Source organism: Anabas testudineus, chromosome 24 (genome assembly GCF_900324465.2).
Source record: "Anabas testudineus chromosome 24, fAnaTes1.2, whole genome shotgun sequence".
NCBI classification, from domain to species: domain Eukaryota; kingdom Metazoa; phylum Chordata; class Actinopteri; order Anabantiformes; family Anabantidae; genus Anabas; species Anabas testudineus.
The window spans coordinates 9,207,623-9,468,316 of NC_046632.1; the positions used below are offsets into that span (position 1 = coordinate 9,207,623).

General features: G+C 39.6%; 14 protein-coding genes across 27 annotated transcripts; 8 read left to right on the forward strand and 6 right to left on the reverse strand.

Annotated features, from left to right (window-relative positions):
• Window positions 1–5,822: 5,822 nt before the first annotated feature.
• On the forward strand, window positions 5,823–13,173 carry LOC113149617 (titin). Its single transcript, XM_026341827.1, has 3 exons — window positions 5,823–8,942; window positions 9,009–12,194; window positions 12,229–13,173. Exons 1-3 carry the CDS (start codon window positions 5,823–5,825, stop codon window positions 13,171–13,173), a joined length of 7,251 nt encoding a protein of 2,416 aa, XP_026197612.1.
• Window positions 13,174–18,619: 5,446 nt separating this feature from the next.
• blk (BLK proto-oncogene, Src family tyrosine kinase) lies at window positions 18,620–26,231 on the forward strand. Of its 2 annotated transcripts, none has more exons than XM_026341876.1 (14): window positions 18,620–18,699; window positions 20,125–20,197; window positions 20,356–20,452; window positions 20,559–20,589; window positions 20,967–21,060; window positions 21,177–21,275; window positions 21,361–21,464; window positions 21,594–21,740; window positions 22,209–22,361; window positions 22,454–22,633; window positions 23,815–23,891; window positions 24,692–24,842; window positions 25,158–25,289; window positions 25,459–26,231. In XM_026341876.1, exons 3-14 carry the CDS (start codon window positions 20,357–20,359, stop codon window positions 25,659–25,661), a joined length of 1,467 nt encoding a protein of 488 aa, XP_026197661.1. In that variant the 5' UTR covers window positions 18,620–18,699; window positions 20,125–20,197; window position 20,356; the 3' UTR covers window positions 25,662–26,231. The 2 variants fall into 2 exon arrangements, with proteins under 2 accessions (XP_026197661.1, XP_026197660.1); XM_026341875.1 differs by having other exon boundaries at window positions 18,635–18,699; window positions 20,122–20,197.
• Window positions 26,232–33,854: 7,623 nt separating this feature from the next.
• Window positions 33,855–53,671, forward strand: fndc4a (fibronectin type III domain containing 4a). Its single transcript, XM_026340851.1, has 6 exons — window positions 33,855–34,461; window positions 42,272–42,387; window positions 44,276–44,480; window positions 49,636–49,725; window positions 51,108–51,241; window positions 52,184–53,671. Exons 1-6 carry the CDS (start codon window positions 34,386–34,388, stop codon window positions 52,223–52,225), a joined length of 663 nt encoding a protein of 220 aa, XP_026196636.1. The 5' UTR covers window positions 33,855–34,385; the 3' UTR covers window positions 52,226–53,671.
• A 2,525-nt stretch (window positions 53,672–56,196) lies between these two features.
• On the reverse strand, window positions 56,197–87,139 carry si:dkey-71h2.2 (low density lipoprotein receptor adapter protein 1). 5 transcript variants are annotated; one of them, XR_003297570.1, is made up of 10 exons: window positions 86,340–87,139; window positions 72,701–72,843; window positions 70,483–70,595; window positions 65,707–65,821; window positions 65,039–65,111; window positions 64,728–64,814; window positions 63,347–63,474; window positions 62,588–62,622; window positions 59,897–59,979; window positions 56,197–59,374 (listed from the first exon to the last, which is right to left on the reverse strand). XR_003297570.1 is itself a non-coding variant. In XM_026341327.1 (10 exons), exons 1-10 carry the CDS (start codon window positions 86,422–86,424, stop codon window positions 59,328–59,330), a joined length of 855 nt encoding a protein of 284 aa, XP_026197112.1. In that variant the 5' UTR covers window positions 86,425–87,139; the 3' UTR covers window positions 56,197–59,327. The 5 variants fall into 5 exon arrangements, 4 of the variants coding, with proteins under 4 accessions (XP_026197112.1, XP_026197111.1, XP_026197114.1 ...); XM_026341327.1 differs by having other exon boundaries at window positions 59,897–59,925; XM_026341326.1 differs by lacking the exon at window positions 59,897–59,979.
• An 851-nt stretch (window positions 87,140–87,990) lies between these two features.
• si:ch211-278j3.3 (E3 ubiquitin-protein ligase RNF19B) lies at window positions 87,991–104,146 on the reverse strand. Of its 4 annotated transcripts, XM_026342003.1 has the most exons (12): window positions 103,917–104,146; window positions 99,488–99,592; window positions 98,387–98,732; window positions 97,682–98,234; window positions 96,497–96,987; window positions 94,115–94,320; window positions 93,852–93,999; window positions 91,513–91,675; window positions 91,174–91,288; window positions 89,621–89,752; window positions 89,240–89,510; window positions 87,991–89,094 (listed from the first exon to the last, which is right to left on the reverse strand). In XM_026342003.1, the coding sequence occupies exons 4-12, from the start codon at window positions 97,832–97,834 to the stop codon at window positions 88,812–88,814; spliced, it is 1,962 nt and encodes a 653-aa protein (XP_026197788.1). In that variant the 5' UTR covers window positions 97,835–98,234; window positions 98,387–98,732; window positions 99,488–99,592; window positions 103,917–104,146; the 3' UTR covers window positions 87,991–88,811. The 4 variants fall into 4 exon arrangements, with proteins under 4 accessions (XP_026197788.1, XP_026197789.1, XP_026197786.1 ...); XM_026342004.1 differs by lacking the exon at window positions 98,387–98,732 and having other exon boundaries at window positions 89,240–89,489; XM_026342001.1 differs by lacking the exon at window positions 98,387–98,732.
• A 1,867-nt stretch (window positions 104,147–106,013) lies between these two features.
• On the forward strand, window positions 106,014–114,419 carry znf513a (zinc finger protein 513a). The gene is made up of 5 exons (XM_026342027.1): window positions 106,014–106,223; window positions 106,938–107,074; window positions 108,365–108,496; window positions 110,937–111,707; window positions 111,815–114,419. The coding sequence occupies exons 2-5, from the start codon at window positions 107,035–107,037 to the stop codon at window positions 112,765–112,767; spliced, it is 1,896 nt and encodes a 631-aa protein (XP_026197812.1). The 5' UTR covers window positions 106,014–106,223; window positions 106,938–107,034; the 3' UTR covers window positions 112,768–114,419.
• Window positions 114,420–115,091: 672 nt separating this feature from the next.
• Window positions 115,092–139,916, reverse strand: snx17 (sorting nexin 17). Its single transcript, XM_026341080.1, has 15 exons — window positions 139,060–139,916; window positions 133,804–133,878; window positions 132,140–132,257; window positions 130,686–130,750; window positions 128,934–129,044; window positions 126,929–127,019; window positions 124,454–124,541; window positions 121,366–121,435; window positions 120,623–120,715; window positions 120,137–120,340; window positions 118,063–118,191; window positions 117,792–117,869; window positions 117,556–117,630; window positions 117,428–117,469; window positions 115,092–117,258 (listed from the first exon to the last, which is right to left on the reverse strand). The coding sequence occupies exons 1-15, from the start codon at window positions 139,117–139,119 to the stop codon at window positions 117,139–117,141; spliced, it is 1,419 nt and encodes a 472-aa protein (XP_026196865.1). The 5' UTR covers window positions 139,120–139,916; the 3' UTR covers window positions 115,092–117,138.
• A 634-nt stretch (window positions 139,917–140,550) lies between these two features.
• Window positions 140,551–143,854, forward strand: atraid (all-trans retinoic acid-induced differentiation factor). Its single transcript, XM_026341498.1, has 7 exons — window positions 140,551–140,696; window positions 140,867–141,003; window positions 141,466–141,534; window positions 142,070–142,141; window positions 142,230–142,351; window positions 142,462–142,562; window positions 142,685–143,854. Exons 1-7 carry the CDS (start codon window positions 140,598–140,600, stop codon window positions 142,787–142,789), a joined length of 705 nt encoding a protein of 234 aa, XP_026197283.1. The 5' UTR covers window positions 140,551–140,597; the 3' UTR covers window positions 142,790–143,854.
• A 101-nt stretch (window positions 143,855–143,955) lies between these two features.
• Window positions 143,956–150,411, reverse strand: eif2b4 (eukaryotic translation initiation factor 2B, subunit 4 delta). Of its 3 annotated transcripts, none has more exons than XM_026341496.1 (14): window positions 150,292–150,411; window positions 149,755–149,792; window positions 149,469–149,646; window positions 149,038–149,253; window positions 148,862–148,944; window positions 148,171–148,197; window positions 147,571–147,662; window positions 146,195–146,309; window positions 145,828–145,904; window positions 145,569–145,671; window positions 145,276–145,403; window positions 144,804–144,981; window positions 144,509–144,689; window positions 143,956–144,312 (listed from the first exon to the last, which is right to left on the reverse strand). In XM_026341496.1, the coding sequence occupies exons 1-14, from the start codon at window positions 150,311–150,313 to the stop codon at window positions 144,113–144,115; spliced, it is 1,638 nt and encodes a 545-aa protein (XP_026197281.1). In that variant the 5' UTR covers window positions 150,314–150,411; the 3' UTR covers window positions 143,956–144,112. The 3 variants fall into 3 exon arrangements, with proteins under 3 accessions (XP_026197281.1, XP_026197280.1, XP_026197282.1); XM_026341495.1 differs by having other exon boundaries at window positions 148,165–148,197; XM_026341497.1 differs by lacking the exon at window positions 148,171–148,197 and having other exon boundaries at window positions 150,292–150,410.
• Window positions 150,412–159,932: 9,521 nt separating this feature from the next.
• Window positions 159,933–163,367, forward strand: nme6 (NME/NM23 nucleoside diphosphate kinase 6). The gene is made up of 6 exons (XM_026340666.1): window positions 159,933–160,168; window positions 160,340–160,435; window positions 161,171–161,273; window positions 161,523–161,562; window positions 161,988–162,148; window positions 162,334–163,367. Exons 2-6 carry the CDS (start codon window positions 160,343–160,345, stop codon window positions 162,483–162,485), a joined length of 549 nt encoding a protein of 182 aa, XP_026196451.1. The 5' UTR covers window positions 159,933–160,168; window positions 160,340–160,342; the 3' UTR covers window positions 162,486–163,367.
• Window positions 163,368–163,374: 7 nt separating this feature from the next.
• baalcb (BAALC binder of MAP3K1 and KLF4 b) lies at window positions 163,375–166,470 on the reverse strand. The gene is made up of 5 exons (XM_026340665.1): window positions 166,373–166,470; window positions 165,571–165,685; window positions 165,170–165,396; window positions 163,790–163,989; window positions 163,375–163,573 (listed from the first exon to the last, which is right to left on the reverse strand). Exons 3-5 carry the CDS (start codon window positions 165,348–165,350, stop codon window positions 163,397–163,399), a joined length of 558 nt encoding a protein of 185 aa, XP_026196450.1. The 5' UTR covers window positions 165,351–165,396; window positions 165,571–165,685; window positions 166,373–166,470; the 3' UTR covers window positions 163,375–163,396.
• Window positions 166,471–212,658: 46,188 nt separating this feature from the next.
• Window positions 212,659–218,125, forward strand: si:ch211-142k18.1. Its single transcript, XM_026341771.1, has 3 exons — window positions 212,659–212,744; window positions 216,220–216,770; window positions 217,356–218,125. Exons 2-3 carry the CDS (start codon window positions 216,226–216,228, stop codon window positions 217,492–217,494), a joined length of 684 nt encoding a protein of 227 aa, XP_026197556.1. The 5' UTR covers window positions 212,659–212,744; window positions 216,220–216,225; the 3' UTR covers window positions 217,495–218,125.
• Window positions 218,126–218,789: 664 nt separating this feature from the next.
• On the forward strand, window positions 218,790–226,167 carry chrna2b (cholinergic receptor, nicotinic, alpha 2b (neuronal)). The gene is made up of 6 exons (XM_026341222.1): window positions 218,790–218,981; window positions 221,778–221,929; window positions 222,359–222,403; window positions 222,544–222,653; window positions 223,882–225,031; window positions 225,366–226,167. The coding sequence occupies exons 1-6, from the start codon at window positions 218,915–218,917 to the stop codon at window positions 225,489–225,491; spliced, it is 1,650 nt and encodes a 549-aa protein (XP_026197007.1). The 5' UTR covers window positions 218,790–218,914; the 3' UTR covers window positions 225,492–226,167.
• A 327-nt stretch (window positions 226,168–226,494) lies between these two features.
• On the reverse strand, window positions 226,495–239,753 carry ptk2bb (protein tyrosine kinase 2 beta, b). 4 transcript variants are annotated; one of them, XM_026341221.1, is made up of 31 exons: window positions 239,629–239,750; window positions 235,544–235,782; window positions 235,225–235,403; window positions 235,040–235,127; window positions 234,841–234,920; window positions 234,612–234,674; window positions 234,449–234,503; window positions 234,220–234,360; window positions 234,033–234,107; window positions 233,498–233,599; window positions 233,272–233,389; window positions 233,079–233,118; window positions 232,812–232,843; window positions 232,653–232,697; window positions 232,464–232,561; window positions 232,269–232,350; window positions 231,893–231,993; window positions 231,635–231,750; window positions 230,824–230,924; window positions 230,391–230,480; window positions 229,588–229,792; window positions 229,395–229,503; window positions 229,257–229,319; window positions 229,037–229,159; window positions 228,801–228,953; window positions 228,528–228,563; window positions 228,100–228,124; window positions 227,959–227,993; window positions 227,576–227,710; window positions 227,392–227,472; window positions 226,495–227,244 (listed from the first exon to the last, which is right to left on the reverse strand). In XM_026341221.1, the coding sequence occupies exons 2-31, from the start codon at window positions 235,742–235,744 to the stop codon at window positions 227,029–227,031; spliced, it is 2,988 nt and encodes a 995-aa protein (XP_026197006.1). In that variant the 5' UTR covers window positions 235,745–235,782; window positions 239,629–239,750; the 3' UTR covers window positions 226,495–227,028. The 4 variants fall into 4 exon arrangements, with proteins under 4 accessions (XP_026197006.1, XP_026197002.1, XP_026197005.1 ...); XM_026341217.1 differs by having other exon boundaries at window positions 228,528–228,953; window positions 239,629–239,753; XM_026341220.1 differs by having other exon boundaries at window positions 228,528–228,953; window positions 239,640–239,751.
• Between the last annotated feature and the right edge of the window lie 20,941 nt (window positions 239,754–260,694).

The following is a 260,694-nucleotide window of genomic DNA, read 5'->3' on the forward strand; positions in this document are numbered from 1 at the left end:
CCTTCTTCTGCAGAGCACTGGAACACTCAGTTGCACAAAAGGCAGGGCATTACCTTGACGCAACCAAAACACTTGTTTCTTAGGTGTGTTCCTGTTATTAAAATAATTTGAAACACGTTAAAGGTTTTGAAATTGAACAATTTTCCCTTTAAACCATAAGAACCCGTGGTGACATAAGTGTCACCAACACCCGATTCTACTTCCTAATGTGATGTGCATTCAGTTCACTCATACCTGCACTGTACAGACTGTTGCGTCTGTAATAAAGAAAATGTGTTTCATGCATGAGATTCTCCATCTACTTCAAATTGTAGCACTTCCCCAACTTTCAAACCAAATGGTTTTATATAGAACACGCCTGTAATCCCTCACCTTTTAGTGTAATTGTGTTCACTTAACCAACTTGCTGTTAACTGATTTCTGATCTTTCCTTTCAGATTGACAGTGTTCAAAGTCTTATGCAGTGTCCCCGTGTCATTGTCTGTGTGGGACGTGAGCCTTCTCACCCGTCCATTGTAGAGAACTTTCGAAAAACATCTGATGACAAACTTCCAAAAATAAATTTAAGGTCACGCTCCAGTGGTTGCACTGAAGGACATGATGGTAAGAAGCTTGTACTAATCTAGTCTTGTTTCATACCCCAGTAATGATCTTTTTGTATTAATCAAATTCTGAGATAAGAACACCAAGTAATTATATTAGTGTGCTATATTATATAAGAAGCACTTATATATATTATATAACTGCTATTTTTACATAATCTCTAAGCTTTTTGTTTCATAACTTATTTCTGTCTTTTGTCTTTTTACTCCTGTTTCTTTCCAGTCTCAACAGTAAACCAAGAACTTCCAACTAGCAAAACTGTCACTAATCCAAAACTGGAATCTGACAGATCAAACCGTCAGTCTGTGTCATCTGATAAGTTATTACAAGACAGAACTGACTCTTTGGATAATGCGAGTACCTGTCCAACCTCTGGTGATGTAATCAGAGATGATGACATAGAGAAGCGGGTGCGTGTTAATAAAGATGGGAGCTTGTCTATGGAAATGAAAGTGAGATTCCGGTTGCAAAATGACGAAACAATACACTGGTCAACAGAAGTAAAAAAGATGACAAGCAAGACCTCGGAGTACCTGCAAGGACAGAAAAACCCATGTCTTGCACATGTTAGTTATTCAGAATCTGAAAATGTCTCGCCCAGTGAACAAGACGGGGCTTACATGACAAGCCACTATAGAGGACATACAGAGGAGCCTCACTGTCCTCACTGCTGTAGTCATTGCCAGGAATATGACATCTGGAAAAACATCCCAGGGATACACGGAGCAAGGAGCTGCATTCAAACCTCCAGCTCAAGCACATCCTCACATACAAAGGTCTCTAGAAAGACTGTGGTTAAAAGGAAAACTGTGTCTAGGTCAAGCGAAGAGCATACAGAACAAGGGGTGGAAGCAGAAACTCATGTGAGCCAGGCTGTTGAGGCAGCTGAGACTGTAGAGTACTGCACCATCAGGAGTGTGACTTGTTCACCAAAGTGCAACACACAGTCTACTCCACAGGACAGCTGTGAGGCTGTTGATAATTTCCCAACTGATCAACTGGTCAACATCAAAACTGCTCAAACAGACCAAGAAGAGCAAGCAGGGTCTGTTTTCAGTGCTTCCTCTCAAATAGTAACAGACCATGAGGAGGATAAAAATGATGAGGATGATGATTTGCCACCAAGTGTATCAAGAGCATCTTCTCAGAAATCTGAAAGGGATGAGACCAGTACAAATCCAGTGATGGATGAAGGATCACATATCCATTTATCCTCAGGCCACTCAGCTAGAGCATCTAATGCTTCAGCGCAGTCTAGCAAGTCAAGGAAAACTAAAACCGCACACGCCTGTCATTGCAGAGTATCTGAGGATGATCCAAAAAGACAAATAAAGGGCCAAGCTGAAGGAGAAGGAGAAGGAGAAGGAGAGATGCAAAGAGATCAATCAAGTGCCATGTCTGTCAAATCAAATGCCTCTGGAGGAGCTGATGAAATACAGAATACACAGTGTGAAGATGTGGAGGGGGACCGATCGAAAAGTGCCATGTCAGTTCATTCAAATGCCTCAACACAATCCAAATGCTGCACTTCAGATGTTATGGCTGAAGAAATAACACTGGATGTCAAGGAAACACAAGAAAGACCGTTAAGTAGCTCGTCTGTCAAATCCTGTAAATCTGGAAAATCAGTGAAGTCAGAATTAACACGAGAACAATGTAAACCAGGGGAAGATGAAGAAAGAGCTTTAAGTTCAATGTCATCAAAATCTAAAGCTTCTGTTAAATCAAAAGGATCAAGAGTGTCGTTTCTCCCAGATGAAGAACAAGATGAGAAAGAAACTGAACAAAGGACATCCAGTGTCATGTCAGGTAGTTCAAACAGGTCTGCACAATTAAATTTAGGAGCATCTGAAGCATCTGCAGAGGAAGGCAATGTAGCTGAGGAAAATGAGAATGAAACTCCACAGAGAGCAGAAAGTGCGATTTCAGAGAAGTCAAATGTTTCAACAAAACCTAAAACCTCTGAAGCTGCATGTGAAGACAGTTCAGAGGGTAAATCTGAACAGAGTGTGCATTCGCCTGTGTCAATAAAGTCAAAAGATGCAGATGAAAATTCTGAGGAAGGAGAGGAAACTGAAGAGGCTCAAGGAGATCAAGACAGAGTGCCAAGTGTCATGTCATCCAAATCAGCTACCTCTGCAAGATCAACACATTCAAAAACATCAAGATTTCAGAATAAAGAAAGTTCTGAGGAAGATACTACAGAGAGAGTGACTAGTGCCCTGTCAGCAAAATCTGCAAAGTCTAAAATCTCTGAAATTGATGTTCAACAAAGTGCTGAGGAAATACAAGACCCAGCTACGAGATCACCTAGTGCTTTGTCTGGAGTGTCATCAAACAAAACTGAGAGTGAGGCAGAGATTGTGGAAACTTTGGCGCGAGCCCAAAGTACCATGTCAATTAAATCTGTACAATCAAACACATCTACAAGGTCCAGAAAATCTAAAACCTCCAATAAAGTGGAACATAAAGAAATAAATGCAGAGGAAAATCAACATAGAGCAGATAGCACCATGTCAGAAAAGTCAAATGCATGTGAACAATCAATAGTTTCTGATCTTTCAGCTGAGGAGAAACAGGCTGAAAGTAAAGACCGTGAAAGAGCATCGAGTGCAACGTCAGCTCGGTCTGTCAAGTCAAATGTATCTGCAGCATCTAGAAAGTCAAAGAAGTGTGACAGCGAAATATCAGTGAAATCAGCAAAGTCGATGACGTCAGATATTTCTGCTAAATCTCCTATATCTAAAGAAAGTGATAATCATGAAGATGGAAATGCTATTCAACAAAGTGAAGAACGTGCAGCAAGTTGTAATGATGAAGAAACACCAAGCTCCAACAAATATGATGATCCTGAAGCAAGAGCATCTAGTGCCATGTCGGAAATATCAGTCACTTCAAAATCATCTGAAATATCAAAAGTCCCTGAAAATGGGTCTGAGGGAAAAAATGATGAGGAAATAGCAGAAAGAGCACAGAGTGCAATGTCAGCAAAATCTGTCAGATCAAATGTTTCTGGAATATCTACAAAATCAAAGGCTTCTCAAGTTCTTCCTAAAAGTACTGATGTTTGTGAAGAAGGAGACACTGAGCAGGAAACCAGCGAGAGATCACAAAGCTGCACGTCACAAAAATCAGCCAAATCAAATATATCAGCAGGATCAGATAAATCAAAACGCTGTGAAGGTTCAGAAAGAGAAAATATTACTGAATATGAGGAAGAGAGGGGCTGTAGTGCACTGTCAGTGAAATCAGCACGTTCAAATATATCAGCCAAATCTGCCAAATCGACACGGTCAAATATTTCTGCCAAATCTAATAAGACAAAGCCCAGTGATGCTGAAGAACATGCTGGAGAGAACGAGAAGAGAGCAGCCAGCAGCATGTCAGCCAAATCACATGTTTCTGAAATATCTATTAAGTCTGCAGAGAGAGCACTCAGTGCTTTGTCAGGTAAATCAGCAAAGTCACGTGCTTCTTCAAAATCGCAAATCAAAACAACATCTGATGTTCATTCTGCCAACTCTGCTGGTGTTCCTGATGAAGGTCATGAAGGCGGAGAGGAATCTCAAGAGAGGGCACAGAGTGTAATGTCAGCAAAAACTGCCAAGTCAAATATTTCTGCCAGATCTGAAAAGTCACAATGCTCTGCTGATGTGCCAGCTAAAGAGAGCTCTGAGACCTCTGATGAAGAAAATGACGAAAAGCAAGCTGAAGAAAGAGCCGCAAGCAGCATGTCCACCAAATCGGTCGAGTCGTGTTTCTCAGAAATGTCTATTAAGTTCGCAGAGAGAGCACCCAGTGCTATCTCAACTAAATCGGCAAAGTCGCATACTTCCACAAAGTCGATCAGATCAGTTGCTTCTGATGTCTGTTCCGGCAAAACTGGATTGAACGATGAAGGAAATGGTGGGGAGGACACTCAAGACAGAGCGCAAAGTGCAAAGTCTGTGATTTCTGTGACATCTACTAAGTCAAAAGGACTGGCTGGTCCAGCCGGAGAAAACACATCTGATCAGGAGCAGAATGAAAATAGAGCTTCAAGCAATGTGTCTGTCAGATCTGTGAAATCAGTAAAGTCATATGCATCAGTAGTGTCTAAGAAATCAAAAGCGTCAGACATTCCTTCTGAGCACGTTACTCATGCTGATACTTCTGAAAAGGAAGAGGAACACAATGAAAGCAGATCAGCAAGTTCAATGTCAGTTCATTCCCTGAAGTCAAATGTTTCCGCAAACTCAAAAAGGTCAAAATGTTCAGCACATATTCCAGCTAAAGGAAATATTGTCAGGCCTAAATCACATGCTTCTGGACAATCTATGAAATCAAATACATCTAATGTTCCTCCTGAAACTAATACTGCTGGAGGGAGTGATGATGAAGAAACACAAGACAGAGCAGAGAGTGCAATGTCTGCAAAGTCAAATGAGTCAAAAGTCTTGGGTACCCCAGCAGAAGAAAATGAGGAAAGAGCTTCAAGCCACACGTCATTAAAATCAACAAAATCAGTCAGGTCACACGTTTCAGATGTATCACAGAAATCAAAAGCTTCTGGTTTCCCTTCTGAACACAGCACTGAAATTGCTGATGCAGAGAACAAAGGGAGACTGAGCTCAATGTCAGCTCAGTCTGCTCAATCAAACATCTCTGCCAGGTCAAAAAAGTCCAAATGTTGTGATGATGTTCCACCTGAACAACAAGAACAAAATGAAGAGAGAGTCCAAAGTAGTATGTCAGCCAAATCAGTCCAGTCACACGTTTCTGAAAGATCTACAAAGTCTCAAGCCTCTGGCGCCTTGTCAGCTAAATCGGCAAAGTCACATGCTTCTGCAAAATCTACTAAATCAGATGATTGTGAAATTTGTTCTGGACTGGACAAAACTAGTGGCATTTCTGACGAAGGGAATGGTGAAGAGGAAATTCAAGAGAGATCGCAGAGTGCATTGTCAGCCATGTCTGTGAAATCAAGTAAGTCAAACATCTCAGAGGTTCCAGCTGAAGAATGTGTCACAGAACAGGACAAGAGAGCAGAAAGTGCTATGTCAACACTATCTCAGAGGTCAGTGGGTGCGTTTCCAGGTGAAGGAAGTGCTGAAGAAGAAAAAGTAGAGAAAGCACCAAGCTGCGTTTCAATTAAATCAGTCAAATCAAATGTCACTGAAAAATCTGTGACTTTCAAAGATAATAGTCCAAATGAAGAAGAAACTGTGGAGCGATGTGCGATGTCAGCAAAGTCATGTGCTTCGGGCACATCTGAAAAAGGTTGTCTGGAAGAAGAAAGTGAAGAGAGGTCTTCAAGCATTAGCAATATTTCTGTATCATCAAGGAGTACAACAGCATGTGAAGTTCCTTCAGAGGAGCATGCGGCAATTGAGGAAAGTGCCAAAAGACCATCAAGCACGTCATCTGCTAAATCAGTCAGATCTGCCAAGAGTAGTAAGTCAAAAGCCTCTAACGCGCCAGGTAAAGAAAGTCATCAGGAGAATGTGGAACGAGCACCAAGCGGTATGTCCATCAAGTCGACAAAATCTGGACAGTCAAATGCTACAGGGGTGTCAAAGAAATCCAACGTGTGTGAGGTTCCCGCTGAAGATGGTGCTGATGTTACTAACACTGAAGAAGACACCGAAAAAGCTTCTCACTCATTTCAACATGAATGCAATGAAGATGATGCTGGAAGTGAAGACAGAGACACTGAAGATAGGACACAAAGTGCTCAGTCATTTAAATCAACAAAGTCAGAGCTATCAATGAGGTCAGGGAAATCAAAGGTTTCTGAACAGACAGATGAAACACATACCGAGGAGACAGAACACGCAGATGGGTCAACCAGTGTATTGTCAGTGAAGTCAAACACTTCTGCAAGGACCATGAAGTCCGGTGTTTCTGCGCTCACCCCCGGTGAAAGGACTAAAAACAAAAATTTTAAAAATGGTGCCATGTCAACCAAATCAGAAAACTCTAACAGGTCAACAAAATCACACAAATTAACAACTCCAGAAATCCCTGTTATTGAATGTTTGGATTCTCCCAATGATGCAAATGATGAAAGAATATCAAGTGTCATGTCAGAAATATCAAATATATCAGAAAAATCGAAAGTCTCTGAGGTCGTGGCCGATGAAAATACTAGTGAGTGTGAGGAGAGAACAATTAGCCCTGTGTCTGCAGCAACTGAATCAGAAATGTCAATCAGGTCTGACGTTCCTTCTGTGACAGTTGAAAAAACTGAAGAGCGGACACCTACAGTCGTTTCATTAAAGTCTAAGGTTTCAGCACATTCAAAGAAAAGTGAAGGGCGGACCCGGAGTGCTTTATCTGTCAAGTCAGATCGCTCCACGAAATCTCGAAAATCCAAAGCAACGGATATTTCCACTGTTGGAGCCGTGGAAAATAAAGAGCAGTGTGAAATGTTGATGGCTGTTGATGTTCCTGCTGAGCCACAGTGTAGTGTTTCTAAAGAAAATGTAGAGGAAGCTGTGAATACTGAGTGTACAACTACAAGTAATTTACACGAGGAAGCAAAACAACAAGATCGGGTTGATAAGAGGAGCTGTCACTCTAGGAGAAGCAGGAAAGACACCGCAAATGCTGCAGAGCAGCAGAGTGCTGAACCTAAATTAGAAACATGTCAGGGTGAAACACCACCAAGAGGAAATAAATGTCATCTGATTGGTCCTGCAAAGTCAAATGAAAGTGATTTGTCACAGACTCTGTCCAGTTCAGATGTTCTCAAAGAGATGTGTGAGGTTCCAGCAGATGGAGGAAAAGGGACAGTAAATGATCCATTGGAAGCTACAGACCTTGGTAAAAGTGTCCCTGATAACACAAGCAGCGCATGCAGACACAGCACCACAGATGACTTTGAGCTGGTCCCTTCTAGTCTACCAAATGCATCTCCCACCGAGGTCGTAAATGAATGGCTCAAAACAATACCAGCAGATGGTGATTTATATGACATGGAGGAATTTAATGAAAATAGTGAGGCAGAAAAAACTAGTCCCTCAACAGAGGAAATGGAAAATAGCAACGATTCTGCAGCTGAGAATCCAAAAGACACAAATGAAGGAGTTTCGATGAACAGTGGCCCCAATAATGACTGTCACACAAATCCAGAGGCACCAAATGAAGATAATGATGCTGATGCTGCAAAAATATTCCACTCTTCTGTACAGGTGATGAAAGTACTTCTAAATCCAAAGCTTGACAGGTGTAACAGTTTACCAGAAGTATCTCCAGTGTATGGACGCAAACTGAGCACTTCAGCTAGAGGTCTTTTAGATTGTCTCGTGAAGCTGCAGTTAATAGACCATGATCCTAAAAATGCAAACGAGAGGGGTGAACGATACCAAGAACTAATGAACATTCTTCAGTCTCTTTGGCTTTGTGACCCTCCAGAGGAAGAGCAGGTCTCGAAGAAAAATCATCACCATTCTGTGGACGACGAATTCAATCATACATCATCCTCTGGTGTGGATGTCAACAGTGGCTCCACGGGCTCTGGGAAAAGTAGTGACGGAGTGAAAAGCAGTGACGGTGTGAATTGTGATGTGACTCAACCACATACCAGCGCAACGATTTTAAGGGAAATACAAGAAGTTTGCGAGGAAGAAGAAGGAGACCACTGGACACATGAGAGACAAGAAGAAGAAAAACAAAAGGAAGATGATCCAGCAACAGATGAAACAATCAGAAGCAGTGACAGTCCAAGAGAACTACTTGAAACACCACCCACGTCAAACAAGAGCTCTGAAAATGACGGCAATGCCAAAAAATGCCCAAGAGGAGTTGAAAGTGAATGTCAAGACGACAACAGATCTGAGAGTCCTCCCCTTGTTCAAAGAGCCCAGCTAGCCAAAAGGATTTCTCAAGATCCTGATCCTGTTTGGGTTTTAACCTTATTAACTAAAATAGAAAAGCAGTTTATGACACATTATATCAACGCAATGAGAGAGTTCAAAGTCCGGTGGAACTTGGATGATAACGAGCAGCTTGACGTGATGATAAGCGAACTTGAAACTGAAGTCCACAAAAGAATCCAAAAGAGTATAGACCGAGAGCTGGGGAAAATCCAAGGTCTGGCAGGCCTACCGAGACCCCCTAAAGAAACACTGTCCCGAGCTTCGACGACACAAACAGAGGAGAGAAGACAGAGGTTAAAGATTAAGCTCAAACAATCGGTTGATCCACAGGCAGAGAAAAGTGATGATTCAGCAACAGGTACATCTTACAGTGACCCGCGCAGTGAGAATGATGCTGAATACTGTCCATGTGATTCCTGCATTAAGAAAAAAATGACAGCTAGGCCGCCGCTTCATGCAGAAGTTACGAACATCGCACCTGTTGTAATGGAGTTTGATCTAAAGAGGATTCTGGTGATGAAGAACAGTGATCCTCACATTACACAGGAAGCCACCTGTGCATCTCATTCGGAAAACGATACTGAAACAACAGAAGCTGCAACGCTTGTAGAAACAGCTATTGCCAAAGCTGTGAGAGAGGTGGAAGAGGATGAAATATACCACGGCAGTGAAGGTGACGAAGGTGATGAAAAGGAAGCAGAAGATGTGTGTCAACATGCAGGTCAAGGAGGTGGTTCAGAAAATAAAGAAGAAGAAGAGGAAGTGGATAATAATGAAGAGATAAGTAAAGCAGATGACGACAGAGAAGTAGTCAATGATGAAAATGAACCGATAGTAGAAAATGTGGACATAGCAGAAGGTATTTCTGAAAAAGAACCATCAGAAGAAGACTCTAAGGATGCATCTGCAGACACAGTTGACGACATATTAGAGGAAGAGGCTGCTGAGTCCACCACAGGTGAAGATGAACATGCAGCAGAAGAGACTGCAGAGACTGCTGTAGTCACAGCAGCTGAACTCCAATCTGACAAAGACGAGGTTGTGGAAATCGCCGACATGAGTACAGATGATCCTGCAGAGAGCTTGGAAGTCGTACCAAATGAAGATGAAAACAAAACTACAGAGAACAGTGCCAGTGCCACAGAAGATGTACTGCCAAAGGAGCTGGATGAAGCAGATGAAGGTGAATCTACGGAAGGTGCAGACGAAATATTAGCAGACGAGTCTACTGAGGCAGCCATAACGAAACAGAAACCTAATAAGCAAGAAGCAAATCAGGGATTGTTGACAATAAAGAAAATAGAAGAGATTTCTGCAGCAGCTACAACTGTAGATGAATCTGACAAAGAGGTGGCCATGAAAGCCGAGATAAATGACAATGAAGAAGAGATTCCTGATATTGAAGCAGATGAGAACAATGACAAAGATGACGAAGAAACATCTGACAATGAGATTGCTGTAGACAAAGAGACTGACATCACAGGTGAACATGAAAGAAAGAGTGAGACTGCTGAAGGTGAAGAGGAGACTGTGGCAGATGATGACGAGGAAGAGATCGCTGTCAGCAGTGACGATGAAGTGAAGCAAGGGGCGGCTGAGGCCACCACATCAGAGGGTGAAGATGCAGCACACCCAAGCGAACATGAATCTGATAAAGAGGAGGCTGAGAAAGAAGGAACGACGAATGGCGACGTTGAGCTTTCTTCCATGTGTTCAGATGATTCTGCAAAAGAGAATGATGACGCAACCACAGCTAACGACTTATCAAGGGAAGCAGCTGAAGAAACCACAACAGACGATGAGATTGTAGCAGAACAAGAGATTGCTATCACAAATAAAGATGAATCGAAGGAAGACGCTGCTGAAGATGAATTCGCAGAAGAAAAGACAGTAGCCATGACTGAAAATGAGTCTGACAATGAGGAAGCTGTAGAGAGTGGTGCTGGCATTGAAAATGATTCTGCAAGAGATGTTACTGGAGATGAAGACGGAACTACAGAGGAGAAATATTCTGCAACGGATGATTTGTTAGAGGAATCAGCTGAAAAAGCAATATCTGAAGATGAGCATGAGTCAGAAAAGGAGACTGATTTCACAAGTGAGGAAGTTAAAGAAGAGGACGATGAAGACACCACAGCTGAAAATGAAAATGCTGAAAAGAGCCATATGGTTGCCACAAGTCAAGATGAAGCCAACAAAGAAGAGGCTGCAGAAGAAGAGACAGACTCTGATGAAGAAGAAGTTGCTTCCACTAGTGCAGAGGAGTCTGCCCATGACAACAGTGACACAGCAGCAAAACAACCGGCTGAAGAAGCAGAAACTGAAGATGAGATGACTGTAGCAAAAGGAAAGGAAACGACTGCTGAAGATGAACTTGCAGCAGAGGAGAACTCTGTGGCAGCTACAACGGAAAATGAATCCGACAAAGAAGAGGCTGCTGTCACTAGTGCTAATGATTTTGAGGAAGATGCCAAAACAAATCAAGATAAATCTGCAGAGAAAAATGATGCCACAGATGATGAACTGTCAAAGGAAGCGGACGCAGTAGCAACAAGGGAAGATGACACGGCTGCAGAAAAAGACATGGATGTCACAAGTGAAGATGAAGAAGAAACCAAAGCTGACGATGAAAATGCTGCTGCAGAGTCTGATGCAGCTGCGACTGAGGATGAATCTGACAAGGATGAGGGTGCGGGAGCACGGATAGATGAAGATGGAGAAGAAACTGCTGCCACAAACGATGAAGATGAAACTGCAGCAACAGCTGAGAGTGAAAGTGCTGCGAACGAAGAAAGTGCTCTCACAAGTAGAGATGAAGCTGATGGTAACAGTGGAGCAGAAGAGGATAAGGACGACGTTGCAACAACTGAACACAAATCCGATGCAGCTGTGGAAGAAGAGATTCAAGCCACCAGTGCCAATGAATCAGATGAGCAAGAAATAACTGAAGATGAGACTGCCGAAGAAAAGGAGATTGCTGTCACAAGTGAGGATGAAATAAAGGAAGAAGCTGACGAAACCACCACGGCTGATGAGGAAAATGCAGCAGAAGACGTGGCAGACACAACTGAACATGATTCTGATGAAGAGGCTGTGGATGTAGGCGAAAGTGCGGAAGAAACTGCTGCTGGTAGTGAAGACGATTGCGCAGAAGGCTCGGACGTCACCACAAATGATAAAGAAAGTGCAGAGGAGAATAATAACGCAGACGAGGTTGCCATTGAAGAAGAAGTTGTTACCACAGATGAGGATGATACCAAGACCGACACAGCCGTAGAGAAAGAAAGTTCGTGTGAGGAGGAAATCAGCAGAGGCGATGAATCAAATGAAGAGAAAATGGAGGAAACCACAGCTGGCGAAGAAGTCATGAACGAGTGCAACGAAACAGAGGCTGGTCCTGAGTCTGCAAGAGACGAAAGCTCCGAAGCTGGGACTGAGAATGAATCAGAGGAGGACAGTTATGTATCAGGCACAGATGAAAATAAATCAGTAAGCAACGCAACAACAGATGTAAATGAGACGGTAGGAGAAGAGGACACATCAAAAGTTACAAATGAAAATGAGTCTGGTGAAGAATATTCCAATGTCAAGTCTGAAAGTGAGAGTGTAGATGAAACAGCAGAAGAGGATGAAGTGGCTACAGATGAAAATGAGACATTAAGCGAGGAGGACCATGGGGAAATGGCACCAGATGAAAAGCTTCAAGAGACCGAAGCCTTTGAAGAAAGTGCAGTAAGCAGTGTCACTGAAGATGTTCAAGAGGAAGGTAAGGATGAGGAAGAGGATGCTGTATCTCACAATGAGGGGACCAGAAGAGGGTGAAACAACTGATAACGAATCTGAAGAGGCTGAAAACGAAGGGGAGGAACCTGCTGAAAGAGACTGCACAGAGGCTGCGACAACAGGAGATGAGACTGAAGAACCTGAAACAGCAGCAGAGGAGTCAGGGGAAGCTGAAAAACTAGAGAATGAGATTACTGAAAGTGATGGTGAACAGGAATCTGGAGGAGAAGGTGAATCCGCAGAAGAAGAGGTTGGACAGGCTCAGGGAGAAGTGGATGCAACCACAGAGGATGAATCTGCACAAGATGAGATACAACAGTTTTCAGGAGGAGAAGATGAAGAGGTTTTGGAGAAGACTGCCAGAGAAGCTGCGACTAGTCAAATGCGTGAGGAAACTGAAATAACTGAGAAGCATCAAGAAGAGACTAATGCTGAAACGGAAGGCCCTGATGATGTGATGGAGCTGAAGCCAGATGAGGATGAGGAGGATATATCAGAAAACGAAGAAGAAGGAGATGTAGATGAAGATGCTGATGGACAGACGGAGACAACACAATGTGAGTGCATTGACATCCGAAATGAAAGTCATGGTAACGCTAAAGACAACGTTGAAACCTCTGAAAAGGAGGAAGAGGACACTGAGGCACTAAATGGAGACTGGAATAGAATCCAGGAGTATTCAGCTGATGGAGAAGACGAGGCCGAGGAAGATTCAGACGGAGCGGAGGGAGAAACTGACGATGGAGAGCAAGATATTGGTCCAAGCGAGAGAGACAAACTAGCGGCAGCTAACAGAGCGGCTGAGGAAGCGACGTTAATCCCACTCGATACTCTGATCAATGCAGAATCTGAGGATGGTGCTTATGCTGATGTTGAAGATTCTGAGACTGAAATCAACAGTCAAGAAGAAGGTACAAGCCTGGAGTGAAAACAATTTAATCATAACTTGACTGTGGCTGCAAAGCTGCAGGAGAACTGATAGAGAGACATGGACGTAAGAATGCAAAAGGATTTCTCAAGATTCATTTCAATCTGAAGGTTCAATCAAGCACTAAAGAAACACAAGCACTTTATTCTAGCATTTCAAAGGCTATGCACAACTGTTGTATGAAAAACTTGAATGTCTATACTGCACATGTGGAAGGTTTGTATAGCTTATATGCAAAATTAAATGTGGCATTACCTACTGCCTCAGAGCCTCAGACAGAACCAGGCACTAATGAAAGCCTGTAAACGTAGGACCTGATAGAATCTGTCACTGCTCCAGTGATGACTTCAAACCGTCATATATGCACCTGTACTGTTGATTTCTGTGTGTTCTGGTCGAACCTGTCAGCAGATTGACACACCCTGTATGGAGGATGCAAGATTGTGCCGCGTCTTCTTCCACAGTCCAAAGACTGGTCCATAAGTTATATATCTTTCTAGTTAGTGTTGTACTTTTATGAAGCGCTAGGAAGTACTGATGCATTTTCTCATGTTCATTTTGAATGTTTAACTTGCAATAACCAATGTACTGTTACCTGCATGGTAGTATTTTAGTGCTGGATGTAAGGAGCAAAACTGGATGATGACTAACCACATACTGTAGACATCTTCATGATTCATCCATCAGGAAACATTCATGCATTATATAAATAAAAGATTTCTATAGCAAATGGAACGAATCTTCGTGGGATGTAGCACAAATTTTATGTATTAGGACAGACTCTACTACCATTCAACAATGTTTATCAGTACGAAAATACATAATTCTCTGTGGCACAGAGGTTATTAACTTCACTGAATGTACCATACAATTAAAATAAATTGCATTTGAAAAGTCATTTTTGTTGTTATTTTGTAAAACGTGATTCAAAACAGCAAACTAACAAGCCTGATGTTTTATCAATAATTTTTTTATCAATTATTTATCATTTTCATCAAAATTATCATTCGTAATCAGTGAGAAGAAGAAATGAATATAAAGCTTGCAAGATTTGAAAAAAAATAACTGAAGTGCCCTGGACAACCATTATCATAATTGATATTTCGCCCATTTGTGTAAAAGGTCCTGGTGAAAGGGTGAGTGCTTCTTTCTGCGAAGACTTTGTTCAGTGTCTTTCTACAGTCAGCCCCTGTAGACAGAGCTGATGGATGGGCTCCTCTCAGAGTGTCCATTTGCGGTCTCTTGTGGTCATGTGACATATATAATTGGTGTCATTCTGATTGACTGCATAACAGCACAGTGAGAGGCAGGCTAAGCTAATCCAACTTCAATATTGAGACAAGAGCATGGCGTGTTGCCTCCGATTGCTTTTACTGCATGTACACCGTGCATGCAACTCCACACAGGAAGTTAAAAAGCATCACATACAGTAGAATTAAGAATACTGGTGTGCTATTTAAGTGCAATTAAGGGTTAGCTTCATTGCTTTATGTATGTCATTTATCCAAGAAAGCAAGGTAACCAATAGTCTACAATATAAAACTTGCCAGCATGGGACTTGGGATCCACTCAGCTTTCTCAAGCACTCCCTCACCCTGCTTTCACTGGAGGCTTATATATAGATATAATATTAGTTAATAAAATATTACCTTTAAAATATTACCACCTATAGTGGTTTGAGCTGTTAAGGCCTCCAGATTTACACTTTTTATTTAAATTACTCTGTCTAATTAGCCCTTTGATCATGTTAAGGGAGGGGTTCAGCCATGTTGGGAGTCCTGAAAAGTGACTTCTAGTCACTTGGCATTAGACATGGACTTGTTCTATAGGCTTGTTTAAATTAACCTTCAAAATTATTATTTGAATTACTCTAAAAAACTGCTTATGTAACAGTTTGATGTCAGCAGGTTCAAGATGTTGGCTGACAACATTCATGTGTAAGTAGGTCTGCTATGTGCATAACGTAACATTGTTCCTAAGAGAGGAAATGTGATAAACAAGACTTAAGATCATTTCTTGGCTGAAAACCTGGTTTAAAAATATAGACTGAAAAAACACCTGAAGTACAATTAGTAAAGTAGAAAGCAAATTTTCTAATCAATACATGTAACTGTTTGTCATGGTAATGCTGCAGTAATGCTTGATTTGGTAAGATAAATCTAATCCTCAAATCTTCTAAAAGAGTTTATGAGGAAGCACCTGCTTGCTGGCACGGAGCTGTTTCCACGGTAAACACTGGAAGAGTGAGGAACGTCATCCGGAGCACAATAATAAGGGGTTTTCCCGCAGCCATGTTTACCTCACAGAAACCTGCCGCTGGAACAGCTGCATAGGTTAGCTCCCAACTACATTACTGCAGATCACTGCAGATGTGCCTTTTAAAAAAGTGTGACAGTCTTTGCCTGTGCATGAAGCGTTTTTTCTTCTTGTGTTGTATTAATGTATAATTTTATGACACAGATATGGTAGTTAAAACATAAATGAGAAAAACAAAACAAAGTATTCTGCATATCACAAATTAACTGATGCATTTAAAAATAACGTGTGCACAATGCACACCACAAATCAAAGTGTGTGTGTGTGTGTGTCTGGTGTGCTGAAAGTCTAACGAAGGAAACTTGACCTAGTAAAAGTGGAGCTCTACTGAAACTCGTCATGAACCCGCACGAACAGCAGAAGTGCCTGTTGAATGCATCCTGGGGAGTTCAATTGTTCCCCCGTTTATTGAAAATCACTTTGTCTTTTTAAGGCAAATGCAGTAGTGAGACCGTCTCTCACTCGATGTGTGACAGAGGATAGAAATGGTTCCCACACAGGCAGGAAGTCAAAGACGGGCCTCCTGTGATGTAGATGGGGAGCAAAATTTAGGAAAGTGTTTTCTTGTGTGCATTTGTGTGAGTCAATCAAAGCTTTAATAAACAATAAATTAAAAAAGGAAAAAAGAAAAACAACACTGCCTGTACAGCCTGGAGCCACGATTCATTCATTCATTCTAATCCTCATGTTTAATATATTTCATATATCTTTATTATATTAAACAATACACCTCCACACACCCACATGCAAACTGTAAAAACACACATAAGCACATGTGCGGACATTTTCGGTCACACGCAGTACACACTCACATTTACAGTGGAAGTTGAAATGGCAGCATGTATGCTTTTGGCACAGAGGTGGCCAGAACTGCGATAGCGAAAGAGACCCACGCTCCCTTTCTTTCCCACCGTTGTTCAGGTTATCCTGTGGGGCCACTTATGACCCTTCTGCAGGCAGGATGCAATGTCTGGGGACCCCAACAGAGCCGTACACAAGCATCCGCCAAGCCCTGGGAAGAAAACAAGGGCTGATGGAAAACTAGAAGAAAGGAGTATAAAGAGAAACAGCAGTTAGTAGCCAGGACACACTCAATAACACTCACAATGCACCTGCAGCCCGTGTGTGCATGTGTGTGTGTGTGTGTGTGTGGGCACATGCGTGTGTGTGTGTGTGTACAGTGAAGTGAGGTTGTTCCTTCAGAGAACTACAGCACAGCACAGTCCCCACACACAGCACAGGTGGTCCAAACAAAAACCTGTGAAGTGTTGCCCAGAGAGTAATATCCCCACATTGCGTGTTGTATAAAGCCCCCCACAGGAAACAAACACTTCCGGTGCTGCAAGATTTATTGTTCCCTGCACTTATAGATATACACCATACCCTGAATGATATTGTCCTTATAAAGGTTTTTAATTCCTTTTTAATAACATTTAATAGCAATTTAGCATGCAAGCCAGAAAAAAAACAGGGTCATAATTACTGCCACATAACTCAAGGACATATTGTTTTGTGTTTATTGTCTCCATCGCTGAAGACAGGGGGTGAATTCCCTCTTCTGTGCATTGTGTGGTGAGAATAGGAAAGACCTGATTAAATGCACTGTATGGTGTGAAAAACCAAAGCATTGTTACACTTTGATAGATTGATCGCACATCAACCTGCAGTTTTCTCCCCCCCGATGTGACAGCCTTTGCATCTGTACTCACATCCGCACACTGCCTGCTGCACCAGCTACATATGCACAAGCATTACACAATAAAAATCCCCAGAGTGCAGACACTGTATTCAGGAGGTCAATCTAACAGTTTTCTATTATTAGAAATGGCATGAATTTAGGGAAAAGCTGGCAAATTACCTTGAACTGGACCTACTTTGGGAGAATCAGGATTTAAAATGTGACTCCATGTGCCCCCTAGTGTCGACACAGGGGAACATCAGCTATGACCTCTGCTTTGGACTTCACAAACCTCATAGAGGATATTAGTATACAAACTTTCATTGAAAATAGATATTAATATTAAAATACAAATTTAAAAATGTCTCAAAGAGCACAAAAGAATCCCAAAATACACTAAATATTCATAGCATTACTCTTAAACTACTATTCTACAGTTTGACCTGAATGAACTTTAAATACATTTAAGTAATAGAGAAAAGTGAAGAAAGTAATGATAACCATAAAAATAATTAGCACTAAAATAATTAGACTTGTTGTGACTACTGAACGTGCACAGAAGCTTTTTTTTTTTTTTTTTCTCACAAGTCACATATTTCAGTCCTGTTTCAGTTTTCAGGATTTTATGACCAGTTCACTAGTCCATCTTGTGGTGACAATGTGTACTGCTTTAATGTATTACTGTACTACAACAAAGCGCCATGGTTTGCTAAGTTGCAAAGATGAAAACAATACAGTGGCTTAAACCACCAGAGGAACTGAGAAATATGTCACAGAAACCAAGATCTCCTTTTCACAGCACTCAATCACACCCAGTACTCATACCGACATACAGTACTGTGCAGTAGAAAACATTTTCCACTGCACTCTGACCAATTATAATGTATAATATAATGTGTTGCGGTGAAATGAGATCAGCATGGAAAAATTCTAATGCTGGCCGTGATCGACAGGTGTCAGAACACGCAGTGCACAGCAGCTTGTTCTGTGCAGGGCACTGTATGGTGTGAAAGCCAAAAGCAACTGGCACTGCAGATGGCGCAATGCTAACCCTTGACCACTGTGACATTAAAACCACTAGGTGATGTTAATGTTGTGGCTGATTAGTGTAGATCTCCCTTGATATGCTGGGTCATTTGCAACTGAAAACAAAGTTCACAACAGCCTGTTCACTGTCAGTAATAACTTAAATTAATTCATGAAATTTAATTTGATAAAACTGACTGTGTTTGGGACACTTACAGAAATAGCAGGTGGTCTTCATGGACCACATGCAAAAGAAGCAAAAGTGGGGTTACCAGAAAAAATAGATAACTGTCTATTTACAGTAAATCTACTGCGGTCCTGCGGGGGAGGGCCTGGTCTTCACTGTGTGTGTGTACATGAGCAAGAGAGAGAGATAGAGAGAGAGAGAGAGAGAGAGAACAAGTGAGAGTGACACACTGACAAGCGCTTGCTTTGCAATAAGGAAACTGAAGACATTTTGCATTTGGAGTACTGTTGAAGAAACAAGCCTGGAGGAAGAGCTCAAGGTATGTACTGTATATATTTACTGTATGATTGTGTCACACTGCAGTACAGTACTGTAACAGAAATAATAATAATAATAACCTTAAAACTGTTAACGTTCACATTTGAAAACAATTAAAGTGTCTATAAAGTCAGATCATGAAAACACACACGGCAATCATATTTCGGGTACTTTAAGGTAACTAGGTTACCTTAACTAACTAAATTCCATAGTTTTTCTGTAAATATACATGTTTTTCAGGTGTGCTAACATAACATTTGCCAACACAACGTGCTGACTGCTTACAGTATTTAAATATTTTATTAAAAAAACTGTAGTTTCCAGTTACAATAGTCATTGACAATACTGACAACATGTCTACACCATGTTTTACACCTGTCTGAAGGTATAAAATCTGCTTTTCTTTCCTAAACGAACATATTGCTAAGTGACCCAAAACTTTTGAATGGTAGTGTATATTAAAGTAAGAGTGAACAGTTACAAAGGTCAGTAAATACAAAGCATATTTTCATTTATATCATCAACTTTCCACATGAAAGCAGTTACAGTATTGGATGCGTACTTCAGCTAGTAACTCTTAATTATAAATTGATTCTGGAGCTAATTTAATTTACTTTGCTGCTCTGTAGTAATGTGATTTCCAATTATAATATGCCAAATATTTTGTTTTTAATAATTTTAATAAGTTGTTTTTTCATCACGTTTGATTTTAAAGATAATCTTGACATGTGATTTTATAGCGTAATTGATCATTTTCCATTATTCATATTACAATGCTGACACATGCTAACATCAGAAGTAATTTATTTAGCACTGAGACAATTAATGTGGGAGTAGATTGTAAAGTCCAACCTTCCTGTACAGCTTTTGGTCTTTTGGACTTGGGCCACGCCATTTACATTCACCAATTTGCATGTACAACCATAAATTGAACCTCTGTAAAAAACATTGAAGCTCTTTTACAGTTGCCCAACATTCAAATACTGGCAACATCGAAATGTGTCGAAAAACAATTTATTCGTCATGGTGTTCATATATATTTATATCCTCTCTTAAAGGTTCTGACACAAACATGGTATCGTAGTCTCTTCAAACAGATTCAGAAAGCGCCATGATAAAGTGAGCCATAAACAAAAAACAGTATGCTTTTACATAGCCACACATGGCAATATACAAACAACTTGTTGTATATTTCTGCATCTGCTTCTTGTCAGTTATTTTTAGGACTTAATTTCCCCCCTATTTTTAACGCTGACATGACAATTAGAGTGTATCATGCAAATAATACTATAGTCGCAAACATGTTTTCCACTTCCTCTTAAGCAGTGTGTCATAAGTGCACTTGTAATGACAAGACAAAACAAAAAGACTGTTTGCATTGTTAATTTAGCAATTTTGAGCAAGTTTAATTCCATTTTTTTAGCAGCTGGCATGAACTCACAGACCAGGCCTTGCAGGAGGAGTGGAGACTGAATACAGCTTCAGCAAAGTTTTATCAGGTGAGAGCATCGAAACGAACATCTTTGCGTTCACATTTGACACTGTAAAATAAACTGCATGACACTACAAAGCATGTTCTTTGCTGCTATTCTGTGTAAACCGTGCTAATGTGATGTAGTAAAACTAAAGAAGGGACTCCTGTCTATCGTTTATGCAGGATGGGCTGCACTTGCAGTGGTCAGAAACAAGAAAAAGAGGGGAATTTCTACATAGCAAAACACAACTCTCCAACCCCCAACTCGTCAAATCACATAGTAAGTAAACTACTCATAGGAACAAGCTTTATTTACTTTAACATAGCAGAAATGAAAGTTATCTTCTGTGAATGTTAAAATCTGCACTTTGATTTCTGTTCTTTAGGCACAAAGTGGAAACAGCCATTCAAATAATGGTAATTACTAATTCCCACATACACGACAACCTTTGTATGGAAAAGCAACAGGCCTGCTTCATGTATGCAACTGTTGCTGTGATAAGCGGCATCAGTAGCAGTAAGAGGAGGCTACTTTTAGTGATTAAAATCTCTGCTGGATTTCCTCTGTTCTCTTCAGGGGAAAAGATGCGATTATTCACGAAGACAAGAAAGTCGTTTTTTTTTAAATGTCAGAGACACAAGTATTAAAAACGGCTGTCAGAAGCTCAGAGAAGAAAAATAAAGCAGTACTTTAGATGCAGTTATAGTAAGACTACAGTACTGTGTTCAGAACTTGAAACGTGAAATTACTTCTCACTTCTTTTGAAATAACTCTTTGCTCTCCTTGACTTCAGATGATATCGTGTTTGTGGCACAACATGATTTCAAAGCAACCAATGACAGCGATCTACCTTTCAAAAAGGGCGACAGACTTAAGGTTTTGCAAGAGTAAGTCTCATCCTGGTCCCATTTTACAATTTGTTTCACGAAAAGAATTAAACTAATGACTTAGTACTTCTAATCTGAATGAATAAAGATTATCTTTGTGTTGTTTGTGTTTGTAGGAATGGAGAATGGTGGCTGGCTAAGTCACTGTTGACTGGACAGGAAGGCTTCATACCTTGTAATTATGTAGCCAGAGCAGAGACGCTGGAGGTGGAAAAGTAAGCAACCGTTTCACATAAAACACAAATCATTATAAAACCTGATGGAAGATAAGACTTGTGGTTTTTCTGTGGTCTTCTGCAGATGGTTCTTCAAGGATGTGAGTAGGAGAGAGACTGAACGACTGCTATTAGCTCCTGGAAATAAACCGGGTTCCTTTCTAGTTCGAGAGAGTGAGACTAGTAAAGGTGACTAAATCCTCAGTGTCTTTTTTGTAATTGTGCCACAAAGGAAGGCATATTCAGAAATATGTGAATACAGTATGTCTAATAAACGTACCCTACGTGTAACAGTAAAATGTATTTGTTTCCTTGCAGGGTCCTTTTCATTGTCAGTCAGAGATCACGCAGCTGAAGGAGATGTGGTAAAACACTACAAGATCCGGTGTCTGGACAAAGGTGGCTACTACATCTCTCCTTCCAACACATTCCCATCTCTGCAGGAACTGGTCAAATACTACAGCCGTAAGTAATTATCAAAATACTTTGACCTAAAATGTTTAAAATCGTTTAAAAAGACACAGGGCTGTGACAGGTTTCAAAATGATACCTCATTTCAACTTAAAACTGAAGCTTAATGTGTCGATTTTGATCCTGATCCAGTTAACTGTTGTGAATTTGAATATGTCTACACTGAATTAAAGGGGGAAGTTAGACCCTTGTGATACACAGTGCATTTCCTGTGAGAGGAGTGATAGTCTTTCCACTCCTGTGACTAAACCACAAGATAACAAGGTCGAATCTTTAGAATAGCTGCCAATGCACAGCAATGTATTGGAAACACATACACAGAGGCACAGACGAAATCGCTTTCAAATTATTTTAGGAAACTGGAGCTCAAACCTTTAATGTTTCAGTATCTAAATTTAGCTCAGCAATATGGAAAGGGGAAATGACAGCCCTTATATTTGCATGTATTATATTTGCGTGCAGGTACAGCAGACGGTCTGTGTCAGCGGCTGTATGCCCCTTGTAAGGCGCGAGCACCACAGCAGCCATGGGCACAGGATGAGTGGGAGATTCCCAGAGACACACTGAAAATGGTGAAGAAACTAGGAGCTGGACAGTTTGGAGAAGTGTGGATGGGTGAGAGAAAAAGAAAAGATACCAACTGTTTCTGAGAGTGGAGAAATGATGTAAACCAAGACAGTTAAACAACCCATTTCAATATAATGCAGGTTACTACAAGAACACCCAGAAAGTGGCTATTAAGACCTTAAAGGAGGGAACGATGGAGCCCGAGGCCTTCCTCCAGGAAGCCAACTTGATGAAGCAGCTGCAGCATGAACGACTGGTGCGCCTCCATGCTGTGGTCACCAAGGAGCCCATTCTCATTGTTACTGAATTCATGATCAATGGTAAGCATCATAGAGAAGATAGAGCTAGAGGGAGACTGGCTATTACAAATTAATATTTTTATTATTTTCCTAATTCATCGGTAAGAAAATAAAATGTCAGAGCATAGCACATCAGATGTTTCTCAAGGTGTCATCTTATGAACAAAACACACATGGAGTGCCAATAACAAAAAAGACAATATAAAAAATAAAAAATAAAATTAATACAAATTGTGCAAATCTGAATAATTGTATGAAACCTGTAAACATGTTCAAGAGGGAACTGCTTTAATGTTCTTATTTCTAAGAAAAACATTAATTTAATTAATTCAATCAATTGTGAAACATAACAAGGACCAATGATCGCGGTTAGCTTGGGAACAATACGGCGGAACAAAAAACAGCAGCTGTCAAGTGACATCAAGGAAAACATTTAATTTGTCATCTCTGCATTGCTGACGTCACTGAACAGTTATGGCAGATAAACTCAGATCTTCACCCCAGAGCGTCACTGCTGCAGTATATAAATGTGCTATTACAAGTTCAATTATCGCATTGGAAAGTTTACTTAAGTACAAGTAGAAAACTATAGGCATCATACTAAAGTACCAATAGTAAATATAGTCGTTATACAAAAAGGTACATATTATATTATTGGGTTATAATTATGGATATAACATCACACAGGATGTCAATACTTTATGTACTTCCAGGTGGCTTAATCCATTTACTGGTAGAGGAACAAAAACTATAAGTAGCATAAACTGTTCAAGTGGGAAAGATTACAATAAACCGTACCCTCAAACATTAATACACAAGTCGACCCACTATGACACATATGCATTTATTGTGAGGCCAAATTCAATGGAACTGCGTTTTGTGTGGTTGCTCAAACCTAAAAAACAACGACTGCAGATTTGTGTGTGTGTGTGTGTGTGTGTGTGTGTGCGCGTGTGTGTGTGTGTGTGTGTGCGCGCGTGTGCGTGTGTGTGTGTGTGTAATGCCAAGCAGCACTAAACTTAGCCCAGCACTCTATGGTATGATTCTGGTTCCTTTCAGTATGAGACGCTGTACCGCGAAACGTCTTTCTATGTAACTGGAAGCAGAAGTTACTTATTCTACGTAGAAGTACAATATTTTCCAGGACAGAAAGCTATCTTTCATTTCTTGTTCTGTGATGCTTCTCCTTTTCTCATTCGCAGGCTGTCTCCTGGACTTTCTAAAAACAGACGAGGGAAAGAAGCTGAAGATAAATAAGCTGATAGATATGTCAGCACAGGTGGGAAACCTTTCATTGTAACTGTAGTTAAGTTTAAAAAACATTGTGACATTTTAATCACATTGCTAATCCACACTTTCTGTCATCATGAAAGCATTTTTTCACACACAATTAGGCTGAGATACTTTTTTCCATTTTGCGTGTGCTTCTGTCGCTTTTACATAACTGTTTTGCTTCTCTTCTTGCTTGCATTAGTATTTACTTCACTGATTTTGTATCCTGTCAAAAACAAATACACTAGCCTTACTGCTGACCTCAAAGTCTATTTATACACGCCTGCTGTTCTACAGTAACTCTTTGAATGTGTTGTAGTTTGCGCTTTGACATCAGTCATGATGTGAACACACGTGGAAACTGCCAGCAGTAGCTGTGTGGTTTCTGTGGTGGGGCTTTTGCTCGTCTGGCTTAAAAGCCTCGCCCTACGTCAATTATTAACATCCGGACAGGAAATCATGCTATTTTTCCATCCTCACTGAGCTCCCCTAGATCTCTTGCTCCTCCAAAAAAAGCATTTTGACTTCCTGATAGTTGGCACATCCTGTTAAACTGACTTGGCTGCCATTACTATACACATAAACATTGTGTTCACATACAGTAAATGTATAGGCTGCACGCATAATGTATTTGCACTAATGCATGGGCTCATCTATGACTTCTGCACACACTGACCAAGGGGGACAGGGTGTGTACAAAATAACTATACCTTTAAAGATTATTAATTATTATTATTATTATTATTTTTTTATCTTTTAAGCATTTGATCTTATGATTGAAAGTTGTTTGTTCTTTCTTCATGGCAGATAGCTGAAGGCATGGCGTACATCGAGAGGAAGAACTACATCCACAGAGATCTGCGTGCTGCCAACATACTGGTCAATGATACCCTGCACTGCAAGATAGCAGACTTTGGCCTCGCCAGGATCATTGAGACGGAGTACACAGCTCATGAAGGTGCAGTACGATTTATGCAGTGTGTTAACATACGAGAAAACAAAAGCACCCAAAATAACAGTAATACATAATACAGTGAATCAACTGTTTCAACAAAAACTGGACATTGTCACCATGACAAAGGACATTTGATTGTAGAACTCTACTAGACTTTAGTAGTAAAATCTCTACCAATAGTCAGATCTCTTTAATCTATATTTTGTAATTTCACACTGTGTCAACACTCACAAAGCCGCCTACGTATTCTCCACAGTCACTAGCCAGTAAGACAATTCCATCCCCCCCCTTTGTTTACTTTGTTTTTCTGATAACTAGGTGCTAAGTTTCCAATCAAATGGACCTCTCCAGAGGCCATCAACTATGGCACATTCAGCATCAAGTCAGATGTCTGGTCCTTTGGGATCCTCCTAACAGAAGTGGTCACCTATGGAAGAATACCATACCCAGGTACGGCACATGACAAATAGGTGAAAGGACAAAAAACAAATGCACCTTTATGCAAATTACTTTAATTACTTTACAGTAATATATATTTTATATAAACCAATGTTACATTGGTATCATTACTAAAAATCTATTAAAATCCCACACTGGCTGCTTCTTTTCTCGTCATCAGGGATGACCAATCCGGAGGTGATCAGGTGCCTGGACAGGTCGTACAGGATGCCATGTCCAGAAGGCTGCCCACAGGAACTCTATGACATAATGAAGTCATGCTGGAGGCAGAAACCTGAGGACCGGCCAACTTTTGAATACCTGCAGAACACTCTCAATGACTTTTTTATTGCCACCGAGGGACAATATGAGATGCAACCATGATTAGAGAAAAAGAAAATAACTCAAATTCAACAACAATAAATGTCCTAATGAAAGAACGGAGACTTGAATGGATTGAGGCCCAACTAAACATCTTCCCTGTGACTGATACAATTTACTTTGGACATATTTTTTTACTCCTACTTTCTGAGTGAATGTAAAAGCTATTTATGGCTTCTTCTGTCTCTAGCAGCTAAGAACATCTGAAAATATACCAAATTCAGGGATGAAATGGAAAGGAGCTTCAAATCTTTTTTATTGTAACGAGTGTTGCTCCCATTTTTGACAACAGCCACGGAGGAGACATAATTAAGACTATTATACAATGGATAAATACGTGGAAATACAAATACTGCAGAAGCATGATGTAAAAAGGCCTTTGGACCCAGGGGGAGTCAACACAGGTAAAGTTACAGTTTAAGCAATTGCATGGTACAAAAATGATTCGCCTGAGATTACATGCACAGTATTTTGCACTTTTTTTATTCCTTAAATCATTCAGCAGCTTTCTCAAAAAAGGTTTTATATTTGCATAAATGTTTTCGTAAATAAAGATATTATTAGTATTTAGAACATCTGTTTGCTGTTGTATTTTATTCCAGTTATTTTAATTACAGTGCCATAAAACCTTTAAAATTTGAAGATAGCGTTTGCAGTACCGTATTTTCATCAACTGAAAAACACGAAAGTCACTGAACTTTAAATAAAATTAAAGCTAAAGAGAACAACACACTTCTAAGAAGCTTTTTAGCACGACAGCATGTATTTTTTTTTTTCAGATTTTCAGATCAACAGATGTCTGTTCAACAAAAATATCAACAGTGTGACATTTTAAAAAGCACGACACGCCGAATGAAGCAAGAATAAAAAGGTTTGCACACACAGGATGTGCCGCATAAAACACTAATCACACGTAATTACTTTTGCAGCACGTAAACTGGTCAAAAGACCTAATTTCTGATTTACGTTTCTCCCAAACAAATGCAACAATGTGATGCTTAATAACAACAGCAATATAATATAATAATGACACAACATAGAAGTTTAACCTATCAAATGTGCGCCTCACACATTTGATGGGGTAAAGTATACAGGAAGCCTTTACAAGTAACTGATGTTTATAAATTACAGCAGTTTTGATCCTCTAACTAAATCCCTCCCTGGGGGGCCCAGACAGTATCTTGAAGATAAGAGAGTGTAGTGTCCGTGGCAGCCAGAGGTTAAACCCTTCCATTTCCTGAATGGACAGGAAACAGGAAGTGTGAGTCAGCATTCCTCAAAATAATACACAAGTAGAAGTAGGTTTACATATTTGTTCATAGACATTCGTTTTCTTTTTATGTAACACAATATCCCAAGATCATTTCAAACAAACACCGTCTGTCATTAACTTAACCGTACACAAAAATACTCACAAGACACTTCAGCATATTCAGTTTAATTCGTGCAATATTGTCAAGACTAAGTTTCACCTGTGACATTATTTTAGTTAAATTTCATGAATCCGTTTTACAGTTCGTCACAAAAACAGAGCATAATCACTTTGACGTATGTATTAAAATGAGCATTCTCAGGCGTCTCTACAAATCTGACAATAACAGCATGCATTAGTTCTGTTACATACATCCCAACATCAGACAGCTGCCACATCTACAACCTCTCTCTAGGTTTTTTTTAAGGATGCCAACATTGAAAAATTTTTAACAGCTGTTTAAATGTGCTTGGTGTCTCAACCATGTACTGTTTATCTCCATAAATTATGGAAATTGCTTATTCTTCCTAGTCATTTGGTCTATCTTTCTTGATTATACATATAAAAACAATATAACTGCATGCATATTAGTGATGAAAGCTGAAATGAAAAATTTTAAACGTGCAGTCACAATCACTATTCCAATCTTGTCATCCAGCAGAGGTCAGTATTGCATGCTTCACATGAAGTACCATTGTAAACTGCAATGAAACCACTGAACTCCTGATGCTGCCTGAGAACTGTAGAACACCAGACCTTATTAATACAAATAACAGATTAGAAAATGTTTTCTGCTCACTCGGAACCAATCTATGAATCATCAATCTATTTTGGTTACAAACATGGTCACAAATTAGTCATGAAATCATAATTCAGCCCACCATCCAATCTTCTGTTACTATATTTGCTAAAGCAGTTTGGCTAAAGTCTTCCTCTGTGTGCAAACTCATATTTCCAACCGTACACTGACATCTGAGTCATTACAGCTATGTTTTCGAAATACTAAACCACACTGTCATGCACTGATCTTATCCCCTTTTTTCTGGTTTTATTTAGTGTTTATCTAATTGTCTGGTTTTTCTGTCTTTGCATTAAAAAAGAAGACGTGCAAAGGGAAGATTTGGACGCAGAGCAGCCGACTTTGAATTAAAAAAATTAAATTAACCTCTGGTTGGTCAAACAAGGTTATTATATAAAAATATATTTAATTCATAGCGTAGAACTATTGCACTATGCCACTTTAAGGTTTGCTTATAACACCTTTGTTGAAGTATGTCCTTTTTTTAGGATAATCACAATGTTAACCCTGGAAGCATGTTCACATTTAACAGAATCAGTAATGCATTATCTAATGAATATACCAATAATTCATCTGTCTTGCTCAAAGCTTAAATGTTTACTTTTTTTTTTTTTTTGTATTGTATTGTATGTATTTTGAAATGGAGAATATACATGACTCAGCTATTTGTTCATTGTTTAATAAAGGTCATAATGAGAGGGTCAGCTGGCGAGCTGTAGGAACTACCACTGATGGGTCTAACGTTTCACTCTGATTGATAAGCGAGTCACCTTGAAATGAGCCTTGGTGTTAACAAAAGCCAAAAAGAAATGTGGGCAAAGGGTTAAGAGGCCTAGTCACCCTCTCCCCTCTTTCTGTTCATCATTGTTGCCTTGAAGGAATAATGACAGGAAGCGGTGGCTTGTACACAGATCGATGACTGATCCCTGCAGAAGGCAACACATCATTAGCATCTTGTGAGGATAACGCAGCGCTATCCTCTGAGATAAAAACGAGCACATCGCCACAAGAGATGAAAAGAGATGTGCTTTCATATTTCAATAATGTTTTCAATAGCGCTCGGTTTGGCAGCATTCTCCTCATAAGCATGTTGTCTCTCCTGGGCTTTGATGTCATTAAATTAATGGAGTCCATCAATCAAGAGTGTTTGGTCTAATAGATGTGAGGGCTCTTGACACGATGACGAAAGATGTCTACGTAACATTTTGCTTGATATGCACTAAAGTATAGGAAGGATACAGTGTTTTAAGGGAAACTCTTGTAGGTTATGCATTCATGTAGGTAACACATGACTCACGGACTTGGTTGATTAATTTCTTCTCTAACGCAGGCAATGAGATATGGAACATATGATATATATGTATGTAGCCAAACAAATCACTCTTATCTCTCACTTGGGAGAAAATAAGTCATTTAACAGAGACTTTATCCGCTAACATGAAGCTTTTTTTTCATTTGTTTTAAAATATAAAGACATTAGTCTGGGCCCCCTTTTCTGTCAGTGAATACAAAGGTTTCAGCAAAGTTAAAGTCAAGGTGTTTGATAAATGATCATAATTGCTAAATTGACAATATGCTTTCATCCAAAGCCTTTCTTTACTAGCAAATTCAATTTTTTTAATAACAATGCACCAAATGGCTTCAAATTTGAAGAAGATTTTTGATAATTTCGCAGTTCCCCCCAGCTCTGTGGCATGCTTTAGCATCTTTCAGCTAAATGTGTTTAGCGTACCGGCACCTTCACTGCTGTGGTTCATGCTTGTTGCTGTGATGGACAGTTTCCACTTACAGTAAAGAGCTGTTTCATTTGAAGGTGCTCTAAACTCACTGATCACTACCAACCCAGCACCAAACAGCAACCAGACAATGTAAGTTACTATCACAGCAGAGCATGGAGCTTCTCCAGAACACATATTTTTCCCTCTCAAGTTGGTGGAAACCAAAAGTTGAGTAAGCATTGAACTTTTATTAAGTTATTATATTATTTAAAAAAGGACTGACATTTTTCCTTGATGAACGTGTCTCTTCATTTACTTCAGGAAGCTTTAAAGCCATGAGGTCACCAAGAACCCCACTTCCCCTTCCAGACGTACAGGTTCCAGTAAATGATCATCGTGGTTGTGCTTATTGATGACTTAAGGGCACCGGTGACTATGAGAAAATGTAATTACATGTGCGCTGTTGCAGTAAAAACTACTGAAGACTACTGCTTGCCCACGCAAGTTGTGCTTGATAGTGACGATTCAGTGTTGTCATAGATTTTCTGTCTCCACTGTTAAAGGCCAAATTGATCTGATTAGTTTTAGCAGAATTGTCACTAATGAAGTATCAGACTAATCTATAAATTCTCTGTTTGAAGCCCATATCATCACGTAAACCTTTCTGTGGACAGTAAAACACCCATTACAGCCACACTTCACACAGCAACAGACTTACATAGCACCTGATACCTTGTGACACGGCCGTACTGCGTAAGTCTTTCCTTAACTCACTAACAAGACGGCTCATCATCTCTGATCAGTATGCAGTTCGGTGCTTCGGCCCATTTTAGGATCCCTGCTGTCACCATCTCCCTTCTCCTAGTGGTGTGTGCAACAAATGTCAGTGTAAATATTCATATATGTGACTTTGACCTTGGATCGCTGTCACTTTCATTTCGCTTCCTCGCTCTCTATGGCTTCTTGTATGAAATGTCAAACGAGATAAATCAATCTAGTTGTACAATGGAGGTGAGCTGTTCTGTCAGCCTGTGATCTAAAGACATTCAACAATATCTATACATATCTTTATTTACATGATGTAAGTACATAATGCTTTCAGGAAACCATTTTAGTAAATGGTGACTAATGCTTTACATAACTGCTTTATACTCAAGTCAGGAAACGTTTTGGACTTTGGAAGATGACATCAAATATAATGTTTCCAGTCTTACACAGTCAGTAGTTGAGAGCCAACAGGAGGCTGGACAGAGTGAACTATAAACTGTCTCATTAAATGCCACCTCCCCATCACTTATAAGGTTCTTTTACTGGGCACTGAACACCAAGCAATTAACATTTGAGTCTTTTATTTTGCCAGGTGAAGCTATTTTGGGAATTTTTCAACCCTGTCCTCTAGTTTTAAAAATGATTTAACTAATTGATGACTGTGAAGAAAAATGCAAAGTGAAGAGCAGGAAACAGCGCGATTTTTTAACCCATAATTATTAAACGCACGACCCAAAGGAGCTTTGTCACCTCCTGCTTTTTAAAAGGTCCTCTGCACTTACACCTAATAATTTATTCATTTATTTCTTAACGTATTCATTAAAAAAGGTTCTTAAGGACACCACCTGCATACAATAATGCACATGTTGTCGTGGTTTTGATTCATCCAGGTGCAGTTAGTCGAGCCTTTCTACTACATTTGCTCTTTGTCAGGCTGTCTAACACGTGTACAGTGAAAACAATATGATTTGTATAAATGTGCACTAACAAGAGACGTGTGTCTGTGTGTGTTTTATGATTTTATTGTGACTCCACAGATTGCGAGTGCACCTCTGTCTCAATCTCCCCCTCTTACCTTGACACGGTGTGATTGAGAGTTTGTGGAAGTTAGTTAGACAGAGTAAAGTACCTCTCATATACCTGTATACATACAGGTATAGCAAATGTCACTTAATGCAATCCCTATATATATATATGTATATATATATATATATGTATGTGTATGTGTATATATACATATATATGTATGTATGTATGCATATATATTTTGTATATGGTTAAAAATACTTTAAGATACAGGACAGTATAAGTTGAAAGTACATTAACTATTGGTATCTGGTACAACACAGGAAATCAACATGACTGTGAATGGAAACTGTTTAAACATAACCTTTGGTGTAACCTTTGAGACAATGGATCAGATCTGCGGTCATCCCAGCTCCTTTGTCTGTGGACACACTGTCTTTAATTTCAAATTTTCTTTTTATTTATATGTTTCTTGTAAAACAGACCCTCACTATATCACTGACAGTGTGCTGCCGGGGCACGTGTACCATCAGTCACATATGACGCTCTCGCACTGATGGTGAAAATCTATCCATTATGATGATCTTTGGCTTGTATTTGAAGTACACGGCTTGAATTCATGTGGTAGGACTGTGTGTTTGAAGAAAGATATAAAGGAATAACTATCCCTCTTGGAATAAACAGCAAGGCTAGGGGAGACTGGTCCAGCTAAGAAACTGTGTTGAAAAATGTAAAATTAAAATAATTGTTGATTTATAATAAGCACATTTTCTTCTGTGATATAGGGTTTGTTACCTTTCCAGGATTCACTCTTTCTCCTTTAATGCTGCTATAAAGTATTTTTGATCATCCTACCACTTTGATCAATTATAAAATATTTTCTTTTACTCCTTATATGAATGACTTAGAGTTAAACCACCATACGATTTAATTCCACAGACCACAGCTGCCTTCACAGACCTCATGATATCTTTTTATTTTACATGGGCCCTGATGTAACTGCAGGGAAAGATATCCATCTAAATCTAAAAAATAACGAAGCCCCCTCCATTTTTATCTTTCTCCTGATCATCTTTAAGATGATGATGTACGATGTTTGAGCTTGTTACCATGTTCACAGCGCTAAAGTGGATGATCACAGTGTTACATTGGATTTTGGTGGATCTTTTGATAGTTATACAGCACTGGTTAATGTCTCTCTTATTGCTAGACATGCATCTGAACCAATGATTTAAAGTAATTTATGAAAACAGTGAGGTAGGTTTTGCAGCCAAGACTTTTTTTAGGGGCACAGAATACAATTCTTCAGCATTCATAGGCACAGCGGTGTGTGCGCTGACAACTCTTGCATCACTGGGAATCATCACAATTTACTTTATATTAATATAAAAATTAATAAATATAAACGTTTAAGCACCCTGGTGATCATATTACAAATCAATGAAAGTGTAAATATAGAATTAGTTAAATAAAAAAAAAATGTGTAACTTACTGCAACTGACATTTGATTTAGATGAAGTCCGTGAAGAGCTGGAAGGAAGCTAAGTGTGGTGCATAAGAAAAAAAAAAACAGAACTGTCCGGTCTGTTTATAGGAGCTTCATGTTCACAGTTCACCATCTATGTTTACACTGACTTTACACCTTTTTTCTCCTGAATAGCTGACATTTCTATGTCCAATATCACAGAAATGCCAGCTACAAATAGACAGCTGTCATGGAAACACTAATATCTAATATATGCCCTAATATCTGGCTAAAACTGTGTTTGCTCCAGCTCACAGAGGACTGGTGAGCACCTAGAAACCATGGCAACACCCTCCGTGAGGTACAAATCGATGTGTTCTTGTCCACTAAAAGGTCCCCAGCGCTTAGTGCAGCTGACAGAACTATGAAAACAAAGTTTCCATAACTTTGATTGGAGTTATAAAACCCTCTTGGTAAGATCTCATCCGCCAACCCCCTCTCCCCGTCATCTCCTGCAACCACACACACATACGCACACACGTTGGAGGACTTCTTTGTGTGACAGCAGGGAGACTGCAGTGGGCTGCTTGTGTGTGCAGATTCCCTACAGACAAGCAATCTGACGCTTATTTCCCATGAGGCAATGCACTCTGCTTATCAACAGTATACATCTCCCTGATAACACGTTGTATCTTAGGGCGCCGCATAGTGCATGACGGGTGAGATGCACGTCGACATGCTGCTGGGTTTGTGCACAGCGTGGCACAATGCAACACTCTATTCTTACTGTGACTGTAATTATAATCACCAGGTCAGTAAATAAAAACATTAACTTGTCTTTGCATATTTAATGGTCATTTTTAGCCCATTCAGCCCTACATGAACGTACTCCCTGTTGCTTCCCGCATATCCAACCATCCCCGCACAAACAGCACTCCTCAGCCTACTGCGGTAAATGTCAGCTCCAGGCTCCAAAAAAAAAAAAAAAAAAAAAAAAAAGCCCATTAGAAGAAGTGGGGAGGCTGAAGCCCAGGTAGGCGCACGGCCGCTGCCCTCCTCTCATGGCACGTGGATGATTAATCATGGTGTTGCGCGCACACGCTGATGCGCGCTAGAAACCCGAGGGTCCTGCAGGCTGGTTAGGAGGCTACCGGACCCGGAGAGGACCCGCAGGAAGACCAAACCCCCCCGCGAGCAGCGAATAAATACACGTTCATTTGAGGCGTGTGAGAAAGTTGAGGCGCTGTCCATGGTGGTCACTCGCCCCGCTGCGTCCCCTCAGTCTGCGAGGGGACAGACGAGCCTGTGAGCGTCATCGCTCCTGCGTCCTGTTCATACCTGAGCTCACCGATGATCCATGATAACGGGGAGGATAAAAGTCGGCACAGATTGAGTCGGAGGTCTCTCAGGCTGCAAGAGAACATGGATCAGGGACTTGTGGATTTAAGCATTAAATGAAGACTCGATCTCGGCTCGACAAAATGTTTCTGGAGACATCATTTGTTACGTACTTCCACCGGGTATCTATTTACTGACTGACCAGCTTGAGCCCGAACCAGCCAGGAAGCGTCTCCATCACAGGACCTGGGACATGCTATAAAAATGAGCCACACTCGTTTATTTGCCCTTGAAATTTAGGAGATCTGCGTTTTTTTTTTTGTTTTCACCCCGAGAGGAGACACGATATCCACCGAGAGACATGGCTCGTCTGCTTGTTTTGGTCAACTCCGCGGTCCTGTTGCTTTTTGGCAGCGACATGTTCTTGGTGGGAGCAAGTAAGTAGAAGTCAGAGAAGCTATTGTGCACTTTACAGCCTTGGAAAATGTGCCATAATCACAGTTTAGTCAGAGTTTAACGAGGCTTATGGTGCGTTTTAATGTGCACCTGATGATGCACTTAAGTCCACTCTGTAATCCCTTACTGTGGTCTGATCCTAATATCCAGCTCAACCAGTAACACCAGCATCCCCAGAGTAATATCATCATTTCATATACACTTTTTTACTTTCTGTAAATTATTTTTAAACATGAGGTCTATCATTTATTTTTTATAGTTGGACTTATAACTCTATAATGACCTTAAGAATAACCTTTTCTCGTTGCATCTGCAGATCTGGACGGTACTTTGTTTCATCAGTTTTAACTAAAACATTCAAGTTAACGTTTGCATTTTTAAGTTTTTGCCTAGTGTGCCTTTAAAAAGTGCTGCATGGGGACCAACACACACAGGTTTATCCACCTCTCTTAATGGATGCGACATAGAAACACCAGCAGCTCCTCACCTTCAGTGAGCTCACCTGTGGTTACACTATATTTACAGCCACTCAGTATAATTATTCTTGAATGCTTGAAGGCTTCAGGATCACTGTTCATGAATCTTTCCATTCTATATTAACAAGTCCCACATTCGATAGCGCCTTGAGAGAATCAGATTGGCAGTTCTCTGTTTCTGTGGGTGTGTGCAGCGTCTGCCTGAGACACATATTCAGAGCTTTTGTGATGTTCTTCACTGACATGTGAGACACCAGAAGCCTCTCTGTTCTCAGTGGAGTTCTGCATGGTGTTGCAAGTACGACTGAAAAGAAATAAAGATTTTGGCTCATAAATATAAACAGAAATCAGGCTGGTGCAACACTTTGCTGCCAGCTGCACAGAGACTTTGAGATCCACAGTGACAGTGGAGGTCTTAATTAATTGTAAGTCTTTTCGATTCATACACGGTTGTATAGTCAACCATGCAGCGAAGCAGGAAACAAAAGCATCTCAGTCTCTCTTAGTGGAATTTCATTAAATAATTTAAAAATGGTCTAAAATTATGTAATAATCCTTCCCTTACTTCATCCTACAAAGAATCCCATTTTAATTTCACTGACTCACTCGCTCACTAAAATTTGTTTTCACACATCCATTATTATGCTTTTGTGAATACACACCAATCTGCGAGGCACAGGTTTTACCCAAAGCTGCAGAAATGACATTTGAACCAGATGATTTTGCTAAAATGATTTAATTAAACACGTGCTTCCAACACCTGAATGTCGAGTAGGTTCCAGAATTTACCACACTAAATCAAAACCAGTGTAAACCCACGCAAAGCGCTTGGTTTTTGTCATTTTCTAGCTTGAGCATGACTAACCATTCTTACATCGACACAGATTGAAAACAAACATGCTTGTAAATGAATTCCACATGAGCCTTGAGCAGAGCTTGAGGCGTTGAGCCCATGTGCATCAGAATTTATTGGATTTATTCGGATAGTCAAGCTCATATCATTCTTCAAATTGGCAATCTGCTGCTGATAAACCTGCTGACACATTCTTGACAAATAGATATTCTGTATTAGAGCTGAATCCGTCAGAGTGGGGGGATTCACTGAAGTTGTCATAATTTTGTTTGGTGTCACATAGCAGACACTCTGCAAATGCAACAGACTACAGTGTGTGAGGAGAAACAGGGTTTTATTCTGTACTTGTTTTGTATCAGTCTTTTTAGCATCCCCACTGCCCCCCAAGCTTTTTTGACTGCTTTGTAGCTCCCAAGTAAGTCGCTGTAGATAAAAGCATCTGGCAAATAACTGTAAAAGTATCAAACATCAGTAAGATCAGCAAATTCACTGTTCATAAAATCAATGCTGCAAACCCCTAATTGTAAACTACGTGTTTCGTAAATCCCACCAGTCTTCACGCTTTGCGATGATGAAGCAATGTTAGTTTGCAGCTGAAGAGCCTCAAGGTCTGGCCAGTGATTACATTAACCTTAGACTGGCACCTGGTCCCATCTGGTGACGCTGCTGTTTCACAGCCTCTGGGTGTGTGAGAAAGAATACAGAGTGTACCTAAAGGATAGGAAAGTAAGTGCGAGAGCGATATTGAGGAGACCAAAAGATTTGGTCCTCACTGGACAAGTCTTTTCATCCTTTATTCTGCATAGGAACTCATGCTGTGGCTCAGAAAAACAAACAAAACAGCACAATATTAATATTATTATTATTTCATGAGGGACTGAGGCAGTCGTAGAAAAGGATTACTTAATGAGAAACCTCTCAAACTGTCACTAACATAGTGATAACTGAAACGGAAATATGATAATAATACAGAGATACACAGTTCACAACCTTTTAAATGTGTTTGAAGCTATATGAATGATGCACCTTTGCACGATTTATTATATCATTTGAAGTGATTATGTCCACAGAAGCAGCAGCAGTATCTGTCTTTATTTAGAACATTTACAGGAGAGAAACTGTAAATGAGCATCTCAGGCTTCAGAATATTTATATTATACTCTAATTATGGCAAAAGGCAAAGATTTCCACTTTATGGGTATTCTTTAAGCCACATCAGTGCTAGAAACTTAAGTTGAACTTCTGGTAAATCCAACAGGTGACAGAAAATCTACGTTCTTTTTACTAACTTTATCTAATTTCTAGTTTCTCTTTAATTGTGTTATTGTGTTGTGGTTCTCTAAGACGGTCTGTGCAGGTTGTCTCATTATGATAAATTACTCATTTTATTGTTGTCTGTGAAAAAACCCATCTTCAATCAATCTCCTATTTTGTGCTGTGAATGTACTACACAGTAAAAGCAACCGTGCGTAAATTAGGATACAGAATTTTGATTGTGCTATGTAAGCAAATACAAATCTAAATCTAAATAAAATATACATGACTGTATCTCACTCTAACAAATTCAAAGTAGGCTCTTTTCCTAGTGACTTGTCGGCCATTCAGATCCATGTGTCCATGGTTAGATCCGGAGTAGCTAATGTGCTGGGCTTTGGTTATACACCATGATTCATCGATGCACTCACATGCCAAGAGGGTCTCATCATTTGTTTGCAAACACACACCTCGGCCTGTTGCCGTTTGATGTCAGATTTTACATAAAGCGTTTTGTGGAATGGGGCTCATTCAGTGTGACTGATAACAAACGTAGATATGTCCAGACTGACACTTAATCCTGCAGAAGAGAATATTAGTCAAGCTAGAAGTGACTACTAGGAAGACGATTGGACTGTTGGAGTCAATATCAATTAAATATTTGCATTAGAAACTCATTGAACTACAGTTGTCAATTTAGACACTATCAGTGAATCACTTTAAAGGAAAAAATCAACTTTTTTTTTCTATCTTAAGCGTTTGAAATAGTTAATAAATTAACACAACAATATCAGTTTTACTTATCTCATCATATCTAAAGTGACCTTGCTCATGGTAAAAATCTACTTGCCCTGCTGTAAGACCTGATGTAGGACTTCTATGTTACAGTAGTGATGACTCATGGCCTGCTTCAACTGAACCGTCATTTGCTCAGTCACCAGTTAATGACCCACAGACAATGCATCACGATTACTGGCTGCTTTTTTTTTTTTCTTTTAATGCATGGATGTCTATAACCCCCATTACCTAAAGGACAACAAGCATAGAGAGAAATGAGTGTGTCATGTCAAAGATAAATGTTGCACCTCATTATGAAGAGTGTGCACCTTGGGACACGTGCCGACGGCAGTCAAGAAATGCAAGTGGACATTTAAGTATGATGAAACATAATTTAGAAAACGTTAAAACCAACTTCTCAATAGGCATTAGAGCCGGTTAGTACCCCTGCATGTTGTGATACAACCTCACAGATAAATACATTTCATTCTAGCACTATTACAGAACCACAATCATTAAATGTTCATGACATAAAATTAGCAGTCGTTTGGACACTGCCAAGTCACAAGGACACAGGAACCATTACTAGAAATATATGTTTGGCTCATTCCCTATATCTCTCCAAAGATCAAGGACAATTTTTACTATGTGACTTTCACTCCCTCTTAACCTAGTGCGTGTCTATCTTAACACATTACAGCATCGGCTTCTGCAAAGGAGTTTCTCATTAAGATGAAGAAATGAGACAGACGTTACCTCTTAACCTCTTGATGCCATCGTTACCACTGGCCAAGGCCACTTTTCTCCCCGCTTGCATTACATTAATTTCCTCTCACGCACTCCATCACATGCTAAGCATCAGTGTGGCCTGTTGTTCAGCTCATTCTCTCCCCTCCACAAACCAATCTCAGAGCATTTTACGAGCCCAAGGAACTGAGCGTCATGCTGCGCCTGTTTAACCTTGACCTCCTGTTCGGTTCGCAATGCCACATGGGCTGAGAACAGGGTGACTGATAACCTCGACCTCTCAGGTCTGGAGAGCTGTTTCAATGTCACCTTTTGCACCAAACACAGAAATCTCCATTGATTGTCTCTGAGATAAAACAGACAGAAGAGCAAGCAAAAGAGAGAGTGAGCGCGATGGAGACAGATAAAACGGTTGACATATGGAGATAAGAGCAAAGGGATGTGAGGGGCACTGAGCTAGGACAGTGTAAATCATTTGAAATGGCTCCCAGTTTCATCATTTTGGCTTTGATCTTTCTCTCTCAAGTCCATTTGTGGATGAAATATTGTGCTCATACAGCACATGCCTTTAGCTGTCATCTCATGACAACTGTGTTAAGGGTTATTTGTCTATGCCCCATAAATGAACTCACCAGGTAAAGCATATGTGCAAATGCTCTCTACTCTTTTAGGCTGAGTATTGTGTTCTCTGCTGCCTTCCCCATAGGAAACAATTCTTTTTCGTCATTAGTTTTCAAAAGATTCCACTCCTCTGACTCTTGACCACATTACATCAATTACTTTCTGTGAAAGCAAATAGTCTCACGTTAATGACAAATGTCCTGCAGATAGTCTCCATCAGCCCAGTCAATCCAATCTTACCTGTCCATCTGACCCGTGCAATTGCTTGTCACTGTAAATCCATACAGGCTCCTCTAGATCTGTCACCCTCTGTTTCTCCTGCCTTCTGCTTCCCAGCCTTTTGTCCCCACTTCACAATCAGCATTGTCCACTAGAGAGAGTGACGCCATATCTACACAGAGGATATGTATGTCCCACCTTTAATAGACTCACATCGAACATATTATAACACCTAAATAAAAATAAATAATAATAAATAAAAAAAAGAAATATTCAAGATGAGAAATGTGTGGAGGGGAGTAAGAATTAGTCAAGCTCCTACCTCCTGATGCTGGCCTGCAGGCCTTCATATGCACCAACACCAAATACACAAATTAAGCAGGTGTACAATCGCTTGCACCATTAGCGAACCACAAAAGCTATAAATGATTGACTGACTGACTCATATGTGCTTCTGTAATAATGTGTTTATTTTATTAGAGTGCTAAATGGGTGCTTTCTCCTTTGAATTCTAAGCTTGCATATTGAGCATGTTTTATTTGTCAGTTCAAGTCAATTCTATGATGTCTCTGAGGTGCAAACACAACATTGCACTGAAAGGTGCACTGATGTTTCAGAGCACACAACAAAGCAGAACTTCAGAAAATAAATAAGTAAACCCAAAATTTAGTCTGTTAGGAACATTTGTCAAATTTCAGATTCGCTGTTACTGTCCACACATGGTGATCATGTCATTTCATCAGGCTGATGAAGGTAAATCGTATTGTTTTAAAATTCTTGCGGTGCTATGCTGTATAACATTATACTCTGTTAGGAAACTGCAAGTAAAGCTTAAATAGAGTTGAAGTAGTGAGGCCATCCAAAACTCTGCTTTATGGCAACGTCACTATGCAACCTGGTAGACTGGAACATGGGAACACGGTCAAGATAGCCAGGACAATGGAAGTGCTTCCTTCCAAAGCTGGTTGATCAGCATTGCATTGTTTTGAATGATGGTCCTGGGGGAAGCGAGTTGTTACAGAATCCTTCATAGGTGGTACGGCTTCTTTGTTTCCTCACAACAAGGCTGCTATTTTGAGGAAGTTGGCTGCTGGGCTGAAACTCGCCTTATATATAATATGGCCCGCTGAGTCAAGAGAGGGGTCAAGCAACTGGGTGGCAGTCATTAAATGTTAAGTTTGGTGACTCCCTTAAATATCAACTCCATAAATTCCTTGTGGAGTTCCATGCAGCAGGCTGACCCCAGGCTATCCATCTGTCTTTGCATTCGTGAGTGCACATGTTATCACCTTGCCTGTAATGGCAACTGGCATCAGTTGTCCTGGGGGAACAATTCCAGACTTTGTCAGGGGCCTTCCCCTGTTATGGCCCTGATCACTTGGTTCCACTGTCTCTCATTATTACCCTGCTCAGTTATCTCCCAGTCATGGTCTGCCAGCCTGCTTGTCTTTTTTTTTTTTCTGTGTTGACACTGCCCACCATCTAGAAAATCTGAGGAGCAGTAAGAAGTCCTCCCTAAGGCCACTGATGCCAATGGAGGCAGAGCTTCCCACATTCAGTGATGGGATTGAGGGAGGGACGATAAGATGTGCACTCATAATAGCTAAGAAGAGATAAACAGATGGCTAAAATGTAGTGGGAAACGCTGCAGAGGACCTATTCCATAACAAATGTATAGAGTTGATATGCAGGGCAGTAACCAGAATTAACATTTCATTGCTTTTCACAAGCTGGTTGACCCCAGGTACAAGTATCAGTGGGGAATGACTGAACAGGGAAGGATTTCGGACACAACCACCGCAGTTGGCCAAGGGGGAGGGACTTCACGTAGAAAAATTACATTAATTGATGTATGAATGATGATGAATTGTGTTTGACGAGCTGTATGTCCTACTACCCTCTACTACCAGAAACCAAAATGCCAGCTGCAAAGTGACAGCATGAAGAAACATTTTAAAAAGACCACTCTAGAGCAAATATGCTAATACCTCATTCATATCAGTGATTTTTAGCCAGTTTGGAGGTTTTTCAGTGAATATGCTGTTATCTGTGCTGTGCGTTCGGAACAGAGTGATAATAATTACCTTTGTTCTGAGACTGCCTTTGAAATCGATTGTCTTGTAGCCCTATGGAGTTGGTGTGGTACGCCTGCAACTAGGCCACAGTATGTTCCCTATTTAGGCCAGGATAGGTTTTTAAATGCAACCAGCAATGAGTAATCCAATTGCAATGGCAATAAAGAGTTATTATAGTAGCTATTAATGTAAAGACAAACTTCACTACAAAAAAGCTGGTGTGAAATGATTAAAAGAATAACTAGGTAATGTCAGTAATTCTTCAATTGCAATTACAACATAAACTAATTGCATGTAGCTATAGTAGTTGTGAAAGTAACTGACAGATTGATCATTACATGATTTAACATTAAACAACATGATCATTACATGATTTAACAACATTAAGCCCTTCTCCAAGACTGTGTTCTAATGCTTCCAAACTACAGATGGATGAATTAGCCTTTAAAAATTACTCTTCAGCTTGGTTATAGGTGATACTGAAGGCTACAATCAGACATAGAAACAGAAATAGGGCATGAGGCGTGTGCTGTGATAGGATCAGGTTCATCTGTAGCTGCCTGAATTCAATTCAAACCTCACAACTGTATACTGATAGTAAAAATAGAGACTTAGCTGTTCTGTCATAATTTAAACCTGTGGTGAGTTAGTAAAACATAAACAAATTCATACTTGAGATCGTTCCAGCTGCAATGTCGGCACAGATGGCGAGGATAATATCCAGTGGGTGGATTAACAGATCAGTGTGTTTCTGTTTTCTTTCCTGCAGACCGGCCACCAGCTCCCGTCAATGTCTCTGTCATGCACCTGCGTGCCGACTCGGCAACTGTATCCTGGGAAGTTCCAGAGGGAGACATAATAATTGGCTTCTCTATCTCACAACAGGTAACTCCTAAGCCTTTGATGTAAATCAGGGAGACTATGGAAAGGTCAGTAGAAACAAGACCAAAAAGAAAATGACACCAGCTATTTTTGGGGTGTAGCAATTTGTGGTTTGGCATCAATCCCTCATCATGCCCTGTTGACGTTCTGTTGGCGTGCCAGCCAAATGAAGAAGTGCACCTGGAATCTATTTTCTACCAAATTACATTTTTAATAGTCTGTGTGCAGCACAATGAGAACAAATGGGTATGGGCATCCCAAACTTTATTCTTAGGAATGAAGTGATTACTCAGTGTGTGATGACTCCTTGGAATTTGTGTGCTCAGCAAATCCTTCTAAGTTTCAACCGTAAATTTGTCCAGCGTACTGATTGTGTAATAGCAAAAAATCCTGGGTGAATAAAGATGTGTTTTCATCTGGATGCAGATTCTTAGGAATGCCTCAAAGATTTGCTCAGCATGGAGAAAGGCTGACTTAATCTTGCCTTTATGCCTGGAGTCAGAGCAAAACTCGGCATGGTCGATTTGTCAGGAGAAAACAAGGGTGCAGCATGAATGCTCATAAGGAAAAGGCTTTTTTTTTTAGGATTGATAGAAAAAACAATGAATCACATTAATGCTTTACGCAACTAAAAATATACAGCGCAGTAACATGGGCTGATAGAGCTGCAAAATGCAAAACTACCTGTTTCTACTTAACGTCTGACTTGAACTTGGGCAGAATAAAACTAGAGGTTAGGCTCCAGGCTGGACCAGTGATCATCAAACCCACAACAAGATATTTAGACAGCACCTGTGGGCCTGCACTGTTAAAAACAGTTTAAAAGATAGATGGCTTATTGGGCTGTGCCCATGTTACCCAAACATCTCATCGTGTTATGCAGTTGGATGTGGTACTATAAAACACATTTTATCCTTAACTTCTTCATTGTTGATGGAGAGTAACAAGCTTTTTTTTTTTTTTTTTTTTATAAGATCCATCAGTCAAGCAGGGCCATAAAAAACACATAAGAAAATGTCTGGCCCAAAGCCACTTCAAGTACAACTGAGAGCACACCGAGAGCTCTGCATGCTAGTGGGAGGAATGAGTTTCACAGCATTGGGTTTTGATTGTTCCCTTCTGAAAGGTCAAAGACAAACTTTGTGTCAAAGTACTTTCAGTCTAAATTAATCCGAATATTGACTCCTGACTCCATATGGTACGGATAAAGTGCCAACTGTTAATAATAAAGTGCTCAGCGTGTTGTTCTCCCGCACCCTGGATATTTTCTGGGTGGTCACCTCTATCTCCGATTTTTTCTTATGATGTTCAAGTGAAGCTTTACATAAAATTTTTAATTTGTGCTGATCTTCATCCAAAAAAGAAATGATGAGAGAAAAGTCTGTTTGTCTTTGTCGTTTCTTTGTTCGTCACCCGGGGAGAGCTGTACACATAACATGTGGTACATGACAACTCTGAATCTCTACATCCATACACTTCTTCTTCTATGTTCTAAAAGGCGTAAACAGACTTTCTACCAATCAAATTTACTCATTTTACGCTTACTCATACATCGTGACAGGAAAAGGGAAGTTACTTGTATCATCTCAACATGACAATGAGGTATTGTTCTTAAGTATTGCTGACAAACCACCAACACATCTGGGTTCACAGAGCTTCCTGAGCTTTCTGCGCACTCAGTTTCATAGATAAGACAAACATATGTCAACTATACGGTTCAGCTGAGTCATCACAAAACATTAAAAGGTCACAATATTAAATTTCTTCTACACCTGACAACAGCTTAGGCTGTGTGGTGACCTTGTTCACCTCATTCCTCACAGTAAGACTGATTATTGTATCTGCTGTCTAATAGATCAGTGTTGTTCCATATCTCTCTTGCAATCCCCAGAGGCAGGATGGACACATGCAGCGATTCATTAGGGAAGTCAATACCACCAGTCGCTCTTGTGTTCTTTGGGACCTTGCGGAGGACACTGATTACATCATCCAGGTCCAGTCAATTGGTCTCTATGGGGAAAGTCAAGCCAGCAAGAAGGTCCATTTTCGCACCCTTAAGAAGACAGACCGCTTCGCCTCCAACAGCTCCAACCAAGGTAAGTTACTCTGAGCCTAAAGTCACTAATATTAACAAACACAATATTTCTAAGCTGTGAAAACACTGAACCCACAGAACTGCTTCAGTTCAGCCATATTCTTATAAGACGTCTGGTGTGATCTCTGGAGGTAATTTCACAGCATCTCTAAAGGGCAGACGTCTGGGCTCTTACTGGGAAGTACTTAACAAGATGCTTGGTCGGTGTAATAATGGGATTTGTTATTAACAGTAAGAAATATAATTTAACTGTCAGGTATTGTATTAATTAAGAATATCTCTTCAAGTACACAAGCCACTATAACGTCTGTCACAATGCAGGTTTAAATAATAGAGTCACAACAGTGACAGAGTGTTTTATCTCACTGTTACATAACATAATGCTTGGCTTTTAATTCTTCGTGCTCTGCCACAAGCCTTTTTCCCGAGGCGACGACGGCAGCAACCCATTAAAAAATGCTTTTCCACAACTCTGGCTCTTAAATGCGTTTAAGCACCCTGACATTGAAAGTGAGGTACAGTAAAGAGTAGTGCTGACATGAGTGCAAGTAAACTGAAGCCACCTATCACAGCATCTCTCTGGGGTTGCTATGTACTTCTATGTTGGCTTATTTTCTCCAGGAAACTAATTTATTATTGGCAGACTCTTCGAGCATGGCTGTAGCCAAGCTCCTCTGAATTTATGCAACTCCATATCACTCCGGGTGCCTAATCAGGATTCTGACACACACTCTAAAACACTTCACTTTCAGTGTCTGGGCTCAGCTCGTGGCCTGAAGGAAATATGAAGACCGTGACCAATAGAGAATAGGTTGAGTAGCTCTAAATTTCTTACAGCAGATGGGGAAATAGTGAGTAGAAAGCTATTTACTTCCTATTATAAGCAGTTGGGAAGTCCACACTTCAGAAGAAGCTCCCCAGCTAATCTGCTCTGCATTACTTCAGACATAATTATGGGAATAGGACAAGGGGGTTGACATTTTTCCACTGTTATTTTATGGTCTGGTCAGGGTTGTGAATTTACTGTAGGAAGTGCTGACACAAGTTAATCATAAATGTTTTTCTAGAGCTGACTCAGGGTTGGTATCATTAATTAAGCTGGCAAGATGAGCCAAAGTGAAAGAGGAAAAAAAAAACAACTTCAAGCTCACTTGTAGCACAAGAGTTTGTGCACAGGGCATGAAACTAATCGGACACTGCGCTTCTTTCCCCAGGAAAGGATTGCAGGAAGCTAGATAACCATCAATATTTGAACAAAGTGCTGAGCTTGAAAAGGCGTGTGGCCAGTGTCATCCTACTTTTTCAAAGCTCTTGGAAAAGATTCAATATTCTCACTTTAATCAGCATTTGTAGACGTCCAAGTGGGTCAGAAAAAAAAAAGCACCATCCAAGAGATGAAGGTTCATTTGTGGGAAGTTTGTTTGTCACTGTCACCTTTCCATAAATCTAATCTCAGCACTGCCGACTCCTAGTGGCCCAGTTTCAGTCAGTTAAGTCCAATCACATCAACATTTTTTATGTATCTTTTGTCAGATTTATTTCTCTGCTTCGCTTTTCATTTTTGGCTCGTGGTCCCTGTATATTTTGAGTCAGATATTGGTGGCAAGTTTACTGTTGAATGTATCACTTGGAATAACAAATACATAACAGCTGTGTCTAATAGTTCTTTAATGAATAGAATTGAAAATAAACAATGCATGATACCTAATGCTACTGAGAAATAAAAAAAACAGTTCTCTCTATGTTTACTGTTCAAGTTAGGAAAGTTGAAAGCCGTCCCCTGGTTACTTCAATGGCAGCTGCCATCCAGTTAATATATATCAGGACATTTTCAACAAGCATTCACCCTCAAGAACAGAATTAGGTTATCTGGTTGTGATGGCACAGTAATGGTGGCTTATAATTAGGTTATTATACAGTTTTTTGTTTCAGGCTTTAATTTTCTCAATAGAAAAATATAAATGAGCCCAATTAAAGACCTGCAGGGACATCTGACTACCACGAGGGAGGAAGTCAAGTTGAAAACCTAGCAGACATCATGATCCTTCAGTGGGCCCCAAGGTCATCAACACAAGAGACTATGTATTTTTTCTCCATCCTCACTTGAGACACCTCTTTTAGCCAAACTGTCAAGTCACATAAAGCTTATAGATAAATTATCTTTTGTCTCTCTTGGTAAATCCTGTCTCTTACTAAGATTTTATCTACTACGAGAGGATATTCACAATGTTTTCTCCTATTAGTCTCCTCTCCCAATAACTTAATGCACTTTAATTCCTCTGGTTCTTGCTGCTATTATTACTTAAAAACCCTTTTTTTTTTTTAATTTAGCTGCCTCTGGGAACACTGAGCCATTTCTTTGTCAAAGCAAGGAGCCTGCTATTGAAGCAAAATTGATTTGCAATATACATCAGTCATTCCTAGGAACTACACAAATGATACCCTTGAATCAATATTCTCCCTCAACGCAATTCTCTGAATGTATACCTGACCAGATTCAGAAGCCTTTTATATTTCATATAAAACATTTCCTGGCAAGCATGTGCCATGAGAGAATCTGAATTTAAATTGACTTTTTTTCTCCCCTTAGGATCAATATACCTCTCCAAAGTATATTTAATTTCCATTAGTTTAGTGGAAAGCATTTAATCAGAGTATGTTCTATTTATGTGCCATGTTGTACTGTGGCTCTGGCTTTACAGAAAACCTGCACCAGAAAAAAACTACATAGAAACAGATTGGCTGTTTTTTCCCACAGTTTATTTGTGTTCAAGTGATGTTTTGCCTAAGATAAAGATGATTAAATTAGCATATTAAGTTATGCAAATGACAAGTCACTGAGTTGTCAAACTGGTTCACATATGAGAGACTGCTGCTGAGCAGTGAAACGTGGTGGTCCCCTTAGACACAATTACTGTGTGAGGCTTCAAAGTGAAGCCAGACTGTCTTTGCTGAGTCAGAAACAACACCTTTAAAACCACTAAAATAAAGATCGGCTACAATGTGCTAGCACCTTGCTAAATGTTACATTACACAAAAATACACTGTTATATTTCCATATTCAATTAATGGGTTAAATACAAATTCTGTAATTTAATACCATCCAGTACATAAAGTGTTTATTATTGTAAAGTTTTTGTCTTTTTCTATAAATTATTTGATCTGTTAATCATTTTTCAGGAGAAACTGACAGTTACATCTTTAAAAAAAAAAAAAAACATAATAGAAAGGGAAATATGACTGTTACTCAACACAAGTTTCAGCAAGGTTTCAATTTGCAGAGTTTCAAGTTGCAGTTGTTTTGCTTTGTAATGGAAACTAAAAACAATTTCTCAGTCTCATGAAGACATAAACCAAGACTAATGATGCATTTGACACCAGTACAGTTCCTGTTTTGTTAACACGGTTTCACGACACAGTTCACAGCCACAAACGACATCATGGGATTTGGGGTGAGCAGAAGAAAGGTCAGCTAATTATCTCAACACAAAATCTTTGGCGTACCACAGTCTACTTGCTCTACTCTTGCACTAAATCATATAGCGTATGTAACTGTGGTGCAAATATGAAATATGTATGAAACAGCAGCAGGGTATGTTAGTCAAGTCCACTGGAAATTCAGTTTACTCACTCTGTCGTATAAAAGCTGCTGCATCAAATATTTACATATAGCCTACATACTGTATATTGTACATACTGTGTGTACAACACAATCTGCATTTACTGAGGCACTTTTTCCAGTTACAGTAAATAAGAATAGATACAATCAACTAGAAAACTGTAAACTATGCAAAAGTTCAGTTGCCAAGTCAAGAATACACAAGTCCTAAAAACTACATTCATTACTAAAGCAGCCCATGATGTGCTGTCATTACCCCTACACTAGTAGTTTGTCAATATTAACCAACTCTGTTTTAAATAAATCTGTCATTTTATTCTTTGAGAGGGAGCTTCATGACTTGGAAAGACAAAAATGAATTTAAACTTTTTTTTTTGCTGAACTAGTCAGTGAATAGTTCATTATTGAGTGGGTTCAGGTCAGACAGATAGAGCAGGCTGATGTGGGAGTAATAAACTGGGAGACAACACGTAGAAGCACCAGTCATACTTAGCACTGACCTGAGTCCTGACCTGACATTTAAGTGTAATGTTCGGTTTGGTGTCGACTCTGTGGAGCAGCCTGTGCATAGGGAAGATACAGGAGATGATGTAGGTGAATCTTAGTTTTGGTTTTTAAAGAAGATTTGTCTCGACAAAACTTGCAGAACAGGCCACTTAATACGAACATATACAGGTAGTTTTGAAGAATTGTTGACGACTGTAATTTTTGTATTAGCTATTGGGCTGATTTGCAGCACTTGACAGGACAATTTAAGTGTATTTGGAAAGCTGTAAGAGGCTTACACTACTTGCCCTACATACTTGGAGTTTGCATTTACCACATCTCAACATAAGTGACAAGTGCAAAGTTTACAAGACCCTAAAATCACATTTATGAAATTAAGAAAAATACCAGATTCTTCCTGATGTAAACATTTTTCTTTAGTTAACTTCCTGGAGTTTATGTGTAGTAGTAATACAGTGGTAATTAGTATCTTCTCTGTGATTCCACCTCACCACTCATATGACTTATTCGCTACTAGCAATACTAAAAAAAGAGGCAGTACAGTACTGAACCGGCTCCATAATTGCTATCATGTGAAGAGAGCTGACAGTCGGGTTTTTAGGGCCAGTTTCTTGACAACTTGATTCACTAAATGAGGCAATTGGGAAGAGTGGTGTTCTGGAAGAGTTCCATTCATATGGGAAAAGAGAGTTTGGGGAGTGGAAATAGGCCCGTAGTCAATCCACTTAAAGGAGGATTAATGCTACTAGAGTGAAATGTGATAATGTCGACCACTGAGCTTTTCAGTTTTTGTTAAATGGCAAAAGTCATGAGACATAAACGGAGTGACCACATTTTGGCCAGTTTTTACTGACAGGCTGTGAGTTTACATTTTCACAAAATCAATAACGCAGCTCTGAAACCAACAATACCTTTGTGAAGGTTAAAGTGCCCTGCTTCCATAGAACTAGACAAATTGTGCAATACTTTGTGGCCGGTATTCCTGATTTAGTGTTCAGGAATTTCAATGTCTGTCTTTTCCCTTCCTTAGATGACCCCACTGTGCAGGGCCTGGACAAGTCCCGGCATCTACAAACAGGAGAAATGATCATAATTGTGGTGGTCTTGGTCATGTGGGCAGGTAGGTTTGTCCTATGTGTGGTTAATATCTTTTTGCTAAATGCAGAAAATGGTCAAAGAGCCCTTGGAAACTTATATTCTCAGTCAGCTTGTTCTATTATACCTGAACAAAGTATTTTCTGGTAAAGAAACACTGATTTCTGAATGTTGCAAACTAAAGGTGGACACCTGATGGATGTTTGTCACTGTACTTATAATGTCTTAGTTACATCAATACATCGACACACTAATCAGTAAGCCGCTAATCAACAGACAAGATCAATGAGGTAAATAGGAAGTTAAGTCAGAAACCGCGAGCGACATGAAAACATTAAATAAATCAGACAAATCTGAGCATCTTGTCCCTTTAGGGCTTTTTCACAACAGTGCTGTCAAACGATCATCACGCTTTTCTGAGCATTTTCTGCATCTAAGCGCTCCATCCAAGTATGAGTTTCTAGTCCTTGGAGGAAGTGTGCTGATTAATAAAGTGTTGAGGCACAATGAGAAGTGACATCTCTGACAGGCTGCCACGAGCGGGGCTTCCTACCCCTGAGCACCCGAGTGAGATGTTAAATAATACTAATGAGAGAAACCGAAGTAACACGGAGGCTGTGACGAGTGGGAGTGGAAAAATCAAAACACCGCATGTGGTGTATTCATGACGGACTGCTCATTTGCAGTCAGTCCAGTCTAAAGTCAGATTTAGCTTATCCTCTCATTTTGTGGGGCATCTAGCTTCTTCCAAAGTTCATTATCTGCATATCATAGTTTGTTTATTTCTGTTTTGATCTGTTTTCTCTGCTCTTATTTCTTCTTTCCTGCTTCAATTTTTTGTTCTCTGACTTTCATTTTTATCTTTATCTTCAAACTGCTTAAACTATTTTATCTAGGTCCCCAAAAAACGTACACAATGACATGTAGCTGCAATATTAGGGCTCTCACATGATGCGTGAGGAATAATTTGTTGTTGGTAAATTAATTATGGTATGCTTCTAAGCATTTCTCGCCGCTCTCTAGTTCTCGTTAGCAGAACTGTATATCCGTTTGTGAATATTTAATGATAGTGTCCTCATAGAAATTCATACCCTCAGTGAAGCAAGAAAGTTAATTGAGAGCATACAGCACTTAACCATTCTGGAGGCGAAACTGGATCGAGCAGACTGCAAAATGCAACAAAGCAAACTGCATCGAGAATTACCCTCTTCCAAGCATTCAGATAAAGGCTCTGCCATCACACTCCTGTGGGAGCAGATTTCCATTATCCACATGGCCTTTCAATGTGCTCAGCTGGAGGAAGTGGTGACATGTCTGTGAGTGACAGCTGCCGCCTCATGACTGAACTCCTATCATGATTTGTGTGTGTGTGTGTGTGTGTGTGTGCTCTCTCTCACATCCTTGCAGCCGTTATTGCCCTGTTCTGCCGGCAGTATGACATCATCAAGGACAACGACTCCAGCAACAATAAGGAGAAGGCCAAGCCATCGTCGGAGAGGAGCACACCGGAGCACCACAGTGGAGGACTGCTGAGGAGCAAGGTGAGTGTGAGACGTCTGAATGCAGACTCAAGTCACATCAGTTCATGTGTGCTTGTCTGAATTAGTTTCCTGTTAGGTACAAAAAAAAAAAAAAAAAACACACACACACACACACATACACACACACATACACTTGTCAGTTGAGAAAAAGCACAGATGTTACTAAACCACTAACAATACCTCAGTCTACTCAGGTGACAGTACAACATGACTGTGTGACAGTTGCAGGGGTTGTTGCTACTTTCTCACACATAACTACTACAGGAAACTCTTGTGCTGCACAATGCATGGGTATTAATTCTGTCCTTCTCACAGAATAACTTTTGTGTATGGGTGCACAACCAATATCTTAAATGCAGCCGTCTCCATTAAATTACATTACGGAGGAAAAAAGGTACCTTTAATAAAGCATCTAATGGAAAGATATCTTTTCTACAGATGTAATCACAGGAGTCTCCAAGGATCCATTCCCCGCCCACAGTCGCCAACAGTGCAAAGCACTTCAAAAGAACATGCAGTTTGTTATAGACAATATAGAGGCTGGCTGCTGTATGCTACATAAGAAGCCTGATTTTTGGTTGAAGTAACCAGTAAAAGTAACAGACACATGCAGTCACAATTTCATAATGAGGCCACGACCAGTCAATAATCAAGGTCATTTGCATTGTGAGTGTTGAACTTAACATAGTTAAGCTGTTCTCTTGTTCAAATTAGCTGAGGGCTAATCTTAATAGGATTTCTTATTGTCTTTGGCTTGTATCTATTTCCAGTCCTCATTAAGTTGTCAGATGTTGAGGGTTTGTGTCAGAAACGTTGTAATGAGGAGTTCAGAAACTCCTCTGAAAGTGTTTGTTGGTGCTCACATCGTTCTCCAGATGTATTGTTCAAGATCGTTAACAGATTTTACATTCAGATTGATTCTTTTCTTTCTGTTTTTTGCAGTTTCATCCTTCTGTGCCATCTATCAACATCATTGACGTTTGAGGGAAAAAAAGGAAGCCGGAGCTAAATCTCACTCTCTTCTACCATTAATGCATTTATGACCTTTCTCACTGATGAAGACATTCGCTCGGAAAATATAAAGCTATATAATATAGTATGAGGTTTTCTGTGAGTCATCATCAGTGAAGAAGGCTGGCCAAGGCTGTCTTACAAAACACACAATGCATGCACACAGTAGCTGTAGGAATACACAAAACTACAGATATACACGACAAAACCCACACAGCGACACTATACACCTTTACACATCACTACACGGACACACACAAACACCATACATTCACTAGAAATAACTCACTCCTGCAGGTTGATAGTAAATAAATTGATGTTAACCCATGGTACAGTTAACATTGATGTCTTTGCCAGGTGCTTGGTAAGTTATCGCAATACAGAACACTCAATACAACCTATCATCTCTGGGAGGTCTGTCTTCATGACTTTAAATACACAGTATGTATTTTTGATATTGGCTTGTGCAGTTAGATACCACTTCCCTGGTTACAGACAGCAGCATAAGAAGCAAATCAACATTTTTCCATTGCGAGTTGTGCCAGCATACTGCCTGATCACATGTGTAGAATATTGTCTGACTGCTGTGGGCAGCTTCTTAATATAGAGAGAAAGCAAATACATGCATCAGAATGATTCAAATTAAAATAGCATTTTAAGGATACTTTTTCTTTTTTTCATATTTCATACATGACTGACGTGTCTGTAAATACATTCAGTTATTAAGTGGAGTTGCATGCAGGTCATTTGCGTGTAGAATAGCATTTGCTTTGCATCCAAAGTTAGATGCCCAAAATGGAGAAACAAACATGATTGCAGTACTGTGAAGCAGTTAGAGTTTTCATCTATTTATCTATACTTTTAGAACAGGACATTATCTTTTTATCATCCAAGTGTTTCATTTTAGATCTTGTACATTTTCTGACAATTGTATTACTTGAAGTGTAAAATAAAGCTTCTTTTGAATGTCCCATTACTAAGTTGCAGCTAATGTAATTAGGTTTCTCCCACTGAAATGCATAAATCACCCCCACTGTGCACAAAATGCAGTTTCACTCACAAAATGCTCCTCATGTGTCACAATGGTGCATTACTGTAAATGCTTCCCAAGACTTACAAAAGAAAACTGCACTTTGTGCACTAAATGTTTGCCAAGTTGCATTACAAATTCATTTGGAAATGATAGGTAATTAAAGTAAAACTTACTTCCGTATGACGTACAAAATGCATACAGTGGCACGTTAAATCATGAGTTGTATTTTGTGACACCTGGTGCTCCAACAGCCTGTTTAAAATGTAGATGTTTTATATGGATTCATCTACCTGGTAAAGCTCCACAAAATGGAAATCCTTATAGGAAATACTTCATCTTTATCTATATTCAACCTTGTAGTAGGAAGTAGGAATATATATTGCCAATTAAAGCAACATACATTTTTACTAAACTTCTCCTTCTGCTCTTTCTAGTGCATGTGTGCAGCTCCTTCTGAACGTCACAGCAATCACACAGTTCACAATTTTTAGTAATATAATATTATAATAATATTATCAGCTTATACTTCTTATACTTCTTCTGCACATCTCTTTAAAAGCAAAAAAAGTTATTGCATCAAAAAACTGGTACATTCATCCATGATATGCCAGACGTTACATCCATCTGCTGCCGTACTTTGCAGAATAAATCCAATAAGCAATTTAACCTGGCCTTTAAACTAGACTGTTCCTAATGAAATTTTTAATTACTAGCTAATATAAGAATACAGCTCATCTTAAAATAGAAAGCGATTACAGTGTCCAGGGGATTAATAGGTAATATAGTACCTGCTCCTAACCCAATGCAGTGCTACAGAGACTACTTTTCATTACTTGTTAAGGTGATTTATGGGCTGTTGTTATGGACAAGATAAGCTCTGGTTAGATTTTAGATGTGCTTCTTTGCAGTAAATAAATGACATGTAGACACAGAACCTATGAGTCTGTCATTACAGTTGCACTGGCACAAGTAATATTAGCAGTCACCCCAGAATTTCAGAAGGAAAAGCTTTGCTGATGTTGAAAACTGTTGCTAATAGCTACTAAAATGCATTTAAAATTATTTAATCACATATGCATAGCGAAAAACGAGAAACCTGGTGCTACTCTTGGTTACCACTAAGTAACCTGCTCGTTCAAGCCTGCAACTAACAATTGGAGAATAGTAAGTACATATTTTTTTTAAGCCATTCTGTCTGTTAGCAGTAGATAGAACGTATGCATTAGGAAGCAATTACATACCTATTAATACGAAAAAAGCTGTTTAATGACTGGATATGATGGAGAAATTTGACAGTGGTGATGAAAAATTGCTTATGTAGTCAAACGCTTGTGCTCCTTTTACCTGCACGGTGTTAACCGGTGTCAGAACAGAAAAATGAGAAGCCACTTTTTTTTTTTTTTCATTCTTACATTTGCAGTATTAAGCTGGCTGGCTGGTGCAGACTATTCCAACACAGCATGCAGGTAGTCTGTTTGCAGCTGAGCAAAGAGAGCGGGAAGTAGTTGAATGTGAGAGGAGCAGACACACTCTTGTCATTGACTCAGCATCTTCAGTCAATCTTGTGAACCAGATTGGCTGAGGCAACAGCACCAGCATTACTAATGGCAAACGTGCTCAAAGGCAGAGCTAGAGAGCAAAGAAGCACCAACAATACCATAGCTGTCCAAACCAGCATGATGTTTAATCTTCTATGTGACCTTTGTTGATTGTATCTGAACCCAGAGAGTGACCTTCTCAGCTACTTTTCAAAACTACAACCTTTGAAACACATTTTGTTTCCTCCGCACCTCCCTGATAACAAGACTGGATGCACCCTACTAATGATGCAGCCTCATCACGTCTCATATTTGCTTACTGTTCCTCTACAAACAGTCATCAGACTAAACAAACACTGCAGATCGTACTATTTCACAAAACACTCACAAACAAAATTAGATTTGATGGGAGCGTAAATGTAAAATATCAGAGGAAGGGTCATGTGAATCTTTACAACTTTTAGTGTTCATGGTGTTAGATTTAGTGATTTAATTAATAAGAAGGTAAATATTCATGGTTTAAAATACGTCTTGTTTTCATCTCAATGCAATTTCTCTTTATATCGAAAGAAAATAAAATAAAATTTTAATTTAAAAATAGCTATGCACTTGCATGAGACACATTTTTTACTTTCTGACCTAGGAAAATCACAAAGTTACATATTGTATATCTGGAATGCATTATTGAAGTTTTCAATCAGCTCTGAGCAGCGAGCTGAATAGACATATTGATGCAGCTGTGTCAGTCAAACAGCCAAACAACAGAGTGCCCTTGCTTTTGATCGACCGCGGTGAGCTGAAAAATGTTGGGCATGGATTTGATTTCAACTTTGAACTGAAAGCTTCTGCACATATCAGCAGAAAGAGAATGAGTACTGTACAAAAAAACAACACAAAAATATATTCTTCATTTTGATTTTGGACTTGGCTGTGGTTGTTTGTACTGTTAACATTGTATGTTCGTAATTAAACTGTGCATAAAAGGAGCAGCAGCTTTGATTTAAACGTGCAGGCGTCTGCTAGACAGCTTAAAAAAAACTGTTCAGTACAATGAAATATGTGTAGAAAGTTTTTTTTTTTTATTAAGCATAAACATGTAACAAACCATAACAGTTTTCAAATTCTGTACAAATCTTTACACAGTTTAAGAGAACTGCTAGTGGTTCATTCACAAATTGCTTTTAATCATAATATCACGACACAGTTGAAAACCCACTAATTGCATAGATTGAAAATAAGCACCTTCTGTAAAAAGTAAACCGATACTGTAAACATTAGCAGTTAATTTGGGCAACAGTAGCTTATCTGATAAATCTCTGCTTTTCCCGTTTGTCATTGTTAGAAGACCTCTTTTCTCTTTTTTTGGCCTCAAACCTTCACCAGCTGATTTGTATTCAGTGCACTCTGGACTCAAATTGGCATGTTATACCTCCAAGTGCAGGTCTGTGCCTGTTCCCTCCTGCGTGGAAAATTCTCAGCTGCACAAAAGAGCCACATCCATTCAGTGTGATGTGTAGACAGTATACTGGTTACATGTAACCAAACTCCTGCAGGATCGGTCTGTGGTATGACATAATTTATACAAGGCATTTGTTCACCTCTCAATAACAATCCACAGGGGTTTGACTACAGAATCAAATTATAGTACACTGCAGGAAAAAGCAAACACTGGTTAACAGCTATATCTACTGTATATTCTGTACTATTGTCCAATTCCTTTTCACATGCCTTCAGCAATAATGAAACAAAGCAAGTGTTTATTTGAGTAAAGTGGCTTCAAACCTGTATTGTTTGTTGGTTGTCATTATTGAAAACCAATTCTGAGTGTGAGAGCTTCTGGATAACAGCCCATCTCCAAATATCACTCAATAGCGCTGTATCCGTGTACACTGAAGCATCCACACACGAATCAACTGGACACTCGATGACGGAGCTGAAAAGGTGAGAAAGTATTTCATAACCGAATGATGTTTGAGAGAACGGTAAACCTGCTGCGTACCCTGCTGACCTTGAGCTTCTCATTCAATACTGAAATGCAAACATGGCTCAATAGGTAATCCACAGACATACGGGTAGCTATTTATGATATCCAAATAATGTAGAGCGTTAATGCACGCATGCAACGGAGTTTGTCTTTCAGCCAGTGAGGAACAAAACATTGCAATTAAGCTTCATGGCATAACCTGATAAGCCATCCAATTATTCTGCAGCGGGTGTCATGACAACAACAGAGAGCCCCCGCTCCCTCCCACCTCCTGCCATCACAATTATTCTCAGTCATGATGCCACGAATACAGACAGAAGGACCACTTCAGCCAGACTCGGGCACAATATAACATCCTCTCGATTGTGAATGTCATCTGAGTGGTGGGTAAAAATAATTTAAGTGTAAGCAGAGCAACAATTTGACTATAATGAGTTTTGGGTTAAAGTGTTTTGCAGCAGAGACAGAACAATATGAACTGCATCGTTCAATGTAACAGGTGATCACTCACTTGAAACTGGATTTTTCTGTGATATGATAGTCCTATACGGTACGTAGGTAATTAGTGGCTGCAAAAATAAAGTGGGTCCTGCAGTAATCAAAACCACACACAATTATATTTATACAAACTGTCTAACCTAATGTGAAACATACAAGCATGTACACATTCACATCTCAAGAGTGATAATTATTTATAAAAAAACACACACACACACAACCTGTGTGAAGCCCTGATTCTACTCATCCTACTTCAGTAATAATGATACAGTATGCATACATAAATTACACGGCTTTGATATTGAAAAAATACAGTGTATGGAAATAAGTTTCTTTACTCTAATAGTTGCCTTCCTTGCCGTACATCATTGCTCTTCTTCAACAGTATCATCATCTTTATCTACAGTGGCAGCTCACTCAATGAAGAGATGACAGAATGGAAAACAGCCATTACATTTGGTTACATAAGCCATATTCAAATGAGACAGCATTAAAGTGGATTGTTCATGAAGTGCCAGCCTGTTCCCCGTCCTGTTGATGTGTAGTAATGAAGACTGTGTTTTTAACTTTACAATGAAAAACATCTTTAAAAGCATAAAGAGAGCAAGCCAAAAGCTTAAATGCAGATTACTCACTGTGATTACTGATTTATCCACCAGAGTACGGTTCTTATTTACTTCATTCACAATAATTAACATTATTACTGTGAAAAAAAAATAATAACCCTGATTATGTCATGATGATGTCATCAGGTTTATCCCAATGTGGAAGCTCCACATTTCTAACACAAAGCCTGTGTTGCAAACTGGAAGCGTGAAGTTTGAAATATGTGGGCGTTAACAAGGCAAGTAGAAGGTGATTTCCCATTTTTTGCATTATGGGAAATGTAGGATTCAGGATTTTTGCAGCTTTAGCTGTAACAGCGACTAAAAACCAGGATATCTCAGCTTCTGTTGCTTCAATTTAGCTCACTCAGAATCAGACTGACGTATTAACACTTTCCAAAGCTTTCATTCACACCTCATGGCCTTTCTTTGTAGATAAAGTTATTCACTTGTCCTGGAAATGGTTTAGCTTATTATTGCACAGCCTGACTATCGAATTCTGGTCTCTATTATTGTTATTTTTAATATTAAGGAGGTAAATATCACCTTTCTACCTGCTCCAAATGACCTAGACATACCTAAACTAAATTATTTAATTGATGGTTCTGATGAAAGCTGATAAATACAGTAAAGCCATGTTTCCTTCTTTCCAAACAATTGGATTATTCAGCATAACAAACTGAAAGCATGTACAATTCATTCAGTACCATCACAGAACAATCATAACACTGTATGATGATGACTTCCAACACTGGACTTCCACTGACTGCGGAGACTGCAGCTGTTCGTCCATCAAGCAAACAAGATTAGAGAGCTTTCACAGAAGGGAGAAGGCTTTCAGAAGGAGACAACAGCCGTTTAGGTCCGCACATATCCGTGCAGTTTGTGATGCTGAGTGAGTCATTGTGCAATTTACCAGTTAAATCCATGTGTGAAAGCGTTTTTACAAATCTAGATTAAAAGACAGAAACACACTCACTGCGAATTTGTTATTCATCCTATGATCTTCAGTGAAAGCTCCCATGGTTTTTTTTTTTTGCAGTGTTGCATTGCACACAGAGTGAACAGTTTTTCTTCTGTGAACATTTGAATATGGCAGGAGTGGCTGTTTACACTAAGTGGAATGTGTGTTGATGGGTCGGCATTCACAGAAATAGCATTTTTTGTAATATCAGCGTATTCATTCTAGCTTCTCTCAATATGAAACGTAGCCTCTCAAAGTCAGGTTGTGCACCAGGTATTGTGATATGTTTTTCTGTCTGTTTGGCTGATGTTCAGTGTTTTGTGTTGGGGGACTATGAATGATTTCTCTGTCATTTTTGTGTTGCTGTAAGTCGGGCATTCATTGCCAGTGTGTGTTATTCAAACTCATTGTTGGAGACAGACAACAGACTGCCGTTGGAGACCTCCTGGTGACTCAGAGCTGCATCGTCAAAGATGAGTTCGGAGCGGGACTCGGCCAGTCTGAAAAACACAGACGGGGAAAAGAGAGAAGACAGAAAAGTGATATTGCTGGAGGGGTCCTCGACATTAAATATTTATTCATCCATTCATTCACAGGAAAGGTTAGACAACTGAGAGAAGGAGAAAGGATCAAATGTAGCAATAGCATGCAGAAGATGATGATTTTGAAGAGGTGGGAGGTCAAATATCCCGAACCATCAGTAGCAGACAGATAGAATTTAATATATATAAGTTTGCTAACATAAGCCGACAGCTGCCACCAGAATTCAATGATAATGTGTCTTTTTACATGTACATGCAGCTCTGGCTGCAAAGGTGCACTCAGAACTGGACAAATGCCAGTAGTTTTCCTGAGGGAGGTAGCTCATCACAAAGGGTTCAGTACAGTCGAAAAAGAATGAGAACTAATGATTCTGACCAGGTGGATGATACAAAAAATTAGATGGTACTGTCCAGGAATTCGAAACATAAGGTTTCATGCAACATGCATTAACCCTACAAAGTAACACATTTATTACTCACCAGTGTCCATCTCCTCTACTTCCATGTTGCTGCGTGTCAGGTAGAGGACAGAAGAAATCGTGACTCAATGGTCAAGATCAGAACTAGTGAAAACACAGAGAACATCTTCCAAGACTTTCAAAAACTGTTTACGGAAAGGGCACCATGATGTGCACGGTCATGTGTACTCTCACTGCTCCGCTGTGCCCAAAGTAAAGAAATACTCAAGAAGATTAAATAAGAAAAAAAAACAAACAAAAAAAAAAGATCGGGCCACGTTTAGATGAGGTTAAATTATTTATATACCTCAGTGTGCTATAGTCTGTAGCTATGTAATAATCTTTTTAACTCCAAGGTCACTAATAATTTCAAAAATCTTAAATACAAATCAAAACATTTAATTAAAGCCGTCTGAATTGAAGTTGATGTCAGGAGTGGCAAGCACCAGTGGCCCTGGCTGCAAGCAGTGAGCCTCCACTTGAATAAATTGTCCTCCTGTTCTAGAAATTAGATTTAGAGGACTAAACCCTGACCCATGCTGATGCAGTTAATTAAAAGTGATTCAGTTGAAGTTGGTTTGGTTGCATCAGTATGTTGTAGAAGACCATACTGCGCTGCCAGAGGCCTCTAAAGGCTACGCTGCTACTTACACACAAGAGCAGAAGGAAGTGTTCATGTTTCAATTCAAGATTCAAATACCAGGAAACGTGTTTTGTGTGTTACTGGCAATCCTGAGTTGTCATATCATCCGTCACAAGCTACTTGTGAGTCTGATGTAGCCCTCCGCTGCTGATCCAAAGGCACAGCACATGTAACACTTAACAGTAGTGACAGTCACGACAACTCAAAGTGATCCAGAGTCTTCAGGAGTTTCAGGACAAATCTCATCCACCTCTGTGGTGTTGCCACTGCGCGGCTTGACATCCTTGCTGACCTCTGCTCTAACACTTCAGGATGTCATATTTAAGTGTTCCACCTTCCTCCATTTGACAGCCATTCATGCTCGAGGCCAGTATTTCCTTTCCTGTCCCTGCTGAGCACAGCCTCAGTAATGACCAGCCTTCCGTCTCTGATCTTCCACACCCAGCCGGCTTCCACACAGCTGACCACTTCTGTGTATAATCTCTGCCTCTCATTTACCCATTTGGTTTAACCAAAGCGTTTCATGCTCCAATGCAACAAACAGACCTATTAGCTGCAGGCAGCACAGCTTAATGAGTTGCAATCTCTTTAATGTGGAGGCACCATCGCTCAGCTGCCCTTCTCTCTTTCTAGAGGGCTAGTACAGCGCTGCAGGACACACATACTCGCTGGTTATGAGAGGAAATAAAGAGCCAGGCTGTGTGCTGAGACCTTTTCCAGGTTTTTAGGCCTACATTCTCAGTTCTTTGTTGTGCATAAACAATAAGTATGAATGAGTTACTGTATATGATATTATACAGAAAAATATATTGCACCTGTGTGTATTCTCATATCTACTGTACTGTATAAGCAAATATCTACAGTAACATTACTGTCACACCTCCAAAGTAAATTCAAAGTGTTGCACTGTAATCCTAGCTTAGTGATAAAGTGCTGATGAACATTGGAGAGCCCTCCCTGCCTTCAGCGGCTGTGTTCCTGTCAGCAGAGGTGGTAATCATGTCAGCAATCAAAGGAACCACAGTCACTTCTATTGTTTGTTGTGGTTCAGTTGTGGCACAGTGACCTGACTAAGAGTTCAGGCTACTCATTAGGTACACATGGTTTTTGTTGTGAGTTTAGTTTGTAGTTTAATTACAATTACAATGGTTTATTAATATTAGTTTTATAACATAAAGAAACACTCTCTCTCAACCACTTTCTTGGGTTGCATGTTAATTAAAATACCCGTCAATAGCATTGTTTTATTATAACACAATACATTTTGTGGATCAAAAATTGATTATATCACAGGTTATATCTCATCATCTCATTGAAGTAGGGATTTAATCCTAACACCAATTCACAAGTATTTAGACTTTAACACTGGTTTTGTCCGAGGTATTTGATCAACACACCAGCGAATTAGATAAAGCAGTTTCTTAAAGTACCTCTCCAACTGTCTGATATTACTTTCTCATAAGACACCAAGCCTACAGAGATTCAACACCCCTCCAGTAATTACAGTTATTTTCTATGTTAACCTAGAAGGAAGCTGAGGAGGCTGAGGAAAGTGAAAACTCTCACGATCGTTGAGAATTGGGATTTTTTACTTTGTCTTTCCACTGCAAACAGCACAGTATGTAATGTTGCACACAACATTGTTCTTTTAATGTAATGCGTTTTTTAAAACCTCTAAAAGCTGTATCCATTTTTAACATTTTCATGTTATAGAACAAGTATTGTCCACTAATCTCTATCAGCTCACTGATAGAAGCTTTTTGGATAGAGTTAACTTGAGAAAAACTCTACCACATGTCCCTTATTTGTGTCACTCAATGTGTCAAATGTGTGAAAGATTCTGAAAGGTTACTGACAGCGGACTTCAGCGCAACTACTATCTTGGAAAATCACTTGACAGTATTCAAATGATCTATTTTTAGTGCTGGAATTTATTTTTGAAATTATTTAGTAGAATTAGTTTTCTCCGTGAAGCGTTGAAGTTTATTCGAAAGAAAAAGCCCGACTCTCTTTATACATTTGCTAATACAGTATATTGTCAGTAATAAGCACAGTCACATGCAAATGTACCTTGTAAAGGCATCATCGAGTCCATCCTCCACATCCTGTTGAGACATAAACAATATCAATAAATACACAAATAAATTACAGATGTGCAGCCGCTGCACTTTCATGGCCTTGTGCATCTTCACTGACACAGCTGTTTATCATAACTTGCTCCATTCAAATAATTTCATTTGTAAACTGCTACCATAAGCCAGTCAAATAGATCTCTAATCTGCACTATACAAATAGGGAATAACATCTTTGAATTACTTCTTATGCTCTAGTTTTTGGGATAATGACCTTTTTAAATTGCAATCGTCTCTGTTATTAGGTGATTTTACACACATTACACAAGATGTAAAGAATTACAAGATTATAGACTATGGGTCTGTTCAAAAGATATTGTAATGAAAATGGTGTCATCTAGTGTTGAACATGTGCAAGTGAACAGAATGGGGCCTCTGCAGCATCACCATTGCAATTCATTTACCTCAGAATGTAACTGCTTCATTATACATATATAATTGTTGATGGAATTGAAAAGTTGAGTATCTGTCATGTACATGGACTATCTTATAGTACATGTTTGCATGCAACGCAGTGCACCAAGCTCTGTATTTGTTCAAAGGTTTTGACATCTATAGATACATTAGTCACTTGGCACATCGATCAATGATGCACTGATAAGAGTCCACCACAGTCCACATAAACAAAAAGACTGATTATAACCCCCATTTTTTACCCATTCCAACCAATCAGCTGACTGGAGAGGGTGTGACCTACCCAAGAGTCATGTTTGATTGGTCGCCTTCGAGTAGGGTTGCTGCGAGGTGAGGGTGAGCTGAGCGAGGCAGAGAAGATAGGCCTGCGGAGCTTTTCCTCCACCTCAACAGGCTTGTGCGCCTCCGGACCTGAGGAGTATGGCACGGTGTGGACAGGACGGCGAAAGGAGAACATCCAGACACCGAACACAGGAGAGAGAGAGAGAGAGAAGGAGACTTTTCAGTTTTTCCATCTCTTTAACGTCCGAGCACAGAAGTGTAAAATCAAATGCAGCCTGTGGCTCTCACAGCTCTCTCTGCAGTGGGCAGAATTTAAATCATCTCTTAAAGCTTTCACGTCTGTCTGTGCCAAGCTACTCCAGAGGTCCATGAGGCTTTCATATTCTCTCTGCCCTCAGGCCACTACCACTGGGAGTGAAGCAAATTTTAATTGAAAAAAACTGGAAAAGCCAACAAACTGAATGGATGATTAAGTCTCATTTTGTGGACCCTTTGACCCCCCGAGAACTGGAAAACATTTTGACCTATAAATGTCACAGCTATTGGAGTCGCATGTGCTTCTGTGATTTGTCCTTTGTGTGGAGGAAATAATTGACATTGCTTAAATTTGTGTGTAAGTGTTAAACTACAGAATCACAAGTCTCATTGTCATGAGCACACTATATCCAAAAGGTCATTTTGTCATTATGCAACTAATTATAGGAGAATTTACTAAACCATGTTTACTGGAAACTGTTTGTGAAGACTATGAAGAGGCCTTAAAAACGTGGTGTCCATTATAAAGGCTTTCCCAGTAGCATCCAAAAATTACTACTATAAGTTCATTTAAAATACAAATCTTGAGTTATTTAGTATTTAGTTTGACATTTTGATAAATGCTAAATTGCTGATAATCAGCTTAGGTGAGAACAAGATCAATACCATTCACTCTGTAAATATGAAGCTACAGTCGAAGGCCTATTACATCAGCACCAACACACTGTGGTTTTACAGATGGTTGTGCACTAGATCAATTCTTGGCCCGGCCCAGGAACTTCCTGTCACATAACCACCTGAGAAACCCCGAAGAGCAGTTTTAGAGAGCTTGTTAGACACTCTGGTTTGCTTGGTTTTCAGTGCGTACGTTATTAAACAAACAAACACGAATTATGATTTTCATGTGTCAGAGCCAAAGATGCTGCACGTTTGCAGGTAATGAACTACATTTTATTATTAATATATATATTATATTATTTTATTGTGCACTGCTATCCCTACAGTTAAAAACCATGCTAACAAATCTCTAGGAAAAGAGATCACAAGCTCAAGAAAAGTTCCTAATTTAATAAATCTTAACTTGATTAATGCACAGATTCACCCAGGACAAAATGAAAAGAACTTACCTGCTGGAACAAACTGCGTGTCTGTTGTCGCTGTCTGTCCGTTGCTTGCTGTGCAGGAGCAGCAGGTCCTGGCCTTCTTACTTTTGCCTGCACAAAGAATATATACATATTTTTGAAGTGTGTGCATGATAACAAATAGCTCTACTATACTCCTTTTAATTTCTGTTTGTTTCTAGTTTTACATAGCACAGCTACACCTGCTAGATTAAAGCCTTTCCTTATGTATTTTGTCTGAAGAGCGAACAGTGAAAGAGCCTTTCACCATTATGTGTTGGACCCAGCGTCGTCTCCTCTTTGTTTAGTGAACTCACCTTCCTGAGCAATCTCCCAGAGATCTAGAGCTATTTTAAAGGCCTGGGCTACTGTTAATGTCACGGCCTGAGCCTGGAGAGGAAACAAAAAGGCAAAAAGAGAATAATAATGAAACAGACCTATTAAAAAATAGAACATGATGAATCATTTACAGGTTAATAGGATGTTTTTTGGAACTTGTTTTTACATTTCATCCTCATCATTCAATTTATTTACTTGTCAAGTTTATATATTTCCAGTGGGTAATGTCCTTCAAGATTTCACAGAACAAATAGATTTACAAAACTTTTATATAGATTTATAGATTTGCTACAGTGTTTGTAATAGCCAGCTGCCAAGTGGCCTCAACGGAGCTGCCACAAGATGGAGCCGCACACCACCTACAGCAGATTCATGTCACTTGCAGTTCAAATTATGTACTCAGGCAAATTGACCTTGTGACCTGCTAAAGTCTAAGAACATGCATTCAACATGTCAACTTAAATAAAGATATTTAAAGTGGCAAGAAAAAGTATGTAAACCTTTTGGAATTTCATGGTTTTCTACATTAATTTGTCATAAAATGTGATCTGATCTTCGTCTAAGTCAAGGATTTACAAATATAATGACTCAAAAAAAATTGCACATGAAATTACAATACATTCAAATCAAAGTGTTGGACACTTACAATCTTCTTCTTTTGACAGAGAAATGCATGGCACTCCAGGGTCTCATTGAACTGACTCTGAGAGACATATGCAAAGACCTTGTCCTGAGTTTTATCTGCTGTGCAATAGGAGATTCTGGAAGAGAAAAAAAGCAGAAGAAAAAAGAACATCATCAGGATAAACCTACACTATTAATCCACCTGACACTAGTGGATTTATAATGATGAAAGAGCAATTACGGCAGACGGGAACCAATCTGTTACATGAATCTCTTAAGACAAACATCATTTTTAATTACAGAACACACATGTAGAACAAAGAGCAGCATGTGTGTATGTTAGCTGGCTACATTAGCTTGCAATCTTATCAAAAACTCGTGCTTCTAGGTGCAGTAAGCCACACAGGATTGATGTCAGTTTAGGTCGTCCCTCTGTCTTTGTGCACAGCCTTTTACATATGGATAAGCAAGACAATCATAGCAGGATGAGAGGGGCGGTTATGAATATTATGCTGACTGAAGTCCCACAGCTGGAAACCATTCACGAAAAATGCTCAAATCGGTGACAAGGCTCTTCAGTGCTTCCTACTTTTAGATGAAGCATGTGTTTTATTTAAAATTCAGCTTGAATATCACTTTGTGGATTTGAGGTTTTGTTGTCATAATTGAGGTGCACAGCACATAAAGGCTTAAGGTTTTGCACTGCTTTTGTACCGTCTCTGAGGACATCAACTACTAGAGAAAGGCATGTGAAAGTGCAGATGTTGAAACTTCATTTATGAAATAACCCCCCTCGCGGTTACACAATATTTCGCCATTTCTTTTCAACCGCAGAAAAGTTCCCCTGTGGCGAAGGTACACTCTGTTGACATATCTGAATTTCTGCCGTTGGAGGACAGTAGAAAGTCTTGGATAATGAATCAATCATCCCTGTGGGCGACTGTATTGCAGTGTGACCGCTGGGAATGAGGTCACACTGCAATACAGTCTCTCCAGGATCTAGTATCTGGTTTTACAGAAATCCAACTTCATGGAGTACTGATCTTGAGGCACCCTGTACGTCTAGCTCAGATTGCTACCTGTTCCACTAGTGTGTGTGCATGTTAGATGCTTTAAATAGATGCACAAATGAGCCACAGTGAGTGATGAACTTTATCTTTGCGACTATAATTAAACACACCGCCTTTATTGTAAGCAGAAATCACAGCTTGCTCATTATTAGTGGAAAAAAAAGACTGCTGAACAGACTGAATCGTTTTTTTCTCTGAATAGAAACAGATATTCATTCTATCTCAGTTGGATTTAGATACTCAGAGTTTCTCAGTGCATGTCGTCATCATCATTAAAGGAGAACACAGTGGGAGTGCAGTCAGTAGTGAGCAGATTTCTGTAAAATATGTCATCATAATGCAACAAATAAACTGCACACCAAGGGGATTTGTAGATGGAAGCTGCTCATTTGCTGGCGCACTTCAAAAGAAGCGCTAAAAATAAAGTTATTTATTCAATCGAAGAACAAGCAGGAAATCAACAGGCCTGATATATCTTCCCGTCAGATTGTTTGCTGGCTTGCACCACAGACGCACGACCCACATATCAATGCCCCCGACACCCCATCTTCCCTACACTCTAACTTATATTTGGGCCTTAATTGCAGAAAAATAAGCAAAGACCAAGATGAAAGGGTTGACCTATTTGAAATTGGAAAACAAGTGTGATATAATCAAACTACAGTTTGAAATAAACTTAAATATGGTTTTATTGAGATATTAGCTACTTTCTACTGACTTCCAATACTGTCTGTGGAAATCAGAAATAATATCATTAACTAGTCGTGGGAAAGAAAACATAGATACAGTAAAAAAAAAGATGTATTTAAAAGCCACTTATTAAACTTAGGATTTCATAATTTACTTGAACATCCCACACTTTGAGCATGTTCAGCATGGGAATGGATTCACAAAGGTTTTAAACGTGAACTGCTCATTAATGGTGGAAAAAGTCAAATTTGCATATACATCCCATTTTCTTCTATTATCAAGAGCAACGATGCCATAAGAATATAATGGAGAATAATATGGATATGTATGTACTATATACTGTATAGCTAACCCACAAACTAGGCCATTATAATATGGCATCCATGTGAGAATAATGGACATTTGCAAAAAACAAAAGGGAAAATGCAGCATTGGAGTGAACGCATATTTAGGATTTCATCATTTTCACATCTTCTCCCATTAACAATGGTCTCTTTAAAAAATCTTGAGTACTGTATGCAGATTTCAGTTATTGTTATCAAAATAACTGGTACAAGAAATGTTTTAATTACTGGCAACAATGTGACAATGGATCCTATTCACAATACAAGCCTTCAGCCTGAAACAACAAACAACAACAAAAAATAAATAAATAAAAAATTGACAGCATCACAGAGCCTCCACTAAGCTTGAACAACAGAAGCAGAGCTGTCAGTCTGCATCATATCTCCAAAGGGGCTGTGTGGACGGCAAGCCTTTGATCTGCTCACTGTGTAGAGCACCGGTGCTTGTGAGGAGGAGGGGGAATATCAATGGAAATATTTAAATATTTACAGTACAAAGACTGAATAGAACTTCATACATCAAAGCGTCAAATTCTCTATATACACCGAATAAAGCAGGCGTGCTGTTCGGTAGCCAACAACAATGAACTACTTTTGTTCAACTTTCAACCTGACGTAAGTGTAATAATGAAAAGCAGCACTTTATTTTTGCTGCAGGGAAGCAGTCATCCAACAAAGCCGTTTCTAAATTAAACAGAAAACTGTTTTAATATTTGCACAAATGCTCCTGAGCAGCACAGTCGCATCCTGTATATTCTGTTTAGAGATCCTACACAGACACTTGTCACAAATCTGATGGCGTATCAGAACAACATGCATCATTACCAGGTGGAGTCAGTGCTTCAGCTCTGACCTGTGCATTTCACTGATTGATATGCTGCTCGCTCACTGAGAGCTCTTGTCAGAATATGAATCAGTAACACTAGTCCAGATGGAAGCTGAACACCCTCACAATGTTCTGCTCAGTGGGAGACGTTAATTTAGAGGAGAAATAAGACAGCTTGATTTTATTAGTAGTGAATACCTGGATTAAGATCAGGTTTCTACATTTCTGCACATGAAACCTTTTAGTGCCAATACTGGGAATCAAACCAGCCACTAGTCTACTTTTTTAGTGAAATGAGCCGCACAAACCTGTTGTTAATTTTTTTGAGCGCCACAGTGGGCATTGTTTGGATTTGGATTTATGTGTGTGGGTCCATGGGGTGGAAGAGTCACGACTTAGGGCACATACATAAATCTTCCACAATGTCTTCCTGCTTGTTTTCTAACCCTCACTAAGTTTGCCCTCGGGAAAACAGCCAGTAGATATGGATACACAATTAACTTTACACTCCCTGTGTGAGGTGCACACATGAACAGTAAACACAGATTTGATGCCTTGTCTTCTATCATACCTATACTCCACGTTTATCCACCCCTCACAATCTGTCTTGGCCAATAAATGGATTATGTGCAGCAAAAAATAAGACACAAGAAAGGAGAGGCAGGAGTGGAAATGGGCTATAAGGAGACAGGGAGGGGGGGTTGCATCTTATAATGACTTTAAAATCAATCCACAGTCAATCCAAGCTCTGTATGTGGCCTAATCTCTCCTGTTTCATTACTCGAGGCTATTGGCAAAGACTGGCATCCTGAGTTTCAAAGTGGGCAATTAGTTGAGGCTTCAAAAGCACTGTTTATGTTAATATGACCAGAACAGAGAGACTTCTTTCGGCACACTAGGGGAGGACAGGGGGAAGGAACGAAGGGGAAGATAAGGAGGAAAGAGAAGGAGATCAAAGACGAGGTTGATTCCCCTGCCCTGTGGTCTGTTACTGCTGATAAGGTGGATCAGAAGAGGATGCAGACCTGTGTGCACGTGTGCGCGCACACACACACACAGACACACACACACATGGTCTGTCTTCATCGCAGCCTGTTCTGTAATCACAGTCCAGCAATATGATACTTAGACTGTAATCCTCAGTGACTTGGGGTTCAGTCTATGTTATAGGATACTATCCAAAAGGGAGAGCAGCCAAACATATCAGAATCTCTCTCTCAAAATCGCTTGTCATTGATTAGGTTCAATGAAACCTTGGAATAATGCTTCAAAGGGCTGGCTATCATTGATACAGAGAGACAGTAACAGTCACCCTCAGCAGCTACCTCCTGCCCTACCATTATTGCTTTCTCAGTGAATTGATTAAACATGAGACTCGCAACAGCTCTCTGCAGAAAACGGCTCGGTTAAATCCTGCAAAAGAAGCCCGAGCACTGGGCAGAGAGGCAAGTGACCTAGACAGATGCTAATTATTTCATTAATGTATCATATGAAGCCAACTTTGTTTTTACTTAACAGGCTCAGCATGAAATAATAATAAGAAAAATAAATAGATCAGAAATTATTTAGCTTATGAGCCAATCAGTTAATAAACTCAAGGTAATCTTTGCAAGGAACAAAGGCAATGTTTTATATTTTTAATATTAATACACATAATATAATATATAATACATATTTTCATTATGAAAACAAATCAGAGAATCACCATTGTAATTATGACTTATCCTTAAATCACTATGAATGTCTGCACAAAAACTAACAGAAAACAAGTTAGTTGTTGTTGAGATATTTAGTTGATGTTGAGATATTTTAGCATGGATGTACACATGAACATTACCATCCCACAAGTGAGGCAGAAATTCAAGTACCTGTATATGGAGACATTTTCTATGAGGTCTGTAGTCTCTGTGTCTGTGATGATGATGCCTTTCGGGGAGACTGTCAGCGTTACTTTCCGAAACTTCTTCGCACTGGCTCTGGCCTGTGAATATGGAAATGTCAAAAACACACACACACACGAAAATAAGACAGAGAATATCTCGCCTCAGGTATAAACACAGTTAGTCTGTCACTCTGACATTAATACAAAATGACTTTCATTCCCTGATTAAACACCAAAAAATCCTAAACGTGACAATGGCTGCCGAGCAAAAAAATACGCAGCCTGCACGAGTTGCTGGAGAAACGTGGAGAATTTATAAAATGTGACAGAAAGAGGGAGAGAAACGGCAATGTGCAGCCCAGAATGAGTACTCGAGGTTGGGCTGGCAGCCACCGACTCCCCCTGCCATTCTGTTCCATCTGGAGCTTCAGGAAACACGGCCATAGTGCTGAGCTCGCTGTCTGTGATAGTGCCTGTTGACAATGGCAATGACCTCTTTACCATGTTACTAACTAGCTAATGAGGGCAGTTTATTTTCACACAAATGATATCAGGTCAGGAATCAGCAGAGCAACTGTGAAGGTCTAAAAGTGGGGAAAGAAAAAAAGAAGGGGAAATTAAAGGGAGTGATTTCAGCATTTGCCACTCCAGTTATACCTGTACTTTTGCAGCAGGTGAAGTAAAGGCCAACAGTGAAGAGAAGTGATTAAGAAAAGGGGCTGGAGCTTTGCTTGAACAAAAACAAGGACTTCTCAAGGACAACAGGAATCGTGCCATGGCTTTCTGTAGGAGCCAAAATACCCTGGAGATAGCAGCAACAAACTGCGCTTAAACTTACAGCACTTCAATTATGGGATGTTACTGACGTTAGAATGAAAAAAGAAAGAGTGCAGTGCCAGACTGTAGCAGCTTATTCATCTAAGACGGACTAACAACCAGATTTTCCGCCGTCATGTTAATTGTTGTGCCACAAGGCAAAAACCTGTCAGCTTGAGATACACCAAGTTAAGCCTTTCACTATACGTTTGGGCCCTTGGTCTTGTCTTATCAAGCCTGACTGAAGCATGTAGTGAATGAAAAAGTCACAAATGTATTCAGTAATCTCATTCAGGTCGAATGGTTTCCAAGGGAACAGACAGAGGCAACAGAATTTCTTTTTCTGTCCTAGTGTAAATCAATTGAATCTTAATCTCGCCATTAGATTCGCTTGAGTCTCTAATTGAGAAGTGGGGGGTTTCTGGGTAGAGCGCCTGTGCCAGACTCTTCTTTCTGCACAGAAAGCCTTCCAACTGATTAAACATTCACATTGTCTGTCAGCGTTAAGTGAATAGGTGTGCATATGTGTGTGAGCATGAAAGGAAGTGAGCGGAAGAACCACGAATATAATGCGCGCTTTAAATAACTGGAGGGTCTGTGTGTTTACATTCACACTGATTTAAAGTAAAAAGGATATTTTTAGTTGTTAAAACTGTTAATTGACAGGATTCTAAATTGATGTAGAAAACCATGAAGTGAATTGGCCCAGTGCAGCTCAGTGTTGTTAAGTAAACACCACTCATTTGACTGCTGTGCAAATGAGTGATAACCCTGGATAAGCAACGCTTCCATGCTGACCTTGATATAAACCTGACCTAAATCTAAATACGTGCAGAGAGATCACAGACGCTAAATGAGAATACCGCTAAACATATAGTTTTAAAGAAGTTCTGGTGGTACTTTAGTAGTTATATATAAATTACTTAATATTTGAATATTGTGACAATATCTACAAAAATTTAAACAGTGGGAATAAATTTGATCAGTTACAGTATCTTATTTTCAAATTCAGCCTTGCCTCCGTTGTCAAGCTGTATATACTTAAAATAAAATGATAACTTAGCGAGTCTTCTCCTTTTTCAATTTGTGGGAATTACAGGTTGTAATATCACAAATCCACAGGAGGATTGCTATAAAAAGCTTCAGTGTAAGTGAAACCTTCACAATGTCACTTGCACAGTTTCACATTGCTAATGAGGGTGATTGCCTACAGAATATTAGGAGGTGTTTTAGCAAAGCAGCATCAGTACAATAACAGTGTGTGGCGTAATGTAATGCAATCTAATGTAATTCCCGTATAAACAACACACCACAATCCACAGGTAGAACACATTTGTAAAGCAGTGATTATACGGTTTCTTTGAATTCAGAAAGAAGCAAAGACTCACTGTGGTGACAATTCTGCGAATAGCAGCTGAAGCCATGTCCTCTCCTTTAGGCTGGCCCACCAGAGTCATGCCCAGGTACTTCACATTAAACACCATCCCCTCCAGTAGGGTCTCCTTGGTGTCTGTCCAGTTTTCTGGCAGCTCTGGAGGGACCAAAAGAAAGGAAATGCAGAAAATATGCAAAACCAATAGCATCTGCTCAAATATCTGTGTTTGAATAATTGGACAATAAAAGACAGATGTAAGTTTTGTAGTTATGTTGCCAAGACATGTAACCGACCTTAAAATGTGTCAAAAATCGTGTTTCATCTTTTAGAAAACATGTCCGTGTCTTCATTGCATAGTTTGTTGAGCAGACTGTTTACAATAGTCAGCACAGACTGCTTGTGAGTTGGCAGAGCGATATCACAGCTGACCAGACAGTGGTGTGGCTGTACAGACTGAGATTTTGCACAAATTGGGCGACATAATGATCTTGATAAGAAATGATTTTTTTCATGGAGCTTAAAATGTCTCTTCCTGTCTTTTATCAGACAAAGCACATGATCGTTTTGTTTTGTCTTGCAAACATGAACACCTGAGCTGCAATGCCATCCAAAAAGGGATTTGCAGTACATCTTTTGAATTTGCATGCATTCTGCACCCTTAACTCCACAGAGCTGTATGAACAGAACACAATAATGGATCTGAGAAATAATACTGGTTGCACAGGCTCAAACCTAGTATGAGCTGGATTCTGAGAGACTGTGCAGAATAGCTGCAGTGCCCTGCTGTAGCTGTGATTTCCAACAGGTAGCACCAAAGCTTTCCTCTAGCTGACTACTGCAGGCAGGGGGGGAGAAGCTGCACCCATGCAGAGAGCTTAAAATATCTCCCAGCAGTACCTGCACAGTGGACCCCCAGCAAAGGGGCATCAGGCGAGGAATAACTTAAACTATGCAACAGACCACAATCTGTAATAAACTACATGTGGTGTTAATGCTGCTCCTGAGGCATTTCTTCCCACAGCACTAAATAAAAAAAAAAGAGAACGACATCGATAATAATAATAAGAGCGGAGGAAAGAGAAAGACACACACACACACACACACAGTCATTGTCACACGACACTCTGCTGGGCTATACTGGCACCAAATCGTCCACAAGGGCTGAGCCATCTGTCACTGGCAGGCCCCATGCAGCTGTGAAGAAGAACAGCAGAAAACACCGTTCCCGTTGCACCGCTTCCAACAACCCTGAATTATTAACTCATCTTCAATCACACTACGGGGGCTGCTTCAAAACCACAGAGCCCATTTGATGTTATTAAACGTGATTGCTTAGGTCTATGGTGGATAGCACGGGTTGTTGCTTTTGACTGTTGTCGGTGAGGGGTGCATATCAAAAACACGAGCCTCATGCTGTATTTTGTTTATAATAATACAGTGTGTTAATTGTTCTGAGTCAGCACATTCAGCACCAGTTAGGGGAGAAAGTCATTTGTCTTCTCCACAGGTCAGAGGTCAGGTTCACCTACAAAGCAAGACAAAGAGTTCCAGTCTTTGTGGAGCAGTTTCTCTGCTTCCGTTGGCTAATAAAATCTGGTAGCGACAGTTACCAGGTCTCAAAATGCCACAAACTGCAAAGTATTATTACGCTAGAATGTAAAGCTTGACAGCAGGCATAGCAACATCGACTGAGGGTGCTGGGGATTAGCAAAGACTACGTTTTAACAAACCAAAACATACTTAAGCTTGATCTTCTTTAATATTGGGCGCTTGGTCATCCCAAGCTGCAGCACAGCATCTCCTCAGAAGATTTATTGCATGGTTGCGTTTCTTTAAAATGTCACAGCACTACAAAGCCGAAGCGCTACAGTCCGTGTTGTATCTTCACCAGGCTACACACATGAATTATTAAAGAGTTTCATGTTGATGCTGCAGGGTTTCTAATATTTTAGCCCCCTAAAAGAGGATTGCTTAAATTTTTAATAAATCCTACGGAGAGACTGGGACTGATAAGAGTGACGGGAACGAACTGAAGGAGGTTAATTGAATTTTAACATGTTAAAGAAAATACTGAAGAGCACGAAGGAGTGTTTACAATTTGGATTTTTCTTTTTTTTTTTTAAGGTGTACAGTGTACATGTCAGTATAAACCATTTATGCATCCTGTGTGTGCGTTAGTCTAATTGTGTTTGTGTGAGAGTGTGTCAAGGTTACCCAATCTATAAAAAGCACAAAACAAGTTTGGGGAGGGTGAGGCCACGGGGGCACTTCTGAAGAATCTTTATTAAACTAATGCTCGGCAATACTCTCACAGCCAGGCTGTTGTGCAAGTGCACTGATTGCATTACCTTCGCACAAAAGCTTCCCAGTTGGACACAAACCACACAAAAGTGCATTAAAGTGAAACCAAGCTGGGATTTGATTAAATTTCTGCTGCACTGGGCCTCAAGTGTGTTCACATAAAAGTTACAGTATAATACCACTGGCCCGGAGATGTTGAGTGCTGTAAAAATTTTGACACCATGTTGAATAAGCAGCTGACAATGGGAGCGTTTCACAGCAGTTAATCTGACTCGAGGAACTTCTGCTGTAGTATAAAAAGGTACCATGTGTGCCTTCAGCTAGATGCAGCGATCACCAGCTGTCTTTTTGAGCTCCCACCCAGTAATTAAATTTGCACTGAGGAGTCAAAATCATAATTCGGCTTTAACTGAACACCTACACCGAGGGTTAATTAATAAGACAAACAGGAGCGCACAGATACGCACAGAGGCAAACAGTAACACAGCAACAGAGGGCATTTGCACAGGCATGTAATTGTTCTGTAATTGTTCTTTCTGCTACCATCTTGGTTTTAATCCTGTGGAACCAGCACTGCATCCATAAAGGAGTAAGGCGATATATACTCCTGATTCGATATACACCGCCATCCTCCACATCTCCCTTGATCTAATCTCTTTGCCTTACTGTTTTACTCACCCCATGGAACTTTGTATCTGGGACACCACCTTGACAGGAAAAATAGGCCGAACATTCAGGGAAGATGTGGGCTCGGATGGTGTATGTGTGGGAGGAGGTGGGGGTGTAACTGGTTTCATATGATTCTGCCTTCAGGGGGAAGCAAGTAGAGCTAAGTCCTTCCTTTCAAGCTCTTAGTCTTTTTCTGATTTCTTAATGCCAAACCTTCCATTCACCACCGCACATGTTCACTTCCCCTGGCTTCTACTGCCACTACACAGTGAATAACATGCTAGTTTTTTTTTGGAAACATTAGGTCCACCTCTGTCCAATCTACAGTACAAGCTGCACATCATGGATTAACAGGAACAAAGAGGTTTTGTATCTCATAAAACTTCATTAACACTTTATTTGAATTGACATTCTTGACAGAAAGGCCATTTTTAAATCGAGATACTGTATTTGACTACACATCACTGTGATGCTTTTCATTTTCTGTTCTCATGAACTGTCAGGATAAGTTCCACTACAGGAGGAACACAAAGGTACTTAAGTGCATTTGTGTATACTGTATTTGGTCATACAGCTCCATAGTTAGAAATCTATTTCCTTTAAGTTTTTATTTAATTTACACTAGAAAATGTCTATGGAATAAAACGATTCAAGTTCAATGAATCAACTATTTGCCTTGGAGGTCCTTGAATGGATCTGCGCTGGTGTGGATCTTTCAACATAATCCCCTTACACCAAAACCCCTCTTTAATTGCTTTAACATCAAACGCCATATCTGCTGTTAATCATAATAATGATGTGGATTCTCCAGAGCAAATAGAGCTACAGCAAATTGGAAGTTCTTTAGGGCAGACTGGGAATAAGGAGGGATGTTATAATGTCAGTTTGAATAACACAGCACAAAGTATAGAAATAAGAAGACTTTTCTCAGGCATTAAAAAAATGAACTAATATAGACTATTACAACATTATTCAATAAGGTGTTGGTATAATAAGGTGTTGATAACACTCAATTTGTGTGGGGGACATGTAGTAGCTGTCTCAGTTTAGTCTAAAGACTAAAAATGCACAGAAACTAGCTCATTTTTGACATAACTTAACATAAAGCATACAGTATTTCTTAACGTACCAAGTGATTCTTTTAACTACAACAAAAACTGGATGATTGTATTGAATTGAAACGCCAGCCTTGAAGCACTAAAACATAAAGTCTGTGCCATCATTGAGGTGCTATTAAAAACGATAACAACAAAACACAATCACAGCTTGATAAAAGACTTTGCTATGGTGACCTGCTAACTGTCTGTGACTTCAGGCTCCACAAATTAATAATTAGACCGGATCAAACTGATGTTCTCACATGCTGTACAGCGACACACTTATCTTTTCTACTCTAACAAGCATGTTTTGTTCTCAGACGTGTCCAGACAGTGTAATGGGATTAGCAAATGGGTTATTTTTCGGGCAGGCATTATTACATGCTTCAAATTAAAAGTCAACACAGATGGGTTTTATTCCAGAATGACGCCCTGTACTCTTTTAATGACAAGCATCCCACACAAAAAAAAAAAACTGTGCAAATATTTGTTCTGCATCCTGTGGCCGTTGGGGCAGGTGGCATGATATTGTGTAGGAGAACTGAGCCTCATAAACAGTCAATGAAAATAGTTTTTCAAACAAGCCACATGACGTGATTCCAGGATGAGGAACTCTGTATGGTGCCACATTAATATCTGATAGTAGTATTTACTCTAAACCAATGGGTTTTCACATTATCAGTATTTCTCAGTCAACATTAGTTTCTCTACCCATGGCCTTGATCACTTCATAACCTTCTCCAAATAGTTTTAGCTGCGTAACTTTAACTAGACTCCAACCTAGAGTTGCAGAAAACGCATGTAGTCATTTTGGCCTAGTGGCTCAATAGTTAGAGCATTTGGCTTGAGCAAGACACTCCACGCTGCCCACTGCTTCCCCCAGGGCGATAGGTTAAATGCACAGGACACATTTCATTGTAACATCTACATGTGAAATATGACAAATAAAGGAGCAGTCATACGGGCCATGTAGAAAGGCACTGACAAACAACGTATCTTGCAGTCAAAGCATGATAACTAATTGCTATTCTCCGTTTAATAAGGGCTTTTAAGACACACTTATCTGCTTCACTGCAGTGTGTGCTAATTAATCAAACATGATGAGAGACTGTTTGTTTTACGATCTGCCGGCAGTTAAAATTTATCATTGACAAAAGGTCATTAAATATGGAGACGACTTTGCTTTTGTCTGTGCAGTCTGCTGCTGCTCTAAACTGTTGAAGAGTAAGAGGAAAACAAGGAGGTCTATAAATACCTATAATATGAGGTACAGTAAAGTTCACTAGAGAAAGAGTAAAAAAAAATCCAGAATCATGGTAAGATAACAGAACTACATTAACGATGCACACTCTTCCATACTGTAGGAAATCTTTCCTCGCAGCTATTTATTCATAAAGTATAATTGCTCAGCACCGTGGAAAGATTGTTTTCATTAGCAATTCAAACAGGGCACGATTTTCTCATCCTTTCCCTGTGGAGTCTGCTGGCTCCCATTTCAACATCTTTATCAACTATAAATAGTTCCTTCAATAGGAAATAATAGGTTTATATTTTAGATTTTGTTTTCTATTCAAGGAGAAACTGTAAAAAAAATTAAAAAGATCCTCGGGTTTCTGAATCTCCAGCTGAGTGCTTGGAAAACAACACTTTGCTTAAGCATACATTAACTTTCCCATCCATTATCACACCAAAGCAAAACAACCTCACCTCTGAGAGCTGCTGATCTCATTCAAGACAGTGAATCTCTGCAACCCCTTAATAGGTGCGGGCTTCCCACAGGAATCTCCTCTAATGCGATAGAGCACTTTAGGCTCTTCCTGCTGAGTGATGGCTGCTTGTCTAACAGAGCTGGATACTTCAGCCTCTAAGGTCTTGTGTCTCAGGAGTATCAGGATATTTAGGGAGTAATCAATGTGAGTGTCTGAGCTTCCCTTTACAGTTTGGAAATTCTGCAACTCACCCACGAGACGATAAAAGAGAACCAGCAATTTTCAGCATCTTTGAAATGTATAGATTCATAATTAATATCAATTTGATCAGAGAGCATCTGTTAACATCATATCATCACAGCTGGTTTGGACATCAACAGCTCATCCCAATTAGTTTGACAAACAAGACATTGCATGAGAAAACTTGTAGTGGGATTTTTAGTGTTTTGTTCTAACCATAATAGCATGTGCACTGTGTTTCGATACAGCGCTGAATTACAGAATATTTTTACTTTACATTCTCACTTTGACAGTATAAGGTTATTTATAGGACTGCGTTCGTTGGCTCTTGGTGCTGAGCTCAGATAGGGACACGATGTGTCAAAAACTGTGAGGGGAGTCTGAATTTTTCAGAGGAACAGAGCACGGAGATGGGATTTAGCTCTCCAGTGGAGGAGCAGAGTTAGCTGACACACACACACACACACAATCAAAAAGACTCACTCAACATAAGAGTGACAGCATATCCCATTTCACACACAGCTGCACTGACACTGAACAGGAAGAGGACTCAAATGTTAGAACTTCACTGTACACACTAAACAGAAAGCTAGGTTGTGTGCCTGTGTGTCTATCTATATGTGTGTGTGTCTGTGTGTGTGTCTGCAGTAGCATGAACAAGCAACTCTCCCAAGATAAGGTGTCTCAGTTTCCCCGTGTTGCATAATTTACTTCAGGCCAGGAAACCTTGTTGGTGCTAAAAATGCTCCAGAGAGACGGCATAGAAAATAAATTATATATAAGACACTAAAACTGGTGGAAAGCTCCCAAGATCACTACTTCAACACTAGCTCCATGCAGATACACCAATATACAATACCCCTATTCACTTCCCAACATGGCAGCATCAATCACCCACCTTCAACACCTATTTGAGAACAACCAATTCCTATCATTCAATAACCTAATGGAAGGTATGGAGCTGGAGGAGAACAGTTCCTCTAATAACAACAACTAAAAACAAAAATAAATATAACTAACATCCAACTACAGCCTCCAATACTAACAGATACGATTATGGACATTACGATCACTAATAAATTACTCTGACCTCTATGAAATCATATCAAATACAGACATAGTAGCAACTCAAAATGGAAGTCCGTACTTTGTATGGCGCCCACATGCTTGTATGCATGCCTGACAAGACGAGGCATGCTTCTAATGAGATGACAGATGATTCCCAGGGGTATCTCCTCCCAGATCTGGTCCACGGCATCACCAAGTTTCTGGACAGGTGCAACCTGGCGGCACTAGATGGACTGAAACATAATGTCCCAGAGGTGTTCTAATAGAGTTAGGTCAGGCGAGAGAGGGGTCAGTCAATGGTATCAATTCCTTCATCCTCCAGGAACAGCCAGCCTACTGTAGTACACACTGGTTTCTAGCCTGTAGAGGTCTGTGAGTCCCTCCATTTATATGCCTCCCAAGACCACCCACTGACCCACCACTAAACCGGTCATGCTAATTAATGTAACAGGCAGCATAACATTCTCCACAGCTTCTCCAGACTTTCATGTCTGTCAAGTGTTTTCAGGGTGAACCTGCTTTCACCTGTGAAAAACACAGGGGCCCAGTGGCAGACCTGCCAATTCTAGTGTTCTATGGCAAATGCCAATCAAGCTTCACGGTGTTGGGAAGTGAGTACAGGACCCACAAGAGAACATCTGGCCCTCAGATCACCCTTATGAAGTCTGTTTCTGATTGTTTGGTCAGACAAATTCACACCAGTGGCCTGATGGAGGTCATTTTGTAGGGCTCTGACAGTGCTCATCTTGTTCCTCCTTGCACAAGGCAGCAGATAACGGTCTTTACGGACCTTTAATGGCCCTGTCCAGCTCTCCTACAGTAACCGCCAGTCTCCTGGAATCTTCTTTGTGCTCTTTAGCCTGGACCCTCTGCTGAAGGGTCCAGGCATCCCCTCATGTTACCAATAGTGACACTGACCCTAGCCAAATGCAAAAATAGTGAAAGAACTGTCATAGAAGGTGAGGGGAGAAAAATGTTACTGGTCTCCACCTGTAAAACCATTCCTGTTTTGGGGGTAGTGTTATTGTTGCCCCTCCAGTTCACCTGTTGTTAATGTGAAACTGATTAACAGCCACCTCTGCTACTTAACTGACCCGATCAATATACCAGAAGTTTAACTGACTTGATGCTAAACTCAGCATAACACACAGCACGTACTTCTGCATAAATACAGGTCATGAGAAAATGCTATACACTTGCCATAACACAACTCTCACTGGATTCACAAACAAAATCAATACAGAATATGATGTGGAGCAGTTTTTAATAACATGAGGCAGAGTCTTTGAAAATCAATATTTGTGAAGCGCAGCATGAAGAAAATATACTGGTTCAAATGTAACAAGCAGAAGAAAAGCACACGAGAAAAGTAGGAAGAATATCACAATATAAATATACGAACGCTGAGTCGATCGATTTTTCACCTAAAATACATGAGTGCCCCTTTAGGGAAATTTGCTTGTATAAACAAAATGAAACAATATACCATAAGTACTGTTACAGTAGCACTAACACACACACACTTTGTTAAATCGTTAAAATCCCTTCACGCATCCTTATTCCAGTGCCTTTTCAATAAGGCCTTTGTTTTGACTGCAGAGAGAGATAAGATCTCCACCATTCAGTGTTTCTGCAGCTGTTATCCTTAAACCACAAGGAAAATTTAAAGTGAATCTCCTTCGCACAGGCATAAATACAGAAATGACAGTGGTGGAAAAAGGACAGATGGGTTTTCTCACTAAGCTTTGATTAAACTCAGACCTATGACAGGGAAAGACATTATTAATTTCCAAAATACCCATAGCAACTGCAGGCTTAACACATGCAAGACGACAAGTGTGACAAGAGGAGTAGTTAGTGTGGTGAAACACTTGTCAACGCAGTGTGAGGCTGAATAGCAGTGTTCACACCTGCCCAAACAAACCTACTCGAAAACATGTTTGGTGTGACGATATCCTACATCCTCTTGACTAAGGAAAATGCAACATTTTAAACAAAGGGACCTGAACTGGAGCCGCCGGAGGATGATTGAAAGCAATAACGTAATAACGTTTGTTGTGGAGACATTTCACTAAAACTAAAATGTGGTGGCGCTACAGAAAAAGACAGAGCATCATCCAAGTCATTAGGACGGAACACCTTGGCTGATAATGATAAGATAATGGATGAATCATCAACAGGGGAACATGCTGCCTGTAATTGTGCGTCGAATTCCCTCATAATGTGTGTAAATAAAGATAAAAAAAGAGTGAAGAAGCAAAAATAAAGTGTGTGCAGAGCTGCCACTGAGTCAGCTGTGACACTTTTGACACTAATCCAACTAATCAGACTGTTGCAGGGGGATTTAGTTCATGTAGCTCCCCTCTGACCAAAGTGGAAAGAGTCAACAGGTCACTGTAGACTCACAAAATACTCTCTACAGAGGACTACAGAAAACAAACTAATTCTTCATTATCTTCTGACAATTGTGAGCTTTGTTAGTCATATATTCAAAGGCGCTATGTGGCAGTTTTAAACAACTTAAATTCATCATTCTTGTGTGATCAGTACCTCACAATGTTAGCAAACGCTGATCTTTGAAATAGGAAATCCATTAGACAGCTTACTTTCCTCGAAGCAAGCTCCATGAAAACTCATTAGCAGCACTTTATCATCTAATCTAAATCACAGTCTGCGACGGGTGAGACTGATGAGGCTGTGAGCATGAATTTTGCAGAGTCTAGGTGGGAAATCAGTTCAGTTCAATCCTCATCTGATACACTGATGTGCAGCAAAGAGCAAATATTGGTTTCCTGGTTTCTTCTATGACTGTGTATGTACTGTAGATCCAGTGAGAGCAAGATACAAGATGGTTTATATTACTTAATTTATGGAGACAAAAAAAATCATGGCTTATTTCAAGGGATCTATCAAGTGTTCAACATGGTTGATAACGCTACTTTATAATTAAAACACTGTCATATTCTGTATTGGTACATTATACATTATACTGACTGTGTGGAAGTATAAATAGGTCACTGCTGTAAAAAGGTCATGTACTGTATGCTAATGCAACCTTTCCTGTAGACGCCATGTTAAATACTGCACTGGGACAATGTAAAAGCCAAAAAAAAAAAAAAAAAAAAACCCCAGTGCCACTGAAACCTGTTTCCAGTGAGAACTGGATTATCCAGAATAAACTATTTGACCCACAATTCATCTTCTTTGTATTCATGGCGACAAAAATCTGACAGAAAGGAACATCTCATCATTTGGGCAAATGAAGATAAATCTGTTTGCATATCATTAGAGGTAAATGAGAAATCAGTAAAGAATGAGCTTCTCGGGATGCACAGACAGGTTATATTTGAAAGCTGCATCGCAACACAAAAATCTAAATTCTCTTATCTCATTCGTCACACACAAAGCATGGGAATCCCCTGTTATTTGCTGCACACACTAATCCCAGCTTTCAGCTGTCTGTCTGACATGCTCTCCATCATTATCCCGTATATTCCCCCTTTCCCACTCTTTCCTTCTGCTCTTCCTCCTCCTTTTAACTGGTTATGTTCCTGGCTTACAGGTTCCTGAGGCTCAACGAGCCACTAAGAAATAATTGCTCCTCTAGGGGCAGTGCTAACTGACACCACTGCCTCCTGCACGTCGTTCAGTCAGCCCCTTTCAGGTTTATTAGAAGTATGTGCTGTCTTCACTGCTAGAGACTCCAACCAGTCAAATCTAATGATTGTGAAGCAGAGTACACCAAGTACAAACTTCAGATGTGTATTTGAAAGCTAAACCGTGCATCAGAACCAATATATGTACAGAAAAAACCCAATGCTAAACCTAATAACATAATAGGATAGAGGACAGTCGTACTGCATTCAACTCAGTCTGACCCAAAGCTACAGTATGAGATTTTAAATTGATTCAGACTTTACAGCAGTGGACGTCCTTGATGCCAAGGGCAAGTGTGTGTGACTTCTGAGATGTAAGGAAGGTCTGTTCGGCTTCTGTGTGACGTGATCCAAAGAGATAGCTTGTACTCCAGGCACATGCTGTGTCCTCTTCCATTCTGCCGGTGGCTTTGACCTCAACAGATGACAAAGAGCGCGCGCAAAGGGTGGTCGGGAAGTGCTGTACATGTCAGTTTTCGGCTGGCCAGAGAACTGAGTACTGGCTACAGTACATGTCCAGAAATAGATTATTCTGTGTCAGCAAGGTAGAAAATGAAATTAGTCTGCTTGTTTAGTCATCAGGAATGTTTCCAGTGTGGTGACTGTAAAAAAGAAAGTTACCATAAATACAGTCACGAGTATCGAAATCAGGAGTGTGATGGACACTCATCCCCTGTTCCTCTAAATAAATGTCATCATCCATAATGTCCAACTGTACACAAGCATAAAATGGCAATACATTAAGTATGTAAAGCATTTAGTTGGTGCATTGTTCACTGGATATTGACAATTTCCTCCATTCTGCTCATCAAAAACACGGGAAGCACGGTAAGATTCAGTGAAGTAGCACTTGTAAACAATACAGATATTCCACTGAATCTCCTATACAGTATATTAACTGTATGATGTCATGAATCCCATTTTGAGCGTAGTTTCGTCCAAACACAAGACACAAATAATTCATCACTTTTTTCATACATTAATCACACCCAATTTGTGTGAATGTTGCCAAGGCAGCTGCAATGGTGCCTTATTTGCATTCCGACAGGCAGCTCTGACGCATCGCCACATGCTGGCTTACAAACACCATCCTATCTCCAAATTGCCTGCTAAGTAGCTGTGGATATCAGCAGTCACCCTGTCTGTCTGTACTGTTTGTGACTGCTCCGCGCACATTTTCCTAGCCTGATTCCTCTGGTGGCTCTCAAACACAAACTGCTTCTGCCATCAGGCTCTGAAATCCAGCTGGATTCTGCTCTGACAGTATGATTCTGACCCCCCCACCCCCCCTTCTCTCTCTCTTTTTGATGGCAACAACAATAAGAGAGGAGAAGCACAATGCGGAGGCTCCTGCTGACAATGTGACACAGACAATGTCTTTCCAGATAACATGTTGATGGTTGGTTGTCAGCTTTTGTCATCATAAAGTCACCATGGTAATGATGGAGAAATGGTGATGTTGGCAGTTTGGAGAAAAATAATAGCTCCTATCCATCAGTGTTTGCACAAAAAAACAAAAACAAGCTCTTAAGTTTTAACCCAGCAGTGAAAAATCCAGATCATTCAGGACAACCTGCCAGTTGACATTGTCCTCTTGTGCTCAAATTGAGGATCTGAATCGTCGGACAGCCTCATTAATTCCCAATTCCAATGAGAAAACTTTAAAACCTCACATTCAACAGTACAATTTCAAGAATTTATTACTGAACATTTCCAAGACAGCGTGAAGAAACATTTCCAGCACATCTCCCTGGCTGTGAAATTAATCAGCCATGTTTAATGAAAGCTGGCATGGGAGGCTGATTGTTCACTAAGCGGCAATTCAGGATGAGGCAAAAGCAGCATGGCAGTGACAGGCTTACAAGTCGCGTAGCTGCAGGGAGGCAGCGTTCAAGATAACCCTTTACACGTCGGTGAGGCGACAGCGCTGCATGCAGCAAAATAGCCCCTCACTCCCGGCCTGATATTGATGGTGTGACAGGGTTTGTTGCTCTGACCCTCACACAGGACAACCTCCTGTACTTCGCACTGCAGTAGTGCAGGAGCTCTTTTATATACAGTAGCAGCATTTTCATAACATCAAAATAGTTGACTGTGGCTGTCCCATCTATCTATCTATTTATCCATCTATCCATCTATCTATTCTATTCTAGTGTTTGTGACCAAAACCTGATAAATGCACAAAGTTTGCTTTAACAATATTAATTATATTGGATAAAAATGTACATGTAGGGCACTATTTTCAATTAGCACAGTAATTCCTTTAAGATTATGTTTTAGAGAAACATGATGCAAAATCCCTTACTGAATCTTCCAATTACAGCCCTATTCTTAGTATATTTAGATCTAGTGCCAGGATCTGAGTGCACACATTTGTGTTTGTTCTACTAAATGGCAACAATTATAAAGAAATTACAGATAATCAGATCCTTCAAATACCTATTAAATTTATATAAAGCACAAAAACAGCAGATGATGAAATCTGACAAGCTGCAACCAGAAAATCACTGACTGATAATGATACTAATAATATCTGAATAATGAAATGATTGATTTGAATTGATGCCACACCTGTGTTGGCAGGGCGCAGCTGACAGTGGGACAGCCCACATCTCCCAGCAGGAAGTAAAGTAAAGCAATCACAACTCAAACTTAACCTGATAACATTGCGGTGTAATTGTACAGTACAGCTTCACAGATGATTCTGCTCTGCAGCATCTGGAAACAAGACAAACAAAAGCTTTCCAGGAATGAAACAACAGTCCAGCAGCTGACTGGGAGCGACCAGCGGCGCGCATCCTCCTCATTTACCTCTCTCACAGATGATACTGTGCCACCTCAGCTGCATCGCCCACATCTTGGCAATGCTGTATCAAATCCAAACATCTGAACACACGTCTTGTCTCACTCACTTTCGTGTTTTGAAGTTCCCCATGTGTGCCGCGGAACTCCGGGGCTCTTGATGATCGCTCTGCCGGCGGATTTCAGGGCATCCATCCCGAGGTGCGTCCGCCAGGTGGATTTACCAGTCTCCGGACAACAGGCAGCTACACAAGAGCAGGATCAGCTCGACGACGGATGCACCAGAGAGAAAAGAGAGACATCTACCAACACAAGTTCTCCAGTGTGTGTTCCTCTGCTGCTCCTCTCCCCACAGTGTTAGTGTGAGAGCTGCGGATGGGGACGCAGCTCCATCTGTGGCGTTCCCAAAGTTAAGGGCGTGTCCTTCTAACCTCCATCAGCTGCATGATGCTTCCTAGAAAGTGCTCCAGTTTGAAGGAGCGACCTAACTGAATGAATGAATGAATGAAAAACCACTACAGCGGCCTATTATAGCAGTGCAGGGACCCACACACACACACAGGAGCTCATACAGTTTAGTCTCCCAGGGTTTTCTGCGCATTACTGACCTGTGATCAGATCCACTGCTGCCAGGTGAAATATGTATCATCTCTTCTTGTAATGTCTGTTATAGTTTTTTGTTTGTTTGTTTGTTTGTTTGTTTGTTTTATTTAAACTAGATACCACGGCAATTCAGTGATTTCACCAGGTTGGATCACTTAAAAGTCAAATGAGAGAATTTAATCCACAAATTTCAAAGTAATTCATGAGGTTTTCTATTTTTGGTTGTCGGGCGCCCTCTATTGCTTGTAACTCGTCAACGCATCATTATTTTAACCCCGTCTTGCATTTCCAGGTAAATGTCACTATGGAGTATGTTGAGCTGCCTAAATAAAGATATATAATGCACTTTTAGATGGTCAGTTAAAGGTGAAAACTATCATGGGACTCTTTGTGCACAGTCAGTTCCCAACCTGGGGTTCACAACCCTTTAAGTGAGCAAGACTTATAGCTGGCATTAGGTTGCAATAAGTTTGAGAGAGGAAAGAGGTCAAACGGTGAAAAGATTGTGTATAACATTCATGTTTTTCTTTCTTTTGTTGTCTTTTTAGCTCTTTCTCTTTAGGAAAAATACGTGAAAAATAGATGAAACAAAACATGTCGTGATTTCTTTTTTGTCCTTCATGGTGAAATCTTTATTAAATATCTCTCCACAATCAAGCACAGGTCATCATATCATGTCTGAGTTCAATTCTCACAAGTATTTCACACTCAGGAAGCTAAGCAGTGCATGTATAGTCACGCATTTCTCTTAAATCATCTAGATCGGGTTATTACAGTTTCGCCTGGGGTGGCATGCTGCTGCTGTTGTAATTCTGATGTTCTGTGATCATTTTAAAGGGTCTTTAGTTTATACTGAATCGTCTCAGCAGCACACAATACTGCAACTGACTGCTGTGCATATGAGTGTGTCTGTGTGTGTGTGTGTGTGTGTGTGTGTGTGTGTGTGTGTGTGTTATCCTGGACAGGCAGCAAATAGTACATTAGAATCATGCAGCTATTTTTAAAGTTGAAAAAACATTGCAGTGTTGCTGCAACGTTGGTGTCACTAATGCAAGTAAGTATCTAGAAACAGCCTCTTGATGGCTACAAGCTGGATCAAAACAGTGCAAAAGTGGCATTGCCTATTATCTGCTTCCATGGAAGACTGTGAATCTGTGATTAATGGTTAGAATTCATGGTATTTATTAATAAGCCCTCCAGTCGGTTCGAACAATCGCCGCCACAATGTCACAGAGCATCTATGACTGCAATAGAGAACAACAGTCACAGGCTGGAACGGTATCAAACAACTAATCAAACAGTTCAGCATGCGTCATCTGTTAAAGGTTGCCCGATTCATGTGTGAGCACTGCATCCTAAAATTATATTAAGATATTCTTTAAGGTAGACAATAAAAAAAAGTCATCTTACTGTCTTGAAGCATGGCTTGGGAATATTGGGATTCTTACTCACTGATAAGACAGTGCTTAGATTCTTAATCCCCTGTAAAACAAATCATGCTTGTGGGACTTTCTTTATTTGTCAAGGGAGAAGGGAGGAGGTGAGGTCGCTAAAAGAAGTATGACAGTAGAGGCCGATGAGAGAGAGGGATATTATGAAAAAGAGGGGGCGTTTGGTAAAAGGACAACATAGAAAGAAACAGACTGAACTAGTCGGCTAACATGCTCACAGTCACTTCTGTTTTTGATTTGCTGACTGGTGCTCTCCTGTCTGTTTTGCAGTTTATCCCCCTCCGGTTTTCATGTCATAGTCTCATGCTACACATTCTCGTCTTCTTCGTTTGCTCGCTCTGAACCTGGGTCTTTCTTAGAGGCTGGAGCTAGAAGGCATATGGTGGGAGGGCCTGTCTTGGAAGCAGAAGGTGGCCTTGGCCAACAATTTTTTAGGTCAGTCCACTGACATATCAGTTTATGGATTTGTTTATTTCCATAAAACCTGACTAAGTTCTCAACCAAGTACGAAGCCTGCATTGGACAACCTCATACACTGTCTACTTCAAAGACTGGGAAACGTGTCCCTTCGTCTCCTCCTGCTGCTTCCCCTCCTGGTTTCTCTCTTCCCTCCTGCTCCTCTTTGTCTCCTCCTCCCTCTCTTCTTTCTTCCAGTTCTGAGGCACACAGGTAGTCGTGGGACTGGGACTGTGGGTATCCCAGGGACTCCAGCGACAAGCTTCTGTTGGACCGAATGCTACTTAGACTGGACTGGCGGGCGCCTCTAGGATGTGTCTCAATTTCCACATGAACCTCGATATTGGTTCTTTCCCTGTAGTGACAATAGACAAGTGGAGGTAAAAACATATACACAGAGTGGTAAGAGTTTAAAAACCTACATTTCTCAAAGTCTGAATCGTCTAAATAAAAAAAAAGATGTTACTAAGAGAAAGAGAAGCTCAAGAGGCAGCATTTACCTCACAGGAGGTGCTTGTGTGTCATCAATCATGCTGTCAGGCACAATAACCACCTCGCAGTCTGATTGGCTGTCCTGCTGGGTGTATCCATGGCGTTTTGTGGCTTCATCCACTTCCACATAGCTATCTAGCTCTGGGGGTGTGGTGCTCGTACTTGGGAGGACACCCACTTCCTGTACGCTGACTCTAACTTCCTGGACACTGGTGTCACTCAGCATTGGGTTGCTCTGACCCGTCCAGTGATCACTGACTACATGAGAGAATAGAAGATCTATAAGAGAAGTTGAAACTTCATCAGATCAAACTGTGTTTTGGAGGAAAAAAATCACAAGTCATTACTATTTCAGTTATTTTACCACATAATAACCATTCTGTCCTTACAATTGGCTAAATCCTCTAGTTGGATTTTGTGAGTTTCAGGAGGGTCACTCTGCGGTCGACACCAACCATTCCTACACAGTGACATGGGGACAACTCCGTAGACATAAGTCAGCATTAGTGGTACACCTACACCTGCAGGAGAACAGAAAAGTATGAGAAACCAGGTCATAATATACTGTATGTATCTAAAACCAACTGTCCAGAGTTTGTGCCAAACTACTTTTAATGACTAACAAATAGTATTAAGAGAGCCCTCCTGCCATTTAGAATTACACTACATTGATGTTAAATGCTAGAAACAGATGTTAAAAATGATCTAAATCGAATCAGCAGAGGGACAAATCCACATTTTCATCCAATTGCAAATCGTGCAATTGACCACGCTCCTCTATAGAAGATACTGCTGGGTTTCACATGCTGAGAAAGTCTTCCTATGATTAGTAAATACATGAATACCCCTTTAAAAGGTTTTACGTCATAGCATTGTAGCAATAGCTAAAAACAAACACATGGGGGAGCTCATCCTGCTTCCCTGTGGACCATCCACTCCAAACATACAGTCTATGTTGTGGACTGAAAGTTACTAGTAAATGTACTCTAAGTAGAACTAACAGTAGTAGCAGGACATGGCCTGAGCGAATTTAATTTACAAGTCTGACTTTATCCCCACTCTCCTTTTTTAACCTTCATAAAAGTACTTTCAACAAGCTCCCAAACATGACGAGCAGCAACCTCCCTATGCTGTGTGATTATGCAGCCTGTGACTGAGAAAGGAATTTGGGAACACAAAGTGGCGTTCCAGCCAAACAAAGGGACATCATTAACGCAGCGGTAACACTGTGACGCCATTGACTCAGCAAGAGGGTGAAATCAGGGCAAGAGAGCGAGCCTGCCAGCCAGAGAGAGGAAAGTGAGCACGAAAGACTGTGTGCATGTCTGTGTGAGTCAGAAAGAGACAATAAGACTCTGAGGTGCGTCTGAGATATGAGAAACAAAACGACAACTGTAGAGTGGCTAAATTCCAAAACAGAAGAGACCTGGTGAGACATATTACAGTTACAAAGTGAAGCCAGACAGCGAAATGAAACCAAAGGGGCAGGGAGGCAGCAGGGAGAGAGAGAGTAAAGAGTACAGTGCAGCTAAACGTGTGTTTGACTGTGTGTGTGCTGAAGTTAGAAACCATCACTGTGCAGTGATGGATGTGACACTACAGAAGAAGAGAAACTGCTAAAGCCTCAATAATTTCTGTCACAGGAATAAATCTTACCTGCAGTATACAGTTGTATAATAGTAAATCTGGGATTTAGTCACTTTACATAGGGTAAATTGTCCCTTTTTGCATCGTCAGCTTTTGTACACATTAAATATAATAGATTTGACATTAAATAGATATAATGTGTTATTCATGGGGTTTAGATGTCCTGCCAGTCCAGCCAGGCTTTGTGCACAGCACATATGTAAAATACAATTTTAAATTTAAATTATAAATTTTGAAACTTACTGTGTTACATTTCTATTACTAATGGAAAAGGTGACAGTCATTTGGTCCTTACCTACAGTGACAGCTGCTATGACCGGTGATACAAACACTGACATCATCACCCCACTTGCCACAGTTAAGTAGTGCTTACTTCCTGAGATATTGTTTTTCTTACAGCGTCCATGGACCTGAAGGGTAATAAATAAAACAAGAATTACAAAAAGGAAATGTAATTTGTTCCTTGTTTTGTTCTCATTCTGTGCAGCCACTGGTTCCTGTCACTTAATCATGTCCACTAATACATGCATCTCATCATGAGTGAGGGGAAAAGGAAAACAGCCTGTTCATGTCAACAGGCTAACACAAAGACAGAAAAGTTGTTTTCCATGAGACAGTTTTGGGCGATCTGTACCTTTCGGCCCATGTAAATTGGTATGCCCACAATGATGACTGGGATGGCGATGCCCGCTATAAGGGAGATGACCACCGGCGCTCCGAGCAACATGCCCACCTGCCACAGAACCTTGCGAGTTTGTGACCATGGCTTCTTCCCCCAGAATGTACAGCCTGAGGGACTGAAACGCAGAGGAGATACAACAAGGAAGAATAATTTAATTCAATTAAATCTATTACCTAGCACAAATTTCAGGAATAAAATAATAAATCTTTAGTCACAGTAGAGGTATTGTCAAGTCAAGTCAAGAAGCTTTATTGTCATTCCAACCACATATAGCTGAAGCAGTACATAGTGAAATGAGACAACGTTTCTCCAGAACCATGGTGCAACATAAAACGGCAACAAGACAAACATGGGGCTGAGGACTGCTAAGTTGTCCTAGCAAAACACATAAAGTGCATCCTGTGCAATTGTTGTATGAATGGTGATGTTTCTTGGTCAGCCGGTTTGGTGCCCTGACATTTTGTACAGACATTTATCATCCCCAGTTGATGAATTTTATTGACTTTGAAGATTCCCTTCCATTTCCTCCAGTGCCAGTAGCATTTTGACATTTGTGGCTTTGAGTGAAAACAGTAATGAAGGAATTCCAAATCAGACAGAAAAATAAATAAAAAACAATGTAGATTGATGTAGAAATGTAGATTGAACATCATGTTGACCGTCTTGTTTGTCCAGTAAATTTCTCAATTTCCAATTTTCAAATTCTCAATGTGCTATCAAAAAGTGCAATGTACTGTTAAACTTCTCAAATCCGCCAGAAGTGTTTTCCAGTCATGTGATGCTGGAAAAGGAGAGGCTGATTGGACTAGTGAACAGTTCCTTCGTGGAATGATGTGGTTGCCTCTGTCAGCAGCTCTAGTGTGGCTTCTTGTAGGTTTCTTCACAAACGCAAATGGAACAAACATTCATACTTTGATTAAACAATGACATCAACATGTTAGCACTGTAATTGTGATCATGTTGGCGTGCTATCCATTGATGTATAGCAACGTCATTACCATGACCCCTTGCACAGGCTAAACTACCTCTGAAACAGGAACAGTTTGAATCATTTTTGTGAACTAAATGAGCACTGACACAAAACAGGCTGTCTTATTGCTGCCATTATGTCATTACCCAAACTGAACTATCACATCTGCATTCATCATTTTAGCTCTGCTTGCTCTCCCTGAATTGCACTCATTTGCAGCCACATGCACAATTCCCATTGTCTCTTTCAGTGTATCTTACGCAGTGTTATTAGAGAGTCTCTTTACAGGAAGTCAACACTCTGTCCACTGATGTGACATTGGGTACAATAAACGTCACTTTGGGTGTTACTTTAATCTGGTCTCAGCCTCTAGTGTTGTCCTATAATTCTAACTGCCTAGGCGACAATAACTAATGCTGTTGCTTGCTATTTGGTCCTAATCAGCAGCAATTAACTTGTAGGAGCAGCAGTGACAATATAAGAAATGCAAATAGCACATTTAGGCTGTGCTATTTCTCCAAGCATGTGTTTGTGTTACAACAGCAAATGTCACACTGGGCTCCCAAACGCCTAAGAGGTGGAATTATTGCGAAGCATTATTGTTGCTCTGAACTGGCAGACATGCTGGGAGTTGCTAAAAGCTTTGCCCTTCTATAAGAAGTTCACTGTAATTTGTAGCGTGAGGAAGAGAATAGGAGGAGTGGCAGAGGGAAACGGAGAGAACGTGTAAAAACCTAATGCTGCTCATGTAGATAGAGAAAAAAACTCAGATGACAAGATTCAACTGGCAACAGAAATGAGAATGAAATGAGAAATGCATGAATATCTATATGGTTCATATAGTGTAAAATGGGCCCTGGCCAGCAGAAAGATAATACAGTTTGAGAACTGTTCAGATTGACCTAATTAACCTATAGCTAGTGCTGTAACTTGAGTTACATATTCTGCCGCATGGAAATAGGGAGGCAGAACGAGCTGATTAATTGATGACAAGTCAGCAGTGACTCCCTTCCAGCACTGGAAAAATCAATGGAAGCCTAGATGAACAATTTATAGCAATGCAGCCTTTAAACAATGACATATTGTATGGGCCTTGCTGACATGACAGCGAGGTCCAGATCACTGGGGGCTTCATCAAAATGACGTAACTTCATGCAGTGTTAAAACTGGATCTGGTTCAAGCCTCACATTACACGGCTGCAACTAATAAGTGTTTTCATTCAAATCATTAAAATGTCATAATAATCAAAAACTAAGTCGATTATTTTAATAACTACATAAAATGTCCTCAAAGTGACATCTTAGGATTGTAGCTGGGTACCTGAGGTAGTGCACGTCGGTGATCTCCTGCATACAGAGCCAGCAGAACTGACAGGCACACACAGTGCAGTTCATACGATTACAGCTGCCGTCGTTAGTCTTCATGATATAGGCACCACAGCGAGGGCACGCTTTGATCTCCTCTGCATCTACAGCAACAAACAAACATACATTTAGGTGGTGACCGCACAAATTTTAAAATCCACAATTGCACACCCTTGCTCCTGTTTCAATAGGCTAGGTAACAGCAGCTGCCACTCTCACCTCCTCCAGATTCTTCATTGAAGACGTACAGTGTTGAGGCATCGTTGCCGCCTGAGGTGTGGCGGGCTCGCTGACGCCGCGCCTGGTCACATGTCTGGTTGGGGTGCCACAGCTGCCGACAATGGTAGCAGAACTCGGTGTCACATCCCTCACGGCCACAGCTTAGTTTGGGACACTCTGCACAGCCGTAGGCTATAACTGCATAGCTGAGGACGGAGAGAAGCTGCAGATAAAAACTGCCCACTGTGATAAAGTACCCCACTGTTAGCGGGGACATCTAAACAGTCATCATGGAGAATTCAATCCAGGTCCTCTCCTCACCCACTATTGCACCCTAAGATGTTCACTAAAGAAGAGATGGGAATGACAGTGGCTTTAGTTTTGTTTGGCTGTCGAGATGATCTATGGAAGAGTCAAAACAAAACATAATAATTCTCAAATCTCCTCCTCTCTTTGTACTGTTTTGTTGTTTGGCCTAGTCACTGAATTGTTCTCAGTTGTTCTGAACTGTTGTCTTTGCACACATGCAGCGGTTGGTGACTGTGCGGTTCGGCAAATCACAACTCAGAGAAGGGACGTAGTTGCAGGTTCAGCACCTGAATCAGAAATATTTCCATCCATGATGAATTTCACTCTACAGAGGGAGTATTAACATAAATGTTTTACAGTCAAAACACCATGCGATTAATGATCAAGAGTGAAAGCAATGATTAAATCGCAGGCTTACAGGATCCAAGCAGCACCGCTGTGCTGTGAACTATTTAAAAAGATCAACCAGCCTGTTTTCTTTGGGAGTTCCAGCCTTATGTGGTTTATCTGAAAGGTGCATGGATTAAACAGGCTGAACGCCACACGCACATACCAGGACGACTGTACTGCTGCCTTGATTCCACTTTGGTGTCAGATTGTGTCTGAGTGTCAATTCAAACACTTCTAGCTGAACAACACAGTCAGTGTAGACCTGTTCATGCATAAACACATTTCCAGGTATCGGTGAGTATCTATGTCAAAGAATTGCAATAATTGGATTACTGTGATTTTAAACACTCTTCCACACTTTTACAATGATGGTAAAGTCTAGATTATTCATATTTAGAGTGAAACTCAAACTCACACAGCTAACACATTATTGTAGTTGTGGAACTGATGTAAACCTAATATTAATTAAATCAAAGTGTGGGAAGTGCTTTGCAGGGCATAATCAAGACTGCTTCATCACATTTAAATCTGTTTGCTGTTATCTCACATTAACACGGTCACAGAAACGTTTCCATAAGTAATATTTGTATTGCAGGTTCTCTTTAGAAACCAGAAATACTAGCATCTCAGCACAGTGTACAAATCACACATTTTGCCAGTTTCTCAGAGCCAATGTAATCTCCAGCTAAGCTTCTGTCAATAAGACCTCTGGGAATGTGTTTATGTTGGCAACATGGGAATATAGGACACACAATACAGTAACTGTGAATGACCAGTTTACACAGTGCTTCCGCTTTTCACATTTTTTCTGTTTTATTCTGTGGAAACTATTAATCATTTAAAATTTTAAATATCACTAGCCTTAAACTCCCGCTTTAGAATGAGATGCTTTAGAAATCAGACCACTTGTATCGCTGTGTTGTGTTTAATTCACCACAGCACGGGCCTATTGATTTTTGCTCCACTCATTCATCATGACTGGGCTGTGAGCACTGACGGTTGGGGAGACAGACAGTCTACCACTGAGTCCTGAACCCTGGTGCATTCATGCTTTTGACCACAAATATCCACGGAACACACGCACATCATGATTTCCCATCAGCAGCCCTATCTTGTTACCCAACCATTAAGGTGATACAGCAGTGCCTCACTGATTGTGCATGTTGTAAACAACACCAGAAGAAATGAACCTTAACTCAACCCTTAACAAAATTTGTGGTTGTATTGTATTGTAGCCTACTGGGACTGCTGTGAATGGATAAAAACATATCTGCTTCCACTTTCTCCCTGTGTGATTTCAAATAATGTCAAACCTCTGAACATGATGTGATTTAAGTATTAGTTGCATCAAATGTTGATGGACGTATGTAAAACTCAAACTGAGCTTTCACTTCGCTTTTCAAAGACCAATCAATCATTCTGACACTGAAAATCAATTTTTCAGTTTTCTGTTTTACAGTATAAAGCCAGTGGTGGGATGACAGGGATTTGATGATGGCTGCCAGACTGCACAGTACAGTGGTTTGTTACCATGGGACTGAAGAACAAAATTAAGCTTAGAAAATTTGATTTGCCTTATAGTTTCCCTAATAAACTGTGCTGGTAGTGAATACATCATGCACATGCTTGTCTACTTTAAAGACCCTGTGGTAAAAACTATTCTGCAATAAGTTTGCCTCTCACCTGCAGTCGGGTGCAGGGCACCAGCGTGTATCTGGATCAGCAGCCAGAAAACGCCTCAACTGGTATTCCTCAAACCGCTCCAGCAGCGCCCGGTCATCTAAGATCGCACAAACATCGAGTGGCGCCAATGCCTCAGGGCACTGCGGGCACGCGATGCCCACCCGGCTCTCCGATATCTCAATGCGCAGGTACTGGCGAAGGCAATCAGAGCACGCCCGGTGGGAACAGGAGGTGAGTCGTGGGAAGTGGCAGCGCGGTTGACTGAGCAGGCACAGTGGGCACTCCTCCAGGTGTTCATCCAAGAGCTGTTCCTGGCTAGAGGATGAGAGGGACAGGACGCCGGTGGAGCCACCGCCGACCCCACCCACGCACTGGCCTGGGGCAGCACCATCCTCACCAGCTTCAGCCGCTGCTTGTGGACATCCTCCTTCTCCTCTTTCTGCGCCAGAAATTCTTGATTCTCCAGCATCTTCTGCTGTGAGGTTGAGGTCCTGTACACAGTTACAGAGCTGATGATTTACCAAATACAATCACATGTGTAACAAATGAACTCATGCTCAAGGTGAAACTAAGAAACGATACACGTATGAGAATATTCTGCTGCAGTTAAAAGAAAAAAGCCCTTAAAGCGGTAGTAAATAGGAACAGCCACATATTTTGACTGAAGATCAATGTAGGTGAGCGTGCATGTTGGCGGAGTCACTATATTATCTTTGGTCTGCTTGGTTTCTTGGCAACATAATTTCTCGACATGACCAATTAGTTAAATAAACACCTTAATGGATTTGATCTATGACAGAGAGAGACAGAAAGCAGACATAGGGTAATGAAGAACATTCAAAGTTAATGATTTGCACAGCCTCTCTTCACCAAAACTAGACATCTAATATGACAAATAACGTTTTCCATTTTCTGACTGTATATTATATACGAATATATATTTTGCAGTAAGTTTAAAAGTACACGCATCATTTGGAATAACACATGTAGTCGTACAGTCATTTAATATTTAATGACCTATTTAATTAACAGTTTTAATTGAACCAGGACAGTAATAATAATACTACTAGACTATAAGAAACTTTAACTCAACCTTAATAATAAAAAACAAGGAAAAACATTGTATTTCCTCCTGACTTTCAATCACTACCAGACCATGGTGACTGCAGTGGGAGACATTCTGACCTGCTCTGGACACTCGCTTGGGGTCAAGGTGATGCCCACTTCCTCTTTGGACCAGGCTTCCACGGGCCTCTCGGGCTTTGGCTCCGATTTGGGCTTCCTGCTGAAGAAATTTAGGAAGCTCAGGGGACCCGTTTGCTGCTTGGGCCTCTTCATGGTCTAAGACTAGAGCAGGGGCAGCAGCTGAGGAGGGCAGGCCAATGACCATCAGCAGAATGCAAGCGTGCGCGCGCGTGTGTGAGAGAGAGAGAGAGAGAGTGTGCGTGTGTGTGTTGGAGTCGGCGTGGGCGAGCACAGTGAGCTTTCACGAGTCTTGGAGCTGGGCTGCTGCTCTGTTGCATGAGGGAGGAAGCGTGGGAGAGATGGACGGGGAGACGACAGGGAGGAGGTAATCCCTGCCTGAGTGGGACATTACTAATTTGGAGCCTTTCCAAGGGCTGGTCATGAGGTTTACTTTGTCTCTTCAGTCTTCTTCCTCCACTGCAGTTCCCTCGGTCTGGGTTAGTCCTGAACTCTCCAATGGTGCTTCATCATTTTGGGCCTCCTCTTTGTTAACCTGAAAGCAAAAATTAACCTTAGGGTAAATTGTAGTGAATCAGATATTATGGCATATTCATTTTGTCATACAGTATAATGCATGACAAAAAGGTTGGGGAACTCTAACCAAGATATAGTTATTTTTCTGACTTCATTCATGAGTAATATTACGTCTTGAGGAGAATACAGGATGATGATGGTCCATTTGTTGCTGTATGTCTTCATCATCATTAGAAACGTATCAATATTTAATTACTGCAAAACTGCTCCACATGAAAGTTCTGTTTTAAACGAAGTAGAACATTTAGATTCGTCTCTGGCTTTGTCGTCCAGTCTCAGAAATGATTAATAAGGCCACGGCCATGTGACACAATGAGTAGCTGGATGAGAGCTTGTTACTGGCTTGACAGAAAGGATCTGGCGAGGGTGGAGGGCGAGCCAGGGGAGAGGTGGTGATAGACAGCACAGACAACTCATTCTGTCTCCATTAGGCAGCAGTGAGCTTTCATAATCAGGCCTAGAGAGCAAAGAGAGCATGAGGACCAATTAAAATATCTGTCTCCATGTCAAATCAGACCATGGAATAATGTGATCTATATTAATATCTAGAAGTGTTCTCCATGTTTTCCAATTCTGTAATAATAGAAAAAGTCACAGCCACATAAATGTGATGTACTTTTTATATTAAATTGGACTATTGCAATAACCAGAGGCAGGGTTTAGTCCAGCTTCAGGAACTACTACATTCATGCAAGACAGTCTTGCCCCTTTGATTGTTGATATGTGTTAATATTTTCTGTATCTCTGTATGTTTGTGACTTATTATTTGGCCGATACAACATAAATTAACCATGTGGATACGAAAGTACAGATCACATTACAAACTGCTGTTTTTGTGTTTACATATTTTGTGCTGGCTGTTAAAACATGGTTACTGTACTGTGTGTGCAGGCCAAATTGAAGATCCTCTAAGAAAAGAGCTTCTCTGAAATCTCTTTTGTAAATAAAGTACTTTAACAAGATGACAGACGAAATATTACAAACAATAAATAAGATGAAAGCCCAAATTGGATGGGCTGCTGCCAAACACATATTTCTCCAGAAGATGATTACTGGACAAAACCCCTTACAGTTGGCCTCATCCATTCAGTCACACACACACACACACACACACACACACACACACACACACACACACACACACACACACACACACACACACACACAGACAAATGCATTCAAGTTACTATGCAAGGCGATGGCCTAACCCACCAGGTGCAATGTGGAGTTTAGTGTTCTGCCCGAGGACACTTTGACACATGGAGCCAGGGGGAGCTGGAGATCGAACCACAGTGCTGAGATATAACTGTAGCCGACCTACGAGAGGAATATAATTTGACTGGATGAGCAATGTGTGATCATGCTGAAAGCTTTAATACATGTTCACACATCCACACAAGATCCAATAACAATTGTATAGTATCCATACAATTATTTCAAACCGTTTCAGTCCTGAGAAATTCACTTCAAGACAAACAGTGATGGAAACGTAGTTACATGTCCTTTTTTAAATTAAATCTCAATGGTCGATCCTCTTGAATTTCCCAATATCCAAACACTATATTCCGTGTGGACTGAATGTTTCACCCACGCACAGAATCGGAGGCACCACCCTCTGTGATGGACATGTGTTGCTGCTTATTTATAGAAAATAATCGAAAGCATACACATAACCCATTCTGGAGAGTTCAGTTTACATGCCACGCACATACTGTCTTCACTGTGTATCTATGGCTACACTCTCGCACATACAGAATTAATTTCAAGCAAACACAGATTGCTGCCTAATGACTTTGGTAAGATGGCACTGTGAGGAAATTTATTTTCACTCACAGTTTTTAATAAAACTTTACACAGTCAATGGAGTTAAAGGCAGAAATATATACGTATATATACCTACATCTCTATATAACATATAACCATTGTATTTCCCGGCTAAGTTGCTGCAAAATGTGCCCTGTAAAAGGAATAAATACAAGCCGGCTCTGGTGTGTACATGACTGCCACATTCAACCAGGATTTAAGGGCTTAGACTTGGATAGATTCAGGCTGTGAATGGGCTCCAGTTAACAATATTATTCAGCCTTTCCTTAGAATCAGCCAAAATAGTTCATTGGAGTGCTCAGACTGCCAGCTAAGCAGGCCAAGGTTACGCCACTACTATATACCTGTTTTCTTAACAGAAGAATGGATTAATTTTCACAATTTTTGCAGTTAAACTGAAGAACGCATGCACCAATATCAACTCCTTCTCCCTATTCTCTGAATATATTTTGTTTTAAAATGTCATTGGATGTGTGTCTGCTTATTGCAATTTATCTGAATAGTCCTCTGCCCCAAAACTATAAGTCCATCTCTAAGCTGCCTGCTATAGCCAAATTCCTAAGTTCCAGACTGGTTTCCATAAATTATAGTCCAGAAGATCATTCATGCTTTTTTCCATCCTGTCTAGACCCACTGCAATTCCCTTTTTACTTGTTTTAGCAAAACATCTCTGGACCGTTTACAAGTGGTTCTTTGCCAGGTCTTCAATGAAGTAACTTCAATCCTTTACACTGGCTCCTCAACAAATACAGACTTCAACTCAAGGTTCTTGTGATTCATTTGAGAGTACATTACAAATGCACTGCAACTGTATACTACTAGTAGGTCCCTATTGTCCTCTGATCAGAGTTTGTGGATTTCTTTCCCCAGAATCAAAGCCAAAAGAAATCTGGCTCCCAGACTATGGAACTCTCTCCCATTGGACTTAAAAAGCAGCTCAATTCCCATCTGTTCATTGCCCATGAGCCCTGCTCACACTCTGTGCAGAGCATCCTGGCATTGTTACAGATCATCATCATTATGTTAAATTAGATCATCAATCCCTCAAATCCTAAAGAAATAAAGATCACAGACATCCGTGCACACATAAACGCACAGGCACAAAATGTTATTATGCACATTTGAATTATGTGGATACAGAGATGGAAAAATATTCTGGATAATGAGATGGTGTATGTCTTCTATGGTCTGTGGCTGTGATACAAACACGGGAAATGTTAGTGTTGACTGACTCAGATTCACTGCTGTACACAATGACAAGCAAAACAAACGGCAAGAAAACATACTTGAACCTTACTGACCCACCAAAAGGACATTCACCACAGAGACACTTTGTTTGAGGACAAGCTGCAGCTACCAAACACAAAGAAATGTGTGTTAAAGGGCACACAACAGGATTATACAGAATACGTCCTTTGGATTGGAAATTGCATTTAGTGTTTCAACACTAAACATATGAACTGTGATTCTGGTCTCATCTCAAAATCATTGTGGTGTCAGTTCTTACTAGATTTTTTTTTTTTTGTAGTTATCGATAATTAATAATACGTAATAGTCTTATTTCTAAGGCATGATAATAAATCTTGTTAAGCAATCATTCTGGCCTCTCTAATCTAAATATATTTAGTAATGAGACATAGGGGGAGTTAAGAGAAAGGGAAAGAGTCCTTTGCTCTTTAATGTCCCTCAGACAGTTTAGGGAAAGGGGGGCATAATTAATGGCACTAGGGATGCTGCTCAGAAAGAGAGAGCACATACTCGCTTTACAGCTTAATGGCTTTCTTCTTGAATGAGTGTGAGCATGTGTCTGTGTACAGTAAACCATCAGATGCTCCTGAGGCCAAAGTCATACTTTTGACCTTCCCCTCCTTACACTTGCCTTGATGTTTCATTCTCGACTCACTTCCTAGAGACCTCGTGGCCCCAGCGAGGGAACAATCTGATAAAACAGCCTTGACAGGAATTCTAAGTCTTTAAGTGTACCGGGGGATTACGGAGAATTAAAGGAAAATACCAAATCTGTCCTAGAACTTTCTTACCATGTCACAGAACAATAACTAACACCTCAGTACATGTGGAAACTCATAACCTGCTGCCGCACTGAAAGCTGCTGCGCGTTAACTAGCTGTTAGGAGGATGTGACATCAAGACTTTAACAAGATCACTGTGTGAACTTGTGACCTGCTAAATAAACTTGCATTTGCTTTAAAAGCAAGCAAGAAAAAAAAAAGTAATGACTACCTTTCTGTCAACTAAAACATTACCTTTGACCAGACTCTTGTTTTCTTACTTTCTGACACGATTCAGGATCCTCAAGGTTCAAACCTTTGTTTCTTTGAGCTCAATCTTATATTACTATACAACAGCAATAGCAAGTTGTATAATGTAAATGAAATTATGCTTGACTGGTTGAATAAATGGGTAACGTAGGCTCCAGTGTTAAACATTTTGCCTCAGAATACTGAATACTGCAGCTCCAGTGTTGAGGGAGTGATAGCCGACCGTGACATACGACCCCTGCAGATGTTTGGCTTTGTGTCAGGAGAATTTGAGATTAAATCTGACCTGTTTACATCAGATCACGAAGAGATGTAAATGAGTTGCCACGAAATTAATGTTTTCAACTCTAACTTTTTCCATTCCTTACATGTGGACAGTAATTAAGTCATGGTGTAGATGCTGATGTTGCCTCTGATTGAATACCGTCTGTCGGATTTGCATGTACCCTATGGTATGGCACTCCTGTTGATGTCAGATGAAATATCAATGACAGATGGGATTATTACACAACCAGCATCTGCCCCTCAGCAGTTTGAAATGCTAAACAGGGGTGGGGGGGGGGGGGGGGGGACTAGTCATGTTTGTTTCTGCATTTGGTACTTTGAGGGAACTGAATGATCATAACTGTATTATTTGGAGACTTTTTTCCAAGGGTGACATTTGTTAGCAGACTGTTGCTATGCAGTAACTGGATCAAAAAAGGGAAAGGCAGCCAGTTTCCTGTGGGATGTTCTACCTCAATGGAGGGGAAACCTGATGATACCGCCTTATTAAATATCTGTTCACTGGACACAAGCCCACATCAGCAATGCGGGTTTCAGAGTGTGACCTCAACCTGCCCACACACACACACACACACACACACACACTCTCGAACTGCTCGGCATCCCTGACCAAAATATTCCGTTTCTGTATCATGTGGTGCTCAACACAGAGTTGAGTGACCTCTAGCAGCAAGCAGCCTACTTTATGATATTGAATAACAACAAGATAAAGGATTTGGCGTGGTATGATATCACATTACTGTAGTTTAGATTGATGTGTTTCATAAGAGTATTAGATGGCTGCTTAGTTTTTTATAACTCACTGGTCCATATGTTATACACATCATTATATCTTAAAACCAAAGAAGTGTTATTCCACAAATTATTCCAAAGAGCCATATGGGTGGGCTTATAAGTATATATTGGGTATGCAGGTGCAAATTAAACTGTTATAAAATGAGGGCTTTCTATAATTATTGAGAAGTAAATACGCATTTGCACACACACACACACACACACACCCGTTTTAATCATTCATAATGAAGACATGTCTGTTCAGAGCATCAGTGTTAATGCAGGGAGTGGCATGTTTAACACGCTATGTACGTCGCGTTCACCTTCAAACCACGTATCCCTTCTGAACACGAGCAGCAACAATAATAACAACAACAACAACAACAAACAACAAAAGGCGTCTACATGCGCATTGCAAAATGTGGCCCGGGCAGCAGATAAAACACAGAATAACATCCATTACGTAAACGGTGTCTTACCTCTGGCTGCGCGGCGCCTTTCTCTTTGCAGCGTAGACTCAACAACTGGCTCCTCCCCTTAAGGACCAAACAGCAGCACAGACATCTCTCTGTCCCCCCCCCACCACCATCCACCACCACCATCAGTATCCTCCGCTTCACTGCTGCACACAAAACATATCCGAGCAACAAAAAGCTGCATAGAGCGTGGGTATGGTGGTAAAGTCCGGGGCGGGAGAGACTCAAGGAGAGAAGAGGAGAGAAGAGGAGATCCGCACCCCCCCCCCCACACCACCACCACCACTCTTTGCAATAGCAGCAGCAGACTGATGGTTTTGCTGAGGGGAGGCACACTGCAGTGACATGAACCAATGAGATGACGCAAAATCCCAGGATCTCCTATTCATAAATGCCCAATTCCGTAAAATCACTTTTTTTCTACACCCAATTCACATAAGTGACTTAGTTTTTTTTTATATTTTGTCCCAAGACTAAATGTGCACAAAGATTTTTGCTGAATAAAATTTAAAGGTACATATCGAGGGCTCTGAAGGTTAGTTCTTTCTGTCCTGTTACTATCTGGTGAGAATTAAAGGTAACTGTTCCTTAGACATGACCTCCAGAAACCCCAGGACTTTAAAAAGAGGGTTCTTAAAAAACACAAGCAATGTTTATTTGGCTGAAACATTTGAAACACCCATGCGGAGTGTAGCCTCCATAAATAAACTATTCCAAGAGGACAAGCAGGTCATGAGTGAAGTCTAAAGGCCTATTGATGCTCGCTCTCAGGGCGTGTATGTGTTGCTGAATATTTAGTATACAGTAGTTTCCACAATGATGAACATACTCAACCTTTTTAAAAAGCATTTTTCTAACCTCAATAGCAAAACATTAGAATTAGTTTAACATTCAGACATATATTCTGTAGGTCCCTCAGTGGGATGCTGACATTCATTTTAAGAAATCCTGGGATAAAAGCTATTTTCTATTAACTAAACTGAAAATCTAAGGTCTAAAATAGGCTTGTTGGTGTAGTCAGTTAATTTTGTAGACTGGCAATCTAAGTTTAGACCCGGGCCTGTTAAAAGATTCAGTCATGGAGATCACAACAGGGATGTTTCCGTTAATGTCTATAAGAACTACAACTACAGTGATGCATTGAGGGACTGTAACCGGAAATCATTTTCGGAAACGGAAACACCTAACCAAATGTATTCAATTGAACCAAGATGCTTCCCGTCACTAGCTGTCAAACATCCGGTAAGCGCTTCAAGCCTTCATAATAAATGTTAAAAAAAAAGAAAATTAAAAATGTTTATAGTAGTATATGTCATTCATCTGCCATAAAAACAAACACAAGATCCTATCAACATATGATAAGTCAAATATTTTAGCCTACTGCAGGTGTCACCAATAAATATCAAAATTTAAGTATTCACTCAGTCATACCAAAACACATTATCATAACACGCACAAAGAAGCATTAAAATGCACACACACACAAAAAAGTGAAATTGTAAAAATTTGGCAAAAGAGCAAATGTTTCTTGATTTAAAAAAAAATCACTTATTTGTTTACTATATGTAAGCAGATTATTGTAATATTTCACGTAAATGATGAGAAACCAACTTGAAGAAGCTGAAAGCACAATAAATAAATGTGTTTAGTGTATGTTATCTGTTATGCTGGGCAAACTACAAAATTATTTGTCTTGGTAAACATTGTGAGAGAATGATACCGAAGCTGAAATATTCAACCATCATCTACTCAGCTGTACTGCTGCATTGATGCAATTAAATGTATTTTCATCCAGTCATTTTTGAATTATCGAACAACAGAAGAAACACAGTTTAACTGCACTAAAATAAAATAAATAGGTAAATTTCAATCCTTGTAAATCATTGTACATGACTTTATGAGATAAGAAATAAGATTTTAATTAGTTAGGAATTTTGCAGACTATAATATGTGCCTTTCTGCTATTTGGTTCTCAATTTCTGAATACTTTTTTATTCATCAAACTGTATGGTACGTTCATTTTTGTGCCTAATTTAAGTTTAAGGTCACTGTTAGTGAAGATGTCGGTTTTATTCTGAAGGATTTGGGGCGGAAGTCTTCTTATTGTTGCTGGTGCTGGATCACAGGCGAATCCGAAAATCAATTAAGTTATGAAAAATACCATTAATTGCCTTTCTTTGTCACCGCAGCTCATGAAGAAATGGCGGATCTCCAGAGCTTGTTCATTTAAAGAAGAACAATCCTCTCCTCATGGCGTGTATGCCGACGATAAAAGCCTTCGCCACCGACAGGAATATTTACGTTTTGTGGGTAAGTTAGCATGATAGCTAACTAGTGAAGTTGACATTAGCTTCTCGGCTAATTTAGCCTAGAACATGTTTAGCCACGGTTGGTGTTTACTGAAGATTGTACGAGTTAGTAATTAGTCTCTAGGTGCTGATGAGGACGCATTTTGGTTAGCCACACATTAGTTCACCTGCCGTCACTTTCCAAATGTTGCTGATATGTCCTGTTGTGCAGTGATAACATTAGCTGTACGCTGTGTGAGGACATGTATTCACTTCACTCGCTTGATTGCTCACTCTGTGTCGAAGACCAGTGCGAGTGCGTTAGCCATTTTGCTAAAGTAGATTAATGATCGGATATCTGCATTTGACCATACACACATATTATCTTTTGTTATCTGTTCTATGTATATTTACAGACATCAAAGAAAACAATATGATATGACTGTTTATGTTGTTGTATCAGAATAAACTGTCTGTTATTTATACACAACCTCCAACTAGTTTCTTTATGACACAAAGGAGTTAGTTAGATTAGTGTCTACTGGTAATCTTAGGTTCATATCATGTGTAGCTATCACTTATTGTAATATGTGATACAGTATAGGTAGCTAAACTTTGCAGCACTAATGATTTTTGGTTCATTGGTTAATCACAACATACTGTAGCCATATTAATGTTAATCAAGATAACAAGTTATGTTAAATTTTCTTATGTGTTATCCATCTTGCATCTATAGAAATACTGAAAACTGTTGTCCAGCGGCATAAGAATGAGCTGATGGTTGTGGAAGTCTGCAAGAAGACATCACAAAAAAGAGAGAGGCTGACTGGAAGATGCCAAGAAAAAAACAACAGAATCCACAGCCAGTCAAGTGTAAGTATTCACATGGCAGGTTAAAGCTGACGTACTTTGCCGAAACCGTAACTCATGTCTTATACTACTTTGTGAATGATGACCTTGTTAATTATCATGTTGTCTTGCTTTGCTTACATCTGGACAACAAGCGTCACTGTTAAGGCACTTGAAATGTTACATATGGTTCATAATGACCCACTGTGTAGCTGTTGCAGGTACATATGTTACCGATACCATTTCTGTAAACTCATTTTTATAGAAACCTGGAACTTCTCACTAGACCTAGACATTCAGGCCGTCATATTAGATCGGAAGATTGTATTTTTATTTAGCTAAGAAGTTGTGAACATCATGGCCAACTTCAAGGACTCATGTTCATGGTTCTGTGAAGGATAATACTTCCTTAAGTATTTTCATTTTTTGGCCTTTCATAGCAATTATGAAATTTCTGGAGCTGCTAAAGAAGCACCAATTAATTTAAACTGAGGTGAGGATCTGTAAAAATAAACATCCTACTCACTCAGGATACATTATTGTCATTATGTCAACCACTATAATGACCAGTAGGTGGTAGCATAAGGCTGGTAATCAAGCTAAGAAGAGGCTGCTAGTACAATGTCCTTGAAATGGCCTTAAAAGTAGTTTTCTAAAGAGTAACAGCTGGCTGATATTTGTTTGGATTCCATCAAGCTTGAGAGACCAAGTTAGTATTTCAGGCATCATTAGCTGTAAAAGCAGTAAAAGAGCTCCATCTGTCAACTGTTAGCTGTTCATTTTTTGTTTATAAGCAGTAAAGTTTCCATATAGGTCAGACATTTTACTTTTACAGCCACAATTACATATATGTAGTGGATACACTAAATTCACTGTTGTGGATCGGAAAAGTTACAGAAGACGAGTGTTTACAGAAGAAATAAAGACTAGTTACCTACCCAGTTTTATTTCCTAGGTAAACTTATTTCCACATAGCCGCCCTTAACTTGATCCTTCACTATGGTCTTACCTTACTACCAATATTTGCTGTGGATTTTTGTAAACAGTTTTTAACAAACAATATCCCCATTAAGTTACAAACAGTTTTACTTGTTGAGATGACTCAACTCAGTAACTCATAAAGCTTGATGTTATGTGTGATATGTTTTTTTTTTGTTTTACATTCTGCTTAATTTGTCATTGCCTTTAGGGTTAGTCAACATGGGTCAATAGGGTTAGTACTTGTTCAAATTGTGAATAAATGAACTTAATTGTAACTTGTACAGAACTGATAGTAGTTATTTAATGTTGATTGGCTATTTTCTATGACTGTAGTGGATTCTGAAGATGGTGTAGCCATTGAAGCTCCAGGAAACCTCTCCTTAGACACAGACTTCCTTCTGGGACAGGACCTTGAATTTGATGATCCTGATCATGACAAGATTCTAGGCCTGGAAAAGTTCTCAGGTTTGTAATGCATTGATTTATTAGATGTAATCAGATATTTAAAGTTACAGCAGTTAAGTGATCCTATATAATGTGGTGCCAGCAAAACAGCGATACTTAACATTAAAGCTAAAATATGCAACTTAAGCTAGTGCTACCATGAGACTCTGCTACTCCCTGCATTCCCCCTTTCTGCTCTGCTACACTGCCACGCTACGCCCAGCGCTTCAGGTCATTCTGAAATATACAGAAATCTGAAAATTACAATAAATTAGAAATAATACATTTGAATTCAAAACCTACTGATTAACGAATAGTAATTGAAATGATCTAACTGGTTAGGAGGGCGAGCCTCACTTAAAAACTATCTGCACCACTGGCAATGCTATTCAATGCTGATAAATTAATAGGAGTGCTAGGCTAGATTGTATGCTGCTATGTTTCCTTGGAATCCTTAGTTACGAAGCAGCTTGGGAATGGCACATCCCTATTTTTACAATGAAAACTATTATACAGAGAGATAACTACAGAATGCAATTAAATAAAGGACTATTGCTCACCAAAAATAATATTAAAACAGGGTTATATTAAAATTAAAATTTTAATATAATCCATCTCGACCTTTTAAAAAGCGGGATATGCTGTTGATAACTTCTAGTCTGTCAGTTCTGTCACTTTTTCTTTGGCTCACAGTTTTCCAAATGTTCCCACCTGCTTGTACATGTCAGTGCTTAGTACATTTCCATGACATCCCACATGTGGCAAACATGTTACACTGCTATTAGTTTTACAGTAAGAAGTGAATGTGATGATCACATTGGTTGATCATTGTAGTACATTTGAACTACAGTTTGAACTACATTTGCTTGAAAAAATAGTAATATTGTGTTTTGTTAAAGCTCCCATTTTCAATTTTTACTATTATCATGAAAACATGGAATGAATAAAATATATGAATTATTATGATGGCTTAACCACTAAAGGAAATGTCGTGGTGGCTTAATTTTGCTACAGATAGGACCTGTAGACTTTTACTGTGTATTTCTCAGTGATGAAGTGTAGCCCCTCTGTGGAACAGTGAGAGAAATTGAACTACCAGCTCGTATTTCCCAGTATGACTCTTTGTCAGAGTGATCTGAAAAATGGAAAAGTAGAGAAAGGAGCTGAGACACCATTATTATATAAGGGTCATAAAAATAGGACCATTACCATCAAGGACACCATTATAAGAAGGCATTTATTCACCATCATCATCACCATCATCATCATCATCATCATCATCTGCTGCTGCTGCTGCCTCTGCTCCCACCACCCCACTGCCATTATAGTTTCCCCCTCATCATCATCATCATCATCATCATCATCATCATCATCATCATCATCATCTAACCTCGTCATCATTATCATCATCAGCAGCAGCAGCAGCCTCACCATTATAGTCATCATCATTATCATTAGGTTCAGTAATCATCTAGAGGGTTTCCACGGGGCAGGATAAAAGGGCAGCCTTTACTCTCTCCTACCCCACATTCTGCCTCGGCATCTCTGAAGGAAGGCGGTTTTCTTCTGGCTTGTTCCCTTTCTGAAGCAATCGCTCTCTGAAGTCGTGAAGCTTTCCTTTCTATCTTTCTTGGAAATGATTTTTCCTTTATGTGTTTTTGTTCTGATCTGAGAGCTCAAATGGCGTAGCAGCAACTAAAACACAGTTTACCTTGCTGGTGGAAGTGTGAGTATCAAATGTCTTCCCAAGTTCGCTGTGTTTTTCTTGAAAAGACAGATTCTTGTTTATGCAGTCCTGAAGTTACCTTACTCTGTGCGATTGATTTAAGGGACTTTTCTGTAAGTGGTGGGTGTTGCCGGTGCTTTTCTCCATGCTATTTGTGAGGCTCTTTTCAGTCGTACAGTGAGCTTTTTTGAGGAGGTACTGTGTGAACTGTATGGGTGGTATGATTTCCTCTCTCCCATGTTTCTTTATAACAGTGTCTGGCCTTTTATTTTTGTACAGAAGTCTTCATTTTGAATTTTGATTTTGTGTGCTCTTTAAACAATAGATTTTTGTAGCTGGCATTTTTTCAGTGCTACATTGACTATTATTTTCCATGACAGTGATCGATCCCCACACCTCGCCTCTCAGTCAATCACATGCCCCCTCTGCACTAAGAAATTAACAGCGATGCAGTCACATTTAACTGCCATGAGTTTAGTCATTGAATTATTTGGGTGGTTTCTCTTTTTATCAATAAGACATCTGCGTTTGAATGAGGTTATATGTTTGATTAAGGTTTTATACGCTATATAATCAGAGAGGACGGTTGCAAATGTACACCTTGTTATTTTGTTGATGAAATGACTTTGATAGTACAAATAAGCTCTACTTTGTCATCCACTGAGACAAAATTTTGTCTTAAAAGATACACACAGTATTTGGAAACACATTTTTCTGTTTGTCGTCTCTGAACAGAAGTAGCTGCTGAGATCGGTTTCTCTGTGTATCCTCTGGGTGATGAGGAAAGTCCTACCTACAGCCAACTCAGCATGGAAAGTGAAACGGACAACTCTCGCAGCACAGGTGACAATGGAAGAGACGACGAGGGCAGAGCAGCCCAGTCCGAGCCCAGTTTTCCTCCCTACCTGTCCTGTAGGGGCTGCGGCCAGCTCCGTGATGACCCTCTGGGACCTGGCATAGATCTTGTTGGTCCATACTGCCTTAGGTGCTGTAAAGCCTCCAGAGAAGCCAAAAGTGCAGACTTCTGTTCACCTTTTGGAGGCATAAGCGGGATTCGCTCAGGTCCTCATTCACAACTTGATGGAGAAGTGGTGGGAAATGGGATGGGTGACAAAGCACTGACAGCTGAGGACAAATCGGCAAAACTGCACTCTTGTCACCTCTGTGGCTTCTCCTCACGTTATGCCAACCATGTGAAGCGTCACATGAAGACACACAACGGGGAGAAGCCCTTTAACTGCCCCTTGTGCACTTATGCCTCAGCGCAGCTGGTGAACCTGCAGAGACACCTGCGTATCCACACTGGGGAAAAACCGTACAAATGTGACAGCTGCACTTTTGCCTGCAGTTCCCTCGGTAACCTCAAGAGGCACCAGCGCATGCATGTGCCCTCAGCAGTGGCAGGACAGGATGCGCCGCCACGACCTGCCAATGGCCAAAACAGTCTGAAGAGGCTTATGACTGGGCAAAGACCCACCAGGGAAGAGCCGGGTGCATCTGCCAAGGGTAAGTGTGCTTTTCTAAAGTCTATTTCTAATATTGTTCTACCTTTTTATAACTACTACTATCTGGTACGGTATGACTCAGTATTTCATATCTTTGTGACTTTTCAGAGGTTACAAGGCCAACGTCGAACCTGAGTTTGGGAGTCCACAACAATGACTACCTATCAGCCTTCGATGGTTTAAAGGGGGCATCGTCACCACCCATACCACCTTCTAATCCAGCCACTGGCCAGCAGCCCCCACCTCTGCTGGAGACAGACAGCAGTGGCAGCACGGCAGCCAGAGGGAGCATAGGGAATGGTGCCACCCTCCCCCCTTCACTTTTCCCTTTTACTTGTCGTTTGTGTGGCATTGTCCTGGAGGACGAGGACGGCTCCTCAGCCCAGATTTGTGCCAAGTGTACCCTTGATATGCTAACAAAAGACTCCTCATCTTCTCCCAACAGCCCAGGCGAACGCAGTGACAAGGTGTACACATGTGCCGCCTGCCCCTTCCTCACACACTACCCAAACCACTTGGCACGCCACATGAAGACTCACAGCGGCGAAAAACCGTACAAGTGCCCACAGTGCGACTATGCCTCAGCACATTTTGACAACCTCAAGCGCCACCACAGAGTGCACACAGGCGAGAAACCTTACAAGTGCCATTTGTGCGACTACGCTTGCGGGAACCTGGCCAATCTGAAGCGCCACCAGCGGGTGCACTCAGGTGCCAAACCTTTCCAGTGTGCTGTGTGCAGCTACAGTTGCAACCAGAGCATGAACCTGAAGCGACACATGCTTCGGCACACTGGAGAGAAGCCGTATAAATGTCAGGAGTGCGGCTACACTACTGGTCATTGGGACAATTACAAGAGACACCAGAAGAAGCACGGCCTGGCCACAGACGGCTGGGTTAAAGTTCCAATGACGGGCAACAATGAAGAAGAAGAAGGAGCAAGGAAGGGAATGGGAATTGGAGTTCAAACACACAGGAAAGAAACAGGGGTTGATATGCAGTATATGTCTCGGGAGGGAAGTCAGACAATGCATCCGTGCTACAAACTTGAGATTGTTTAAAATTTAACTCAGCAGAATTAAGCTACCAGCAACTTTTTTTTTTTGACCTTCACAGAGCCTTTATATTGTTTTAGTGTGTGTTAGTCCTTTAGTGTTTTGTCGGATGTCTTCAAAGGCTGCTAATTGTTTATTTGTAGAATCTCGCACAATTATGAAAAACAGAACATTTCGATGCCTTTTGGACGAGTCTGTGCACAGTTTGTCTTCTACTCTGTTAATCTGTCTGTGTCAAGACAAATGGAGAAGTTCTCTTATGGTGTCTATTGAGTGTCACACAACACTAAGCTAATTATAACATTTCCCTCTCACACAACTACAAGTATCTGCTTCTTCATTCTGAGGCACCAAACACCGCCAGATACTCCTCAGTACATAGAACTCATGCATATTTGCCAGAACTAATAGAGCTGCACTGTGGCGGTTTCAATTTAGATGATGTCACCTGTTGCTCCTACTACCTAGTTTTGGTGGACCTGCTTCTCCAGAACTCCTCCAGATCACATCATCTGAACTGAAAACTCTTGTAGATGATGTCATCTGAAGAAGGTCAGATGACATCAGTGAAGTTGAACTTAAATGACAAGAACTCAACCTTAAATGAGATTCTAAATACAGTATGTGTAACTTTTACTAAGTTATAGTTTCCCTAACATGACACAGTGCAGCTTTAAATACATTTGGCTTCTTGTATTGTTCTTTCTCTGCACTGTAGGTCACGCTCTGGAATGACATGCCTTCAGATTAATTGAATAAATTGAATAATAGTACATACTATTAGCAAAATGCTAATTATTAATACTCCACACCTGATAAACGATATTGTTTAGGCTAGCACGGCCTAATCTCCGGTGTCTTTATCTGTATTGTACTTTTTGCCAAACCCCTCAGGATTATATAACGTTATTAGGATTTCTGAAATATTGGCAAAGAAAAAGACTTTTTGACACTAAATTTTAATGCTGAAATTGCATGCACAAGTATTTTGAAAAGCTGTCTTTGGTTTTGATTTGGTTGTATGGTTAAAGAAAAAGCACAATCATACACACAGTTGCATTTGGAAGGTTTAAGAATAGGTTTTGGAAAAAATAAAGATTTGTTGATCTTTTGTATGAACACAAATTACAAATTAGCATGCTGAACAAAAGGAAATCTCACACACACCATCTCGCTTACGTTTAACATGTCGAACATGTATGAGTTGACTTTGGGAAGAGTCTTTAAGGACGACTGAACCTCCTTCATTTTGGATTAGTGTGGACTGTGAAATTAGCCCATCGTTGTTTTTTTTACTGGAAAAAAAAATATTAGTAAGCATGTGAGTGTTGTTTTATTTTTCTAACGTGGCTGTAGCACAATGCTAGAAATGCATACTTTAATATATAGAACAGTTTATTATTATTTTGAATGTGCCATTTCGTTACTGTGGGAAAAACAATAGGGACTGTGATTTCAATTTCATCTTTTTTGAATGACTATTATATGCAAGTAGGATATTTTTCAGGTTGCCAGTTTGCTAAGACACAATGGAGCATTGAACCCATTTGTTAGTACTGACGTCGCCCAAGTGTCCATTTTTGTCCTTATGCAGTGTCTCATAAATGCCTTAAGTGAGGATTTTGAAATAAATGTGGAATTCATTTTATTGAATGTCAGACGTGAGACTGCTTCGTTTTTTTTCATTTCAGCACATCAATTTTAGTTTTGTTACTAAAATTGATGAATCTTGTTTGAATCTTGTTGTTGCAGTAACTAAACTGTATTGTGTGAAGTGAAAGGAGTTACCAGGAGTCCTCCAGACAGAGAACTATGAACTATGTGTTCTGTGTTTATATAAAAATTAAAAGTGGATGATAATTTTTTAGACATTTTGGTAAAATGTCTAAATAGGTAAAAAAAAATGTAAATTACTTTCATTCCTAATCCCATTTGTTATTCCTATTATTTGTTTTATAAAGCTTATTTTTACAGCTGACATTTTGACTTATAGTGCCAAGCACAGATGTGCCGTCGTATTCAAATGTAAGCCGTGGCCGTAAGTAAACATGATGAATCATGAACAACAGCAAGACCCTGAAACTGAAGAAGCTCCATGGGTTAAAGTCTTCATTAAAATTAGTTACACTTGTGCTCTTCATACTGTCACATGTCAAAATGTCCTTGGTGAAAAGGCCTATTAGTACTGCAGCTCTACACAGCGTAAGATTCTTGGTTTATGATGTGCCAGATGGCCGAAGCTGCTGCTGGAAATAAACGTGGGAGTAGTGCAGAGTGATAATGAAATAATTACTGAAGTGGACCATTAACTGACAAGAGAGAACCACAAGGTCACCTAATTTCATAGTTTATTTTAGCATCATGACAAATAGACAAGACAGTTATCACCGACCTTATCACAAAAAATCTAAATGAAAAGTAGTGGAATGAATCAACACAGTGAAATTTGACATTTAGTTTTAAAGTGATGCTCAAGAAAAATGCACTTGAAATGTAATTTGGCACCTAAATATTTTTTAACACCCAGGAGCCTGCAGCTTCCATGTACTTGGTATTGACAGGGGAAAAAAATAATTTGGGGTGTCTATGTCTCTACTAAAAATGAAAGTGAAGACAGATTAGAAAATACTGCAGGAAAAGGACATTTAATTGGACAATGTGTCTGTTTACAGTTTTGACTACCAGTGGGTAAAGAAGTTGATAGTTTGGCACTGATCTACATCAACAGGCTTCAACATCAGCGAAGACACCGCTTTTCGAAATAACTGAAGCTAACATCACTAAAAATAGAAGGACATGTCTTACGAGACAGTGGGATATGTTCATTTTGTTGATCAGTCACCTCACCACAGCACCTTTTTCAACCAAGTCCTCTGAGATGATTGGCACAATGTACCTACAAATTACAATGAAATGAAGCCCCAAAGAATGTGTCCCACCAACCATCATATGCCCCAAACACAAGACAAAAAAAATCGGAATTTGTAAACACTTAACTATGAAGTCCCCTACACATTACAGTATGTAAACATGATAAATGTTAGTCCATTTACACATTTTGTTTTATACAGCTTAGATTACATTTCATCTATTTGATTAGAATAAGCTATGATGATAAAGATATTAGTAAATGTTCTGAATACTTAATTGCATGTACATAATATAAAAAGTGACATTGTCATAATTTTTGTGTTTATTTTGTGCAAAATGCTTTAGTAAACTATAATTTGGCATTTATGAGAAACCTTAAAAAATTGGTTAAAAAAAATTAAATCATAGATGGATTTACAAAAGCTCCTTGGAAAAAACTTCCACACAAAGTTGTGTTCGAGCTTTCGCTCAAACATTCATCTCCACCTGTAATACTGTGCAAAATTGATGGGTTCAGCAAGTGCAAGCAGCTCAGCCAAATTAACCATCTATCAAGTTCTGCAAGATCTTGGGCAACACTGGCTGACACTAACTTCTATTTGACATTTCAGCCCATGTTGTGTTGAATGGAGAGGAGTAACCCACCAGGCAAAAGCAAAAGTTAAGGCAGCAGACTATTTCTGAAGGCATTATGAGCGACTGTGCCTCAACCATGAGCTGAAAACACAACTGACATATTTAATGACTCGGCACATGAACAGCACGCAGAGGATCACTAACAGTATTAAAAACATGACAATTTGGTTTATAGCCAAGCTAAACACTGATCATCCATATATGAAAGCAGCTGAATGTTCTACAGGTTTGTAAGATTAATTTCAACACATTCACTGGTTAGTTTGAGAACTATCCACGACCAGTTCTGCTGTATTATCACTAGTGCCTGGTCTAACTAAACATTTGGCTCTCTGGTTGGAAAAGGACATACCAGCACTAGAGGAAGAATCTGGGATCTAGTTTTCTTCATGTACTTATATGTACTATAATATATTAATTTATGTTGTACCCCAAGGATTTCACTGCATTATAGAACTTCACATATCGTGTTCATGGATCAGTAATTCACACGAAGGAAACAAAAGCTGAAAATTGATCAGATCAGACAGTGACTCATGGAACACATCTCTATTTGAGTGCCTGTAGCTTTACATGCTATTTACAGTATGTTGCCACAAGTTAATAACATAGGGACCAAGTCTCAGTTGAATATAATTACCATAAATGAAAAACAAATCAAGATGAGCTTTTAGAGTCTAAAAGGAAGGACGCTGTCGAAGATTAAACAAGAGCTTAAGGCAGCAATTTCTTCAGAAAGGAGCTACAATCTTGCAGAATCTGACGTGTGTGTGTTTGTGGTCCGCTCGGTTTGGCTCAGCTCAGCTCAGTATATTTGTCGCCCCAGTTGTTGACAGTGGAATGAAGAGGGAAGAACAGAGAACTGGAGGATTACAAGTCATCATCCCCGATTCCCTCAAAGGCATAGTTGCCATGGAAATCATTGCCACTGATGTCATTTGCTGAGTTGGAGGCGCTGATCCCTCGTAGAGACACTGAGCTTAACTTGGTCTAAACACAATAATCAGAAGTTTAATCAGCAGCGGTTTATTATGATATGTTAATGGTTCTTGGAACACATTAACCAGCTACTATTTGACAGCTGCGTTTTTTTTTTTTTTTTCTAAGCAGAGAACACATTACAGGAAAATAAAATCCACATAATCAAAGAAATACTCACCGAGAGTTTGACAACTTGTTCCCGGTTTGGGTCGGGTGAATCCTGTAGTCAAAGCACATATGAAGTTCAATTATCCTGCACTTGGGGTAACTGAAAACAAAATTATGGCATGCTCTTCATTTTCCTACCAGAAGAGGGGGAGATTTCACAGCTTGCTGACTGTCTGCCCGCTGGATGGAGCCATTGTGTCGTTTCCTCAGCATCTGGAAGGCGACACAAGTACAAAAGAACAATTAGCGATGGGGTTCATTTTATATGTACATGTACTTAGATTTCTGCACCACTATACTATTCGATGACTTCTTACATGGAAAAGTGAAGCTACATGAAATGTTTTTAAGGATAATACTTTGTTAACACAAACCTTTTTTATGCTGCCACCCGACTTCTTCACCATTAATTCATCCACCATAGACTGAAGACAGATGCTCATCATGATGGCCTGAAATCACAGACAAACTTAGTCACCTCTGCAATATTGTACATGTTTGTCACTTATCCTTCTTCGGTATTACTTAAAATATACACTGGAATAATGTGTCTATAATGAAAACAATCTGAGTCAACCATATTTGTGTCTATTACGCATTTAAAGTTTGATAACTCCCACCCTGACCCCGTCAGTATCTTCTCACCTGCTGACTGGTGATGGTGACCCACTGGAGGCGGTCCTTGCTCATCAGATACTCGAAGGCGAGCTCCAGCTTGACCTCACATTTGGCTGAGCTGCAGGGATTAGTTGTACCGTTGGCTACTGGGACTTGCTATAGTGTCAGAACAGTTGAAAGATTATGATTTGGTGCTTCACAGGTATGTTCTAAATATATTATCATTAACCTCTTATAATTTACATATTATCTATTGTAGGCTTGTTCCTCAGCCTTCTTAAATCTGTCTTGTGTTTGAAGCACACAAAAAAGAAACACATTTTTATATTTCAAGAGCATAAGCTTGTTATTCTACTCCATGACTGAAGGGTCATGTAAGCAGCTGAATCACATTTCCTGTCTTGCATTTCTTCTTAGAAAGCAGCCGCTCTCGACAGCCTACCGAATCTTAACCAAATCCTAATACAACACTTGCTAAAAGATAAACATGTGCAAAAGAGAGAAATATGTACAAATACAGAATATTAAATGCCTTTGAGATTTGTCATTTGTTGTTGCAACAAACCAGATGTTCTGGAGTAGTTTGTTGAAAAGGAAAGGGCTTCTTAAAATAACTATGACCTCTGAGGCTGAGATAAAAAAAACTGATCCCCACGCTGGACCTTGTGGAGGATCAGCCTCTAATAAGATGAGCCAAAATGCATTTTAATTTTAGACGTGTTGCTATGTGTCCAAATCTCTGTGCTGATTAACTTTTGCTAAGCTTCTATGATACATCTAATAACTAAGCTGGTTAAAGAGTAATGCAACACTAAAGTTGACAATATTCTCCATCTCTATTTGAATTTAAATACTCATCTTTCAAATAGTGACTGAACTGATGTGAGTAGAGCTTCATGTAATGCTTTTCTCAGCACCTCACAGAAGTATGAATAGATAAGATTCGTTCATGTTCAGAGCACAATCAAGGCTGATAACTGTGAGGTGCATGCCGTTTGGATTGATGTTTTCTTGCTGAGACAGTTCTAGTTGACAATTTGGAGAGAGAACAAATTAATTCTTTAGACAATTAATTTGTTCTGGATTTCTTGCCAGCTAAAAATAATACAGCTGTAATCAGGAGTAAAACATGGGTAGTGATTTTTTGAAATTGCTTCTATTTATTCAGTATGGTACTTTCAGAAAGTTGCGTGATGTTTTAGAGACATGCAACCACATTCTGTGCTGTAGTAGCTGCCAAATCCAGAATTTTCGTCATCATGGGTCAAACTCCAAAATCACTAAATATTACCGTACATATCCAACTGGATGCATCTGAATCTTAACACTGTGCCTTCTACTTCTTTCAAACCTTTGCTGCTCAAAGTGCAAACTGCAAAAATGATGTGCAATGGGTATTAACTCATGAATACAAGCAACACAACTAAATCAACTAGTGTTTATTTCTAAAGCCAGTAAAGGAGTTGAGATATTTCTTTTGTAAATGCCTATGAAACAGTATCCGTCTTAAACTGAGGGATTGTGTAGCTAGTGTTTGAGTAACGTTACAGGTCAAGGTCAGATTTGATTTAGAATTAATTGTGGGTAATTGGTTGGTTCTGGTCCTGTGCTTTGCGAGTGAACGACAACAGAACTGAATGCTGCTTTCTTGTATTGCATGCCATTATTCTCTCCTTGCCAAAAGACAATTATCAGTTCAAATAAAGGATGCTGCTCTATGTATGAGGTTGGTGGATCAATAAAGCTCTATCCCTATGTGGGCTGTGTGTTTGGGCTGTAATTGGACTGATGAAGATAGATGGTGCAGAGGTCAGAACTTTTAGCAAGTAGGAGTAAAAACTAATGCTTGGCAAGAGTAAAGACATTTGTTTCTGGTGCAGTGGGTGAAACAACAGTTGTAAACGGGCAGCTTTTGAAGCACAAAAGGCATTGCTGGTTTGACACAAATTATTCTGATACCATAAGCTTGAAGAGCAGAGGTGCAGCAGCTTTGGCTACAGTCTGATGGGATTCCAATTTGATTATTTCAGAGGTTGAAAGATACAGACATGCATGAAGGTGAATTCTGTTCTCATATTGTCTTACACACAACTCCACTTACAGAAGACGTGACTCGCCAGCACCTCATGCGTGTGACCTTGAAGCTTCCCTCCTTCATTTGTTCGTTGGGCAACTTGACATGGAAGTTGAGCTCATTATTGCCAGCACTGACAATAACTTGACAGCCCTTCTCAGGGAAGTCAGTGATACATGGGTCAAACTTAATATAGCCATAATATTTCAGTGTCTGACCTAGATGAATGAACTGGAAAGAATAAGAAAATTAGTTTCCAAAAATTAACTTCTGTAAAAAAAAAAAAAAAAAAAAAATGCATGTCTTTGTCTAATCCCTGGAGAAAATAAATTAGAATTCTTAGCTGGATTCATGTAATAAATCATTCATATCATGGGTAAACTAGGCTAATACCATAACAGACTCGCCTAGAAGCAGTACTGCACTGGTCTACAGATTTATCAGCTGCATTGAAGTTAGTAAGTAAAGTAAAGTCAAAGATTTCATTAATCTTAAAGAGATGCCCTTGTTTACCTCTTTCTTGGATCCTTTCTCCTGCAGTGATTTAAGTTGCCTGTGCTGGTCTTTGTTGACAAGTATCCAGCCTCGCTCGATGTCAGACACTGTCTGGAGAAGCAAAATCAAAGAACTAAAATTCATCTTCTGCACAAATGAACAAAAGGAAACAGGTATTTGTATTTCTTAAGTATTTATTAAGTTACATTTGGGAGAATTCACACCCTAAAGCTTTCATTTAAAAAGTGCATATCAGTAAATAATAACACAGAAACATGCACATGCTTGCAAACTTCCTTTCTGCTACCCAGAGGCAGCACTCAGCAGTTCCAGGTTCTGATCAAACTAGCTGCCTCAAAAATGCTTAATACAACAGATCACGGTTGTTGCAGTAAAGGGAATCTGCTGTAATAGGATGAGAGAGAGGAACTACAGACTTCAAGGTGCTACAAAGTCAAAACAAGCTGACGCAGCCATCAGATAATGGAGGGACCCAGGGGATTGGGGGGGGGGCATTTGGCAGCTCAGGGACATAGCAGTGTTTGATTTAGTTTTCTTGCTAGCTCCAAAACAACAGATGCAAAATGAACCCAATCATGGCTAATTTGGATTTTTCTGATTGGTTCAGCATTACAAAAGTAAAAAAAAGACCACTGTTAACTAAATATTATTAATAATAATAATAATAAATAAATAAATAACATAGATGAAATTAGATGAGATAAATGACAGTGGTTTAACTAAGCAGTGATATCTCTTACCTGGGCATATAGCAAATTCAGACCAACTCTGTTGTCCATCACATCACTATCATATGCCATGTCCCAGTAACTGCAGAGAGAAATGTCATCATCAGTTTCTACAAATCCATATTGACTCAGACAATCTGTGCGCTACATGTGTTAAAGCACAAGTTTGCACAATGTCTGGACCCAACTTACCCAACACTATGTGGATTGAGCAACAATGGTTTGCGTGTATGTGTCTGGGACCACATACAGTATAACAATGTTATAATTCTGCTTACAAAAAACTGAAACGTAACTGGTTTCATACCTCAGTTAAGGATTATTATCAGTGGAGTGTTCATTATTTAATACTGTTTTTATTCAATTTAGCAAAATTCTTAACATGTTCATGTTCATGTGTATAAGACTTTGGAACAGGCTTGAGATTTAACATGTTAACTGTAACTGCATAATACAACAGGTGTTACTGGAGGTAGATGTTCAAGCATGCTGCCTGTTCACATCAGCAATTCAAAGCTGGTAACGGAGAAGACAGAATCACAGTGAAAGGAGGAGAGAAGGAAGAGAGAATGAGAAGAATATGAACAGTGGAATCAAAATTAATAGATCTGACTGTCTTAAAAGTTAAACATGCAGTGAAGGTTCCTGCTGGGACACGTGGGCTGTGTTTTGACTTCTCTAAATTAGACTAATCAGTCAGTTGTCAAACCTTTGCATTTTATATATATACATATTCCTGCTGACCTATAAGCACCTTTAGTACTGTTCATATTTAGTCTTTCGTGAATGTTTGGATAATTGTAATATCTAGTGATTAGAAAAGTCTGTCGTTACATAGACTCAGTGTTTGCAGCACACAGAGAAAGAATTCACTCCATTTTTAGAATGCATTAAGAGCCCTTTTCATTATTTTGACCTAATCCTTCCCTGGATCTCATACACTGGGGGTCTGTTTTTCCTCCACTTGTTAGCTCTACTATCATTCGGCCCTTGCTGCTCTACACTCCCCAGTGAAACTAGGTCAGGATGACTTAAGATTTTCCTTGAGGCAGTAAGAAAGTAAATATTGTGTGCACCTCAGTCAGTAGGAGGCAAGATAACAAAAGAAGAAGAAGATATATGAGGAAGTCGAAAAATGTTAAAAGGGAAGCAGTCGCTGACTGCGGACTGTATGGGGAAGTATGCATCAGTATTTTGTCCATGAAGTTTGTTTGGGCAGCCCACCCAAAAGCTGCTCTGCCTCCTCCTAATAACAGATAAAGTTACATCTGTCAATTTTCATCTAGATAAATGAACCACAAATATACCATAAATCTGAGTGCTTTTCTGTGAAACCAGTGCAAATATTGTTACAATATTGCTGTTGTTGAAGCAGTAACATTTCAAGACATGCCATTAGCTACTGTTTAAGTTTAAAAAAGGTGTTTGTTTTATGTAGTGGAGCATGCTTGATTTGTTGCACAGCCAAACACTACTCAAAAGGAGCCACAAAAGTTATAGCTTAAAGAAATGACAAAACACATTATCTATAACCCATCTCCAAAGTAATAGCAGTAGATTCATTAAGCCATGGGAATGTTTTACAATGTTTCCCCCTTTAGGGTACAACTTTCATTTTATATCAGGTTTTGTGATGAAGTGTCTGTGTTTCTGTTTCATTTCTACTCTGTCTGCAAGCCATGCCATTTTAAAGGCTTTTTATCACTATAGCTCCAAACCTGCCTCAAAAAGTGCCTTAGATTTTTCCCCTTTTGTATGCATTCTGCTCAAAGCGTTTCCTCCACCAATTTAGTGTGTGACTCATTCGTTGGATCCAGGATCGATAGCTTAAATAAATTATCACAATTGATGCAGCAAAACCAGAGACATTGGCAAGTAAAAGTATGTAAGCCTTTTGAAATTTTGTGGTTTTCTCTATTCTTCATCTAAGTCAAGAGTATTCAAAAATATAATGTGCCTAAAATAATAAAAAAATTAAAAAAATCAGATCTTTCCTGTCTTTATTGAGAACAACCGTAAAAACCTCATCCTGCTAGCGGAAAAAGTATGTGAAACCTTGAAATTAATAACTGGTTGACCCCCACCCCCTTGACAGCAAAAAACTGGACCAGGCGCTTCCTGTAGCTGTGGATCAGACCTGCACATGTTCATTTTAGCCCATTCTTCCTGCAGAACTGCTTTAGCTCTGTCATATTCTTTGGATGTCTCATGTGTGGCTCTCTTAAAGTCGTTCCATAGCATCTCTATTGGGTTGAGGTCAGGGCTTTGACTTGGTCACTCCAAAAGACATAGATGAAGATCAGATCACAATGGTTCACATATTTTTTCTTGCCACTGTATATTGTCTTTTATTCTACTATATCCACAATGTATCTCAGCCACTAGCAGTTTTGTCAGACTTAGTTGCATTGTGTTAGTATGGGCTAATGTAGCCTAAAGCAGAAAGGAATGGACTACAGAGGTCTCTCTGCCAAACTCACTCCTAACTGCACTTTTTGTTTTCAAACTTTTCCACAATCCCAAATACGGCCTCTGAAGTTACATTATACAGTTAGTTGAGGCAATTTATCAGAGTTTGTGAAGCACTCTCTGGAGCCACAAAAAGCTTTAGACAACTTCACATATGTAACAGTACTTCAAAACATACTAACAGAGCAACGTGTAAAAATCAGCACAGTTCCCCATTCAGCTTACGAAGCAGCAGAAAGCACACAGGAACAGGAATGGATGAATTGTTGTTAATCGTGGGAAATAAACATAGATTGTCACTGACCCTAGTTCCATTTGTTTTAAGATATAAAACAATGAAAAACATTATCACAGAAAAACACTGACCTTGATTACAAAGAATGTTAACAATTTCTTCTCTGTATAAGGATACAGGCTTTGTGGGCTGACTGATTAGTTTAACCTCTGGTTTGATATTGCTGGTTGTTGTAACTGTCACTTCATAGACTTTAACTGAAAAGTGCTATGTTAGAAGATTTAAGTAAGTGGGGGGATTCATAATGTTTATTCAACACATTTTGCTATGTAGCTGGGGAAACAAATACCTCCATACCAGAAAGACACTATGAAGATGTAAGCAGGTGGTAGTTACCTTTTCCGTAGGAGTATGTGAAATTCAGAGCTCCTCAAGCTGTTAATGGATACATAAGGCAGTTCAAACTCCTGCAGCTTCCGCACAACTGAGAGAGAAAGAGAGGAAAACAGAGAGAGTGAGGAACAAGTACGTCTAAAGTCCCTGGGACATTTGGATAATGACGATATCAACAAACAGTGTGGTTGACTCCATCTGGTCAGATAAAATATTTGTCTGTAAGTATTCTAATATGAAAAAAGATAATGGCCTCTTTGTGTGTGCGCGTGTTCATAATCTGCAGCTGTCTCATTTTAGCAAGTTCCCTGAAGAGGGTTCAAGTGATCTCTGGGGCTGCTGGGCTTTTAGAGATCACAGCATGCACAACTCCGATGAATGCAAAGCTCTTCAGTTTGCCATTAAGTTTGCAAAAGTATGTTTAAAGATCTGCTGTATACAGGGAGCAGAAACACATCTTAGTTACTTTGATCTTGCAAATCTCTGCAGGAGTTCAAAGACAGACAGAAATAAGATGTTAGTGGGAAACTACTAAAAAACATAAAATGCAGATAAAAGTGCAGCTTTTTCAAACCATACAGTGCTTCTTCTTGACATGCCTTCATGTCTATGCATATTTTACATCACATATTGATTTACACACACTTCTGGGAAACATACAGCCTTTCAGTAACTGAATTCCTCTAGCTGTCCTGTTATGTCAATACTCCCAGCACCACTTGTTTGATTCACAGCCTTCTGCACCAGATTTATTCTAGTAGTTGAGTCATACACATGGCGCTTCTCTTTATACCCCATATTCAGATTTAAACTCTGCCAAAAATATACAAGCTAGCCAGCAATATTTACACATTATTCCACGTTCACTTGCCACCATTTTTTAGCCTGGAATGGATTTGGCATGAGGAGAGGGGGAGCATTTGGCAGGTGGAAGACAAGAGAAGAGAGCCTTTGGGACAGAGGAGAGATTTGACCCAACAGGGCTGTGATAGGACGAAGAAAGGGAATGGAAAATTGAAACAATTTGGGATTGGAAAGCTGTTTGCTTGTGTCACTGCGGTATTCCATTTGATAATAAATGTTGTGCAATTATTTTGAGTAGAAACAGACACTGTGTATCAGCACTGACTACTGAGTACAGGCAATCATCTGTGCCTAAGGTGCTTGTCCACAAGTCAGAAACACACATTTATTAATACATTTATTTTTCTTAATACACTGTTAAAGCATCATGATACATGTGATAATATGTGTTTATGCACTCAGCTTGCATTATTAAGTGTACTACCACAAAACACGGCAGTATATGGCAAATATTGATGAGATGCATTTACACAGCTGATTTTTTATTTTTGACTCACCTTCATATTTTTCAAGAGGGTTCAGCATGCAAATCTAAAATCCCTACAGCTGTCAGTAAATGGCTGAAGTACAACAGTTTTGGTAGAAGTAATAATTGACCAAATGCTAAATTTATTCACAAACATATCTAGTGTTTGCACAGTAGATGGGGAAAAGTTAGCAATTATCTAGATATAATATATATCTGAATAAAAAATAAATATTTTTTGTATTCAGAGTATAATATGAAATGAGAAATTCCTCTCTTCTCTTTGTAGCTCTGAAAGAAATAGGTCACTAATTATAAGTTGTGTATGATGCCATTTTGCAGTCAACAACTGCATTCTCATCCTGAAAACACTGCAAGTGGCCTGGTGTGAAAGCTCACACCTTTCGAAACACTGCACAACTAGCACACATAGCCAGACAGGGCTTCACTGAGCTCCAAAGCATTGAATAAATGAATAATGCATGCAGCCAGAGATACAGCAGGAACTCAGATACAGGAAACACCTCTCATGGGGTGATGCAGTTCTTCTTCTTTAACTAAACTATAGCACAATGCTTTGCCAAACAGTGAGAGAAATCAAAATAGTTGCTGGACAATTGCTAGATTCCCCTAAATTTCCTCCACATACTATAATTCACAGAGGAAGAATTTAGAGTAAAAGAAATTAAAAATGTAAGTTATAACAATTCCCAATCAGTATTGTAAAGCTTTAGCATTCATTCTCAAACCCTACTTCTTCTTGTTTGTAAGAAAAATGTCTTCTAACTTCTGTATGATTTCTAAGCTCTTAAGATGACCACTTCTAGAGATTTCTGAAAATACATTCCAGGGTGGATTTAAATTATAGACAGTAATGAATTATTGATCTACTTTAAGAAGCTTTTAAATGGGAGAAAAAAAATCCTTTATATATTTGCAAGCACACTAAACCTTCAGCTGAAAAGCTGAAGATTCCAGTTTGACTTTGCATTCTTACTGCTACTACTATTTTAATTAGCTGGTAATTAATAGCTTGTTTAGATCATTATATCGACATATATGGATACTGCTTTAACAAAGAACAAAAACTTTTTTTTTTAATCTTTTGTTTGTCTTTGATTGCTTAAGGGTCTGATGTTGAAACTCACATGTTAAACCTCCATCTACACCCTCACGGACGAGGAACAGACTGAAATAACCAACAAGGTCATCTGGAAGATCGAGCTTTGTAGCAACGGCCTAGAGAAAGATGAGAAAGAGACAAGCATAAAGAGAGAGTTCATTTTCATGATAAAAGTCAAATGATTAATTCCTTTATCTGTTTTATTCTTACACAAAAATATATGAAATAATGAGTGATAAAATGAGTGAAGTCAGATAAGAGGACAAAAACCCTGTATGAAGCAGAAAACTTATAAAAAGTTATATGTAAGCACAATCATACTTTAGCTTCAAAAAATTGCTCAAACTGCAAATTCTTTTTACAGTTTAACATCATGACACATGCATTTACAATAGTGGCTGTCTTTGGCTTTTAACAACTGTCTTTTGCCAGCATACATGTTTTTCTGTGACAAATTGTATAAACAATTGTGCATAGTACCACTTCCTCTTTGGCCTGGTTTAATGTCTGCATTTGAAATGTAGACAGGCAACTGCTAAACTGTAAATACCTTTGTTGTATTGCTGAGACAAAACGCTGTACAAAAAAATCAGGAGGCGACACACAATGTAGACGTCTGTTGTGGCTCACTTGTGGTTAAACATTCATGAGAGTACTTTAAGAGTGATCTAACAAGGTTGATTTACAGCCAACAGTGACAAAGGACATCATGACGAAGCAGCATGTTTTTACCGTGATGACTTATTTCAGAGTTAGTGCAACAGTGGGGTTTTTTATGATCAATGAAGGGTAGAGGTGAAGAGCATATACTAAAAGGTTTGGGCCACAGTCACTATCTGACCTATTAAACACACACACACACACACACACACACACACACACACACACAAAAAATCAATATATATATATTTTGAATATAATACTGTAGTGTCATAATTTATGAAGTTATGTATTGACTCTGCTTTTAGTATTTAGTCCATCTCTATGTTAGGTAAGCTTGTCAAGCCCTGTCATCATATTCAGATTTTTATGTTACTTTGTTGTAAACTTTGATTTTACTGTGATATTTTTATTATTTAGACTGAAGTAGCTCTGACTTCATAAAGTCCTTTAAGAGCTGCTTTGGTAAAGACAGTCTATACAAATAGATGTGACTTCATTGGGTTTACGATTTGGTGTACTGCCTGTTGAGCTTATTAAAGACCCTAAATCATTATCACTTGTCTGAAAGAAATCCCAGGTATCTGTCAGCACTGTTATGAACAGCAGACACCAAATGCCTCTGGTTAAACAGACAAACACAGAGAGTTTATAACACACAGTAAAAGATTAAATCATGTTAATCTTATCAAGACATGTGGCCTTTTGCAGAGCTAATCAGCACTAAACCACTTAGTTTCAAGTTGCAAACATGATTATACACTGCCTGGCCAAAAAAAAAAAAAAAGTTAATACCTTGATTTAACTAAGCAATATATGATAATATATGATGATAATTACTGCATGGATGATTATTTTTCACCTGGCAACAAGTTATTTAACCCAAACTGAGGCAGTGAGTAGCTTCTCATTTCTTAAATAACCATATCTGAAGACACATCCTGTGGTCATGGAAAAGATGTTCATCTGTTTCAGAAGGGTCAAATTATTGGCATGAAACAAGCAAAGAAAACATCAAACAGGAAATTGTTGAAACTACTAAAACTGGGTTAAGAACTGTCCAATGGAAGAAGGTCATGTGGTCTGATGAGTCCAGATTTACCCTGTTTCAGAGTGATGGGTGCATCAGGGTAAGAAGAGAGGTGGGTGAAGTGGTGCAACCATCATGTCTAGTGCCTACTGTACAAGCCTGTGGGGGCAGTGCTATGATCTATCCGTGAGTCTATAATTCATTATAACACATTTCTTTGTATGTATTCTGAGACTAAATTTGCCATATCTGCAAATTATGCAATAAACACACCCATTTCAACACACAGGTTGAAATTGGTGTATTTACGCTCTTTAACAGAATACACTGTGGCACTTACATCAAGGACATCCTCCGTCTGATCTGAGGTCAAAATGTTGACTGTAACCTTCTGACCATTGGAGAGAGAGATGTCTAGAGCAACTTCTTCTGTAGGAATTTGCTGTGTCTCCTGTAGGAAAAAAACACAACATAACAGACACTTGTTCAGCTTCACGGTTAATCTGGTTTTTTCTTAGCAATCCACAACAATGTCAAACCAATATCATATAGGAGGAAAAACAGTTAAGTCGGTTAGTCAAAGCCGAAGTTAACTTCCGGAGGCGATTCACACAAGCTACTAATTTCCTATTTAGACTTTTCTTTTGTGGTCCCATCCTACAAGGGCAAATTTCAAATGCAGCTCTTATACTTCAATCCAATGAGTGAGAATGGACAATTATGTATTTATTACAAGTAGACTGCTTAACAAATATTGCTTTTATGCCACAGATGAAATTATTTCTTTTTCTAAATGGCAAAACAACACTTAAAGAAAATGAAAAATCTTGTGTAAGGAGTAAGGGTAATAACTCCTAATAATATGAATTAACGCTTAATTTTCTTAACTCAATTGAAACTTAATAATAAAATCGATCATGTTGCCATTTCAATCTGATTAACAGACTTATTGCTGGAACTTTAAGATTCCCGGCTCACCCATAAAAATGGAGCTGAATTCATTAGTACTGTTGCATTTGTGCCTCTGTTTGTGCCTTTCCAGCAAGGAACAAGAAAGGCAGTGGAACAAAATTCCACAAAAAAGAAGAAAACAAAAAATCAATAAATAACAAATCAGACAGATAAACCTAACTGTGAAAACCTCTGAATATTTCAAAACTCTAAACAATCGCTTCAGAACTTAAAAGAAATCTTAAACTGAGCAACAGTCTCTCACCACCTTGGCTAAATCATCTCTTATGTTCCCTGTTCTCTGAGCAGGGGGTCTCCAAATACAACCCTGCCACCAAAGTGCAGATGAATTGATAACACCAGGCAGTAATTCATCTTCTATTCTGCACCTGCTGTCCTTGCAGTACATAAGGTGCTGGCGGTGAGGGAGAGCGACAAACACAGACACTAATGAGAAAAGAAGAAAGAGTAGGAGAAGCAGAATGGGTGTGACGTGGCTGCAGATGGATGAATCTGTCCATAAAGGTTATTGGATTTGCAGTCCTCCGGGCAACGCAGGTCACAGCTTGAATGATGACAAATCAGTCCCGCTACCTGGTCTGAATAAGTCATTGACACGTCATCTGTCAGGCAGCAGTAACACACAATTAGTTTGTGTTATTACAGCATCGTCCACGTCAGCTAAGAATATGCTAGCCTTTTTAGTGGTACATGAAGAGCTTTTTGGCAAACCTCATGAGGATGATTCATCAGGTAGCTCACTTTTCTTTTATTTATGATATAATGTTTCAAAAGGATTCAGCTCCCACACACAATGCAGCTATGTTGCCATCTCCTGAAGAATGTTGTTTATCCCCCTCAGTTTATGTCTGACATAAATATTTCACACATTTCTGCATTTAAACCAAAACCTAGAGATGACACAAACCAAGACAAGAGGATCTACTGCCACACACCTCGACAAACGAATAAAAGAATATACAGTAGCTAGCTCACTCTACCACAAAGCAAAAGTAATTAGTAGCCAGGCAGAAATGCCTACATCAGGTTTTTGGTCCAAAGAGCATGCCCTGCCCACTCACAGGCTAGCCAACAGAAAACAGCCAAATGACGGGACGGGGGGGGGGAAGCAATAACCAACCTGCTGTGCTTTTCTTAAGAAACCATTGAACAGGTCACTGGCTCCAAGCAAGGGATCCTGACGGACTGTTAAAAACATAAACAGGAGAGAAATTAGAGAAACCAAAACAGCAACAAGACCACAAAATTAGTCATATCACACTGAATTGTTAGCTCAGCCATTAGTTAAGGGTCCTTTAGTGGATGCTATGTAAATATAAACTTCCCAAGGCAGAGCCTTTTCCAGCTGGTCTTAATGTTTCTCTTGTCATGCTGTTTGATATTGTTCTGTGAAATGGGGTTGGCCTTTCAAAACAACTGACAAGGCAGTTTAGGTCAGTAAAATACAACAACTTGTGATCTGGCTTTGCCTCAGTTTACTGTACTAACTAGTAAGTGAGTATGTATTTTACTCATGTTGCAGATTTCAGTTGCAGAGCTGTGAATTTTTATTATCTGTATGATAAGCTTATATGTGTATTTGAGCTAGTACATCATTGTCCTTTTACATATTAGTCTAACCCTTTGACAAAATGTAAAAGTTCTATGAGCCATCTGCGTCACAGCAGATGTGTTTGTGGTAGTTCATTTTCCATAACTATGTAAAAAGCCATGATGTAACCAAGTGAACTTGTAGCCAAGAACACCCTGTGTGCGTATGCTCCCAGACTATGAGCAAATACACACTCTAACAACGCTTCCTTGTTCTGCTGAAACTGCCAGTGCTTGAGAGGATTAAAACAAACCCTCTGGGTTACTGCTGGTTCCACTCATTCATGTTCATATGCAGAGAGTTCAACTTATTACAAAAAAAATCTCTTAAACTGAGATAGGAGACTCTAGCTGGCTTGTTGAGGAAGGTATAAACACATACAAGACTTGAACTGTCATGAGGCACATTTACTGCAAAAAAAAAAAAAAAGTTTCACTGTTACTGTCACAAAACATAGAAAATATTCTCTGACAGTCAGCTTTTCAAAAGTCAAGTGTCCCTGTGGAAACACATCATCTTTAGAGGATCCAAACCCATATGCATTTAAAAAGCCAACCAGGTCTGAAATCATGAGTAGGAGTGTTTCCATCGGGTATGTCAGTATAACTAGTAAGGCTTTGGCTGGAGTGTACCAGCTCTCTCTGTGCTCAGATCATCAGCTCTGATCATCAGTGGAACACTTCTACCTTTTATGTGGCACGTAGAAACCAGTGTAAGCCTGGCCTCCCCATAGACAACTCATTCTTGTCATTGATGCAGAGAAGAAAACATTTCCTGGTCTCAATGTAACAGCGTTTTAAAAACAAACTTATTACTTACTTGTACTTATTTGGTACAGTTTTATTTTTATTTTATTTTATTTAACAATTCAAATTTAAATACCAACAAAAACAACCACGTTGTAGCTGGAATTTAAATTCAGAAATGAAGTGAAAAGCAATCCAAGCCATCTGTAAAAAGTCTATTTGGCATGAATAACTTACCAGCCTGCATGTATTTCTCCAGCTGTTCTCGTCTCTGTTCGACCTCAGCAGGAGTCAGAGTGAAGATCTTCTTTGGGGGGAAAGCAGGCACGACATTGCTGCCGTATTCTTTCTTTATCTGTTGGTGCACAACACAAAATGAAAGACTAAAAAAAGCAGCAGTATTTAAGGCTGTATTTTTGATCACGACTGAAGAGTCAGTTAGCTAAATTTATTTTTAAACAGAAATTTTGAGCATCTGTGAAAGCTTTTATATGGGGTTATATGATCAAACCTATTAACTTAACTACAGAATGGCAGCCTCTTGAATTAAAGAGTTGTAGATTCATTTTTCTAAGAGGTACATTCATGCTGTTTGAGATGAATCACAGGGTTATTTTAAGCCCTGTTTGAACGACTAGCTGGTAGACTTTCCGTGCATAACACACATACACACGCACGCAGACAGAGAGAGAGACAGATACATCTGGAACCCTGGCTGACTGTCTAGCTATTCCAAGTTTTCTTTGTTTTCCAGCTTCTTGACTCATTTCTACCATTTATCATTTGAAATCTGGCAGCTTTGAACCTTGAAAGTCTTAAACTAAAGACCTCACAAATCTAGAATCATACATCAAATGTGGTTTAATTTGAACCTGTATGTTGCTGCGGGCAAAAAACTGTACATCACACTGATCATTAGGATTTTATTGGCACATTCTTTCATCATTAAAAAAAACTCCTGTCCTGCACATATGGCACAATGAAGAAAGACCACAGTGGGTATTAGGGGAAGAGAGGTGATTTTCACCTTAACATAGTGTCCATTGCAATTTCAGGCACGCCAGAGGCACCACCGGCTAGACAAGTCAGCACTTACAGCCACAGACACCGAGCATGGGTTATAATGTCGTCAAAGTCCTAAATCTGATATAACCCTGAGCTCATACAGCTTATTACAAGTTAGCTGTCAATTTCTCAGTAGTAATTGAGGAAAGTGTGTGCAATCACCAGTGTTTTGAGGTCATGCCTACACCACAGGAAGCCCTTTGGGGCTGATGCTTAAAGATTCAAGTGCGTCTTTCCCACACCCTGTTGCCAGGCAACAGCAACTGTGAGACTGGACAGCACAGACGTGAGGATGGAGATAGCAAAGTTTGGCCCTTGCTTGCCTTTTTTTATTAACCTGCATATTCTATCTATGATAAATGTTATTCATCTATCTTCATTCACTGCACTAGAAAAAAACAAGTAGCTGCTGAACACAGTGATCACCTAATACCAGCTCTAACAAATATCTGTGGATCTTTGTAAAGTTTCACTGAGGCACTAAATGCTTAGAGCAAATTCAAAACTTTCCACCAACATCTCTTTTTCAGATTAAGTTTCTTTTCCCAGCAGGTGAAGTAAAAGAAAGGCCAACGACATTCTTTCCGTGTCAACCACATCCTCCAACCTCCTCCACGATTCTACCTATTTACATGCAACAGTTTGAGATTTCTAGCCATCGTGGTCTTCAAAGTTCAAAGTGATAGGAGGCTGGCACGTTGACTGTACAACAACAAAGACAAGTGAAAGGTCAGTCTAGATGGATGTGGTGGTATTTAAACAGCGGTCAGTGTTCCTCACATGCAGGACCAGTCACACTGACAGTTATGGTTATAATGTGATAGTTAAAGCCTTACCTGTTCGTGGAGGCCGAGGAGTTGACTGTAGCGTACCCGACAGTGCAGCACACCATTAACATGGATGTTGTAGGCCTGTGGGGAAAGAGCAAGGACAAATTCCAATGTGAGGAGAAAGACTGTGTAAATGTAACCAGTATGTTTCTAATACGTACAGTAAAGAAGCAACTGGACCAGCTTTAGACTTCAGGAATGGTAGAAGCAAAGAGGATGGGGAAACATAATGGGATAGAGACACAACACACACTGTGTATATTCAACTCTATATACTGAACAGTTAATCTGGGAAATAGCCAGATAGGACTCAAAACCAATCTATTCTGCTCCTACCAACCCTAGCTCTCCCTTTTTAAAATCTCAAATTTAATTGGAATTAACAATGAAAATAACTGTATGCACGAAATAAAAACCTAGTTGTATTTTTAATGAGTAGGTAGAAACAGGCATGACAATGTCAAATATAAAATGGCATATATAAATAGATGTAAGACATATATGTTTAATAACAACCATCACTTTTCTTCAACTACAAGCTCCATCAAACATCATTTTCAATGCATGAGTCCAACACAGACAGTAATAAACACATTTGCCTCTGTCCCTGTTAAATAAACAAAAACTAAATTCAGAGCAGAAAAAAAAAACAGAACTGGTGAAAGGCAGGGAAGTTACAAAACATCCTGCACCTTGTGCAAACCTTTCACTACTGTTTTACCTCATAACATAACAATTCCTCAAAAAACTCACTCTCCATCCATGTCGTTTAAAATTACCAGTGAGCTTTTCTTCATATTGGTTTTCACTGAATAGACCAAACCAATTAACTTAAAAATTATGTTAAACAAATTATGTTAAATCAAACCCTATTGACTTCTAAAGTGAAGAAAGAACTGACTGCACATTTTTTAATTATCAGCAGTTCACTGCAGATAATAACAAAGACAGAAAGCAAATAAATAACTAAATAAATCACATACTGCAGGAATTATCAGTGTCCAGTTCTCTGCAAAACCACTGTTTGGAACCAGCAATGCAAATATCTGCTTGCAGAAATGTCTGGAGCCAGTCACAAAAAGTAAATCTATTTTTCATGTCGGATGCTGCTTTAGGAGTTGGGAATGATATTGATACCACATGAATAACTAGTACTACTTTGGTTAGAAAACGTTGTGTAAGTTTACCTAAATACAGTCTCATTTACAAAACGGCACCATTGAACTGTAAAAGAATCCAGTGTTTTTGCACAAGATAAAATATGTTTAACCAGCAATCAATCCTGCCATTCTAAACACTGGACGTATTTCCCTTTATTCTGAATTGATTTGTAGACTATATGGCTGGAAAACTTGACACAGAAACCACAGAAGTGCTCGAAGCCAAAACCTGCTAGTTTATGTAACGTGAAGAGGCAGCTATCAGTTTTGACTGATCACCTCTCCTTGATCTTCCTTTTCATTTGTAGCTAAATTGTCTCATGGTTGTGACAGATCTGTTTTTATAGTGGCAATCACACTAAGTCAGCTCCTCTACTCTGAGAACATTTCAGTTTCCACCACAATGTGGACAGCTCTGGCCAGTGATGAGAGAAGTGCATACTGAAGAGATTGAAGAGATTTTCCCTTTTAGGTGTCAAAGCACAAACTGTGTGTGTTTTAATCTCTTTCCCCTTCTGACTCAATGAATATTTATAGTCAACATCTCAGTCTGTCAGAACAATAGGACTTTGTGAAGACTCCAGACCACACTGCTGCACAGTTGCACATGCCATTTCTGACATATTATGCCAACCGGTTGAAAAACAAAAAGTATAAACCAAAACTTCGAGAGGGAAATCATTTGGAATAGAGCCAACAAATGAACAAAAAGATGTGTATGCAGGCAGTACCCCAGCAGGAAGGAAGAATGAGTATGCAGAATATCTTGGCTCTGTTTGATAAAGCAAAAACTGAATTTTATTTTGTGTTAACTGCAAGCAGTTCAACTGAGGGACAGTCCAGCAGAGCCCATTATATTTTTCTTTATATTGAACCACATAATCCATTGCCCCATTTTCTTCCGTTTTCTGCATATTAATCACAAACCAAAATCTATGTAAACATTGTACATTTTGTTCCCAGCCAAATCATTCTGACTTGATTAAAACAACAGATTTGTTCTTAACTACTGCCACATATGAATGAAATATTAAGACTTGGATTATTTCACAAGTACAACTCAACTACATTCCTCCATATATAGTGGCTTCATCCAAATAAATCTATTTAATAAAATATACAAGCTAAATAACGGACAATATTTTTACCATTTTATTGATGTATTTCATTACTACAGCTTCATCGAAAGTGGAAAATTATTTTGTTATGTTGTTATGGGTTTTAGTGCAGATTTGTGTCTGTGATCAGACTCTGTTATAAAGGCCCAACAGTTTAACATCAGCTATTGTAAGCTGGGGTATGCTCCAACATCTTAATGCTTATCATCTCCTTGACTACATCACCTATTATTCATGAAGTGCTTGCTCCAGAAAAATGGCTATAGTGTCTCTTCTTGTACAATGAACCGTCATGATATGATGAATGATGATAGTTCCTTTGATTTTTTCTATTGCAATTATCTGACTCTTAAATTTGCTGTGTCTGTTTGCAGATGTCTGACAGCAAATTTGCAACTCTATAGTGTGAAATACTTATTTTTACTCTCGCATGACATTTTTGTGAATGAAACTTTCCCATCAATGATGTGAAATAGGCTGCTCTATTTGGCTATTTTAGATGTGTTGATTTTATTAATGGTCAAATCTCATGGATGTGCAGCTCCTCAAGATGAAGAAGAGAAACAAGTGATTTACGACAAGGTTTGTGGCCTTAATAGAGTTTGGTGAATCTCCTGTTGATGCGAACAAGCCCCACAGAGAAAAGCAGGAGAAGAATACAGTAATGTCCAGCGTCTATTAAAAAAAAAAAAAAGTTGTAATTTGGAGTCTTGCATCTATATGTGAGGCTGAGTATTAGTATTTTAAATGGCAAAATGTTTACCATAACATTTGAGTCCGAGCAATTCTAAGATAGATGCACATTTCAGCACATTTTCAGGAGTCTCTCTCTCAATTATTCCTCACTGTGAGATAGAGGCAGATACAGAAATGCTGTCAAATATGACATCCACAGTCTGCAAAACTATAAACAGAAGCAGATTATCTTGTCCATATCTAAGTCCTAACCTGTTCCTGATTAAAAGTAAATGAGTCATATTTGCCTCCAGTAGCACCAAAGTCTCTTACCCACAAACAAGTTGAAGTCCATACCACTGTAAATACTTTTGGGAACAAAGAGAAACATAGTAAGTCAACCAGAGTACAGGAAGTGTGAGGAATGATTTGTTTGTACTTGTACAGGAATAACACCATATTTAAAAACTGCAGCCCTTGTTCTAAGAAGCCCTGTGCAAACTCGGCAAATTCTGTGGCCTACTGGTTCCAATGTACACAGCACATCTCTCAGCATTATAATCTAGCAAAGTCCCTTCCTGTGGGCTGGTTTCAGGAAAGTCACAATGATAGTCACAGGACTGCTGAGTGAGAGGTGAAAAGTCGGCTTTTTAAAGTTCCCACTTCTGCACATGCCCAAAACTTAATCAGTCAGGTAGAAACGACCCAGAAACAGCACCTGAAATGCTCAATTTACAAATGTATTAACTTCCAGCTGAAAGAATACGTGTTGACTATCTTTTAACTCTAAATTCCTGCATATAAATAACTGCCACGTCTCCAGAGAAAGTATCCAAGTTAATATCCAAGGTTAATTTTGAACATGTTTTGTTCAACAGGGACACTGAACACAGACAATCAACTATTAACGAGCCCATTCCAAGAATTTGTTTCTGCTTTATAGCACATGGAGTCAACATGGAAAATAGTCACTTGCAGGTGTGGGACTCTGAGAACAGCCAGGGTGATGTCACGAGGAAATCAGATGCGGCAGATGTCGTTTGAAAGCATCTGGCGAATCTGAGAGTAGAGTTTGTGAAAATGCATTTTCACAAAAACTACAGAGCTCATATTCTTGAAGCATCCAAGATTGTTTTTGTTGCAATGTTAGTTCATATCATACCCTGATAGAAAATAAATTTGAACCCAGGCTGTTCCCTAGCAACGTTATGACTTGCATTCATGAATAAGTTTGGTTTAAAGGCATATTAACAGAAACACACTTAAAGCAGTGCTGTTGTCTAAACCACCATGATAAAATGATTTTGAGTTGACAGTATATTTGGGAACAGCACTGCCTCTGCCAGACATTAGCACAATGCGTGGTGAATGTGTCTGTCAGTGGTGTTCATAGTTTATGAGGTACACAGTGTGAAACATCCACAAATACCGAAAATGGTTTATGTCTGCGATGCTTCACTCTGGCTGTCCTTGACCGACCCACATGAATTATACCTTCTGAACACTTGTAGTAATTGGCTGCCAATGTGTCAAGACAGTGCAAGGCGTAGCTGGGCATAAAATACCATTTAAAAGACAATGAGGAAGAGAGTTAAAGAAAATAAACCCGCTGTGGGAGCCAACAACCACGCAAGGTGACAGAACTACAAATTATTTTTACCCTTGATGTGTCGTAGAGACTGTAAGACTGCTGTATATCCCCTAACTGTTGGTTAGGCCACTTGGCAATGCATTAAACAACGCTGGCTGCATTTTTCTCTAGGAAGGGTGGCAATATCATCATCATGGCAAACCTGGAATCACAGAAAGCTTAAATGCTGCTAAAACCTTTAAAACAAAAGGGACTCTGTTGTGCCTGAGGTGACCACCCAGAAGTTGTCTAATGGTTTTGACAGTGCCTGACAGTCAACTTAAAACACAACATAACAAGACAACATTTTGTGGCTACATGTCAGACAGCTTTAAAGTGAAATCAACGTTGAATCATGATGAGAGGCCAGGGCTTTCTTTCCTGATGATGCCTTCAATGTCCTCACAGATTCACTAGAGGTCAAAGACTTTTTTACTGAACTTCCTCATGCTTTAATTCTCTAAATCAAGTGTACCCACCCATTCAGACTGCTTATGAAATGCATGAATCACATCTGTGAGCAACATCTGTTGGCTTAACTCATGTTATAGCTGCTTTTTTCTTGCTGCATGAACTGTGACACTACATTTGGTCATCCCTGCTGCATTGACTGAAGCCTGCGGTTTATTAGGAGCTAAATGCAAGCGGGCAAAACAAAAACACGTATTATCATGCTCACCACATAGGTTGATCCATTTTCTCCCGAACGCACCTCCGTTTCGGGGATGGAAAAATGCATTTTTTTTTTTTTTTTTAGCTCGAAATACAGCCTGGTGCCAGACGACAAGTCCTGCAACGCCACCACAGCTCAGGGCAGAGGAGCAGACGCCACAGTTTCCTCCCCCCCCCCACAAAGTCCACCGCAGTGACTGTGGTCGGGGACGACGGAGAAGGGGAGGCTCGCACACGGTCCAGCCACTGGTTTGAGAGTCCGGGGAATGCGGTGCCAGGCTGGGGGGGGGGGGGACACTGCTGACGACTTCGCCGTCTCCAGAACAACTCATGTACCAAGCAGCCTCCACATAAAACTTCTCCCACGTCAAACTTTCCTCACCGCTGTCCCCGCCGCAGCCATGTTGCAAAGTGTTAACTAATCACACATTCAACGTTGGCGTTGCAAGCGTCTCCTTTTTTGTTTTGTTTTTTTTTTTTAATCCACGCACTTTGGAAAGCTATTGGAGGTATAACTTACAGCCACTCGCCGTGAGACCCTCTGCGATTCAAAGCACAGACGTGTTTCAGCTCATTCGCGTCAGCTGGTGGAAGTTTTTTTTTTCAGGGGATAAATTGTTGCAGTGGCTTCATGCAAAGCTTCGCAGCGTCGCGAGAGACGTCTTCCTGTCGACATGCAAGAGGGCACGGCGGCACTTGTTGTGGGTTTGCTTGTTTTTTACCCGCCTCCTACATTTCCCGAAGAGAAATATTCGTGCCAACGGAGCATGTACGTGAATAAAATAAGACAGGAATCGCAGAAAACAACAGGCGCGTGAAGAGCGTCAAGCCATCCTGTGGTCAGTGAATCTAGCGCCTCATCGAGAGGCATTGCAACAACCCTCACGGGTCAAACCATCGCTCTCTCCTAGCAGGGGTGGACAACCTTTAACGTGTAAAGAAAACAACACATTTATTATATTGGTTTTATGTTTAAACATGAAGCGCATACGTATAGTGCAGTTCAATAAATAAGCACAAATATATTTATTCTATAATTCTGTATTTTTAATGTATTAAAAACCGACTATCATCAACTTCCCTCTTTTCATTGGTGCAACCCAAAGTGACAGTGAACGCGCCGTCAAAATTCATTACAGTCAAAAAAAAAAAAAAAAGTGCGTCTAGATTGTGTGAACAATTTTAGAAATTAAACGAAACACGATTTATTTTACAGCCTACGTAGACTGGTGGGGTTTATAATGCTACAAATATTTAAAATGAATGGAAATGCCTGGAGATCTGGGGATATTTAAAGATCCTGTTGCATTGCAGCATTTAATTGAGCGAACATCATATCACATTTTCAGCATTAACAAATATCTAAGGTGCCTGTTTTTTTTGTCCTATTTATTGTTCTGTTCACTATAGTGGTAGATAACATTATGGTAAATCGTCTCTAATTTAGTGTATGCGTAATTGCAGCGCAAAATTAAATAGGCTTTTTTTTTTGGGACCAACTTCCTGTCACGTGTCCGCTACAGTAGGATCATATGACTCGAGTCGATGAAAATGAAAGCTGGGTGCAGCCAGCTAAATCCTGTACTGTCTGTTTTCATCTTTAATTTATGTTTTTACGCCAGCTGTCAACTGACTGGGCTGCAGGTAAGACAGGGATTCCTTAATATAACAGGTGTAGCTTTAACTAGAATAAATAAATGACATATTATAAGGCCGATTCATTAAACGTCAATGGTGGATGTACAGTAGCTGTTAACGCATGATTAATACATGGGAATATTATTGTTTACAACCTTGATTTTGTGTTATAACAGGTATGTAAGCTGTGCAGCGGCACCAGCCTAAATGCCACCGCCGCAGTGGGAAAGTTTTGTTTTGTGTCCGCTGGGACGATAGACGGACGCTGCTGTTTGAGAAATGACAACACAACTGACCGTGAACACATCATCGGGTAGGACCTTAACGTTGCCTTCACGTCTCTAAATGAAGACAGTTATCAGTGCATATAGAAAAATGTATTGATTCGTTTCAATATTTATTGAAGTATTTTTCTCTCTGTAAATATATAAATCTATTTCTATAAATGTGGTTGGTTATCTTTGTCAATATAAACATGAGATTGCTTCCTTTAGTGGTAAAGTAATCAAGAGAGGAGACACACAAATGGAGTGCAGTTGTCAGCCTTGTTTGACAAACAAAAGGAAAAGTCTTTGCAACTTCCCCAGTCTTCTGCTTTTGTTGATAAAAAATGTAAATTAAATGAAAAAATGTAACTGACTAGTAAATATATTATTATCAATCATCCATTAGCAGTTTATAACCAAAGTGGTTAAAGCCAATTACAGCACATCTGCTTTTGGGCTGTATAATGTTAAATTAGTTTTGTTAACGTCTCAACATTTCTTTGTGTCAGGTTGGATCTATCCAACTGTTCCCTAACTCATGTGGAGGATCTTCAGGATGCATCAACGGCGCTAATGATGTATGTACAAACTGTTTCATTCCCTTTTACATGCCAACGATGCAAGTCCTGCCTCAGTGCAAATATGTGAGGTTATTTTTTTAAAGGGCAAAACAAAAACAAATATGCTGTTCCGTGTGATTATGGTTATCGTCTTTTTCTGGACTGCTGCACTCCAGGATCATTTATGCATGTGATTCATCAGAATGATCTTAGTGTTGATAAGCGTCTTGCTTAACAGGACTTTACAATAGTTTGTCTTTGGTTTTTTTTCTTTCTTAAGATTTCTTTTTAGATTCACTGCCTAACACGAACCAGGCAATGCTGCAGTTTTAATGTCATATGCTATCATAACTCCCAGATCACAGACGCTTTGCATTTCTAGCAACAAATAACAGCTTTGTTATACTGAAAAAGGATGGTGAAGACATATATTCCCTAAAAAAACACCAAAAAAACAGAACCTTTTCGGTACATTGAGCTTATAATTGTGTCATTAATATTTTAGTGCTCTATCTGTATAATTATTAGTCTGTAAACCTTTTATTTTTTTCAGAGACCTCTCACACAATCCCATTGTCAACATCAGTGACACAACATTTGAGGGATTTATTGAAATGAATTACATGTAAGTATCCTGTTACAAAAACTGAAACAAAGCTATGACCGCTCCTTATGAATATTAAGTTAGCTCCATTTCTTTGTAACTCTGTAAGGATTTTGCCAGAAGACATAGTTTGCCCAGGAGGCAACACGTCATGGGACAAGGTGGAGGTCAAAGACGGAACTCGTTTTTGTGAAGGCCAGAAAAATATATGCAACCAGACTGGACAGCTGTGTATGTTCCCATCCGATAATCTTCTAGTGTGACACATAACATCTAAAACTGTAGCAGTGTTCTGGTAATACACGACATCTGTTCATCTCATAATAACTGTCAATCCACAGCTATTAACTGCCCAGAGAACTCCCTCTGTGCCCCCTACGGCCCCGGCTTGTTTGAGTGCAGCTGTGCTGACAACTACCATGGATACAAGTGTCTCCGAAAGGTCAGTCCTGCCAGCAGCTATATGTGAATGATTCAGATTATTAGCCACCTCCAGTTTAACACTGGTACACTTGAACCTTTCGAATATTTTTTAAGTTGTGCTTTTGTTAACTTTGTCATTAGGGGGAGTTCCCAGCTCTTCAGGTGTTTGGGCCTCTCGGAGCATCTACAGTTGTGATCGCTTTCCTGCTTTGGGTCACCCAGAGACGCAAGGCAAAATCACTCTGAAGCTAAAATGCAGCTGGCTGGCTTGAATCGTTACTTTACTTTAGTACTACTGAGCTAAAACTGACTGTCCTGTAAGGAAAAATGCTGACACCAAGTCCAAGGTGACCCTAAGACTTCTTTTTATTTTAATTTAGTTTTTACACCTTCCTGGGGCAACTCTGTTGTGGTTAGGGAAATTTCTTATTGTGAAGTTTGACTTATTTTTTAATACTGCATCATTAGTGCAGTCAAAAGTTACCACGGTTTAACTATTAAATCAATTTTAAATGTAGTTAGACACAAGATGTTAATGAAAAGGTGTTACACAATTTTTTTGCACATTCTAAACAGTGCCAAACAGATGCTGACTGTATGAGTTTACACGTGAATATGCTCTTAATCGTATTTGAGGGACTTCTGTAAATAGTTTACTGCATGCTGAACATGTACTCAGTTGTGCTTTTCTGTATTGGAAAATACCACAGCGTGTTTTTGTTACTGGCATATATTCACCCCAGAAGCTTCTAAAAATGATCCTTGGTATTCTATTCTTTATCAGTCACATGGTAAAATGGAAAATATGTTGCTGTTGTAGTTTCATTGCTTCTTCACATCGAGATCCAGGGATCCAATTAAGATTTGAAAACAGTACTGCTGTCTTGGTACCACAGTGTCATTATGCACATATGAAGTCCTTCGATATTAAAACTGACGTACAGCTCTGGGAATTACTAGTTACCTTAACACCTACCCAACACAAACACTCCTGGTTACTGGATGTTGTAATAATAACAAGGCCACATAACAACTTCAAGAGTTACTTACATGTTTGTATGTTAAATGTGCTTATGCAGTGAGTGCCAAAACTGCAACAACTAAACAGCAACAGCTTTATATCCTTCTTATCCAGTTCAAACCCATCTAGACATACATACATACCATAAATGGTTCCATCTGTAATTAGGGAACCATTTATAGTGAGTTTTATGGTACGCTGTGTTTGACAACTAGAGTATGTTCTGAACCACAGTGGAATTGTTCTGTTCTAAATATTGTTCTGTTGTAAAGAAGAGTTCATAACACAGATCTATTGAATTGATTAGACTGAATCATTTTCACACTGCTAAAAAAATACAGATCTAGCCATCTCATCATCCTGAGAAAAAAAAAACAAAAAACACATGGACTCTGTTTAAAAAGCGTATGTCGTTTCAGATATATATTTATTGCATGCTAAAAGCACGATACTTTGTGATGTGTGCAAGCGCTCGTGCACACTAGCTCCCCCATCGAAGAAAGACATGAACAAACTCTTGGCTCAGACTGATATGAGCTGGAACTTGGTCACTGGTCTACATTTTTGACTCGCAGCACCACAGGGACCGAGGTGCACGGGATCATCCCCAGATCTGTGATGACCAGGTCCACAAAATCAGGGGGCGTTACGTCATACACCAGGTTTAGCAGGCCAAGAGAGTTCACTTGCTGCCAGTCCTCCAAGTGGGTCTTTCCTTGACGGGTCACAATGAGGTCATCGGGATCATCTGGAAAAGAGAGAACATGATAAAGTGGTGATTCTGACAGCATTGTCTTGGAACTGTAGGAATTCATATCAATACACAAGTAAAATTTAAAAGCAGCATCTGAACAGATGGAGAAAATCGAATCACTTCAAGGGAACAGTGTCATACTGTATTTGTATGTCCCAATCCAAGAAGCCTCTGTGAGATCTTTTCTTACCTAGTTCATTGGACACAAAGGAATCTGTCTGCACCCTCTCACAAAACTTGTATGTCTCGCAACACACCAGCACAGGCACGTTAAAGGCTTTGGCCACCAGAGCTATTTGTGATGTCCCCACGCGAGACATGACGTAACCATTGGCCAGCAGAGCGTGAGCCCCAAGGAACACCTTTGATACCTGGAGGAGATGGAAGAATCTTTACTTGCTTAGAGTTAAATCCTTTGACTTTATGTACAACAAACTGAAAGTATTGTGGATGCCATGCTCAATTTTCTATGGCTTTAAGATTACTTCTGGAAGGATGTAGGATACAGCCGAGATAAGGACATAGGTGCAGCTGATGCCTCTCTGGACCAGACGCCTCAGAGCCTCCCTGCCCTCCAGCCGAGGCCTGCTGTCTACCACGATTACGCGGAACTTCCTGCTTTTTTCCAAGGCCTCGCACAGGATGTGGTTAACCAGTGATGAGCTGAGCAGGGAGGGGTGAGAGTAGAGATAAAAAAAATGAGATGTGGTGAAGAGATGTGGTAATATCAGAGGAGAACATGGAAGGAAGGTGGGGGTTCAAGACGAAAACAGAGAAGAGAAAGTGTTAAGAATGGTTTAAGAAACATTTCCTGTCTGGCATTTTTTTTTACCATGACATTTACAAAAGAATTAAGCAGTGCTTAGTAATGAAGAACCACAGATTTAACAGCTGAAATGGATCTTAATAGTTATAGGCAAATGAGCATGTATTTTCCCATGATTTTGAAAGGCCTACCATCCATAAATTAAGATGACGTCTCCATCACTGATCTTCTCTATGGAGTACTTGGCAATAGCTTTAGCAGCAAGAATGATCTTCTCATTAATGTAGCACTCGATACAGCTCTGCAGTTTGATCTTTGCCTAAGAAAAGACAAAGAAATGCACACATGGAGGAGAGATGATAAGAAGATCACAAAGGCTAGTGATTAAGAAATTAATATTTCATTATGTTTATATGCTTTTAACAACAATGGGAAAAGTTGTGAACTCTGGCTAAAAATGATTTTAAAAAAGTGTGACAGTAACCTCTTCTTCTTTGCATTGACTAGGAATATTTGAGATCTCTTTCTTGATGTACTTGATTGCGTTACCCATGCTGGCTGACAGAGGGCGACACTGATTTAAAAAGCTGAAAGAAAAATGATACAAAGCATGTTATCACCATTTTAAACTATAAATTGTATTATTATTTATTCAATTTGTGAAGCAGCATCATAGGAGCGTAACACATGCTGATAAGGATCCAGTAAACCTCTGAAGTGAAATAAGAAAAAAACTTTTGTACCTGATATAAGGCTTCAGCTTGTTTACCAAGTCTCTAGATAGCTCCTCATTTGGAGGTGTAGTATAGTCCCTTATGACCTGAAAAGACACAAAACGTTGCTTTCAGTTTATTTACTTTAAACCTGCATACAGTTAAAAATAAATTCATGCTATTAGTTTGGGTACAACCATCTAAATTTTAGACATGTGTAACAAGGACAAGGTAACAGAGTAGTAGTCATACGTAAAAGACGATGGCCACTGTATGTGCGAGGACTGTAATGTGTCACCCTGTTTACAAACTGACTCAAACAAATGCAACCAATACAACGAAGATGTGAAGGACAATAAAAATTCAGACTGAATCATCTGCACTCTGTGATCGATACCTGTTTGAAAGCATGCAGCAGAGCTACAGAGCGAGCATTGGATCCTGCCACAATGCCCTGTGAATACTGAAGACCCAGTCGAACAATAGCAGGGTGAATCACGGTGGAGGGAATGCTGCAACAGACGAAAAAACAGCAGTCAGTAACAATGAGAGTCAAAACAATATGCAGCCTGCAGAAGTCATGTTAATGGTGGCATGGGTAATATCTCCGCACTGACATCTGGCTGTTGAATGAGTCTCAAAACATTTTATTATTACTTATGTACATTGTGATAATAGTATTCATAAGGGCAAAGTATCGGCACTATAAAGTGCATCTAGAAAGTTTTCACAGTACTTAACTTTTTTTTGTCATTTTACAGCCTTATTCCAAAATTAACTTTCCTCAATTTTCTATAAAAACATACCCCATAATGTCAAAGTGAGAGAAGTCTTCAAAGTCTTCGCAAATATATTAAAAATAAAAAACAAAAAAAAAATCTCATGTACATAAGTTTTCAGTTTTTCCCATGACGATCAAAACTGAGGTCTCTTTTCACTGATCATCCTTGAGATTGACAATTTGATTGGAGTCGACCTGTGGGAAATTCAGTTCATTGAATATGATTTGGAAAGGCATAAACCTGTCTGTATGAGGTCCCACAGTTAAAAGTGCATGTCAGAGCACAAACCAAGTCGAGAAGTCCAAAGAATTGTCTGTAGACCTCAGAGAGAGGATTGTATCGAGGCACAGATGTGGGGAAGGCTACAGAAAAATTTCTGCAGCAATGAAAGTCCCAATGACACCGTGGCCTCCATCATCTATAAATGTAATACATTTGGAACCACGAGGACTCCTCTTAGAGTGATCGAGAGAGAAGGGCCTTAGTCAAAAAACCCTCCTCAGTAACAGTTGTCCAAAATGCACCTGAAGGACTCTCAGACCACGAGAAACAGGATTCTCTGGTCTGATGAAACAAAGATTGAACTCTTTGGCCTGATCATAAGTGTCATGTCTGGATGAAACCAGGCACTGCTCAGCATCTGGCCAATACCATCCCTACAATGAAGCATGGTGGTGGCAGCATCATGCTGTGGAGATGTTTTTCAGTGGCAGGAACTGGGAGACTAGTCAGGATTGAAAGAAAGATGAATGCAGCAATGTACAGAGACCTCCTTGAGAAAAACCTGTTCCAAAGCGCTCTGGACTTTCAAGTGGGGCAACAGTTCATCTTTCAACAGGATAATGAGCCTAAGCACACAGCCAAGATAACAAACGAGTGGCTACGGGACAACTCCAGCTCTCCAGCCAGAGCCCAGACTGGATCCCGATTAAAGATATAAAACTCTTCTCACATAGCACAAACAACCAACTATTACAAGTAGTCCATTTACCTGAGCTGCTGTGTGAGCGGGGCTTTGCGACTGTACTGGTGGAGATGAGAAAACAGGCTGACTTTACGGCCATAGTCTGACCGGAGTGGGATCTGAAATAAAGCAGGTTAGAGTGAAATGTGGTATTCAGGGGTTAAATTTCAGATGATGAGGTTAATAAACAGTCACAGAACAGCTTAGGCATAACTCAGTAACCAGCTTCATGTGTAAGTAAAATTCAGTGAACCACAGAGAGAAGCAAAGAAAACTAATGTTATGACTAAGGCAAATTTCTAGGTTACAATGCGAGGCTACTATCAAGCTATATTCACAACAACAATATTAATATTGTAAATACTCTCCAACCAAACTTTGAACAGCAAACAGCTGAATGTTATAGCTGAGCACAAAGGGAAAAAAAAGAAACAATAAACAAGTTGTCAGCAACTTATTAAACAGACACAACCCAGCAACATACCACCTCTGTCTCTTTGGGCCAAATCATAAGATGCCATCTCTAATGTTTCAGTTAATGAGAGTTGTTGGAGTAACAGTGACAGGTTAGCAAGCAAAACAAAATTAGATGTCAACGGCACACACGTAAGAAAATCAGACCTTGACCTTTGTAGTGGCATTGTACCCTGGTGTCTGAAAGAAATGTTAGGTACAATCACATGCAAGTATGACTGATGGTTATGTGAGGTGAAGTGAACAACAGAATACTGCTGTTACACTACCAGTTGTAACACTCTGTAGAATTGTTGGTTACATTTTGGGAAATGAGGGGAAGTAAGTTTATTACAGTTGGAAATCTTCCTGATCACACTGTTTTCTGACCTTTTTATGACATCTTTCAGGCTTTAAAGCACCAGCCTGTTCTGTCACTGACATTTTTCTTCCACAAATCAGTCTCTACATGGCCGAATGGCTGCATTCAAGGATCAGCTGATGCCCAAAACATCAGACTATCAAATTATTATCTTTTAATTTGTGATTTATTAAAAGAAGCCACAATGAAAAGGTGGACCTGTTTAACCTTCAGTATGTTCCACATTATATAGTTAATCATTTGCTACACGTGTCTGATTTTAAACAACCAAGATCAAGGTTATTCCCACTTTGGGAAGACATTTGTAAGAAAGGACTGAAAGTCTGTTCTTAACCTATATTTCCAATTTTAAGACGTTAATAAAAAATTTACAGCGTATGTGCTCAGGACTCAACCAAAAATTCACAAAGCGTTGGAAGTCTGGTAGTGTAGGCTCATGTCAAGGCAAGCATTTGATGAAAGATGCTTCCGTGTAGGTCTAACCTGCTGTCTTTCCAACTTCTTGGCCAGTTTCTTTAAAACGTCTGGGTTGTCTGCTTGGATATGTTCTGGGAGCCGCTTTACCACTGAAAACAAATAAAGAGTGAGACTTTCTTCATTAGTATATAATGTGTAGTTTATGGACACCAGCGGTATTGACCTCCGAACCATTATGGTACCTGGTTGCAGCTCACTGAGCGGTGCTTTGGATTTGCCTGTGGCAACCTGCTGGCCCACTTCTCCCTTCTTGCCCTGTTTGGAGGCCCTCTCAGCCTCTTGTCGAGCTCTTCTCTCAGCTTTCAGCTCTGCTTTACTCTTTGCGGGCTTGTCTGTCGGGGCAGGTGACTCTGAGGCAGGCACAGAAACTGGTGCTGGGGCAGGCACTGCTGAAGAAGCTGAAAGACCCAGAAAAAGCACAGGACAAAAAAGAAATAAATGAATGAACAGTTAGAAAGTAAATTCCCTTGACTGAAATGACTTATGTAATCAAATGCAAGCTACTTGCAATCAAAGCAATCTGCCAATTGGCAAATTAGTACAAATGTGCCTTATGCGGCATATTTCAAAGCATTCCACTACAGATACTTAGTTGTGTTCATGTATTATGCACCTTTTTGTGTTGTAGGCTGTGTTGGAGATTGGGATGTAGCAGCTGAACTAACAGGCTTCTTTTCTTTCTCGCTTTCCTGTGAAGCCTTTTCATCTTTTTTCTCTTTGTTTTTCTTCTGATGTTTCTTCTCTTTTCTCAGACGTTGCTTCTCCTCTTTGGTCAGCTCTTTGCCTTCATTCTGTTAACAGGTAGCAAACAAAGCAAACATCATCATCATCATCATCATGTCACACGCGTGGTCTCACATGAGACTGTAACCAAACAAAAGGAAAGTGTCACAACTAACCTTTGCACGTTCAATGTCATTATTCTTTTCAGGGCCATCTGTGAAGCAACCAGTAAACATTCGTGAATATGACTACATAATTTCGTTTATTAATAACACACAGCCTTTATTTATCAGTCTGTCAAGTTCTGGTGATGCTGTTAGCTTGTTATATGACACTGAACTTGCTCGTTTTGCATCATGCTAACGATAACACATAACTGATTTACTACTATAATCTACACAGAAATAAGACAAACTAAAACATATTATTTTTGTTATTCTTACAATAAAACAACTACCTGGGAAGATGATGCAATAGCATTACGATGTCTGTCCGTAAACTACACTGTCTAGCCTAACACCACCGTTAAGTTGCGAGCAATGCTAACGTTAGCACAACTAGCATTGGAAAATTAACTTTGCTAGAAGCAAAACCCAAAGCCCACAAAACGCGAATTATAAGTACAAGGTACTTTGTCAATGCACTCACGACAAAACGATCACAATACCGGGGAGCACATATCAAATCCAGCTGATACACGTTCCCAAACTCACCTGTCACTCCACTGTCAGCCATGTTTACGATGCTGCTCTACTTCCTCTATGCTTCAGAAACTAGCGCCGCAAAAAATGTACATCGCCCCCTTGTGGAAAACACGTGGAGACGTCATTGACTCTGTAACAGAAGTTTTTGTGATGATTTCATTTATTTAGCTTTTAGTTAATTGCTTGTCAGAAATTATTGTTTTTTGTATTTTAAAAGCGTTAGTTGTATATTAGATCTCAGGATGACAGGGCAGAGTAACCCAAATGTATCATTTTTATTTATATACAGTATATTCAAAGAATGTATTAATTTCCTTACTAGTCGGTGTGCGCGTAACTGTTTTACAACATATAAATCATAAGTTTTTCAAGGGCAAATGGATAGGTGAGAATGAAAACAATAATTAAACCTGGGACCTTCATATATGCAAGATAGTCAAGAGACCCTGATATTGTCTTGTTCGCATTCAGAAATTGTTGTGGCATACTGTCATTAGGAACACAAATGCCAACTGAACATGATTATTATTATGTGGGTGGGTAGGTGGGTGGGTGGGGGGTCATAATTGCTGTCCATGGTTCTGAACTTTCTGAAGTGCACAGTTAAACATTGAGACATTGGTCCCCAGATAGCCATCTAAGGATAAACTAAGGACAAGAGTACTAATTTATTTTAATGGAATCCTGACACATATTGTGACTAGATTAGATTTTTATTCTATGTAATTTTATGTTAAATTAACTCTTATACTGTTAAATAGCTGTTACAACTTACTGAGTCAGTGTTTTGACAAAAACAGCTAGTTTGACTTCCACACTGATTAACTCCATTTTCAGATTGAACACCCACATAGCAGTTTATTAGGCACAGCAGATAATGTTCAGTTTTAGAGCAGTATTGATTCTGTATGACCACTTTGGATGGTGTAGTTTTTGCTGCTGTTGAATTAATTATATATATTATTATATGTGTCATTATCATATAATTATATTCAACTGCAGGTTTTACACTTAATATGAGTTTAACAGTAATTTCTATTATTTTGCCTGTACATCAATGAGGTGGCAGCACAAACTACAAATATTGAACATCATCACATTTGTGCATAGAACCTGTTAGCAGAGTGTAGTTTAAACTGTAAAATATTTAACTTGGCTGATGTCTGATGGCTTTTCATCACTGGCAAATTCACACACAGTAAGAATAACATACAAATGAGGCCAGTTAAACAGGAATATTCCTCATCCAGTTCAATTGGGCATGTAAAAAAACGTTGGACTTCATGGATAACTGCAGTTCCCTGAAATCCTCAGAAATTCAACTCAGCACTCTGTGTTGTCGGTAATGTTTTATTTGCTTTTTAGAAACACACTGCCACACGGGAAACAGACAGCACCGAGCTAAAATAGAAAAGAAGCAACTGATCACTATCACCAGACCGTACCACCTTCAAAGTCTGCAGCACGACACCACGATGCCGCTGTGTCTTTGATTCCACGCTGGGGTTTGCTGACTGAATTCACGACGCAGTAGCTGGTTGAAGGGGACCAAACCTCACAGAAACACCTGACTTGGTTCCGTTTGACCAGCCACAGCAAGGCGTGTTGCTTCAGCTGGAAGAGGCAGAGCAAGGGACAGTGACAGGACAGGAGGAGGCATGTAGTGAGGAAAGACGGGGGGTTACAGGGGTAGAGGGCAAAGGAAAAGGTGGAAATGAGGGACGAGAAAGAGAAGAAATAGAAGGCGGACGTCATCTGCAAGCAGCCAGGCCTCTGTGTCATCTCTAGTGTTACCTGATGAAAGACAAATAGAAATAAAAGCAATGTAATTAATGAGTCAGTATTGACAGTGTCTTGCATGCACAACATACTGTAGAAGCAGGTGGCACAATGTTACCAAGCAGAAAGTTCCTATTTAGAGGTTTGGGAACCCTGACAGCCAGTGACCTCACCCTATTTCCTTCCAAACCCAGCCTACGGGAGCAAACTTTCACCCTCAGTGACAGCTCCACATCTCTGCCCTCCCTGCACCTCTTCCTTTTAGAGGGCTCTGCGGTTGCTATAATGGGGGACAGCTGTGGTCTGTCAATCCTCCTGGACTGTCAGCAGTTAGGGCAGGGCAGGAATTTGTCAAGAAGTCCCTGAGACCCGATCAGTGGCCCTGGGAGTAATGCTAACTGTGCACGTGTCTGAGCTGAAGGAGAGGGAGCAGGCCTTTCACCTGTTCCCTTAGCGCGCACACACACACACACACACACACACACACACACACATGCACACAGAAGCCCTGACATCCCCCTCTCAACTCATAAAACAGACAGATACACGCTCAGCAGACAATTGCACAAAGTGTAGCTGTCCTTCAAGTTTCCAAACAAACATTAGATTGGAGGTGTCTTGTTCCCAGTGTGGTTGCAGCTCACGTCCCCCTGAAACCACACACTTCCTTACATTCCATAAGTGGTGTATTAATATGGGGATATAAGGAAGCATGTCCTCACAAGGGGCAACAACTGGATTCGCTGCTCCTCGGACACAAAGCACCCTTTCATAGTCACAGATGCAGAGAAGCGGGAAACAACCGGCTTAACAATGGTTAACTGTGACAGAAAGAGGGATGGGACCAGAGATACACAGGAGTGGGGCTTCCATCGATCATTTATGCTACAGAGTCACAAAACATTTAGAAGTTTGGTGTTTTGTTTATTGAAATGAGAAATTTCCCCTTTACTTTTTTGTTTGTAAATTGATCTGTTCCTGTACGTGATACTAAATCATACTGATGAATAATGCCAGTGTGATGATGCTGAACTGCAGAGGGTGAAGCGAATACTGACTTCCAGTGGACCAATCTGTGTTATTTCCTAAAGATTATACCATGCCTAATAACGCTGATCCCACCAACAGCGTAGAAACATCCTGATAAAACAGTTAAAGGATCACAAACGATTTTAAACATGTTTTACTCACCTTCACTAAATGCTGTTGAGTCTCCTCGTGGGCTTTTATTGTGGCGAGCAACTGGTGCTGTTGAGCTTGAGACCACAGTGGGTTCAGGTTCTCTTAAATAATTACTGTTCACCAAGCGCTGAGTTCCATAGTAAATCTAAAAGCTACTACATCAAACCAAATGGTCTCCGGAAAGACACCTACTTCAGTGAGGCCACGATGACACGTGTCAGATCACTAAATTCTTTCCTGTATCACACCTCAGCTTCCCCTCACCTGACAGATGTGTCGGGCTCTGTGGCGGCGTGTCGTGTCTGTCATAAAGCTTACAGAAAACATCTAACAACTGGTTTGACACCTGGTTTTACTGGCACAATGCTGCAAATCAGTTAAACTGAACTAAGACTGATAAAGACTTCCACTCTGCATCATCTGAATCGAGAACATTTGTACCTGTAAGTCACTGAGAGGGAAAACTCCCAACCAAAAACAAACAGGGAAGTAAAAGAGAAATACTGCAGCAAGTTACCAAGAATTAAAAAGGAAAAACAATTAGGATAATTTTCTACTACTGCAGAAATTCACAAACCAACCTGGTCCCTGAAGCTGCCCCTTTCCACCCATCAAAGCCCAAACTCCTCACACTTTCTACTCCACCCTATTCCTCTCCTCTCTTCCCCTCAGCTCTCCTGGAATCAACCATCCTCCTCCACATCTGAGCGGTGGATTGTGCCCAACACAGGCCTTGCAGATCGGCCTTTTCTATCCCGCCAGGAGCTCCCCCCTCCAAAGCGGCCTCCCACCTGTTGGTGTCCTTTAGAAGCCCGGGCCTCTCCTGCGCCTTCTGTCCGGCCCAATCAGGGCCCTGACAGGGGGGAGCCAGCCTGTGAAATCACACCTCTCAGCTGTTCACACTGGGCTCGAGACACCCTACACCCCACCGTTCCTCTGTTCAGCCCCCACCCCACCCAGCCTCTACAGTATTTTACACCGAATGTCAATGGCTCCTTATTGGAGAAATAGAAAAAAAGAAAAAGGGGAGAAAGCGAGGGATGCAGAGAAACAAGGAAGCAACTGCATGATGGGTGTGTTTCATGGGGTTTAGGGGTAAAGTCAGAACAGCAGTTACAGCAGGCCACGAGTCACAGCTGAAACCAAGGTTGAATTTCATCCCGGTTTGGTTTCTAGACTTCACTTTAGTTCCATTGTATCATTAGATAATTAACCCCCAGTTGAGAAAGAAGTGCCGTTCAAAGTAATTTTATGTGACAAGCTGATAATTTGAGATGATTTGTGAGGCAGCCATAGGAAAAAATACGTTTGCTTCACAGTGTACCTGTGAATTTCTGTAAACTTTCCTTTGGTGAGAATAAAATAAGCTACTTTTACAAGAAAGAAACGACCATCAACTAAGACAAGCTGGTAATATATGTTATAAGTCGTTATAAAGTATCTGTAGGTCCATATAAGACTGTTTTAGAGCATCTGTGTGACCACACAGTCATTACAAATACTGTGAGGCAAACAGGCCGAGCTCCGGGGTTCATTTTCCTCTGCAGCAAGCACAAGCCGCTCCGCTAAGGTCAACACCTGTGTTCTAAAATCAACGCTGGGGTTGGGTGTGATAGGAACCCGGGCCTCATTCACAGAAACCTTGAGCTCAGAGTGAGGGGGCTTATATTGAAACCCAATGCGCTCCCTATTTTTGAGTCACTCGCCGTCCACAAATAGCAACCCCATCGCATCCTTGTAGCTCCCGTTTTTCTCCGCCACAGGATGTTGTCTAAATTCGACAGTTGTTCAATATTTCCCATGGCCCCGAGCCAGGGTGTATCACAAATGCAACATTTCCACTAATGTCAGCTATGCGCCAAGGCCCTGCCAGATATATCTGCGCACTAAGAATATCAGATGACTTCTGTTGTTGAGTCGATTCTTAAACGCTTGCACCGGACACAATTGTAAAGAAACAAAACACAATCCTGCTGTTCCTTCTAATGGGACAGCTGATCAACAAACGGATTTGTCAAAGTGTCTCATCTAATCATGGGTTTCTCTTACATCATGTGTCGTGCATCATGCGAAAGATCTCCCCTTACTTTGTTGGTTTTTCTCTGTCAGCCCCTTTATGTGAGTTCCAATCATCAGCCTGGTGATCGACCCCTTTAAAATGGACACTAATGTAATGGGATTTCACTTATTCGCACAGCCACTGTGTCATTTTTAGGAAAGATTAAGCCAAACTTGTGCGGATGACAGTACAGGTGTTCAGCAGTTGGACTGCATGTGATCCACAAATTGGGTCAGCAAGGTTATTTTTAACCTGCGTTCACATACTAGGGCCCCCGTTTGCTAATCACTTTGTTCCCCTCTGTCATACTCATCTGCCTCGGTTGCCAGTGTCCCACTGCTTCGGGAGAGGTCACAACACACTCTTTTTGGCAGGAGTAAATTATTTCCCTCAGCACAGCAGGTAGGAGATAGAGAAGCTAACCCCAGAGCAGTTTCTTTAACACTGGCGAGCATGGATTTCTATTGGTATAAATAAAGTAGCAGCTGACACCAGACCAGGTCCTGCACATGCAAAGAATGAGACAAGCTCACATGTTAACCTCTGTACTTTAAAGGAAACGTCCTTTATCAAATGCATGCAACAAATATTATTAATACAAGAGAAGAATATTTCAACACCTTCTTCCAGTTCATAAAATCACAACAAGATGAAAATAAAAACTGATGTTAATGCTTAAAAGAATAAGCCAAGAAGTAAAAGTGAGCCGTTTGATCCCCACAAAGACTAAACAGATCACTTTGTACCGTGCTGCTGACTCAATACGTGGTCTGGCATTAATGCCACTCTGTCCTTCCCTGGGCACACCAGTTGCCAGGGCTGAGGTTGACACAGCTGTTGCATGGAGCCTGGTCCCGTGTGGTGAAGCAATGGAGCAGAAAGGTCAAAGGTCACCAGCATTTAGGCTAAAAGAGAGAACAGGTGAAAGCAACTCACTCCTGCGATTCACAAACAGACTCTTTGAGGTAATTAGATTTAGAAATGAAGACAGCAGCTAGGCGCAGTGATGATAAGACAGTGACCATCACGTAGAGACAAGCTTGACTTGTTTTTACTTAATCCACTTTTTAATCCATTTCAGTTTCATCTGTAGAGTTTTTTTGAAATGTGGCACCTAATGAGGCTCAGATCTGTTACTAAAACACTCAACGTGTTAAAACAGGAAATACATCCCTGACTTTTCTCACCAACCAAACAATTAGGACATGAAAGCGGTCCTGGTGTCACACTGGGGTCTGCGCCCCCCCCCCCCCCCCCCCCCCCCCAAAAGGCCCTGTTGTGAGAGGTGGCCTCTGAGACACTGTGTGACAAGTGAGCTGCAGTGTGATGGGGTTAGAGTATGCAGGTCAAACCCGACTATATAATTCTACACGCTATGTTTGTCACCATGGAAACTCTAGTGGGTTCAAACACCAGAGGATGATTCAAGTGACACAATAAATCAGTTTATTAACATAGCTCTTGATTGCATTAACATTCTCAAAGCTATTCACAAACCCATATCAGACAAAAAACAAGGACAGATATCTGTGTTTACGTTTATAGCAACATATTAATGTAGAGCATGGAGCATTTTATTAAACACTGCTACTCTGTATTCATCACTCTATGATAGAAGTGTCTCAGTGTAAAGATGCATGTAAGTAGCGGTGATTTCAACTATGTTTTGCTGCAATGCAGCACATAAAAATGCAGAAGATATAAGTACCAGTGATTCAATAAGGCTGTTTGCCTATGAAATGCATGTGTAACGGTTTGAATAATGTGGTAAACTGGAAATCTACACATTAACCTGCATCGGATCGTATACTTCTTTACTGCACTCTCCTTATAGGTTTCCTGGATGTTTGCCAGAAAAAAGTAGTTTAATTTGTGATTTGTGTAAGTCTACAGTTTACAGTCTACAGCCTTTTTTTTTTTTTTTTACATTAAACCAATGGTTGGATTTTTGAGCACTTGCTGCCTCAATGTAGGATTTCCCTCTAAGAACTGTTTAAGTTTAAGTGAAGGTTTTGTATTCATTAGTAATTAATATAGTTTTTGATTCACATCTTCGTATATTCTGCTGACCTGCACTCACACCAGCAGCATTTAATTCAATCAAAGTTTAGCAGCTGACACACAACAACACACAATTTCTTGTGAATCTACTGCTACAGGTGGGAAACTAAAGATACACCATATTTAAATAGAAGCCCACTTGTTAAATTTTACTACGTACATGTGATGGTACACTAACAAACACATGGGGCTCATTTGAAATACAATATGTAGCTTAATTCCAGTTACTGCTCTATATGACAAAATCTCAGCTTTGCTCAACCTCAAATGTTTGTATTTCATCACATGGAAATCTTTTCCTTGTTACTATGTGGAACATGCTTTCACATGATCCTTTCCCAGTGGAAGAATGAATTTGGAGCAGCCCGCGGACATCCAAGAGCCAGTGGGGGTCGTCAGTCAGCTGCCCCGACTCGCACCAAAAGGGAACGACAACTGCAGGAGAGCCAGCAGTGACAGCAGCAGCAGTGGTGACACCAAGATAAAACAGAGATGGAGTTTATGGTGGGTAGAGAGGCGGGAGATCCGCTGAATCAGCTGCCCAGCTGAGGATGTTTAAATCCAGGACTCAGTGGTGGTCTGTGTAGTCCAAATTGTCTAACGGTCCCCCTGAAAACTGTCTGTTTGAGTTCCCACGTAAACCAAAATCACTCCTCCATTCATTATCTTCAGAGATAGAATGTGGCTGTGTGTGTCTGACTGGTGGAACATAATTACAAAGGACACAATGAAGAATATGAATGTTGATTTTTATGTTAACCTCTCTCAAAAGGCTACGTTGTTGAAGAATAGAACAATTTGTTACTTGTTAATCCTATTTTTATTTATATTTATTTTTAAAATACTCACAAAGGAGCTCCCCTCAATCCTTCACCCACCCACCACCTCCTCTTGTCCTCTCCATCCCCCTCATGGGAGGTAACAGCTGTGGTGTCACCCCTGAGTCACGTGACATGGGCAGGTGGGAGAAACCTATGTGGGACAGAGACCCCCCCCCCTGTTCCCTCCTATTCTCCCCAAACACACAACCTCTCCTTTCAAGGGTGTGGCCATTTTGCACTGCTGGAATGTGCTCCGTGTGTTTGTAACTCATACTGTATGTCTGATCTCCTGCATTGATGAAATTCCACAGACAAAAATCTCTCTTGTTTAAATCCCTGATTATAGCTGCTGTGTCACTGTCAGCTACTGGTGAGAGTGCCTTATTATGAAGGCCCCACCCTTGATCTACCACCTTATAAATCTGTTTTAAAGATGTATTTGGGATATTTCTATTAATTTATTATGACAATGCAATTATGTTCTTGCAGTGTACTCCAGTGTAAATGTGCCCATCCAAAAAAAAGTCACACACATTAATATTTCATTGGACCACCTTTAGCTTTGATTACGGCACGCATTCACCATGACATCATTTTGATAAGCTTCTGCAATGTCACAACATTTATTCCTGTCCAGAGCTGCATTAAGTTTTCACCAAGATCTTGTATTGATGATGGGAGAGTTGGACCGCTGCACAAAGTCTTCTCCAGCAGATCCCAAAGATTCTTAACGGGGGTAAGGTCTGGACTCTGTGTGTAAATGATGTGTCATGCCTCCTGAACCACTATTTCGCAATTTGAGCCTGATGAATCCTGACATTGTCATCTTGAAATATGCCCGTGACATCAGGGAAGAAAAAAAAAATCAATTGATGGAATAACCTGGTCCTTCATTATATTAAGGTAGTCACCTGACCTTATTCTTTGGGCACATAATATTGCTGCTCCTAGACCTCACTTACTGGAGCAACCCCAGAACATATTTTCCACAACCGCAGGATGTGTCTTCAGACATGGTTGTTTAAGAAATGAACTCACTGCATCAGTTAGGGTTAAATAACTTGAAACATAATCATCCATGCAGTAATTATCCAATGGGAGGCTCTTACCTATTTGCTTAGTTAAATCAAGGTGGTGACTTTTTTTTGTACAGGCAGTTTATTTTTTAATACTGATGATGAGCCATTGACTAATATATTTTGGTACTGCCCTCCAGTGGAATAATTGTTATATTACAACAATGCAAAATGTATGAAGGCAGAATTTGGTGTGGTCGTTAAAAATTTAACCTGTGGTAAAATAAATGCAAAAACTAATAAAGGTGTAAGGCATAATTTACATGGTATAATTGAAATGATCCTGATTAGGAATTGAGAATACATTTAATTTTAATAGTTAGGATTAGATTAGAGATCAGATATATTAAAAATGTTGAATTGTCCATGATATGGAGCGATACAGCTTTAAACAAAATATAACAAGATAAAAAAAAACAAGATGTAAAGTAAATGAGGAATAAGAGTTTATTTAAAATAAAAACAGGGAGTGCAATTTTATTTTAATAATCTAAAGTAGGATCTCAGAATTATTACTAAGAAATATATTTTAAACATAAAGGACATTATTATTATTATTATTATTATTATTATTATTATTATTATTATTATGTACTGTACTGTATGTGTTGTGGGTCACTCTCGCAGTGGGAACGTCATAAGCTAGTTCTGTTTCTGGGGGACTCTATTTGTGAACGGACTGACTGGTGCGAGGCGTTATCATTTAATAAACGAAAATATCGCATTTTAGCGTCGAACCTCACTTTAATATTAGGATAAATAGTTAAATAAGCCACATAAAAAGTACTCGTACATGTAGACACGAAGTGGAAACTTAAACTAAAGCAACGAGCCTGTGTTGGGCTCAGTATGATGGTGGAGGGCGTTACGGTGTTTACCTCTTCAAACTGACTTTATTAAGGAAAGAGGTTGGTATCTGTAACTAAATCACTACTGTCTTACTAGATTTAGTATTAAGATTTCTTAATATTATACATTCATTAGCATCATCTCTGTTGAAGAACGTCGCTGCTGTTTTGTCATCAACATTTCTAGCTGCTTATTAGCAGGTAGCTACATAACATCTGTTCTTTCTCTAGACAATGTTAGTAACATCTGGCCGCCTGTCCAAAGTGCTGCAGCTCACCCTGGCGGTCATCAAACCAGATGCTGTAGCTCATCCTCTGATGTTAGAGGTCAGTTCATTACTGAAGATAGATCTTCAACCTAATCACATTATTACTCTTTAAGACTGCTTCCAAACAAAATGCACGCTGCTTTAGTAGTTAGGCTTTTACTTTAAAGTGCTGCTGTTGTCATGAAGCTAATCTAAAAAAATGCCTCAAATGAAAAGAAACTCTTGCATGAAATAAGAAAACCACGCCTCTTATTAAAAACTGCTTCAAAAAGAAAAAGGTTGGTATGAATAAAAAGCCATTAATTGCCTGCAGTACACTGACAGTACAATGAAGGACAGGTCAGCACTACAGGCAGGCCAACAATTTTCCAGGGACTTTCCAGGAAAACATTTCACTTGGTGGCAGCATTTGTCTCCCTGAAATCCCAAAATGTGTCTCCGCGTCAGTGGTACCTTCACATATATGCAAGTCAGTCCTGTTGTTTTTTTTAGTTTGTACAAATTTGCTTATATTTACAAAATTATATTTACAGTAGCCAAACATATGCAAAGACTAACAATCGCTATTGACTATGAGCATTTTAACTAGTTTCCCAGGGCACTTCACAGTTTGACTTCACATACTGAAATAAAGAGTCAATAACAATAATATGCAAAGATTTAGTTGTGAAATAAATACAAATCTCTTGATAGAGTCAGAAGCCCCAGTGCCTTAAAGTCATTAAAGCGGTGTCAGTCAGAAAACTACACTACAAATACTTGAATTTAATCTTCAAAAATCATTTTCTTCCAGGCTCTTCATCAAAAAATCCTGGACAATAACTTTGTCATTGTCAGATGCAAAGATCTCGTGTGGAGAAGACAGGACTCGGAGAGATTTTATGCTGAACACTCAGGTGTGACTACATCTCATCTTTGTTCAAATGTATTGACATGTTTAGCCTCGATTCTACCGTGGTGATTCCGTCTGACTCAACAAATGAGTCAGCAGCCTGTTTTAGCAGAGTGGGTGGGTTGAAACGAATGATTCATCCCTTACCGGGGCTGCTCTAGCAGTATAGTTTGAGAGAATGAAAACAAGCAACTGCAAGTTTGTCATTTTTAGATAAAAAACACATCTAAAACATGTTTAATTTGTGTCTTAGGGCGATTCTTCTATCAAAGACTTGTGGAATTCATGTCAAGGTGAGTCTTGCTTCACACAAACATCATTTCCAGTGCCTACACAGAAAAAGCTCGCCTCAGTTGATGCTCCTATTTCATGCTCAGCAAGTCAACAATAAATCATTTTAACCGACTGGATTGCTAAAGGTTCTTCGAAATCAGCGCACCATTTTCGTCTCCTCAGAGCAGTAAATCAGTATCTGCACCAGCTACAGCTCTGGATGCAGGTAGTGAGAAACCAGAAACTACTGGGCATGTATTTGTAATAATTCTCTTTGCAGGAGGTTCAGAAGTGAATAGAAATAGAAAACATTATTTTTTTGCCTTCTGTTAAAGCTTTCAGAGCAAACAGAGTAAACAGAGCAGTAAATGTTTTTTTCACCACCTGTATAATATTTAACTATGATTTATGACTGCTGCAAATGCTGTTGATTTCTTTCCTACAGTGGTCCAATGCGCGCATATGTTTTAGCCAGAGAGGATGCCATACGTCACTGGAGGGAACTGATGGGACCCACTAAAGTGTTCAGGGCCAGGTATACCGTCCCTTCCTCCATCAGGGCCCAGTTTGGACTCACAGACACACGAAACACAACTCACGGCTCAGGTGAAGAATGTGTGTGTACGCAGTGCACCGTTTGAAGTGGAGTGGAACAAATAAAGTAGCGTAAACTTAGGTGTTTCCGATTTAGGTAGAATGACTGAAAACATGAAAGTTTAGTCCATTCGTGAGTTTTATGAGAATTTGTCATGAGTTTTTAAGAAGTCTTTATATTTTTACCTTGTCTTCAGATTCTGTGGAGTCGGCACAAAGAGAAATCAGTTTTTTCTTCCCAGACTTCTGTGCGGAGCAGTGGATGGAGAAAGAAGAGCCATTGTTCAGATCAGGACCGATACATTATGACCGTCAAAACCAGATCCACACGCTTTCAGCACATAGCTGACTGCACTGTCACACACACTGATCAACAAGACAATGTGTGGTCAAGGACATATGCAGAAGGAGTCAGCTACTGTTTATCCATTGTTCATATTAAAGAGCACGCTGCATACCAGAAGAGTGCATGTTTGCTGTTCACCTCAATTCCTCAGAGTGCCAATATGTCTGTTTTTACGTTTGTTTTATGTTATTATAAGTACTATCAACTTAAACGTCCACAGTTAAAGTCCAGTGAGGAAGCTTTACTTCAAGCCAGCAGTGTTACCTGTCTATATCCACTGTTAACTACAAATTCAATTTCACATGCCCTAAGAAATCTTAAACATACATACGCACACACACACACTAGATAAGAAAGTCAAACACTGTATTGTTTTAAACAACACAACTCAATACGACACTTTTTACATTTTCATCACAGACCCTTGTCCAAGCTTCACTGTAAATAGTGCAATCATCAGTTTCCTGAGCCATTACAGATTGTAGCACAGCAGTGACCACATATTATATATATCAATGTAACTTTTATCATTTATGAATATTCACTCATGGGAAATAATACTGTAGTAGCCTTCTGGTTTGGTTAAGAAATGGAAGGTTTCCTCCTTTCTGCTGTGACATACTATGAATTCTTAATTTATTTTGTATGTAATGTGTTTTGTACTTTTGCTGAACAACCTGCATGTCAATCTCCTCAGTGTGTCAGAGTACAGTGAAACATTATTGTAACAGGTATCATAGAAATACATTTTACAGTGTTAACTACAATACAGTTACACTATTTTAACAAAATGATAAAGTGATCAGTCAAACCTGTACAGTTCAAAGTCTCACGTCTTTTGTTTTCATCAGCCATCTGACCAGTGTCCAGTTCAGCTATTCCACAGTTGTCATTGTTTTTCTTTGGCTTCCAGTCTACTCTGCACTCAGGTGTTTTTGTGTGGCCACCTGTTTGAGAGTTTCCACGGGTTTCATAACCTCATATGTTGTGAGGGATTTCTTCACCTTCCCGTTCTTGTCCACCTGATGGATACTCTGTGTCACCGTGATGGTCACCTGCTTGGTCGACATCCGATTGTCCTGCCATTTTGTCTGTTAATCGTTGCAAATAAAGAACGGCACGTTGTAAAAAAAACGACCCTGCTGTAAATGTAGTTCTTATTGCAGAATGAAGTATGTAAATGGGGAAATCGTATTTTTATAATTTATTCAGGTATTAAAAAGTTGTATATTACTTTTTTGTTAACTGACTAATCAATTATTCAAATAAATATTCTGACTATAAAAACAATGGTAAAAAAAACTTACAATCTCTTCAGTGTGTAAAACACTTCGGCGCTGCACAGTGGTGCCCGATGAAGCTAGAGCGTCATCTTTGGGTGGAGAGGCCGGTATAGCTGTGGGGCTGCTGGGCTTCACATCGCTCAGACTGGCTTCAGACACAGCAGAGCAGACCTTCAGGTATGCCTGCGCAGGAGGAGGGAGGCCGTCTTCAAAGAAATCAGGAACTGTAACGAAACAACACCAGAGACTGTCACCTGGTTCTTCTAAACCACTGAACCTGATTAACCCTCGTGGATCTCAGACGGTGGATACAAAATCCAAGGAGTTGGCTGTCACATAGCTACATAGAGCTACAGGTATTCAGACAACATCCTACTTAACCAAATCAGATAAGAACAGATTGCTGTAAGGCAAAACAATATCAGAAAACACATTTAGGAGTTACTTAGTTAATTTAAAAATGTATTCTTTAGCTATAGGATTCTATGGCTTAAAGATTTTTTTCTAATAACTAATAGATCTTTTATTATACTATATATGACGTAGAAGAGGCCCATCTGTGAATCAAACAGCATTAGTCACAGTGGAGAACATGCAGATAGGTTCTGGGTGCAATGAAATGCACATACACTAAAAAACACTGATACACACATATGGTGAACACAATATTTGTGGCTGCCAGCTGCTAAATCTGGATCGGTTTTTCCCACCTCTGGTGGAAGCTTAACTAAATTTGTCTTCACATTTACATGATGGCTCCTCTGCCTGCATTTACTCACAGCTGTATCTGTTGCCATGAGAGCCAAGTCCTGTTGGAGTAGCAGCTTTTGATGTAGCCTATTATTCCAGCGTACTGATTCATCTCCTCCCGGCTTCAAAGAAACGCCACCAACAGGTAATTGTGACAGACTAATGTGGTTTTGCTTTGATTTTATTTTAGTTTTAGTTATAGTTAATTTTTTATATTTCAATAACGAAATTGTGTTGTATTTTAGATTATTAAAGTAAATAAGCATTTAAATGATAAAGGTTCAACATGGTATGAAAAAATTCTCTACTAGTCACTAACTGTGATGTTTCATGGCTAAACTTCACCTACAGTAGCACAATGTAAGTGAACTGTCTTAGTTTACGCATAAATATTAGTCAGATTAGTCCTGGTTTGAAAAAACAAAGAAACAAAAGAACTACAGATGTAAACAAGCACTGTTTAGACATTTAAGAACACTGGGATTTCAAATATACTCTATCTATTCTTGTGGGAAGGAATTAATGAAGTACTCATTTATGCAGCTATAAATGTAGGACCCATTTGCTCAGCAGTTAAATTACTGCCTGTTCCTGTTAAAAGCTCAATTAAGTATTCATTCACGCATCCAGCCGACCATTATTCATTCTTCTTACCAGGGCTGATTGTTTTCTCAGAAGTGAAGCCGGCCTCGGAGTTCTCCGAGGGGATGCTCTGGATGGACGACAAGGGGATATCAGTGTCCGTGCTGGTCAGCCACGTCGATTCTGTCTCTTTAGTCCAACTCTCCATGTAGCGAGGCTCCAGGGCATCGGTCCTGCTCCCCCCACAGCCCATGGCTCTGCCTCAGGGCTCCTTTGCTTCCTCAGACTTCTTCAGGAACCTGAAAGAAAACCAAACGATAACAGACTTAAACTGAAGTCCAATTGAATCGGGATGCTGCAGTATGATATTGACTGAGCAAACTGAACCCGCCGCTTCTCTTTGTCTTATGTGATCATCAATTTGAACCAGATTTTTTTATTATGTGAATTTAACCCAAACACATGATACTTACAGCACAGCACACAGCTGTGGGAGAAAGGACGGGTCGTCATCTGAGGGATGATTCGTCTCCAGTCCCGTCTGTCCTCTACATTCCTCTGTGGGCATCTGAAGGCCAAATCTTCTGACTGTCAGCAAGTCAAAAAGGCAAAATGGCATGTAGTTAGTTACCTGGAGGAATGGATTTTGTCACTTTTTGATGAGGTTTTACTTGATTTTATGTTTTGTTCTATACTGTACAGGCAGCATTAAATGAAACCTGATGATGAGCCACCTCTTTTGTGGTATGGTGTGTTATTCTGTTCTATACATGGAGTCCTACTGTAGGCTATTACTCAAGTTGTGGATCTATCTATCTAATGAAAATCAATCCATCAATAACCATTGTAGAGCCACATCTACAGCATAACCACTGTTGAATCGATGCTGTGCATGGTTTGTTCTGTTCAGCCTGGTTTTCCTCACATGAGACGCAGTTAAAGTCTGAGTGCTGCTGACGCACTGACGCTGAATAACCTGTTCACAACCCAGCCTGCTGTAAATCCTTCAGCAGCCTGGTTTATCAATCAGTGTCAAATGAATGGATCCACATGAGCAGCAGTGCCCCTGGACAGACGTGGAGCCTGCGGGGCAGAGGCAGTAAATACGCACAGCATCTGGGTGTGTGGACCGACAAACTGCGCCTCGTGTCATCACTACAGGCCACATGAAAAATACGTTTAAGACGCTGTAAATATAGGACACACACGCCATCGTTTCATGCAGTCAATGCAGACACACCACAGGCTGCACGGTACAACACAATAAAGGCTTACTGTTGGAGGAAAGTCGCCGTTTGTGTGTCGACCCGAAGCTTCTCCGCGTCGTCTGCAACACAGACCTGCAACATATTGTCGATAGTGACACTCCCCCGGTCCGTAACGCGCTGCGCCTCCGTCCTCAGCCTCCGTCTCATCAGCTCCTTTAACACCGAGCTGCAAGGGTCCTTCATTTGAGGAAGGTAAATGCTCATTCAGCCTCTTTAGGATAAGGATATATCCTGTCTGCCTTTAAACTCAGTTAAATGGGGACTTGTTTTGCTGTTGCCAGGTAGACTTGCATATAAATGATGGAGTTTTCTGTTTAATGTCTATTCAGGAAACTGTTGTGCTCACTGCCTCCAAATGAACTTGATTAGGGACATCTATACAATCCCATGTCACTGTGTAAAATCATATTACAATGTAAAAGTAGAATTCATGGTGCCAATAGATTGTACAGGTACCTAATGTACCTAATATGTGTGTATTTAAACAGTACAACAACAGCCAATAGAAGTTCACTGGCTTTCTCTTCTCTGACAAACACAACCTGTTATACCAACAAGGTGTTCACTACTCTGCCCACAAGAGGACAGTCACGGCTCACTGCTGTGGCTCAAGGACTGTGCCAGCAGACAAACTGGCTCAGGTTGTTTAATTAAAAAGGCAGAAGGTTAACATTTAAAGGAATGGAGGCTGTTTGCCAGGTGCATGGATCTCAGCAGACACACGATCGTAAGTCAAGTGTGTGTCAGTCACTGGACGATACAGCGTGTTCCTGATGTCTGGAGTAAGGCGTTTCTTCATGTAAACCTATAACCAATAAACAGAGATCAATAGTATTATGTATTAGGCCAGAGCAATAGTGTTGAAATCAATTTCACTGTCATAACAAGAATTCCTGAGTATCTGCTGTTGATAGTTTGATGCTATTTAAGCTTAGATAACATAATTAGGTATTGTTATTTCTTTCTTGACTTTAACTTCAACTGTAAGATCAATTATCTGATTGGAAAACTCACCATTTGTAAGGGAAATCTCTAACGTGCAGGCCACATTAAATGCTTTAACCAGTTAATAATGACCATTTCCAAGTAGTGAACACAAGACTTGAAATTCTGGTTGACGATGAGGAATTACAAAAAAAGACTAAGCTCCCAATTACCCTTTAAATACATATTCTGTCATTATTTTTTGCAGGTCTGAGCTCAATCAAAGACTTGTGACTTCCTGAGCTCAGCCCTGTCGTCATTCCCCCGTCGTCCAGCTAATGAATCTCACATCCTGTGGACAGTCTGGTCAATATGAGGCTGGACAGCTTTGATTTGTATGTCCTGCCCCTCTGTCCTATTGGACTACTGGTCAATAGGCCTGTCATCCCATTACCCTGGCGATTAATGAGGCAGACTGCCAAATGCTACACTGGAGTTAATCATGTCTGAGCGCTCAGTGGTTTCGGCTGAAAAACAATGATCCATGCTGCTTAAACCTTTGAAAATTCACTTTGCAGCGTATTTAATAAAAGCAGCAGCGTTTTTTTCAGTAAGGAGACAGTTTCAGCATAAAAAGCCCTGTAAAATCAATGTGTCCAGCACGACAAGTTAGTGACACAGCTGGTGTAAACAGTGAAGAATATAGGTCCCAAAAGTTCCAGATATCACAATCAGGACCTGCTGAGGTCTGTGGTACAGAAAGCATTTAAGTGTCAGCTATATAATGTGATTAATTATTATGTTGTCTGTAGACATTTTACTCATGTTCAGCGTCCACCTATTTGTAACTTTCCATATTTTTAATAAACAATAGCATCAGTTAAAACTAAAAGGATCTAAACAGATTTTATTCAATATGATTATTATAGTTTTACACCTGTGCTCCTACTGTAGCAAAAGACCAAAATCCACTATGTTCCCATGTCTGTCTCACTATAAAGAGCAGTTTTCGATCAGAAATGTTTGCATTTATGCTCAAGATGAGAAACATGCTCCCATATTAACTTTATGTATGTGTGCGTGTGTGTGTTAAACCAACCTCAGTGCTCCATCTGGCCTCAGCATTCTTCCCCAGTTGCTCCAATTTGAACAGCTGGTCAAGGCTGATAGTGAATAATATGCGCCCTCCATTGATTTGCAAAGTTTTGTGAAAGGGAAATGAACACTTTTTCTGGCTCAGAATGAGCAAATGTGCAGCAGCAAAGCAGCCAAATCCAAACTTTCACTGGGAGTTCTGTGAGACAGCCCAGTGAGTTACAGCACTGGAAAACTAATTAGGATGCGTTGCACTCGGAAAGGTGAAAAGTTGCCCCCAATCACAAATGATCATTGGTTTTGCTACTGATGCACAATGGAAACTTCAGGTATATCATACTGTTCTATAGTAAAATGTATTTCATGAAGAAATTCATCCCCAGCTATTATTTTATTTTTAGCATATGAATAATTGTCTATATTTTTACACCATTATGTAAATAAGCCTGTTTATTCTTTGTTGTAATTATTTTCCTTCTTAATGACAAATCTATTCATGTTTTGTACGCATCATCTGCAAACTGAAACGCACTGTAAATAATGCTGAAATATTATATTGTCCAGATTCCATCAGCAAACTGTTGATGTTGGAGCTGCCAGTGGGACAATGAACAGCTTATCCAGATTGAGCTTCACTTGGAGGTTGTGGTTCAGTGGCATCAATCACATCCCTGGGCCTTTTTTCTGGCAGAGACACATCTCCTCTCCTCGGACTGGCAGCAGGCAATCACCCCCTCTCACATGGAGCCGTGCCAGAGATCTCTCCAGAGGTTGTGTTCTTTCAATCCATCATGGTCGGAGCTAACATGACACCCTTTCATTAGTGCAAAGTGCTCCAGTGGAGAGGCACTACCACTGCACACAATAAGCAAGCGCGGTTAAGATAATAATAAAAGAGATATTTATTTATCTTGGGGAACAGGAGGAGAACAAAGTTTTTGTTTTTATATTCTCCTTGCAGACAGCTAACTTACAGTAAATACTGTAACCTTTTTTTAAACAGTGTTGGTGGTACAATTCATAAAAAATGCAAAAATACAAATGGACTAGCTGCTATATATATTTTTGGGGATATGTGGGATGTCATTTGGACTCGTTCCTAATGGAGGCTGGAAAAAAACCTGCAAAGCACAGCATCATTAGGTATAAAATAGCTTACTTTGTGTTAAAGAGTCGTCTTAGAACATATCTATTCATATATTTCATCCTTTTATTGCTTTTAATTTCATAGCTGCAAAAATGTCAAATTCCTAACTTTGAGTCAGTGTCACAATTTCTGCAGTACTGAAAGTCACTTTTGACCTAAAAATGATTAATATTAGCACCATAATAAAGTCAATCTCCATGACTGATTTATTTAATTTCCCTTATTTCATTATCAGGGGAAGTGCTAAAATCGATGTTTAGCCGCTCCTCTGGTCTCAATTGATATTTCCGCCTTTTAAATTCTGGTGAAGGCTGGCCCATAAATGCAGCCTTTGCACTTTATGTGCTTCATTCGCTTTATCCTGCTAAACACACAACTCTAATCCTATCAAAGGCAAAGAATATTCCAGAAACAGCATTAGAGGGGGCTTACGAAGCAAGAGTGTGAAGCATTAGTATTCATGGAATTTCTTGGCACAGACTCTTAGTTTTAGGGAAATTATCTTGGGAAGCTCTGACGGAGCTCACATGAAAATTAACTGTGAGCTACCATAAAGTAAACAGCTTGATGTTGGAGATTAAACCACAATTCTGACTTAAGAGGGTGATGAAATTTTTGCGTCAATCAGTGTCATCATTTCATGAAATTGTAACAAACTAGAAGGACCATAACTGTGTCACCAAAAGTGTGAAGGTGAAACTCTGTCTTTGAGAAATGTTGACCAGACTGTGGGCTTCACATTTGAGACTTGTAATGCCAAGAAAATAAATAATATAGATTTCAGAGATTTTAGAGGAACATGATCTGAGAAAAATCTTATTCAGTGACTTGAAATGGCACAAACTGTGTGTTTCTTAGAAATACTGTATGTTTCACAGACAGACAAATTCAATTTTTTTTTTCATAGTGGATGAATCAGGATCAACCAATATTGCTGAAGGCTGCTCAGCATTAGCAGCACACTGGTGATGTGGACATTAAAATATCAGTTTGTTTATATGTTGTTTCAGAATCACATAGAACATATCACAAAGCTGCCTAAACTAAAGGGACTCTTCCGAACATCACAGCAATCACCTTATTTATTATACAATATCTGTGTTAAAGGCTTAAGGGCCTTACACTTTTATCTGTCTGTGATCTGTTAATGTGGAAATTTGAGTCTGAGGGTGTAGAAAGGTAACTGAGCCACCACAATGACAAATATATTATATTGTTCATAATTTTCCTGAAAGTAGAGCCGCACTAAAGGACCTGTCCACACGTCCACACCGGTTAGAGTGGTTTGAACATGATGATCAGGATTCCCCGTGGCGACCTCCTTTTGAAGGTTTTCTGGGCTCATCCAACTAGTAGGAGAACAACTGGAGATATAGTACAGGATCATGAAACAAATGCTGATTAACACACACAACCAATGAGAAAAATTGGGGTAACTGTCCTCTATGGAGTGATATTTCGCACTATTTTACTACTTACTATGTTATTTTTAAAGGTATTTTTTTTAGTGACACACATTTCGCAGACACAGTTCAGTAGAATGTGTCAGAGTATTTCCACACTGCAAGGGAATAAGAACAGCAGAACAATCAAAAAAGGAGCAGGTAAGAAAACAGATGGGATTTTATAATACACTGCTGATTCACTGTAATGGGAACAGCTTTTATCCCGATATATGTTTCTCACAACTAAAACTGACAGGACAGAAAAGGATGGCAAGTAAAACAAAGTCTCTGAAAATAAAGGCAAATTATTTACCACTGTAGAGGTATTGTCATTTATTTTGGTACAATAACCTTCTTATTTTGGAGCATTTCCTTTCAACAACAGTTTCCATCAAAAACCATACTTACTTATCTTTATTAGAACACAACAAACAAAATCAAGTGAGGCGAAAAGGAGGAGATGGGCATTTTTTGCTAGTCAAGTATGAGTGTGAGCTCATGGCTGATGAACAGGTCCACTGCTCTTTTGTCTCTGACTGTCAGGTAAATCACTCCCACTGTACCGTGATAGTGGTTAAAGGTGACACCTCAGTATGTATTGCTGGGAGCAACATATGATGAACAACACTGTGTTAGGTATTTGCTGAATGCACCAGACTGCAGCAGTCTCAATTATCCAATCACAATACCTAAATATAAATGTGTGTTTCAATGTGTATATTTATAGACATTCACATGGAGGATGACGTCTGGTGTCCATCCTCTAATTGAGCTGACTTTCTCTCTCTATATATATCAATATTTATCTGATGTGTCACAAGTGTCAACCTTCAGTAGCTATGAACGTGTTATTGAGTGACTTTGTCAGTCATCTTGGCAGCTACTACTGCTGATTCAGTCTCTCCCTGCAGAGCAGTTTGCACCTGCTGATAAAATCAAGCATCAAACATCAAACATCAGTTCAATGTCAAATACCACTGTTCTGAATCTTAATTTAAACACTGATCCTAATTGCAGGTGATGATAATTGACCTGATGCTGGTACACGGTTAGCGGCTGCGATGAATTGCACCCCAGGCAGAGAGTAAAAGAAAATAATGGTATTATTTATTATGTTGAGTAATTGTTGTTTTTGATCTGACAAACTAATATAAACTGCTTAGAGGATTATAGATCATATATGTATTTACAACCTCACCTTAAACCTTAAATTGAGAAAAATTAATTACATTACATATGAGTCATACTCACCTGTAATAGAGGTTTTGATTTTAGAGCAGAGTGTTTTGTAACTTGTTGTTCTGCATAAAAATCACGCTAATGTTGGACATCTTTCTTCTTTAAAACATGTAACAACATAGAGTTGACAGTAGACTTTAGTCCATATGCTTTCATCTTAACCTATGTTCATCGTAACCCATGTACTTAGATCATATCTCCACTGCCATGTCTAAGATAGCTGTCTCCCCATAGCCATATCTCAGTAGAGCCCAGACAGTACTCTTTGTTCCTGCTCTCCTACAGGGTCACAACCTCCTACCTGTATGCAGAGGTATATACAGTATGCTTGCTACACACTCACTTTCTTGTGTGTCACTCTGCAGACTGCTCCGACACTTAACATCAACACAATGGGAAGGGAAAGGGGAAAATCACAAGGGGAAAATCAAATATGTTCAAAATCATATTTTCATTAACAGAGCCTTTAAAGGATGAGACAGGTATAACGGGATGAACCAGACATTTATTTTGATGTTGATAGATTATCTTGTTATCTTGAGAAAACAGATTTAGCTTTTTAAAGATAACAAGAAAACGGATTTTGTTTATTTATGATAACAAGATAATTAACTCATGATCTCAAGATAACTGCAGAAAAACAGAACAGCATCCATGGTCGTACCTGGCTTCCATAATTTTAATTCCCAAATGGCAAAAACAACATTGTGACTCATTAACAAAGCGTTCTAATGTTCAAATATTAGTGCTGACACGTGCATGTACCAGTTTACTATATATAATGAAGATGAGGAGGACAATGACTGAACACAGCATGTTATAGAAGAGACGGAGGAACTGTCAGTGCTGAGGATCTGACCACTTGGTGGCAACAGTGTGTCATCTTGTTGTGGGGCCGCTTTAAACAAATACAATTAACAGAAGTACTGTATGAAACAATAAATGATGAAACTGTTCCACCACAGCAACAAAACATTTTCACATCAACATTTCTGTTCAAAGATAGTTGAATTAGATAATGTGTCACTATACAGGACAGGACACTCTGGGCAGGCGTGAGCAGGTTGATAACACTGAAGTGATTTTTAAGTCGTTCGCTACAGTGGCAAAGTTAGAATTAGGTTGTGCAGCTTGGCCAGACATCACACTTCCCCCTGCGTTTCCTGAAGTCAGTGTGTAAATCTGACACGGAAATGCTTGAAAAGAGTTTGGACCAAAGTTTGCACCAGTTTGCTGTTTCAGATTGCTGTGAACTTTCTTGTGCTGCGTTCAAAGTGCATTTACTGTTATTAGCACTGATTCAGCACTATGCTTTTCTTTTCTTGTTGATTCTTTCAACACGGGAGAGAAGACAATATTGATTTTGCGAAAGATTGGTAAGATTTGTGTTTTTACATTAATGTTGCAGTGCTGCATTGTGATTAAGCTCGCTCTGTTTTTAAGATTGAAACTAGGCAAGTCAACACCAGAGTTGTAAAGTGAACACAGGCAAAAGCTAAACTTTTTAAAACTGGGGCAAAGGCTGATGAAAAGGACAAAACTAGAGGAACTAGGGGAGACTTCCAAAAAGGGCTGCGTGAATTTTATAATCATTCTTTAATCCATTTCTGGAAAGCTCTAGTTTACACTGAGAACATCTTCAAGCTCAAGCAAACAACATGCTGCGAGTAATTAAGAGGCTGCTCATAAAAATAATTCAACTATTTCTAGTTTCAATTAATGCACACTTTACCTCCTTTAACCTCTCTAAATCTGAATCCATTTCCAGTAGGATGCCATTTCATTTGCTAACTCAAATATCAATTTGTGACGTTTATTTACACTTCAGTCCATGAAACTTAACAACCAGTTTCTTTCCATGGGCTCAAGCTCACTGTCGGTCTCTTTACTATCCAGTCCTGTTTTCCTTTCTATCAATTAGTCTCCTTCATCTTATACTGTAAATAACTACGATTAAAGAGGTCCCCGGTAGACAGGACTTTCCCCAGATGTACAAGATGTGCCTGGAAAGCCATCAGCTGAAAGGTGCCCAGGAGGCTTCCTGTTTGCCAGCCACCTTGACATAAGCTTTTCCAGACAGGCAGAGAATTACGGTTTGATTTTCCAATAACTGGGGCACACCCTCTGGTCCTCTTCTTTTAAATATAGGAGCCACATCCCTGGTCTGACAGTCCACAGGCACAGTCCGTGACCTCCTTGTGAAGTGGAGTGTTAGCCAATAGAGTCCAACACTGTTCAGAGCCTTTATCAACTCAGGATGAATCTAATGCACATCTGGCACCTTGGGTGACTTAACTGCTTCCGACTGAGTGGAGCTTCCCCCGAGTCTTCAAACTGGATGTGTTGGTCGAGTTCAGGAGCTCTTCAAAGTGTTCCTTCCCCCACCCAGTCAGAGCCAGCAATTCTACTCCTCCTACTGCCAAACGTCTTTGGGCCCCATCGAAAGTCTTTCTCCATAGCTTCCCCAAATCCCAATATTTAGAGTGACATTCTAATGTATCTCAAAGATCAAAGGCAAAACAGCAGATTCATGTATATGTCAAACTGTTCATCTTAGATACATTAATTACACAGCAACAATCACATGTTACTGTATATCTGAACCAGTGTGCTAAGATAGCTAAGATGTGTTTTTCCTCAAGCTTAGTTTGCATCTAATTTAAAATTTCTGCTTCACTAATTTTTACTTTAAAAGTAAAAAATGAAGCTTTCGTAAACACGACGGTATTTTTAACAATATCAAATCATCTTCAGTATTGTGTATAAAATATCAGTGGAGCTAATCAAAGACTTGATTGTTTACTCTATACACTTCCATGTGACAAGCACATAACTAGACCACACTTCTTTTTTCCAATCGTGTGCTGTTTTCGGTGCAAGGCCATATAAGGAGAAGCAGAGGATGTGAAGGAGCGGGTATGAAAAAGGAGAGGGTGACATATAGACATATAGAGTAATTCAGCAAACCTCCACTGCAGTTAGCTTACTTGGAGTCTCAGCTGCCTCATATCTATAAACTATCTGTCGATGATGGTTTCTTGGCATCAACACATATTCAGGAATATCGTCTCTCTGCTCCTGTGTTTTGGTGAGAGAGCAGAAGCCCTGTTCATGAAGTGGCTTTCTAAACCTTTCTTTCAGCTGTGGTTGCTTATCAGTATGTCTTGTGTGGATAGTTAGGCAGATGAGAAGAAGAAGCGCAATTGATTACAAAAGTACCTCAATGCTTGTTAAAGTTCACTTGTCTTCCAAGAGATTATACCGTCTTAAAAGTTGTACTTGTAATTCTAAACTTGTGAGGGGGAATACTTCTTGTTTATTCAAACCCTGTTGCAGGAGATTCTCTTAGTCAGTCGGCTCTATTGATCAAAACTTAAATCACTTCCCAATCATTTTGACTGGGGTGACAAAGGTGACAGCTGTGCAGAGTCATTACTACTTATATTCTTTACTGGAGTAAAAGTACCAATGCATTAATGTAAAAGTACTTACACTGCAGTTTACACAGACTTGAGATCCAGTAAAAGCTGCAATGGACAAACCTTGTCTCATCACATTGGCAAATCATAACTTTTATTACCAAATGATACAACAGGGTAGAAATATTGCTAAATTAAAGAACAGGCAGATTTGGGACACTGTGGGAGGAATTTTTAAACCAAGTTAATTTCTCCAGAGTGTAATAAATGTTTAATTTCTCCTTTAAAATCATAAGATACTCTCTGATATCAGAGACATGTTCCTCATATGGTTTAATGAGGCTGCTTTAGATGACTGTGAAAATAATTCACTTTAACACTACTCACTACTCACTACTATTGATTCTAATAGGGATGAATGTCCCAGACATGTCGAGCTGTTGGTTTTTGTCAGTAATGTCAGCAGAGAACAGCTACACAGCCTCTGATAACGCACAGTGGTACAGAAGTGGTGACTTCCTTACACTGCAATTACTGTGACTAAAATCATCCATGTCACATAAAATCTGTTTGCCTGAAAAGAATAATATTACTCACCTCAAAGGCCAATTAGAGGTAGAAAAATGTCACTTTCAATCCCAGGGTTGAAATGCATATAGTTGATTCATAGTAACTGGAGTGTTAAAAATGCTATGAAGAGGTTTGAACTGATAAATGACAAAGCCGTTGATGAATGTTTTTGTTTGTCTCTTACAGTGGCAGCCTGACTAGCTATATAGTACGCTCACACACACATGCACATAAAGGTTGGCCACTTTTTATGTGTGCTTGAATGAATTTTAGTTTTTTCTTAAGTCATAGATGTTTCTGACAGTCAGCCCTGAACTATGAACTGTGGGAACACTGAGTATACATAGATATTTGACCTGAGACGTATTACAACTCAAGCATCCTATGCAGCTGTCCAACTATCCTTCCGAAGCCTTTTGAAAATACAAGAAAGCATTTTAATTCAGGGTGACACAATTACATATCAAGTATATCAATAGCCCTGCTTCTATGTTTTTTTCCATGTCTTTCAGGAGAAAAAGAGAATTGATGCATAAAATACCTTTATCCTTTAAGGGTAAAATACAGAAAGTGCAGTGAGTAGGACTGCCTGCCACATTTTACTTTTCTCAGCCCATCTAAAACAGCCAGTGCACCACTCCCACTAAATGTATTATCTTTAAATAGCCATAAAGAAAACCCAAAAACAAATTAGTCATACAGCAGACAGAGGATGTTCACCCTAACTGTGTTACAGATTTCATAGTCCACTGTAAATGTCTCTGCTTTGACTTAAAGTAAGGTCAGTGCAGCTGATTGAGGACAAATGTAGAGAGAAAACTAAATAGAAAAAGAAACATTTACCTTATTACATTTTTAATCACAACATAAGAAAGGCATGTAGATTCGCTGGAAGCAGTATTGTGATATGAATCATAAGTTCATTTGACCGCCTAAAAATAGTTGTGTCGAGCATTTGTTCAGAAATAGTCTACCCGAGTAGTACTAAAAAGTAGTATACTCCTTCAGTATAAAGGAATACACAGAAGAACGTCATGGACTGGAATAATGATTTATGAAGATTTATGAAGGTTACTGCCTTAGACCTGATCATAGATTAAACCTACAGCTCATGTACACTTTTCTATGTCAGTACAGACAGTAACGTCTAATCATATGTATCTGTAGCCAAGAGCCTGCCTGACAACCTTCAGCTATGAATTATGTACTCATCAAATTCGCATATTTGTTCTGACAGTTGAATATTTACTGTATGACTTAAACTGTCACTTTAAAATTATGGGATTCATATCACAAGGCAGGGTTGTCTGATCTTTAATGTATGTGTTTACACTGAAGGGTAACATCCCACAGCATAAATTACACTACTCTCTACGTTGCATTAAATTACAAGATCTGAGCCAGCGGGCAAACCATTGACCAATGGTGACCAGACGTTTCTGCTTCATTATTTCATCATGTTCATCATTTGCCCTCAGATTGGCTGAAACTACTACTACCATGAAAAGTGAACTAATAAAGTATCGTAAAAGAATAAAAGAAACACAATCTGGAGTTCATATCAAATGCCAAACAACTTCTCTTAATAAACAATAATCATGTTGTGTGGTTGGGTTTAGGCAAAAACAGCACTTAGGTCAAGGTTAGAAAATATATTTTTGTTTAAAGTGTAAAAAATAAAATTGATTTAGGTACTCAGAAAACATGCTGAGAATTAATAGAGCTCCTCATTCATACATAGCAAAACACAAATAACAGAACACAGAAAGTATGACAACAAAAAAGTAAAAATAAACTCCCTACGTTCAGTCCTGTCCAGATATCCCCTAATTCAGATCCAGTTATCAACTCCTCTGTGAGATGGAAAAGTGTTTGCACTGTTGGATCGATAAATATGATCCCTCCATCATCTTTCTCAATCAGACTGATCTCTGTATCACAACCCAAAAAAGTGCGATAAAGCCACAATTTTTGGATCAGCAGTATGTGAGATAGAGAGAGGTCTGCAGCTGGTCCATCAAATGTATGAGAGACAGCATTGCAGTATCTACCGATGCGAAATGAGTCATGTCTGTATTGATACCGATCTGATTCCAGTAACAATCAGAAAAAGGGATAAAGCCAACTTTTCATTCAGTCGAAAAAAAGATAAAGTAAACGTTGAGAAAAGTATTCACATTACTCCTCTCGCAGATATGCCACTGACCTTTTCCAAGGATTACAGGCTTTACTGCAGTCCAATTTCCCTCAGGTAAAAAACCCAGATTGTAGAAAGGTCAGTGGGGTACCGTATTTAACTCTATGACAGAGCACTTCAAACTTTAGACAGAAAAGTCCCTTTGACTATAAGTCAGTGTGAATTGTAAAATAAAAACTCTATTCTTTGACATGTACAACCTGTAACTATACGGAGCTGTTCCTTCTGTTACTGCCATGAAAAAGTACAAAATATAAAACAAGTGTTTATTGCGACAGCAGGAACAGTTGTTCTCGCATCCAATCCAGACCGTTTGTGGTTATCATGTCCCAAACACAACAAGCCAGAGGACATATTGTGTTCGTGCTACAGTGGCTCTGTAGGCTTCTACACAACCCTCTGTGGAAAAGAGCAGTTTTCAGACCAGAACACTGCTGTTGGCGTCACACTGTGCTGAGAAAACAAACTAAAAGGAACCTCAGACAAGTAAAACCTGACAGGGAACTAGACAAATGTGTCCCAAAGTGATAAGCTTAGTTATACGGCTTGAATATGGCTTAACACTTTTAATGTCATAGTATCTATTTAGCCATATTTTATAATATTCAATAAATAATATGGGTATTTAACATTGCTTTCATGGCCTTTGAATGTAATAAAAAATGTTAAACCAACAATATGACAGGTGTAGATTCTACTAGAAGAAGGGGAGGTTGAGGAGGAGGCAAAGAGCTTCCTGAAGAGATGGGTTTTCATGCTACAGTACAACAGGGAATTAAAAGTGACCTCGGCTGGGAGGTCGTTCCAGCTCCAGTGAGCCGGGAGGCTGAAAAGTCAGGTCTGACTGTACAGTGTTGAGTTCGCCTGGCCCTGAGCACAAATGCTGTAGAGAGGAGACACAGTGTATGGCATGAGGGTTAAATTTGGTCCTGCAGTGAGCTTGTCTGCCAATAACAAGTCTCTTTAATCGTATATGAACAAGTGCAGCCACAGTTGGGCACGCAGAGCCAAAACGAAGGTCTGTTTATGTACTAGTGTGATATTATGCGTGACTACTTCTACATGCATTCAGCTCACATTTTAGAACTCTGGCATTTTTTATTGTCATTTATTATCACAAAAAGCATAATATGACTTTAATCGATCAATGGCACTAGAATTGTATAGGAGCTGTTAAACAAGCAAACTATAAAAAAACATGTCTGTCATTTAGAAATGGGAAATGAACAATCAACTGTATTGTTGCTATTGTGACTACTGTTATTTTTCCTGGGGGGACAGTGTCGAATAATGCTGCTGGATAGTGGTGTAGTGGTAAGATTGCTGCGCTCCATGCCTTGACTGTTGCTTTGGATAAAAGCGTCTGCCAAATGTAAATGTAAACCCAAACAGTTTTTCACTAATCACATAATAAGTTTCTTTTCAGAGCCTGCTTGGCTATCACAACACACGGCTAAGAGAAATGTGTCACTTAGTGTACTCATGGTCTGGTAATTACCCCTCACAAGAGCTTTATCTGTTATCCACAAGAGATTCTCACCGTCTTTATCCTGTGGAGGCTCCTCTTTGTAATGGATTTCTAAAGCACTGGCCAGGAAGAAAAGGCCACACTTGGTCTTTAAACCTGGAATGAAAGTGTCCATAAATAAATTCTGCTCGTCTGGCTGGAGGCTTGGTGTGGTACAAAAGCCAAGAGTGGCCGTTTCCAGTAATGAACAAAGGTGCGGCAGGTGCACTGTGCCAAGATGTGTCGGCACATTTGCTGCCATTCTTATGGCACTACTCTAAGTAAATGCAGAGTCATTTCAGACAGTTGACTCCAACAATAGCTCATGGAAGATACAGAAAGAGAAAATGCTGTACTTTGCTGGTCCTGGCAGCAAATTTATAAATCCAAGACCAAAAGAGGAGATAAAGCATCTTGACCATTATTCAATAGTCTGTATCTGATTCTGATATAGACAAGATGTGTCTAAGAGTTTTGCATTACTTAAAACCTGCTATCAAATCAGAAATAATAATAAGGGAACTTACAGGAAGCCAGAAAGATGGAGGGAGGCACATTTCAATGCACTGAAAAACGCACTTTAAAAGCAAGCCAAGTTTTTAATTAGCAACAAAGATGGCTTGAAAGCAGTGGAGAGAAACCCTTTGACTAACACAAATCACAAAGCATCAAACAAAATGCAAAATGGATTCCAAGGTATAGACAGTAAATACTAACCTAAGGGAGATATTTATATAGTGGATATAATAATCAATTACATGTTCTATAGCCGTAGTTTATTCACCTTTGATGTGTGAAGAGGACCAATAGTCAACTTGAATCATACCCTCTTGTCCTCTTTGTACTGCAATTGCTCTCAAATCTCTTCTCCTCTTTCAAAGTGGAGTCTCAAATTTACACTTTATTTCTGCAATCCTTCCCTTTGATCATTCAGAAGAATATTGACATGGCACAAAGGCTTTAACCCTTGGATTTGTCTGTGAAGCTTCTCAGGCATCGAGGTGAAGTTATCTGGAAGTTGAGTCACTGCAACTGGACTTCTTTCTTGTTAGATCGAAATATTTCCACGCTCATCCAGCTACTCCAGTCTGAAGACTGACAGATTGGAAGGTTACTGCCTCAGACTTGTTAGAAATGGATGTTTATTGGTTAGGAGGTTTTACATCTGGTTTTTTAAATGTATTCTGTTATTATAAAAGCCTGAATGTACAATGTTAAAATGTATAATGTAAACGTTTCCTGTCCTATTGTTATTGATGCCATTTTACCAATAATTTTTATCATTTTGTATATTGTAACTAAAGTTTTGTCATTTGTCAAACAAATTAGTAACAAACTGCATATTTTTCAGTACTTGATCTGATGTGACATTTTATAGACGCTCTACAAGTCAGGCTGAAAGCCCTCACAGTTACAAATAACAGCACAGTCAATGTATAATGCATTTGATTTCCATTATCTTCAAATGCCACGTGTTGAACATGAGTCACTACAGTCTAAATGAGTTTTCCCTTTCCATTATCTTCTCTATAGAATTTGTGGGGTTATGCTGATGCATGTTGGGTATTCTGTCTTTATTTCTGACATGTTTAGATTAAATTTAACTGTGCTCTCATCTTATCCTCATTAGTTTGATTTCTTGGAATGTTTCTATGCAGTATTATACAGATGCTGTTTTTTTATATGTGTAAAATCACACACGTTAAATGTATTTTATAATGTGAGAGCAAAGAATGTTGCGTCATTTCAGTGTGCGTATGCTTGCATGAAAGATTTAGAACAGACAAACATTCAAACAACAGCAGATGCATTATGTGAACGGAATCTCCAAAGCCCTATGTGTGCACATATACAGTAGTACTTTAATAAATACAAATGGCTAAATGATTAAAATGCTGAAGATCGTCACCTCATTGGTTAACTGTCCTACAATTAAAATGCTCTATAAAAACTAGGGTTTATCTATATGTGACATGAATGCTCTTATAAAGTTGCCATGTGACCATGAAATACAGCTCATTTATGTGCACATCAGAAAAGAGTCATTGCCCTGTGTGCTTCAATTAACCTACATGAGGTGTGAAATGCGCAGGGGGGAAATGTGCAAGACAACAAGACGGAGTTCAATTAACCAGGCATGTCTGCATAGCAGGAGTGTGGTTGCCCTGGTATTCACATAATCCATTACATCAACAGCGATCTATTTTTATCTTCAAAAGGATAACTTACTGTTATTGTGTGAAAGAGAACATTCGGCTTCCAGTCTTTCCAAGCCTAATCACTTTCTAAGTTAAAAGAGCAACATTTTTCATGTGGGGACACTAATCAAACATAGTGCACAGCAATTTTATTGTTCCTGTGCAGAGTACGCAACAAACCAGCAGCCAGTTTGTTTACAGAGCACACACACGTCACCATAATTCACAGTAGCCTGAGTGAACTGAATACAAAACACTTGGTAGATGTGTGATGCTCAGACATTTTATCAATTACATGCAGACATTTCACACCTATATATGCATATATATGTATATGTATACATATAAAATAAATAATATTACTGACCAAAATATACAGTGGTTAAAAATATGCCCATATGTACTAAATAATGTTAAAGTTGGCCATTAGATTAGTAAGTTGTTAGTAAAAAGAAAGAAGAAAACAAGCAGAATGATGTACTGCAGTGTCGGTGATAGGGACACTACTGATGAGCTGTGTTTTGCTTTTCCTTAACTTAGTTTACTTAACTAATGTTATCTACACTGTACTTGGGAAAGGCTTAAAGCCGTTAAATTGGCACTATAAGATCACATAAATTGGACAGTTTAAAAAAGTTAAAAGTTAAAGTAGTTAAAAACAAACTAAGAGACACTTAAAAAGCTTATTCTAGAAAATACATAGTATAGTCAAAAGATAGATATGATGACAAATGATAGATTAGATATAATGTAGGTGACTTATTCTGAAATCCAGATCCATTGCATCCAGTGTGTAATAGTAATAATTAGATAGCTGAACCTCTGACCTTGAGTAAATAGCGGTGTTACTATGCACACATTATTATACTATAGCTTACGTTGCTATTGGAAACCAAGCATGTGTGAGCACTGTAGTTTACCATATGACTGGGAGGTCATGTAAATGTGAAGCTGTGTGAAGATTTGTAATCTTCTAACTGTAATGACACCTAACCATTTGTCTGTTCACATCTCCTGTGGCTGTATGTCTGGATACTATTTCTACCTTACCCTATTTTAAAACAGATTTGCACACAGAGGTCCAAAAGTGTCTAAGTCATATTTTGATTTTTGAGTTTACAATCAGATGTTTAGCTGCTATGATAGTGAGTGGAAAGGCACCACACCACTGCTGGAGTGCACCAATGAACAGAGCGTATCAGCCTAATCAGTGCTGATTTGATAAGAATAATTCTTAAGGTTCCGTCAATATTTGTCATAACCCACATAATCAGTTGATATTTGTGAAGCATTGTGTGCCTCGCAGCTTTAGGTTTTCATTATGAAAAGCAGTTTGTGCTGAGAGACCAAACTGAATTGTAACTGCTGTTGATAAATAATTCATGGCATTCACATATAAAGATAATCAAAAATCTAATTTAAAGCTGAATAATTTAATATAGGCCACCCAACAGGCACTTCATGCCTCACACTGAGGTGCAGATAATTAGTGTACACTACACCCAGCACACTGCTCCTTGAATCAAGTCAAACATTTACTTCTGACATTCATGTACAAGCTTGACCATTTTACATTGTCTTAATGTGTTTTATTATTTGACCAATGCTCACACTTCTAACAAGTTCAACAGCTGAACTGTCATGGTGTGAGCTGACTTTTCTTTTGGTTGTAACTATTTTAGCAAAGGGAGGTTTTCTAGAGCAAGGACACACCTACAGTAATTAAGCCTAATAATTTACATGATTTTCAAAATTTCAAGATTCTTTGTCCAGACAAGGTCAAGTCCAGGGTCTCAGAAAGTCTTATCTTCATTACTTCAGGTCCTGCAATCTAGTCTTATTCATCAGCTACAAATACCCCAGATTGCTAGATAATTAACTGACTTGGCAGATTTAAGATTTGAACATTACATTCAATTGTCACATTAGCCATAGCAGTTGTATGGTTTTGGTTGATAATACTGCATAATACTATCTGTATGAGAGAACAATAAAGTACTAAAACAACAGACAAAACATTATTAGTTTTATGTCTGTTGCTCTTGATAACCCATTAAAACATGAATATAAAATCATATTTGACTTTAAATTCAAAACTTTCTACTCCAAGATTGAACTCATATAGACAAATGTAAGATTTGCAAAAAATAAAATAAAATAAAGAAAGATGCAAATTGTAATTGAAAGTATGCTGCAGAATTCAGCTGATATGGTTTGTGCCCCAGTTGACATATTCTTTTCAAAATGCAAAGGTTCAGAAATAAATGGAAAGAAAAAGAAGAATAGAAAGACACAGGTCAAGCAGGGCAACTTAGTCAAGTTGAGTGCTGAAGAAATTGCCTTTTGTCAGCGAATGGCCATAAATTGAATCTGTCCCTGTATTTGCTGTCAGATGTCAGACGGTTTATTGTCAATTTGAATGACTAACAATGTGGCACACAATGTTATTTCACTGTGGAAATGAATGTGGACACCTCAAGGACAGTACTTCTAACAATGCTTTAAAAATATGATTTGTCAGTGGAATATCCAGTGTGTTGTCTGATGGATATTTTATTATATATATAGTGTTTTGAGTACTGTTTAAGATTATGCAGTACAAATCCACAAAGCAGAAACGTTTTTATGCAGTAAAATGGAAATAACTCGTATATGTAATTAAACTATTTGAGCAACAATGTTCAAAATATTACTCCAGTAATATCAAACCCTACAGCATACCCATTAGAAATTAGACTGTGGAACTGCTCACGCTGCAAGACATCCAACCAAAATTTTTGACATGACGGAAGTCCAACTGCTCACCCAGGAGCAGGATCATTGATTGTTCAGATGATTAATTGGGTGCCAGGACCATGCTCATATTCCACGTCAAAAGTCAAAACGATTTGGCCAAAATTCACTCTGATTTTAAGATAAGTCAGGTACGACCAAATCTCAGTCTGTCCAACTTAAGGAGGATGGGACTTGGCATATGGTCAGTTTTGTCAAAATGATTAATGTCCTGTTCGTCCTTGTGTAAAGGGGCAAAAACAGACCTTAACTCTGTTTGTCTTTTTTTCTAGCTGATCAATTGCATTATATTGTTAATACACTACAAAACCACTGACACTAAATCCGATTCCTCCAACAAGTTTACTCAATGTCAACCAGTTAGTTCAGCAATGATTCAACTTTCTAAGTTAAGCCTCTGCAGAAGATACTCATCATCCTTCAGCATCATATTGATTAAATACAATGTCTGTTATATATTGCATCCACCACCACAACATCAAACAATGAGTGTTATTCCGGCTTTACTTGCGCCATAATCCCCCATTGTGGAGAGGGGAACTCCATTCAATGCTGCTGCTTATTTTACTGTTTGCTCACAAAACTCTCTTAGAAACAGATATTTCTCAGAAAAAGAATGACATCTAATTCCCCTCGATTGCCCAGTGGAGGCAAAATAAAGCTGCTTTGAAAAGACACTGATCTAAAGAGCCTCTCTGATAAACATTCTCCAGCTTATTTTCTGGGTTTAATCTATCTGTTGGTCCCAGTGGGTCACTACGAGGGATTTTCCTCATTGTTGGAGAATTGTTGGAGCCTCCTGGGTATTATAGCATGCTCTGCTAGAGATGGTAATGCACCCATTTTCTCCTTGGTCACTCTGAAATAAAGCAGTGTACGCTCACAGTTCTGCATAATTATTTGTTTTAACTAAAACAAAGAATGTTCGGGCTATTTATTTTGTCATATTTATTTGTCCAGTATTACAGTTCAGCAAACTTCCATCCAGCCATCAATGGTAGCCATTACTATAGTAGTAGAAGTTGTATAACTGCAATAACTGTTAACGTTGACAGATATCTTCCCTGATTACATTATAGGAAATAATTAATAATAACTACAGTACTATGTGATGAATGTCCCCATTTCACACTCGTTCTACAACTTCAAACTGATATATCCTGAGAAACCATTCTCTAACTTTAATGGCAAGTTTGCAGCACTGTGCTGCAATCAGGTCTGAGTTTGAATTAAATGCAGCCAAACATCAAACACTTTTAATATTTCCTGCAACATTAAAGTTGTAATTAAAACAAAAGAAAAAAGTAACACCCAAATTAACAGCAGAGTGTGCCTTCACTGGACTCCTATTACACTGCCACAGGGATGAAAGCTTACAAAAGTACAGACAGCTATTTTCAATGTGGATGGCTTAATAATACTGACATTTGGGAGGTAAAGGACAGGATGTTTTCACCTTTGATGTTTTCATAGTCAGAGGTAATTCCTAATTAGCTTACATTAGCTACCAGCTAATGCTGATCCATAATCACCATTTTCAGGGGAACTGTGGTCAGCAGGCAGTAGTAAAAAGACAGTCATATATGTTTTACAGAAAAAAAACAAGCATTCTTCTTTTTAATGAATGATTAAACACAAACGAACAAATGAATAAATAAGGTTGTGACTTACATTTATAAGCTGTTGCAACTGCTTTGAAATCACTAGAGGCATTCAGTACTGGACTTTCACATTTACCACTGTGTTTTACATTAAAATGTTGGCTGATTTTGAACAGCAACACAGAAATTAAGACTCAAACTTACCAACTTGTTGTCAATTAGGTTAATGGTTACTTTAAATCATCTGCAGCACACTGAAGGAAGACACAGTATGACTTATGAGCCACTTGAATTCAATGCATAGTTAACTGTTCCAGTTAAGTAATGAATACGGTTTCCATATATTGCCAACAGTGGGGAGATTCAACCGTCTGACAGTAGCATAGTATTAGATGGTCCTCGAGTGATATCAGCCATTAAAGCATCCTTCACAATCAACCACCATCCTCTGGAAGTGAAGAGGTTTGACCTCCCTTCACCCAGAACTATTTGGTAGCCAGGGAAAAGCATATTCCAAATCAATATGACAAATGATTAGGATTGTGCAAGGTGTGCATACACCTACGATTAAAGATGCGGCACTGACGAGTTTTTTTCTTCTTTTAGAAATGTTGTGCTGTCACTGTAGGATATGATCAAAGCTGAAGCCTATCAAAGACCAATTAGAGTGTCCAGTGCAAACACTGAGCAGAGATCAAAGATGAGCCTGCATTACATGACTGGGATAGAAAGTAACTAGATCCTATTATGAGTGTGAGCACATCCACTAATGGGGCTTTGCATAAAGCAATCCATTGTTATTGCAAGGATGGTGCTGGTGCCAGCCGAGCTGCCATGACCAATCTTTTGAATCTGAAACAGTCAGTAGGTTTTTATTTTTTCCTTTCCTTTAAAACTGTTGTATTGTTATTATAAAAGGTGGAGGTGAGATCCATCCAACATTGTGAATGCTGCCACTGCGTTCACAGTCAAGGCAGACACAGCCAAACAACCCTTACAACAATACAAATGTTTAAATTCTTTAATGTCATGAGAGAGGTATGAGAATGATGTATGACTCAAGAGAAGAAACTATGAGAAGAAAATGATTAAAGGTTGTGTGCAAAATGCCATCAATATAGTCAACTAGGGAGTTGAACACTATTCAGTTTGCTGCTTATTTCTTGCTGTAGAACATCAACAAATTCACCAGAACTGTATACGTTGAATAGGTATTACTGTACATGACATTACCTCCTTAATAAGGTGTTAATGTTACCATGGTATTATTCTGCTGTCATTATAATTCTGTTAAGTTGGGCTGACATTTGCACAATAAAGTGCTCAAAGCCACTTGTGATGCAACATATGTATTTGTAATCTCCACAAATCCATTTAATATTGACCAATCTGGTTTGCTATGGGTAACCCATATGGATCTATCTAAAAATCGACATACTGGCATGATCATCAACAGATGGCAATTACAACTATAGCTTCTGCTCAGTGGCTTTTTCAAATGAACAGCTGGCTCTATCATTAAGTTGCATACACAAGTGAAAGAACCAACCAAAATAAGTCAGCAAATATGTTAACGCCATGTCATGTTGCTCTGCAAAGGTCGGTGTTGACCACATCAAACAAAAAAGCGTCCTCCTAATTACCCACTTGACCAGCACAACAGTGTAACGATGACTCACCCCTAAAACACTGTCATCCATCATGTTCACTATATCAGATTTTGCAGTCACAGTTGCAAAAGACAGATGCAGGAGACATACAGGCCAATTAGTTAGGGTGAAACGTTTTTGCCCCAATTAACAACATTCATTGCTTTTTTTTTTTTTTGTTTCTTTTAAGATGACAACTGTTGCTCTGCAGTCTGGTTAAACTTGTATGGTACAATAATACCTTTGAAATTGTGTGATGTTTGTATGTGTTTTAGTCTACCATTGCTGTTCTTCATCCATGAAAAAAAAAACTTGTCTCTTGTAAGAATGTCACATATGCATGCACAAATAACCTGAACCTACATTTTTTCCTGAAAGTAATATTTATTCTAGAAATATTTTCTCATTGCATTTAGATAATATCCACATGAGCTGCTGCAAAACAGTGAGGTGTAATTAATTCTCTGTAAACCTGCTCATTTACTAGTGAGCCAAAGAGAGATGCGATCACCATCAAAAAACAACTAATTAATTGGGTTTATATTACCACAAATGCACTAATTGTTGTCACAGAGGCACTTGTCCCCACTTAGCAATGCATTACACATGGGTTTAAATTAGTGTACAACCTGTGACTGACTGTACCGTTTTCAAAATCTAATTGAGATAGTCATAGGCTGTGATCAGTTAATTATAAATTCAGCTTTTTATAATGAAATGTCATTTTATTATCCTCATTTGACATGCTCTTATCACACAAAGTCAGGTGAACATTTGACCTGAGATTATGTGAGGAAGTGGGGGTCAAACTTGGTCATAATATTGATTTACCTTAGTTTGTTTTAAATGATACTGTAGTGCACAGACTAGGAGAGACAGGTGAGGCACACTGTCAGTGCCTGTGACAAGTCTCCACTCTGAGCTCATCAACTGGCATGAAACACAGTGGCCACACTTAACGCACCACAACAGAGACTGTCTGAGAGCCGCCAATCAATCTGCAAGGTCATTGGAATCCGTGAAATCTGAACCCATCCAAGTTTCCCAGATAGACAGCAATTAATAATTAGTTCCCCAAGGAAATGGGTCCTTCAATCAAACTCTACTATTGTGCAGCATTTGTGAGGGTTCAACCATGCGACTGATCATGCAAGGAGCACAATTACCATCAGGGGAAAACAACTGAAAAAATGAAAATTTGTCACGCCACAGTTTTCCTCCTATAACAGATCATTTACAGATACTGCAGTAGTGAAGAGGTTCATCTGTGTCTTTGGAGGTGGCTTGATTACCTCAATGAAAAAGAAACGTGTTGAATCGTGTAGCAGGACATCACAGTGCTTTTGACATGTACAGCTCTCTGAATCATTTTTGCTCTTTAAGTTGGTGTAGTTGTAAAGCACATTGTTAGCACCTAATTGAATTTTTGTATCAAATGTTTTTGTCAGTAATTAAAAAGTTGTAGGAAAAATGTATATTTGAATTACCAATTATTTTATAATACACTAATATAACCTATGTACGATCTAGTATAATAATATTTATACTAGAAATCTAGGAACAATACATTGACACAACAGCTCAGCAACAGTTTGCTAAAAATTGTTGCAAAAAGTATAAGAGTGAATCCTGACTGCAGCGAATCCTTTTGTCACACTTGGATAACCATGGAGGACAGGTGGCTCAGCTGTGCAATAAAAGCGTTGAATTTAGTTAATCTATTCTTCATTGTACTTGAATCAAGAATTGTCTGAAGCAATCACCTTTCATAAATGCAGTGTCAATCAATGGGTGAGAGGCTAAGTCATATTTAACCATCATTCCTTTCAGAAATCTTTTCTGTCATCAGAATACCTGTGCAGCTAATAACAATGTTTCGGTTCCTGTAAAGAAATTTCCGTTCAAAGATGCATTGTTGAAGGGTTCATCTTGAATATATTAGATGCACAGGGAGCAAGATCAAACTTAATTATTAATACAATTTGCAGGGCAGGGCAGTAGTCAGTCAGGAGACCAGGACTGGAAATGACTTAACTACTCAACAATTCATATTACTATAGCAATGAAGTAAATTATAATCCATATATTCTGTTAATAAAATATATAAAATATAGTTTGAAGCTGTACTCAGCAGCCTGGTTAAATTAATTTCTTTAATACTGCAGTAACAGTGTATTTTATGAGTGCGCACTTAGCAGTCTAATTCCATTCAGGTAATTTAATTCAAATAGTGTTATTACCTAATTCAGGGGAAGCATGAAATCACATAATTTGTTTGGGAAACTGGGAATGTATCCGCTTACCAACTCAGTCGCTTTGAAGATATTTTCTTTTCAGCCTGAAAAATAATATTAAAGACTAAATGGGACCTAATGTCCCAGTGGCCTCTCAGGAATTTAATTGTATTTTTATGTTCAGGGAACTTGACAGGAGTCGCTTTAGCTAATGTGATATTTTAAATTGTACCTACTGTACAGAGCCTTTATACACTGAGTCTAATGTAAGTTTTAAAAAAGGCATCTGTTGAAAATAGATATACTATCAAATAATCAAGGATAAAACTTTATACAGTCATAGATATAATCTAAGATTAATCTGCAATGCCTTGTTACTTTTATTTCTCTTGTTGAGGTAAACTACAGTACATGTAAATGAAACCTCATTCTGTGATTCTTAACAACCTGCGGCTCAGTTCGCAACGTTCGTTATCATGCAGAATGGAAACGCCGATGATCAATCTCGCTCCAGTTTTAACAAATGAACCTGTAGATAAATGTGAAGTCGGCACCATTAAAGAGTCATTCAGTCAAATGTCATTATTGACCTCCAACACACATGTATTGCCTTACAACATTCATCAAGTAGCACGTAGATCAATAGCTAGATTCACTCCAGAAACACTAAACTGAGTGACGCATTCCAAGGTCATGCTATTTTTACTTTTTTTTTTCGTATGTTGTACAGCACACGCAGGGTGCATATTCTGAATATATAAATGTAAATGACATGTTACATTATTTATATGTGAATGTGAAGCCATGTAACCTACTGTATGCCCTTCTAATGATGATCTCAATCACTGTTGAAGTTTTCATTCTATTTTTTACTCTATTTAAATATCAAATAGAAAAGAGGGCGAATAGGGGGAGATGGGCTGAGTCTCTGTGGCATCAGGTTGAGAAGTTAGGAAATCGGTTCAGAGTAAGAAGTGGGAGGAAAAAAAATAAGGCTTAGTTCCATCTGTCATCCAATCAGGCGCTTGTGCTATTCGAGCACCAGTCTCATTTGCCAGTTGCCAATTCAATCCAAGCATAGCCTCCGCATTCAGAGACAGGCAACCAGGTTGTCACTTTGAATATGTTTATTTATTCTCCTTTCAGGAAGTCTGCCAGAACATGAAGACAGCTGGTTCAAATTGTACAAATAAGTTGGGAAACTGAATGGGAATGAATCACCCAAGATAACCGCAGTGGCTGCCTGCACAGTGCTGCTTACAAAGTGCAACCCCGCATGTAAATAATGTCACTTTGTGAAGGCTTTTCTTTCTACCAATGGTTAAAAAAAAGACACCAACTTGTATAATCTACTAATAAATAAATAGATAACTGATAGATAGGGTAACATATTAATACATAGATAAATGACGTAAATCATTAGAAATTGTCAGTTTCAGCCAGATCCAATGCTTTTACTGCTGTTTTTGTATTTATTTACTATTTAATGAATTATAAAAGTGGAACACCTTTAAATGAACTTTCTTTCAATGCTGTGCAATGGTAGCATTTTCTATTCAGGATGGTGAAACTTCTAAAGTCAACAAGAAGCCTTTTCACAAGTTGTTTACATGAACTTTCAGGTCATGTAAACACAGATGGTACATTGGTGCGTCGTAATGCTGAAGGATCCCCTGTGACAGCATTTCATCTGTACAATAAGCTTCTCCCCATAGGAGTGTGGTGAAATCCAGGCCTTTCACAGCCGTACCGGCAGTGTCCTATAATAAAACTGATGCTCTATTCTTCTTGTCATTGCTGTGGATGTTGTTATTGAGCAGCTGTCAGTGCAGATCTCAGAAATGTTGTTTCTCACTTGATGTATAGCCTCATTACACATAAAACGGGAGTAAATTATATTATTTATTAACCTGTTTTTTTATGTGCATGTCATGTGTTTATACTTTAGCAGTGGAAGAAAGTCAAGACTGGCCAACAAACAGAAGTTACTGATTTAAGTAACAGGATTTTACAATATAATAGTGTCCTTTATGTATTGTAAATTAGATAAAGGACATACAAAGCTTTGGGGCTCTTTGTTTCATCTTAAATCTGTTTTGAAATTTTACTTTTCACAGTGAAGTGATTTCAAAACAATCAGGCATCTGAGCAATAGCAAAATGTAAAACAGTTTATAATATGATTGAATAGGTGCAACACTTCAGCAACAACTTCTTCCCCTATTTGACATTGTCAACTTGGCAGTCCTAATAGACTTCAGGAAAGATTGCCACGTCAAATGACTCAGCATGGTGGCTGCAGCTTAAATACAGTGCCTGCTTGTGTGAGGGAGTGTGTGTTCCCGGGCGGACTTATTAGAGTGAGGAGAAAGAAAAAACAATAAATCAATGGCAGCTATTGATGTTATAGTAAGCAAGAAAGGAGGTTTGGATGTAAAATAAAATGAAAAAAGCAATTGTTTTTATATTCCTATCTCATACAAATGTTACTTTTATGTACTGATCTTGTTTTTTAATGCCCTCAACAAATGTACAGTGCCAGTATTTCTTAAGTATTTATCCAGTATATGGATTTCTGAACTACTATTATTCACTTATCTTGAAAGTTTTCTCATTGTTTACTTTACAACAATGGATCAAGATCAATTTAACTGGTCAACATCAAAACCCATGGCAAAGTGAAAACAGGTCTCTACCAAGAAATTTAAATAAATAAAAAATATAAATCCCACTTCAATTGGAATATTAGGTCTTTTGGACAGGTCTCAATCAGTTTTGAATATTTGGACACTATCCCTATTCTTCCTTGCAAAGCTGTCAGGTTGCATAGAAATAATGAGTCAACAGCCTTTTTCAGGTCCAACCACATATTCTCAGTTAGATTGAGGTCTGGACTGTTCTTCTCCAAAGTAAGTTAGTTCTCTTACAGACTTGATCAGATTTTCTTCCAGGATTTTCCAAGTATATATTACCCTCTGCCTACGCAAGCTTTCCAGGGCCTGCTGCAGAGAAGCATCCCCATCGCATTATCCTGCCACCACCATATTTCATAGTGGGTAAGGTGTGTTTGTGATGATGTGCAGTCTTTAGTTTACACCAGCATATAGTCTGATGCCAGTGTCTAGTCTTGACCTCCCTCACTTGTCCCCTTCTTGGTGCCATATTGCATCCATTTTTAAATGATGGATTTAACTGTACTGCAAGGGATGTAGCTTTAGCTCTGCGGAGCATCCTGGTTGGACAGATAGCTTTACTGTTTTGTTTCACTCTTACTCTTCTCATCAATCTTGTTTCTCAGTAGCTGTTCAGCCAAAACAAAGATTTCGAGGTGTATGCTACCTTTACGGCACCAAACAACAGGCAAAGTTGGCGGGATGTTGCTGGACGTCTAAATCCACAACAGTTTATATCTGTTATTAAAATATAGTGATAGTACAGTATCATTTTTAAATGTTGTTTTCTTCCCACAAGTGGCACCATGCAGAGAAAGATGGGCACAACTACTGTAAAGATGCCAGGACATAAATCATCAGTTGCCTGAGAGTATGCTAATTCAGTCCGAAGTTCGCACCGCAAATGCAGGGAGCGTGAAATGAACACACAGCAGTTTTATTGTCTGCTGTGCACTGTTGTCCATACCCATCTGTCCTACATTTAAATTTTTCAAAGAGAAATTGCAGTATTTCCCTTCGCACTGACCTCACATTATTTAGAGACACACTATTAACGCACATCACCTTATTTATTTTGTGACCAGCCTGTAATTTTCCTGCATTTGTTGATCATCTGATTCCAGTTTAGTGTCCATGGGGGCGGACTTATTTACGATGTCCATTTTTTTAGTGGGCTATTAATTTTTCCTGACCACAACCCTCTGAATAAGTGGCTGGTGGCACAGAAGGACATTCAGAGGAATATTTCATGCGATCCACAGATGTGAAGGATGAGCTACACACTAACAGATGATGACTGGCTGCTGTCAAGGATACAGGGCTGTTAATTTATCTTCATAGATGTCCTCTGACACTATTTTCTCTAAATGCTTGGGTGCCCATGCGCACAGTTACAAGGCAGGGCACATATGCATGCACACTCACATGCATTATGTGAGCTCAGGTCAGCACTAAGAGCAGTACTGTAGCACCACAGCTAGTACACTTTCATTTGCTTATTATTTGTTAGGTTGTGTTGTGCACCTCAAAATGTATTTTCAGGACTATTTTCTTGATGCACAAAAGACGACAGAGAGTGGGCCATAACCATTCCTGGCACTTCCCTGAATTGTGGATTGGAATGAAATGTGATGACAGCTTGGTTTTAAATCTTGGCCCCTGGCAGAAGCATTGTAAGTGGGAGGGAGTAGGGAGTTAACTATGGGAGGGTCTACTAAAGTGACTCAAGACTGAAGCCTGACCTCGGGCATTAGCAGCAGTCTTCTGTACATGTCACAACAGCATTACTGATGTGATGGGTTGTTTGTGTGTTGTGTGTAGAGACAGGTCATGACATCCATTTTTCAACCTGAAGTGCTCTGTTCTATTCTAGCTATGACTCGTCTTTAAAATTAGCTATTTTCTGATGCTAGTTTTTCTTTCTTTGACTTAGTATCAACATAAAATGGAAAGATGTGCTAGAAATGTACAGACAAAAAGAAGCAGAATTCAAATCTGACAGACGTTCTCTCAAAAATGACAATACTTCTATTCCTTTGGTGACGTTACACAAGCTCCAGTGTCTGTGTTTGAGATGAGGCTCTTGACAAGACATTTGGGAATACAGATGGGTTCTGCCTCTGTGAACCTGAGCCTGCATTAATACAGACTATAGTTTACAACAGTGGGCCAGTTGAGGACCTAATGTTCGCTATTGTCAAGCTGTTGTGTAAAAGAGCACATAGGTGTTCCTAAAGAGAAAACTACTAAATAAACACTGGGCGTGTTACTATACTGTAAAAGATATAAAACGGAAAGTTTCAATTCATTTACATGAATCTGTGTCTCTAAAATATACCATATGTATGGTAGAGACAGTGAATACTCATTGATTGGTCTGCAATATATGACTCCTCTGGTTCAGCCATTGATTACTGTCTCAGCAAAAATGTGGGTCTGCAGATAAAATATGCAATCGTCAACATATTTATTATACTTTATCCTGAATAGCCCTCTACCAAGTCATATCACATCGACAGGACATTGCACAATGTCACACTGGTGATCGATAAAAGCTAACAGCTGTGTCTGGGGTGATTAATACTGAGCCACCAAAATCAAGAGGAATTTCTGGATATTTGGACAATTGTTGTCTATTGTAGGATTTTATGTTTCATACAGAAGTGAGAAGTCCAGTTCTCCATTATTGTCTAACAACAGCTCTTCATTTAAAGTGACACAATATGAAAATTGCCCAATATTTACTGCTCCTAAATAACTCTGACAGCAACGTTTACATTCACGTCATAATTACATCACAGACATATGTAAAATGCGAGTTTTGTCTGGCAAGGTTGAGCAGGTGAGGTATTAAGTCACTAAATTTCCCCTTGGTGAATTTCATTCCCCTTGTCAGCATTGCAGACTAAATGACAGCTAAGCATTTCACATACCTACAGCAAACTGCAAACAACAGCAATTTTTAAAACCGCTTTCAGATGGGGGCAGTTTTGATGTTGTGGGTTGCTGTGACTGACTGTGATGTCGCCCTGATGAAATGTCTGCTGGCTTATATTGACAGCCTCCTACATCCATTTTAAAAAGATGTGATTACTCCTCTAATTGTGATCGCAGCTGTCTGTGTGTCAGAGGGAAGCAGAAGATGAAAAGAGGGGCCAGCAACTCAAGGTTTTTCAATTCAGCAGTGGCCGAGCCTCAAAGTTAAAGTGATGAGGATTACAAACAGGTTAGATGAATAATTCAGATCAAGAGTAATCCTGGCCCCAGGTGATGAGGAAAGGTGGACTGCACATCAATTATGTGTCTCCCTGCTGCTAAAAAATGCATTCAGGCCTAGATTCGAGATGTCTGAGATTGCTGTTTATGTCTGGTGTTTATGGCAAGTAGCCACACATAAAATGTGTGGATGTGGGAGGGAGGAATAATTGACATGTCACTCATGAGATAGTACCTCATCCTCTAACGTTAAGAGCTTTGTGATGGAGTGATTCACAGACATTTACAGGTCTGCCATCATGCCCTTATTTTGCAGAAGACAGACACTGTCCCTTAAGGCTGCTGCTCTAAATATGTGACAGCAAAGAATATGATCTGCTGTCACTCAGACAATATCACTCACTCAAAGAAGATGTTTCAGGAGCTAGCTTCACACAACTTTGGATGATCTGGCTAACGCTAATTAGACAAACTAAAGTTGATAGAAAACTTAGATTTCATATGCAACAAGAATTACACAACACTCCCTCGGCATCGGCCTGGGATCCACCAGCTGTGTCCTTGAGTATGATTCTCCACGCTAGCTCTCCGGCTGCCCACTAAATGCAGAGGACATGTAGCATATGAAAAAAGGCTTCTTCTTCTTCTTCTCTGTCCTTTGACCCTTTGGTCTGTCAGTGTTCACAGATGTATTTTGTTATATGAGCATAAAACAGTGGCATTTGCAATCACAGTACAGTGATTTTAATTTGATGAATAATTTTCCAGCAAGGAAACATCTGCTGACATTTTGTCCTTATTTGAGAAGCAAAATAAATCAGTTATTGATTGAACGCTGCATGATTTATGTGTGCAGGCCAGCATTCTGTACTGTGCCTGACAAATGTTGCATGTGAGAATGATGCCTAAACTCTTCTGTGTTGACTAGACAAATTAAACCTAGCTGAGGAGTGTCATTTAACCACATGGCTGGGAAAAAATTGCTTTTTAAATAGCTCTAAATATTTCAAGGAGATTTTAGACATCACAAAATAACACTGTATAATTTAGTCAAACTACTTTGATAATAAATAGACTCCAATTGACTTAATTTAGAAAAAACTCAAATTAGCTTTATACTACAGGTCATTTGTACCTAATGCCAATTAAAGATGATATTTACTGTCATCACCACCTATGTTGTGTGTATGTGTTGTATGTGTTGTATGTCTTGCCTCTATACCTGAATTCAATATTCAAGGGCTCATTTTAGATTTAATCAAGAATAATCTATGTATTAAATAACAGATTCAACACTGTCTGCAACATTGGAGATTCAAACCAGTGACTGAATGTGTAAGTTTGAAGTACAGACAAAAGCCGTGTTTTCAATAACTGTTATTACTGTATAACATGACTGAGCCCTCCATGAGGCAGATCTTCAGTTGCCCTGTTTTTAACATGAGCCTACATAATTTTAATTATGCATTAGTCATCCAAGACAGACTTAATGTTTTTATACATACACACCCCAAACATTTTTGTCACTCCCGTAAGACCGTCTTTCTTGATTCACGCTTTGCAGAACATCCAATCACTATCAATTTTATTCAACACATCAGCACTTGTCATATGGGGTTAATTATAACTGCTACTTTTCCCTTCCAATGATCCCTACCTATTGATCAGCCAAGAACCAGTGACCTTGTGTCATCAAAGTACAAGTAGGTTGCACAAATGAAGTGCACTAATCAAAGGAAAACAGTGGCTCAGGTTTTTTAAAGGCGGCATTTGTGTTGTTATATTGGAATAGCATCCTGTTTCAAAGTATTACTGTGTTGTCAAATTCACTTTGAGAACTCCCATATAGGACAAGATCTGCAGAAACCTCCAGAAGAACTTAATAACAAAAATAAATAAATACATACTGTATATTACATATCCTTGCAGTTTTAGTCAACATTTTTAGATCAGTTTTGATGCAGAATAATAAAATCCTACCTTAGGAGGCAGTTGATGAGATTGTGCCGGCCTCAAACATATTTAATTTAGGGTTTGCAATATTACACTATGGTGCGGTGACAAACAGAGATGTGACGCTGAGAAAACATTTAAATTCACCTGCTGACTGTTATTTTTTCCTCCAACCACTCTCTTCCTTATTTACATGTACACTGACCGTGAAAAAGACACCTAGCTAATGAGAAACCTGCTTGCCATTCTCCATCTCCACTGCTTGAGGCCAGGTTGAGATTGGCTGAGTATAACTAGAAACATACACACTCTGGGTTTCTTTTTCTTTCCAAATGTATTATTTTTACGACACCATTAACTGCTTATCACTGACTTGTGTGCTGCATAATTTTCTCAAATTTTTATTTACTATTATATGACTAAAATTCATTAATATAGTTCTTCTAAATCTCAGCATATAACTGCTATCAATGAATTAACTTGCCAAAATATTGTCTGGCATTTGCTACCTCGGCTGCTTCATGCATATTGCAGACTGGTCGTTTCAATGTTTCATAAGCATTAATTTCCTCATCCTTATCCTTAGACACATCCGCTACAAACAAATGAAAAAAATGGTCATGGAACATTTCCATGTATCGCACAATCAGTAATAAGCCTTGCTAAAAACAATGGTGTGCAACGTCAAGACTTTGTATTGTTTTTTGTGTAAATGAGACAATATAAATAATGTATTTTATCAGAATTTAAATTACATTCCCATTCATAACAGGCAGTGTGAGCTGGGACATATCGTCCTCTAATTTCTTCCTTGACTACTCAGCAGCAGAAAGGGCTGGCATTGAGTGTGTACCACACCTGATTAGCACAATCAGTCCTGTTGTGTCCAAGACAGCAAAGTGGATTTTAATGGTGCCAGCCCAATCATCAGCAAAGAGGGCACTGTGTGTTTGCGTAAATTATTTTCAGCGGGAAGGCTCAGGAACTGACTGAGGGATGGAGAAAGAAAGGATAATAAATATCCACCTGTGATCAACTGTGTGTACACATGTCTGTCTTGTGTACACTTGGGCTTTACAGATATTGTCTTCATGCTGTTATGGGAACTGTGAGATCAAAACAGAAAGCATATTTACAGTAGCCCGGGTAGTTCATCACACATTTTTTAAATCCTTTTTTTAAACAGCTAGTCTCATTGAAATCGCGACCTTTTACCTGAAACGTTTGTACACGCTTAAATATCAATATAAGTTTTACATTAAGAGAAGAAATTATACTTTCTATTGTAAATACTGGAGTATAAATTTTTTAAAATCTTTAGCTGTCATCAGAGATATCAGTTTCAAAATAGTCTTCATCATTTGAATCACCCACGCGTTCTTTAATTATTGAGTCATGTGAAAACAGGGAACAGAAACTATTTGTATCCACAGCTTAAAACTGAATCTCATGCAAACATGAGTATACGAACTGGAAACTTTTAATGATACTTTTGTTAGAGGAGGCAGCTTTTCCCCTTGATGGGCTGACAAGCTGTTGTTAGCAGCATGTTAACACCACAACATCTGTGTCAGTCTGTACTGGTCACTGTCCCAGTGTTCCCTTTCTTTCACCCACTGGAGCCACTGGAGGAGTCTCCTTGCTGGCTAATGTGCAATAACCCCAGTTAGATGGCTCTCATGGTGCTGGGTGATGAGATCAATAAAGTTCACATCACTCCACATGATTCCAGAGTCTTACATTTTCTCTGCTCTCTGTTCAGTGAGAGATTAAAAAGTGACAGTTGTGTTAAAAAAAAAAAAAAAAATCACTTCACATGCTCAACAAAACAAACCTACTGTGATTGTGACGTCCCTATTAATTGGAAATATCTGACCATCACTGTAACACATGAATCCCAATAAATCCTAATCAGAAAAATGACGAATTTGCTGATACAAAAGTTCCAATCTGACTTTCAGTCAAAGAGAGAAGACAGATTACTGCAGTGGACTTCACAGCTCCTCATTTAATCAGGTGGCTATCAACACTGGCTCGTTTCAGATGTACTGACAGTTGGACAGGCCGCGCCAATGTGCTCTCCTGCTACAGAGAGGTAATACAAAGTGGCATATTCACTCAAAGGGCACAGGAGAAATGTGAAATTACCTATACCACCTGGCCATGGTCTTTGCCACGCTTGCTTTCAAGATAATGAATTCCTGCAGGCAGATTCGTTGAAGGGAACACCACTTTACCACACTGCGCAGCTGCAGCACTTCAGCAGCAGATATATTTCTAAATAGTCTCATTTGGCAAAGGTACCTTAACAGGAAGGATCACTTTGCCACACTGCATGAGTTCTGAGTCATGATGTTAGAGTCAACCTAAATATGAAATGAAAAGGTCAAATGTGTTTTCCACAAAAATTCAATTGAATTCAATTTAATTCTCACCTTTAATTACTATTCCTCAGTCTACAGTAATGCTGGCAGCTCTGTGCTTTGTACTAAATCTCAGCATGCTAACATGCCAACATAAATAATAAAATAAAACATAAACATAAAAAAAAAACTACTTTTAAATGACTTGAACCAAATGTGTGAGGGCAGAGTATAACTTAAATGTATAATGCACGTACAGCCACACCGATGATGCTTTAGTTTGCCATTGTGAGGTTTTTCTTAGGCCTCTCATAACAGACACATTAAAGTTCCAGAAATCAGTTTAGTTATTCTACTTGTGACACACATATGTAACAGTGCGGGAGGACCTCACACTGTCAGGGAGTCTTCCTGAGATCAATTCATTCCCTGTGTTCAGAGAAATTATGTCTCTGGGGTGTTGGGAAACACCTACAATGATGATAAACACTGGAGGCCATCACAACTGTCAGTCACAAGTGAGACATAAAGGCTAAAAACATTATTAGTCATGTCCTATGTTTTTCCTCACAGGTGGAAGTACATTCTTCACTCCACTGCTTTCTATCACCTCAATCTAGGCCTAATTAGCACCTAATAGGTGTATTTGTCACACTACAGGAGCATGGAGACCTGTGCTGGGCTGAGATGAATCTGTTTCAAAATAGCTGCTGGTGGCTCTTTGTGGTCTCTTTATTGTGAGGTTTGATAGAACGATCAATTATTCAGTCATCAGCTAGCACAATTTTATTTTACAATTACATTGTCATCTGTGTGTACCTTTGTTTTTTCTTCAGACATTCATCACTGTGTAGGTGCAGTGCAGGTGAGATAACACAGGGCTCTGACTGAGGAAAGTAAAGAGTGCATTCATACAGTAACATATGGTTCAGTAGACATCAAACAAGCCTCAACCAGCAAGAGCTGAAGATGCTGCACAATCACTTTACAACAAATATCCATGATTTCTAACTCTAATTACCGACAAATGGATGAAGTGTTCCGCTCCATAATTTTTATAGTTCCAGTAACACTGGTATCACAGCACTTTGGTCGTCAGGGCCAAGTGGTTTAGGCAATGAACTAGAAATAAACTGGGGTAGCAGCATTTTGAGGGGTGGCTATGATTCAGTTCTTAGAGTGAGTTGTCCACAAACTGCAGGATTGGATCCTCAGTTCCTCCCGGGCCACATGTTGTACATAGAAAAGATGCTGAAATCCTAAGTGGTAATGCCTTGAATGTCCTGAAAAAAAGTCTTGATCAATAGAGTATTTGAAAACCAGAGTTATGTTTCCTAAAGTTTTTTTTTTTTTTTTTACTTTACTGTACTGCAAATACTCCCTAACTAGTAAAACAATTGCAGAACATTTGGTTGTTCGGGTCTAATTAAGACTGACGCACTTATAGTACAATTTACATCAGTTTCATAACTATGACATAATGTAGTAATATGCTCGACAGTGTTGCCATAAGAGCAGCAGTACTCTGAATACAAGTGCTTCCATTGTTAGGTGTACATCTGACAACCCTCACGCTGTGTTTACCTTTAGCTTATTTGTCAAATTGATTCAGTCGTATTTTGAGAGGATGAAGATGTTTTCTTAGCCTGAGGTAAAAAAAAATATCAAAGGTTTTATTCAATCAATACCTGAAAAGGCATCATAAATCTGTGTTTTATGGTGTCATAAACTATTTTAAGTTAGGACTGTAAGACTGACAACAGTCGAGTGCTGCATGAGCACTTATAATAAAACCTATGGATCTAATTAAAATAAGCTGTTAAATTTGTGTCAAATGGGAAGTAGAAAATGTTTTGTGGCAAACAATAAATCACCCATAATTACTTAATTGACTTTCCCTTTAAAGGACTCACTTTCACTTACTGTGATGAGAATGAATTAGGGAATTGCACAGAGCTGAGAGAGCTCCCTAAAACTCTTCTATCCAGTACAGTGAGAGAGGAGTTTTATATCCACTGGAAGTCTCCTGTACGTTAAATGTAAATGCAAACATGTATTGAAATTTACTTCATTTGAGTGAACTGCAAACAGTTTTCAAAAGCATTTAAGCTCACACGCATACAGTGGGAGAATAAAAAAATCTGAAACATTAATAGTACAACTGTCACTACCTGTGCCCTTGCAATATGTCATGTAGGTTGGAGGTTTTTTTCCAAAGTGGAAAAAGCACTGAAAGGCACCACACAGTTTTTAATCTTGTGCCTCTCTCATCTACAGAAAGTGGTATAAAAGTTTTCAGAGCTCCTGCACCACTAGCCTCCAGAGAAATTGGGGAGACAACTTCTCTACCTCACATAGCTCTTTGGTAGCAGCTCTAAAAGAATTCTTATCACTACTACCTCCTCAGTAGTGAGCTTCAGTCACCTGTTTACTTGCTGTCGTACATTTGTGGAGCGGAATGAGCAGTGATTAAAGAAAAAGTCACATAAATACAGTTCAAGTTAAAAAAAAGGAATTGTCTTTAAACATAATTGCCAAAAGGCTAATGGTCCTCTTACCCATATATTGTTTTTGTATTTGACAATCTACAAACAACCCTGGTTCATACCCTTCAAAACTAATAAGCCTGAGTCATTTTGCATAACACTGTCTGTGACTCAAACCTGGGGCTCAAAGCAAAAATGACATAATATTTCTTAACAAAAATAACATTGGAACAAAGTAAAGCAACAGTGCCAGGTTTCATACCAATCAGCTGTGAACTTTAACAACTCCTGCCAAACAAAAGTATCCTTGTATGGATTGTGGTGGCGCATTTATGCTGTTTTATTCCCATTTTAGACTCTCTGCAGTTATACAAGACAGACACTAGATACACTGATGACCATTGCTCAAATGCATTCACACTGACAGGAATAACATTTGTTTTCTAATACGCTGGTCAAACTACTGGTACTTTAAAACTTGAAAAAGCAAAGTGTTTCACAACCACACACCCAAAATGTGAGACTAATTAGGTGAATTACACATGAAACACAACACACACAATGAAAAAGAAGAATTAAAGATTAGTTATAATAATTAATTACTTGGTCTCTAGGCTGGGGTATAAATCAAATACCAGACAGAGGCTGCTTGTTGGAAAATGTTCAATGAACCTCCTAAAAGTACAGGCAGTTTACAAGAAGTGATTCTATTAGTTCTAAAACTACAAAACAATTTGCAAAAATACATTAACCTAATACATTTAACTGTATAATATGTGTCAGCCCACACCTCAGCATGAAAACACCACTGAAGGAACCGCTTCCTAGACGCAGAGAAAATGGGAATCATTTCTAAAGTGACGAAATGTAGCAGATCAAATTTGATGTGCCATTTACCACACCAAAGCCTGCAAGTATTCTCAGTCCCCATAATCACTACAATACAGGAGTGAGTCTCAGGCACAGAGCAACCAGCAGGAGCCATTAGTGGCTATAATCTTTCATTCTAGGGAATGTAAACAGAAAGTGCAGACAATAACTAAAACTCTGCTTATTGACTGTGAATATAACAACAACCCGATCTATACAAAAGCAAATACGGAGGCCTGATATGATCACTTGCCTCCTATTTGCTATTATTCATGAAATGCTAGCCCAACAGTCTCACAACATCCTTCGTTCTGGTTTTAGAAGTGAAGTAAGAGTTTGTGCGACACACAATATCACACAAATTCAAAGCACTGTCCGCCAGCAGAGAGCTAATTCATACTTCACTGCAGTCAACATGGAATTTGATATATAGAGATGGACGGCAGTGTTTGACCCTGACTAAAGCCATGCCATCAGCTTGTTTTGCAACTAAGCCCAGTAATGTGAGAAGAACAAGACAGCATTGTCCTGGACTGAGCCCTTGACCCAGGACAGTACACACAGACAGATGGGCTGTTGATCACACAGTTTGGAAAATGTGTTGTATAACTGCCATCAATGGATAAGGTTATGAAGGAGAAACACGGTTCATTATGGCACGGATAATGCAGGGAAGGGCAGTTGTGGTTGTCCTTCTGTACTGGCAAATACAGAAAGTGTCAAAAGAAGCTTTTTGCAAATGTACAGTGGCAAGAAAAAATATGTGAACATTTGGAATTTTATGGTTTTCTGCAATAATTTGTCATAAAATCTGATCTGATGTTCATCTATGTATTAACAAATATAATGTACCTAAAACAATAACACAGAAAAACTCAGATCTTTCTTGTCTTTATTGAGAACTACCATAAAAACCTAAAAGGGCTAGTGAAAAGAGTATGTGAACCAATCAATTAGACGAATTTGAAGGTGTAGACTACAACTACACTCAAACTTTTATTGCTTGGAGAATAGGGGGGCTTCAAATAAATGCTGGACAGGACCGGCTTTGACTGACTGTCCCGCTACTGGAAATAAATCAAATTAGACTCTTTTTGTTTATAATAATAGTTTTTCCTTTGAGTACAGTTTAGATGGTCCAAGTGTTTTTACAATAAAACTCATTGACATGTACTGATGCTACGTATCACTGGCACTGACAGCATGTCATCATCCAGTAATAGGCTGCAGCGAGACCAATGAGCAATTCAGAATACATATACACATCCTCACATACAAACACATTGAAATTCTTCCATCATTCATTACAGCTCTCTCCCTGTGTAGCCAATAGATGTCTTTTTGTCTCCTCCTGTTGTCTCATTCACCTTTTAAGTTTGGAAGCTCAGCGCCTAATAAACAACTAAATTACTGCAGTGGGATTTTCTACCTAAGCAAAGAGCAGGTGGAGGCGTCTGGCCACCATTAGCCCATCTGCTCAAGTCTACAACATTTAAGATCGTAGCATGAAAGGTGCAGTAGAACACACAAATAAGACATAGAAGATGTAAAACAATCACACATTGTATAAAGGGTTGCATGAAGAATTTACTAAGGTTTTACTATGGTAATATCTATGCAATGTCATCTAATATTCAACAATCCTGGAAATTGCTCCTTTCACCTTGAGAGATCAAGCCTTTAATGAAAATGCAACACATGAATTTTATACAATATGAATTTGTGTGATGCTTCAGAGAGACATTTGGAGACAGGTAAAGTCTCTGTGTTAATGCCATCAGTGAAGAAATTAAAACATCGTCAAATTTCATGAAATGTTGTGTCAGTTATGAGTTTGTGCAAAGACAACAGTACACACGAAGGAAATGAGAAACTAGAAGCCAAACACCAGAAATTCCAGCCAACACGTTTCTGGATATTATCACTGCAAGTGTCCAACCAAAACATATTTACAGTAAGCAGTTCTGCTGAAAATGTTTGTTAACTGTAGTAAGACTGTCCCAGTGTGTGGTAAATCCAGAGCAGCACCTCGTCTAATCCTCTGTCCGGTGCTTGGGTGCTCAGTGGAGCAAGCTATTATTTCCTGGGCATTACACGTGCCACAGCTCCCTTTTTAAAGTCAATGTAACGTTGTAAATTCAATTTGGGAGTTGAGTGCCTCTTTTTCTGGAAATATTATTCTCCCACATTAGTGCTCAGTGAGTGTGTATGTAATGTGTGGAAATCCCATTATTAAGGCAGACTAGATGAGAGTCTGAAGGACAGCCTGATTTCCTCAGAGCTATCATGAGTGCATTTGGCATTGGTGTGATCTGAATGCCAATGGCAGGTAGCAGAGCACTGTGCCTGCACAGCAACCAACTTCAAGCAAAGATTATTTCTGTTATGTCTGTTTTTGTCTGCCCTTTTCAATCACATGTCACTTTTGACTTTCGGTTGTTCATAGAAAAAAAAGATAAAAATTAATCTAAAAATTTCTTCATGCTATAGCTATAGGAGAGAACTAAAATAGATTCCTTCTATTCTTCTTCAGATAGGTCAGCACCCAAAGACCCTCTGAGCCCCAGTATTCAATTTGGTGCATAAGTCTGGCTTGATATTTGTGACCCTGACCCTCACTACTCCTGACATGCCTGTTTTGGCTGACTAGTATTGATCAAGAGTTTGTGCTTGGATGGGGACACAGCTGGGGTCCTAATTTTCACTTTCCTCCTGCTGACCTCCTTCCATCATCTCCTAGAGAGGCACCGAGGGACAGGTGATGCAGTGGATACAGATGAGACAGATGTTTAACAGTTATGATCAAAAGGAATATTAAGGAAAACACACAATTTTGTAAATGTTCTTATTATGGCATTAATTTTCTTCAATACTGAATACTCTTCAGTATCTAGAATAGCTGAATGAAATAATCTCAGAGGTGGAAAATGCTTAACTTGAAGGGGTCACAAGTCAAGCATCCTCTTTAGCTACTGATCACACACATTTCAAGGTGCCGACCTGCACTTTTATAATCCAAAAATCTTTTAAGCGCATTGGAGAAATATATTCTCAGCTACTTGAACTTTTATCACCTTAGAAATATTGTGTTTGCTGATATTTGTGACTTTGGTGAAGATCAGATCACAATTTTATCACCAATTGGTGCAGAAAATCAGGACTTTGCAAATGGTGTCATTGCTTTCTCTTGCAGCTGTAAGCCTAAAAATGTGTGTCCCGAATCTTAATCAAACATGCTCTGCAAATGAATCTCCAACTGTGACATACAGGACATAACAGACTTAGTGCTCTCCTTGCTATATTGAGTAAATTGTTGCCTAAAGGTTCCTTATCACTCTTTTAACAATATTCTTAACTTCATGGGTATTTGCAAGGAAAGGCTAAGAACGAAAAAGGATGATAAAAAATAAGGTCAAAAACAGGGATTAGTGTGTATGAGACTGCAGGAGACTTAAAAGAGCAGAAAAGAAAAAAAAAGGCGATAAAACTTTCAAAAATACTCTTAGTGTTTAAGAATGGTTAGGCTTGACCAAGGTGAATGAACACCAAGGGTTCAAGAAGATCGTTCTTTATAGCTATTTCCAGTCCTGCTTTAACTAAGTTGCAAGGAGGGCAGTGAATGTGCACAATGAAACAAACTCAGGTGCAACTACAATATATCTGATTTCCAAAAAAAATCGATTGAGAAAAAATACATCATACATTAATTTTTACAGTCACTACTTCTAATTAGTGCTACTTCACTTCACAAATAAAATTGGATAAGCATGCAAAGTATGTATTTACATGCACAGCTAACCCTTAATTTCAACACAGGATGGAAAACAGTCAGGCTTTTTAAATTAATAACCTGTATTCCCTATTCCCTCTTGCTTGTACTTAAACATTTGTTATTTTCCTGAGTTAATACTTCTCTCTTCTGGCAACAGCACTGACAATATTGTTGCTGAACTTATATTAACACTGGCTAAGTTAAAAAGTTTATAGCACTTTCATAATGTACAGAGTTGACTGGATTAAGAGTTTCAAACTTTACAGTTTGAAGTGTTACATTATTCAGGATGTAAACAGATTTGATAATTAATAAATTCCCTATATACTGTAAACATATTACACTCCTAATGTCTTATGGTGACAGCGATATGTTCCCTCATAATACAGTGTTTTGTTTTGTAGCCTTTCTGGTAAGTGATGAAATAGCTGTAAGAGGATTGAGTGAAGCAATAACTTCCATTATGTCATCTATTCTGTCCTCAGGGTCTCCAGGAAGCACACAAACTGGCTAATTGTGTTTGCCTGATTAAATTTAGGCTTGCCTTCCTACCATGTATCTTATATTTGTATGGGAATTAATTACATTAAACATGAGCTAAGAAAAGCAGTATGTTAAACACAACCTTTGATACTGTTTGTGCAAATACTTGTATTTCCATTGCTGTTTCATTCTATTACATTTCCTGCTAGTTGATTTATATAATAAGGTTTGGATGGAGGCCTGGGTTTTCGTTTTCATGTGGCATTTGTTGTGTCATAACATATCCCAGACACATTGTGCATACACAAGCAATGTATTCCCTTTTATTTTCCATTTGAATATCATTCAGCGTTTTTGTTTGTATTTAAAAAAAAAACAAAATACAGATTTAATGAATAATATGTAGGACTGACACCAAGAGTTTAAAAGGGCTATAGCTACAATGCAAATTTTAAATACTGGGTAGAGTTTTCCAGTGTCAGTGTTAGCTTGATACATAGCTTGTTTTAAGTACCGCAGCCACAGTTAAGTCTGTTATTTTAAAAATGGCAGACAGCAACTACTGTGAAAATATGCACTCTGGAAGTAGGTTTTACATTTCCAGGTCCCTGACAACACTGTGCTCCATTTAACAGGTAACATACAGTAAAAATTATTTCACATTTAGAACTGTCCTTGTTGCAGCTGATGCAGATCTAAGATATGAAGAAATACTTTGCCCTGATAAACCATCTGCACATGGACCTCTCAGTATGAATGCCAGTACCTACATTTTTCTATTATTTAAAATCTCTACCTATAGTTTTGTCTGAGATGCTAATATTTCCGCTTAGTACGTTTCTGTAATCTCTGATGGCATGTAATGGTAATTCTATGATTTAGTTTATTACATATTTCTTGAAGACGTTTCACTGTTTGAGTTCTGCAACTGATGAAGCAGTCCACTTGCCACTGAGCAGGATGTTTTGGGATAATCATGACCTGGATGACAGACAATTTCCGTATTGTGTATTACATTTTGCTCATTTAAGCACAATGGATCAGCATCAGCGGATGTGTTAGAATCATACAGCCTCTGAAAGCCCTGCTACATATTGAACAACAAATTGAAAAGCCAAGGCCAACTTTTCCAAAGAGCAAATGAATAATTTTGTTCAGGATGTGTAATGCTATCGGAAGAGCTTCAATATATATAATATATTAATATAATGAATTATGGTTTTCTAAGCCCATGCACAGTTTTACTTAACATCACCATGATCCATTTAATAAATAATTGGAGGGTATCTCAGATATAACATCATTTCCAAAACAAGTTGCATTGCACACACTACGAAACTGTATAAAAACAGAATGAATGAAGGTTTAAGTGGTTATTTTACAACTGGTGCTGGTCTTTGAAAATGTGTACTGTATCTGGAAAGAGTGAATCTACTGAAGATCTAATAAGCAGCAGCAGAAAGGTCAAAATTAAAACAATCCACAGCTTGATCATCCTCCATCTAGACTGGCTGAAAAATGTTTGATCCGATTAAATCCATTTACTTCACCTGAGACACGGCCCATATCATGATGAACACACACTGTCATAATGTACATGTGCTGTGTGTCAGCAGCTGTGTGAAGTGCCCAAGTGCAACTTAATTAGTGGGCCTAGTTGTTTGAGGTCAACCTGCAGTCTTGGGGTTCTAAAAAAGACAGTCAACAACCCTAAATAAATAAACATCCCAATTTAGAAATGTCTTAGTTGTTGTGCAGATTTGATATATTATGGTTTTTAAATGAGAACATTATCACAAATTCGTGGTTGTTACTCCCTAAGCTCCCAAATGTGCCTTTAAAGGGAGCATAGATAAAGTGGCAGAGTACACTGGTTCTAAAAACTAAGAAAAGCCAGAACTGTGTTTGGGTCCCAGAGTGGATTATCACTGTTTATCAGCAGCAGCACACTGTGGCACTTAATGCTTGTGTAGTGCTGTGGGTAAGTGGCTGCAGAGAGCACTGAGTCCTTGGCCTTGGTCTGTAACTGCCCTTGGGCTACACAAGGTGCTGGTCAATTAGAAAACACTGAAATTGTTTCTTGGTCAATATATTCATGGTCACAGTCTAAATTACCATGTATTCTGTGAGCACTCCATCGTCTCGTTATGTAAATTAATAATTCTTACAAAATGTTATCTCTAACTGCTTCACAGGAAGTCACTGAGAGATCGTTGAAGATATCTGGTTCCAAGTCCCACTTTCTCTTCACTCATTAATGTATGACTAGACTTGCTACCTGCCACACTATTCAATCAGCTGTGCCCGAAACACGTTTTCCAATTCCTGTAATGGAAGTGTCTACATTTCATGGCCCACATGTAGCATTCATTGCACATGTCAAGAGCTTTGTCATTAGTTAGGTGACAGAATGAAAAACAGAGAAACTACAGTCCGTGCATGGTCCAAACGTGGCTGACAGCTTTTACTCATATGATGTTTGATAAAGACCATTTGGCCCACTGCATGAGGAAAATGTGGGAATGTCAAAATTCTCAGACATGTTGGGGTAATACGTATGCTAATAATGCAGTAAAATACAATATTATGCAAAAGGATTGTAGATAATTATTCTGTCTTTATTATGGCTAATAAAATATAGTATACTATTTATAGTATGTACATTATCATATCACTTTGGATGGTTTGGTTTGAACACTGTCAGTGTTTACCTGCCTGAAATGGATTTCCTACCTGCTTCAAATAGATGCAGTACTGCTAAAATGTGTTGTGACAAAAAAAAAACAGATAACCACAGTGTGTGACAGTACATATGACAGAACTAAACTACTAAAAACCCACCTTCAACATTATGAGCGATCTGAATATGCAACTTATATATTTAATCAGATCATTTGGCAACCATGGTAACCACTGGCATCTGCAATCCAGTCAATTAGAACAGGGGGTGTAGTGTCTATTAGCAGTGTTTCATTAAAAACACTAATTAACCAAAGCAACCACACAGTCAATTATCCAAAATATTACAAAGTTAGTTATTATTTATAAAATAAGGAGGCACTGTGTCTCAGCTAATAATTCTCATTATCACACTGAAACCACAACTAAAGGGCGCCATGCTTTTTTCTCCTTTACATTAATCACATTTACTCAGCTACAGATGTAAAAGTCACAAAATACAAGTTAAGGTTGGGCTAAAATTAGCATAATCATAGATAACATTCCTTGATACAAAGCTGAATTAAATAACGATTTCAGTCATTATGAGAGCAAATACATGTATGTCCTAACCCGACAACACTGATTCTGAAATGTGAACACCCCTGCATCAGACATCTCAGCACCCGTAATGTAAAATGTTTATAATCCGATGTCTGTCCAATTACAGGTCGATAAAAATCATGATCTCTTCCATGCCCTTTTAAAATGCAGCCTCCAGTGAAACAGTTTTGTGCATTAGGCGTCAAGAATCATTCAAACCACAGCTCATCTGGATTACTGGTTGCTGCCAGGAGCTGTCATGGATTTGTATCTCAAAGATTAAGAGGAGATTTTTTTTTCCAGACAGTAAACTAACCTGCCTGTAGGATTTTTCCAGGAACAGGTTTATTCTCTTTTTTAACATTTGTCACTGTCTGCATTGGACAGACAAGAGGTGTGAGGGGTTAAAATGCACTTTGTGAAGGAACCAACATTGACACTGATTTTATGTTGTACAACTCCACTTAAACAACCTGGTTTCCTGGTATGTGGTTATTTATGAAGGACATATTTGGATGCCAAGTTTTTCACCATCACAACAACTGTAAATTCAGACCAAAATGTTCCAAATTTAATTAGTAAAAGACAAAGATAGGGGAGAGAACCACAACCCAGTATCTTCAAGTGCTATGTGTTTAATTAGATTAGAGCTTTGACAGCCCTGCAAGCCAACCAACAGATTTATCTTCGAGTGCATTGTTAAACCTTCTGTCTAGGTTTTAAACACCGTTATAACTGCAACTGCAGGAAAATTAGTGAGGCTCATGTATGTAACATTTTTTGGTGACCTAAGCGTCTCAATTATACATACGGGTAACTCAAATACTGAAATACTCAAATACTTCAACAGCACATTTGCAAAACTAAATGTATATTCACCATATCTAGTCATATATACTGAGGAACCTTCATGTTTCCTCTGTCCCCCACCAGAGCCTGCAGATGTGAAGTAGATTACACCCCTCTTTACCCTTCCTTTTCCCAGCCCCTCTTTCCACTGCAAAGAAAGAAATCATTGAGTTTCAGCTTTTTCTTTTTTTTTTTTACAAACATCCCCTCCCCTTCCATCTTCTCAGCAGACAGGGGCATACAGGCGACCACACTCTCCAGCCAAACCCTAATTGTGTGTGCGTGTGTCTGCATTTTTTCCCTGACATGAAGAAGGAAACCGAGTGAGTATTTGTCCTCTGTGCTTGAGAATACTGCTCCTGAAGCTTTTGAGTTGTTTTGCTTGACTGAGAAAGTGGAAGACGCACAATTTAGCTGTGAAACATTTCTGGAGTTAGGTAAGTTTGGTTTTTGGATTGATGAAACTTTCAGTTACAGCTGGGGCTAAGCCTACATTGGTAAAAGTGGAAAAATCTAATTAAAAATGCACAGCATGCTAACAACTTCTTTATGGTATTTATACTTCCCATATACTATAAAGTTAATTATTATCTGAAAATAAAACACTACTATTGATAGGAATGTGTGTTTTAGAGTTCATTAGACTAAAAGTGAGATGTTTTTTAAGATATGACTTCTTCAGTACAGTAGAATGTATACTGTAGATGTTAATGTACAAATAGCTTTTAAGTTATTGTTGATTCCAATTAAGTGATTTCCTTTCATTGAACTCTGTACAAATACTTAACTTGTGAGACCTTCTTATGCAGTACTGGCAACAAACCACTGAGGTGGTTCAGCGTTGTATAACCTACTGCAAAAACATCCTTTTGACAAGTCCACATGGCTCAGCAGCAACCACACTACAAATCCCCGCTCACACCCATAGTTAAGTAAAACACTGGGCATGAGGATGAAATTCAAGATGTAATTCTACAACAAGAAGGTGGAAAACAGTTTAATTATAAATTAAATATGACATAATTTATTCATCATCAATCAAGCAACACATTTTATTTTGTTGTGTTGTAATATTACTGAAAATCACCATTCTAAATCTCTTAGTTTCGAACTGTCTCTATGGCTTAAGGGAGTTGTGATGAGCTTTTGTTTAAAAAAACAACAACAACTCTGATATTATTTATAATAATTAAAAGTTGGAGCTCAAATATGTTATCTAATCAAGGTTTCAAAAACAACACCACACAGCCTATACTGACTATGGTCCCAGCAATTTATTGAAAGTATCTAATTTAAGCTGAAGCTTTGTTTATTTATTAAGACTTTATTTGAGTTATATTTGAGTTCTGTGTTAAATTACTCACCCAACTGCTGTTGGAAGAACTTGTGGTGTTTTTTTTTAACGATCGTAAACAAAATAAAATCTTCCAGTGGTGATCTGGGCTCATAGCTGTTTTTCTTCTACAGGCGAGATTTTGCTATTTTCAGCCAAAAGAAAAGTCAGCCTATAAAGTACCGTCAGCATGAAGACAAAAGAGATCACTACAGGCCACAAACAGGACACAGTCTCATACAAACATTGTTTCAAGATGACAGCGTGGAGATTTTTCCAGTGACAAAGGCAACTGCTCCTGCCAATGTGTGATACAGAGTGTATGTGCTTCTAGTTAGCAAGGCTTTTAGAGACTGAATTAATGTCACACTAATGTCCTTTGACTTATGACATTTACTGCTGCTGCGATAATTGAACACAGAGACAATAAAGTTATATTGTTAAGATGAATTACATTTCCATTTGGCTGCTTTCTGTCATTAGGCTGGAGATTTTGTCACTCTTTGCCATAAGGTTTTGATTTATTAAGTCCAAACAAGTGGAGTGAAAGTTCAGAGTAGTAGACATTTTGGACATGCCTTGATGCAGCCGTCCAATCGAGGAGTTTCAATGTCTTTGAAGATGGAGAAAGTGTCTTTTTGATGTTAAGATGTTTACTGATGCAATGAATCTTCTCATAATGTCATGTGTTACCTCAGATGAAACTCGTCTGTCACAATGCACATGTCAATCGAAGGACATGATTACACTTATTAGCCTCATGATGCAGGGCTCCTGGTTTGTGTCTCCGCTTACAGCCTGGATTAGTTGGAAGGTTTCTGCTTACTACTTGTCTTACAGCTGCTGGAACATATGTGAGGTCACCATTTAAAATATCCAGAAACAGGGGGAGTGGGGGGAGAGAGCATCCAACAGTTGCTTCTTTTATGGGTTTGCGCCACACCACAACTCTTCTTAAAATAAATAGGCAATTTTACGGTGTCTGTTGAAGCAACAAGCATGACTGGGCATTCATCCTGTGTTTTTTCAACAAAACACAGCAAGTCCAACTCAACCAAGTAAAGTTCAGCTCCTCGAACTTGAAATAGTTTCAGGCCTGCTGTAAAAGTAGCTGAAACCAAATATGCTCTGACAGCAGAAACAGCTCTGCAATGCCTCTAGCTCACAGACCCAATTCCGGTTTTTAAATGTATTTCCAGACGATAAGGAAGAGAGTTGTTGGTGGTAGACTGCAATGGAGAATGTTACAATGACACTCTTACCGTTTGACAAAGCCCCATGGGTTGCAGGGATTAAAAGGTGAAAAGATGTTGAGAAAGATCCCAAGACAAACTGGCAGTAACAAAACCAACACAAACACTGCTGCAAGTGCCATGTCAGATTATACAGCCCTAGCCTGACAACCCGTGCATCCACTAAGCCATGACCCAACCACTGAGCCTGATGTGTTCTCCAGTCTATAACCTCATCTCAAGCAACACACAGCTCTGTACAACATTTTTACATAGTAGAAAACAAGAGTGATACATAATTAAACAAAAGCAAATTTCTCCATAGAAGCTCTAATTGTGTCTTTTAAACCACAATGATTGGTGTTATGTAGATTTCTGTATAAGAAAATACAAAACATCAATCTCAATGTAACTCCATTATTACAAGAGTCTACTCTATTATTTCAATTTATAACATCATATAAGGTGTCAGTGATATACAAAATGTCCCAAGAAAAAAAAGGTTAGCTGAAATGTGAAAAAATGCTCTGATAAAATATGCAGTGTGACATTCAAGGGGGTCACATTTTTGAACCTCTGCCATATTAAACATTAAATAGACATCATTTCTATTACTGAAAGGTGTGTGAACAAATGACAACTGGGAAATGCATACAATAAATGTCTAAAGGTCGCACGCTTAGCCTTTAAAACTAACTGAACACCTTTCTCATTGTATAATAACTATCTCTTTTGATTGTGTGGTCAAAATAAAAGAGTTTAAAATGTCAAAATGCAGAAAATATCACAGGTTTTTAAGATAGATGACACTTAGTTTAGACAATACATTTAGTAAACTGTCTATTATTCTTCGTATGCATAAATCATATAAAAAATTAAAGCGTGGAGCAGCGTTGATTAAATAAGATGATAGTGGACAAATAAGGCTCCACACTTAATATCCCCCTAGTAATGCAAGGATCTGCAGAAATATACATTTTTCAAAAATGACTTTAAATAGAAATGTCTTATTTTCTAACATAACTTTGCGTCACATTTGCATAATCTGCACAACCAATACAAGTAGCATGACAAACGAGTAAAGATTAAAAGACCTTATCTCTGAGCTCTTATCTCTCACATTTACTGGAGTTTTTCCTCAATAAATACACCGTAGCTAATGAGGCGTTTATGATGAGGTTAGCATGCTGTTTTAATAAAATCTTACTCACTTTGTCACTTATTTGAATTGTACCCAACCTTTACAAAACCATTTACCTAATATGCTTCTTAAAATAATGTCACTTCACCTGCTGATCAAGTTCGCAGAAGTACCCATTATACACACTCACCTCTTCTTCCTTGCAGGTTACCATGTGGTGCTGTTCGATGCCCTTCCTCTTGGCCTGGGTCTCCATGGCAACCCCCGTGCTCTGCCAGAGTGGGGATGGTGATTGGGGATCAGGATTTGGCATGTTCTCTGCGAGAATGGCCAACAATGACACAGTCACACAAGCAGTTGGTGATGAGCCCGCAAGGATGAGAAACAACCACGACTGGATCACATCAGCAGCGTTTTCACCATCGCCCTCGCCTGTGCTGCACTATGAACCCCAATCAGACAAGTGCTCAGTCCACTTCAGCACTAACACTGCATCAGCTCGAAGGCTGAAGGCCCAAAAAGAGGAGCTGGCTTATCTGCAGGCCATCCATCACGGAAACAAGGCAGTGATGGAGAACTTGGTGCAATTTGTGGGGGCAGAGTTAGGAGATCTGAGCTATAAAGATGTGATTAAGGAAAATATTATTGGCATTGAAGAGGATCACAAGAGCTGCCATGAGGTGGTAGAGAAAGCTGAAGAAGACCTAGAGAAACAGCTGGAGGGAGATGTTTCAGAGGCCCACGTTGGGATGCAGAAGTGAGTAATATTTTTTATAGAAATGAAGGTGATTTTGTTAAATTATAAATATCAATCAAAAAAAGAAAATTATAGATAAAGTAGAGTAAATTTAATGTATTATCCTACACTCTATCTGTCTGCAGTCTAGGTTTCAGGGTTTCATTTCAAAGAGACATGAGACATTAAGCAAAAATGCTGCACACTGGTTAATATGTGTCAAATAAGAGTATGTTTGAGTTTGGGACTGTTGCAGGTTGGACAAAACAAGCTAATTGGGGAGTTTATTTTGGGGCGCTGGGAAAGAGTGTTAGAGATTTCTACAGTCTTGGCCGCAGATATGAATAAATCAAAATCTTTTGATTTGATATATGATCTCTAGCTGCTCTTTGTCATGTTTACTATCTCCCCCTTCAAACAATTTCCCATTATGTCACCAGCTGTAACACCAACCATATGCATCATCTCTTTTATAATGTATTTCTAATTTCACTTACGCTGTCTCTCTCTCGCCACATCTGCTCCTGCTGTTTTTCTTCTATGTGTGATGTTTTCTCCTTCCCCTCACTTCACCTGGTGACCTGGACTGTTTGTCTTCCGGAGAAGAATCCGAGATGGGTCCCTGGTTTTTGAAGACATGCTTCGTGCTGCAGCTGAAACTGCCAACAGGCTGGAAAGCTCATCGCAGGCCCTGCATGCTTCATTCACCAAGCAGCTGAAAGACATTGTTAAAATGCATCACTAAGGAAGTGCTGAAAACCGCTCACGCATCATTCTCTACCATGGGACTGATGTGTGGTGTCCTGTGTGAGATCAAATGAAATGAGAAACCTCTCAGTAACGTGACACTTGTATATCTTACCTATAAACTAAGCTCTGACAGGGAGGTTGATCCTTTCACAGGGCAAACAAGAGTTGCTACATTAAAAAGCTTGTTTGCCTTTCACAGACGTTAGTGACACAAACCCATAAAATATTATTTTCCACCCAGGCATTATTCATGGAATCTGGTGAGGTCAAACATGGCAACAGTATGTGGTGCAGGTTGAAGCCAAGTTGAGTGTTTATAGATCCAAGAAGATTGGCCTTTAGAGACCAAACATAATGACTCTGTTAGTCTTCTCCAGAGGAAGCTTTGCATTGGCCATCTGGTTCCAGGGTGAGGATGGAGGCTGGTGAGTTTTAGTGGAGCTGTTGTTGTTGCAACAAAAATCAGAAGACTGCAAGGTAGCTTTGTTACAAAGACAGAAAGAAAACTATGAAATAAATGCTGTATTAACAATTAGACACTTAATATCATTAAAAATAATAAATAAAACTTTGGTTGTGTATCCAGGTCCATTGTTATTCTGCCTTTAACCCCGTCATTTAGATTACAGTCATAAAATGTGTAATTATATAAGTTTGTACAACAATGCCTGATATAAAGTATTTATGAACTAGTAATGTTGTATTTCTTAACTTTTCCTCTCATATCAGTATCTTATAAAAACTCAACTTGCACTAAGTGTAGTCTGTTCATTCACCTAGTCTGCCCTCTAGCTGTTTTCAACAGCACTGTCCCACTGATGTCCATCTGCACAGTCAGTCCTGACCCATTTTAAATTAATTAGATAACTAAACGGACACTTAACTCTTTTCTGTGTGTGTGTGTGTGTGTGTGTGTGTGTGGATGCTGATCTCTTGCAGACCTAACGACCTAAGCTAATTTATGCCTAAAGTTTTTTTCTTGGCACCGTGCGCAAAAAGGTGAAAGGTGAGACTAGTTGGACAAAAAAGGATATATACAGTATTATGAACTGGTGCTTAGGTCTGTAAATAAGTCTGAGGCAGGCTCCAGTGTCACAGTCCGGCTCCGTGATTCAGCACCGACTGATGGATAGTTCTCCGACTGAAACCTCAGGTCTCCATCCTCATCCAGCGTCGACATGAAGGGACGCAGCTGAAGTTCAGTCAGAGCCTCGTCACAGGTCACTCCGCCTCCTCCTCGAGTATAAAAGGCGGCTGGTGGGCGCTCGGTGCTCGAGTGGTGCTGTCATGTCTCCCAGCTGCGAAGATGACACGGTTTGCTCTCACTTCGCGGTTTCAAGGTAACGTTTCCACGGCGCACGGACAGACCTCCGAGCTCTCCGGTGAAGCTGGACTTGTGCTTGCTGGAGCACGACATGGGATACTACCAGCTGTTCTCTGAGAGGACGGCTGTTCTCTGGTGGCTACTCTGGACTCACTCAGGTCAGTCGCTGAACTTTAATTCGGCTTTTATCTCTGTGTCTCAACATGTCCGCCGTGACAACACGACCACATTTGAAAGGAACACGTCCCGTTCAGAGCGACATTTTACCCCCACTCCCTCTACAGCTTTTGTAGCTTTATAAATTGTAAACTTTCTATTTAAAATGGTTTTAAATACAACAGTAACCTACCAGCAGTCTCCACAAGTGCTTGTTTTCACCCTCAATTCCCACAGTGCCTTTCTCACATACAGCTCATCACCTCGTTGTAAAGTAGAGTTTGGATTTTTCACGTTGAATTTCCCCTTTAACACAAATGTGACTAATTGAAATGAAGCCTTAAAACATTTTCCATCCACTACTTTTTAATATAGAATTAGTATTAATATTAGTAGTAATATTCCACTTCCACAGCAGTTCATCTATTTCAAAGTTAGATCTACAAAATGAATTAGACCTAGCTTTAAGATACCATAGAGGTTTGGTCTTAATGGTCTAAAGTGCCCTTTACTGAATCATAATACAAGATACAAACAAAACCCACAATAAATTCATCAATCCCGTTTCAAGTCAATCCAAGTTGAGGGAACAGTGCATGAGATGATGACAATGTTTAGGTTTTTTTTTTTTAGATCCATTAAGCAGTGGTGTTTTATCAGCTCTGTGTCAAAGTCTTTTTTTTTTTTTTTTTTTTACATATAAGTTGTCATTTCTGTACAGTGCAATCAACATTTGGGAGCACAAGCTGGTGCTCGGAGCTCTGTGATGTTTTTGTGACACGCGAGAGTGGATTTAAAAACGGCTTGCGTCCCTCTCCATCCACGTCTACATGCTACAGCAGTCAGAAGCGCCGGTCTGGTGCCAGTTCACCTCTTATAATGAAGGTGGCAGAATTCAGCTTTTTCTGCTTTAGTCAACTCCTGGACTGGTGTCTTTTTTTTAAAGTACACCTTGTCAAGGGGCTTGGCCATGGACTCCCGTGGGTGGAAGAAATTTAAGGTGTCACCTTATTTCATGTCACCACTGGCAGGGGAATCTGGTGTATGGTACGCAATAACATGTTTTGAAGCCCCACATCTGGTATTTCCCAGGCTCATGCACGACTATCAACAGAGCAGAAAGGAAGGTCTCTGGTTTCTTATTGTTTACCAGATTGAAAATCTTTTTATAATGGCCTAAAATTAGCCAACTGTGTGTTGGACATTTTAACAGTTCATGTCCAACGTCCATTTTTTACCAACCCACTCAAACCTATTTTCCTAAAAAGTCACCACACAGACCTCAAGATGATTATGGAGACTTTGCTGACTTTGTTTCTGTGCCTTTCTCTGTTAAAGCCCCTCAAGTCAAACTGTAATCATGGAAAATAAATCATTTACACAGATTTGAATGTAACAGGTTCCACTTAAGTGCCTCTTGTGTCCTCTAAAACTGTCCTATAATTATGGATTTTAAGTATTAGTCAGAACTACAACTCACCCGTGCACAGGTAATGATGTGGCCTTGGCAAAGCACTTTACAGATGCAAGTGGTCCAAGGTCTCACTTTAGGATCCTTAATGGGAACATTGCACCCTGTCAGACTCCCTGAGGGGTTGGGGAGCTAGTGCAGTGAATGTAAACCAGCTTATATGTCTGTGTGTTGTGTTTTATGTTGGTTGTAAGGTTTAGCTTTAATGTAATTTACTTCTCATCTAATTTTTAGCGACAAAGTAAAAAAGTGTACGTCAAAATATGTTGAACTACACCTTGTTATGATAAAGAAACATATTGGTGTAATATCACAGTTTTTAATATTCAGAAATGTCAAATATTGATGCCAAAAGTTGCGATTTAAGTCCACACAGGTGTAAACACACTATCATCAGCCTCTACTTCAAGTGGAAACTCTCAGTTAATTGTTTTATGCATCAGTTGTAACACAGAGTGACAGACAGCGCAGCAATAAACACCCTCTACTACTGAGAAATTATCTCACCTCCACTTAACACTAGCAAGTAATGATGTGTGTAATTGACTCTGACTACACCGATGAAGGTGGAAGTGGTAATCCACAAGGGACAGGATTCCTCACTATTTCCATGCTTTTCATCCTGCTGAAAAATAATACCGTGACTCAGTCTGTCTAGACTGCATATTCAAAATTAATTTGATTGAGCCACCTCTCGGTGTGAAGCCACACATATGTAATGACACCACTGAAGAGATAAAGAGAGATATTACAGCCGAAGTGGTTTTGCTGCTGAGGGAGGAGAGACACTTCTCCAGTCTCTATCTGTTCACCTTGAGAGATTTTAGCTGGCAACCCACGTGGGGAGTTCAGATCAAGAGATCAAAAGATTTGCTAAGATGTGGAAAAGTCGATAAGACTTTACCAAGAAAAGTCTTAGATGTTTACACTCGGCTTGTGTGCAGAAACATGAGACGTTCACAGCACCTACACTCACCCGCAAAACCCACAATATCATGCCAGTGTGATTTACTGCTGTTTGTTAAGTGAGGATTTGAGGAGGCACAGAAAATGGATTCAGGCTGCTGTCCTCATCCATTTAATTGGTACATCATCTATTTATTATAACATAAAATATTAACCGCTCCTTGCCAGAAAAAAACAATAGCCAACATCCAAATGACCTTGGTGTGTCAAAAGAACTGGTTTAAAGAAACATTTTGGACCTATTAACTGCAAGTTTTCATTTGTACAGTGTAAAATCTACTAATGGTATCTGTACTGTTAAATATTCAATACTGAAAAAGGGTGGTGTGTCCTTAACTCATAAGAAATCGTGTATCTTCAGTGCTTTGTCATGACAAGACCCACTCTCACGCTGAGGATGAGCTCTTCAAGACGCTGTTCACTGGCTACAACAAGTGGTCGAGACCTGTGCCAAACATCTCTGATGTGGTTATTGTCAAGTTTGGACTGTCCATAGCGCAGCTCATTGACGTGGTGAGTCTTTACAGGTGGACTGTTGTTCACAGCAGGTTTGTCCACTTTATATACAGGATTATGTCATCTCTATCCTGCCTAATGATGATTCATACTCCATTGGATTCCTTGTATTTATATTTAGCAAAATTTAAAGCACTGTAAGTGTCACACTGTTTTTTTTTTTTCAACTATATATTTTGGCATTTTTACTTACAGTAGCCAAAACAAACTAGATTATGTTTGCCATCTCGCAGCAAAAAACTGTTACAGAACACTTCACAGCCATCAAGTTATTGAAGTAAAGTAGCTGTGAGCTATATTTGGGTCAGCTTTGACAAACCTCCAGGAGCCACTCACATATACAGTATTCCTCTAGCCTGAACCCGGAGTTGACAGCCTTAACTCGGTCTCTCTGTCTCGCTGTCTCTCTCTGTGTCTGCCTGATAGGATGAGAAGAATCAAATGATGACAACCAATGTGTGGCTGAAACAGGTTAGTAAAAAAAACTGTCAGTATTGATTTATTATTGAGCTTTGTCGCAAATGGGGATATGATAATATTAAATGTTAGAAATATGACATTCAGTAAAGGATCACAGCTCCCAAAACATCTCTGGTGTTTGTATTTGACAGGAGTGGAATGACTACAAGCTTCGCTGGAGACCGTCTGACTATGACAATGTGACGTCTATACGAGTGCCATCAGAGCTCATATGGGTACCAGACATTGTCCTCTATAACAAGTGAGCATGATGGAAAAATAACAACCTGAACATTTGGGCTGTGAATAATAATCTGCCTATTATTCTCTTGATTTGTTTATTAATCGTCCTGAAATGGGGGGGAAAAAATAGTGAAATGCAATTACAGTTATTCAGAGTTTAAGCAGCACATTTAATTAAATTGCTTGGTTTAACCAACCAACAAAAAATGCACGGTGTTCAGTTAATGGAAAGGAAAAAAAAATCTAAATTTAAACCCACAACATCAGTTCTTTGGGGAATCAAGCTTGTGGTAGGATGATATATATAAAATGAATCCACTCTACTTTGTCCAGCCCTTCAGGTGTTAGTTTAATAGAGTTATGATAGATAAGAAGGTAAAAAACTGTCAAGTTGAAATAACTGACCTGATCTGAACGGACCTCGCTCATAAAGGGATTTATCTGGACTACAGGCTGTCTGAAGAGTCTGGGGTACAGAAGCATTCACACCACCTATTCACATATTTTAGTAACATATATATTAGAAAAAAAGTGTAATACTAAGCTAACATTCAACAGTGGAGGACAGTGGATCGCAGACAGACCAATGAGAAAAGCCACTAGTGCACATTGTGTAAAGATATATTGGTTCAAATAGATGTCTGTTGACTGCATTAGATTGAGTATGTGAATGGCGCCATCCTGTGGACAAAAACCATAATCTAATCTATCTATTTTTGTTTTTTCTCAACACTTGGTGCAGTTTATTTATTTGAAAATTAAAAAAATTAAGAATTTCCATATATGCATTGTGTTACTGTAGTGGAGATATCCATCATATCCACCATTTTTACTGAGCCTCTTCTTCCTCCTTAATTCACCTCATGGAGATTAAACCGAGAAGGCTGATGATGGAGTTCTGCTCCATGGAGCCTGTGTAATCACAATCTGTAAGTGAAATTAAAAAAAGGTGTGATACTGATGAAACGATAAGGAATCATCATCACGTATTCAGCAGAGGCTTTTATCAGCATTAAAGCATTGAATGTAGGGAAGATTAAATGAGACTATAATTAGGAAATTACTTTTCACTGCATTGATTCTCTAAAAAAGAAAAGGAGGAAAAAAAAACCCTTAAGGTGGGATATAAATTGGCAGAATGTAGGGTATTATTGCTTATGTTACCTCAACCTTCATTTTCATATATTTAAACTGAGGTCTCATCCTTCATGTCACTGTTACTTATATGACATCTTCTGTTTTCCCAGTGCCGACGGTGAATTTGCTGTCACTCACATGACGAAAGCTCACCTATTTCACACTGGGAAAATTCGCTGGGTGCCTCCTGCCATCTACAAGAGCTCCTGCAGCATCGATGTCACCTTCTTCCCATTCGATCAACAGAACTGCAAAATGAAGTTTGGCTCATGGACCTACGACAAGGCCAAGATCGACCTGGAGCGAATTGAAAACACTGTGGATCTCAACAACTACTGGGAGAGTGGTGAATGGGCCATCATCAACGCTGTGGGAACATACAACACAAAGAAATATGACTGCTGCCATGAGATCTACCCAGACATCACCTACTTCTTCATCATCCGAAGGCTGCCTCTGTTTTACACCATCAACCTCATCATCCCGTGCTTGCTGATCTCTTGCCTCACTGTTCTGGTTTTTTATTTGCCCTCAGACTGTGGTGAGAAGATCACTCTGTGTATTTCTGTTTTGCTCTCCCTCACTGTCTTCCTTCTTCTTATCACAGAGATCATACCTTCTACATCCCTTGTAATCCCACTCATTGGCGAGTACCTCCTTTTCACTATGATTTTCGTCACCCTGTCTATTGTTATCACTGTTTTTGTGCTCAATGTGCACCATCGTTCTCCCAGCACGCACAAGATGCCCCGCTGGGTCCACTCTGTGTTCCTGGACCTGATCCCACGCTGGCTCTTCATGCGACGGCCTGCGCCAGATGGCCGACGTCGGAGGCTTTTGCTGCTCCAGCAGGGGCATGGCCGGGTAGCTGGGTTCAAATCTGGTAATTGCCTCAGCACCTCCGCTAACTGGCTGAGGGACGGGACCACGTTGGAGGTCCCAGAGAGGAGTTGTTACGAGGATCTGGAGTTGGGAACGCTCACGTCATATTTCTCCTTCCGTCCTCCTTCTCCCAGACCTCCAGGTTCAACTCCTCCACAGCAGCAGAAAAACCCACAGAACAGCCTGAATCGACAGGAGGTAGCTGGAGGGACGGACAGACAATTACCAGGAGCCAGACTCAATCTTACTCAGCGGCCAACTGAAGTTGATAATGCTGCATCAGACTCAACATTCCTGCTTTCACCAAGTGTTATACGTGCTTTAGAAGGTGTACATTACATTGCAGATCACCTGAGGGCTGAGGATGCTGACTTCAGTGTGAGTATCGTCAACTACATACAATAAGAAGACACACTGTATTATAAGCTTAACATTCATAAATAACATAAACATTCAATTCTTCCCAGTGTATGTGTAATTTGAGTCAACAGTACCCCCGAAGCAAACATCTGCATATTTACATGAACTATGACATAATAAAATTTTTTTATTATTATTATAAACAAATTAGAAGAGTATAAAGTTATATAAAATACAACCTTCTCAGCAAACCATGAAACGTATGAGATTTTAATATGTCTTATTATATTATATTTTATTATATTATATTTTCTTTCATGTCTTGCTCTCTCTTGCTTTCCATTCTACACAGGTGAAAGAGGATTGGAAGTATGTTGCCATGGTAATTGACCGCATCTTCCTCTGGATGTTCATTATTGTGTGCCTGCTTGGGACCATCGGCCTCTTTTTGCCCCCCTGGCTAGCTGGCATGATCTAGCGCTGTGTCCGATTGAAACATAACCAACTCCACTTGAGTGATGTTGACATTAAAAATGTAGCTGGACTCTACTTCAAGGTTTGTGTAACATACATGTACTGCTACCCATGTGGCCTCAGATGGCTATGTTTACACACCATCAAGCCAAAATTATGTTTCTTTTCCCTAAAGAGCAAAACCCAGCAAATAATCTATTTAGCATGTTGGTGTAAAATACTAACCTCCACAAGATAACATGAGGTCAGTATCAGTAGTAGTCGTAACAGGTGGTCTATTCCCTTTGGGAGTGCAGTGGCATGCTACTCTGGATGTCGAAGACTTAAATTAAATTTAACAAATTGACTATTGAAAATAAATAAACTGAAAGGGTATTGCAAACAAATTTGTTACAAGGCTTTGTTTGTCAGCAGCTTCTCTAGACACAGCCACTGAATGGATTTATTGCAGCCAACAGCCAGGAACTAGTGCCACACTATTTATTCTCTATCTGTACTGTTGAACACAAATGCTAGGAGGTTCGTGGCCAAGATTTTTGCCATTTTACTTGATTCACTGGGGGACACAGGACTTGTGTTTGTTTGGACAGAGTATGCATTTTTATGGATTTGTCGTTCTGCACATGTTGCCACAATTAAACTTATTTTTGGAATGATCATAATCTGTGTAATAAATTTGTTGATGGAAAACTATCTATATGACATTCATTGACTACTGAAAATACCATTTCTGTAGCCATTATATTCTTCATGTTCACAAACGTAAGCGTTGGTAAACCACCACACATCTTTTTAAAGCAGACTGCATTGATAGGAGTTGATTCAGCTGTTTGGTAATTTTAGAAGCTAAGTGTGTTAGTGTTAATGCGTTGGATTACTGTCCAGGTGTTTACTTTATTGTGCCATTTGGGAATTGTAAGTGCTTCTTATGGTTCTGTTAGCACTAAGTAAGTAGATTTAAAAACCCATTAGGTATGTTTTAGTGAGCAGACATTCATATGCAGCAGCGTACATTTTTATTTTGATTTATGTGCTGGAATGTGATATTTTATAACTTTTATGATGACATAATACAAAAACAAAATACCAGAAACACACCTTACACTCCATTATTCATACCATCTCAGTCTTCATCATAGTTTATATAGAATTCTCATAGTTTTAATGTGCCATATTTAGAGAAATGATCAATATATAAAACACTTTTTCAGCAGTTGAATGGCTGACCACCCTTTTTGTTTTGTCATCTTTACATTTATCACATCTTACGCCCTTCACATTTAGCATTTCTCTTAAAGCACATTTTATATTTACAAGGATAATTCAATTTCTGCGCTTACAATTAGGTCAATAACTCACCAATCAAAAGTGAGATAAATGAGCATAAACAAACATTTTCTGAGTTGTAGTATCATATCCAACCTTTAAAGTCAGTTTAAAGGTCGGTGGCTCTCCAAATAACCTTTCTGTCTTTCTGACTGACAGGTGACAAGTCCAATTTAAGCTTAATGTGTAAACAGAACCACAGTGTTTACAGTCCATTAGGTGGGCGCGGGCTTGGCTAAATTTGCCCTGACTCTTGCTTGGTCCACAGCATCCAACATGTTCTTGCTGTCCACAGCCAGACTGTGTGCCGCAGCTAGCATCTGTTTCTTACACTCGTCCTTCAGAGAGGTAATGGTGTTCTGCTGGGCCAGCTTCATTTTACTGATCAGCTCGGCCATGTCTTTGTTCAGCACCTTCTGGGTGCCCTCAATCTGTGGGAATGGTACATAAACAATAGATTTAAAATTATTTTCTCAATATTTTACACTGGACAGTAAGAAAATTAAAATTAATTAATTAGGTGTCAATAAACAGAGAGTACAGAGATGAGATAACGAGCAGCATAAAAGATACTGTACCTCAGTCCTGATAGACTTGTGCAAGGTGGGCAAAATGTCATCAACACTGCAGATCAGATCTCGTAAAGCCTTCCCTACAGACTGTGAGCGGAGATCAATGGAAAGAATGAATCTGCTGTACTCCCTAAAACTGAGCAATAAAGCAGCATCAAACACTAATAAAGTAAAAACAGTCATAGTGTACCTTGATAATGCTGATGTACTGTTCTGGCTCCAGCGTGTTGACATCATTCTTGAGTTGGACAACAACCCTGACTAATTCCATGACAGAGGTATACACTTTGTCGTCAGAGCGGTCGAGTTCGGCTGTGGGTGCAGGCTAAGAATAAACGTGTTCTTTAATACTTAGAACATTCATCCTCATTATTTTAGACAAAGAATCACAGGACACAATTTTACTTGCATAGGGACATCAACACTCTTTCAACTTAGGGGTGATTTAGCTGTTTTCAAATGGCTAACCTCATTATAAATTCTTTTCATCTCAAAATCAAAGCTAATGAAATTAAATGGCTTTTTCAGTGAGATAAAAAGACATTATTATCCAAACTAAATTGATATAATTACCTGTGCTGTGAGCCGTGGAGGCTTCTCTGGCGGTACTGTGACGCACAAAGATGAACGTTATAATATATATCAGGATCAAGAGAGAGATAATAGACTCCAATATTAACAAATGTGAATCTGCACATTTCTCTGGGCACTTACCATTCTCTGTTTCAGGTTCAGTGGGCTAAAATAATGCACAAAAAACAATATAATGAGAACTAATAATATTAATATAATAATTGTAATACAAATTAGCTGATCTAGACACATGCCTCGTATAATTCACTTGGTGTCTTCCTACGTATAGTATATGTATTACTATTACTACTGTATTACTACTCTAAATATATATAAAAAAAAGCAGCTGCTCGTTGCATTTTCAGTGGATTGGTTTCCAAATTAAATAACCAGATTACTGCTGAGAAACCAACTCTAGTGTAACTACACTGAGAATACACCAGAATAAGAAGAATATGTTGCCAAAGAGAGCAAACTGACTGAAATCCACTTGGTAACGATAGGTTTTAATGTTGATTTTTTAATTTCATCTCAATTTGAAATCACAGTTTTTCTAGACTTGCACTTACCTCTGGGACCGTAATGCTCACTGCTGCCATGGGGTCCTGCAAAAGAACAGGCAAGTTCATTTTAAAGAACTTGGACACCGACCCTCTCTTTGGGACTGTTACAAGGGGAATGTTCATTTTCAGATTAGCGGGATGTTGAGAGTGAACGAGTGGAATGATATTGTTTAACAATGCTTCATTCCAGGTAGTCACAGTCACACTGAATTCAGGAGCAGGGGAACACAAAGACACAGAGATGGGGTTGACAAATGTTAATGATGTTCTGTTTCCCACCAGGAGTTTCTTCTCATTCTTCAGCCACTTCTCATCCTCCATCATCTCTGCTTTTTGTTGGCGGAGAGTCTCCTGCAGGTTCTGTTTCTCCCTCTGCCACAGGCGCTGTGCGTCCTCCCAGCTGTTCGGTCCCACGCGGGGAAACTCGTTCTCCTGCAAGAGAACCAGTTGGACTTCAAATGTAAGAGAAACGACAGACACACAAACAAGAACTTCAAGTGCTCGGTGTTTCTTACCCCCATGCTGCGTGGTCGAGGGGACTTGAGTGGCACTGTAAGAGTGCTCATTGAGTCGACGGGGGACTGATATTCACATGGGCTGGCCAAGTTAGGTGAGCTGGCACACAAAGACTCATTCAGCTAAACAAATACACAAACATATCAATCATTTTTAATTTATTAGGTACAGCCTGCCATGTTGAGGAAAGTGGTATTGTTACAAGTGAGGGGAGGTTACCTGAATGTGTAGACCAATGCTGAGCGTGTTGCCAAACTGCGGCCCTGCTGGCAACCTCGAAGGCTAAAATAAAGGTTGAAATTTTAGAAAAGTGAGTTTGAATTGTATTGTGTGACGTGTGCCCTAGATTTGACAAACCTTGGGAGGAGGCGCATGAATATTGAATTTGGGATCAAAGACTTTTGTGGCACGCGCTCTGTCCCTCTCTCGCTCCACTTCCTGCTCCTTCTCCATCTTGTGGACATCGCTGACAGATTAAAAACAAAAGTTCATGTGTGTGTATGTGTTTATGTATATGTTTCTGTAAAAGAAGGGTGCACAAAAGAAATACCTGATTTTGACCACCAGCTCAGTGAAAGTGGGTCTCTCTTTGGGGTCGTAGGACCAGCAGCGGGTCATGAGTGAGTAGAGAGCGGGGGGGCAGTTATCCGGTTTGGGCAGCCTGATGCCCTGCTCTAGCTGGTTGATTACATCTCTGTTCTCCAGCCAGTGAAACGGCTGCTGTCCACGAGTCATTATCTCCCACACACATACAGCTGTGGAGCAACACAAAGGCCGAAACATGCACAGTTCCCTGTCAGTTCATTATTCATTATTAATAATAATCAATAGTTGCTGGTCTTTATTCAAAATGAATTCTACCTAAATAAACAGCTTGATTCATACCCTCATCACGGACAAGCAGGGCAGAACCTCTATAAGTGTTTTGTAAAAATGTCCACGGTGTCTTATGACTTTCACCTGTATCTCTACTTTCTGCCACATCAGCACCACCTGCTGGTCTATGTCATGGACACACTAGTCCACTTAGGTGCATTTCACACTAAATAAAAATGGTAATGGTAAAAAGGTACATAGATTTCATACTGTAGCAACAACATTACACCCACAATAAATGTTTGGACTCATCACAATCAAATAAATGTCAGAAGATAGGGGAAAGACGCAGAGATGATGTGATAACAGACGAAAGCTTGATGCTGTAAATACTTCATAAATGCTCTATGTGAATGTACAGTGTAATACAGAGTTTCCTGAAACCCGACAACTCATACAGTGCTTGTTATGTGTAAGTGAGCATGTTTTTATTTCTTCCCGTCTAAGCTGTTGTAGGTTTATGCATCACAAGCTCACCAAACATCCAGACATCACTGGCTGTGGTGAAACGTCTGAAGTTGATGGATTCGGGCGCCATCCACTTGATGGGCATCCGAGTAACAGATGCTTGCAACGAAATGAGAGAAGTTAGTTTCAGTTCTTAAAATTTTCTCTTTTTTTACAGTTTCACAACAACAAATGATAATATTTTGATGGATACTGAGAATTTTTTTTTTCATCCTGCGTATAAAAATTTGACAGAGTAAAAATAATCACATGGATTAAGAAGAACAACATCAAAAAGAAATCAGAAACACTGCATGGGCAAGTGCAAGCCTGCAGGAATAACCTTTGTCTTTGCCTGTTTGAGAAATGTGTTAATCACTTACTGACAGAATATAAAATGCATGACATTTACACACTGAAGTGACTCAGATCAGATTGAATTTTCTCACTGCGCCTCGTTTACCTTTGTAGTATTCTTCATTCTCAATGTACCTCGACAGACCAAAGTCTCCGAGCTTCACGCAGTCTGGACTGGCAACTAAAACATTCCTAACTGCAATGTCTCTGTGAGAAAACACGAACAAGACGGAAAGAAAGGGTTGTATAGGAACAGATGGAGAAGAAAACATAATGAATGCAGATTACACAAGCAGAGTGTTGAGAGGACCCTGGTGTGCACATTGTCACTCAACTGCAAACAGGATGGACTCGTTATGAACATGGAAAAGTGTCTTTATTCCTCAGTGACAGACCTAATTACTATTCAACAATACAAAACAATTGCTTACATATTCCACACAGACAAAAACTAATTTCCTTTGTCTGTGTTTTCTCTTCACAGGAGACTGAAACCATGAGTGGCTGCTTTGCTGCCTGAAACTCACTGATAACGCTGTGCACAAGAAACTTGGCTTTTCTGTCATCTCACGTCAACTTCCTGCAACGATGTGTCTTAGCATAAACATTTCAACTTTAAATGAAAAGGTTTTCTGTTGTCACTACTTTAAATTGCTCTTCTTGACATTCAGATGCTTTGAGATTTGAGCCATTGCTGCTACATCCTAAATTCACATTTAGTATAATATAATATTATTTATTAACTGTTAATTAATTTGTCTTTAAAAAATATATATAAGATATTTATATACACACGTGAGTGGCTAAGGTGTGGGGCACAGGGCAAAATCTGATTGGTCAACTATGGTATAGATTCTGCCAGTCATAAAATATTTGACTAAATAATAATATATTAATAAATACAGTACATCTCTTACCTGTGTACCATGTTGACCCCTTCAAGGTAGACCAGGGCTTTGCATATCTGCAGGCTGAACAGCACCAGAGTTGTATTTGTCAGCTTGTTACTGTTCTGAGCCAGGTAGTTCCCGAGCTGCAAGGATATCAACGTCTCAGTCAGACGGACAAGTCACCAATTCTACACCCGCATCTGTCATACAACATCTGAGTCGTCCACAAACCGCAGGCATATGCTGGATTAACACTTTTTAGGACGTGAGATCACCAGCACTGACCTCTCCATACTGGTAAAGCTCCATGACAATCCACACAGGATTCTCCTCTATGATTCCAATCAGCTTGACGATGTGAGGGTGGTTGAGGGTCTTCATGATTACTGGAGAATAGACAAAATGTACAAATTTCAATGTTATAGTTATTAAAGTTATTTTTAGTAATGTGCAACAGTCAAATCTATCCAATCCATTTTCAGAAAAGTTAAGACTTTTTCTAAAATGTAATAAAAACTAAAGTCTGATGATAACTTTGCAGTGAGTGAAAACAGTGAACATGTTTATTTGCACTTTTCTGAGGTAAATAAAGATTCAAGTCAATTGACAAATCACACATTGGAGCTTTAATTGCATTGTAGAAAACAAACTTGTTTGTTACCTGCTTCACTCATGAATTTCTCCATCACATCAGGTGAACAGTCTTTACAGGTTTTCACTGCCACATTAATCCTCTCTCCATTCTGTTCAATTAAAAAACAAAAAAGGCCATAATGATCCCGTACATGCACATAGAGCACATTTGTGCAAACAGCACACTGAGCACATAATCTACTGTACCTGAAGATGCACTTACAGCTTTTTTGTAAACTCCGTCATAGACTTCCCCAAAAAATCCCTCACCGAGAATTCGCCCGAGAACGATGTCGCGTCGCTCGATCCCGTACTTCACAACTGCAGAACAATATTCAAACTTGTCAAAGCTCAACAGTGAGTTCCACAAGTGTCAATCTGCAAAATGCATGAACACAAATGTCCAACAAACCTGATTTTGGCCTTTCATCAGGTATCTCACAGTAGATGTCTGACCCTGAAACACCAAAACATTTACAACATTTTACTTTAGCACTAATTACAGAAACATTTGGCCGTTGAAATGTTTGCCGTCTTCTACATGTAAAACAATAAAAAATTGTCAGCTCACCCATACTGTGTCTGGATGAGCTGGTGTTTCTGCTGCTTGCAAGAAAAGATGAAGTGAGAGAAAGCCCCAGTCATAAAATTTCAAATTATGGCTCCTCCGAGCACTGACAGCACAAGTCAATAAGAAAGCCTCCGTCCATCAATGGCTCTAACTTTTGATTTCATTTTACAACCAATGGGAATGACTACAACTTGGACTCTGCAGCTACACTGAGGATGAAAGACGGCACAAATCATTTAAAGTTGTGAAACAGACAAAATACCTTACCTAGTAGGAATCTCGGGTAGGGAGCATTGTGGAAGGGGATCTATGATAGAAATTAGGTACAAGAATTCTGATTACGTTTAATAATAAAAACCTTACATACACTTTTTAAGGGCAACCATTTTCTGTAATACATTCATGTTCCTGTTTAACCACAGAGACGTTGAGAAAACAAGTGTGGCTGCGTTGTACACACCTTTATTTGGTCGGTAGATAACAGTACCATCTGTGTTATTTTCCAAGCGGCAGTACCCATCAATAAGGTCCATCATGTTCTCTGCCATAGAGTCCGAGGCCACGCTGATTGAAAGACACTATCACAACACAAAGGCATGATGTATAAGCACATTTTCTACATTAGCCTACTGCACCTAATCGAGTAATTTTGTATCATATGTAGGCTATGTTGCTGTGGCACTTACTTGTCTGGCCCCCTCTACGTCCAGTTTTAGGAGAGCCTTACCGTCACCCTGAGCTAAGCATTGTACTTTCTTGATCTGTTTGAAGTCAGCTAGAAACACAGCCTGAGGCACCAGAAAGAGGAGTGGAATGAGAAGTTATGTTGGTTCCTATATATATATATATATATATATATATATATATATATATATATATATGAACTAGTTCCTTTGCAAAATATGGCTAAACTTGAATATGTGGAAAGTTTTAACAGGAAATCATTTATATGACCAGAGTATCAGTATAGATGAATACAAAGCTACAGTACATCAAGCCAGAGACTGATACGATCAGTTAATTATCACTTTATGTCTTCTCTGTTTAATCCTTGCAAAAACCAAAGTGTGGAAGCAACAAGTGGTGATTGTTCTGAGGTTATGTACTTTTCTTTCTTAGCTGTAATCCTGTACTGCAGCCAGACAGCTGGCCATATAACATAATGTCCTTTTTGCTGACTTCCTCTCAAATAAAACCTAAACCTCTCCCTCCCGTGCCTACCGCTGCATTCTTCTGTGTGCGCTGTCGAATGCCTCTCCCACCAACGACCAGCTCCACCGACAAACTCCAACCTTGCTGTTGAGAAATGAAAATGTTGAATGAATGTGGACAAAAATAAACTCCTGGAATCCGTGAGTTTTAGGAAAACGACCTTCGGATCACCACGATGGGTAAGGTTGCTACTCACCACGAGTTCACACGGGAAGACCTCTTCATCGTAGCTGACAAAATCTTTGAGGGTCTCAAAAAACTTGATCATGCAGTCGTCTTCTTTGAGCGATGCATACTGTTGAAATGTTTGCTGGATCATCTTCCGTAGCTGCTTTTGCTGAATCACAATCAGGGAAACTTCATCATAATTTGGACACGACAAAAATATACATTTGTATCTAATAACAAAATCAAGGACAGTTTACCTTCATGCTGTTAATCAACTGTTGAGGGAAGAAGAGGTCCAGACCCACTTCTTTTCTTCATTTGTAAAGAACAACAGAAGAAGTATAGAGGTCATTATCGCCCACATGATGTTTCCAATGTCATTCGTGTTGTTACCAAACATTAGAGAAAAAAAAAACTTACTCTAGCAGATCGATGTTTGACTTCTTTTCTAGACCTTTTGCATTCATGTCTTTATAGAACCTCCTGTAAACAGAGCATAACAACAAAGCATGTGAGGTTATGCATCCTGTGCTATTCCATGCAACACATGGATACCAAGGTCACCTTGTCCTTATCACTCTTGAACAAATGAAATACGACTGTGTGATTGTGAGAGAAAGAAAGTGCAGAGAGGAACGCAATGAGTCACCTGAGCTCCAGACAACCAAGCTGCAGCGCCATCCCATCACTGACTTTACTGGCATGATACTGCATGTAATCACTACGTACCTGTCAAGTTAAACAGAAAAATTCCTTTATCAACAGTCCTATAGTTCTAATTATTATGTATATACAAAAATTTAAACTAAAAGTGGGAATTCTAAGTAAAATGCACTGTATCTTGTTACCTGTTGGTAAAAATACAGCAATGTAGACCTGTCATCTTTGAAATCGTCCAGGAAAGTAACAGGAATGTATCTAATACGAAGATCATATCTGTATCCAAGAAGCATAACCAGGCAAGTTTATCAAAAGCTTTAATACAAAACACGGCAAATGGCTCTCAGCTGATAACATTGGAATCCGTTTTTACCTCCACTCAGCTTCCACGTGATGGCTCTCGTAGCGCTGTTCCACCTCTCCGACGGTCAGATCCGGATGCAGCCAATGGAGTTCTTCAGACTTCAGATGCTTCAGTAAGAGGCCATAGGATGCTGCGTGTTCAACATTGGGCCCCAGCCTACCGCTCACCAGAATCGAGCGGATGATGGCCTTAGCAAGACAAATATAATATAAATAAATATAAATTATTATCATGAATGTTCAGTCCTCCTTACAGGATAAAAAAAGCATGCTTCAAACCTGAGATATGTTTTTATTTATAATATAAACAACTCAATTATTATGCTCACCCTAACTTGCCAGGAGCTGTCACACTTGACCAGCTTGAAGTTCCTTCCCAGGTTGTTGTTGGTGCAGAAGCACACCTTGAGGATCTTGACAAGTCCTCCCTCCCCAGTGAAGTTTGATTCGGGGGGACTGGGATCAGTGCTACTTTGTTTTGGACATGACGCTTTCCAGGACAGGGTGTCCCCGGACATCACCTCATACATTCTCAAGGTTGGGTCAGCACCATCATATGCACATCATCCTTTGAAGAGAGATTTGGAGTGAGATGATTAGAACGTGATTTAAAACCAGGAGTTATTGTTTAAGTTGCTTCGAGTCTTCAATCGATTTAAAAAAACACAATAGAAATACAAAAGTGCTTGTTTTCAATTGTAATCCAGGTAAATCATTCTAAAGGTCGGCGATGATAATACTACGCCTGTACAAGCACGGTATAATAGTACTACAGTCGTGCCAAAAAACACATTCTAACTGTGATCCTGTGTCATAAGGTTTATGTGACTCATCATTTGTTTCAGAGATCTGGTGATTACATTCCTTCCTAAGTGTGAATTCTAGTGAGGGCCTGTGTGATTCATGAAGTGGCAGTGTAGAGACTTGTATCATCTGCTTCTACAAAAAAATGCCTCAGTATTTCTCTGTGTTTCCTCTGTAAGTAAACTGAGATGAAATTGCTATATTACAGCTGTTGAAAAAGAAACACTGAAGGGATTTATCTACAAACTGAACGTAAACCACAAAAGGTTAGAAATGCAGAAAAGACTCCAAACCTCAAACCAAACAACAAGGAATGAGGAGGGATGACTAACCAACCTGTCAGAGGCTTTTTACCCGTCTGCTGTTATGCAACCTGTGTTGATTTGCTCAACCTATTAGAAAAAGCAAAGATCTCCTCTTAAACCTATTTAAACGTTTAGTGATATATATACATAGATGATGTGTTAACCCGGTGCCACAGAGCAACAATGAAACGTCTCTACAAACAGAAGCTGATTACAAGCAAAACTAGTTTCAATATACAGTAAATACGGGCACGTGAGCATCAACTGGCTTGACCTACCACCACTTTAATCTCAAATAAACACATTATGCAATCACTGTAAAGGATTAAAAAGTACAAGATACAGCATGTCAGATAGAAATAGGCCCAAGTAGGTGGATTCTGTTACCTCTGGCCTGAGCTGAGCTAGCTCTTTCTCACACTTTCAAGTCTTTGTGCTAATCTATGCTAAGCAGCTGCTGGCTCCATCGACACATTTACCAAACAAACAGGAGAGAGGAATCGATCCTTGTATCTAATCCATGGCAAGAAAGCAAATAATGAGTGTATCACCCAAAATGTGGAACTATTCCTTTAAGGTGAGACAAGGGTGAAAGTTATTAAACATCATAAAATGATGAATAAAAATAATTTTAAATGTTGTCAGTTTGTTGAAATCTAAAAACCTGTGAACAATGAATTTTGTCCGGTTTCACCTGACAATGAGAAGGACAACAACCAACCAATAAACAGCTCCGTCAATCAAAACTCTCAGGGAGTCCTGACTCAACAAAGGCAGGAAGAGAGCTAAATACCACAAAGCAACCCTGACAACACGCCTAGGTATGAGCCTGTAGAGATTTCGGCAGGTTACCCACCTCACAGCAGTGTCCGTCAGCAAAATGTTTTTTAGGTGTCATAACACGTTTCCTCATAAATCGAAGCTTCATGCTGTTTGTCCGCTGCGAGGGAGCTGAGTTATGTTAGTTTCTCTCAGGGCTTTCCGCTGCTGTTGGACAGGGTTGTGTTTTGTTAGCCCGAGGCCATGAATTCCTCAGCAGGGCTGTGTGTGTGTGTGTCTGTGCGCACGTGTGTGTGTGTGTGTGTGTGTGTTTGTGTTGAGAATGAGGGAAAGAGAGAGAGGATGAGTGTGCAGCATGGACGGCATGTTGCACCATCACCTGGGTGGGGGAGGCCTGACAGAGAGGACTGAGGAGGCAGAGGATGAAGTGTAGGATTACTTCTAAGAAAAAACATTCAAGGCTTAGAGCGTGTGGCGCGATGCAAAACGATGATGACACCTAATAACATATATACATTACAAACTGCCACAGATACTCAGACAGCATTTCAAAATATAGATGTACCATGTCTCTTAAAGAAATGACAGAAAAGGGTTAAGAGGGGGTGTTAGACTGGACAGTAACTGTTCAGTTCACTAGTTCAGTTAATGTATATGTTGCTCTGAACTGGACAAATTTTGATGATAATTCAACACAGCAATCAATCAGAATATAAAAAAGTTAAAAAGTATACTGAGACATCCTAATATTGTACGTTTGTAGGACAAGAATCAATCCCTTTTTTAAGCAGGACAATCTTTTGGAGCACAAAAAGTAAACAAACATTAGGCGCTAAACATTAACAATGCGAAAACAAAAAAAAAACAAAGCCCCTAATTAAAATCAGTGGCCGCCATGAAATCCTCTCTTTTTGCTTGTTTTTTAACTGCGCTGAACACAAGTGACACTTTCTAGGCAGCAGGCGCGCGCTTGTTGTTGTTGCTTCTCTCGCACGCTGTCATGCTGGCACATGAGTTGTTATGGTAACAACTGTACCCGAGAGAGATATTTGTCACAATCCACAAAACTGAGATATGAAGAACAAAGTCGCTCGAAAAAACACTCAGTAAAAAATAAATGCTGCGGCGGGATGAATAGTGCAATCTGTATTAAAAGGTACTCTACTGCTTCTTCCAGTTCTGACCTGTTGTGTTTTGCTGCAAGCATCCAGTATTTAGTGGTGAGATGTCAGGAGGTGAATGACAGGGACTGATTCAAGCTGGCACATTGTGACAAATGAGAATGAAATTCCACAGGAACCGGTGGATCCTTTCTACAGCATAGGGGACGACTGCAGGCAGATTGTAAATAGTGGAGCAATAATTCCCAGCTGCTGAAATATTAGCCACACCATAAGTAGACGTCCTGAGACTCTGTTGTTCCCATTATTGCCTGTTTGACTTACATATTGACAATTAAGATAAATGTGCCACTTTGAGCTTGATATTCACAGATTAATCAAATAACCAGTAGCGTATTTACAGCTTCTCATTGTTTTGTATGTAAGCTGGGTGTCTTCATTTACTGTATATTATAGTTTGTCCACCATAATACACCTATTTTATTGTCTACAAAAAGAAAAAATGTATATATATGTGCTGTGTATAGTGTGGTCTTGGTCCAAAGATTGTTTGTTTCTGACTAACAGCAGACATATCAATATCATTATCAGCCTCAATAGTCATCCAGCCAGTCGTCTCTGTGTTTCACAGCCAGCTGCGCACTGACAAACACTGTGTCTGCAAGAAATGTGTTCCAACATGTACTCCAGTCAGTATCAACAGATGTTTCATTTCAGATGTTTAACTGGGAGAATCCACCTCTCTCTCTACCGCACCTTTACCAGACTGGGTTTCCTGTTGAAATAAAAAAAAACAAAAAAAAAAAAAAAAAAAAAACAACCTGCACACGCGTGATGCTTGGTGCGTAAATACAGCAAATTATAAGAGCGCGGAGCGGGTGTCAGGAGTGAGTGAGTGAGTGAGTGAGTGAGGCCTGTTTTTTTCCTGGCAGGCACTTGTCAACACAAGCAGACAGTGAGACGGGGCTGCTATCTGAACAGCGCGGTGCTGAGGGTCTGCGCGTTTGCGCCGTCGTCGTCGTCGTGACCCCGGGCGCTGGAATGTGGCTGAGTGCTGCTTCACCTGCACAGACATGCTCCAATAACGAGCAAAGTTCTCCCTCTCTCTCTCTCTCTCTCTCTCTGTGTCTCTCTGGGAGAAAATACCACACAGTTGTCCACATTATAATCAGTTTATTACTAAGAAAAGTGCAAAGGCTTCAAAGCCGCGTCCCCCCCACTCTGCGCCGTGCCACAACTAATCAACACTTTTACGCAGGTGTTTGTTTCATTTACCTGTGTAAACATGGGCCTATAGCGGCCTCTCCTCTTAGTGGAAACATGTTGCTGAGCGCACCACACCATAACAGACACCTCTACATGCTGGAATAAACTGAGATCCACACATATACATGTTTCTCCTACCTGATACTGACTTGATTCCTCCAGGAGCTGAAGCTTGACTGAAAGTATTCCTCCTCTCGGAAAGCTCCGGGCCTGAGAGCTGCTCTCTCGCACTGTTAGTTGTGCAAGAAGGTGGCAGGTGGCCACTCCCTCACCTCTGTAATCCTGCTGTAAGGTGGGCCCCACTTCCTTATTTCAGGAATCTCATATTCTAGGAATATGGCGGATTGACTCCTGTTTTCCCACAGCGTTTCCTAACGTTGCTTGCTGCGTCTCGCTGCAGCCTGGGGCGTTATTTGTCAGATGGATGAGTGGTTTTCAAAGGTTAAGGTACATTTCAAAACCTTGTTAGTTGCCAAACGCTCAAAATGCGTCCTAATATTAGTTTTTAATATTTTTCTACAGAGCAGTGTGGATATTACTCTGCCAGCTCTTTGCTCCTGCCTTCTTGCTGCGTGGACCTTCCTGCGCATTTACTTTGAGTTTAGTCTCTTTCACCATAACTTAAACTAACTAACTTCCCTCTATTTTAACACTCAACACCATTATTGGCCTTTTCATATGTGTGATTACACCACGTGTACAGCAGGGGGCGCTGCAAGTTAAAAAGAAAAAAATAGGCTTGTTTTTACAATAAAGAGTTTATGTGTGTTTATATTTCAGTCAAGTCTTGGATAAAAAAAATTATAGAATCATATTGTTTGGTGCATGTTTCAAAGCACAGTTTATATTAAAATGTTTTGACTTGATAACATCTACATATCTCGTTTTAACTGTATATTAAATAGATGACTGAAAACATAACAACATAATCCTAGTTCTACCTCAACCTGCTGCACTTGAGAAATACCCACTAATTTATAAGGTCTATAGGCGCGACATAACTCACTATTGTTTATGTCATAACATAAATAATGCAGCCTGATAGTGCTTTTATTTTTTTTTTTTATGTATCCACAATGACAAACATTTCTCAAATGACACTGCATCGTATTATTAGCTCTTTTGCTGCTCACTGCCACAGCTAATCCCTCAATGCCTCGGACTCCCTGGAGACACGTGCGAAAGACACTCTGCATGAGCATGCCCCAAAGCCACCTGTGTGTCCCGAGTTTATGTTTCAGAATACTGGCACAGCTCCATACTGGGAGGTGGCACCCAGCGTGTGCACACGTAAATGGAAAGGAGGGGGGGTGTGTGTGTGTGAGATGGTGATGATTTGGGAGTTTCAAGGCATGAGGGGTCTTAGACATCAGTGTTAATGATCGCATAGAGCCCCATGAACAGCGTAACCATTGTGACTGATAAAGTTTGCCATAGCAGAGGCCTGCTACTGTCTTGATGGGCACCTGTTGCGGATTCTTGCCCTTGACACGGGTCCAGTCTGCTGGATGGTGGGTGCGATTTGGTCTTGCTCTGCCCCAGACTTGAACTCCCATACAGCTGTCGCTGTTCAGCAAAGCTATGCTGAAGCTTCTGGCACAGAAAGCAGCACTGGATGCTACAGTGAGTGAAACAAAGTGAAGAAATGATGCTACTGATAATGCAGAGATCAAATAATTTTATGCACAGTACAGTATGTGTTCATAGACGTGCAAAGAAAAAATGTATATGTCAATGAAGATGGCCCTTATTTAAAAATGTGTACGGCTGAAATTTCCCTAGTGTCAATATACTTGCTTTATGTATACTAAAAACGTATGTTAGCGTGGATCATTTACTGAAGGCTTCCTGGTCGCGGTCGATTGAACGACTACAAAGAGACTCAAAGTGACTTCAAAGAGACTCAAAACAACTACAAAGAGATATGATAAAACCACAGGGACCCAAACAATCACAAAAAGATGCACTGACCATAATGCGATGCAAAGTAACCACAGAGAGAGAGAGAGAGGCGGAAAAAAAGGGACCCGCACAAAGATACACACAAAGCAGCTAGAAAGAGAGGGAACTATTACAAAGTGACACAAAACAACCACAAAACAGGCAGAACAGCTACAGAGGGATGCAGAACAACCTCCGAAAACATGAAACTATTACAAAGTGACACAAAACAACCACGAAGAGACACTTTCTGTCTGGGTGTAGCAGAATCAATCGGACTGTATCATGCTTTGGCTTTGTCTTTTCACAGTTGTGTTGCTGTCTCTGTCCACAAGAGGATGTAAAACACCAATGATCTGACAGCACACAGGTTATGGCTGGTTAAGGATAAAAGCTTTAAATTGTGTTTATTCTACCAACCTGACCCTCTCGCCCAGAACATGTGAGGGTGTTACCTTCCCTGAAAGCAAATGTTTTTTTTTTTCTTTTGCTGAACCCGCCTGACACACTTTTGGTGGAATCATTTCGACTTGGCCCTATTTTTAGAGGCTGCTCTTTTATGCGGGAGGAACTGTTATTAAAACTCCGCAGTTCACGACTCCGGTGACCCCACCCTGAACGCTCTCTGTGAAAATGGTCACCGTGGAATCCTTTGATCTTCCAGCCCTGCTCGCCCACACGTCTTCGAGATCCTCACCACCACTCGTGTCTGTGTAGTAATGCCTGGGTTATTTAGCTTTCCCCTGATGGTCATTAAGTTCACATTCTTCCACAATTGACCTCTGAGGTCAATATGTTGTTGACATCACCTCTCTGAGTAATGGTCGGCCATGACTTCTCCCTGTTCGTCTATTTGTTCGCCTTTTGACTCATTGGAACGGACACCTGCAAGACAAAGACAGCACCAGAACGCCAGAGGAGAAGCGGGGGAGTTATTTGGTTTTGGGTAGCAGGTGTGTAGCGTTTATGTGTGTGTGTGTGTCCTGTAAAGGGGTGGCCATTGAATCCCATCCAATCTCAGCGGGAGTCTGCAGTGTTCAGTGAGGTGTGAAGTGGTCCGGGCCAGGAGTGGATTATAAACCTGGCCTGAATTACAATAGAGGTGAGAAACAGCGGGGGCCCACAGCTTACAGCTCAGCAAACAAGTTAAAACACACATGAATATCTCATGCGTGCCCTTAAAGAGGCTCCCTGAATAGAGACCTGTTGTTTGAAATGATATACAATTAAAGGCTCCTAGAGGAAAGTGTAAAGGTCACACTGCTGCTTAAATGGGTCTTACGGCAAAAGCATCAATAACAGCAGGTCATTAAAGACAGGTAAGACCGGGTGTGATTGTGTAACAAAAACACTATTTAAATGTTCTGACTCCACTTTCAAAAGTTGTGGAAATGAAGTGTTAGATGCCCTTTTAAAATGTATGTGGTTGATATTATTAATTAACTAAATGTTTATTAGGGAAGGACTCCACTGTTAAAATGTTTTCAGATTTGATTCAGAAGTACACGAAGCACAAATCTCTGTAGCAGCAGTAATTTAAGATAAGAACATTTCAAAGTGAGTACCAAATTCATAGTAATGATTAGTCATTTGCTAGCTGTGATCGCCTGCTATTTGGTGCAAGGCACGTAGCCCAAGAGTTTCACTGGAAACAGTTCCCGCTACGGCTGGAAGAATAACTAAAAACATTAAAGTGGAAGCTGTAAATCCAAAACAGTGCGATCAAAGAGCCTAAAATGCTCCGTAGAGCTGCAGGCAGGTGACAATTCTCAGTGGTTTTGTTAGTACACAACAGATACTTTCACATTAGACGTAGTAAAGTGATACATTCTTAAAATAAAAGTATTGATTGTAGCAGCTTCAATAGCTGCGTGGTGACTCTCAACTGCAATAAATCATGACTCTAAATACGTTTAAATTCCCATCAAACTCCCGGTATAAAAGCTAGAATATGACACTACTGTTGTAACTTTCAAGTTACACAAAGTCACCGCCCCCTTCAGACTTTTCTTTTACTTTTCAGTGCTCAGTTTCTCTCTCAGAGCCTCGCTGGGGCAAGTTCTCTAACGTGACATGTGTCAAGTAGGCAATTGATTTCACTTTAAACATGAGGTGACACTCTAACCTGTAATCCCCCCCCCCTTACTGCTTTGACACTATCTAAACTTGTGGGATGTCATCCAGAGCGATTATATTCAGGGAGTGCTGGGACATGCACAAAGGGCAGTGATGGCACGGCTGGCATGCTTCAGTGGATTCTATGAACGTCAGCTGCCGAAGGCATCAGATGGTGTAATAACATGACAGAGGTCAGTTCTTGCTGTGGTATGTTGAGACAAGGGCAGTGGACTAATGAGTTATAGTTTTATAATACATTGTTGCAGACACTTTTCTTATCCTATAGAGGCTTCACTTTAGGGAGAAAAGCAAATTCCTGTTTTATCTAATAGTCAGCAGCAGAGACATAACAGTAAATGGGAGAGGGTGGAGAAATGGGGATTGACAGAGACCAAAGACACAGGCCAAATGCTTGCAGGCACACTGTGGCTTATAGTTGACGTGCTAACTCGCGTGACGACAGCATTTTGTCTGTGTGTTTCTCTTTCAGTAATTCGTGCCCGACTCGTCTCGATGATGTCAAAATAAAATCAAAATCTCCGCAGATGCAACTCTGTTGTTGCTATCAGATGCAGAAAACCCACCTCTTATAGGTGAACACGTGCCTACAGAAACTCTGCACTGCATAATCAAGTCAACAGTATTAGTATCTACACTAAATGGGGCAAAAACCATTCAAGTGCCACTGAAGTAGCTTTTACTCTTGCGAGTATCAAGGCACGAAAGAAGGAACACAGACAAACATTCACAACCACTCGTGCTAGTATCTGTCTACAAAACGCTTTTTTCCACACGCACTCACACACACACACACACACACACGCCTGCATTTGCACGCACACAAACAAACGCACTCCCTCACCACACACAACCTTGGAGAGAACAGAGGGAGGAGGGGCAAAAACAGGATGATGTCACCTCTGTAGACAGCTAAGCCGACGCTTGAGATAATGGTGACATTTCAGGGAAGGTGATGTCATTCTTCCACTGCTACCTCCTCCTCCCTTTTTTTTTTCTCCTCTCTCCTGTCCTCCCCCAACCCCCAACCCCTCCCCTCCTCATCCACGGTGCAGGTGGCCGGACGGGCTCTTTGAATCCCAGCACAGGAGAATTAGCTTTTGAATAGGCACAGAGCATGCATGCAATGTGAACCCAGCCCCCCCCCCCCGTGCTGAGCTTGTATCTGTGATGTGTGAGACTCTTAATGTGTGTGTGGGTGTGATGTAGGTGTCATGTGTTTGAATGTGGGTGTTATGTGTTTTAATATGTGGGTGTGCGTGTGTGTGTGTGCATGCGGACATAGCTGCGCTTTCTCCCTTTCTGTTTGACCGGCGCTTTATGGGACATTGTTTTTTATGTCGTGTAAAACGGGTTCGTGAACCAGCATGCGTATGGCCTGCGTGTCCTCGCTGGCTTTGCGCATGCATGTGAATGTAGATGGGATTTTTTTGCCCTCCATCACAGTTGCCCACTGAGACCAATCAAGCAGAGAGCTGCCTAGCTGCAGGGCTGGTTTGGCTCAGAGTCTCTCGCTGAGCTCTTCACCCCGAGGATCTGCTCATTTAAGGATTCCCTGACTTCATAAAACCTCCATTTCTCTGCACAAATGTGTCATATTGCATATTACAGTCACAGGCTAAGGCTTAAGTGATTTTATCCACAACTCCAGGGCTTGTGCAGGATGAAAACGGTAGTCATTGTGGAAGAGTTTTATTCAAAATAAATTGGAAACAACACGTGTGCAAAATAAAAACAACAACAACATGCCATTAACAATTATGCCCCTATTGTGAATGATATAAAAAGGCAACTCTACTTTCCTGAAAGTCTAATGCGAAAAACTTACTGGGTATTTGCATATTATGGAGATTTAGCTTAACCTACTTCAGCACACTGGGCTGATTGCCACTGATAGTGATGCTTCAAAGCCCAAAGGCTGTTGTACCTCTAGTCTCACCGCTGAGCTCAAGGCTGCTCACAGGCAGTATTTTTATCCCTGAAAACTCACCGCTGCACTTTCACTCTGCCAAGTTCTGGTGCGTTGTCTTTCTTCCCCTGTTGAGAGGACTCAAAGCAGTGTGTGTGAGCTGTAAACAAGTTCCCACCCCCCACCCACACCGCCACACACACACACACACACACACACACACACACAGACACACTCAGGCTGTATCTGGGCAAAAAGAGCTTTCTGAAACCATAAGCATCTGTCTTATCATATGATTGCTTTTTCGTATGTCATACACTTGAATCACGGGGCGCAGAAGGCTTCCCTTCGCACCTAGAGGAAGTCGACCAGAAACCAGAGCACATGCCACAGCTGTAGAAAGAACAACTGTCTCACGAATGCGCGTAGAAATACAGCACGAGCGCGAGCTAAGCGCTGCCGAGTTCTAACACATGGCTCTTTAATATTCACAATTCCAAAACACAAAGTGTTGTTGTGAAAATTCATGACGGAGCATCACAGGTTTTTTATTTATTTATTTATTTTTATTGTTCCTGTATTACTTCCTTTTCGCTACACACATTTAACACTGCACACAACATGTCCCTCAGCAGCTCGTTTTGAAAGTCAGAATAAAGATTTGCCTTTTATGTACAATATCTGCAACAGCTTTAATATGCATGTGATGCTTTAGAAATACAAGTGAAAGAAATACACGTTATATAAGATGGATATAGGGATAGTGAGCTTGTTACACAATATAAAGTATGTTGTCTTTACGAAAACAGTGTTGTTTTGAAATCGTTTTTGATGGATACCTTGTCAGATGTCATGTTTGGCAAATTAAACACGCCCTCGCACACACATATGCTCTATTTTCATCTATTTTGACCTGGTTTTAAGATTTTGTTTACCACTATTGAGAGAGCTGCACCTGTAAACAGTGGGAAACCAAAGCAAACTTCAGAATGATTACATGTAATGTCATGTTTGCATTATTGCACTTGTGTCAAGTGATGAAACGCTTTCCCGGCTTCAACCTGACGCTTCATATTTACTGAACAAGGGGCGAAAGGGAATTGCATTTTGTCAAGTGTTTGCCGAATAAGACAGTTCCAACCTTTCAGCGTGAAGTGAGTGAAGGTGTTGCTGAAGAGCGTGCAACAGTCTTTTCATCTGTGAGTAATTGGGTCTCACCTAACATACTGTACATCAGTTTCACCTGACCACACAACACTGATGTTATCCCGGGATGAAGAATCAATTATTGAACCATACTGCCACACGCTGCATGTGCTATTGATGTATGTATGGTAAATAACTTGTTGTGCACCCTGAACATTGTCTATTGTCCAAACAGACACGTTAGACTGGTGCAGAGTATAGAGGAAATGAGAGCAGCGACACGTGATGGGAGCTTGTTTTAATTTGCCAAAACAACTAACAGGTGCTCTTGCACATGAATTACCTTGGACCCCTGTTTGGTAAACATACCGTCACATGTAATGACAGATGGCATTCTCAATCCGGGAACATTCATCTGTGATACACTGGTAATGATGAGCAGAGGATCCCCCAGGAAGCTGTGCTGTCAGACTGATGAACTCATTAGATACGCATCAATGTCTGAACGGGAGCGGGCCTGTTTTTTATCACCCTTTGTGACATAGTTTCCCTGTTCTGGGTGGATAGTAGAAACACTATTTATAATGCATGAACATTTTCTCTCACCTGAAGTGTCAGCCTCAGGTGTCCTGTACTTAGATCCATGTAAATGGCTTCTGGGGTCACCGGGAATAGTTACTATACATAAGACACACTTTGTCAAGTTTCAGCTGTCTGTGTTATGAAGTCATTTGTTAAAGTTACTTAGATTGGTAGTGAGACGTTCACTGCAGATGTGGATTTTAGAAACGCCTGACCTTTAAAAAATGACTTACTAACATTAGGAACTGCACAGATGATGGATTAAGAGAAAGAAAAGAGATCATTAACAAGAGGCCATGACCATCTCACCATAATCCTTAAAGGCTTGTAGTTGTAAATGTTTATACTGTTAATACACTTACAAAAAAATAAATAAGTGGATTTTGGTTTGGACGCTTTGCAGCTCAGCAAGTGGTTGAGAATTCAATTCATTAATGCAGGAAGAATTAAAGCGCTACAGAGACAAAGTACATTACGCCAGAAGAGATTTGCTGACACTGTACACCTGTCAAACAGATATTTTACAACCTGTAAACCTGAACACTTTGTTGCAGTTGTGCCTTTATTTTGATAGTGGCAACAACAAGATAACAGGAAGTGAGTGAACAGAGAGGAGACATTACTTGTCCCCCACCAGACTGAATCAACAATACAATGGTTACTGACTCCATGGGGTAATCCTTATCAGAAAGTGGCCACAAAATTAGACTCAAAATAAAAGGCAAGACTATGTTTAACTTTAATTTTAGAAGTAAACATTCCCAGTGGTTTTATTGCTACAGAGTTACTTGGTCTGGTTGATGATGACATACCCAACTAATATGGACGGACTGTGGCCAGATATTTGTGTGCTGCAAACATCGCTTGTGTCATGTTTGTTGCGCATTACTACTCTCATATCTGGATAGTAAATACAAACCCATGTAAATATGAGGGCACTGCTAAGTGTTAGTTCAGTGCAAAGAATGTAAGCTTGTTAAATTATCCAGATCTTGTCCCGACCATATGGTCCAATCAAAATACCACACTTAAACTATATATAGACCCACTTTTGTGATTATTTTGTAAAACCACTGTTTCCAAGTTCAAGCAAAAACATACTCACGTTGAATAAACATTTATGATTCTACACGCTAATATCTCACTGTTAAGATATTGTTGAATTAGCAGCACTCATTGCTAATTACTCTGATTTACCATTAATTTGCTCTAAACAACATGTAACATAGTTGCACAGCCATCATATCGTCAGGCTGTCATCATGTTATTAGGTCTCATAGCCACCGACCGGTTTCAAACAACAAAGGAACCAACGTTCCTGAGTTGGATTTCCCCCGACTGTGCTGACAACCTCTACCAGGAATGCTGTCATGCACCTTTGCATCTCTTGACGACCATTTCATTGCTGGCACAAGCTTGGCGGTGGCCTTTCCTCTAAATCTCCCCAAAGTGTTTTTGAACTGCAGGTGGCTCTTGAGGGGTCACAGGGGTCCCAGAGGGAGGCCTCAGAATAGCTGCTTAGGGGATGACATCACTTAATCCTAATGTGTCGACGCCTCAGTCACCACATGACCGGACAATGTGTACTCTAATGTGTGTGTATGTACATGTGCGTGGGTGGTGATCCTGATGTCATTGTTTGCCTCCACTGCTGCTCCCAACTCCTGTCCGACCACCTGAAAGAGGGGCGAATGTTTTAGCAGCTATTTCTGTCCGCCCGCATGCCTCTACACTTCCCCTGCAACTCAGGGCAAGGACTTCAAAGCTATACGGCTTCAAAAATTCCCAGTCTGACTACCTGTGGGACTTTTCAGGAAAAAGATGTCAGCTGGTGGATGTTTGTGTTTCATGTGGACAGATGAGGTTCACTTTTGGGACTGTACAGTAGCTGATGCCATTTTAGTGTGTCAGCACTAAAAATTCTATACCAGTGCTAAAAATAACACAGGCCGTTTAAAAATATGTTTTTAAAGAAGCATTATGAATGGAGCACCGGCTATTTTTGTTTGCTTTGTGCTCAATTTCACTAATGAACACTACAAGAAAACTTCATTCGGTGGTCCATGATGACAAACTGTTGTTCTCAGATGATCTTGGAGTTAAAAGTCGAATCAGTGAAAGAAGTAACACAACACATAGAACACTGTTACCCTGTTTTTAATGGGGAGTTTGCTGCAGCTACTCAGCTAACTAAGAACACGACTAAGCACGAGAGTTCATTCAAATCTCACTTCCTCACAGGGACATATGTGTGATGGAAATGCAGCTGTCTGGAAAGCAAAAGTTGTTTCTGTTGTGTGTGTTTCCGCGCTGATTAATGAGAAACTAGATGAGGTCCGTGCAGAGTTTCTGATCTCGTGTCATGCCAGGAGATACAGTCACGCAAACAAGATGAAAGGTCAACACATACATGTAAGTGAAGTGAAGTGTAACGTATGACTCAATTCTATAGTCAGTTAGAGGTTTCATGATAAGCTACTTACTACAGTGCTAATCCATGTTTACTCAGTACTCTATTTAAACTCCTTACTGAGTTGACTATGCAGCCAAGGTAACACCGGGCATCATCGGGAACCTTGACTGTGTATTCCTCCATGGAGGTAACAAGCAAGATGAAACTGTCTTAAAGAAACTGTCATTAAGCGACGGTGTAACACCACCCCATTCACTGGCTGTTTACATGACTTCTTTTGATCCCACACGATTGTGCTACCCGACGTGGTTTTTGAAGCCAGGGGAGGAGTGTATGCTTATTCAGACAGCTTCAGCAGACAAACAAATGAAGATAATCAAACAGGGATAGTGTGCAATATGAGGCATGAAGTGTGCACGCTACTTAAACCAGACGAATTGTGGTGTGACATTGACTGGTTTGATGGTGGTTTACGGTTGTTAAAAAGTGTTGATGATGAGACAAGATGACACTTCTTCATGATTCATCATTTATGACATCTAATGATGTTGTTTTCTGCAGGCGGGAGCTTTGACATATGCATATAAATGTCTATACACTTTTTTTTAATCCATACTAATGTGCCTTAACACAACAAACTGTTCATACAGTGTTAAACACCGGTAGAAAGACTAAACAGTTTCTGATTGGCATGTGGCTTGATGTTTTGCGTAATTGGAATTTTAATGACAACTTTAAGGCCAAAAGAAAAAGTCCCCAAAACTCCTATGTCCATGTCAACCACGCAGGAAATGAGATCATCCCCTCTGCCAAGTCACCATACCAGCTATTACACACATGACATCATTGTGGGGTTTGGCGGACTAGGCTCCCCTGCATTGTGTGTGTGTGTGTGTGTGTGTGTGTGTGTGTTGTGATAATTAGGATTGTGTAATGTCACTGAGTTCATGGACAAACTGAAGTATAGGCCAATAACCATCTGACTTCAGTGTATTCAAAATGATCCTGTGCCGACTGAATCCAAATTATTAATGGAATTGTCTGTGTCATTTTCTTCTTCTGATCTTTTGTCTGCAGAAAAATATCTCTATCACGTTTCTGCTTTGCAGAAAGCTCTGCCTAAATCTTATTCCTCACAGCGCACAAGACAAAGTGAGATGTGTTTCCGGAGCTGTTCACTCTGTCCTTGCTGCACCCAGATCTGTGCTTCCATTCCATCACTGCTAGAAAGCAGAGGCAGTCATGCTGACAGTTGCATCTCTTCAAAGGCACTTTAATGGCACGTCAATTCCTGCTTCCCCTGGGATGTTGACTGGAGGAAGATGAGGAGACTGACTGTGACTGCCGGCTATGGACGACCAGCAGTTGCAGCTCATATCCACTATGCCAAAATTTTATCATCTTCTCTCAAGTAGGCAGAGACATGTTTGCCTCTGTGAACCCTTGAATTTAAGGCATGGCTGTCATGATGATGTCTAGCTGTGTGTGTGTGTGTGTGTGTGCTACTGGATGACGATCGTTTGATCAACGTGAAAGTGCTCTGAGCAGAAGACAATGTCTCCAGCCATTACTGCTAGTTAGGTGCCTACCTGGTATATTCTATTATTAACTAGGCAGGGAAGAACCATCTGATGGAAACATCTTCATAAATATTTGATACAATTTCTACAAATCCTGAACACTGCACATTAAAATCTCATCGTTCATGCTATATGTTATGCATAGTAAGCTTTATTTGGGAACTTCACTTGACTTGATATTTCACTTTTATGTATCCTTTTACTCACATTTTACCCCATATCCTCAGGTAAAATAACATAGTGTGGCTAATGTGGACCACTTTGGTCCAGACTGAAATCTCCCAGCATGTGGGATGCCATGAAATGGTGATAGACAAACTACTGGATTGTTCACAAATTTAAGATGAATTTAATATCTTTAGCGCTTTTCTACCCTATTGGTGCTCACGGCACACTGTTTCTCATTCTCCCATTCACATTTACAAGCACACATACTCACATCTGTCATGGCAGCTGCCATGCAGCTGGCCTGACTCACCGGGACCAACTTGCGGTTCAATGTCTTGCCTAAGGTCACGTCGAGCAGGAATTGGTGGATGACTGCTCTACCTCCTGAGCATTATTTTTTATGCAGCTCATTAATTTATAATACTTTGATTTATAGAGAATAAAACCCTGTATCCATCAGCCTCAACCATACTTTGTGTTTATTGCGCACATTGCAGTAGGCTTACACTCTAAAATGGTTTGCATGGTAAAAATTACAGCTACCTCTTAAATATCAGCATATTGCTCATAACACAGCTGCAGACTCTTTATCTTGTTAATGCTTTTGGGGAACATTTGTCAAAGCAATATTTGGAGTGTCGCAGCCACCCGCACACGCGGTGAATTCAGAACAGCCCATTAATTCCACTGACTGCAAGCTGGTCATGAAAAGCAGGTGGTCCTGGCCACAGGTATGTTTGTCAAACTCTCTGCCTGAAATGGAGCCACATCTGTCAGTACGGTAAAAGGAGGATTATGATACCAGTCTCATCCTGGCACACAGACTGCTAACATCTGGTGCCCATGTGCTGTGTGCAACGGTGACAGAAAGCTGTGTAAGGCTCAGTCACCCAAAAAGCAAATTCCCTGGGAAAAGAGGATGGAAGCCAGTGTAAAGACAGTAAAAAAATTCATTTGCAGCTCATTCATGCAGCCTCCACGTTCTTTCTTAAATTGACCAGAAAATAGAATTTCTCAAGCATAGCATTCCTCTGTGGTGGTGGGATAATTTCTTAACACTGACTGAGAAATTTCAGCAAAGCTGCTGCTGAAGGGTACAAAATTGCATTCAGTATATTCTAACATTTGAGGTGTGAAGCATGGTGGGTGTTAGCTGAAATGCTTTACACCATGACTCTACTGTGCGCTGACTGAGCTACTGGATAATGACTGTCTAATTAAGACAACCTTAAAATTATTCAAAACATGCCCAGGAGTCACACTGCTTGGTTACAGCGTGTGCGTCTTTTCTTCGTAGATATTCTCCAGCTCTGTTTTTTCCATGAAGACAATGGAAATCGCAGCTCAAGCTGTGTCTGTGCTGCTCACTCAAGTGCCACTGCTTTAATGTGAAGAGAGCTTGTAACTGACGATATGGGCAAAGTCTGTCCTCAGATCTTCAGAGGCACTGGTAGATCAGAGGGCTGCTCCAGGCAATCTCCAGCAGCACAGGGGAAATTCAGAGCTGCTGACCCCCCTGAGATACAATGGGGCTGCCCAGGTAGCTGTGCCAGTGTGAGAGATTTCAATGAAAGGAGCAGCTGCTCAATTGATTTCGGTTGCTGCATCTCTAAACCATGACGACGAGGTGACGTGAAGTTCTAATGTCTGCTAATCCAGGATAAGATAATTGATTTCAATGATAAATGATTTTGAAGTTGCTAACTAGGTCAGAGCTGCATAAATATATTAGAATAGAAGCAGTTGAATCTAGTTTAGATATATATTTTTTAATTCCCTGCATTTCATTTAAACTGCATATTCACTTTAAATTATACCATAAAAACAACCATGCAGTTGAAAAAGTACATTTCACAAAGCTTCATAGCCAAACATTATGGACTTCTTTCAATATGAATGCTTATTGTATATGTTAATCCTTTGCATTTGCATGAAATACTACTGGAATAACTCTGGGAGACTATGTGTATGGGTGCCATTGTTCGAGGGGAAGAGGAGATTTTGCTGTGTCTATTCACAGACCTTTGATTCTTTCTACTCACTCTGCCAGTCATTTCCAGAGATGGTGATTTGTTTAAAATTCTGGATCCACACAGCTTTTATGGGGACAATACTTTTGTGTTTTATTTCCCTGCCTGTGAATCCAGGTTGTGCTTGTCTGCTGTATCCAATTAGTTTCACACAGACAGAAGAGGTGATCCTCTACAGGCCAAACAAAAACAGGGTGAATAGGTCATTTCACGGATGAACACTGCATATGGATGATTCCTTGCAGAAACCCAAAGATATGTAAATCCTGATGGCTTGGGGGGTGACGTAATGCAAAACATAAAATCTCAGATATCATGACACATACGGCTCCTGAGCATGTGGACTGGTGAAAGGTGGAGGCAGGGAAGATTTATGGTGCCTTAAAATGCCATTTTAAATTAGGTGAGTCATTAGATGCTCCGGGCTAGTGGAAAAGGCCCTCAGGGGTTGTTTGTCTTGAAGTCACCCCCTCCGACATTAACAAGGCTCTGGCAAAAACAGAAACTAACACGGCCAACCTAGTTAGATAAAGGTCTGTACAGGAAATAAAACAGTTTTGTGCTGACCCTGTAACAGATCTGTCTGCAGAATGTCTTTCAATTTTGGAGATCAAACCTTCTGATATCTGATTTGTTTTATGATATAGGACTTGTATGGCTTCCTTTAATCTCAAATGTATGCACCATGTACTGTAGACTGTGCTTGGCTTCCAAGAAGTGATATTCAGTTTGACGTTCTTTGGTAAATCACATCTAAGAATTCACTAAAGTACATTTCCCAATTGGAAATCATCCTGTGATGACTGCTTCAGGCAATGTGATCTTCATATTATAGTTCCTTAGGCTGCAGAGAACCCAGGGGATTTCTAATAGCAATTCATTTGGGGAACAAAGTCAGCTTCTTTCATATACAGCAGAGCTGGAGAGTGCCATATACTGTAGGTCTAATCCACATAATGCAGAAGGCTGGAGCTTATAATCAAGGGTGAAAGGTCAATTTAGCAATTGTAAGCACTCTGCAGGGTTAATTAAAAGAATAATTAGTTATTTAGGGAAATTACGTTCTCCGCTAGAGTTAGAAAGTTAACACTTTATGATCTGTTCCTTCAGTATAAGGTTGGACTTAGCATAGCTTAGCATAAAGACAGAAAACAAATGGAAACAGCTAGCCTGGCATGGCGTTAAAGTAACAGCTAATCTAATAAGATTAAAAACAACACACTGTAGGTTTGTGGCGGCTATACACATGTCACATGCTATAACATGTTCATGACTGAGCTTTAGACACCCATTATCTTTGTTGCCTGTGCAAAAACGTGTGTTTACTAAAATGTGTGTGTGCCTGTCACATCAATATACCTTATGTATAGATTGACTTCCGCTCAGTACTTCCTGTATGTTGTTACACACACACACACACACACACACACACACACACACACACACACACAACAAAAAAACATACTTCCTGGCAGTTTCAGTCTATTATTCTACTGGTAAAGAGTTTGAAAACCCTTCTCAGCGTCAAATCACAATTTAAAATGAATCATTGGGTGCAGAATAAATAACACAGCTCAGCATTTACTGTTGCAAAAGTAAATACATTTGCTAATATAGATGCAGTTTATCTTCCAACCTGAGTAAACTCATTTGTTGGGGAGCTGTGAGCAATTTCTGTGCTGGATGGTAATGTTGTTTTTACTAATCATAGCAGTATAATGTTCGTGCCTGGGCGAGTTTTTGCCTGCAGTTATGTTAAATTAGACAGTATGCATGGCATGCTCGATTCGCAGAATTATTCGAATCCTTCTCTCTCATAACTCATTAACTATTCAATGTGAACTCCTGATCCTGCAGGGTATTGACATTTATTCCCCACACTACCAAAGCACGCAGTTTGGAGAGTTTAAAAAGACTGCTAACCTCGCCCAGCCTGTCTTCAAAAGCGAAGTTTTTCAAAACAAACTAACCATTTGCTAATTTGTGTCTTGCAACTTGCCTGGAGAACAGCCCTGTCGAATGCTGCATTATTTAGTGAAAAGCTAATTATGCCTTTCACTGGCCCGTGTCCATTACAAGCAAGACAATAACAAGCTCATCAACAGTGACGACAGGAAGAGCACTTCTGTTGTTTAACAAGTTGTTGATCACAAGCTTTAATCCTGTGGACACGATGAGGTACACTTGTTACTAGGATCTTGTTCTGCTCCTGCTTGTCTAAACCAATCCCATCTCAGCAGCACAGTCTTTGCCTTGACCTTGGGCAGCGGATTTCCTTGAGGGCAGGGTGGCCACTCTGGATGCTGAACGAACTGGCTGAGGGTGAAAGAAACAGGGTAGCGAGTGCTGAGGCAGGCAGAGAAATATATGAATGACTGCAAAGAGGGGAGCATCAAGCCAATCCCAACAAAGAGGAAATCTGTCAGCCAATCACAGAGAGCTTTGCTTCTCTCCCTTCTGCTTCTCCCTGACTTCTTCTCCTGACTGTTACCAGGTCACTGTGCCTGCCCGCTCCTCTGAATAATCTGTTTCATTGGGTCAGTGTGCCTCTCACAGCGCGCCTGACTGGCTGGTTGGGTATACGCGGTTGCTAGGGAGCTCGGCCAATCAGAGCAAGGCGGAAGTTTCCCCTCGGTTCCTAGGCAGGTTTCACGTGCTGTGGATGTTTTGGCGGGAGAGTGGGAGAGCAGGAGAGGGAGGGGCGGCTGCAGGGTGAAGTGGAGCATGTGATTGTGTGTGTGTGTGTGTGTGTGTGAGAGAGAGAGAGAGCGGGTGTGTGGATGTGCAAGTTGAGTGTGCATGTTTGCGAGCGTGTGTGCATTTTGCCCTGCCTCTTGCTTTCTGATGCAACATCGAACTGTTTCTCCTGGGCTACTAGGGGACCTTGTTATGTTTTTTTTTTTCTTTTCTTCCTGTCCTCGCAGGAAACGAGAACCAATTGCTGTGCTGTTGCCATCGGAGCGGGGAGGTTTGTTTTCCCTCCACTTTCATCCCTGGTACCTCCCCATCGACAGTTACCGTAGAAACAAGAGCAACTCCAACTCTATTTCCATCCATGTCTCCTTCCCTCAATGATTTATCATTGCTTTCTTTTTTTAATCCACCGCACAGCACCTACCTACCAACACTTTAGCAGCCAATGAAGTATTTAGAAAATTGTATGACATCTCTGAAGAGGAACTGTATAAAAGTAGAGATGAAGACATGCACAAGCACATGCTGGGGTTCATCTTTTACAGTGGCACCCCAACTTTTAAGCTCTGTCAAGATTGCAAAGTAACAAGATAAATCGTCAGATAGAGCAGAAGAGTTGAGACTTCCCCCATCCGGAAAAAGCTAACTCAGAGTATCTTTCACCATGTTACCTCCCCCACCCACTTTTTAAAACCCTCTGTCAACAGCAGGAAGCAGCTCATCACATCTGACATGGGGTTCCCAAAATTGCATTATTGCGACTTGAGTGCACACTGGGTTACAAGAATTAAACTGGAGAGCTGCAAGTGAGTGGACAGACGACCACTGAGTCGACCACATCATTCTCCCTCAAGAAACAACAAGCAAAGGTCATCCAACTTCCAAATGACATGCTCACTTGAGGTACTTTTGAGAGGTTATGCAAATAAAAATAAAAAGAAATACAATACAACAAATGAAACTTTCTTGTTAAAAGATGGTTCTTATCACAAATTGGGATTATTTCTATAGTTCACATTACAACATCACAATATTATTAATAGACATTAATAATAATGAACCAAGTTTATTGCAGAGATCTGGAAAGGGGGTCCGATTCACATCATACACATCATATGCATATGGTCAGATGCAACGGAATAGGTGACAATCCTGTAATACTGCTTTAGTGATATTTGTTTTTAAAACCTCCAAAACACAATTTCACATTCTACAATATCACTGCATGACAAGCACAGTGTGGCTAGGGCTGAGGAACATTTGGTTTTAGCTCCAAACTAGTTAATGCTTCAATATGCAATTTAAGCTAGTTAAGCACTGCTACTGCAGTTTTAAGATAATTAACTGCTGGTTTCTTGACGACCTGTTTGATCATCTGAACCATTGGTGCAAACGTCTTGTGGTAAGCATGGTCGTGCACATTCTGAAACTCTGCATTTACTTTGATGACTGAAGATTTTGTTAGAAATAATAGCCCAAGCTACAAATAAATAGGTTTCAACTAGTAGTTGTAAACCTGGAATTATTTATTAAATGCCCAATATATTTCCACACTTCTTGCATTTCTGCAGAGAGGTCAGCAAACAGAATCTCCTAGAATAGATTTGCAGTCCAGTGGTTTGCAGAATAGCCTTTGACAGGGTCTCTGTTGTTATTGAGCTCTTTTACTGCTAAAGCAATTTTTAGGCTCAACAAATGCAGTTTCTTTCACAGATTCTTGAGTCATTTGGAGTAAGTGAACATGTGCATTCCTATGAATCATCTTAGTTAGCTAATGTATAAAATCTTTAAGAGCAGAGAGTCTAACGCAGCTGGACTTCCTGTTCAGCTGTGACTGATGAACTGCTGAATAACTGCTGGATGACTAGTGAATTGTTTTCAAGTCAACAAATCTGGTTGCCTTAGACACGACACCCATTTTTTTGACAATTGTATGATGTATATATGTAGTCACATATTGAAATCATAACTATTAGTCACATCACAATTAACTTACCACTAGAGCCCATACCATAAACAGTGAAGTCTAGTCTATGAAGGCGATATCCGACAATAACAATGTGACAACAATAATATGTGGCTATATACCAGTGCAAGGAGACCAGTGCAAATTGGACCTAGGAATTGTTTTGGATGTTGCACAGGTGTCATCGTGCTGCCAGTCTGTGTGACAAATGGCTTGTTTACCACCTGGGTTCCTGCTGCTCACTAATCATTAAGTGTTCATTTACTTCACCTTGCCATCACAGCTGGAAATGCGGAGACAAACCAAAAGACACAAGTGAAACGAATTTATTACCATGCAACACTCAGCCAAAATATGCTCAGTGTTATTTCTGTATAGGGTTTCATTTAATTCATGGCATAAAAGTGGTGTCAAAATACACATAATCATAGTGAAGTGTTTCCCTCGGGTGGGTCTGGGCTTCAAATGTGTTACCTTTGGATGAACTCTGGGAGAGCTGCATTCATTGGCTGAGTCCCTGCTGTACCTGTGGTTAAAATCAAGAGGTGCTGACAGAAAAGGCAGGAGGAGGAGGGGTGGGGGCGGACAGAGGTTTCCAATAACCTGCAAAAAACTTGGCATCTCTGTCACGTAGTTTAACAAAGGCAAGAACGATTTATGTGAAAAACAGTCTCCTACAGAGATTTAGTCAGATAATTAAATGGCGAGGGGATCGAAGCCATAAAATTGTGATGTGAGAGTGCGTGCAGTACAAGCACAAACACTGATAGAGTTGTTTGGGTGGGTAGCAGCTTGAATATAGACGACAAAGCGTCTGGATGTCAGACACCATTAGCAAACAAGCCACAAAGCAAATTGTATGATTATGCAGAGGACTTTGAAAATTTTTCAACATCCAGAGCCTTATCACCTCTGCTGGCAGCACGTAGTCAGAAATAACTCACTGTGGAGAATTTTTGATTCCCTCACTGGGGAAAAATTGCTCAGATAAAAATGGATTAGGACACATTGTCTGCCACTGCATCTGACACATTAGAGGCACTGGAAGTTTCAGTTTAGATGACAAGTTCCGAGTTCAATGCTTACACAAAGGCTGCTTTCCCTCTTCAAAGGGGGTTGAAGCTGTGCACTTGAGAGTAAAAGACAGCAAATGACTTAAAACAGTGGATGAGATTGCACAATGTATGATGGTTGTGAATCTCTCGCATTGACAGCACATCACGTTATGTTCTCTACCAAAAAAAAGAGGGAAAACAAACTCTGATTTGCAAAACAAATGTGTCAGCTTCTTGGAGGTATTGTTTTGGAACACTAATTAATAATTGATAAAGGGAAATAAAAAGAGACAAACAGTAAACTAATTAATTTTTGAAAGGCTCCACCTCTAAAAAGTAGCTTTAAATGCCAGAACGCCACATCATACTGTAAAGTGACACTTCTCCGTGTGATTTTTCTTTGTGTTTGTGTGTGTGTGTGTGTGTGTTGACAAACCATTTCAGCTCAATACTTACCACTGGATCAAAATTGTTTGGTTACAGAGCCACAAAACCAGAGTGAGCAGAGTGAGCAATAACAACTAGCATGTCTTCTTGCAAAATTTGGGTGGGGTCTCTTTAGCTGCAAGATTGGAGTTAGAGGGGATTGGTGTGGATGGGGGGTTGGGAGCCATCAAGCAGCAGCTTAAACAAGGCTGAGCAGGGGTTGTTTGCCAGTCTGCCAATAAACTGTGCCTGGGAATTTTGCAAAAAGTTGAGAAAATCACACTTCACACAGGAGCAGATTTGGAACGGTGTGAAAACATAACATCCTGAGCGGACTGACCAACGCTGCACACAAACGCAATTGCATCTGCTTTCATCCAAAAATTGTCTCCTGGGAAGAATCTGACTCACATGATGAATCAAACATCCTCAGCCTACTTCTTGTTTTGCACTCAGTAACCTCTTCTTACATATCAAACTTGATTTCGCTGTCTCACTTTCCGAATTCTTTTAAAGCGGTTCCACGTGTAGGCGTGGCACACTCTGCAGTGAGGGTTATGTTATGTTATAATGTATTATGTTATGTTATGTTATGCATTTATAAAGCAGAGCTGTTGGCCCCTTCTATAACAGTGTGGTATTATACAGGTTATTTTGCATTGCTATTACTGACACTACAGCTAATAATCTTAATATTATCATAATATGTCCACTTCCTATTGGGAAAAGTGGTGGTAATTTGAACTACTTTGCCCTTTATGTGCTACTGTATGTGTTGGGTGAATCATATGTCATAAGCTGTTCCAGGGTTTTGATCGTAAAACACTATATAATGGATCACTGGCATGCATTTGACAGCTAAATGAGTCTATTCACTATTCAATCTATCTCACTGACACGCATGTGTGACAATTAAAATCTGCGGATCTTGTTGCCTGGACAGTACAGCACTCATGCTCACACCGACCCCAGCAATTGGGTGGATGCTTTCTCTCCATCTAGCAGCAGCTCCCAATCAGCTGAGCTGGGCGCTGGAAGCGGTCACACGCCTGAAGAGCGCTTGTGTTTTCTCCTCTCCACGTGTCAAGATACACAATCGGAAGGCGGGACCAAAACAAACGAACGGATTGGTCGGTTCCGAGTCACCAGCTTAAAGGG

What these genes read in the sequence shown, in the direction of transcription:
- baalcb (XM_026340665.1), bottom strand. Translation starts at nt 165,350, where the DNA reads ATGGGCTGTGGGGGGAGCAGGACCGATGCCCTGGAGCCTCGCTACATG. An exon ending in TGAGAAAACAATCAGCCCTG is followed by an intron (nt 163,990 to 165,169) that starts GTAAGAAGAATG and finishes GTTTCGTTACAG; the next exon opens with TTCCTGATTTCTTTGAAGAC. An exon ending in TTTTACACACTGAAGAGATT is followed by an intron (nt 163,574 to 163,789) that starts GTAAGTTTTTTT and finishes AACGATTAACAG; the next exon opens with ACAAAATGGCAGGACAATCG.
- si:ch211-278j3.3 (XM_026342002.1), bottom strand. Translation starts at nt 97,834, where the DNA reads ATGAAGAGGCCCAAGCAGCAAACGGGTCCCCTGAGCTTCCTAAATTTC. An exon ending in CAATTTACATGGGCCGAAAG is followed by an intron (nt 91,289 to 91,512) that starts GTACAGATCGCC and finishes ATTACCCTTCAG; the next exon opens with GTCCATGGACGCTGTAAGAA. An exon ending in CATAGCAGCTGTCACTGTAG is followed by an intron (nt 89,753 to 91,173) that starts GTAAGGACCAAA and finishes GTTCTCCTGCAG; the next exon opens with GTGTAGGTGTACCACTAATG.
- atraid (XM_026341498.1), top strand. Translation starts at nt 140,598, where the DNA reads ATGAAAATGAAAGCTGGGTGCAGCCAGCTAAATCCTGTACTGTCTGTT. An exon ending in GTCAACTGACTGGGCTGCAG is followed by an intron (nt 140,697 to 140,866) that starts GTAAGACAGGGA and finishes GTGTTATAACAG; the next exon opens with GTATGTAAGCTGTGCAGCGG. An exon ending in GACCGTGAACACATCATCGG is followed by an intron (nt 141,004 to 141,465) that starts GTAGGACCTTAA and finishes TCTTTGTGTCAG; the next exon opens with GTTGGATCTATCCAACTGTT.
- blk (XM_026341876.1), top strand. Translation starts at nt 20,357, where the DNA reads ATGGGCTGCACTTGCAGTGGTCAGAAACAAGAAAAAGAGGGGAATTTC. An exon ending in AGACTTAAGGTTTTGCAAGA is followed by an intron (nt 21,061 to 21,176) that starts GTAAGTCTCATC and finishes TTGTGTTTGTAG; the next exon opens with GAATGGAGAATGGTGGCTGG. An exon ending in TACTGAATTCATGATCAATG is followed by an intron (nt 22,634 to 23,814) that starts GTAAGCATCATA and finishes TCTCATTCGCAG; the next exon opens with GCTGTCTCCTGGACTTTCTA.
- si:dkey-71h2.2 (XM_026341326.1), bottom strand. Translation starts at nt 86,424, where the DNA reads ATGGATGCCCTGAAATCCGCCGGCAGAGCGATCATCAAGAGCCCCGGA. An exon ending in TTCGCAGAATTGTCACCACA is followed by an intron (nt 70,596 to 72,700) that starts GTGAGTCTTTGC and finishes CCATATTCACAG; the next exon opens with GCCAGAGCCAGTGCGAAGAA. An exon ending in CACGCAGTTTGTTCCAGCAG is followed by an intron (nt 63,475 to 64,727) that starts GTAAGTTCTTTT and finishes CATACTCCTCAG; the next exon opens with GTCCGGAGGCGCACAAGCCT.
- fndc4a (XM_026340851.1), top strand. Translation starts at nt 34,386, where the DNA reads ATGGCTCGTCTGCTTGTTTTGGTCAACTCCGCGGTCCTGTTGCTTTTT. An exon ending in GCTTCTCTATCTCACAACAG is followed by an intron (nt 42,388 to 44,275) that starts GTAACTCCTAAG and finishes TGCAATCCCCAG; the next exon opens with AGGCAGGATGGACACATGCA. An exon ending in GAGGACTGCTGAGGAGCAAG is followed by an intron (nt 51,242 to 52,183) that starts GTGAGTGTGAGA and finishes TGTTTTTTGCAG; the next exon opens with TTTCATCCTTCTGTGCCATC.
- eif2b4 (XM_026341495.1), bottom strand. Translation starts at nt 150,313, where the DNA reads ATGGCTGACAGTGGAGTGACAG. An exon ending in AGAAGTTGGAAAGACAGCAG is followed by an intron (nt 148,198 to 148,861) that starts GTTAGACCTACA and finishes CATTTCTTTCAG; the next exon opens with ACACCAGGGTACAATGCCAC. An exon ending in GTCATCTTAATTTATGGATG is followed by an intron (nt 144,982 to 145,275) that starts GTAGGCCTTTCA and finishes CTCCCTGCTCAG; the next exon opens with CTCATCACTGGTTAACCACA.
- chrna2b (XM_026341222.1), top strand. Translation starts at nt 218,915, where the DNA reads ATGGGATACTACCAGCTGTTCTCTGAGAGGACGGCTGTTCTCTGGTGG. An exon ending in CCAATGTGTGGCTGAAACAG is followed by an intron (nt 222,404 to 222,543) that starts GTTAGTAAAAAA and finishes TGTATTTGACAG; the next exon opens with GAGTGGAATGACTACAAGCT. An exon ending in GACATTGTCCTCTATAACAA is followed by an intron (nt 222,654 to 223,881) that starts GTGAGCATGATG and finishes CTGTTTTCCCAG; the next exon opens with TGCCGACGGTGAATTTGCTG.
- LOC113149617 (XM_026341827.1), top strand. Translation starts at nt 5,823, where the DNA reads ATGTCAGCAAAGTCATGTGCTTCGGGCACATCTGAAAAAGGTTGTCTG. An exon ending in AAGTTACGAACATCGCACCT is followed by an intron (nt 8,943 to 9,008) that starts GTTGTAATGGAG and finishes CACATTACACAG; the next exon opens with GAAGCCACCTGTGCATCTCA. An exon ending in AAGCCTTTGAAGAAAGTGCA is followed by an intron (nt 12,195 to 12,228) that starts GTAAGCAGTGTC and finishes TTCAAGAGGAAG; the next exon opens with GTAAGGATGAGGAAGAGGAT.
- si:ch211-142k18.1 (XM_026341771.1), top strand. Translation starts at nt 216,226, where the DNA reads ATGTGGTGCTGTTCGATGCCCTTCCTCTTGGCCTGGGTCTCCATGGCA. An exon ending in GCCCACGTTGGGATGCAGAA is followed by an intron (nt 216,771 to 217,355) that starts GTGAGTAATATT and finishes CTTCCGGAGAAG; the next exon opens with AATCCGAGATGGGTCCCTGG.
- nme6 (XM_026340666.1), top strand. Translation starts at nt 160,343, where the DNA reads ATGTTAGTAACATCTGGCCGCCTGTCCAAAGTGCTGCAGCTCACCCTG. An exon ending in ATTTTATGCTGAACACTCAG is followed by an intron (nt 161,274 to 161,522) that starts GTGTGACTACAT and finishes TTTGTGTCTTAG; the next exon opens with GGCGATTCTTCTATCAAAGA. An exon ending in AAACACAACTCACGGCTCAG is followed by an intron (nt 162,149 to 162,333) that starts GTGAAGAATGTG and finishes CCTTGTCTTCAG; the next exon opens with ATTCTGTGGAGTCGGCACAA.
- znf513a (XM_026342027.1), top strand. Translation starts at nt 107,035, where the DNA reads ATGCCAAGAAAAAAACAACAGAATCCACAGCCAGTCAAGT. An exon ending in AGGCCTGGAAAAGTTCTCAG is followed by an intron (nt 108,497 to 110,936) that starts GTTTGTAATGCA and finishes GTCTCTGAACAG; the next exon opens with AAGTAGCTGCTGAGATCGGT. An exon ending in GCCGGGTGCATCTGCCAAGG is followed by an intron (nt 111,708 to 111,814) that starts GTAAGTGTGCTT and finishes GTGACTTTTCAG; the next exon opens with AGGTTACAAGGCCAACGTCG.
- snx17 (XM_026341080.1), bottom strand. Translation starts at nt 139,119, where the DNA reads ATGCATTTTTCCATCCCCGAAACGGAGGTGCGTTCGGGAGAAAATGGA. An exon ending in GGAGAAATACATGCAGGCTG is followed by an intron (nt 130,751 to 132,139) that starts GTAAGTTATTCA and finishes TGTTTTTAACAG; the next exon opens with TCCGTCAGGATCCCTTGCTT. An exon ending in CGGGTGGCAGCATAAAAAAG is followed by an intron (nt 117,631 to 117,791) that starts GTTTGTGTTAAC and finishes GTCGCCTTCCAG; the next exon opens with ATGCTGAGGAAACGACACAA.
- ptk2bb (XM_026341217.1), bottom strand. Translation starts at nt 235,744, where the DNA reads ATGTATGAGGTGATGTCCGGGGACACCCTGTCCTGGAAAGCGTCATGT. An exon ending in ACAGCTCCTGGCAAGTTAGG is followed by an intron (nt 235,404 to 235,543) that starts GTGAGCATAATA and finishes TGTCTTGCTAAG; the next exon opens with GCCATCATCCGCTCGATTCT. An exon ending in CAGTGATGTCTGGATGTTTG is followed by an intron (nt 229,793 to 230,390) that starts GTGAGCTTGTGA and finishes GTTGCTCCACAG; the next exon opens with CTGTATGTGTGTGGGAGATA.